We start from the raw sequence: 288,358 nt of genomic DNA, 5'->3' as shown, positions 1-288,358 counted from the left end.
GCTTTAAAGATAATCATTCCTTCTGGAAAAGCAAGCTTATTTCTGAGAATTCATGGTTTGCATAAATAGAAAATAAACCTAAAATTTAGGGAAAACTTTTATACTCAATGATGTAAATAAAAGTGTTGTTTATTATTGGAATGGAAGGTTCCCTAGCATTTAGTGGGCTGCTTCTGTCAAGAAACTAGTCAGTGTTAGGTGTTCCCTTATTGGTAGAGGAACATGAGGATGTAGGGGGTCAAACTTTGGGGAAGAACAATGTCGGACTGAGCCAAACACTGAGGAAACAAAAGGAGATTACCATAGTTCTGTGAGTGTGAATATTCTGGAGAAGTTACTTTTTCAAGTCATGCTGTGCAAGGTCCTATATAAATCTGTTGTTATTCTCTTAAAGGAAGGAAAGGAAATCTTCAACAAAGATCTGTTATCATCCTTTGGAACTTTCATCAATGGACCAAGAATCTTTAGTATGTGCCCATAGCTGAAATTGATTATAAGGTGGCGCAGTCTTTCAAAGTTTACATTTGGAGTTTAGAAAGAAGACAATTAATCTAAATGTCTCATATTACCACCATTAAGAAAAATGGTTTATTCGAATACACAAAACAGTTACATAAAATGATATTTAAAAAAGCATTTAAGGTTTAGTTCTCTTGGTTGATCAATGAGGAAAGAGGTCAGATTTGTAAGAATTGCTGCTTTTGGGGTTAGGTGTCTCATGTGATTTTAGAATGATGTCTAAGACACCAGATGGAGGTGTCTTAGTTGGTAAGAATATTAACCTTTTACAAAGTATTTAATATGATCTGAATGCTTTCATTATACAACTATGCCAAAAAAAAGAGAAAAAAAGGCTTGGGAAATAATCACTACATCGAAGATTTATATGCACAAAACATAGAAGAAAATAAATTGCCATCAGTCATTTTCTTTGAATAATGAGATGGGGATCATTTCTTCCGCTGCTGTTGTTTTACCTATGGGTCATTTTTTAATACTGTATTTTGGTCTTCAACAAACACCAACTGTTGTATTAAAGTACCAGCTATGTAAAGTTCTGAATCTGAGTTCAAACAGCACAACATTACATGTTTAATTTAATTCAATCAGCTTTCATGATTGGTGAGCCCCGTTTGAGCTGGAATTCAGAGATAAGACACATTGTGCTACTTGAACAGGAGGAGCTTCTAATATTACAGGGACAATCAGGCATGGAAACAATTTAACAAAGTGCAAAGCTGTTTGGAAAAATCATATTATGTAGAGAGAAGAATACTATTAATTAAGGTAGAGACGTTGAAGAGGGAGCTCGCTATTCCAACCAGGGGACCGTCATGAGCAGGTTAACAGGGGGCCACACATCTGGAACATTAAAGTACAAGGTGATCTGGATACAAGAACAATCTTCGAGCACATTCTAAGCAAAACAGTCCTGAGTAAGCAAAGGCCTGGTATGGTATAGTTCCTTACTGAGGGGTAGTAGATTTTTGGCTTCACTTCAGGTGGCAGGTGAGTACAAAGATATGGAAGAAACCAGGCTAGCAAATTTGGGGCCTGACCTTGAGGACAATTTTGTACTTTCTTGGGAAGCAGATGGTACCACGTAGAGTTTTCAAGACATGAGTGCCTGCCTATATTTTAGAAAGAGCACTCTAACTTGAGTGTAGGGAGGAAAAATAAATAGACACCCAAAAAGGTTGGATTTCTTCCTCCTATGTTAAACAAGAAAAAAGACAAACATGCTGTATTGCAGCGTGTGCAGCCAGAAAATCTGAAAATGTGAAGCGATTCTCTCCGTGCCTCTGTAGGTGTGTCTCTCTGTTCTCGCTGCTGTTACTGTTGCCTATGTTGTCAATAAATATATTTACAGCATATTGGTTTTCCTTTGGAAAGTCAAATAGCTAATGATGCCAATGTGAAGGCCAAGTGGAGAGATAGCAGCATGGTTTTAAGCGCTGGGAATTAACTAGTCTCCAAAGAGACAAGACCCTCTCCTTTCAGTAATCTGCGCTGCACCACTGGTGTTTCTCTTACGGCCTATTATTTTAGGCCACAAATGGTAATTTTGAGCTCAGTTACTGCCTTCACTTATCTTTGTCCTCAAAGGCTTTGGCCATCTCCAGAAATTAAATTCACTCTCAAAAGCAGAATATCCCAGTTCGAATGACTCTCAGAAGCGAAACATGGGAGCAGCTGCTGCTTGGCCTGCAGGGAGGTGACTGGGATGTCAGGCTGGGCGAGGGCGAGCAGGTGGCCAGGCAGGTAGAGGAGGAGGCTCCAGGTGGAGAGCAGAAACCAATCAGAATGCAGGAAAGAAACAGCGCTATCCAGTATTTGTGGCTGGAGACTTTCCCCTAACAGGAGTGTGAGCAGTGAGGAGCTGTTAGTGACCTTAGCTGACCTGGTGCTCATTACCATCTAATTTGTATTACGAGTTTGATTCCTCAAAAAATTTTTGTGAAGGATTTTGGAAAGATGCATGTGTAGAAAGAAAACCGTTATATAACCCTGAGCTGTCAATCATCCAAAGGCAAAAAACAGGCAGCCAATCTAACCCAGGAGAGGGGAGGGGCAAACTACTGAGCATATAAAAGACCATGTATGCTGAGAGCTCGGGGTTCTTCCTACTCATAGCAGATCACCTTTCTCTTCTTCCGAGATACACTTTGACTTTGCAGTAAATGCAGCCTGTGTGAGATGGCTTGGTATTTGTGGTCACCGATCAGCAATTTGACTCAGTACCAGTACTCCCTGACCCTGAGAACCGAGCACCAGGGAACATGAGGATAGACCTAGCAGGAAGGGCCAGCAGCCCTGCGAAGAAGGCAGATTTATGTATTTGTTGAAAATGAGAGACTCTTTAATGTTCAGGGGTCCTCAAACTGCGGCCCGCAGGCCACATGAGGCGGTGTGATTGTATTTGTTCCTGTTTTGTTTTTTTTTTTACTTCAAAATAAGATTTGTGTAGTGTTCATAGGAATTTGTTCATAGTTTTTTTTTTTTTTTTAACTATAGTCCGGCCCTCCAACGTTCTGAAGGACAGTGAATTGGCCCCCTGTTTAAAAAGTTTGAGGATGCCTGGTAGACTTATGGAAAGTCTATTAGGTTCCAGAAGAGTTGATGTGTATAAGAAGAACAGTAAAAAAAACCGAAAAACAAAAAAAGACAAAACCATCTTACATTTATCATGTGTCATGTATCAGATTTAGCAGAAATTTAAGAAGTCTTCAGAAGGAAGAAACCAGAGCTACAGCTAATACAGACACACCAAAGGCCTGGACATGCCTCCAGATCATGCTTGGGCCTCCTGGGAGCCTTTCCAGCCTCCTGGAGAGAATGAATGCTCTTCTTCTATAGCTTTGATTACATAACATGGCAATTTGTTGGCTAACATATTTGTCTGCCTATGTCACTATTCCTTAGGAAAAAGGCTAAAGCATCTGGCCTATATTAGCTTCTCAGTAAAGTTTAGTAAATAGATTAACATAACAAAAGAATGTTCCAGAACGGCCATGTCATGCATTGGCTTCATGAATTTGGTAATCCCCAGAACATCCCTGAACTCCACTGTACTCATCTGTACAGTAGAGTCAACAGCAATGCCTTCAAATGTTGTCATCTTGAATTTTGTTAAGTCCTCTGTTTATTTTCTAAATGCCTATTTGTAACTACGTGAAAACATTTTTAAGGTTTTTCTTTCTTAGCTTGGTTTGATCTTTATAAAAAGGCTCCCAGACCCCAGTCATTTTGATCTTAAGTGTATTTTCAGACAATATGCATGAGAACCTGTCAAGGGGACTGAAGGTCACTTTATAACCTTGGAAATATTAATAACATAGTCCCTCATGAAGAAGCATTTTCCTAGATAAAGTGGTAAATGGCGTTCGAAAACACAAAGATCAAGAAAATGTCAGTACCAACCAGCAATTATGATGCCTCTGCTCCATGTCAGTGGACAAAGCCGGAGGTCTGCCAATCCACAAGCCAAAAGCTGTGTCCCTGCATTTAAAAACCAGTGCTCTTTGAAAACAATAAATGCAAGAAAAAAGCAAAACTGTCAAAAAGGGTCCTGGAAATAGCTAGGCTAGGATATAAAAGCATATAATTCTTGTGCTATAACATTCTTGGCCGACAGGGTAAACAATTTAGAACCTCTAACCCCTCTGAAAGGTCTCGTAATAAAGTGATTTTCCTATTTGAAGAGAAGTCATAATTCAAATAGTTTGGGACATATGTGTACTTTTCAATAATAAAAGAAATCATGTCAGAAAGAGGAATCTGAGAAATGTGTTTGAGTTAAATTCAGTGACAGTTATCAAGTGTGAGAGGTATGTTTTATTTGCTGTAGAAATAAGTAATTGTCGAAAATACAGCCTTGAACTAGATAATGAAGGGGTTTTATTTAGAACAGCTCAGTTTGGTATCACACATTTGTCGAGGGAAATATGCTTGAAAATTATCCCTATGCTCACCTCAAATTATATATTAGATTAAAAAATAGTCATTACTAAAATGTTTTAGATACATAGAATTTTCCAATGTAAATTTTCCCCAAATAAATATACATATATTAGATTTCTAATTGCCATCTCAGAGTGCTATTTGAACAATCTGGATAGAGACTTGAAGCAGTAGAGTTCTGGATGCTGGAAGAAGAAAATTCTGGTATTAAAAATAAAGGATGGAAAATGTCCTGTCTTCTGAGCCTCAGATCTAGTGTCTGGGATCGAGTGTGAGTCTCGGATCTAAATTGCCATGACAACCTTGTTTCTTTTGCATTGTCTTGAAGGAACTGGGATTCAGACATAATGGAATTTACAGGTTGAAACCATCACCTCCTATTAACCCAGAAATAAATTGCTAGGTAGTGTGGAGAGAGCTCTGCTGTTTAATATTGAATGCTTATGCAGTCGAAGCCCCTCGACTTGATTTAGACATGGCCGTCACTGTCCTGCAGGAGGCTGTGTCCCAAACATAAGGGCGTCTGAAAATAAACTCTCCAATTTTGCTGTGAGCCATGGTTGGCGTGGGGCATGCATGTTTTCATACTGTCAATGATGGCCACCGCTTACTAAATATGTCCAAGGGCTTTACAGACAGTGTCATTGCCTCTCACAGCAACCCTCTCAGTGCTTACCATTGAGGAAACTGAGTCCCAGAATTTCATCAATGTACCCAGTACACTCAGGCCAACTTCCATTTTCCACTATGTCCTGTTGCCCCATCTACACGAGAGGACCGCCACCTTCATGGATAGGCGGTGCCTCCAGGCTCCTGGACACGTAGGATGCCCCCAGGAGGGTCATACTCAGTTCAGCATTTGAGCTGTTTATAGGTACAGAAATTCCTTGGTTTTACTGGGCTCCCTGTGTTTAATTTTCTGGGAGCTGCTGAGGTTTTGAGAATCCCCCAGTCCCACCTTCCACAGAGCTGACTTGTTAGGATTTGTATGTTGTGTGGTCACTCCCGCTTGCTTGCCTCAGATCACAGTTGTCTTCTCCAGGAGCCTCAGGTCAGTTGTGGCAGGAAGGACCTGGCACTTTCTCCCTCCCCCATCTCAAGCACGGGTACAGATCCATCCTTTCTTTCTTCATGACAAAGCTGCAGAGTTAGCAGAGCTCTACTTAATAGTTAGCATCAAAGAATTAAAAGCAGCCCCCCAAAGCTTAACATCTGTTGAACACTGGGCCCTTCCCTGGGGTTCCCCCAATGACTGACCCTCGGCTACTGGTTCATCACCCCATGGCTTGGATTCCCTCTTCCTCAGAACAGAGCCCTCTTCTGCTTTTGCTCTTTCCTTGGTCCCAGGTCTCTCAGACACCTTTTCTTAGGTTTACCAGGGAAATAAAATTACCTAAGACCGTAATAAAATCTCTACAGTGATGTGGTACCTCTCCATTAAAGCGCGATCTGTAAAGTAATTGCTCAGCGTGGTATCTCTCTCTGTTTTCTTCAATTTCCATCTACGCTTAGCTCAGTTACTTAAGCTCTTTACATAACCTAAAGCCCTGAACGTGTCTTCCTGAATGAAAGAGACAGACTCCCACTAACATGAATTATGCTGTCACCCCTCAATTGCAGACGGCGAAGTTTAAAAATAGCTTTAATACAATGTTCCCACAGCTCTGTGACATACATACCTGCCGAAGCTCCTCTCCGATAGCCGTCTGCTCTGCCACCTGAGCCATCAAAGGCCCCACTGGGTGTTCGTGTACATCTACCTGTGAAATGCTGTTAACATCTGACAGCATGGGCTTAAGGAAACCACTATCAGCTTTAAGAAAGGCTTTGGAAATGATGATTAAAATTTGGTATATATAATAAATGCCATATAGTTGCAGTCCGACTATTACATTTGCCCTAGAGGTGTCCAACCTGTGGCTGTGGGCTACATGCTGATTTTGCAAGAACTGTTTTTGCTTATCTGTGGTGGCAAACATCATGAAAAATATGCAGGGATTTTTTATTTTTGGCTAATCAGCTTTTGTTAGTGTGTGTGTATTTGCTGTGTGGCCCAAGACAACTCTTATTCTTCCAATGTGGAGCAGAGTGGGGGGGAATGGTTGGACACCCCTGCATTTCTCATATGTGGTCTGTGGGAGCAGGGTTAAACTCTCACGTTAACACTAGAAATGTGAAGTCTAGCAATGTGAAACACCGTTTCCAGGGTCACACGTCAATAGTGTGGTGGATCTAGCCTCTAGAACTACATCCTCTGACTCTTATTCCATTGTTCTTTCACTTTATCAAACTCTTGGTTCAGAACAGTTGTCAAGAAAATTCTAGGCATGGAAGCAGATGGATGTGCATGATAATTCTGAGGGTCTTTTATTTCTCCAAATTTTATTTGGTAGGTGGCTTCCTATTGAACAGATGCAGTGACTGAAGTGTTACAGTTAAAAGGATCAGTGTCTCAGAAATCTTCAGTATGATGTTTGATGCAGGAGCAGCCTAGAATAAGTGAAATAAGTGTTTCCTGGTGGAAAACCAAATATCCAGGTCATGAGGAAGAGGCAGGTGAAGGCACTAGAAGAATCTGGGGGCAGGTGGCCTGGTGAGCTGTTTTACTCTAGGAAAGTTAGTGAACTGAGCACAGCTGGGAGACCATGGGACCTGAGACTGAGGAAAGCTGAGGTCAGGACTGGAAGGCAGCAAGAAGCAGGCAAACTCAGAATTTCTCAGGTAATTAGTATTTGTTGTAAAGGTATGGGAAAACAGAGAAGACTGCACATCTGAAACATAAACTCAAGGAAGATTCCAGATCCACACTCTGTTGCTGCCCATGGTCATGATGGTGGCTAAGCTTTCTTAAGATTCTGATGTCAGTGCTTATTGCCTCTGTCCATTGGTGCTCCTATAAAAGAAAAGTACCGCAGACTGGGTAATTCATAAAGAACAGAAACTTATTTTCTCACAGTTCTGGAGGCTGGGAAGTTCAAGATCAAGGAGCTGGCGGGTGTGGTGTCTGGTGATGGTGCCTGCTGCTGTTCCCTCCTGATAGGAGGAATGCTGTGTCCTCACATGGCTGGAAGTAGAAGGACAAGAGGGGACTAAGGATAGTTCCCTCCAGTGCTTTTATAAGCTCACAAATCCTACTCACAAGGGCCCCACCTGCATACCTTAATTGTCTCCTTAAGGCATCACCTCTTAATACTATCAAACTGGGGATTCAGTTTCAACATGTGAATTTGGGGGGACACATTCAGACCATGGTACTTATGATAACTCACTTTATAGACTGCTTTCTCATTGGGCATCTGTCTTAGTTTGTTTTCTGTTACTCTAGCTGAATATCTGAGACTCGATAAGCTATAAAGAAAGGAGGTTTGTTTTAGTTCATGGTTCTGGAGGCTGGGAAGTCCAAGACTGGGTATCTGTATCTGGTATAGCCTCTGACAAAGGCCTCTTGCAGAGTCCCAACATGGTGAGGGAAGTGAATGGGAAAGCTGGCTTCTACAAAAGGGGCAACAAAAGGTACAAAACAAAAGGTGGCCTTACTTTATACCAACCTCTGTCTAGGTAACTGGTCCAGTACCAGGATTAGCTGTAATACTTGCAAGAAAACCAACCAAATAAACAACAAAACAGAAGAAGAACAAAAACCCCTTACAACTCTTCACTGCAGAAAATAATACAAAATTATATATATTTGCAAAAACAATCAGAAACTATTTTATCTAATTCACAAAATAGAGGTTGAGGTTTGGCAAATTGAGGCCTGAATCTGGCCCACTGCTTATTTTTGTAAATAAAGCTTTATTGAAACACAGCCACCAACATTCATTTCCTCATTGATGATGGCAGTTATTGTGCTATGACTTCAGAGCTGAGTAGTTGTGTGTATCTCAAAGTTTCAGACATTGACTATTTGTTCCTATACAGAAAAAAAGGAAACTACTGATACAAATGAAGAAATCAGTCCCCTGGGATGAGGATGGATAGTTTTGCCCAAGATAAAACAATATGTTAAGGCAAAGGTAGTAATAGAAAGTTTAGGAGCTCCTGACTCCCAGACTATTTTTCCTGCCTGAAAACCACTGTTCTGGTGTCCAGTGGACCATGTCATGGATATGGTCTCTATCTCATGGATATGCTATGATCATATGTGCCCAAATTGGGACATGCCTATTCACAGGGTGAGGGAATTGTCATATGTAACCTGAGACATCTCACCTTGTGATTCTCACCATTCCCCGTGAGGATAAGGAGATGATTTTCTTCTGGGATGACTTGTCCCTTTGCCTGTGGTTTGCCTAGTACCTATTCTTGTCCTATTCTGCTCTCCAGACACAGACACACCTCTCTCAGAATGAATTCCTTCTCGTTTCTGTTCAACCTGCTGTTCCCTGCCAGAGCCACTCTGCCCGCATCCCCCTGTCTGGCTCCCACTCAGACTCTGCTCACAGGAAATTCTATACCATGCCCAACTTTTAGGTCTTTCTTGCTGAACCAGCTTTAGCTGCTGCCTGTGGGAAGCCTGAGAATCGATAACCAGCTGTCTCATCTGTCAAAAGGGGACAAATCTTGGCCCAGTGTGTGACTTATCTCAGTGACTCTTTTCTTTGGAGATTCATGCTCTGAAGAAACGGAAATGCGGTCTCAGTGGAATGTTGCTCATCTGGAGCGGAGACCCAAGACTTCTGTCCAGGCAGGGCTGTCGAGGGAGTTCAGAATGAATTCCTTTAATTGTTGGTCTATGACTGATGTTCAGTGGTGTGAGATTAGGATTTTGACCAAGTGAATTTGTTTACCAATTCAGGCATATGCAGCAAGAATTCATGATGGGAGAATGCCCAGGATACAATTTATAAATAAAACTTTTAGCATTTGTGATGACAGTTGTCATATGTGCAGAGACTTGTAAAGAGAAATTAGGAAAGTCTCATTTCTGAATTTATTGAAAAGATGATTGAAATGCTTCCTGGCGAGAGATTAGAATCTTAAGCCTTAAAATGACCTGTGGAATGCTGGCTAAGTAATTGTAGTTCCCAATCCCCTGGCAACTGAGGCAAAGAGCCAGAAGCTACCCCTTTGTTCTCAGAGACCCAAAGCACTTCTTTCCCCTGTGCCCTGTCACCCATAGTGGTGGGCAGCTTCTGTGTTGATGGTATCACTCTATTAATGAAAAGAGGCAAAGACCACAAAAAGACTCAGAACCTGATAATTGATCATATTTAGTTTGTGTGTGTTGAAAAATTTATCCATCTAATAGGACACCATGCAATTCCCTGTTTTATAATAAAGATGGAGAACAACTAATAATTATTAATCTATTGATGTCCTTTTGTGATAAATCTTGTCTTTTAGACCTAATCTACTTACAGTCCATGCCACAGGGGAGGAAGCTGAGGATCAGATCATACATTGAATGGCGGGATAAAACCAGATCTGTTTTGCTACACAACCTATAATCACCCAACCAGAAGCAACACTTCCTTTTAAAGAGAACATAGAGTTGCTGAAGTAGCTATTTTTAAAGTTAATGTTGTTATATCAAATTGGTCTTCATAGGATTGAAGGAAAGCAGCTTCATAGCATACGTACTCTCAGAGATTCCTTAGTAAATTAAGTATCTGCCGAGGGAATAGTCACTGCTTGCCCACAGTGGCCATCTGATCTTTCTTCCTTTGGTAGTAGAACCTGGAAGGGCAACTGGATGTCCAAAATCTGCACTATGTCCCCAACCTTTCTTGTAGTTAGAAGTGACGGTGTGACTGAGTAGTGACCAGTAAAGCATGGGTAAAAGTGATGAGCAGCTTCTGACTTGGCTCTGGAAGAAAACGGGTGTGTCTTCCTCCTTCTATTCTCATGCCTGCTGGCCAGAATTCAGAGCTACTGTTTCCCAAATAAGACAGTGTCTTATTTTAAGGTGTGCTCCCAAATATGCGCTAGGTCTTATTTTCAGGGGACATCTTATCTTTCCTGTAAGTAGGTCTTATTTTCAGAGGATGTCTTATTTTCAGGGAAACACGGTAGGTGGAGCTGAAGCAGATACGGGGTCATGACAAACGTTTTGAGATACACAAAAATCAAGAAACATAAAATCCACATAGACAGGAAGAAATGAAGCCCTCCCAGCAGCACCAATAGACTCAGCAAGTTAAAACTTGCAGAAGTGATTCAGAAAAGACAGTGTCAACTGTTGGAACATAGCACAGTCTGTCTCAAAACTTTCAGAGCAACCCACATATCTGAGGAAATGAGTTGAAGTTCCTGTGTGACTGTGTCAAGGATGTCAGCAAAAGAGAGGGTATCTTCCTGGTCACCGACAGCACCACGTTGCTCTGTCAGCTCCGGGCAGTCTACTGAGACTCTGTCAGTGTGAGAGACGTGAACCTGGCCTTGCTTGAGCTGAATGATTTAGGTCTCTTTGTTATTGTGACCTAACTCAGAGGACCACAAGTGAACCTCCGTGGGCACAGTCTGACCTACAGCCTATTTTTGTAAATAGATACCGTGTTGCTGCACATGACCATCCTTGTTTGTTCATGTGTGGTTAATTCCATGCTCAAAGGCATGAGCAGCCGGGATGCAGCTAGTAGGGCTGCACGGCCTAATGTGTGCTGTCTGGTCTTTTACAGACAAATCTGGGCCTTTTGGTGTAACTAATACAAACTCCCTAAATTTAAAGTGAGTGATAACCTAGAAGTGTAAAAGGTCCATAGACCGGAATTCTAACCCTCCCTGATCCTAACTAGACGTGTGACACAGGCAGATCTGTCCCTCTCTCTGAGTCAGTTTCCTTCTCTGCACCTTGAGGGGTTGGTGGCGTCTTCTCCCACCCAAGCACTGGCCAGCCCCAGCCTGGCGTAGCTTTCAAGGTCACAGGACATCAGGGGCATTCAGGGCGGTCCGGCCTTGAGCAACCCATTGTTCTTTAGCATGTGGGCAATGCCCAGGCTGTGGCCTGACTTAACCCGTCTAACTGTGGTGGTGCAAATCATGTGATCCTTCTCGCTTTGTCCAACACGCCAATTCTGAGAGCGTCCATCTCCTATCTCCTCCTATCCTCCACTTACTCTCCTTGAATAGTCCTCAGGATGAAGTTTGCAGAGATCCTGAAGGAGCAACTCAAATGCCCAGCCCCACGCAGCGGGAGCAAAGGTAATTTTCTGTCTTTAAGCTGACAACCCTTTGGGGGTTCTGCTGGCATTTAAGCAGTAGTCTATTCTGGCTTGCCACTTGTCAGCTGATGCCAAACTCAGAAAAAAATCACAGATTAGCTGGAACAAAGCAGATAACCATTGAGAGGACAGTCTCTGAAGCTGTGTAACAGGGGGCTTTTTAGAGGGAGATATTCAAGATCGTAGCACACAGTCATATTTAAGAAAATCAGTAATACTACCTATGCTCACACAATCCAGAGGGGAAGAGTGCTGGACTCACTGCCTGTCTAGGCTCCGTTTCTATGACATCACTGAGGTGGGAGCTGGAGAGCCTGTCTGTGAAGGAACAACCTGTGGGAGTTTGCTATTTTAGGAGGGCCAAAGGACAAGTTAGAAACTTCAGCTATTTCTTGTGATTCTCTGGCGTTCAGCACCCTAGGTCAGAGCAGCTGCTCAGGAAGAAGCCCTAGCAGAGGAAGTCCTTTCTGGGCTGAGGTTCCTACAGGGATGCTGTCCCAGAAGACTGGCGCCCTCCTCAGGTCGGACAGGTGCAGGGATGGGTGGGAGAATTGTGCGCTAGAGGGCTTCAAATTTCCCACAAGTCATGAAAGTGCGAAATGAATATCTTACACTCTCAGTCACAGCCTAGTCAGGAAAGCAGAAATGGAGTTTGTTATTTGAACAGAGAGAATTATAATTTCAGGAAGTGGTGGAGCATGAATTGGAGGATGGTGGAGGTGGAAGGGGACACTGAGGCAGCACGGAGGATACTGAAGGGGCCTGCAGAAGCAGCTGTTACCAGGGCTGGGGAGCAGGGGGAGGCCGGGGATGGAGGTGATGAGCAGTGGGGACTGACCTCCAGGGATGGGGAGCTCACTGGTCTGAGGTGTCAGGTACCGGGCTGGTTCTGGAGGTACAAAAAGCAAAACCTGAAATTAACCAACCCTCATGCTGCCTGGTGTAGAGCCAGGGTTGGGGTGACATAGCATGAACAGAGGCAGAAGAGGACGGAGCAGGCCCTGCTGAGTCTCCTCCCCTCCCATAGTGCCCCATGGGCAAGCTCACAGGGATGAGGGGCCGAGGAGCGGAGGCTTCCGTGCCCCAGACCAGCTGGAGGACCACCCTGAGCTGCCCCTGCCCCCTCGGCATTTTCTTGGCTGTTTCCGTCATTGTTTGGGTGGTGCTTTGCTCTGGATCAGAGCAGTCACGAATAGGAAATTTAAGAGACAGTTCTGAATAACTAATACGATGACACATCATGGCAGTGGCGTCACCAGCTCTGTGCCTAAGACTGAATCGTTTCCCAAATCACAAGCTTTTCTCTCACACCTATCAGGAGCTGGGCACTTGGTAGACACGGGAGGAAATCTGAAGTAGGTGGGATATGTTATGTTTCTTTATGTTATTTGAATTCTATTGAAGAGAGAGTCGACTGGGAGTGACGTTCCATCCCGTCCATATGCTGGGTGGTTGTGACTTTGCATAACCACAGGACCCAGTAGGGCAGGGTGGGGCAGGGGGTTATCACTTTTCTGCTATTCAACATCATATGACTCAGGTGAATTGTTTAATTTGTCTAAGCCTTGATTTTTTCATCTGTAAAAACACAAACATGAACAGTGCTTCTTCCACAGGCTTACTGTGCGGACGAGGCAAGCTGCACCTGTAAAGGCGCTTACTCCGTGGACGGGGCAAGCTGCACCCGTAAAGGCGCTTACTCCGTGGACGGGGCAAGCTGCACCCGTAAAGGCGCTTACTCCGTGGACGGGGCAAGCTGCTTACTCCGTGGACGGGGCAAGCTGCACCCGTAAAGGCGCTTACTCCGTGGACGGGGCAAGCTGCACCCGTAAAGGCGCTTACTCCGTGGACGGGGCAAGCTGCTTACTCCGTGGACGGGGCAAGCTGCACCCGTAAAGGCGCTTACTCCGTGGACGGGGCAAGCTGCACCCGTAAAGGCGCTTACTCCGTGGACGGGGCAAGCTGCACCTGTAAAGGAGCTGGTGTGACACCTGACACCAGGGCACATGGAGTGAGCGTTGTTTTGTCACTGTTATCCTCCCCACTCTTACATCAGCTAACATTGTTACACCCAAATCTACCTGGCCTCCCAGGTGTCCCCTTTTCCACCTAATTTGTCATCACATATGGTGCTTTTCACTTAGAAATCTCTCACCCCTTCTTCTTTAGTCTGAGACAGGAGTCAGACACCCTGCAGGGTGTAGCCCAGGGGCAGGAGGAGAAGGGTAACCGAGCAAGGAGAAGGTGCTTAGTAAGGTCCCTGTCGCCAGCAGGGACCCGTTAATTATCACTTTGTGATTATGACATCCTTGTCTGAAGCATCCTTTGATGGCAGTATGTGTGCAGTTGAGGTGACAGTGTCCCTAAATGAACTACTAGCCTCATGAGCGCGAGTGCCATGGTCATTTACAAATACCTGAAAATTCCCCTATATAGGCTGAAAGGGAGAAAGACCTTCAGTTCCAGGACTCTCCACTGCTTTCTCAGAAAGTCTGAGCATTCCATCCCTCATGGAATATCAGAGAGGGAAGCCCAGCCCCGTGCAGGCTGCTGCCTGCTTTGGAGTGCTCTGCATCTTTCAGAGTGCACTCTACGTCCCATATTCTGCCTTTAACACGTCTTTGCTTTGTGTGTGACTCTGCGTTTCATTTCTTCTTGTGTGGAGGTTAGGAACCCTCTCTGTTATTACAGGCCATGGTCCACCCTGGTATCAGGCCACCGGTAAATGCCTTGACCCCATGTCCTCCCTTCTGACTGAGGACGGCGGCCCCACACCCTGCCCGTCTGTGTCCCGCTCTCCTTTGGCACCAGTCTGCTCTTGAGAAGCAGCCTGAACCTTTCCTCCTGGTGCTCTGGAGCCTTCTGCAGCTCTCCATCACCATGGGTGGTTCCACCCTTTGTAGGCTGGTGACTTCACAATCGGGTCCACCACCTGCTTTTCTGCTACATCCCGTAGTCTCCGTCCTCACCTCCAATAAGCATGCAACACCCTTTCCACCTAATGAACTCAACAGTTCATTGGGCAAAGCCTCCAACAGATCCTCACAGGGCAGACTTGGTGACTGCTTGTCCATGATTTCATAACTCTTGTCCACTTTTCTGCCTGAGTGTTATATGAAAAAAGCTTTCCACACCTCACCATTCGGATCACGAGCTCCTTGCCAGTGGAGAGAGAGAAGGCTTGATGGCAGATTATTCAGTGTCTAGCACCTGCACGGGACCCTCTGGGGGCTCCATGAGTGGTGGGCAAATGGAAGAAGCAGCAAAGAAATTCATGTAACATGTAATATTATCACAAAAATACCCAGAGGGTCTGAGCTCCAACATATTTAGCCAAATAGTCTACTTTCATGCTGAGAAATGCTTTGATCCTGTAGCTGGTTCATGTCTTTCTTGGTTGTAGACACATCTTTATAGCCATGCACGTTTTCCTAACGCATCCCAAGTGTGTAAGGTCCTCCCCTGATCTCGAGCTTTTATTCCTGACATCTTGACCACCAGGCAGAACGCTATACATGCCGTGACCACACAGCTGACGGGATGGCCAGGCCTCTGTTGCAGGCACAATACTGTCCTGAAGTGTGGGTGAGAATTGATGCACTCTTTTCAAGGACTTCTGCCTATCTGAAACAGTATCACTACTTTAGAATCTGTTCTCACTTGACTTCTTTTAAGATTCTTGTCATGGTGCTTTGAGAAGCAGAGAAGAAAAATGGGCAGAGTGAAGGACAAAATTCTAAGAGATGACAAATAGCCTGAACATTAAAATGCCATTGCCCCAAAAATACGTCCAGACTCTGCTGCCCGCCCCAGCCAGCTGGAGGACGGAGAAGGCAACCAGGCAGCAGCCGATAAGTGGGGCTTCAGAGAAATCATGAAAAAGCAAATCAGATTTTCTCGCAATAACTCCAGAAAACAAACTCTCACCCACTCTCTAAAAATGTTAAAAAGATGAATATTCTTTGCTTAAAGCATTAAGGGTCTAAGGCTAATTTTTGATAATGTGGCACTAAAAATGTGGTTTAAGTTTTAAAATATGCCAGGGGCTCGGTGTGTAAAGAGCAGCAGTGGCTGTGTTCCAAGAGCTCCTCCAGGCCGGGCCTGGGCTCAGGCGCTCCCGTGATTAATGTCCCTAGCAGGCTTTTGGGAACTCGCTGAATCCTCCATAATCCTTTTAATTTGATAAGGTATTTTTAATTGAATCCATTCCTAATGTTGCAACCAGCTCCTGTGTCCAACATTCGTCATCTTGTCATCTCTGTTATATCAACAGACACTCAGACCCTGGTGACTTTTCATTATAACTCACCAAAATCACCTGTGAAGGCCTAGCCATTTTTAGCTTATTTCTGACACTGAGCCAGTTCTTTCCAAGCAAAGAGATTCCTGACATTAAGAGCCTTTTTTTTTTTAAGAGATGGGGTCTCGGTTTATCCTCTAGGCTGGAGTGTAGTGACGTAATCATAACTCACTGCAGCCCCCAACTCCTGGGCTCAAGCAATCCCTCCACCTCAGCCTCCTGATAGCTAGGACTTTTTGAGAAGACAGGGTCTCCCTATGATGCTCTGGTTGGTCTTGAACTCCTGGCCTCCAATGATCCTCCTGCCTCGGCTTCTCAAAATTCTGGGGTTGCAGGTCTGAGCCACCATGCCCCACTGCCAAGAGCTTTTGGTTAAAGAGTCAGGAACACTAAAAGCTTGGGAGTCCTTTTGGAGTCCATGGTTCCCGTCTTCCATCATTTTCAGAAAGATAATTGTGATGGACAGAATCATACCTGTCAATGTCACTTGTCTAGACCAGTCATCAGATGCAGGCATGTGTTATGAAGGATAATTACAAGGGAGCACTTAGCCTAGACAGACAGGTAGACAGAGCTGCTGCAAAGTAGCTTTCCCCTTCACAGTACACTGATTATTAAAGACAATATAATTAATCCTCTTCAATCCAGCACTCACTCACCTGGCAGTCTCACCCTCTAAAACACTAGGCAGAACCTTAAACAAGCTGAATTACCTCGTGGGTAATAAGCGTAGTCTGAATCCATGTGTGGCTGCTACGCAGCTCACCTAAAGAAGAACCATTAGGCCAACGGTCTTTACTTGCTCGTTCTCCCATTCAACACCAAATTCTGAGCTGTTCGTTAGAGTTCCAGTTTCCAGGCCAGGGAAAGAAGGCCTGGATGTAGGGATCTAAGAGAAGTGAGAATATAAACAATACAAGAATGGATAGCCCATGACACAATTTTGAGAGTACAGATACCAACCCTGCAGAGCAAAGAACAAAAGATTGAAAAGATGCACATCCACGGGAGAGAAAAGGGTCTCCTCTGCTCAGCAGGCTTTGATGCTGCTCTGTGCTCTGTGTAGCTCAGCGCCCACAATTAGCTTCTCCTCTCAAGAAAAAGTTAAATAATGAGCAATGGCATTCCTACGTATGGAGGGATCATATATGATGCATGCCACATTTTCTGCAGAATTTTTAATTTTAAAAACAAAATTGTGCATATATGACACAATTTTCTAATACAGTAGAACCTCTGTAAGTTGCCCACCCAAAGGGGACTGTAACACCTGGTCAACATAGGAGGAGGTCAACATACAGAGGCGGTCAACACAAGGAAATAGGCCTGCTGTGCTGATACATACATGTGATGCATGCCGGTCTACAAAAATCAGGTCAACTTAAGGAGGTGGTCAGTGTGGACAGTTAAGCTTCTACTAGCATTTGGAGTTACATCATCAGAGTATTTCAGAATTCAAAAACTGTGGACTAAATGAGGCATTCTACTAAGAAGCAAATGAATCCTCTTGACCTCTGTAGCTAAAACATGAGTTTTGACACATCGGTGGTATTATTAAGGAAATTCTTATTGTTGATAAAAAGGCACATAAGTAATTGCGCATAATAAAATTAAGAATTGATTGTGGAGCACTCTGGCAGGCCAAGGCGGGCGGATCACCAGAGCTTATGAGTTCTAGACCAGTGTAAGATAGAGCACGACTCCGCCTCTAAAAACAGCCGGGTGCTGTGGTGGGCCCCTATTGTCCCAGCAACTCGGAAAGCTGAGGCAGAGGATCACGTCAGCCCAAGAATTCAAGGTTGCTGTGAGCTATGACTGAGGCCACTACACTCTACTGAGGGTGAGACTGTGTCTCGAAAAGAAAAGAATTTATTCTGTAATATTTTGGACACTACACCTCTATGAGCACCATATATGATATTTTTATGTTGTTCTAGAATTGTAGAATCTTCCATCCAACTTCTGACAAATACTAGACGATAATGGCAGAGAGGGAGTAGAGAGAATCAAGGCAGGTGGGAGACTGCTTGCCCTTGGATAGACTACAGAGGGGTTGAGAGTGTGGATTTTGGCCTTTACCTTGATTTGTTCCTCAGCTCAACCACTTACTAGGTATAAACTGGGCACTTTACCTAAGTTCTCTGAATCTGAGTGTCCACGTCTACCCAATGGAGTGATTATAATAGTATATACCCTGTAAGGTTACTCCGAACTTAACTGAGTTAAGACATTTATAACACTTTCAGGAGGGTCTGAATCTCAGTGAACATGCAGTGAGGGTTACCTCTCTACCTCTTGAGATAACCATAGTAGACCGGCATTTTTATTCCTTCTTGATAGATGAAGAAGCCAAGACTCCATGAGGTTCAAAGCTTTAACCAAGGTCACAATATAAGTGGTGAATTTTTACAAAGAGGATCTGAATGGAGTGTTTGTATTTCATTTATTTGGAAACAACTTATTCTCATTTTTTCCAAAGCTTATTTCAAAGATTCATTTAAACCCCAGTGAAAATTAGGGCCTAAAACTCATGTAAGATTTTTTTAAGAACATGCAAAAAAGAACCAATGGTATATATTCCCAAATATTTTGTGGAAGTCCATTCAGAGGCTTACGACTATTTCTTACACTCTAAATAACTAAATTTTCACATCTTGGAAGGCCCATGTGGGGAGACCCATAGAGAAACCACATGATACTTGTTCAGAACTACCTTATATTTGCTCAGATGTGTTTTAAAAGCCCCTCCCCCATTAAATTGTTTGCCAATCCAAGTTATTAGTTAGCCGATAGCCGTTATATCTGATTTTATCTTGGTTCTTATTGCTTCCTAGATCTGGGGTTACAAACTCAAATGATTTCAGGGGCAGGGCTGGGAATCTGAATCAGTGTGGTGGTAAGGCATCACCACAGGGATGGATGGGGCTTGCAGTTAACTGCACGATGCTGCTGTGCTATGGCTGCCCAATGCTGCTCTGGGCTGGACTTGTCCTTCAAGCTTTCATTTTGGAATCGCTGGTCTAAATGAACAACCTCCAGCTCTTCTTGTCTGACTATTTCTTGAACTTCTTTTTGCCTGCTCCCAGCTCTAAAATTGAGAGGAAAAAAAGTGAGAGAGAAAGAGACATCCCAGTTGCCAGGGTAAGTCTTTCCTTGTACCTTGCGTCTTCCTAATTCTGCTTACCAATGGATCAGATTATGAAAGCCTTTATTTAGTGCCTACGAGGCATGAGGCCCCTGGACTAAATCCAGAAGGGATCGCAAAGATGAGTTAAACAACAACCTAGAAGAATTCAGAGTCCCTGCCCTTGTAATTCAGGTTTGCATTTGGGTATGTATGCTCACAGATAACTGAAATACTATGGGCTCAGACTGTAACACCAGTAAACGGTGGTGAGGGAATTTATGCAGAACTGAAGTGCACTTTGAACCAAGAGCACTCAGAATTAGTATCTTCAGCTAATTGACTTCAAGCTACGTGAGCTGGAGAGGACTGTGAGGTCTCAGGGAAGTATTACATGGAGGATGTCAGAACCGAAATTTCTGTTGCATCTCAAATTTCCACATGCTTTCCAGGCCTTTTATAGTGGGATCATTTCAGTGCCCAAACCCCTTCCATGTGCAGTGAGCAGCTGGAGTTCCACATATAACGTGAAGTCTGCTACCCCTGGGAGGGGACTTTGGTGATGGTTGAGTATGATCCCCTGTTCCATTTGAATGCAGTGAGGCCCAGAACTCACTTTGGTGTTAAGTTGTGAAGTTCAGATTTGGATCCCATTTGCTATCCCAGAGTTCTTTATCCTTTTGTCCATCATTTCATATCATAAAACTTTTATTATCTGAATTATTTACTGTGCTACTACACATGCTGTTCCATTTTGCTGTTTAACAGGTAATGATTTCTCTTCTCACCAAGTGCACTCCCAGCGCATAGGGAAAGAGGCTCCTGGATTGCTGTGGCTGTTCTCAGCTTGGCCAGGGTACCTAACTGCCTGCCTTACAGGCGCAACCATGTTACTTCAATAATTTGAGAGCAGTAATTTAAGGGTAGGTGATTCTCCTAATCAATGTATGAACATAAAATATTGAAATGATTCCCTAAATAATGTTGAAATGTTTTCCTTTTTATAAATTGAAATGAGATAATGACCCAGAGGCTATTATGAGTATTAAATATGGCCATGTATATAGATGTAGTCTACTGAACAAACATCAGTAGATCTGATAAGGTTATGCTATTTTTAAACAGATAATGACAATTTTCATTGTCTCTTAAGGTCTTTCTTACCTAATGGGGGAAGGGGTATGATAGAACTGTTCAGTAGGTAAAACTATGAGAAATCTTTCAAAATAAAGTAAACCCTCTTCTAAGAATTAGCAATCTTTTAACAGGGGCTGGGGAGGAGAAAAGCACACTGATTAGTGTCACACAGTGATTCAGTGACATCTGATGCTCCATGCCTTCTAATCTGTGCCCTCTGACGACCTCGCGTGCATCTGAGAAGTCTGCCCGGACACACCCAATGTACTGCTTTATAGGTCTGCACACACTACCTGATCCTCATTTTCATAAGACTTGAGACTTAATAAAATCTTATTATGGTAAATTTTTATTTCCAAAGCTATGTAAATCTTTATTATTAGGAAAAACTAGGGTCTAAAAATGAAGCATTTACCTCCTTCTTTCCTGGCTCTCGAAATTAGACACCCCCCAAAAAATACAGCCTGAGATTAGAGACATGATCCTATGTATTAGCTTCATTCTTCATATGTTACAAAGAAAAGTTGTTTTTCCCAGGTGAAATGGAGGAGACAGACTTTGCATCACTTCCCACTGGGAGAGGTCTGTCCTCTGAGCATGAGGCTCCCTGCCGCATCTGCCAAGCGGTGTCCCACTCACGCTTGCTGGGAGAAGAAACAGAAATGAGGGTGCTGGGCCGAGCACGTGCGGGGTGTCGGCGCTGCAAGCCCCTCATCCGCCAGCACGTGGAGTCCGTCTCCTCGCGTGGGGTCCGTCTCTCCGCTTGTGGGGTCCAGCTCCGCACCTGGGGTCCGTCTCTGCACGTGGGGTCCGTCTCTGCACCTGGGGTCCATCTCTCCGCATGGCATCCGGCTCTGCACGTGGGGTCCGTCTCTGCACCTGGGGTCCATCTCTGGACCTGGGGTCCATCTCTCCGCATGGCATCCATCTCTGCACGTGGGGTCCGTCTCTGCACCTGGGGTCCATCTCTGCACCTGGGGTCCATCTCTCCGCATGGCATCTGTCTCTGCACGTGGGGTCCGTCTCCGCACCTGGGGTCCATCTCTCTGCACGTAGGGTTCCATCTCTGTACCTGGGGTCTGTCTCTGCACCTGGGGTCCGTCCCTGCACCTGGGGTCCATCTCTCTGCATGTAGGGGTCCATCTCTGTACCTGAGGTCTGTCTCTGCACCTGGGGTCCGTCTCTCTGCATGTAGGGGTCCGTCTCTATACCTAGGGTCCGTCTCTCCTCTTGGCATCCGTCTCTGCACGTGGGGTCCATCTCCGCACCTGGGGTCCATCTCTCTGAACATAGGGGTCCATCTCTGCACCTGGGGTCCGTCTCTCTGCACCTGGGGTCCATCTCTCTGCACGTAGGGGTCCGTCTGTGCACCTGGGGTCCATCTCTGCACCTGGGGTCCATCTCCACACCTGGGGTCCGTCTCCTCGCGTGGGGTCCGTCTCTGTATGTGGGGTCTGTCTCCTCAAGTGGGGTCTGTCTCTCTGCTTGTGGGGTCCAGTTCCGCACCTGGGATCCGTCTCTGCACCTAGGGTCCATCTCTGCACCTGGGGTCCGTCTCTCTGCACGTAGGGGTCCATCTCTCTCTGCGTGGGGTCCGTCTCCATACGTGGGGGTCCATCTCCCCATGGGGGGGTCCATCTCCCCGTGGATAGCAAAGGGCACGTTGAACTCCGTCTTCACCTTTGTGGATGGGAGTCTCCGCCTTGTTAACTCAAAGCGGGGGTGGGGTGGGGGGAAGCCTGCTCTTCTTTAATAGAAACTCCGTTATGGCAGAATAAAAATAGCTATTGGCTTTTAAATACCAAGATGGGGGTTTTCCTGTGGAGTCTGACATAACCACTCTGGGGCAGGAACCTGGAACTGGCAGTTCAAGCTTCGCCTCTGGTGATTCCAACGCTCGGCCACAGCAGAGACCTTAGGGCTTCTGACAGTTTTCTGCCCACGCAACTGGCCTGAGGATTTTGTGGCGATGCAGATTCTGACTCTGTAGGTCCGGGTGGGTCTGCGTTTCTATGTCCCTGTCAGGTGACACCCGCCGTGCTGGTCTGAGGCCCTGCCACTTGGTGCGGCAGGGTCAAAGGTTTACTTTGTAGGATTTAGAATCTGATGCATCATCTCTTGTTTACATTCAGCATGAGGGATTGATGGCTTACACACCCCATTTTCCCTAGAACATAAATACTTCTGAATAACATGTATCTAATTTCATCCTTTTATTTAATGATTAGGGAAGCATTAATTATCCTTTAAGCAATTATTTTTGACGCATGTAAATAGGTCTGCTTCTATGGTTAGGACACTGTAATCTGATATTTATCATGCTCTGTGGATCATCACAATTACCTGGGGAACTTCACAACTGTGAGTGGGAATCCTCCCCTACAGATGTTGGTGCAGGACAGAGAAGGACCTTATGGCAGGGGATTCTGATGTCTAGACTGGCTTGGAAACTGCTGCTCTGAATAAGGTTTGAGGTATAAGATTTCATTCTGGAAGTTCGTAAACATTTCTAAATGATGATGGGGGAAACAAATTCACCATCAATTTCACTTTTTGGCATCCATTAAAACGGATGCAGCTTAGACTTAAAAAACCTGTGGGTACCCTATTTTGTCATGAATTGCAAGGGAAATCCAGTGAGAACTCTACAACTATATCAATTATGAACGCATCTGTGGCGCTGCCAAAATGTCATTGTTAAAAGAGAAATGCCCCCAGTTTTTGGTTTATAGCCTGGAAAGTAGAAGTCAGAACTGTGATGGCAGAAAAAATCTCACCCACTATTTTTCTATGCATCAGTAGCTACATGTCTCTGCTTGTTGAAGAGAACAGTCTGGCCAAGAGAGTTCACATCTGCTCACCACCACCGTACCAACGTGGAGTCAAACCTCCTCAGCTGGATGGTCAACTAAACTACAATAATGTCATGCAACTCTAAATTTTAAGGAAGTTCAAAAAATAAAACCACCTGGCATATTTATTTATTATCTTGAAGGCCAAATATCCCCTTGCTTCTACTTTAATTTTTTTTTTTTTTTTTTTTTTTTAAGCAGAATCTCACACTGTCATCCTGGATAGAGTGCCATGGCGTCATCACAGCTCTCAGCAACCTCCAAATCTTGGGCTTAAGAGATCCTCTTGACTCAGTTTTTCTATTTTTAGTAGAGATGGGGGTCTCATTCTTGCTCAGGCTGGTCTTGAACTCCTGAGCTCAAGGAGTCCACCGGCCTCGGCCTTCCAGAGTGCTAGGATTACAGACGTGAGCCACTGCACCTGGCTACTTCAATATTCTTAATAAATCGTTGTGATTACTTAGTTTTCCTCTTCCTCATCTGTTTGCAGTGCAGCCCAGGACTCAGAGTCCTATACCCTGGGGTTAGGTGCAGTCCTGTTATGGATTACATAAGACAGACATTCTTCTATACCCTCAGGGTCTCCATCACTCGTTCTAGTGCAAGAATCAAATGGGTTGATGGATTTTAAACTCAGAGATCAGGACATCTTACCATGTCCACCTCCCTTAGGACCCCTTGCCCCGAGCTCTTGCTGTGGTGCTCGCATTGGCTCATGCCTGTCCTATGGACCCTCCTGCACCCATCCTCACCTCCTTCCTGCATAGGTGGTAACATTGGAACTAGGCTGGAGGGTAATTTTCTTAAGACCTGACTCTTTACTTTTCTCAGTTATTCCCTGATCATAGTTCCCTCACTCCCACGCCAAAGAATTTGCCTCTGCTCATATTTCCAACAAACATTGCCTACATTTTAGCTATTTCATCAGGTCTTATGAGGAGCTCAATATCAAGAAGGAAGCCTTAGTCATTTCTCTGCCCCCAAAGTCCCTGGTACATGGTGGGCACACGCATTTGAATTAACCTTCAAGCTCTGTCAAGAGAGTTTGTTAGTTTGAGTTTGGAGGAAGCAGGAAGGGGGTTCATTTAATATTCTTCTTGATGTAGATACTTCAGGAATGCTGTGCTGCACATCATCTTAAAATCTTTTCTGGAAAGGTGTGGAGAATTAAAAATCACAAAAAATCAAAACAAACTTGAAAATTACCACGCCACTTTCTGAAGCTTCAGGCTTATTAAATCTAAAATTGGTTATTCTCCATTCTAAACTGATCTCAACTGTGAATATAAACTCTTTACAAACACTAATAATTGAACTCAACAACGTTCTTTGAGGACTTAAGGCAAACTTACCTTCACTATCTTTTATCTTAGCCCTTTAACAAAATTCCATGTCTAAGGAGAAAGAACCTTAAAGCATTCTTCTGAGGTTCAAGGTGCTACTCTTTGGGCTAATTTTTCAAAGAATAAACTTCAAGCTTCAAGAGAATGTTAATACTGAAAGAATCTCAGAGGGGAATTTTGAAGGTCTGTTTATGTTTAAAATTCAGACTTCAGAAAAGCACTTTCATTTAGTCCTCTACTCAATAAGCAGCATTTTTATAGCACTAATTTTGTTCTTCCTCTGTTTTCTGTTTGGTGAACAGTCCAGGCTTAGCCTTGTTTCTGTGGAACGTTTCTCTCGCAGTTACAGCACGGAGTGTCCTCAGGAGGAAGCAAGTCCGCGGAGTTGCATCCTGGAAGGGAGGCAGCTCCGATGGTTCGGACCAAGGCTTAGAACCTGAATTAAAGAAATCACGTGGTCCAGAAATCTATCTCTAATTGTGGGAGGAGTGGGCTTTTTAAATTTGAAATTTAGGGATATAAAAAAACCGAGATGTAAATAGCTGAACTCACCTTACGAGACTGGAAACTCCTTGTGTCTTTGAGTATGCTCTGCTTCACTGTTCCAGGAACAAAATCAGGTGACTTTTAGCCTCCAGGATAAATGACTCCAGCATCTGCAAATGTTGGGCCCACTTTTCTTCTTTATCCTGGGTTCCCTCCTTCCTGTGTAAAGGACAAACTCTAATTCAAACCAGAAATTCAGGTACTCACACCTCCGAGAGAAAAATAAAAACCAAAATGACCGCTGAACACTCTGAAATCTAACCTTTCTGCTGGTGGACTCAGGGTCGGTCCGTCTTGTTACGGCTAAACTCAGTCAAGCTGAACACATGGACAGTCCTTGCATGAAGCACTGCAGAAGCTGAGGGAGATACCACCTTGACATCACATGGGCACAAAGCCCGAAGATTCTGTGCCCACGGCAGGACGGGCCGTAGACCCTGATGCCCACTACATCTACGTGCCCACTGCGTCCCCGGTCTACGTCTCCTTGGGAAGGAGAAGGCACCTCTGATGAGGGGTGATCTGAGCCCCACCGACAAGCTCTGTGACGTCACCCCAGACATTCATTCTCCCTAAGCTGTGTCCCTCCATCAGGATCCTTGGGTAGTGGAGTGGAAATGAGAGACAGATGTAGGCTGTGCCACTCGTCACACACTGAGTCCAGAGCCAGCTGTCCCCCACCCTCGGTGGTGACCTCCTCCCAGACTTAGGGGGAGCTTGACGCTGGTCTTCTTCACTGACTATTGAACTTCTCGGAAGCTACTTCTGTCCATCAGAAATATTCTAATAATTCCTAACGCTAGAGGAAAGAATTCAGATCTCAAGCCTCTTGCTTTCAGAGAGGTTCCCTGTCCCCCTGGGTAATTTTTAAACCTTCTCCCCAGAAACTTGGACATTTTATAAAGAGAGGTTATTGGTACAGGTAGATCTGGAGGAATTGTACCAAGTCAGAATCAAGGACTCGGTGGGCCCGAGGGGAACGGATGTGCTCGCCTTGAAGGGAGGCTCACAGATCAATGTTCCCGTTTCAAAGAGTTATTTCCCAGGGGGAGCTGTTGTTTCTGATGCTATAAATGGAAAAAAATAAAGTAGGAGGCAATTAAATGTAAGTTTATTAAATCTTGAAATAATATTTTTAAAAATCCCTCAGAGTGGCACCTGGGGCTCAAAGGAGTAGAGCGCTGGCCCCATATGCCGGAGATGGCAGGTTTAAACCCAGCCCTGGCCAAAAACTGCAAAAGAAAGAAAGAAAAAGAAAGAAAAAAAGACGAAAAAGAAAAAATCCCTCAAGTGTGACCTCATCAGGTACCTTTACTTAAAAGAATTAAGTATATGTTTCAGTCTCAAATTTATGTATAACAACCTGTAAATTATATGCAATGAATTTTTTTTACAAAAAGTCCAGCCTACAAAATACCAGCCTCTGATTATTAACAATTCTCAAATGCGTCTCTTTATCTGCCAGTAAAACTCTACTACCACTATGCATACTTCTGAAAAAGACTTTCTCCTGCCCTTGTGGTGAGTTGCAGTGACTTCCTGTCTATCAGTGAGTTAAACTGCATGCCTTTAGGTCAAGGTTTGAAAAGTTATTTCCTTATTGTGAAATTTTCTGAACATTAGATTTCTAGGTTGGCAGGAAAGTAGGCTCTGTCTACTCATTGCTGCTAAATGTTCTCCCTGAATATGCAATTCATGGCATTTCTGTTTAAACACTTTGCACCCAATAATTTTAGATACATAAGGACTAAATATCATGTTATGCTAAATTGAAACCGAGTGATCTCTAAATGCAAATGCATAGTGACCTTCAGCAGAAAACAATAAGAATATATGAGGGCTTTAAAATAAACTGCGTGTGTGTGTGTGTGTGTGTGTGTGTGTGTTAAATTAAAAGTGCTGGTGAGAAAGTGACCTCATCCTAGGATGAAAAGTTTGGACAAGATTATCTCTCAAGCCGTCTTCAGGAAATCTTGTTTTAGTCTTTTAATAGGTTTTTTGGGTTTTGACTGTAAGATTTTATCTTTTGCTGATTATTACTTTCCTTTTTTTTTTTTTTTTTTGTCTAAATATAAGCCTTTATTGCATTCTGCTTCCTGAGCTGTAAGCTGAAGTGACTTTCATTTAACCTCCTGAGTGCCCACCTGGTCTGAGGGACACCTGTGGGTGAGCAGAAGCCAAAGCATCTCTGAGCACTGACAGACACGAGGGCTGCTTCTCTCCTCAGCCATGCCCCGCTCCCCTCTCCCTGCACCCGATCCCCAGACTAAAAAGACAGTGGCCTAAAGGAGGAATTTTCCCTAAATCAGCCAGTTAACCAGACAAAGTGCACTTGGCACAGAGGTGGGAATGATTTGTACCAGTGCTCTGAGCTCTGGGTTCTGACACTTTCGGCCGCAATCCGTGAACTGTGTCTGGCCACATGTGTCCTTTCACTTGTTTAGACATTGCTTTGCTTGAGGCAGGAAGATTCCTTGCAGTTCTAAACTCCTGCATAGCTCTCCATTTGAATAATCTGTTTGCTAATAGCTGGGAAGGTCTTTCTTTATGTTAGGCAAAGTCCACCGTGATCAAAAAATTTTGCTTGAATACTCTCCCTGGCCAAGACCAGGGTTACTACAAGCTTGAGACAAATGCTCATAATCTTGATAGGTGCTCTAACTTCACTAAACAGAGCAGAGTGCCCCCAGCAGAATAACTCGCAGCCGTGAGGTGTGCTGCACGGGCAGGGCTGCCCCACGCCCTGTCCTTTCCGTGGATGCCCTGCCTCTGGGCCAACTGCTCAGGAATGAGTGGAAGCAGCCCAACTGTGGTCCTGAGTCTCAGCTGATCAGACCAGGGTGACCAGCCGGTGGTCATCCCTGCCCACGGGGACCATGCTCACCCTTGGACCAAGGAGATGCTCTTTCTTGGCAGGCACGGCCATAAGATAGACCTGGGATTTGGCAGGAGGAAGGAAGGGGAAAAGCACAGAGAACAGCTAAATAATGTTAATGATGCCGCGCCAAGGAGCTCAAGGCTCTGTGAGACAGCAGAGCTGGGACATGGCCTCTGTGCTGAGTGCTTTCCCAGTAGCCTCGGGAAGGTCGTGCTCACTATCCATGACAAGAAAGCATGGCAAAGGAGGGTCGCAGGTCAGGTCTAGAGGACATCTGCTTTTTCTGTCTACTAGGCCTCCATCCGTCCTGTCACCAGTGATAATATTCTGGATTTTCTCTGGGGAATGACTCTTAGTCTTAATTCCTGCACTTCGGAGAGTGGTCATGTGGAGCCCATGTCCAAGGCCAAGCAGCTCTCCATATTCCTGTGTCCACAGGGAAGGGTCAGGGACAGGGATGTGGGCCAGCTCAGTCAATGACATTCGTGCTCTGTGCCCTTGTATGAACTAGTGTGTGTGCGTGAATTCATGTGTATGTGTGCATGTGTGTATATGTGTGTGTGCATGTGTGTATATATGTGTGTATATGTGTTCATTTGTGTGTGTATGTGTGCGTGTGTACATGTGTGCATGAGTGTGTACATGTGTGCACGTATGTGGGCACGCACTAGGGGTAAGGGCAGTGAGGAATGAGAATTGTTCATCCACCATGTCATCAGACAGACCTTGAGGCCAAATACAAAGAATACAGACTAGTTTTGAGGGGAGAAGAGACACTTAGTTATGGGATTTTTTTTTTTTTCTGCAGTTTTGGCTGGGGCCGGGCTTGAACCCACCACCCACAGCATATGGGTCCGGCGCCCTACTCCTTGAGCCACAGGCACTGCCCTGTTATGGGAGATTTTTGTCCTGAATCAAGCTGCTCCTGAGGCTAGCAAAACCAGTACCATCCCAGGACTTTTCAGATGCTAAAGAAATGGTGCTATGGTAAGAATGGTGGAGTGCCACAGGGCCGTTAAAAGCCTCTGCCTCTTCTCTGGGGTAAAGGCTGAGCCACAGCAGAAGCTGCTTTTGCTTCAGGTGTGGCCATGTACTGGAGTTCTGGACCGAGGCATGTGTGGGAAGATGTGCGCTCCTCTTCTTTTCTTGCTCAGAAAAACCTTCCCAGGTCCCGCCCCACATTTGCCAGCCAGGTAAAAATTACTCCTGGGAGGGCCCCTCAGCCTTACAGAATGGTAGCCTTCCAAAACGAAAGAAATGGAAGATTCTTGGGTCTGTCAATGACCCTGGTAAGGGCGACCATCACTCTTAGCATAAGGGAGAAATAGACATTTGTTGTGTTAAGCAACTGACAATTTAGGGTCGGCTTATTACAGCAACAGTTTAATAGAATCAGTTATTTTCCTTTGTGTCATATTCAAGAAATATTATAAGCTTATTATTTTGTACCTTTCCCCCATTCTCAAGTTGCAGCCCCACAGAGGAAGCAAACATTACATGTTGCCTACACAGCAATCCACGAGATTCACAAACAGATATTAATGTGATTATACACCATAAGGAACGGATGAGAAGAACAATGGTGAACATTTATTTTCTGGGTTCAAAGAAAACATTTCACATGAAAATATCTACTTAATTCATTTGTAGTTTGAAGATTTAAAAGATCAACCCTGGCTCCTTCTAAGCATTTTGGAATTAATACTTTCTTATGGTGTACTGCAAAAAATTAAATCTCTTCTATATTTTATTACTGTGGTCCCGAGTCTCTTGGCTGTGAGCTGGTAGTACCTGTCCATGGCCTGTTAGGAACTGCTCCACACAGCAGGAGGTGAGTGGCTAGTGAGCAAGTGAAGCTCTGTCTGTGTTCACAGCCACTTCCCATCACTCCCATCATCGCCTGGGCTTCACCTCCATCAGACTGGCATGGCACTACATTCTCATAGGAGCACTAGCCCTTAGCTGTGTGGGAGAGAGATCTGGGTTGAGAATCTAATGCCTGATGGTCTGAGTTGAAGCTGAGGCAGTGAGGCTTGCACTGGGGAGTGGCTGCAAATGCAGATTGTCATTAGCAGAGAGCTTTGACTGCACAGAGGCCATAATAAATCAATTGCTTGCAGACTTGTATCAAAGCCCTATCAGTGAGTAGCAAGTAACAATTACGCTGCATCTGGCGGCAGGCTCCATTGTGTCAAGTAAGCATCTTCCTTCAATGGTACTTCTGGGTCTGGTGGCAGCTATTAAGTCAGAATCCGACACTTTTTTGAGTCTGCGTGCAGCCCGCCCATTGTTTTACTTACCACTTGTGTCTATGCCTCTTTCCTGCACTGTGCTCTTGTCGTGGTCACAGTTTTGGTAACCACACGCTAACCCTACCAACAATGAGCAACCAACAATGTTACTGGAGAGCTTCTTTGTAACGGGGGACCCAGTGATGAGACAGAAGGAGACTTTAAGACTGCCAAAAAAATACTCAGAGTCCTACTGGAACTAGGAGTTCATTGCAACAGGTGATCACGTTCTCCAAGCCCATTTTCTATAATAATGTGGCAACTGTCATCCAGCAAAGCTGGGAAAGCTGCAAAACTGCTTTGCCACTTGGAGACCAAGCATCCTGCATTAAAAGATGAGAAGAAAAAAAATGTAAACATGAAAGACAGAAGCAACTATTGCAGGTCACCACTTCATCCAGAGTCTGCACTGATGGCATCACTCTTAGCGGCTAACTGCCTTGCTGAAGCTAAGAAGCCCTTTCCTACCAGTGAAGAGTTGACCCTGCCTTCCATGAAAGACATTTGCCATGATCTTTTAGGAGAGGCTGCAGTTCCAAAGGTGACATGTGTGGCTCTTCCAGCTTGCATCAGAACTAGAAGAATTGATGAAATAGCCGAGCATATCGAGCACAATGAATCACCGTGGGGCACAGGCCAGGTTGAGGAGTCCACCAAGGTTGACAACAAGCCAACAGTGCTGGTTTTTGTGCAGCATATTTTTTCAGGAGGATGGGCATGACAGTGTGTTATATGCACTTTTGTTGCAAACCAACACCACAGATGAAGAACTATTAAGTCTTTGACTAATTACATGTCAGGAAGACTGATCTGGTCATTTGGTGTTGGTAAATGCGTGGACGACCGGCTGCTATGTCCACTCGGCTTTCTGCTTTCATTACCTGGATCAAGGATGTCTCTTCTGAATGTGAATCTACAGAGTGCTGGCTAGCCAAAAAATGTCACCTGAACTAAACAATGCTTGGTAGGATGCAACTAAAATTATCCATTGCATTGAAGTCCATGCTTTTAACTCATGTCTGTTTGCTGAGCTCTATAAGGAGATGGACGCAGAGTACACACACCTTCTCTTAAACACAGAGGTGAATGGCTTTCTATAGGTAGATCGCTGGCCAGAGTTTTCAGCTATGAGAGCCACTCCACAGATTTCTTTTAGAAAAACAGTCACCACTGGCAGCACATTTCAGTGACACAGAATGGGTTGCAAAACTTGCTTACTTGTGTGACATATTCAGCCTGCTCAACGAACTCAATCTGTCACTTCAGGGGAGAATGACAATGTGTTTTCAACTCAGCAGATAAAGTGGCTGCACTCAACGCCAAACTGGAATTATGGGGGTGACGAGTGAACATTGAGATTTTTGACATGTTTCAAACATTAGCAGAGATTTTGAAAGAAACTGAGCCAGGGCCTTCTCTCTCCCAGCTGGACCTGCCTCAGCTTTTGAAAGAATTTAAGTATTACTGGCCAAGCACAAAAGACCCCAACATGGGAAGGAGTGGATCTGTGGCCCATTTGTGAATAAACCAGGTGAAGTGACTTTGTCCTTGCTAGGAGAGGATTAACTGATAGGAGATTACAAATGATGATGCCTTAAAAGTGTGCATGAGACAGCTCCCAATCCCCATACATTCTGGATTAAAGTCCAAGGCAGAATATCCTGGGATTGCTACAAAAGCACCGAAAAATCCAGCTTCTATTTCCAACATCCATTTTGCCAAGGAGGTTGGGACCACTGTTTTATTACATGCATCTCCACTTCCTTACCTGACATTTTCTTTTTTTCTTTTTTTTTTCAGCTTGCTGGAACTCTTTTTTTGGGGGGGTGGGGTGCACCATGCACTGGTTTTATAATCAGTTCGACACATTTTCATCACACTGGTTAACATAGCATTCCTGGCATTTTCTTAGTTATTGTGTTAAGACAATCATATTCTGCATTCACTAAGTTTCACGTGTACCCGTAAGATGCACCAAAGGTGTAATCCCACGAATCACCCTCCCTCTGCCCAACCTCCCCACTCCCTTCCCTCCCTCTCCTGCTTACATTTTCGTTTGATTTCACCTTAGAACTAACAGCTCTGCAATGTAGGAAGAGGCTATTAGCTTCATTTTACAGATCAGTAAACTAAGCTCTAAGGACAAGAAATTTACCAGTGTTTACTCAGAATTCAAATCCGTCTCTAACTCCTGCAGTCTCTCAATTTTGCCACAGATTTATTAATGTTTTTAAAAGATGTAAGAAGGTTAGCTCTTACATTCCTGTGAGACGTGAGCAAGTGTTTTGAGAGGTTAGCGTGAAGGAGTGTAAGACTCAGCTCTCCACATAAGCATATAAAGCATCTGACATTTCATTCCACTGAAAAGCTTATTATACATTAAACACTATAAAACATAAAAATCAACCTTTTTGATGAAAAAGCCAACACTCAATTGTTCTCACTAGAACTTACAACGTCTTTTCCATGCACTGTGCTAGAATTGTGAAGACTCAGAAGTAACCCCACGCATATTTAAAATGTTTTTATTAACACATTCCTACAGAGATGCCCACTATAAGAATAAATTGCACACTCAGAGTACTAAAACATTTTTGCTGCACTGCACTCTGGAGTACTTTAAATCTAGAATCTGCACTTCTGGATTTAAAGTGGTCAATTTCTTTGACTTGCCACCTGAGTTTATTCACACATGGGTTTTTAGATGCATTTTTTTCTTGATCCATATATACAGCAAGCGATTAGTTTTATCTAATCTACTTGCCTTATCCATCATCATGCCTTCCCAATTCTTTCAAGATCATATGGAAATTATGGATTAAATATTGTTAAAATGAGTACTAATTACAGTCAGTTATGTATTCTCTTTCTTGTGTGTTTGCCTAAAATTTAATTTACTGATAATTTATTCGATACCTATTAAAGTACAAGAGGAATTGAGGGAATGTTTGGAAATTACTTTAGGTCATGGGATATATATCATTTTCCAACTTCTATTCTTTTCTTAGTCTGTTTACTATTGTTATAATGGAATGCCAAAGGCTGAAAAATTTATAAAGAAAGGTGGATTTATTTGGCTTACGACCCCGCTGGCTGGAGACCAGGCCCCTGGTGAGAGTCTCAGGCTGTTTCTACTCAGGGCTGGAGGTGAAGGCTGAGTGCGCAGAGACCACAGCATGAGAAAGGATGCAGGGGTAAGGGAGGTGCCGGGTTCACTTTAATTTTATTTATTTATGTTTGTAAGGTGAACATGAAAGAAAGTTTACGGAGAAAGAGAAAGATAAGCTTATAGCACCAGATATAGGTTTACAGAGCAAGATACATTTACCGTAGACAGCAAGCAGAGCCCATTGTCATGGCACATAGGTGAAGAGGCCGTTCAAGCTCATTGTACACCTCTAGTGGGAACTGACAGAGTGATCTCACTTACCCCTGAGGGAGGGCGTCCATCCATTCATGAGGCCTCTGCCCCCATGAGCCAAACACCTCCCATGGGTTCCACTGCTTGCACCACCACACTCAGGATTACCTCCCAACATGAGATTCAGAGGGGACAAAACCCTAACTACTGGCAGGATTCCACCCAGAATAGTCCTGGACACAGGTTGCTCCTCAATAGATACTTGTCCAATGGCTGTTCCTCAATACATTGTCCGAGGTCAACATGGGCATTATTCTGCTTTTGAAGGACAACATCATCTTGGGAGGCTTAACCACCTTTTGTCCATGACATGTTCAACACTTGGAAGAATTCCAGCTTAACTTGCGAATTTGTAGGTAACAGTAAGATTTGAATAGAGTGCCCTGGTGTCATAGGTCACAGCAACCTCAAACTCTTGGGCTCAAGTGATCTTCTTGCTTCAGCCTCTCGAATAGCTGGGACTACAGGCACCAACCACAATACCCGGCTATTTTTAGAGACAGGGTCTCAATCTTGCTCAGGCTGGTCGCAAACTCCTGAGCTCAAGCAATCTGCCCATCTTGGCTTCCCAGAGTGCTGAGATTACAGGTGTGAGCCACCACACCTGGCCTCTAACAACTTTTTAAAACATTTTTATTGATAACAAAATTCATATAAGTGAATCCATTTAAGGCATGAAATTCAGTGGTTTATAGTACATTCATAGGTACGTGCAACCATCGCCACAGTTAATTTTAGAACAGTTTCAATTTTCATCATCTGTGTGCTTCAGCTGACACCCGCTATGTTCCTGCCACTCCCCTGTCTTGCCTTAAGCAACCATTAATCTACTTTCGGGGTCTATAGATTTGCCTATTCTGGACATTTCCTATAAATACAATTATGAAATACGTGGTCTTTTGTGATGAATTTCTTTTATTAAGCATACTGTTTTCGGGGTTCATTCATTTTGTAGCATCTATCAGCTCTGCATTCTCTTAAGGACAGGAGTAATGACAATCCTTGGTAGGGCTATGCCTCGTTTTGCTTTTCCATTCGTCAGCTGGCAGACATATGGGTTGCTTCTACATTTTAGCTGTTAGAAATAATGGTGCTATGAAGATTTGTTTACAAGTTATTGTGTGGGCATATGTTTTAATTACTCTTGGGTATATAAGTAGGAGTGAAATTGCTGGTTCATATGGTAAAACTATTTGTGACTGTTTGAGGAAGGAACTGCTAGACTGTTTTCCAAAGTGACTGGATTTCCTACCAGCAATATATGAAGGTTTTGATCTCTCTAGCACCTCATCATCACTTATTATTATTGAATTTTTAGAGTCTAGCTATCCTAGTGGGTGTGAAGGAATGTCTCATTGTGGTTCTGATTTGTATTTCCCTGATCGTCTAATGATGTTGGATGTATCTATTGAGAGCCTTTGTCTACTTCTTACTTGGATTATTTGTTATTATTGAGTAGTATTCATTTTTAGATACTCTATAGACAAGTCCCTTATTAGATGATTTGCAAAAATATTTTCTCTCATTCTGTGGGTTTTTTCACTTTTTTTTTCTTTTTTTTCTATTTGAGACCAGGCTTTTCTCTGTCACCCAGCCTGAAGTGCACTAGTATAATCATTGCTCAGTGCAACCTGAAACTCCTGGGCTCAAGTGATCCTTCAACCTCAGCCTTTTGAGCAGCTAGTACCACAGGTGCACACATGGCTATTGTTTTATTAAATTTTTTTGTAGATAATGGGTTTCACTATGTTGCTCAGTCTGGTCTTAAACCCTTGGCCTCAAGTGATCCTTCTTTCCACCTTGGTCTTTCAGAATGCTGAGACAAATGGTTTGAACCACTCCATCACCTTTCTTTTCACTTTTTTGATGTGTCCATTGAAGCACAAATTTTGATGCAATTTATCAATGTTTTCCTTTTCATGAAGACTTTCTTCTGTGTTTTCTTCTAGGAGTTTTAAAATTTTAGCTCTTACATTCAAGTGTTGATCCCTTTTGTGTTAATTTTTATATATGATAGGCGGTAAGGGTCCAATGTCATTCATACGTTTGTGCCTATCTTGTTGGCCCAGCACCACTTGTTGAAAAGTCTATTCTTTTTTCATTGAATGGCCCGGGCACCCTTGTCAGAAGTCAGTTGATCATTAATATGTGGATTGATTTTTGGATTCTCAAATCTATTCTGATGATGTATATGTTTGGCCTTATGTCAACAACACACTTTTTTTTTTTTTTTGATTTCTACTGCTTTGTAGTAAGTTTTAAAATGAGGAAGTGCGAGTCCTTCTACTTTGTTCTTCTTCTTCAAGATTTTTTATATGTTTCTCTGTGTGTATTTGTGTGACTATTTTAGCCTCCTTGACATTCCATATAAATTTAGTTAGCTTATAAATTTCCACAGAGAATCCAGCTATATACATTCATAGGGTTTGTGTTGAATCCGTAGGTCTGTTTGGGGAGTACTCCATCTTAACAACATTAGGTCTTTCAATCTGTTAACATGAGCTATTTTCATTTATTCAGATTTTTACCTTTTCATCCATGTTTTAGAATTTTAAGTTTTCCACTACCTTTGCTAAATTTATTCATATTTTATTCTTTTTGATGCCATTATATTATCATCTAAATTATTTCCTTAATTCCATTTTTGGATTTTTCATGGTAAGGATATAGAAATATAATGGATTTTGTATATTAATCCCATAGTCTGTAATCCTGCTGTCCTTGTTTATTAGTTCTAATAAGTTTTACATGGTCATGTCATCTGTGAATTGATAGTTTATCCTTTCTTTCCAATATTGGTTTATTTCATTATTTTACTAGTCTAGTTACGCTGGCTAGAAAATTAAGTAGAATGTTGAATAGACGTGCAGAGAGGAACTATTCTTGCTTTGTTTCTGCTTTTAGGGGAGAAGCTGAAGTATGATGTTATAATAGTTCTGGGGTTTTCATAGAGGCCTTTTATCAGGTAGAAGAAGTTTCCTTTTAATTCTGGTTTGTTGAACATTTTTTTACTTTGGTTTCATTGTGTTTTTTTTTTTTTATCAAAAAAGGCAATTGGATTTTTTTAATTTTTTAATGCTAGTTGAGATAACCATTCAGTTACTGTCATTTATTTTATTGACATGGTTATGTTACATTCATTGATTTGGGGATGCTAAACCAATTTAACTTCCCTTAGATAAATCTCACTTGGTCATGGTTTTGCTTATTTTTTATGTTGCAGGACCTACTATTGTTGTTGCGATACCTATATTCATGTTCATAAGAGACAGCGATAGCTGTCTCTACCTTTCTTATCTTGCAATGTGATTTTGACTTTGGTATCAGGGTAATGTTCACCTCATAGAATAAGTTGGGAAATGCCCTCTTTTATTTTCAGATGCGTTTGAGAAGGATTGCTATGAATCCTTCTTTAAACCTTTGGTAGAATAAACATTGAAGCCATCTGGGCCTGGGTTTTTCTTCATGAGTAGTTTGTAAATCATTAATTAAATCTATTTACTTATTATTGATCTAGCTAGATGGACTATCTCTTTTTGAGCTAGTTGTGGTAGTTTGTGTCTTTCTGGGAATTTGTCCTTTTGATCTAAATTGTCTTACTTACAGGTATTTGTAGTATTTCTTGTTAATTTTTTTCATTTCTGTAATATTCCCTCTTTTATTTCTGGTTTTAGTAATTTTAGCCTTCCGTCTTTCTTTCTTGGTAAATCTAGCTAAAAATTTGCCAATTTTGTTGATGTTTTTAAAAACTGGTTTCCTTTTTTAAACTTTTTATTATAAATGGACACTTCTGATTATATATATTTATGAGGTACAAAGTGATATTATGATTCATAAATATAATGTGAAATAATAAAATAAAGCTATAGGACATTTATCAAAGCAAATACTTATTTTTTGTGATGAGAACATTTGAAATTTAATGTCTTAGAAATTTCAAAATATATGGTTCTCTATGATTAACTATATTCACCTTGATGTGAAATACATTTCAAAAAAACTTCTAATTGAAATTGTGTTCTGTTTGATTTTAATCTCCCAGTTTCCCTACTCTCTCAGTCTATTGATATTTCTCTACTATTTTTCTATTCTCTATTTCATTGATTTCTGGTTTAATTTTTATTATTTTCTTTCTATCACTTGCTATGGTTTATTTTGCTCTTTTTTTCCCTAAAGGAGAAGTTTAGCTTATTGATCTCAATATGCTATAGACATTTATAACTATCTCCCTCTACTGAATGCTTTACTTGCATGCCGTAAGTTTTGGTATGTTGTGTTTTCATATTCATCCTTCTCAAAATTGTTCCTATTTCCCCTTGTGATTTGTTCTTTGACACATTGGTGTTTTAGTAGTTTGTTGTTTAATTTCCATATATTTATGAATGTTTTAAATTTCTTTTTGTTATTGATTCCTACTTTCATTCCACATGATTTTTATTTTTTTATTATTTGTTCATTTATTTATTTTTTGCAGTTTTTGGCCGGGGCTGGGTTTGAACCCACCACCTGCAGCGTATGGGGCCAGCATCCTACTCCTTTGAGCCACAGGCGCCACCCTCCTTTTTATTATTTTTGATTTTTTGAAGGTGTTTAAAGTGACTTAACATATTGCCTATATTAAACAAGATCCATGTGCATTTGAGATGATTGTGTATCATGGGGATGTTGAGTTGAATAGTTTATAAATATCTGTTAAGTTGGTTGTGTGGCTAAACCTTTTTCTTCTTTCACTAATCTTCTGTGTAGTTCTATACATTATTCAAAGTGTGGTATTAAAATCTCCAATATTATTGTAGAATTATTGATTTCTCCCTTCTTTTCCTCAGGTTTTGCTTTGTAAAATTGCATATATGTTTATGATGGTCATATCTTCCTTATGTATTGACTTTCATTATTATACAATATTCATCTTTATCTCTGGTAAATTTTTTAAAAATATGTTTTTGTCTAATGTATAGTCATGGTAGCCCTCTTGTGGCTACCATTTGTCTGACATATCCTTCTATTATTTTGCTTTTAATCTATTTGTGTCATTAAGTCTAAAGAGTGATTCTTATAAACAGCTTTTATATCAATCTGTTTTCCAATCGCATCTGACATTTCTGCTGCTTTGATGGACTTATGTCTCCCAGTTTACGTTTTGTTTTATACATGTCTCATGTCTTTTTAGTTCTTCTGTTCATCATTTACTTGGTTTTATTTTTCATTAAGTGCTACATTTTCTAATGTAGCATCTTATTTTATTTAATGATTGTTTCACTGTATGTTTGAATAATTTTCTTATTTCCTTAGCACTGATTCTTACCATAGGTAACAGAAGCTCCTCAGATTTATATAAACTTAATTCCAGTATATTATAGAAACGTTACATCTATATAATTCTGTTTTATTGCAATTCTTTTTGAAATATTATTGTTACATGTATTACATCTGTAGTTGTAACAAATCCAACACTACACTGTTAAAAAAAATTTTTTTTTTTTTGAGACAGAATTTACTATGTCGCCCTTGGTAGAGTGCTGTGGTGTCAGAGATCACAGCAACCTTAAGATCTTGGGCTTAAGCGATTCTCTTGCCTCAGCCTCCCAAGTAGCTGGGACTACAGGCACCCACCACAATGCCCAGCTATTTTTTGGTTGCAGTTTGTCATTGTTGTTTGGCAGGCCGGGGCTGGATTTGAACCCATCAGTTCTGGTGTATGTGGCTGGTGCTCTAGCTGCTGAGCTACAGGCACTGAGCTAACATTTTTAAAATTTTTACTTCACACTTTCATGTCTTTTAAATAAGCAGAGTGTAAAAAGTATATACAAGGGTGCCAAAAAATGTATACACATTTTAAGAAAGAAAATCTGTATTACAGTTGTAATACTCAATATATACCAATAATGTTTCTTGTCTGTATATTGTATCTTGTATCTCTTGAAATTGCAGAAGTCAAACATGACTTAAGTATTATAATTTTAATACAGTATTTTTTTCTTTCTTAAGATGTGCATATGAAAAAGTTTCTGTTTTTTTGCATATCATGATTTAGACAATATTTGTAACAAGTCTGTGTAATGGACCTTTTGGGGGGTTGTTATATATTTTTTGGCACTCTCTGTATTCACAGCTTTTGTCATCAACCTTCTGATTTATCATTCCAGATCTTTTTATATGTTCTTGTAAGTTATCATCTGGGATCATTTCCTTAGCCCAATACAACATTGCTCACATCCATCTCTTTTGTATTGTTATTGGAAAGTGTATAATATGTCCATATGTTATCAACCCGATAGATTATATACGTATGTTTACTACAAATGCTTTATAAATCATTTAAAAGAAAAACAAAAATAGGAGAAACATACGTTTATAGTTAAAAAAAAAATTACATAAGTACCATTATTGGTGCTCTTTGTTTTATTATGTAGATTCACATTAGTTTGTGGGGTCATTTGTTTTCAGACAAAAGAGTTTCCCTTTGGTATTTCTTGTAAGGCAAGTGTGCTAAAACCATATTCCTTTCATTGTTATCATTTTGGAACATCTTGATTGTGACTTCATTTTTGCAGAAGAGCTTTGCTGAATATAGGGTTCTATTCTTGGTCGACTTTTTGTTTTGGAACACTTTTGTATTCCACTTTCTTTTGGCCTTCACTGTTTCTGATGAGAAGTCAGCTGCTCATTTTGGGGGGTTTCACTCAGAAGTGACGCCTTTTTTCCCTTGATGCTTTAAAACTTTATTTTTTAGCTTCCAGTATTTTTACTATGATTTGTCTTTTTGTGAGTCTCTTTATATTTATTCTACTTGGAGTTTGTTGAGGTTCTTGTATGTGTCAGTTAATGTTTAAAAAAATGGAAGGTTTTCAGCCATCATTTCTTTTAATATATATATTTTTATACTCCCTCATTTCTTCTACTTCTGGTAATCAGATTCTATGTAACTTTTTACATTTGATGGAACGGCTCTTCATTTTTCTATAGTCTTCTTTCTCTCTGTTCTTTGGATTATACAATATTTATTGATCTTATTTTAAGTTTGCTAATACTTTCTTTTACCATTTTAAATATACTATTGAACCCCTCTACTGTATTTTTAAAAATTTATTTCAGGGACTAGAATCTTCAGCTTTGGAATTCCCATTTGGCTCTTTAATTTTTACCTCTTTATTGATATGCTATGTGTTGTGAAATTATTATCATACCTTCCTTTACTTTTTAAATTATGGTTTATTTATTCTATTGACCATGTTTATAATGGCTACTTTGAAGTTTCTGCCTTTTAATTTTAATATTTATTCACTGTAAGAGGCTATTCATTTTTCCTACTTTTAAAATTTCTGGTATATGAATCATAGCTTTCTGTTGTTTTTTTTTTTGCATATCATATGATTTAGACAGTATTTGTAACAACTCTATGTGATGGACCTTTTTAGGGAGTTTTATTTTTTTTTTCTTTTCTATTTATTGATTTTCTTTTCTTTTTTCTTTTTCTTTCTTTCTTTTTTTTTTTTTATGACAGAGTCTCAAGCTGTCATCCTGGGTAGGGTGCTATGGCATCATAACTCACAGAAACCTCCAATGCTTGGGCTCAGGCCATCCTCTTGTCTCATTTTTTCTATTTTTAGTAGAGATGGGGTCTTGCTTTTGCTCAGACTAGTCTCGAACTCATGAGCTCAAGCTATCCACCTGCCTCAGCCTCCCAGAGTGCTAAGATTACAGGCGTGAGCAACGGTGCTGGGTGTATTTATTGATTTTCTTATGATTGACTTTCACTGATGCCAGTTTCCCTCTTGCAGTTTTACGGCTCTGATATTTATCCTCCAGGGGCACTAGTTTGGATATGTCTATGGTCATAATATGATGACAATAGTGTAGGCAGGGCTTCCTATTACTGTCTCCCTAACTTTAATAAGCAATTTAGCACCACATAGTATTGGCAGAATGCTCTATTTTTTCAACCAGGCCCTGAAGCACCTTCTTCTCATACTGATCCAATTAAATGTGGCCTTATTTTAGGGAATAGTTTCTGAGGTCAGTATTTGCAATTTGTTTTGATCCCAGAAGGGCTCCTATGAACTCTCTCTGTTTCCTGTTCTTTCCAGAAAACTCACCAGCTTTTTAGTTTAAGTTCCTCGTGAGTCTACTGGCCTCATCTTAATCACCTTGCCATTGCAATACCCATTGTGTTTGGGAGCACCATTAGGCTTGAACTTATCCACACTCTCTCAGTTATTTTTGGAAGGACTTTGGGGCTGTTGGTTTTATGTCTGCTTCTCCTTCCAAGGAAAAATCTCTAATCCATAGCTTTGAAACTGTGGGTAAGGAAAGTGAAGATTCTCTCTGAGTGAACAACTTCAGAAACTGAGCTCTTGGTATAGATGTTACTAGTAGCTTCCAATTTTCTTAACTTGCCTCTATCAACGTTTAACCACTACCTTATAAGCCCTGAGAAAAGGTCATCAGAAGCCCTATATTCTTAACAACACCATGTGCAACATAGACCTTCTATCCCAAAGAATTCTGAACAGAAGAATAGACCCTCTACCTCTTGGCTTTATTTTCCAGGAATGTAACTTCAGCAGTAGTTAAGGGAAGGAAGAATAAGAAATTCAAAACTATTAAGAAATGAGTATAATTGTGATGGATGTGTTACTTAGTTCAATGTAAGCATTTCACCTTGTATATTGAAGCAGTACCCAGAACCCCATAAATGCATCAATGTATAAAGTTATGATTTAATATAAAATAATTAAAAAGTAAAAAAAGAAATACCAGTTTCCTGATCCTCCTGAGAAAAGAGCTCTTTGACTAGAGTGAGCAAGATTTCTGTGTTCTTGGCTACAACTGTCTGGAGCAAAGTTTTCATGTCAGTCAACTATTATGGTAGAGGATGGGAGCAGGGTTATGATTCAAATAATACAAACTTTTGTTGTTCTTACTGAATTTTTATTTATATAAATATCTCTTTAATTTGTGAATGAGTTTAGGACCATTTCCAGAGACTTTGTTGTATTTTTCCATAACTAATTCTCACCAGTTTCAATGGAGAGCTGGTCAACATTATCATGCTAGAAGTGGAATTACCAAACAGCTTTTAACTTATTCCTCTTGTTCATGAGCTCTAGAATTTTTAAAGTATGTTAACATTATTGCACTTCAGTTTTTACAACATTCATAATGATTAACTAAAAAAATTATAAAGGACTTTTGTTCGATTTTAACCTTTATTGATTATAGCAAACTATAATTTCTAAGTTAATAAAATCCTTGGACCTGCCATTAACTCTGAAACAACCTGGCATTGGGGATCTCTCTTCAGGGTTATGGCAGTTTGTGGGCATAGGTCTGGCAGTAACGTTGGTTTTCTTGTTGTAGTGTTGCGCAGTGCAGTTCACAGGTCAGGCTTTTTGAAATTCTGTCCATGCCCCTTCCTGTCATTCATAAAGAGAAAGCAGGTAAAGGTGGAGCCTTCTTATCTGGGACCTGCTCTCAGTGGAAATTGTGGTGAGGATAATGAACAAATATGTGAAATTGACAAAAAATGCCCATTGCATTTGTTTCACTTTTGTTTCCTAAGGTAAAAACCCCACTTACAATTTCAATTGTTTTAATGTTTATTTTCCAGGAGTTCTACTAATTTCAGGAGGAGCTAAAGACATTCTTAAGATTTTATTCTTTCCACAGACAATTAACAAGGCAGCTATGTATGTAATAAATAGAGCTTTAGGCTGGGTTAAATAAAACAAAAAAATGGGAGGTAAAAGATTAATCAGGCGGAAGAAAGGAACGAGTGCCATTGTCCAGGATATTATATCTCAGCTCTGGCTCCATAAAGTGCACAGAGAACCTGGTCATAGCAATGTATACTAAGGTACATTGTATAGAACGTGAATAATTATGCTAAGGAATCTGTGTATTATATCATGGAAAACAGGTAGTCATCAAAGGTTTTTAAGCCGTTTAGGGCCATCATGTCCTCTTTATATTCCAGATACACAGTGGGAGCTATATGGATAATGGAATGATCACAGAGTAGATGGACAAAGCAGGAATTGAAAAATAATTGTAATCTTACTTTGTCACTAATTAGTTAATGGTCTCTTTCCTGCTTGAAGCATCATCTCCTAAGCTTTAAGAAGAAATTAAAAAATAGATGGTGCTATGGATTTTTTCATTAAAATAATTTTATAATAATTCACTGTTTTTCTTGCTGTTGAGATTCTCATGGATGTGATATGATAGTTCTCTTCATTGTAACTCTGATGCTAAACACATTCATCCCAGCTGTTAGATTTTGAAAATACTGTGTTCAGTTATACAGAAAAACACATTTTCTTATGTCTAAAAGGTATTTGATACACACAGGATGTCGGCATTCTATTTATGTGTAATCCTTTGTGTAAGTTACTCTGTCATGTGTTAGTCATTACCATAATTCATTAAGCTCTGTGGAGGGGATAGGGATGCTACTGTAGCAAGACTAAAGTCGGGATTCACAATCTTTTGGAATTGCAGATTAGAGCAGATCAGGGAATGGAAATGAGGCTCTGGGTCATAGGAATATGGCACCTGAGACCATGATGGTAGCTGAGCACAGAGGCTTATCAGAGGGTGCAGCACCACAGCCCCACTCACACTGAGGAGACAATACAAAGGGATTGAGGAAAAGGGATCCATAATTATGAAGAAGCCAGAAATGTCACTGCAAGCAAAGGGTTATAAGACTGGCAGGTGGAGAAGATTTTTAAATGGGAAAAAGGAATACAACCATAATTATAACAAGATGTACACTTTGGGTTGGTCGCTTAACAAGCTGTATCTAGTTGCCCTTAAATGTAAGCATGGGAATGAGATGTCACCAGGTACTTATGGAGATGACTATGATGAATAAAAAATACCTATCTGGGCGGTGCCTGTGGCTCAGTGAGTAGGGTACCGGCCCCATATGCCGAGGGTGGCAGGTTCGAACCCAGCCTCGGCCAAACTGCAACAACAACAAAAAAATAGCCAGGCATTGTGGCGGGTGCCTGTAGCCCAGCTAGTCAGGAGGCCGAGGCAAGAGAATTGCCTAAGCCCAGGAGGTGGATGTCACTGTGAGCTGTGTGACGCCACAGCACTCTACCGAGGGTGACAAAGTGAGACTCTGTCTCTACAAAAAAAAAAAAAGAATACCTATGAAGGATGAATTTATCACTGTTTTAATACCTATGGTGAACCTATCCTTTAGTGATAGGTCAGGGAAAGTGTTGGACATAGAATAAAAGGAATGGATGGGAGCACACACTCAGGATAAAGACAATGTGATGGCCTTATATATTCAAATAATGTGAAAGCCAGATGTATATATTATGCAGGAGAATATAAAGAGTGATGGCAAGTGTCTCTAGTAAGATAAGACATATCAATATCATACACCCCACATAACTGCTGCATTCCTGACAAAGGAAGAAATCAAATTAATCAGAAAATACGGAATCATAGTGTGTAGACAAAAGTGCCTAGAACCTGTGAAAATGTGAGGTTACAGGCTTCCCTTCTGCTTGTACATTTTCTACAGTCAAAGATAATTTCAGTGCCTCCAGCAGCATTGAGAGTGTTGGGCCCTGCCATGTGCCTGAGGCCTAGTGCAACTTCCCGAGCTTGACTACTTCCGCATAGCAATGACTCAGCAAGGCCCAGCCTGAAACTGCCTCTACCTAGATACAGCCAACATGGTACCATGTCATTGTCCCAACCTTGTTATACCAACCATCACACCATTTCATGTACCTCATCCCCCGCCTCCTTTTCCAGCCCCTTCCCCACGCCCTATATAAGTGGCTGCTTGGTGCAATAAAGTTGAGTTCCTGCTTCAACAGACTCCCAGCTCCGTGCGTTCCTGTTTGGGCTGCCGATGCTCACCATCCCGTTCATTCCCAGGGACAGAGTCAGGCTGGCCCTACTCTCCCCTCTTCTGGACCTGCCGGACAGCCCAGCAGACTGGTGCCCCGTGTGAGGAAGGCCACTTTCACTTTTCATCCCGAAGATCACTGACGGGCCAATCGGTCTGCGGATGAGTGTACCCCCGTAAATTATGGGGAAATCCAATTCCAAATTTGATCCTGCTTTGAAATCCCTTAAAATCTTACTCAAAAGCAGAGGACTAGACCTCTCGGATAGTCAGACCCTTCAAGCCTGGGAATGTTTACTTAAGGTCGCACCCTGGCTTCCGGAGAGCAACCTCTTTGACTGGGACACCTGGGATAGGGTTGAAAGATTAATCAGAAAAGCACATATAAAAAGGGGGGAGATTCCCCCACTTGGGACACTCTCTACTGTATCTGCCTTAAAGGGCTGTTTTTCCCCCCATCCCCCCAAGAAAATGGAGGGAGCATCGACCCTGAGAGAAGCAGAGAATAAAAGTCCCAAAGCAGAACCAAGCCCAGATCAGAGCCCTGAGTTGGCAGACCTCATTGGCCCGCCAAGTCAACCCAAACCTCTCTATCCTTCCCTCGACCCTTTTGAGAATCCTCCAACTAATCCTTTCCGGGCCCCCTCTGTACCTCCTCCATATGGTGGAGAAAGTGGTACTGAGGGTGGAGCTACCAACCTTTTTCCGGTTAATATTAATCCCAGAGGTAATCGCCCCATGGCCTGGTACCCCTGGGAGGCTCAAGATCCCAAAGATCTAAAAAAGGCAGTTTCTGAGGACGGCCCTAACTCACCCTGGGCAGAAACCATACTTGAAGGGATAGCGCATCAAGCGTGCGTAGCCTGAGACTGGAAAGAACTAGCCAAAGCGGTACTCCCGGGCCCCACATTCCTTAAGTGGATGGCCTACTTCCAGGAGGAGTGCCGTGTTCAGGGAGAACGTAATCAGAGCGCCCAACCTCCCACACCCATAACTTATGGCATGCTTTATGGTATGGCTGATCAATTTTCCACTGGTCTCCAGCAGGCAGCTATTCCTGCTCCTTACCAAGATCAGGTCAGAGCCAGTGGGCTAGCTGCATGGAAATTAGACTAGGGCCCCACTGAATCCCCCATAGTGGGAATCAATCAGAAACACACAGAGGACCTCTCCACCTTTATAGACAGAGTCCAAAAAAGCCTAAAAAAAAAGTTCCCTGCTGGAGAGTTGCGAGACCGATTTGTCTGTTCTTTAGTCTGGGATGGCATGACCATTGACTGTAAGCTCGCCTGCGCCGGGTTAAGAAACCAGGCGATGTAGAGGTGGATCATAGCTACCCGAGATGTTGGTTTCACGTCTCATCAAGCAAGGGTGATGGTTTCGGCACATCAGGCAGACTGCCAGGAAGAACTCTAAACACTTATTAATGCCCTTCAATTAGCCCCTACTGCAGGCAAGCCGACATGTTTCGGGTGTGGTAAAGAGGGCCACTTCAAGCGGGAATGTCCTAACCAAACCAAACGCCCCCTGACCCACCAGGGGGGAATGGCCCCTGCACCCCCTGCCCTCGCTGTAAAAAAGGCTTTCATTGGGCCCACGATTGCAAATCCAAATTCAATCTCAAAGGTGAGCCTTTAAACTCTCTGCGCGGCTATCCCCAGCCCCGTTAAAAAAGGGGAGCAGACTAGTACAAACTCATTAGACCATTCCCCTAGTTGTGGGCATGAGACCAAAAATAACCCTTACAATTGGAGATAAATCCTTCAAATTCCTCATTGATACTGGGGCAGACCTCACAGTTATCAGGAAAGAGGAAGTACCCCAATCTTGGCGGCTAATACCTGGACCACCCCTGTTAGGCATGGGTGGCCGATCTACCTCCTGGGAGACCAATGCCTGGCTCCCTGGGTGGACCCTAGTGGAAACCATGGGGCGGTGCACCCTCTTGTGATCCCGGGCCTAACCGCCAATCTCCTGGGTCAAGACATTTTAGGTGAGGCAGAAGCATTTATCACCACCGACAATAACAACTCTCAGGATGATCACCCCCAAGATAAACTTGAAAAGCAATTTCAACAAAAACAGAGAGGGCAGTACTATTATCCAGATGACCCATACCTCGCACCAATCAATCAAGAACACTCCTGGGTTTACCCCCAATTCTAAAAGCCACTGCTCATCCCCCCGTATTCCAAATTCAATGGACACCCGGGGACCCTGTATGGGTAGAGCAGTGACCTCTCCCTTCAAATAAACTCCAACATCTACATTTGTTAGTCAACCAACAGTTAGACCAAGGGCATTTAAGACCATCTACTAGCCCTTGGAACTCTCCAGTATTCATAATCAAGAAGCCCAGTGGCTCTTGGAGACTCCTACAAGACCTCAGAAAAATAAATGACAGGATGATCCCTCTCGGAACCCCCCAGAGAGGTTTCCCCTGGATTCCCGCAATTCCCACAGCTTACCACCTCCCAGTCATAGACATTAAAGATTGTTTTTTTTCTATTCCCCTCCATCCAAATGATATGGAAAGGTTTGCCTTTTCCATACCTTCAACCAATTTCCGAGGGCCAGATTTAAGATTTGAGTGGACAGTCCTACCCCAAGGAATGGCTAATTCAATATTATTTGACACACATCTTCACTTCATTACTAACGCGACCTAACATACTATTCTACATTTATATGGATGATATAATCTTAGGAAGCCACAATTCAGATAACATCCAAGAACTCACCACTGAATGCCTCACTATCCTCCGCCAGAATGATTTTCAAATAGCTCTGAAAAGATACAAACCATCCCCCCATTTAAAATCTTGTTGTCCGCCCTCTCCCTGGATACAGTTTCCCCTATTAAGCCCCAACTGGTCCTTCAAGAAACTTATAGTTTGCCCCAGATGCAGAAATTACTTGGGGAAGTTAATTGGCTAAGATCTTGGATCCCTATCTCCACTGAGGAGGTAATTCCCCTGTTTAATCTTCTAAAAGGCCTAGATTTAACCTCTCAAATAACATTACTACCTCATTGTCAACACATACTGACTAAAATTCAACAATCCATAAACCAAACTTCTTTAAAAAGGTTCGATCCCCACATACCCCTTATCCTCTACCTCTTTCCCGGAGAAACTTTATGTACCGCCCTCTTAGCCCAAAAGGGGGAGCCTGTCCAGTGGATTGATCTCTCGGTGGGAGGAGTCCCTAGAGTCTATTCTATAAACAATCAGATTGCCGACTGCATAGTTAAAGGAAGGGACATAGCAGTCAGATTGTTTGGCATTGAACCCCATTCCATCATCACCCCATATAAACTCTCAGATTTTTCCTGGCTTCAGAGAAATAACGATAGAATTGCACTGGCGCTTGAAGGATTCTCAGGCCGAATTGATTGTCACCACGGTCCTTACAAATGGATGAACTCCTTTGCCAAACTAACTTGGAAACCACCACAACTTTTCTCCTGCATCCTAATCCCACCTTCCTCACCGTCTTTACAGACGGAGGGTGCCTAGGAGCTTCCATTATTATTTATCCTCCCCTAGTGCAAGATCAAAAACCCACCCCCTTAAAGTCCATCCTACATGAGCTTGAAGGATCGGCTCAATTCAAATAACTTTTTGCTGTTGTCATGGCCCTTAATTCCATACCTGAACCCTTTAACCTATTTTCAGATAACCTTTATGTAGTGAACCTACTACCCAATTTAATAGAGGCTCATATTAAATTAGATTCCAATCCCATATCCCCATTAATGATCCAGGTTAGAACTCTACTCAAACAAAGAACCAATTCAATTTACTTACAACACCTTAGAGGACATCAAAACCTACCAGGATTTTTAGCTACAGGCAATAAAGTAGCAGATCAGCTAGCCTCCATGCCACAATGCAATACAGTAACAGAAGCAACACAATTTCACCAACTAACTCATATCAATTGGAGAGGGCTTAAACACAAGTATCCCCACATACCTGTTAAGGATCTGAAAAAAATCGTTCATACTTGTCAGTCATGCCAGCCTTTCCTTCAAGTTCCCCCTCTGCAGACCTCCGACACCAACCCCCGAGGCCTTCGACCCAATCATCTATGGCGAATAGATGTTACTCACTATTCCCCTTTTGGGAAACTTAAATACATTTTCGTGTCCATTGACACCTTCACCCGCGCCTGTTGGGCGTCAGCACATGCTGGAGAAAAAGCTAAACATGCCATTAGCCATATGCTCCAGTGTTTCACTACCCTTGGTCTACCCGATCAAATTAAAACTGACAATGGCCCTTGCTTTACAAGCAAATCCTTTACAAATTTCCTACAAATATGGAAAATTTCACACTCCACTGGCATACCACACAACCCCCAAGGTCAAGCTATCATTGAAAGATTCAATCAAACCCCTAAGGGTCCATTATCAAAAACAAAAGGGGGAGTCTATACCCCCTCACGATCAATTGAAAAAGGCTCTATTCACACTAAATATCTTAAATTTTTCCAAAGAAGACCCACACTTATCTCCCTTTCAAAAGCATTGGTCTTCATCGGTGACCTATAGTTCCATCTGGGTCCGATGGCGAGATCTGCTTACGGGAGCATGGAGAGGACCAGACCAACTCCTTACAGCAGGGAGAGATTTCTGATGTGTTTCCCTCAGAATGAGAAAAAACCCATTTGGGTTCCAGTAAGAGACCTTAAATACTTGCCCCAACAAGAAGGGAATAACCTTAATTTATCCAGGGGGTCTGACGCCCCTGAGAAGTGTCTTTCTACTCCCCCCCCCAGAAGGAACACCCTATGAGGAAGCAACTGCTTCCACTGCTGATGATGCTAATGATGTTCACCCCCCCCCAATGACGAGGGAATGGATGACCCCAATGCTATCCGGAGTCTCATAGCATCTAGGGAGGCATCTGTTTATTTTTGCAGAAGAAGTGCTGCTTTTATGCCAACAGATCTGGGATCGTGCAAAACAAGATCAAAACACTCCAAGAAGATCTAGAAAAGAGAAGAAAAGAAATTTTAGAACGGGCCTACATGGTTTTTTTTGCCTTACCTTCTTCCCCTGACCCTTACTTACCCTTATGTTAGTTATCATCTTTGGACCCTGTTAAAAGGTTAGAGGCAATAAACTTAAATCAGGTTGAGGTCCGATATCACCTGCTCATTGACCACGAATCTAACTATTATTCTTAACCGCCCTCCATAGCACCAATGACGGGTAAGATCCCAAAACTGGGACAACCTAAGACAGGATATGGAGATGCTGCACGGTGGATTACATTCAAGTACCCAAATACGGGTAAGATCACTCTGCGTTCAGTCAACCTAAGACAGGGACCAAACCGTTGACGTTTGTATCCCCATGACGGGTAACACTGAAACTGCAAGAGCAGGCAACCTAAGACAGGGACTATGTTTTTCCGCCATACAAAAAACAAAAGGGGGAATTGTTGGGCCCTGCCATGTGCCTGAGCCTAGTGCAACTTCCTGAGCTTGACCAGAAGTAGATCCATCGAGCTACTTCCGCATAGCAATGACTCAGCAAGGCCCAGCCTGAAACTGCCTCTACCTAGATATAGCCAACGTGGTACCATGCCATTGGCCCAACCCTGTTATACCACCTATCACACTATTTCACATACCTCATCCCCCGCCTCCTTTCCCCGCCCCTTCCCCACCCCTATATAAGCGGCTGCTTGGCGCAATAAAGTTGAGTTCCTGCTTTGACAGACTCCCGGCTCTGTGTGTCCCTGTTCGGGCCACTGACGCTCACCATCCCTCCCGCTCAGTCCCGGGGACAGAATCAGGCTGACCCTACTCTCCCCTCTTCTGGACCTGCTGGACAGCCTGGCAGAGAGAGCTTGTGGATCCCACTTCCTGTTTCCAGTTGTCCTATAGTTTATCTTTTTGCACTAACAGAAGCTACTAGGCTTCTTTGTAATTGCTTACCACCAAAATCTCCATTGTTTTTGAGACAGCCCTTAAGCCTGACTCTCAAAACTCTCTGTCCTGAATAAAGGCACTTCCTTTGAGAAGAGCTTTGGTGGCATCTCCTGTTCCTTTGAGCTGCTTTTTAGCTGGCCAGGTCTCTGAGTCAGACTCCAGAGCTTGTGAAAGGACTAGTGGATACTTCTTCTGGAGAGACAGCTACCCTGTGAGTGAGCTGTGAGTAGAGGCATCAATCTCTGGTCTCCCTGACCTGCCCCTCCACCCTATTATGAGGAGAAACAGTGGACACTGGGGCCACAGTACTGTCAGCTGGGTGTGCCTGCATTGGGACCTCTGCCCTGGGGCAGGGACTGGGTGGAGGAAGGGAGTCCCCAGCTGGTGTCTTCTCACAGATGCTGGGGAGTAGAACTGTTGGTAACATGCCCTTCCCTGGGAGATACCCTATTCCTATGTTAACTGAAAAATATTTTTAAAAGCTCATAATTTGGAAAGGAGAGCTTTATTTCTCATAAAGGGCTGTGGCCTTTGGTGGCCACTCTAGCAGGCTGGAAAGCAAGGCCCCCAGTCACTAGCTAGGAACACATGCTTCTGTTATGCCCCAACTCCATCTTTCTGGGGGCTTTTAACACTCCCCCTTTAAGACAGGAAGCTCAGATGAAAGAGTTGAGTAATAACTGTAAAGCCCCAGTTTCCCCTTGTAAGGACTCCCCTTATCAGGTGTTGACTATTGTCAAATTTGGCTTGCATTAAGGATTCTCTCTCCCCTACTGAAAGCCCCTTATAAAAGATTTCCACCCCTGTTTCTAGGGGTAAAGAAACTTTGAGGCATGAGCCCCCTCTCTGTCTAGCCCATCAATAAAGAACCCTTGCTTAATTTGGACACAGTATGCTGGCATTTCTCTATTCTACTCACTTTGGGTATAACATTTGGAGGCCCCAGCGAGATTCACCAGCCAGAGGGTTGGCCTCCCTGTGTAACCCCCTGTAGAGGACAGGAATTATAGGGGAGGCACCCTCTGGGACATTCCAGGGACCCATGATTTCCTAAACTCCTCCTGAGGACTTCAGAGGGACTCCTTCCAACTCCTTACCCAAATTCAGGTTCTCCAACTTACTCTCAAGAGGTAATTGTCTGTGATGTTTTGTTTGAGTCTGTGATGTTTGTTCGTGTCTGAGATGTCTGTTTGAAATTGTTTTTTGGGGGGCTCTTAGGGACCTCCAATGGGAGACCCATGGACAGGAGCCTCAGGGGTTGACTCTGGCCTCTCAGAGACACTAGATGCTGGTTCCATCTGGACTCTGGTGCTTTGGCTTCTGGGAAGTTTGGATGCAGAGGTGCAGGTGAAAAGGGAGCCTCAGGGGTTGGCCCTGAGGACAGGCCCATAAACCTGTAAGACAAAAGCCTCAGAGAATCTGGCCTGTCTATTAAGGCAGGAGCCTCAGAGGACCCTGTCCTGGTGGGACTGTCAGAGATGCATGTTGGTAGTGTTACCTGTCCTAGAAACACTAGGATGCTGGTGGAGAGCCTTGGCCTCGGATGCACATTTCAATTTGTTTCCTTTGTTTGGAATTGTATGTGGTGTTTGTTTGAGGGACCTCCAAGGGAAGGCCACTGGACAGGAGCCTCAGGAAACCTGACTTAACACAGGAGCCTCAGGGGAGCCTGGCCTGTCAGCTTTGGTCTTTTGGCCTTGGGAAGAGGCACAGGCGAAAGGGGGTAGTCCATAAACCTGTAAGACCTGGCCTGCCTGTTAAGGCAGGAGCCTTAGGGGAGCCTCAGATGCACACTTTAGATTTGTATATATATTTGTTTATAGTAACCATTGTTTCTTGGGAATTGGTGGTGTGTCTATTTTTGTTTATTCATCAAATCATGGGCACTCAACAAAGTAAGTCTTTAACACTTCGACAGTGTATGCTAAAGAATTTTACAGCCAGCTTCTTGGATGACTATGGAATTTGGTTCAACAAGAACTGACTCCAATTCCTTTGTGAAGTTGAGTGGCTGAGCTTTTCTCTATTCTACTTTCTTCAGTATAACACTTCAAGGCAGGGACAATGGGAATAGGAATTTATAATGAGCAGGAGGGCTAAACATATATATTTAACAAGTTGTAGGATGAGAGGTGAGTATATATTAAAGGAGAAATGTGTGTATGTGATGGAACTTTTTGCCCTTTTATAGGGTCCATATTCAGGAATGGCCACTGCTATATCAAAAAGTTAAAACAAGGACACAAAACTCTTCTCAGGGCATCACCCATAGACTGTTTAAAATCACATCATGGTTGATGGTCTTTTATCAGGAAAGAATGCTGGTATGGCCCTGGGGAAGAAAGGCCTTCTGACCCTTAGCAAGGGTAAAATCATGTGTCTGACCTCCCATCCCTTCACAAGCCCCTGGACTTTTAGGGGGTCCATTCAGGCATGGGGGAAGAAGACTTAAGATTTTATTTTAGTTCATGGCTGGGAGATGGGAGGGAAAGTAGTCTCATTTCCTTGGCCAAAGACGCCCAGAGAGGAGCTCCAATCATGCCAAGCTGGTGAGCATGGAAGGAGACAGTCATGCTTTTGCAAGCAGAAAAAAAAAATTATTTTGGTGTTTTAATCAGTTCTGAAAATATTTCCTTATTTGGAGCGTTTGAGCCATTTACAGTGAATGTAATTACTGATATGGTTGAATGAAAATCTGATATCCTGCCATTTAATTTCTCTTGGTCTCATTTATACAATCTGTTTGTTCCTCTTTTGAATTCACCAAGCTTAAAAAATGATTATTAATCAATTTGTCATCTATTAGATTTATTGTAATAACTCTTAGTATAATTCTTTTAGTGATTGCCCTTTAAACTCCAAAATATCTCCAGTTTACCTTATGTTAGTATTTTTCTTGCTTCATCAGATATACAAGAATTTCTCAATAGTATATCTTTATTTTCCTCCCTCTCACAATTTTTGCTATTACTGTCAAAAGTTTTACTTTTGTATATGTTATATATTTCACCAAACATTATTATTGTTGCTTAAAATAACCAATCATCTTTTACATTTGCCCACATGTTTATTCGCTCTAGAGCTGTTCATTCTTTCTCACAATACCATGATTTCAAATGGAATCATTTTCTTAATGTTGAAAACTTTGTTTAGTATTTCTTGTTATTCAGGTTTCCTGGCACAAAATATTGCAGCTTTTGTTTTTCTAAAAACTTTCTTAAAGTTTTATTTGAAGTAATTATAGATGCACATATGGTTGTAAGAAATACACAGAGAGATCTTATGGACCATTTCCCTAGTTCTCCTAAATGTCATATCTTGCAAAAGTGGAATGTAATAGCACAACTAGGACAGCAACAATAACAAAGTCAAGATAGTATTTATTTACCTCATCATCATGAGGACATTTTAATTTTGCTTTCATTTTTGAAAGATTGTTTTAGTGGGTATAGAATTCTATGTTGACTATTCCCCTCCTCCCACTTTTTTTTTTTTTGTGTGTGTGTGTGTGTGGCGGGGGAAAAGGTCTCATTATATTGCTCAGGGTGAACTCCTGAGCTCAAGCAGTCCTCTCACTTTAGCCTTCCTAGTATTTAGAGCTATAGGCATGTGGCACCACATCCTGCTCCCCACAACTTACTTTAAAGGTTTCATTACATGTCTTTGGACTTTCATAGTTTCTCTTTTAAATTTAGCTCTAATTCTTACTGTTTTTCACCTGATAACTTGATGGCAATGCCTAGGTCTCCCTCTGCTGCTCACTCTCTCTCTCTCTGAACATCTCTAATCCCCAAATCCAAACTCTGAAATGTACCTAAATCTGAATCTTTTTTTGAGCACTGACATGAAGCCCCTAGTGGAAGTTCCACACCTGAGTTTACACGACTTGTAGTATATTCAGAATGCTTTTTTATCCCTAGAGGACCCACCTCCAGGCCCCTCAATTGCTTCTGACATTTCTTCTCACCTAAAGAAATAAAATACAGGCTAGTGAGGGTGGCTCAAGCCTATAGTCATAGCACTCTGGGAGGTGGGAGGATTGCTTGATCTCAGGAGTTTGAGACTAGCCTGAGCAAGAGTGAGATCTGTCTCTATTAAAATTGGGAAAATTAGTTGGGCATTGTGGTGGGTGCCTGTCATCCCAGCTACTCAGAAGGCTGCATAAGGAAGATACTTGAGGCTGCTTGAGCCTTAGAGTTGGAGGTGGCAGTGAGCTAGGATGACACCAAGGGATTTTAGCCTGGGCAACAGAGAGAGATTCTGTCTCAAAATAAATAAATAAAATAAAGTACAGTGTGCAGTTACCTTTTCATCAAAACCCAGCATTGTAGGCGGAGACCCAAAGCTGGCAGCTGCCTGCCAGGGCCGCTGGGTAGCAGCAGATGTGGGTGTGCTGGGTGCTGGGAGCCTACGGGTGCTCAGGTCCCCGAACACGTTAGATCCTTCACTGTATGTATAATCTCTTGATGTGTGTTGATGTCTTTTCAAATATTGCTTCTATCCGCCTCTCCTTTTTCTTTCTAGGAGTCTAATTACATGCCAGGTAATCATCTGACTGTATTTTAGGTATTTCTTATGTTCAGTTTCCTTATTGCCTTCCCCCCGACCCTCCCGCGATGCTTCAGGCTACACATTTCCCACTGGCCTGTTTTGAAGTCTGCAAACGTTATGTTCCTCCCAGTGCAATCCGTTGTTAAAGCCATCTGATGTGCTCTCCATTTCAGAAATGACATTTTGCACTTCTGGAATGTCCATTTAATTCTTTTTTTTTTTTTTTTTTTGTAGAGACAGAATCTCACTTTATTGCCCTCGGTAGAGTGCTGTGGCATCTTAGCTCACAGCAACCTCCAACTCCAGGGCCCTGGTGACTGTCTTGCCTCAGCCTCCCGAGTAGCTGGGACTACAGGGACCTGCCACAACACCTAGCTATTTTTTTTTTGTTGTTGCAGTTTGGCCAGGGCTGGATTTGAACCCGCCACCCTCGGTATATGGGGCCAGCACCCTACCTACTGAGCCATAGGTGCCACCCGTTGGTTTCATATTCTCTATTAAACTTTCCATCATTTAATCTTTTCTGTCTATCTTTATCTTTATTCTCTTTAATATATTATTTTTATAGTATGTTTATATGGTAATGCCAATTACTAGATCATTTTTTTGCACACTTTCAAAAACAGTATTATCTTTTTGTTAATAGTTACTTTCTCTTGTCTCTGTGTGTGTCTATTATTTTTAGATCACATGTTAGACCTTACACATGCCGTGTTGCAGAGTTTCTGAATTACGTTATCGTCTTCCTAAACATGTTCACTTTTCATCAGATAGGCAGAATACTTTGACTCTGTCCAAACTTTGTTTTAGGTTTTGTTGGATTAGGTCTTTCTCAATGAATCCTTTTGTCCTAAAACATGGTTCTTATTTTTAGCATCTAGTCATTACTGCTCAGATATTGTCTTTTTTTTGGGGGGGGGGGCTGTCACAATTGAAGCTTGTCTTGTTGCCAAGGTTGGGATTTGGCTGGGTCTAAACTCCAGCATCTTCTCGACCTGTGTGATCTCAAAATCTCTGCTCAGCACTCTGCTCCCAAGAGCTGTGGTCTTCAAGGCCTCCTGGAAGTTTGCTCTGTAAACATAGAGTACAGATTTTACCTAGGAGTAGAGGTACATTTTATGCAGATGTGGGGGGACCCTTCTTTGTGGCTTACTTCTCTCTTTTCACTTATCTCTAACATCACAGATACATTGCTACTCCTGAGCTTTGATACCAGTTTTCACCACCAGACTGCTATATTCTCTGTCTGGGCTCTAACGCAGCACTCGCCTCTTTTAATTGTTTAATTCCCTTCTCTTAAGAAGTGTAGTGCGACCTTAGCTGCTGTTCAGTGCTCACAGTTGTTCTATACACTGTGTTCTGATGTTTCCGTTGTGTGTGTGGTGGAGAGTGAATCTGGCAGCGGGTGCTCGGCAAGGCTCCAGAGTTGATATTTAAAGACTCGGAATTGGAAAGGATTCCCAACAGAGTTGGTTGGAATAAAGACTAGAATACTTCGGACCAAATCTATCATTGCCTTTTTAAAAAGTTGAGGGATAAGAGAAGGGCACATCCATAGACACCGAGAAGGTGTGGTCAGAGAGATAAAGGGAAACAAAGAGTGAGATGTTCTGGGAGCCCAGGGGAGAAAGGCCATCAGAGAGAGGGGGCGTGCTCTCCTCTCCCCAGCATGGCTGCCAAACCAGGAACACTGGAGAGCTGAGAAGTCGCCATTTGATTTAGCCATGAAACTCATGCTGTTAAAAGCTAGCTTTGTGTTCCCAGATTATAACCAGTAGACTGACATCTGTTTTCAACACTGGGCTCTCTTTATTCCTTGTTCTATCCATTGAAAACTGTAGGAAAATGGCTCTGTGCTTGGAAATGCCCTTGACAACCAAACGCCCTTGAAGTACAGGGTCACTAGACTAGGATGAGAATTTGTATACCTACTCTGTAATCTGGAAATTACCACGGACAACATTTCCCTTCCCTTTTCTCTAGAATTCTCTAGAGCCTCAAAGCAGACCTATGACAAGTGTGTGCAATTTAAGGAGACATTTTTGTATTGGGCAGGTTCCCTGATAGATATTTTTATTTTTAATTTTTCTGTTTTGTTCACTACTGCCATTACCTAGAACAGTGCCTTGTCCATAGAAGACAGTGAATGTCAACTGAAATTTGTCATTATAATGTTATTGTTCTTAGCATTGGGCTCCTTTTCGGGTAGATCAGTTCATTCCACCAGATCATTAAACAGTGATCTGTGTTCTGGCCTCAAGACCAGCAAGTCCTGTGTTCCTATGAGTTTGGGGCTGAGTTAGGTCAGATTGCAGGTGAGCAGGCGTGGAAGAAGAAATGGTCCTTCTTTTGTCCTTCAATATTGCAAGCCATTTTCCTCTTCTCTTCTAAAAATTAAACTATGTTCTGTGTGAGCCAGTTCATTATTGCTAACTATCTGTCAAGCAGGTAAACAAAAACATCAGCCATAATTATTGTCATAGCTCCAGCTCTGACATTTAATGGGAAAAGTGCTCATTTTCCTAGGCAATATTATGTAACCAGGATTTAGATTCAGCTGTGGGTAACTGTCAGGTTTTGTTCTACTTAAATTTCTGCAAAGAGTGTTACTTGACAACTGTGAACATACTGCTTTGACCTGTGTCTATAAGAGGGAGGCTGTAAGAGCCTAACATTTGTCAAATGAAGCTGCAATCAAAGGAAACTATTTTTAGGCCCCCGTTCATAACGCTGCAGTTCGTTTTCCAGGTGTTGTTAATACTCTGCTTTCTGTTTCAGGAGAGAAGAGTTTAGGAATTGTTTACTCAGACTGAGAAAGTCAACGTGTCCTATGAATGTAAGTGATATGGGGAAAACCAACAACAGTTCGTTCATTCATTTAACAATTATTTATTGAGTCTTTAGGTGAAGAAGGCCCACATATGGGGAACTAGGGATGCAACAAAAAGAAAAATCCATATGTAACAGGTGCCCTAATGGAGAGTTCAGTCTAGTGGTAAAAAAGACATTGATAAAAGATATCATACAAAAAATAAATCTTTCTGGAAACATAGAAGCTATTCATAGAAGCTATGAATCTTCAGTGGTTTGAAGATTCACAGAAGATCTTAAGGCTCCATCTGTATCCTCACTAATAGAGTCAAATAATTTCAGATTAGCACTCTTGGCTGCTGGTTTTAAATTGTGGGATTATATTAAATTGGGCATGGTTATGTGTGTAATGTGTGTATAAGGCGCCTGACGCTGAGTAGGTGAGGAGCAGATGTTCAAGTCTTCCTAGCCTCGGTTCTTTCCCAGAGGCAAAAAAACAAACAGACAAAAACTGATACTCTACCTAAGATACTGCATGTTTCCGGCTATTCCTAAAATTCTAGATGTCATCCAGTTTTTAAACTTAGCCTGTTTTAGCTTTGTCATGAAGAGGACCTGGTGTAATTTATTTTACCCAGGGAGGTAAAAAAGCCTACAGCTTGTTTGGTTCATTTTAATGAACCAAAGATCTACTTTTTTCCATGCTTACAAAGATTCCCTGTAGAGTAATCCTCAAAGTGTAATTGACTTCTAAGGGTCAATAGACATGTTTTGAATTTTTTTTTAGACAGAATCTCACTCTGGCACTCTGGGTAGAGTGCCGTGATGTCCAGCTCACAGCAACCTCGAACTCTTGGACCAAGTAACCCTACTGCCTCAGCCGCCTAAACAGCTGGGACCACAGGTGCCCACCTGACAACTAGCCTGCTCCCGGCTAGTTTTTCTATTCTTAGGAGGGATGGGGTCTTGCTTTTCCTCATACAGGTCTAGAATTCCTGAGTTCAAGGAATCTACCCACCTCAGCCTCCCAGACCAGAGAGTTAGGATTATAGGCCTGAACACCGTGCCTGGCCTAAAGTCAGAATTCAAAAAACTATGTTGACAGTGTACTCCATTTGTCTTTTTACGTATATGTGAATATGTGTTTATATCTATAATCTATTTGTATATCTGCCTGTCTTTTTTTTTTTTTTTTTTTTTTTTGTAGAGACAGAGTCTCACTTTATGGCCCTCGGTAGAGTGCCGTGGCCTCACACAGCTCACAGCAACCTCCAACTCCTGGGCTTAAGCGATTCTCTTGCCTCAGCCTCCCAAGTAGCTGGGACTACAGGCGCCCGCCACAACGCCCGGCTATTTTTTGGTTGCAGTTCGGCCGGGGCCGGGTTTGAACCCGCCACCCTCGGTATATGGGGCCGGCGCCCTGCTCACTGAGCCACAGGCGCCGCCCTGCCTGTCTTTACATCCTGGTTCATGCAGGTAAACTCCTGCATTTTTGTATAGGCTTATGCTAATGTCAATGGATTACACAAATTGCACAGGTTTAAATTTCTTTTTCTTTTTTTTTTTGAGACAGAGTCACACTCTGTCACCCTGGGAAGTACCGTGAACTCTTGGGTTACACCAATCCTGTTGTCTCAACCTCCTAAGTAGCTGGAACTACAGGCACCCTCCACAATGCCTGGCTTGTTTTTCTATTTTCAGTAGAGATGGGATCTCATTTTGTTCAAGCTGGTCTCGAACTCCTAAGCGCAGGCAATCCACCCTCTTGGCGTCCCAGAGTACTAGGATTACAGGCAAGAGCTATTATGCCCAGTCAATAGCTTTACATTTCAAAGCCCTTTCTCCACCCAGGATCCAAGGCTCTTTCTCTGCCTCTCTCTTCCTTTACCCATCTTCCTCTTCCTGTATCCTGTTAACAGGAATGGATTTGAATATCTTAGCAGAAGAGTTATCTATACTCAGAGAAGTTAATTTTTTTCTGAAATCTGAATTCAGATTTTTCTCTGTTGGAATAGTATTGCTTTTCTATACGATGCATTCATGTGTGCTTGTGTGTGTGAGTACACAAGCATGCATTTGGAGTAAATATTTTGTGTGTAGAGCATCTTCAACAAACATTTGTTTGCTGGAGGAGTGTGGCTATCTACTTTCATTTTATACTATGCTAGAGAAATATGGTTTGGCGCACCCCTCTGTGGGATCTATGTTATTTAAGACTAAACAACCTTGGCTTAGGGAAATAAACCGTTGAGATTGTCTCATTCAGTTTACACAGCAAACAACATGTGGGTTCATTTTCTTTTGCAAGTGCTGGGTGCTGTGTCCTACTCTGCTTATTAGGGGTGGATGGATGTTAATCTTGGAGCTGTTCTTGGTAGAGGAGGGGTCAAGGGTGAGAGAGGGCATGTGGGACGAGGAATGAGATTTTCACTGTCATTTGGGGTGGCAGGTAGTTGGCAGGTCTCTAAGCCCCAGAGATGCAGGAGGGCATTCCTAGGTGCAGAGATTTATCTTTGGATAAACATTTGAACAGAACAAGGAGCCAGTCCAGAAGGGGCATTATAAGCTCTAGGAGGATCCCCCATTAATGGCACTTGTAGTTACTCTCTGGTTTTACCCCCATTCTCCATGTGCCGTGATAAGGGCGACAGCCTATGTCAGTGCACTGTGGACAGTGGAAGAGAAAGGCCTGTTCCGTGATTGGAGAGAAGGGAAGCAGCTGCAGTGCCCAGAGGGCAGGAGACTTACGAGGAAGGGGTGGCAAAGGCAGCAGCCTGGCAGTGAATCCAGGAGACAGGTGGAAAAGGCCGAGGCTATGGGATTCTTTAGAACACCAGCATGTTTAGAAAAACTTCCCCACTCACAAAAATTGATTCAAGATGGATAAAGGACTTAAATTTAAGGCATGAAACAATAAAAATCCTCAAAGAAAGCATAGGCAAAACACTGGAAGATGTTGGCCTGGGGGAAGACTTCATGAAGAAGACTGCCATGGTAATTGCAACAACAACAAAAATAAACAAATGGGACTTCATTAAACTGAAAAGCTTCTGTACAGCTAAGGAGACAATAACCAAAGCAAAGAGACAACCCACACAATGGGAAAGGATATTTGCATATTTTCAATCAGACAAAAGCTTGATAACCAGGATCTATAGAGAACTCAAATTAATCCACATGAAAAAAGCCAACAATCCCTTATATCAATGGGCAAGAGACATGAACAGAACTTTCTCTAAAGACAACAGACGAATGGCTAACAAACACATGAAAAAATGTTCATCATCTCTATATATTAGAGAAATGCAAATCAAAACAACCCTGAGATATCATCTAACCCCAGTGAGAATGGCCCACATCACAAAATCTCAAAACTGCAGATGCTGGCGTGGATGTGGAGAGAAGGGAACACTTTTACACTGCTGGTGGGACTGCAAACTAGTACAACCTTTCTGGAAGGAAGTATGGAGAAACCTCAAAGCACTCAACCTAGACCTCCCATTCGATCCTGCAATCCCATTACTAGGCATCTACCCAGAAGGAAAAAAATCCTTTTATCATAAGGACACTTGTACTAGACTGTTTATTGCAGCTCAATTTACAATCACCAAAATGTGGAAACAGCCTAAATGCCCACCAACCCAGGAATGGATTAACAAGCTGTGGTATATGTATACCATGGAATACTATTCAGCCATTAAAAAAATGGAGACTTTACATCCTTCGTATTAACCTGGATGGACGTGGAAGACATTATTCTTAGTAAAGCATCACAAGAATGGAGAAGCATGAATCCTATGTACTCAATTTTGATATGAGGACAATTAATGACAATTAAGGTTATGGGGGGGGAAGCAGAAAGAGGGACGGAGGGAGGGGGGTGGGGCCTTGGTGTATGTCACACTTTATGGGGGCAAGACATGATTGCAGGAGGGACTTTACCTAACAATTGCAATCAGTGTAACTGGCTTATTGTGCCCTCAATGAATCCCCAACAATAAAAAAAAAAAAAAAAAAAAAGAAAAACTCCTTTGAGCTACAATTTATAACCAAAATTTACTCATTTTAAGTGTATAGTTTAAGGGATTTGGACAAATATATGTATACACTCATGCAACCAGCACCCAAGCGCACACAGACCATCATCCCCAGGAGTCTTTACTCCCTGCACAGTCAGACTGCTCCTCACCTGGACTCTGGCAATTAGTAGTCTGCTTTTTTTTAACTGCATATTAGTTTTAGTTTTCTTAAAATTTCATATAATAAGAGGATATTCAGCTTTTAATGAGTGGATATACAGCTTTAATTATTTTTTATTTATTTATTTTTTTGCTTAGTGTAATGTTTTTAATAATTATCCATGTTACAGGCATATAACTCGATCCTTTTTATTACTGAGTGGGCTCTACCCTGTGAATATACAGGAATGTGCTGATATGTTCACCTGCTGATGAATAGGCAGGTGGTTCCCAATTTTTTATTCCTATGAATAAAGCTGCTGTGATTGATTATTTGATTATTTATATATAAGTCCTGAGTGGACATGTTTTTTATTTTTCTTGTGCAATTACCAAAAAAATGGGATTGCTGGATCATATAGAAAATACATTTGAAACTTTATTTAAAAACTGCCAAAACTGCTTTCCAAAGTGGTTGTGTTGTTTTGAAGTCTCATCACCAACGCACACGGATGAAAATTCCAGTTTCTCCACATTCTTGACAGGCCTTGACCTTTTTGGTGTTTTTTGTTTCTTCTTCTTTGGAAGTTTATTTGCTTTAAATTGTATCTATTTTCTAGTTGATTATATAGGAATACTTTGTGCCTTTCACTGGCAAATTTCAATCTATTGATCAGGCCAGTGAAGACTCCAAGTTGTAATAATTTCAGCATGAAGAAAGTGCTGTTACCATATTTTGTTACTGATCACAGGATGCTGAAATGTGTGACATATGGAATATATAAAACAATGATTTTACTCTTAAAAATGCATATCAGCAGCAATATAGTGTGGAACAGAGACTTCATTCCACCTTACCCGCTCCTGCAGAACTCAGAAGGAACAGGACCAATTGTTTCTGTTGAGAAACAATAATTGTGTACCTTGTAAGGCTGACTTCACTCTTCCTGGCAGAGGGACGCTGGCACTGCAGTCAGGTAGCTTGCTCATCCTCTCGGGTGTCACTGTCCCTGCAGAATCATTCTGCGAGGTGTTTTTTGACAGGGGCGTCAAGGGTGCTGAGATGATAGAGAGGCCAGTTCTATTAAAGTTACCTCCTCATTAGCAATAATTGAACAGTACTGGGGGAGTGGAATGACTTTCCAGCTCCTTCAGCAGAGTGCACATTTCTTGCCAGTATTTGAAGGAGAGGGAGAAGATTCTCAGGGTCCTTAGACAATGCTCACAGTCCTTGGGTGCCTTACTACTACTGTTTTGCAGAATTTTAGTTTGAATCAAAACCAGATTCTGTCACCTCACTGTGGCTTTAGTTGGAATAAATATACATCCATTTTGGGTTCATTAGTTTTGCTTATTTATTTGCTTTTGTTCAAGGCCTGTGGGAATTAACTCCTTAGAAAGCAGTATTTGGTTAAGCATTGGAAGTCTAGCTCGATTTTAATGCATCATAAGAAAACACAGTTGAAAATGAGAATTCCCAGTAAGGATTGGTCTGTGGAGTTCCACAAGCCAGTTTAGACAGAATTCAGACTGTGCTTCGCCTGGTCCTTCCAACCTATATTCATGTGATCTGATGTTTACCCCTCGATAGGTTCTCGTGTGGGTCATTTTGAAAGTTTTAAGATACACGGATGCCATTGGTGAGGGTGGAGACGATGAACCCTCCCTTGCCGATAAACCCAGCAAGTTGAAGCTTGCACAGGTGAATCAGAAAGGACACTGTCTCTTCCGAGTGAAATTATGGACCATAGCACAGTATGTCTCCAAACTTTTCACAGTCACCCACATATAATCACCAACTATGGGGTACTGAGAGATAGTACCATGTGAGTGGTGTCCCTTGCAGCCAGCTCCATCCCTATCCTAAATAAATCTCACAGTGAAAGGAGCTGCTCTGGCTGAAATAACTTACATGCCCTCCAACACATGCTCCTGTAGCCACATCTTGGCCAGGTCAAGGCTGGTACCCGGCAGAGCCAGTGCACAACAGATAGAGATTAGCATGAGGACCAGGGCGTGGAAATACCAAGTGAAGGGGACATAGGCATGAACAAGCCCTGAACTTTCACTGTGTTTCAATAATTCCTTTGGCTTAAAGAACTGGGTTATGAGGCAGGATGGTCCAGACCAGAAATGGCAACAGGGACCTGGAAACCAAGAAGTTTACAAAGAAAAATCTATGAATCTGTGGAGCCACATGAAATGTTCCCTCCTGTGTATCTGTCCCCTCCCTTCCTGATCCCATTCAGGCCCCTTCCTGTGAAGCCCAAGACCCCCAAGCCCTGCTCTGTAGGAAAGAGGGGCTGAGCTCGCTGCTCTGGAGACCTGCAACCAGGCACTGGTCTACCCCTCATTAGCTCTGGGTCTAAATTCCCTGAGCATTGCTTTCCTCCTCATAAAGCAGAGGCTAGAATCTCTCTTTGTTATGAGGATTAAACAGGAATGAATGTAAAAGTGCTTTGTAAACCATGGAACAATGAACAATATTAGTTATGGCAGACAGACACTGAAGATAAACCTTCATGGCTCCTTGTCCACTGGCTCATCTTACAAATGAAGAGAGGGGAACTCCGGAAATGCAATCCTCCTCCCATCACAGGCTGCCTGGGACTCCAGAGTTCTACTTTGCAACCAAATTTCTACAATGAAGTTATCTCCTCCCATGATTTTAAGTATTACCAATTCACTAGTAATGCCCAACTCTACCTTCAACAGCATCCCCTCTCCCTCTATTCTGAGTTTCTGGCAGACATCTTGACAGGATTAACAGGATGGCTGGTGAAGAAGGATCATGTGGGTATGAAGCTTCCCAGGTCACAACGATTTGTGGTCCCTCTGGTGCCCACTGGGGTTATCTGCCCAAGTCGGAGGCACAGGCTCTAGAATGTTCCTTCCGTGAGAATGATGTGAGTACTGTGAATGTCTAAGCACCCTAGAGAATGGGACACCCAAATAAAGGAGCACAGATCTCCTGCAATTTGCAGCTGTAAACTCAAGAGACAGTGCCCCCCCCAGGAATTTGTGTGTATGTGTGTGTGTGTGTGTGTGTGTTTAGACATAAATATTATATATGTGTATATATGTATGATTCATTTTAATTATAATATTGTCAAAAATCTTGCCAGTTGTAAAGATAAAAAGACCCCTCATGTAGTGATAATTCTTAATGGGAAGATATGTTCCTATAATTGGGTTGGTTTCATGTGACTGTGGACTCCAGGGGTCCGTGAATATATACTACAGAGGCTGAGGGAGTTTCTTTTCTTTGAAAGAATATTTCCATTATTCAAATTGCAGAAGCACAGTGAAATATCAGGGACAGTTTACTTCAGAACTTACAAACACAAAAATATCTTGAATGGCTATTTTTTTTTTAAATTTCACAGTGTGGTCCAAGGGTCTCTTTCTTAGAGCATAAGTCCTAGGTTATGACCCTCCCCTGTGAAATCTCAGAGCACCGCCTCCTATAACAGGTGGTAATTCCCACCTGTAAACCCCATAAATATTTGTCTTGGGCACAGCAAATATGTTATCGCTGTCATGGGCCTCCTCCACAGATCTAAAATCTTGCCAAATTGCACTGGGAATAAGATTCATCAAATAGGTGTACAAGAAATGTTGTATTATGTTATTTTCTTTAAATCTAATTAAATCAGACTCTAGTCTCCACGATATTAAGATGATGGGAACGTGAAACTAGTGATATGGGGTCCTGTTCATCATCACACAAAGGTCTGTGTCTCCACAACACAAGTGATACTGGAAGGTCCCTCTGCACTGTCGCCACTGTTTATCTCTGAGATGCTCTTGGATCAGGAGGCCGCGGCCAGGTGAGCCTGGGAAGACTAAGAAGTTTGTAGCACTTCTGGCGCTGAGGTCTCTGAGCCCCTCGGCCTTCAGGTGACCTGGCTGGCTCCACTGGGCGTCGTTGTCCTCAGAGGTCCAGCCATCTTTTCAGGAAGGGTGAGGGAGGCTCCAGGAATCCTCACTGCTTCTGAGGCAATGTTGTGGCTCTTCCCTGATTTCTCTGCGCCTCCAACCTCAAAGGCACCCTGTTTTCACTTTCCTTTCTGAGTTTCCAAGTGTACTGTCTTTGAAAAATGTATGGATGGTGAGATTGTGTCCTTAGACACAATATAGAGTAATTAACTTACTATTAGAGTAATTTAGAGTAATTAACTTACTATTTTTACTTTAGCCAAATTCATTCTAAGTCCGAGACCCAATATTTCCGGGTTGCATCTTGGAGATTATTGGAGCTCTTTCTCTTCCTTTGAATTGCGTAAGAACAGAGGAAGCTCATGTGGCAGCCAGCAGATGTTGGGAGGCCCTCTGACCCATGGTCCATGGTGGGTGCCATCAACCACCTGAGGGTCCAAAACATCCTAGTTTCTGGAAGTATCTCAGCTCTGGGGCTTTTGTGCAGTGGTTGGTACTTAAGAATATTTTTGAGGCGCAGAACCCTGATATACAGACCCAGCTACCTTCAGAGTACCACTGTGCATTTTGTCACTGGTGGAAGCCCTCCAGGTCTCCGAGTTCTGAAGGCAAAGCCAGCTTGGGGGCCTGATGACTCCCTGGATCCCACATCTGTGCCCTGCCAGGGTCTGGACTCCCGGCCTCTCTCCCTGCTACCTTCACGAGCCCTCGGGTCTTTTCCCTTTCCCCAGTGGGATTTGAGGCACAGGAACACAAAGACCTCTGCTTGGAATGCAGTGGGAAGACAGAGGCCAAAAACAAACAGTAGTGAATATTTAAGGGAATAATCACCCTGCCAGAGAATTAAGTCGAAAGCTGGAGAGAGTAAAGGTTTGTTTTTCTGCTTAGGATGTGGGTTTAAAGGTTGTGAACAGATGATCACAATAGCAAATGAATAGTCGGATATGTGACGCTGCACCCCTCATTCCGTCACTTAACAAAGATGCACTGAATACCTAACATATGCCAAGGACTGCAGGACCCGCAGTCGAAACTGTGCCTGGAAGACAGGTGAAGAGGTCACGTGCTGCAGTTTGCTGAATAAAAATCTGCAGAGTGGGAGGGACATGAGCTCCGGGGTTAGTGTGTCCTGGGTTAAAATCCCGACTCGGCCACTTTCCATGTGCGAGCTCTGGGGAGTGACTTCCCCTAATCCCAGTTTATCTGTGGAACTGGGCCATTGCATCAGCATCCGGGAGCTGACAGGTCCACACTCCAGCTCCAGGGTTTCTCCATGTATGTGGCGATCACTCCTCCTGTGTGTTATGAGACGATTCAAAATTTGCCTCCATTTTGTGACATTTCTCCTTCCTGGAAATGTATGGATAAATACTTTTTACATTCCGAGTTTTGCCATAGTTACTGTTATCTTTGTTAAACAGAACTTGGGAATTCATATTTCCAAGTGCTCTTTCTTTAAGGCTGCCCGCAGATGCCCTCAAAGCTGTCCTGTTTCTTGATAAAAAAGAGAGAGAGATCCAATTTCTCTGAGTCACACCTGCCTCCCAGTTGTTGGTTTCAGAAGGTAACTGTGAGCAGGCTAGAGGCAGGATGCAGCCTCTTTTCCAGGCCATGAGCATGTACGCAGGGCCTCGTGGGCAACGATGCTGTAGTCCCCATCAAGTGCGTACCCCTCGCCTGGATCTACTTAGGGCCCTAACGCTCCCTCTTGCTGTGTATACTCCTGATTCCTTGGCATATCTGGTGCCAACCCAGCAGGACTCTTGTGAGTGTCGTCCAGCCCAGAATCTATGTCAGGAAGACCCAGACCCTAGACAATGGCTGCCTCTGTGTGTGTGTGTTGGCGTGCGCGCGTGCACATGTGTGTTTAAATCCTGCTTTTCTTTGCCTCTTGTGCTATATGGACTATGAATTTGATTGTAAAATGTAACAGTATATTTTGTCTTGGTAATTCCATACGTGTTCTGAGATAATTGGAGTTGTCCTAAAATGCTATTCATTCAGGGGGAAATAATTGCTGTCATAGTGAAATAATAATAGCTACTACGTATGGAGCATGTATTATGAGCAGGATCAGTTCTAGACACGTCACAAACCGGTTTGCTCATCTCCCTGTCAAGCCTGCAAGGAACCAGCTGTGTAATATTTGCTTTGCAGGTCAAAGGACTGAGGCTTCACCCAAAGCCACGTGGTTTACCAGATCCTCCACAGTGGAATTGGATCCTGGTCTTATCCAAACCTAACTGCTACATATTTCTAGTTTTCCACTCGCTGTTCCACAAGAATTGGAAAGGAAGGACATGTCAAATTGAAACACCTGCAATTATTGCCTAATGTGCCTGGCAAAAGTGAGATGTTTGAAGGAGTTTGAATTCATAACTTTGTATTAAACTTGCCACAGATTTTCTTATCTGAGATTATCATACTTTTTAAGAAGTTGTTGGATAGGAGCTCCCTGGGGTGTATGTGGGCAGAGGACACGGCCCTCCCCATCACTGCAGCCTCCTGGTGCCTTTGGTACCATTTTTACTTGGTCTTTTAAAAACTTATTATTTGCCCCCATTCCATTACTTAATTGATTTTATCACAGTCATTTCTGTATCCTTGACATCTCATATCACACCTCCTGACATTAAAGATGTTAAGAGATGCTTGCTAAATATTAAAAAAGGACTAAATATCACCAAATCTGTATTTTATAATAAGTTAGTATTTTAGTATGTATTCAGAACAGGTCTTTTATCACTTAGTATTGCTCCTTTAGCCAAATCTATTAAAATCTGCTCTGTGCTCCTGCTGATTCAGAGTTTGGATAATTTTCTGCTTCATCTATTTCATACAATCCCTTTTGAGCCACTCCTGACAAAGCATTCCCTGTGCAAAATGTCTTAAAATACACTCTGGTTACAATTAGGCGTTCCACTTGCCTGCTGTAATGTTATTTCAGTTCTTCGCCCAGCAGGGTACCCTTCCCAGCCAGATTTTGGGGCATTCTTAGAAAAGAGGTGAGGCTGGGCTTTCACCCTGGGCTTGCTGGGGAAGTCCCAGTGGGCCCCCTTCTGTTGGGCATGGAGGCTTCTTGGGGACCGACCAGCCTGGCACTGTCAACCCCATCAGCTCTGTGTCACCCTCTCCTCTCCCACCCTCCTTACGTCTAGCCTCCCTGAACTACCTGTTGTACTGTGAATTTCTTTGTCTTCCTCCTGTAGGCCAAGTCTGAAGTCCAGGCATTCTTCAAGGCCTCAGGTCTTCTGTGACCGCTCAGCCGCACATCACCTCTCTGCTCTTCAGGGGAAGGCTCCTGGGCTTCTCCCCACCTCCCTCCTGGTACTTCTCAGGGAAAACACCTACAGCACCTTCCCTAATTTGAATACAAGTGTCTTTGAAGGGCAGAAATTTGCTGGTTGGTTCTGCACCTTCTTCTTTTGTTCTTCTTGTACATGAAAAAGATGTTCACTATTAATAGATGGTTTTAAGCGACTTAAGGAAAGCAAGTACCTGGCTCTCTGTGGGGACACAGGAGAAATTCCAGCTCTGTCCATAAAGGAATTCTTAAAGAAGTGGACTTCCCAGCTTCCTTCTTCCTGAAAGAAACCAGGAAGGCCTTTTAGGTAATGGATCCCTACATCCAAGATCCTAGTGCAGGGGGCGTTCTGGGCCTCCTTTCTTCACAGGGCCTTGCTCCACACTCCGTTTCTTCCCCAGTCACAGCAATGACACCTTTGACTTTTACTGCTTCTTCATGTCTTTCTCCTAATTCAAGCCATGTTGGCTTTTCTTCCACCGTGTGCCAAGCAGACTTTCAAGAAATATGTACTTGTAGAAAGATGAATGGAATGGACGAGTAGGACCTCTAATATCTTGTTGATTTCCTCCAGTGGTACTTGCTGGTCACTAACACCTGCTAAGTAGTGCTGGGGACTTCTCTTCTATCTTATTTTTTCCTCCCCTAATGACATGGAGCACAGAGCACACGGACCGCCCCTCTCACATAGACATCATGTGCTTTCATTGATATTTCTCAAGTGCTTCTGTACAAGAGCATTAGTTTCTATTATAGGATACAGTTAAAAGTTAATAAAAGGAAAGAAGAAAAAAAAGAAAGGAAAAAAAGGAAAGATGTCAGGTCAAATACGTCACTGAGCAAGGAACTTGCTTTATCTGGGTAGTATCTGTTGGTATCAGAGTCCGTCTGGAAAGCACTATCCTGTATCTGAGTAGTATCTATTGGTATCAGGGTCAGTCTAGAAAGCACTCTTCTATGTCTAGGTAGTATCTATTGCTATCAGAGTCAGTCTGGAAAGCACTCTACTGTATCTGGGTAGTATCTATTGTTATCAGAGTCAGTCTGGAAAGCACTCTTCTGTATCTGGGTAGTATCTATTGCTATCAGAGTCAGTCTGGAAAGCACTCTACTGTATCTGGGTAGTATCTATTGTTATCAGAGTCAGTCTGGAAAGCACTCTTCTGTATCTGGGTAGTATCTATTGGTATCAGAGTCAGTCTGGAAAGCACTCTTCTGTATCTGGGTAGTATCTATTGGTATCAGAGTCAGTCTGGAAAGCACTCTTCTGTATCTGGGTAGTATCTATTGGTATCAGAGTCAGTCTGGAAAGCACTCTTCTGTGTCTGGGTAGTATCTATTGGTATCAGAGTCAGTCTGGAAAGCACTCTTCTGTATCTGGGTAGTATCTATTGGTATCAGAGTCAGTCTGGAAAGCACTCTTCTGTGTCTGGGTAGTATCTATTGGTATCAGAGTCAGTCTGGAAAGCACTCTTCTGTATCTGGGTAGTATCTATTGGTATCAGAGTCAGTCTGGAAAGCACTCTTCTGTATCTGGGTAGTATCTATTGGTATCAGAGTCAGTCTGGAAAGCACTCTTCTGTGTCTGGGTAGTATCTATTGGTATCAGAGTCAGTCTGGAAAGCACTCTTCTGTATCTGGGTAGTATCTATTGGTATCAGAGTCAGTCTGAAAATCACTCTCCTATTTACATGTTTCCTACTACATAGGAACTCTTCTAATTTGAACAATTTTCTTGGATATCCTAAAATTCAGGAATCTTCAATGTAAGAATTCTGGATATGGGGAAGATCCTTGGTATCTTTCTTTGACAATCAGGAGACTCTGTGTAGTGACAAAAATCAGTGACATCAGCGATTGCATATTTTAATTCCTCAAACTTCTACTGCAGAGGTTACTTCTTTCTACCACCTCTTTAGAATTGCATAGGTAAAGTGCTTCAAGAAATTTTAAAGCCTTGTAATGGAACTAATGGATTTTTCAAAGACATTCTTTAAGATGCATTCAAATCCTGCAAGAAATTGTAAATGAGGGGGTAATGACTATTCATTTCTCAGTGTGTAACTGTAAGGCCTCCTCTCTACACTTAGGATTTATGACAAGTAAGGCTTTCTATGAGTGGAATGCATTATGTTAGAAAAATAATTTAACGGCCATCTGTACATGTGGGGTTGGCTGGCAAATCTGTTATGCTTGTTGTAATAAAAATGGTTTATTGGGCTATCGAAGTCAGGCGCGGGTGCCAAAAGCTCCAGACTCCATCGGGGAACATGTTGGGCTTAGCGCTGTTTTCACATGAGCTGGGGTCTCCCTGAATCAATGTTCTTCTGGCCCATTCTGGAGAATTTTTATGAAAGGAGTTCTTTTTGGGTTGTTGGTCCTTGGGCAAGTGGTTTCAGCTTTTAGCCTCAGAAAATGATGGGTAGAGTGACATAAACTCCAGGGTACCATGTGTACAGCTTTCTAGGATTCAAAATCCTTTCTCTTTTATAAAGCTGGAAGTAAACCTAGTGATCCTGGATTTAACTCTATTTCCATACAGTGGAAGGATTTATCCTTTTCGTCCTGGTGATGTTAACCTTGACCACTTGGCTAAGGTAATACTTGCAGGTTTCTCCTGGCTACTATTTATTTATTTATTGTAATATCTGACCGTATTGTGGTTTATTGAGATTATGCAAACTTCCCATCTCTAAACAGACCATCACTGTTAGCCTCCACCAACAATTCCTTCCTGAATCAATTATTGCCACGATGGCTGTCACACAGAGATGCCCTCATTTTGCCATTTCTTCTACACCTGTGATCTGACATTCTACTCCAAGCCAGAGCTTCCCCCACCCCATCATCAATTTATTACTTATTTTTTTGCTTATTTATCTAAGTGATGGACTCTGTGATGCTGGATGAAGACCATACAGATGCATGGTGCTACTCTTGCTAGCTTTCTATATGTCTAAGACTATTTAAAATAAAAGGTTAAAAAAATAAAATATTCACAAGGCCAGGTGCAGTGGCTCATGTCTGTAATCCTAGCACTCTGAGAAGCTAAGGCGGTTGGATTGCTGAGCTCAAGAGTTCCAGAGTGAGACCCCCTTTTGTAAAAAGAGTTGGGTGTTGTGGCAGGTGCCTATAGTCCCAACTAGTCAGGAGGCTGGGGCAATAGGATTGCTGAGCACAAGAGTTTGGGGTGAGCTGTGAGCTATGATGCCACAGCACTCAACCTGAGCAAGAAAGTGGGACTGCGTCAATAATAATAATAATAACAAATAAAATAAAATAAAATCTTCATAAAAACTTCACACATGGCCACTGGTTTAAATGGACAATGAGTCTTTGGCTTTAAGGGTTTCTCAACTCAAACAGCCCTGGGCTGCCTTTACTGCCACTATTAGAGCCAATGTTCTCTCAGGACTCACCAGCCTGAGAATACAAAGTGGGAGCTGTAGCAGGAACAGAGCAGCAGCCACCAAGTGCATCATTGCAAAAAGCAGAATTCCTTTCACAGTCTCCAGGTCAGTGTCAAGGAGTCCCCAGTAGGGCTTCTTACGAGTCCTATTCTGTCTTGTAGCAGGTGGTGCAGGGGGGTCCCTTCATAGTGTCCTCCGTGTTTGAAATATAGCCAAGTCTGAGACCTTGATTGTATTGAGGGGCCTATTCTTTGCCTCATCAATGCCATCCATCTCCTTCGGATGGGCCACATCTTTGATCTCCACTTGGGCTGCTCTTGTCACATAAGCACAAGGCCAGCTGCTTCTCACTGCTCTGCTTGAGATGATGATCTCCCTCCAAAATCACATAAGGGTATCAGGAGGTGGGTGCGCAGGGAGTAATTAGAGCTTGAGGGTGGAGCCCTCATGAATGAGGTTAGTGCCCTTATAAAACAGGCCCCAGGGAGCTGCCTGGTCCCTTTCTCCTTCTGAGGACACAGTGAGAAGGTGCCATTTGTGAACCAAAGAACGGGTCCTCAGCACACAGTGAGTCGCTGTTGCCATAATCTCAGACTCCCAGCCTCTAGAACTGTACAAAACAAATTTCTGTTGTTTCTAGGCAGCCCAGTGCAGGACATTGGTTACAGCAGCCCTGAATGGACTAGGACACACACTCTTAATATCTCACCCAGATTTTCACTTTGTGCCCTCTGTCCTCAGAGCATTGGCACAGACACTGGGGAAAAGACAGGGGCTCAGAGGACAATCTGAGGGGTTCACGCTTCTCAGCTCGGTAATTTCTGGCAAGCTTTAGAGCAGGTGTGCCTGCTTACACTCTCATTTCCCATAATAATCCTCCAGTGGTTCCTGGAAAGCACACGTCAGATTTTCCCTAGACTAGCATTCACCCAACTCTGCTTCTGTTTTTCTAGGAAAGTAACAGCTTATGCCTTTTTTTCTATTAATAGAAACATCCTGTTTATATGAGATATTTATTACTCAGTTGACCTGTTCATAGGAGAATGTTTGAATTCAACCATAAACCCCTGAACATTTGGGCTTCATGAAGATTTACAAAGGGTGTTTGTGTGTGTGCATGTGCCTGTGTGTATGTGAATGAGCAGAGCGGCAGAGCTCTAACCTCAAAATGTTTTTCAGGGTTCCATCTGAAGACAGATTAGTCAGCTAAGGTGGAAAGTGGAGAAGGCGGCCCAGGGAGAGATGCTCACAGCTCCGTGTTCCTGCAGCTAGGCTGCTACGTGGGATCCTAGGAAAAGTCGGGCAGGATGAGAGCCTGGGCAGATGTGTGTTTAGGTTAAACTTCCATGCTGCTCCTCCCACATGGAGGGCACTGTGCTGGCCAAAGCCCCTTACAAGTGCCATTCTTTAGGGACAGGGTGCGGGAGTCCAGGGTACGTATGGAGGCACTTCTATTTCAGTGCAGACAGAGATACAGCTGGGCCTTAGAGCAAACCCAGTCTGGAGGGAGCAGAGAGGAGAGGGCGCCTGAAGGAGCTAGAGAACGGACAGCACGGGTTCTGGGCATAAGCAGGGACTTGGTGTGTCCTGGCGGGTGTGGTGGGGACCCCCTCTGGCAAAATACCCTGTTGCTTAGAGCTGGATGTGCGAGGCCTTGAATGTCAAGCCAAGGATAGGGCTCGACAGGGCTGGGCATGTGCATAAATGTACAGCTTTGTCACTGAGAGATTGAAAAGTGGGCTATGAAAGGGCAGGCAGGGCTCAGTGCCCGTGGCTCAGTGGGTAGGGCGCTGGCCACACACAGCGAGGCTGGCAGGTTTGAACCTGGGCTGGGCCTGCTAACAATGACAACTGCAACAAAAAATAGCCAGGTGTTGTGGTGGGCGCTTATAGCCCCAGCTACTTGGAAGGCTGAGGCAAGAGAGTCACTTGAACCTAAGAGTTCGAGGTTTCTGTGAGCTGATGCCACAGCACTCTACCGAGGGTGACAAAGTGACACTCTGTCTCCAAAATAAAAAAAAAAAAAGAAAGAAATAAAAAGAAAGGGCAAGTAGGTCCTCCCAGACTCTCAGTAAGTGCCTGTTCTCATGCCTGCCTCTGAGCGCTCCTTCCAACTTAGGGGCGTAGACTGGATCCCGTGGGGCGGCTGTGCTGTGACCTAAGTGGCCGAGTGGGCGCCCAGAAGGAATTAGCCCAACAATTCCCTCTGCAGCGGGTAGAGTCGGTGCAGGGAAATATCTGACCTGCGTGTTCTTCCATCAGGCTCACCCCAGGAGGAGGAAAGTGTAATCTCTTCCCTCTGAGTGGCCCTGCCCTACTGCTGAGATGGCTTTGTTCCCCGCCTAACTCATCAACCTCAATGTAATGGCTTATTTTGTGACCTTAGAAGTGTCACTCTGAGGAAAGTGAACCAACATTCCTGTGCACACACTGTGCCAGCTGGGCTTTTACATCCTTTTTCGACCCAATGTGCGTTTTAACCTCCACAAGTATCAGGGACTGAGGTATCTATCAGCCACATCAATTGGCACGGCAGAAACTGAGCCAGCTCTGCACCAAGTCCCCCAGGAGCAGGGAAATTTACCTTCATCAGCCAATCTGACAACTGAGGCAGAGACAGGGTATTTTGCCCCCAGTCACTCAGGATTTTGGTAGACCAGGCATTGATATAAATGTATACACTCATCTCAGATTTAAGGCACTGAAGTTTCTTCACTTGTACAAATATAACAATTTAACAGGAAGGCTTTTAATGACTGCTGTGATGCACTTTAAAAAATAATTCCACTCCACACATCTGTAACAGCTATGCCAGCTGGTTAGCCTTCCCTCCCCTGAGTTCTCAGAAGCTCTGCTTGTGTGTAAATCGTCCTGTTCTCTTTCTGTTGGGTGGCGTCTCATTGGCAGGCTACACAGAATGGCATCACATTTTCCACGTGATTAACTTTTGAAGATATGTTGAGGGCAGACCTCGCCCCTGTCAAGACAGAAACAATGGAAAGCTTTTGTTTCTTCTTTATCTTGAAGGCTGGTGTCTAGGGACTTGGTAAAGAAATTCCCAGGGTGAGAATCACAGACTCTTCCAATATGTACGTGAAGCAGACACGATGTTGTCCTAGGCACAGCTTTGAAATGCTGATAAGAACTAGGATAATTGCAGCTAACTGGTGGAAGGAATTTAAGCAGATCTTTGCACATATCAGCATGCCGTCATGGTGAGTTGACAGAGCGTAACCGTGCAGGGCTCTCTGTGACAACGTGGGGAAACCCAGGCCCAGGAGGACCCAGGCAGTGGACCCGCGTGCCCTGGCGGGTGTGGACACTAGTTCACACGAAGAGCTGAGTGTGCGTGTCTCCAGCCACAGTGTGCCCTCTTCCGTGCCTTCCCAGACTCTGGAGGCTCACGTGTGAGCGCCACCCCCCAGTGCAGTGGGGACCTCCTGGGACACGGCCACTGCAGGGTGAGCCCTGGAGACAACACGCCATGCAGAGTGGGACGCAAGTGTGGCGCTGTGGTGCCAAGCGCACAGGCTCTTGCTGCCTTGTGTGACCTTCGTCCATCAGTTAATCCTCTGAACTTTGGTTCTGCCTGAAAAGTGGAGCGATAATAGCCTTGTAGGGTCTTGTGAGAATTAGAAATGCTAGAAATGCAATGAAATCCCCCAAACCGAGGGGCTCGAATAAAAGTGAAATCAAAACCACTTTGAGATATCACTTAATCCTAGTGAGAGCAGCCCACATCACAAAATCCCAAAGATGCAGACACTGGCATGGATGTGGAGACAAGGGAACACTTCTACACTGCTGGTGGGACTGCAAACTAATACAACCTCTGTGGAAAGAAGTTTTGAAGTTTTGAAGAATCCTCAAAGAGCTACAAGTGGACCTTCCATTTGATCCCACAATATTATTACTAGGCATAGATCCAGAGGAAAGAAAAAATCATTTTATCACAAGGACATTTGCACTGGCATGTTTATTGCAGCTCAATTTACAATTTCCAAGATGTAGAGTCAACCCAAGTTCCCATCAACCCATGAATGGATTAACAAACTGCACTATTATGTACAGCATGGAAGACTGGTCACCTGTAAAAAGATGGAGACTTTCCAGCTTTTGTATCTACCTGGACAGATTTGAAGCACATTCTTCTTGGTAGTGTACCACAGAAAGGAAAAGCAAGCATTCGATGTACTCAATATTACTATGAAGCCTGGAGATAAGTAACTAAACACCCACAGGAGAGAAAAACAGAAATATATTCAAGGGGGGGGAAGGAAGAAGAGAAAAAAAGGGAAGGGGATGAGGGAGGGGGATTGGTGAGCTCTCACCTAACATGCACAAAGTGAGGGCATTCAGCACAGCTCCCTGGTGGAGGGCTCAACTCCCACTTGAACTTTATCTTAGAATGTAACAGTGTAAGCTAACCATTTGCATCCCCATATTAATCTGAAATTTTAAAAAATATACCTTTATTTCTCACAGTCCCGACAACTGGGAACTCTGAGGCCAAGGCAGGCCCTGTGTCGAGAGGGCTGGCTTCCCCCGCTGGTACCTTCTTGGTCTGTTCACCTCTTTTTCAAGAACACTAGTCCCTCTGTGGGCCTGGGCATGTGCATAAATGTACAGCTTTGTCACTGAGAGATTGGAAAGTGGACCCCCCCTTCTGTGACCTAATCACCTCCAAAGCCTCCCCCCTTAACATTATCACCTTCAGGATTAGTACTTCAACATGTGGGGGGACACACACAGTCAGACCACGGCACGTCACACGTGCATCTGCTCACGTCGGCATGTACGGAGCTCACAGCCAGCGGCTGCCACTCTGGCGGGTTGAGCAGCTGTGAGAAACACACCTGATGTTTCCAGGACGCAAGTCTGTGGGTGGCTCATCTCCTCACTCTGGCCAATGGGAACGGAGGAGATGCCTGCAGAATTCCTCGGATCCTGTCCACACTCTTAGTTCTGGGAGCTCCCGCGAAGGAAGAAATGTCAGGTTCACACGCTGTTCCTCATCTGGACAGCATATGCATAATTAGCTCATTTTCTTCTAAGGCTCTCTGTTTAAGAGGGTTTGGTAGATTTGCTAATTCCGTTGTCGTGTATAACTCGTGTCACACAGTCAATTACGGAAGTCTTTCAACAACGTTCCTGAAAACCTGTTTGGCTTAATCAGTTCTGACAGCAGTGGGGAAGGGGGAGAGTCAGCCTACCATGTGGGGAGCTCTGCCGGCAGGCTGGTCTCGGGATCTGTCCCTCTGTGCTCTATCGGGGGACTGTATCTATGATCCACACTTTCACCTCTACAACGAGCTAAACAGAGTCTACATTTAGAAATGTTAAGAATCTGAAGAAGAACTTCTCCAACTTTTAACAATAGCAGTGGCCACCACCAAATAGTGCAGCCAGGAGGGCAGGTCCCAGTGACACCACCGACCAGCCATGTGGCTTGGGCACGTGACTTAACCCTTCTGTGGCTGTTTTCTCATCTCTCAAATAGCATCAGTGTAAGGATAAGAGAACCCTTCTTGAGGGGAGAGGGTCCCATGAGAACATGTGAGATGCCTGTCCTGAGCCAGGTGGAGGGTCGCCTGGTTGCACTGAAGGTGAAGAATCACACGCACGGCCTGTGCCTGACACTGGGATCGCTGGTCTGCGCAGCTCAGTGATGGTATCGGCGCTTGTGAGGGCTGACATCTGGTCTCGCTCCAGGATTGGCTCCAAGCACTCATGCTGGTTGATGTTAGGTGTCAGCTTGACCGGATTAACTTGGTAATGAATGATTTTTGATTTTGTCCATTAGGGTGTTTTCAGAGGCAACAAGTGTGTGAGTCAAGGTGGGCTCAGTAGCATTGTCCTGTCTGCTGGGGGCCTGGAGGGAGCAGACACAGAGAACGGGCTAACATGTGGATTGTCTGGGAGCACCTGTCCTGCTGTCCTTGGGCAACAACTCCAGGCTCTCGTCTTTGGACTTCCAGACTTACACCACGCGCCCCAGATCCTCAGGCCTTGGGCCTTGGCCTAAGGGCTACTTAGTCAGGGGCTGGGGCCTTTGCACTGGAAAGCATGGACTGAGCCACGCTTTCCACAGCCCGGGGTATCCAGCTTTTACTGTAATCCTCCACAATCAGGGTGAGCTGATTGCCCTGGTGGATCCTCTCCCACAGGTCCCCATGCTCTTGGTTCTCTCTGGAGCATCCAGCTAACACACTGCCACAGTGCTCTCCCTCTATCGACTCATTTTAACCTTAAGAACAATTTGATAAATACAAATATGTTTCCATTTCACAGAAGAGGGATCTGAGTGCTCGCAGAGTCTGGGCATGAGCATGTGTTTAGCTCACTGGAAAGTCCATGCCTGAGAGGCCAGTTCTGAGGGCAGCTGCCAGCTTGTCATGCTGGTCTGGACTGGTGCTTCCTAGAAACTTGGCTGTTCTTCCAGAAGCCAGGGTGCTGGATGCAGAGAGGGAAGGGAAAACTCGCCTCTGCATTCTGTCCCAGTGTGGAGACTAAGGCAGGTCCTGTGGTTCTGAACCGTGCTCTGAACTTGTGCAAAGTCTCCAGAAGTTTGGCTGTTAAGTGGACAGGCTCATCCTGGGTGCAGACACCAGACGAACGCTTCTCCGGACTCCTTTCTGACATGACCGTTTTTGTCTTCTTCCCTCCACTCCCTCCTCCTTTTCTCCCTCCTCCTACTTCTCCTTATTCTTTTTCTTCACTTTAATCCACTTCACTGTTTGTTCTGGGCATGGAGCACTTGCAGGAAGTGAGCATGAAAGAACAGAACGTTTTAGGCCCCCACTACTCCATAGCAGCTCCATAGACTCGCAGCCTTGGCGACCTCTAATAACTTTCTAGAAATGTGGACTCTCAGCTGCACCACAGTCCTCTGAGCCAGACCTGCACTTTAACAAGACTTCCGGGTGGTTTGTGCAGAAACTGACCTCGGAAACACTCCGGGCCAGAAGGAACATGAGCTTTGGCATCTGAAAGAAAAAGATGTGCATCCCAGTTCCTCTGTTTATCATTTGTAATGCCTTGGAAAAAATTACATAACCTTTCCAAATTTGTTTTCTAGCCTACATGTTGAATTTAAGAATATTTTGCAAGACTATCGGAAGAATTGGTGATGATAAAGTTAACTATATTTATCCCTCTACACTGGTACAGTGTGAAGTGTTTAACAGCCATATCCTTTCTCATCTCACTTTCACAACAAAACTATTAAGTTTGTGCTAGGTATGTCTCCGGACACAAATGATGAAATTGAACTTTAGAGCAGGAAGTACCATGTGCAGGGCTGCAAATGGTAAAGTCAGGGTTTGTGGGAGCTTTGGTTCTCCAAAGCGCAGAGGGGTTATTACACTATTCCATCCACAATGCAGCTATGCCTGGGTAATTACCTTTTTATTGTTTAACTGTTGTGTCTCTTTCTAACACCATTCAAAATACTTCATGTTCATGGTTTCATTCCACCTGAATTATGCAGTGTAGACTGTGAATGCCGTTTACAGGTGTGCAAAGTACTATCATTTCATTCCACGTGTTATGCAGTGTATACTACAGAATGTCACTTGAAGGTCTACAGAGTAACGTCCTTTCTAATAAGTGCGGCACACTGCCAAAACCCTACTGGGGTATGAGTAACATGTCTGTGGGAGTGAAACCAGCTGAACACTGATAGCAGGCTCCAAGGGTGTGGTTCTTCCCCTGATATAACCCCCACCAACCCCCCCCACCACGACACACACACACACACACACACTCACACTCACACACTTCTCTTCAGGGCCATGGGCAGGAAATCCACTTGCTTCCCTGAAATATGACCCTTTCCACACCTAGCTAAGACCAGGACCCGGTGTCTGTAGGGTGTCCGTGTATTTTTTCCTGTTTCTTGTTTCCTGATGGCCTATGTCATGCAGAGCCATGAATGAAGCCTTCTCCTAGGCACACTCTGCCTCACCCTGCCTGGCCAGTGTGTCCCTGTAAGGGCCTGGAATTGAGGAAGCTTCAGGAACAGACTTTCAGCAGCACCCAAGAGGGGTCCTGGCCAGAGGATGTTAAGTTGGTTTTGCCTGCAATTTCATTACAAGGAGCTCTGTCCATGTCACTAGGGCTAGGAGACTTGAGGAATTATTATAATTAAAGAAGTTATAAATCTTTGCTGGGTGCAGTGAATAGCATCACCTCTTAATCACCTTGGGAATAAAAAAATGACCCAGGTGGATTTACTGTGAGGGATTGTGCTGGGTGTCTTATGGGTATGAGACTTCTTCAGGTCCATTCAGAGCCATTGATGAGTAGGGAGCAGGTGGGGGAGGCTCCATCCATGTACCACTTCAGAAACAGGGATCACTGGAGTCTTGCATGGAGAACATGGGGCGGTGTGATCTGGCCCCACACTTAATCTTGATTTCCAAAGGAAGTGTATCTGCCAAGTCTCTTCCTGTCTCTGTGAAATTCCTTATACAACGGCCAAGAGCAGGTAGCAAGAATGAACAACAGCTTTACCTAGCGCACTTGCAGGGATGTGAAGGGAACGGGGGAAAGGCTGAGGATGGGGGGACTGGTGTGACGTGGACGCGTGAGCCTGCTCTGCTCCTAGCTCTTGTGGTGAGCCGTCAATGATGGCTTATATGGGACGACATGAGCCAGACCCTGGGGGCTTCCCAGGTACCCAGAGCCCCTGGTTCTCATTTCTGTCTGTTTGCCTACGCTCCCTCAAACTGGTCTGCAGTGACGGTTTAATTTAATTCCAAATCTCAGGTGCCAGGATTAGCATTATCTAAGAAAAAAAATTATCTAAGATATTTATGCATTTGGAGTTCTCAACAAAGAACCCTTTCGATGCAAAAGTGACAGCTCTTAGTAACATATCAAGTGCATGGGGTCCGGTGCAGGCCCGGAAGCTTCAGCTGCAGACGCAGCCTCTGTGGAGCGCTCATAATGCCAGTGCCTCCGTTCCACCAGCGGGGGTGATCTGCTGCTGCGAGGGGACGAAGGCTCGGCCTGTCCTCTGAAGCACCCAGTGCACAGCTGAGATGAACCCGTGAGAACGGCTCCTTCCCCCTGGCAGCCTCTGTGGGAGCATTCTGAGGTGGGGCCATCATTTCTCTCACTTACAATGTCAACTTTGACACACAAGGTTTTATAGCATTTTACACGTGCTTTTAAAAATCAACTTAAAAGGGTCTTGTTTAATATCTCTGGAGTTTTAGCATGTACCATTGCCAAAAGGGTCTCTCAGCACTATGTTTAAAATGTTTAAAAAGTGTCCTTTATCATATTTTCTTGAATTGACAGGGAAACTCATTTTAGATATATTGATAATTTGTATTTGGTGGGATGACATGATGCCAGATTCACTGCGGCACACAGAGAGCCAGGGCGGCTTCCCAGGGTCCACAAGAAGCAGCAGGGTTCTTGATGGCCTCCCTGGACCCTGGGATGTGGGTGTCTACCTGCGGCCTCGGAGCCTTCCCACACTTGGTGGACTCGTTTTTTACAAAGTATGAAACTGTTATAAAACTGTATTACTCAGCATTTTCAATGGGCCACTTTACATCTAAGTTATGGAAACTTAGATCATTTTCATTTGTTGCTAAGACAATTGGCCCTAGGTCCATATGGCATGTCAGTTGTGACCAGAGAATTAATGGGAATAAAGAGCGGCCACGTGCAGCCGCCTCTGTGTTTGGGGACACCTTTCCCATATGCCCAGGGGAGGGCCTCAAAACAAATATGAAGGACAGAGCTCTGTAACCTCGGTGTGAGAAAAAGTGATTTCTTTTCTTTTTTGATAACTTGTAGTCCTATTAAAAATGATACAGGTCAGTCATGGAAAGTTAGAAAAATACAGGTGAGCATAATAATACTAGGAATGGTAATACTACCCTGTTTCCCCAAAAATAAGACATCCTCTGAAAATAAGACCTACTTACAGGAAAGATAAGACGTCCCCTGAAAATAAGACCTAGCGCATCTTTGGGAGCACACCTTAAAATAAGACACTGTCTTATTTTCGGGGAAACGGGGTAATAACAGGCAATTAACCAGTAATCCCATAATCTGGTGGTTATACAATCAAATTTCTTTTCAAATGCCTCCTGCCCCCTCTGGGATCTACATTTTCAAGCATGCATCTTATAGCACATATGCCTTTATCGCCCACTTTTTTACTATTAATGTAATTTTTCACGTGATTAATTCTTCTTCAACAGAGGTCAGCTAACCTTTAACAGGCCCGACAGCAAACATTTTAGGCTTTTTTTGAACTACTCAAACTCTGTTGTTGGGTGAAGAGAGCCTCAAATGTGACGTAAAAGAGGAAGCCTGGCTGTGTTGCAATAAAACTTCATTTACAGACACTGTAATTTGACTTTTCCATCGTTTTCATGTAACATCCAATATTATCTATCCTCCTTTAATTTTTTCCACCATTTAGAAGTGTAAAAACCACAGCCCGCAAGCTACACCAGACAGCAGCCACCCGCGGCCGGCTTGCGGCTGGGGCGTCCTGACCCTCGTCCTGTGCTCTCTCTTTGAGTGACAGCACACGGTTTCATCGCTCCACACGGCACTGTGCAGCTCCTTAATGTATCCATTTTACTTTTTGTTGTTTTTAAATTGCAACATAATGAATATCTCTAGTAAACTTGCTGGATTAACAGGTATCCCCGTTTTCAGTGATTTTTCTTTCTATTTCCAGTATGGCACAAAGGCAGCTCCCCACGTGCCTAGAATTTACCACAGGGGAAAAGATGCGCAGACAGGGAGAAGGGACGACAGACAGAGGGTGTGTGGATCAGCAGGGGCAGGAGAGCTGGTAACCAGGGCGGAAGAACAAGCCTCTGGTACAAAGGAGGAAGCAAAACCCTATGTCCCCGCTCCCTTCACTCGGCAAGCATAGCAAAATTTCTGGAAGGTGAATCCATTCTTTGTTGGATCCTGGTTTTCAGCCCAGGCTCTGACCCATCGGGTCACATCTGATACATGTGGCACTCACTGGTCAGGCCACTCACCCTGGAAAGGTGGGATGTGCCTCCCTTCTCCTCCACAGGAGTCCAGCACCAGACCCCACCCAGTGCAGGGGTGAGCCCTGGTCACTAGTCCTAGCTTCCCTCCTCTCATGGCAATTTACACTTAGGGGTCTGGATGTTCTTTTCTTCTGGAGACTTCTGGTTTATCAGAGTGGTTCTAATAATATAATCCGCAAATTGGAAAGAGCCAGGGCCTCAGTCCTGTCCCTGCAGAAGGCTCCTCCATGCTCACTCCTGGAAGACCAGCCATGCGGACAGAGGGATGCTGGGGTGGCCTTTCCCCGCACCACGGGCCTCCTCATGCCCTGCTCTGGGCAAGGCCTGTATGCCTCCTATTATTGGCACAACTGAAAGTAATCTTCAAGAGGCTCTTTCTGGAGCTGTGATCATCTGATAAAGATTACATGCTGTAGTCCTAGAGTTTCTTAGAAGAAAAAAAGTGCATTTCAGGCAATCAGATCCATAAGCCAGTAAGACGTGTTCACTAGCTGCCTGTGCAGTGATGTTATGTGTTAAATACATGTTTGAATACTCAGTCTGTGCCAGCTGCCTCCTGCTCAGCCTCTCCACCCGCCACATACGAACCCTGCCTTGGCCAGATCCCCTGGACACACCCACTGCACCCTGGGCCCAGGGCTCCTTACACCTCCAGACGTCGTCCTGTCTGTCCCAAGAACAGCCCCCTGCCCGTTTGCCCACAGTTCCAGGGGCTGGAATTGCAAGACCAAGGTGTCAGGGGGGCTGGGTCCTTCAGAGGGCTGAGAAAGAGAATCTGTCCCAGGCCTCTCTCCCACCTTTACATGTGACATTTCTTGATTTGTAGACTTGTCATCTAGTTCTCTCTCTTCGTGAGAGAGTGGGGGGTTCTGAGTGGGGGGTTCTGAGTTCATAGTCCCCAGTCTTACTGTGGATTAGGGGCCTACTCTATTTCACTACAACCTCTTTTCCACTAAGTATATCAGCAGTGAGCTTGTGTTTGAATAATGTCACATTCTCAATACCAGGGGAAAACATAAATAGTATTTAAACGTAATAAACTTCGGAGGGACAAAACTCAACCCATAATAAACCCTGTACAGTATAATTGTCTATCTGTACTGTAAAGATGAGGATGACAAAGCTTTGAGAAGACAAATGATCTGCTAAGGCCACCTGCGTCATCACCTGAACTCTGTCCAGCAGAACCTTGCTGCTTCTGAAGAGAGAGTAACGGTGGGCCGTGATGCTGCCGACCAAGTCAGCGTGGAGGGCCTGCTGTGGATGGGGGTCCATGGCAGGGGCCTCTGCCCGCACTTCTCCCTGGCCCACCTCCCATTTCTGTGGACACACTTCTTTATCAGCCGTCTTTGTCTCTACAAAGACAGAGCTAAAATCTGTATCATAAATAGCAGAGTCCAAGAGCTTTTAGATTTCTGCCAAATTAAATTCTGGTGAAATCTCTTCTGCTTTTCCTTAGCAGGGAGGTAAGGGGCCCATTAGATGCTCTGTGTGGGCTGCATTTTTAAATGGCTGCAGCTGGGCATGTTGATTAACTGCATGATGAAATCTACTTACAACTCCTGAACCCAGACAATGAAAGGGCCTCAATGCACCAGTAAGACTGCTTTTTTAGAAATTGTTCAGGTTAAACAATTAAATAGGATATTGTTGTGCTGTGATGTATCCTGGAAAAAGGGACTGAGCCCCATGAGCAGTGACACATGATGGGGGACACACATGTCCGACGCAGGAGGTCCAGACCAGGGGCACTGCCTCCTCTGAGATGAAAACATCCGTGGGGACTGACTTCAGTGCAGGGCTCACTATATATCAGGTGCTTAGTGAATTAGAAACAGAGTCACCAAAATGGTTTTGCTCAAGTTGAAACATTTCTGTGGTGTGGTTGAAGTTAAGGCTTCTCCATTAGCACGACAAGAGATGTGACATGTCCACACTCTCAATGTCTGCCCGTTTCTGTGGATTTTCTGATCCTTTTCCCTGGGATTATGTCACTTGGATGCCACAATGGACATTCCTAGGTGGCACATACACATTCCCACCCCCCTGGTGGATACTGGGGTGGAGGGGTGTGCCAACTGTCACTCAGGTGACAAGCATTCGTGGGTATCTTCCGCGAGCCAGGCGCTGGTGAGATGGAGGGCAAAGGCATGCCCCCGTGGTGTTGCTCACAGTCTGAGGGAGAGACAGACAGATAGACAAGTGTAATCCAGGAGCTGAAGGGCCCAGGGGAGAAGTTTCAAACCTGCCTAGGCGGTGGGGAAGGCCAGGAGGACAGATGGGAGAGAACCCAGACCCGCGGGACTATGTTAGGAAGAAAAATAGAGATCGAGCTGAAGAAAGAGGGCTGGGGGCACGGGGAGCCGAAAGGCCAGGCTACAGCACCCTGGGGAGGGGACAAGAAGGGCGCCATGTTTAGAGAGGGGCACTGAGCCCCAGCTGGGACTTGACCCTTCACATACACTACTTTATTCAGTCTGATTTGTCCCACAGTAAGTTAGTGGTCAACGCCATAAGCTCTGGAGTTGCAGCATCTGGTTGGGGTTCCTCTCCAGTGTATAGCACCTGTGTGCCCTCAGACGAGGACTTAGAAAAAGTGTTTTCTTATGTTGAGATGAGACCAAACATGTCCCCGAAAAATCCAGTCAATGCCTTTTAGAAGAACACAGAACTAACACTTCTCTTGGACGTGCTAGTGATAATTTGAAGAGGGCTCTTGCATTCCTCAAATATTCTAAAGCTAAAGTTCTCCAGATGTTCTTTACGTATTATAGTTTTGAAGCATTTCTCCAATAGCTGCTGCCAGCCCCACTTTTTAACCTGCCTTGTTTAATCAGAGGCTGGGTGTGTTTCCTGTCTGGGTTGTTATCTTGCCTCTGTACAAGGTTGATGCTGCAGGAGCCTGGGAATGTGGATCTCCGACCCAGTTGCCTACTTCTAAGCTTGGCAAAATTAGTCAAGTATCTGAAGCGCTCTGAGTCTCATTTCCTTATCTGTGAAATGAGTTGAGGCTGCAGACCCAGGTGTAGGGGTTGGGATTCTAGAAGTTGTTCACGGCTCCCTTCCATGTGGCTAGATCCATGGGTCACTTGCAACATGGCAGCTGGCTTCTTCAAGTCAGCAGGACTGGCCTTTGTTTCCTACAAGGACACTGTCTATAGGGTCTCTACAAGGAGTTCTCTTGTAGGGGACATTGTGCTAAACCAGTACGCTCAGCTTTCCTTACATGCTGCCAGGCCAGGCCTGCAGGCCATTCTGGGCTATACCCTGAAAACTTCTGGAGGCTGCAGCCTTCAGTAAAGTTGGAAAGGAGTGCCTTCTGCACGGCCCTGCCATGGGAGGCGATTAGTGACTGTCTGGAGTTTAGCGATCTGCCCCTTCCTTAGTTGGGGAGACAGGCAAACTGAAAACCTCTGGGACGTTGCAGGTAGACAGATAAGGTTTGAAACTTGGCTCTACCTCTTGGTAATTATATGAACTTGGGGGAAATTATCCAACTTCTCTGAGCCTAAAAATTAAATACAAGTGATTGTTGAGTGAAGAGGGGAATTAGATGTTTGCATGTGGAGATATCAGGGCACAGTTTGATGCGTCGAGATTCCAGGTAGAAGGCATAACAAAGCTATTCAAGGGAGAATTATAGAACATTGTAGGAAGTAAGGTTGAGAAGGAAGGGACTAGAAATGTTTGAATTGTGAATATTAGGATAAAGCATTTTGGCTTTTCTCTTGTATTCAGGGTTTCTAGAAGTATGTTTATTGCAACACTAGGTCAAAGAAATTATTGATAGAAAGGTGTAAAAAAAGATTCTAGGAGCCATTGGGAAACACTGGGCTAACAAGGTTGGATTTTTTTGTTTTACTACATGGTTTCTTAACATTTTACTAAAACTTTTAACATACATATTGGGATCTCTGAAACCACATGAATATGTTTTGTAACCGTTGCAAACGGATTTGATCACTGATTTCTTTTTTCCCTGAGTGTATCCCCGAATGCAGCTTGGAACCGAGGATACTTATTGGAGACTTTCAAGATGGCTGAGCAGGGAGACGTTGAGCCTCATTGCTCCCCCCCCCCCCGGCCCGTGCAGCTGCAGAGGGGAGCCACTCTTTCCTCTACTGAAAGGGCCTTTAGATCCATAACAACTGCTGTCTTCTGCCTCTGCCTCTGCTAAACATCCCCAGATCTATAAGCTGTCTCTCATATGTGAGTCTGTTTACATTTCCCTTACCATCTGGTGGTCAAAACTGAATTTGCATTCTAGGAGCATTTTGGCATGGGCTAAAAGAGCAGACTCGATTTTCTTATGCACAGAAAGTGAGTTAGGCGGAGGAGCTTGGTTTCCTCTCACTGTGGTCTTAATTACATAACTTCATTATGGAAAACTTACCTGTTTTCCAAACACAGTCACTCATGAAATCTGGACCTTTTTCCTTAGGACAAAAAAACAACACTGATTTCCTTTCTTGAGATCTCAACAGCCTGGAATATTTTAGGCATAAGGACATGAAAGGCTAATGGGGGTGGGAGGGGCAGGGGAGAAGAAGGCAAATGAATTTTGTGCTTTGTACCAAAGCCAGGCTTTTTCTGGTTTTGTTAATGGAAGGTGATTATAGAACATTTTAGTGTCAGAAAGGTTTGAAAGCCATCATGCTTTTCGGCAGATCTTAAAGCTCTGCTCGTTAATGACTATGCCTTGCAAAAGCGGGTAGGCATGTTCTCCGTCTCACGCGCACCCCCTCTGAATGCAGCAGGGAAGACGTGGTTCTATTATTTGTCATGCTGCAACAACTCCTCTGCGCTGTCAGGTGGCGCCGCACACGTGCTACATCCTCCGGCAGTCCTTAGACACGCTGACATAAAATACAAAGATGATCCAATTACACTTTCTGCAACTGCACCTCATTCTGCTAATGCTTACAAATTAAGGGTGTCTGTCACTGCCTACACGACGCTATACAGAGAGCATCTCCAGTCTCATGAATTTTAGAGTATGCTCTACGGAGATGCAGAAACCAATTCAATGGCAAGGAGCTGATACACACCTCCTAATCCCTGTCTAGTCAGTATGAAAATCTGTCTGTGTGAGGAATGCAAAATGTAGTCACCCGTGGAGCCACGGGATATCAGGAGTGTTATTTTACCAGATCAGAAGTAGCGCTTCACTGACGTGAAGTATTTAAGGTGGAATTGTTTTTCTGGGTTGAAAAATGTGTCTCTACTCAGCTAATTTCAATCAGCACCATTTAGCAGTTGTCCTTTGCTTTTCAAAACTTTCAAAACCTAATTACCTTCGCGATTGCTTCCAAGAGATCTATTTTAACAGGCAGCCTGCAGAGAGTCGTGGACTCTGATTTCGAAGACGGGGTTGAAAGGGACATTAAAGCCTGTCCCGTCTCACCTTCCCTGGAGCTCAGCACCCTGAGCCCCTCAGGGTGCACAGCCAGGTGGGGTCCTCCTCACCTTGCGCCTGCACCTGCTCCCGAGTGCTTTTATATCTTTTCTTCTTTGGGCATAATGTCAACAAAGCCTTCCTTCATTCTTCAAAATGCAGCACAGTCCTCAGGGCTTTCTTCTGCAAATATTTGTCAAAAGCTCCGCTGCATCCAACAATAAGAGGCCAGATGTGTCCTCCCTCATCTGGAACACCCAAACTCCCTGACCTAAGGGGACAGTCACCTTCTGAAGCACAATCCCCACATGAGCTCATGCAGACCACGTGACTAACTCTAGCCGTCCTTCCTGGTTATTTTTAAAAGAACTTCTATTAACCTTTGCACGGTTGCATTTTTCCATCCAAGTTGACATCACTACATTTCCTCCTGCTGCAATGTTATTTTCATCACGTCTCTCCAGCCTGTCCAGATCTTTCTGGATGCTGTAGCTGAGGTCCCATGCATGGAAGGGTCCTGTCCCAGGTGCGCCCTGCATGTCTTCTGTGCTTCCACTATTATGTCTGAGAAACAAACAGCCTTCTACTGGTACAGTGAGTGGTACAAGCTTTCATGAAATAGATGCTGACTTTTGACTGGCTGGATATGCACTAGACGTGCAGACCACACAATGCTTTGCCAGCAAAGATAATGGGAATCAGAATCTAATGCTGAAATTCCCCAGCCGTAGACACAGCCGTGTCCAGCACTCCCAGTCCGCCTGCCCGACGTCATCACATGGGGCCACAGTCGTGTCAGAAGGAGGGTGTTCTGGCAGTTTTCACTTTCTATCTGTGGCTTTTGGCAAGTCAGTTCTTTTGATTCTACCGTTCTTCCTTCATTTGTGGCTAATAGCACCTGTCCAACTTATCTAAAGTTGTGTGAATGAAAAGCATATGCTGCATGTCAGCCCCTAACATGTAGGCCAGACCTTGGCAGAGAGACAGCATCACTTGTTTCCTTTTGTCTCGCGATGTGCAGACAAAGGCTGGGAAGCTTCAGAATGCTTATCTGACAAAATCTCTAGCTTTTCTATGTTTTTTTTTGTGTGTGTGTGTGTTGTGTTTTCTACTTTTAGTATTTCTGGAGAATGGACTTTTGAGTAATGTCTCGGCTTGGTGATCCTGCCATAGGATTTCTCCTGTGGGGGATCAGCCAAATAGCAAGACAATGTCAGACTAACTTCCAAGTCCCTGATGGAGGGGAATCTCTCTCAGTGTCGCTTACAGAGACCCTTGAGTGGATAAAGCCCCAAACAGCAAAATTGAATGAGGTTTCTGTGGACTCCAGCGTCCAGACTTGGGGCAAAGAAGGTTGTATTTGGTTGTAAGAATCTCTGTATTGCTAAAATATAAAAATGGATAGCAACTGACTACTTTTTTTTTCTGGCAAACAGAGACAGTTTTTTTTTTTTTGTAGAGACAGAGTCTCACTTTATGGCCCTCGGTAGAGTGCCGTGGCATCACACAGCTCACAGTAACCTCCAACTCCTGGGCTTAAGCGATTCTCTTGCCTCAGCCTCCCAAGTCGCTGGGATTACAGGTGCCCGCCACAACGCCCGGCTATTTTTTTTTTTGGTTTTGCAGTTTGGCCGGGGCCGGGTTTGAATCCGCCACCCTTGGTATATGGGGCCGGCACCTTACCGACTGAGCTACAGGCGCCGCCCAAACAGAGATAGTTTTGATTCTTCCGTCCTAATCTAGATGCATTTTATTCTTTTTTTTTTTGCCTAATTTCTCTGGCCAGAACATCTAATACTGTGCTAAATTAAAGTAACAAAAGCAGACACCTTGTCTTGTTCCTGATCTGGGTAAAGCTTTCTATCTTTCTCCAATCAGATGTTAGTTGTGTGTTATAGATTCCTTTTACCGGGATGAGTAAGCCCAAGTCTCAAGTTTCATCTCCCTGGACACGGGCAGTACCATGCCTCCATCCACGTCACACAGGCCTCACTCCTCCTGTGCTGAGGTGCCACTGACCAGAAGCCACATTGTCCCTCATCAGACCAGTAGTTGATCACCTGGCACCCTTTCAGGTGGCCATGTCCATAAAACATCTTCACGAGCTGGGATTCCCTCTCCATGCTCCAGCGGTAGACGGTGGTCTCAGTCACCAAAGGCAACAGTGTTCACAGAAACCTACACAATGACTCAGGGCTCCCAGATTTTCCAGAAAATCACCTTTTCTGCCATGGTACGAGCCTTCATCTTACTCTTCATCTCAATATTAAAGTTGTAGTGTCTTCCCAGCTTTAAGAGCTATCACCTTAGAGGCTGTGTTCTTGGCGGCACTCTCTGCAGAGACGGCCGTCTGAGGGATGCACTGGGTCCCCAGTGTGTCTGCTCACCATCCTTCTCTCAGACACCTATGAACTTGTCAGATTCCACAGTCAGTGTGCTGAATCCAGTGTTGCCAGGTAAATTCCAAGGTTTTTGGAGCTGGAAGTGCTCCTGGAAATGGATACGGAGGGTCTGAGCCCTAGAGAGTGCAGGTCTCCGGAGTCTGCAGAGAACATGACAGCCCTGAGCGCTGGTGCAGGTGTGAGGAGACCAGCAGCGGTGACAGCACAGGAGCACTTCCCTAACATCCTGAAACTGACTACTTTTAATCCCTACTGCCCTTGGCCAGGGAAGCCTCTCTTCGAATTTCCTGAATGCATCTCAACAAGAAGCCTGCCTTAGAAACCTTTCATGAACTTCCATGACCTTTTAGGGCTTAGAAACCTCATTTTCAAAATCAGGCTTCAGGGTTCTCGCCAACCCTAACCCTCTGTGTTCATGAGCCCAACTGACTCTGTGAGTAAATTGATGGTGTTCCTCAGAAAGAACTGCAGAAAGCTGAGCACGGGTTGGGATGTCGGCTGGGATGGGGCGATGGCGGCTGTGTTCAGGCCCATCACAGCCGTGTTACCTGGACTCAGAGCTGCCTGGTGCTTCCCCACAATTATCTTCCCTTCTCAGACTCTCTAGGTTGCTAAGGAGCATACATAAAATGGTGATGATAAAAATGTAAGCTTTTTGTGGGACTCTTGTGGTCAAGGTGTGTGCTGCGTGCTCATTATTATGCTGGTTTCCAAGTCGAGGATCAGCAGCAGCTGACAGGTTAGCCAACGGAGAGTGAGGATGTTCAGTCCCCATACCAGGTGGCAGAGCCTGTGGGCCACCCACTCCCCTGCTGCAGGAAGACAGCCCAGAAGCTGGGCCGTGGTGGGGTATCCCTGAAAATAGTGAAGACTCCCTCATCGCTACATGTGCATTCAAGGTGAGGGTGGCTTTGACCAATGGAATGTGATGGGAACAGAGCCTGTCTAGCCAATCCCTGTAAGAGGCCTGAAAGCTTCTCTTTTTGCTGTCCTGGGAGTCAGGGAACTAACTACCAACCTTCCCAAGCCCAGATGAGGCCACTCAATGCACAGAGCAGTGAAAAATAATGAACCATCGTTGTTTGGGACTCTTAAGTGTGGGCATGGTTCGTTTTGTAATAATAGAGGATAGAAACAGGGATCTAAGCACCTTTTCTTCCCTGAACCAACATTTGAATCAGGATATCGAGTGCTGGCTCTGTGTGACTGCGGACAGATGGGTTAGTCTGTCTCGGTCTGGGCTTCTCTTTTGCTTGTTGAGCGTGTTGGACTGACGGAAGGGTGTGAGTAGCACACAGGAGTGCTGCCTCTTCTGCTCGACTTCTGACACAACAGGTGTCACTGTGCTTCGCACTCTGTCCTGGGCGTTCAGCCTGGGCCTCGGAGTCCTGCTTAACACAGAGTTCCAGGCGGAAGGCGACAGAATGCCAGTAGCTCAGAGGCATGTGTGCTAGGGAGTCTGTCACCCCTGGGCTGGAGGTTCCAGCCTTCTTTCTCATTCTGGTGTTGCCAGTTCTGATTTATCTCTTTGCTCTGTCCAGCTGCCGGAAGAAAAGGATTATGTCCACAGCTCGGTCTAACTCCAATCACTAGGTTGCAAGCTCTCCCGACTCCTAATCTGATTTTGTTTCTTACCACAACCCCATGTTCTTTTGCTCTGTGTAAATGCCAGGCTCAGTAATCCAGTGTCCTGGCTAATATTCTAAGTGAGAAGGGCACTAACACTCTGTCAGTTACCCTTGTAGAAAACCTGAATTCGTGAATTTTCTGTCTCAGAACACGGGAAGAATGATGGAAATAGAAGCAAGAAGGGGAAGTGACAGCCAGGGGCAGGGAAGGCCTTTACATTGCTGTTCTATTTTAATAAAAGCACATGTGCCATTTTTTTCTTTACTGTTATATTCTTTTCATAACAGCTCTGTGAAAGCTGGATAATGCTGGAGTCAGCTCTTTCTAAGAATTGGTCTTTTCCCACTGGCCATTGAGATTTGATAAAAGCCATGGGTTTTAATTGAATTTCTCCTAACGGTCTCCCAGGGATGGAAGCGGGAGTGGTGCCAGCCAACTCCCCCCACCCTGTTAGCCAAGCCCCACTGCCTCACACCAAATAGACTGTCCTTTATGTCCCAACTGGGCTTTTCCTCACCCCACTGGGGAGCCGTACGAGCCCTGCGGTTGGCACAGATGTCCTTGTCCCCTTCTATATCCCTCCCCTGCCTTCCAGGAATATCATGCGTTCCCACATCTGTCATAAAGCAAAACGACCTCACCTGCTTGGAGACACCTTTTCTCGCTGGTATTTTATGGAAACACACCGCTGTAAGCCAAAGTTAGTGTTTCTCTGACATGATGTCTTGTTAGAGGAGAAGTGTGTGGACGGCAGGGCGGCTTCCAGGGGGCCGACAGTGACCGGCTGTTTGCTGGTGGCAATCTTCCTTTCTTGATGTGTGAGTCTGGACATTGGGGGTGTTCCCCAGTCCAGGCTCAAGCCCTGCCTCCCCCGAGAACCTCTCCATGGTCACCCTGAGCACACTCACCCTGTGCTTTTCCTCCTTGGAGTCCTTCCCCTGCCCGCCTTTCGACACCAGTCTGTGCTTTAAGGGCGTCTCCTCCCGGGCCCGCGGGGAGTGGGGAGCTGCTTCTGCAGCAGCCTTGTGCCCTCTCTAATCTACCACAGACACTGGAAGTTGGTAACACAAGCTGAGCCGGGCGATGAGTGGCCGAGAGAAGGGACCCTGCTCACATTGGCAGCCAAAGCTCCTGTACAAATCACTTTCCCTCTCTGGGGCTTGGTTTTCTATCTTCTCTTCTTTCTTTTAAAAAAGTCATGACCTGATCTTTAAAGGCTGCACACTTCTCCCCTCCTGCAGGCCTAGGTCCCTGCACGCAGCCCCCTTGGCAGCCTGCTCCTTTGTGGTCCCTGTGACGTGACCGTGTGTGTGTCCTTGCACAGACTGCATGGCCTTCTGCACCACCCCGCTTCATGCACACACATGCATGCACATACTTCTCTGAGACTGGATGGTGAGAGGGGAACACACACACTCCCACTGGCCCTGGACTCCCTTGAGCTCCCTGCACACAGCGATGTCTTCTGTGAGACGTTTTTCCTCCTTTGCTTAGTTGCTTCACAGCATGAATGAAATGGTCAGTGATGGGATACAGGTGACAGCTCAGTGACAGCAGTGCCACATGAAGAAAAATCGCCAGAAATGACAGTCACAACCAGTTTATAGATCAGGAAACTGACACCCAGCAAGTGTGGGTGACTCGAGCATGGTAAGTCCTGAGGTGTGTGGACTGCAGCACAGCCTGGCTCAAGGGCCGTGTGGTGAGATCTACCGCACTGTTTATACCATGGTATTTCAGAACCTCTAGAAAGCACAGAAGATGCCCTCCTGGAGCTGGACTGGAGGAAGGTGTGGGAGCTCAAGGTCCAGCACACTGGCCTTTTCCAAAAGCAGCCACAGGGCTCAGTCCTTTTCTTCCTAACTGCCCATCCCTGTCAGATTGTCACACGTTTATGTCCTCCTCATGACCCTTTGCAGTTCCTGCCTTTTGTGGGGTGTTCGTGCTCTGGCAGTACAGAGTGGATTCACGGAGCTGCCAGGAGCTCACCACTGATCATTTTCCCAGTGTTGTCATTAGGGGGTGCACGGGGCCTGCTGACAATCGGGTTTTATGATCAGTTACGACCAGGATGAGCTGCTGATAGACATGTTAGTAGAAGCCAGGGGGAGATTCTTCACGGTAACCTTTTCTTGTCTTTGCTTTTCCACCCTTTCCTGAACCTGACACAGGCCACCTGGAGGCCAGTGAGGCCGGAGCGCAGGCAGGGTCAGCTGCGTGCCCTCTGATGAAGAGAATCATCCCTTCCTCACTACAGCCCTCGGCAAGCACTGATCATGTTACCAACTCCATAGTTTCACCTTTCCCCACATACGGAGGTGACCATGAAAGTTTTGAGACAGACTGTGTTACAGGCCATTAGTTCACTTCCCAGAAACACAGTTTCAGCGTCCTTTCTAATTCCCTGGGGCAGGTTTACCTTGCTGGGCTTATTGGTGTTGCTGGGGGAGCTTCATTGGTTTCCATCTGTGTGGGTTTTACATTTCTTGATTTTTGTGTGTCTCAGAACTTTCATAATGACCCAAATAATATGGAGCCTCCTCAGACAGGCCCCATTCACTCAGCTCTGCGTCCCGTCTTCTGTGTGTTTTCCCATCGTGTGGTAGAGCGTGTCCTGTAAAGCTGGGGACTATGCCATTGTCCGGATGTTACAGTTCCTTATTCCTCCACTTAAGGACATTTTAGTTACTTCCAAGTTTGGGCTGTTATAAATGAAGCTGCTGTAAACATTGATGTGAATGTTTTTGAGAGGTAGCAAGGTGGTAGGTTAAGAGCATGCTTGGTTTGGTGAGAAACTGCCAAACTGGCTTCCAGAGAGGCCGTCTGGTTTTGCCTTCCCCCCAGCACCAGTGAGAGTCCCTGCCGTGCCGTCCTCCACAGCGTCAGGGAGTGTGAGTGTTCTGTGTCAGCCACAGTGTAGTGTACGCTGGCGTCTCATTCTTTTCATTTGCATTTTCTTGGCTTGGCGCCTGTAGGTCATTAGTTAGGGCACCAGCCACATACACCTCTGAGGCAGGGGGTTCGAACCCAGCCCAGGCTTTCAAAATGACAACTGCAACAACAAAAATACCTGGACGTTGTATTGGGCGCTTGTAGTCCCAGCTACTTGGGAGGCTGAGGCAAGAGAATCACTTAAACCCAAGAGTTTGAGGTTGCTGTGAGCTGTGACGCCAAGGCACTCTACTGAGGGTGACAATGAGACTGTCTCAAAAAAAAAAATTGCATTTTCTTGATGACATGATGTTGAGTGTCATTTTATATATGCATTTTCATCTGTGTCTGTTCCTTGGTGAGGTGTCTGTTAAGGTCTTTTGCATATTTTTTAAACAGTTTGCTCATTTTCTTACTTACTTTTAAGAGTTCTTTTTGTATTTTAGATAACAGCTTTTCAGAAGACATTCTCTCTTGCAAATACGTTTTCTCAGTCTGTGGTCTGTCTTCTCATTCTTTTGATAATGTTTTTCAGACAGGGCGTTTTTAATTTTAATGAAGTACAATGTATTGATTATTTCTTTCATGAATTGTACCTTTGCTATTGTATAAGAAAATTCGTTGCTATACCCAAAGTCATGTAAACTTGCTCCTGGGTTATATTTTAGGAGTTTTATGCTTTACATTTAGGGCTATGATCCATTCTGATTTAGCTTTCTCCAAGGGTGTAAGGTCTGTGTCTAGATTCATCTTCTGAACATGGACATCGAGTTGTTCCAGCGCTGTTAATTGGAAAGACTGTCTTTGCTCACAATTCCACCTTTGCTCCTCCTCCATAGTTTCCAGAAGTTGACCTTCCACTTACATGCACCTGTTTCTGGGCTGTGGATCCTGCTCCATTCATGATTTGTCTCCTGTGTCACCAGGACTTCCCTGCTCTGGTAACTGTAGCTTTATGGAGTGTTGGGTAGAGTCAGTCCTCAGATTTTGGGGTCCTCTTTCAAGACTGAGTTAGCCATTCCAGGTCTTCTTCATCCTACGTAAACTTTAGGATGATTTTGTCAATATTGACACAGCAACTTAGTAATATTTTGAATGCATAAGATCAAGTTGAAAAGAACTGTCACCTCAACAAAATTGAGTCTTTTCACCCATGAACATGGAATATCTATTTATTTAGTTCTTTTAAAAAAATAGCTAACCAATGTTACTAAATCATTTATTTAGTTGTTTGATTTGTTTAATCAGTTTTGTAGTTTTTCTCGTTTCATTTGCTATACGCTGAATGTTTGTGCCAACTCCTGGTCAAATGTATATGTTGAAATCCTGACTCCCAGTGTGGTGGTATGAGGAGGTGAGTTATTTGGAAGGTGATTAGGTCACTAGGGCAGAGTCCTTATGCATGTCACTAGTGTTCTCATAAAAGAGATGCTGGAAAACTCTCCCCCTACTTCTAGAACATGAGGACACAGCAGAAGCAGGCTCTGATAAAACACCAAATCTGCTGGCACCTTCATCTAGGACTTCTCAGCCTCCCTAATTATGAGAAATAAAATTTTGTCATTTATAAACCACCTGTTACAGCATTTTAGAATAGCAACCTAACCTAACTATGATATAGATCTTGTACATATTTTATCAGGTTTACACCTATATACTTCATTTTCACTTGTTCCTTCCTGATATATAGTGGAGTTACTAACTATAGTATCCTGAACCCTTTCTATAATTATTAGTTCCAGGACTTTTTTCATCAACTTTTAAAAATTTATTATATATGTTACAATCAAGTCACCTGCAAACCAAGACAGATTTATTTCTTACTTCCCAATCTGCATGCCTTTTATTTCCTTTTCTTGTCTTATTGCATTAGCTGGGACTTACAGTACAGTGTTAAAAAGTGGTGAGAGGGAATGTCCTTGCCGTGTTCTTGACTTACTGGGAAATTTAGTTTCTAAAATTAAAGACAATGTTAGATGTAGGTTCTTTATAAATGTTAAAATTCAGTGTTTACATCTTCAATGGATCTTTCCCTTTATAAAACTTGTTCTTTTCTGGAAATGTATCTAAGGGTTCCTTCCTCTAGCATCTGAGGCCGAGATTTCTCCTAGACTTTCCCTGCATGGGTACAATGAAGCTTCAGTGTTCACAAAAAGGATCAGGTTCACCAAAATCCACTCAGGGTTTGCCAGCCCAGCCATCACTGGGCAGATAATCATGGGCTCTGTTGCACGCCCCACTGTGACACACAAGATTGCATTTTTTGGAGCCCATGCACAATGTTCTTACTTTGATGTACAGTGTTTACAAATGGGACTCCATCCTGGATAAATGGATCCTCCCTGCTTACCCAAATATTTAATTAATCCAATGACTCCATTTCCAATCTATAGGAGATGAATGGATGCTTTTCGTACAGTTAAATCAAGTACTTTGTTTATATAGCCATCTGTTCTAGAGATGGAGGGCCCTGCAAAGCCTGCACAACTTTGGTGTTGTCGCTTGCTTTATTCAGCTCAGGTTAATTTTTCCAAAGTGCTATGAACAGAAGCCTATGGGAGGCAAAAATGAGAGGTAAAATGTGTGGTCAGCTGCCTCTGCTCTTGGTGTGCTTGTGTTTGTTAATCACAGAAAACAAAATAATTTTTAGAATTTTTTCATTTGTACCTAGAGAATTGGGGCATAAAAACAACTTGAAACTAATTTTGTCAACACTGTCCTAGATGTGACCAAATTAAACAATATATCTATCTACTTTCGTGAATTCACCAACTATGGCCTCTTTGCCTATAGACACGTTGGGGACTCTTGGGAGTCCAGAAAAACCTCAGACTAGAATTATATCTCCTGGATCACAGTTTCTGAACATTTTTCTCTTGACTTTAGGTTAGCAGTGGATTTTTTAATATTGTTGGTTTGTATTTATAATGTGGAAAGCATCAGTTTCTTTCTTTCTTTCTTTTTTTTTTTTTTGCAGTTTTGGGCTGGGGCCAGATTTGGACCCACCACCTCTGGTGTATGGGGCTGGCGCCCTTCTCCTTTGAGCCACAGGTGCCGCTGAAAGCATCGGTTTCTAAGAAGATGACCTTGCTGCATTCAAGTTTACAAAGTGTTGCTCTGGTTGCTTTGGCATCCTTTGGATTTAAAAATTATTGTAAATCTCTGCTTCTCACTTCCAAATGTGAATATTGTAATATTATTTTCCTCACCTTCCCCTCTTTCCCTTAAGCTCCCTCCCCCTCAAACACACAGTCTCTTAATCAAATGTGTACATTTTCCTGATAGGATGAATGAATCTGCCATGTTTTGCATTTCAATCACCCCGGAGCTCTGTGGCCCTAGAATTGGTTTGGTTAATAGCCCAGCAATTTTCTTGAATAGCTGCATGAAACAGCCCTGGAAAAGGTCAAAAATTTTTTTCCCTATTAACACTTCAAAAACTCCAATTAATTGACTCAAAGTGCCTGAGGGAGGAGAATCTTTGTCCCAATTATAACAAGCTCTGTTTTGAAAAGGAATTTAAATCCTTTCCTCTATAGAAGCTTGAAGGTGAGGTAGCTCTAGCAGAGTCTGTTCTTTCACAAGGCTGAGAATATAACGGAACTCAAGGAGATTCATAGTTAACAGGCCAGAGTGTGGTGGTTCAGGGCCCCTGGAGACTCTAACCTAAACCTGGAGACTTGTGAGAAAAAAAAAAAAAAAAAACAGGGGAGAGGAGCAGAGATAAAGGGTCAGAAGAGAGGGAAAGAGAGAGACCAGTACCCCATCTGCCTTCCAATTTTTTACCAGCACCTTGCATACTATACCCTGCTTAAGTGCAAACCAATATCTGTGACACAGGGATATAAGACCTCTTGAAATGCATTCATGAACAGAAGACAAGGGGCCCTCCTGCCTTACTGTACATCTTCCTGCTGGCAGGCATGACCAGGCAACTCATTTGTGGCTTTATCTGCTTCTGTGCATCCAATAAATAGTACCCTACTTGAGACAACAAAAAACATTGATGAATCTCTACCTAATCAGGCCAGCTACTTGGGGTGAGGAGAAAAAGCCTAGCATTTAGCATTCACCCTTTCAAAAGAAGATTTTGCTTTCTCTTCTTATTTTTTTTATTTTGAAAAGCAGGGGAAAGCCACACAGTGAGCTCCCCACCCCCGCTCCTTTTGTTCTGGGCTTTTGTGTCTGGGGATTGGTGGGGATAGACTTGCAAGGAGATAATCACAGCATGGGGGAGGGGCGGGGAGGCCAGCTGTTAACCCTGTACACGCTGGAGGAGCTTGTCCATCCGCTGAGATACAGCTAAAGAGGAAGGAGGGAGCCACGAGAAAATCCACGTGTTCTGCCCACAGTAACGTTAAATAGTGAAATTAATGGCACATCTGTTTCTAAAAGCAACATTTTATTATTATGTAAACTCAAGGAAAAAGAAAAAAATATGGGAGGGGGAAGAAACAAATCAGCATCTAATGGTAACTGTTAATTATGGTGGTTAATGTAATTATCAGTGATTATTTTTAATAATATAGATTCTGTAGTAAGCTCTGGGCCAGAGGCTCTGAGTAGCTCACCTATACTTCCCGCAGCTGCCCTGGAATATGGGTATTATTTTACCCATTTGACTGATGAGAAAACATTCCATGTATTTAATTCCATTTTAGATTTTTTAATGAATATTTGAGTGCTTAGGTGTGTTTACAAAATCTCGTATTCTCTTTCATTCTCTTCACTCTGTGAGAAAGTCCATATTTCCTCAGACCACATTTTTTTTCTTTTTTCTCAAGCCACATTTTTAAATGATCACATAACTCTTGGTCATTTCTCTCTATTTAGATATTGTTGCATTTTTCTCTTGGATAATGAATAATATGGCCTTTGGAAATCATCTGTGCACAGCTCATTATTCCCTTAGGCCAGGTTACTAGAAGTTTCCTAGTCCTTGAGTACCTTTGAAGTTCTAGGGAAAGGTTCCAGCAGTTGGCCTCTATAGGCACTATGGGAAAAGATGGCCCTGGTTCCTCCAACACTGCGGAACCAAAGCCCCTGCTAAGGTGACAGCTGTGTGCCCAGGCAGACTGCACTCATGCCATCCCCTCCACCCTTATGTTCCTAGCAAGTGTGTTGGGTGTGTTGTTTCTGTTGTTTTATTCTTTTTATGTATTGTACATTTTTATTAATAAATTATATCCTTTAAGGTGAGAATAAATGTGTTTTCTATTCTCCAAAAAGGAAATGGAGGTATTCAGAGTGCTTGTTTGGTTTGCTCACAGTCTCATCCCGAATGTACGCATAATGTTTACTTTGAAGTTTGCTATTTATGCACCAACCCCAGGGACCCATGTTCGTTCCCTCAAGGTCCGTACCCACCTAGGAAGAGAACAGTAGCAGGTGTGTTGTTAAACCTCTCTTCCTTCTTGAGTGTTTCAGGTAGGCAGGCCTGCAGTGATTTAGAAATCTCTAGTGCAGTGAAAATAGGCTTGTGTGTGCTGGTGAACTCTGGGAAGCTTTTGGGAAGCCTCTTGGGCCATTCTGTAGCATGAAGCTTCCTAACGGATCAGCTGACTTATAAATGCTGTGTGTTCTCCGAACGCAAATGAAGGAAGAGAAAAGGAAAATGGGCTTTCTTGTATCAGCTGCATTGTTAGTAAAGGCAGCTCACTGCTAACATTTTGGGGTTTGTTTGTTTTTTGGCTTCAGTGAAGAGCTGGGTACTTTCTTTTCTGGATCCTGTTCTGGTAATTCTGAGCTGTCTTCAGCATCAACTCTAAAGATGCTTTTCTATTAGGACCAAGTTTCTGGAGTTTGCTGTGAACATCCTGGTTTGTTCTCCAGCCTCCATCATGATTATTTCACGTCCACTGAGACTAGTTCAGTGGGGCACCTGCCTGGAAAACTGCATCCAGATCTCAACTTTAGAAATTTACTTTTCTCTTGGCTTCGATTTCCAGTTTCTCAGGCTTGATCAGCTGTGTGAGTTGGCTGTTAAAAGTATAATTCCTAGGGCCCCTTTTCCAAGAAAATCTGATTTGTGATTCTAGGGAGGATACTTAAATATATTGAGAAGTTCTGGCATAGAACCAGGGTGAGGGTCCCCAAGAAAGGAGAGGAGAAAAAAAAAAAGAAAAGAGAAGAAAGAAAAGAGAGGAGGCCAGTCCAGGGACAGGCAAAGACTTAACAGAAGGGAGAAGAAGAATGGAGACTGGCCAGCTGTTAGCTCAGCTCCCCCTGCACAGTGGCAAGAGGCTTGTATTAGCCTCATGGTATAGCAGGAATGGGGCAGGGAGTCCAGGGTATGCCTCTCTACTGTGGGTCAAGATATAGACATATTCTTAAGATTTGGGCCAGGATTTGGGTAGGATTTTGCCAGGAATTCTGGCCTGAGGCACTCCAGGAATATAGAGAAGGGATTGCTGACTTCTGACCTGATCTTCTGAATGGCTGCACTCCTGTCAGGGTTATGAGAATTTCTTTCCCATGTATACTTGTCAATCTGATGATTACCCAATTGGGGAAATAATAATTGTAATTCAACTAGATTTCTGCTCAAGGGGTGGTATGGGGCTCCCCTGGGAGCTGCTTACCAATACAAATTCTCAGGCCCCACCCAGACCTACTGAGCCAGAATCTGCTCCATAACTGGAACCCTGGTGGTTTGTAGGACGTGAAACTTTGAGAAGCAGAAGGATGGGTGATCTCTAGGGTCTTTTCCAGCTCAGAATAAGTGATTCTGAGGTTTCCTCTTTTCTAATACTATTCCCAGCTCTTTCCTCACTGTTCTTTCCTTGATATACTGAGGAAATTTTCTCTGTCATGTGTAGAGTAGACATCCTAGTTCTTTCCTTGATGTACTGAGGAAATTCCCTCCATCACATGCAGAGTAGACATCCCAGTAGTCAGTGAATTTCCAGCATCTCTGTGAGGGGCTTCATATGTCATGGGAAAGTGGGACTCAGGGGGTTAAATGCAAAACACATTACCATAGGACAGCTGCCACAGCATCACATTCTAAAATCTGATAAATGAAAAATGGGCACAGTATCAAATTTAATCACATTTGTATTCAGATGTTGTTGAGAGCAGACACTGATTTATGAACTAGCAGCAGACACCAGATTTCCTGCCTGTGTTATATACATATGAATGGGTGGACGAGTGGATAGATGAACAGACAGTGAGATTATGTTGCAAATGACGGGCACCAGACCTGTTTATAACCCAGATCTCATCAAACTGATATTAAAAAATACTAAAGATACAAGCTGCTTTTTTCCTAGGCAGGGGCAGGTTGGTTTATTTTCACACTGAAGACGAGACTTCTTTCAAAGAGTTCTCATCCGTAATTTGTGCAATATTGAAAACACTCTTGCCTGCTCTGCAGAATTATAATATTTGTACATAAAAATCGTTCTTTATGGGATGGAAGGGATAGAGAAATGAGCAAACCATTGCTGCACATCCTCCTTCTCCCCAAACTCCATTAAAACATCAACAGTGCAAAGGGCTGCTGCGTACATGGGGACCATGTGCTGAGACCATGGCTTCCTGATGAGCTTTGAGGTGCTGGGGCAGAAGAGGAGAGTGTCCAGCATGGATTGTAATGAAGAAGACAAGTACTTTACTCCCAGTGAGCAAAGCAGGGAGATCCAGGTTCAGTGTTGTTTAGGTGTTTACAATTTTGAAGGCAAATCATTTGGATGAAGAGTTTCTCTACTTATGGACACATCATTGCTTTAGTGCTGATAGAGACATCCAGCCATCTTTGAAGTGTGTTTTCTTAACCATGCCTGAGACTTCTCAAAGTTGGCACATCTAATCGAATTTTATTCATCTTACAAGAGTTACTACAATCACTCACTTACAATAGACATTGAGCCCCTGGGTTGTGCTTTGCGCAGAAGACACAGAAACGGGTGGCCCATGGTTTGTCATTTTTTTTTAAGAGGCTCTATACCTGTGGATAAGTTAGATAAATGGAGACAGTTAGGAGGGAGCATTGAGTTCAGCCCTGGGAGCTGGAGAAGGCCTCAGCCAAGGTCTCCTGGAAGAGGCAACACAGGACAGAGACTTGGAGAGAGCTATGTTGCACTCACCCTTTAAGACACAGGAGGTGAGGATTCTTGGCACAGAAATAGAACAAACAGGGTTTGTTGTTGTTGTTGTTTTTGGTGTGGAAACCATGGTGGTGGCAGAAGCATGGTTCTCAGGAGCAGTTGGCAGCTGTGGTCTGCCTGGACATTTTTGAAAGGTCCCACCGGATGGCTTCTCCAGCACTTAAGTGTTGGTGATTCTTCACAGGGACATGGTTCATTTGTTGAACCGATGAATGAATTTCTTAACCACAGAACTCTTGTTCCCTGTATTGGTTGGCTATTTTCCTATGAAATATTTTTACATCTCAGGCTCTAGGTACCAGAAGACAGGGTGCAACTACCACTAAAACATGGGCTTTTGTTCTTTCAGGAAAAATCCCCACAGTCACCACCTGAACAAATGGACTGAGGGGTATGGATGATCATAAATGGGAACAATTGAGGAGCCTGTGCCAGAGACCCAACAGCAAGGGCTTCCCAACTGGTCAAGAAGGTTTCAGGAGAAGGACCCAGATTTGAGTAGTTTCAGCTGTAGAGCTCAAGCCGTCCATCAAGTGGGCATGGCAAAAGAGAAAAAGATAAGTTTTGAAAATGGTTTCTCCTTGGAATTCCAGGCAGATGGTGATGTATTTACCAAGAGAGGACAACCTGAAGGAGGGATTTGCTTTGTTTTCATTTTGATTTCATTTTAGTGGAAGTGGGGAGATAGCAGGTTACTACTGTGATGTAGATGGGAATAACGTCAGGTGAAACCTTCCCTACCTTGGGGAACACTTTCTAGTGACCTAGACTGGAAAGAGATCCCTTTCTCTGCTACCTTAGGAAGCACTGTATGTATTACCCTTTGAAAATCCATTTTTATCAGGAATTTTTAGATCTATTTTCATGTGTTGCCTTATCTTCTTAATTAAATTATCTTCTCAAGGAGAGTGGACCATGTCTTGTTCTTGTTAGATCATTCACAGACCCTGGTACATTCTGTCGCATATAGAAAGCATCAGTAGATGTTTGTTAATTGATTTGTTGAATTTATCTTTTTTTTTTTTTACCGAACACATTCCGGAGAAACAGCCAAACCTAGAAGTGAAAACCACCTATTTAAAGGTACACACGAGAATGCTTCCCGGTTCTTCTGTCCTAAAAGTCTTGAAATAGCTAACATTTATTGAATATTTTACTATATGCCAGGTATTGAGGTAAACCCATTTTGTATGTTACCTCATGGAATCTTCTAAACAATCTTGTGCCATAAATGCTACAAATATTCCCATTTCAAAACTGAGGAAAGAGATTCAGAGAGACTGTCGTGTCATTTTGGGGCCACTGAATTGTAGTAGTAAGACTCAAAATCAGACTTTGAACAGGTGTCAGTGACCCTGGAATTTGCTGTTGTATGGAGAGCATCTAACATAACTCTTTTCATGATCCCCTTCCCTTCCATTAAGAAAAAAATTAACATACAAAGAGTAGAAAAGCAAGAATCTGACACCCATCATTGTCTATACAGGACTGGCTCCCGGGTAAGAGCCCAGATCTTGGGACAGGACGCTTTGTACTTCACTGTGCTGGTTTTCAGACAAATCTGTTGAGCAAAACTTTCTGCTGGTCATTGTAGACACAATACAGAAACCCAGAGCATACTGTCTGGTTCCAGAGGCCTTACAAACTAGCTGAGGATGCAAAAAAGAAGAACTTAGGAAATTAAATACCAGATTCGCAGGGGCATCCAATCACAGCTGTGGCCACCTATGAATGCTTATCTGCGGTGGTAGATATCATGAAAATTATGCACAGACCATTTTTTTTTCCCATCAGCTTTCGTTAGTGTTTGTGTGTTTAATGTGTGGTCCTAGACACCTCTTAGATAAGCATTTATAACCAGCCAAGGAGTGCAGTTGGACACCCCTGATTCCTACAGATAATATACTAGAGAGAAGGCTATTCACACCATGGATATTTACCCTTCAGGAAGGTTAGGGAGATGCTCTTCTTCAGATGTGCACATCAGAACAAACTGGAGGAACTGTTACAGAGCCCGATTCCAGCCCCCTGTTACTGATGAAGTAGTTACTGATGGATAGATATTTTAGCAACTGAAGTTGTCAGACATGGAGGAGGGGGACATATGCATTAGCAGAAGTCTTGCTGCTAATGTTTCTCAAGCTGAAGCTGAATAAGACAGTTTCTAAGACCCAAGAGAAAATTCTCATGCTGAGTAAGAGGGGGACAGGTTTGAGAGGTCACACTGGATGGCTTCTCCAGTATTTAAGTGTTGGCGATTCTTCCTAGGGACATGGTTTGTTTGTTGCTGGAAAGCTTAACCTCGGAACTCCTGTTCCTTGTATTGGTCAGCTATTTTCTCAAGCTTGGGCTAAACAAGAGTAGAGACTCATCCTTGCTGTTCCTGGGACCAACCAAGGAGGTTGTAGAGGTCACACAAATAGAGTGTTCTAAAAGTTGTAGGCCAAAGAGAAGCTGGCTTTCCTGTCAGACTCAGATCCTGCATACATGTGACAAACCTTTGTGAGAACACAAGGCAGTCAGCAGAGAGGACCGTGGTTCTTATGAGACCAGGCTCTGAAGTCCTATTAAGGAATCTGAAGGCTCCACTGCTAACTCCATTTGTGGTGGAGCAAATCATTTTACTTCTCTGCAATTCATATAGGAAGTGAAACATTTAATGGGCTGTAATAGTTTATTATGAGGATTGAATGAATATCCTTGAGCTTTTAAGACAGAGTAAACACAATGTAAGCGCTTAGGGTCAGCTTTATAATAAACATTGCAATAATATTTTCTAAGAGTAAAAATAAGGGGAAAATATAAGAACAGAAGAAAAGGAGAGAAAAAAAATAAGATGAATGAGAGAGATTTCAAGGAAGAGTTAAAGATTTGGGGGAAAGATTAATTTTCTCCTAAAATGAAATCTAAAGTAGATTGTAATATCTTGAGATCAGCATCTTCTTCCATTCTGGGTTGGATTTGTTTGTTCCCAGCATGTGGTTAAACATGGGCAAGGAGTGGTCCGTGGCTGGCTGAATGATTACAGTTCCAGCTGAATTCAAGATCATGGCATCACCTCTAAGGTTTGCAGGATTGCGCTGATTACCCATCTTTCATGCAGAGGCCCCTTAGGGGGAGCCATGGCTCCCTAAACCCAGCATCCCTGTTTCAGGTAGTATTCACCACCCGGCTAAGTGTGGCCTGGTTCCTGCTGACAACCATGCTGGCCTGCATGACTTCGTACAGTGCTGTCCTACCAGCACCTGCCGTCCTGTATTTGTCTAAGGTCCACCTTCTGAAACATTAGAGAACTTCTCGACAGTTGGAGAGTGGGGAGCCATGGCTGTAGATACAACATTTATTTCAAACTAGGGGCTCTGTAAATTGCTTGTTTATTCCAGAATTAAATGTGAAACAGTAGATAAACTAGCATAAAATTGTATATATAATTTTTTCATCCTTTTCCTCAACATAATCCAGACATCTCAGACATATTTGAAGACTTCAGCTGAGCTATAGCACCTGACAGGGTATGGCAAGCAGGTGGCAATTCGTACTCACGGAGGCTCCTGCACAGAGCTTCCCTCCCCAGGGTGCAGAGACCACCTCTGGGGACCACCTCTGGCTCCCCTGTGTGCACCTTGAGGAAATGGCCCAACTTGCCTTCATCTCTGATTTCCCAGCCTCTGGCAAGTAGCTGACATGCAGGAGGCTCAATAAGTAACAGTTAAATGGAGAGAGAGTATTAAAGCAACCTTAAAGAGAGAGACTGAACCAGACTGCGGACTTAAGGCCTCCTTCTCAGAGGACCAGCAGTCATGTTGATATTTTTATGCTTTCTTGGGTATAAAAGTCATACTATACTTCCCTCCCTGTGACCATGTACAAAGGCTCATTTATAATTAATACACTAAGTCTTTAATAAAGCAAACCAAATGTCAGCTTTCCTTTTTTCCTACAATATCAAGTCATTATTTCCACCCAATGAAAGCACTTTTGACCCGAGAAAATAACAACAGTGAGATAAGTTAGGTGACTTCAGTGCATGAAAATATTGTTTCTTGTTACTGATAAGTAGACCCTCAGCCATCCTCACCATCTTCATGATTGTCTGGGTAGACACACCAACTCTGAATGAGTGGGGTTTTAATAAAAGTCATTCTGGACATCTGGTCCATTAGAGTGGTACATACTGAAAAATGAAACATTTTATATGTCAACAGATCTTCTTAGAGAAACCTTTTTCTCTCTCTCCATCTGTCACTGAGCCCAAGAAGGGGGGACAGTTCTTAGTTCATCTCTGTATTTGTAACAGAACCTCACACAGTGGTTATGAAATGTTTCCTGATATTGAATGAGTATGAACAGACGTTAACATCAATAATCCCCAAACACATATAAAACCAACACTTTTAAAAATTTGGGAGACTTGGACTCCTTGGCCGTCAGCTGTCATATGCTTTTCCCCAAGTTCCTCATTCCTCGTGATGGATTTCGTACCCTTCTCAACAATTCACTTGATAGCATTACTGCTAGATAAAATATTCTAATCTGCTGAAATCTGACAGTCATACACAGTCGAGTACCCCTCTACTTTCTTAAAGGAAGGGAAAAATCAAAACCTACTTAGGTTGAAAAATCTTACTGAAGTCCACGGAAATATTTTGATGTACAAAGACTTTTTTATCAATTCTAAGGAAGTAGAAAATTCAATTTTAATAAATTTTTGTTTTGAAAACAAAATGAGAAAAAGAATTTATTTCATTTGAATTTATACCAGAGACAATTCAGGACCAAAGAGTATTTCATGGAATAAGAGTCTTCTAGAGTTTAAGAAATCTTTGAATGTAATTTGGCATCTTTTACTGTCACAAAGTTGTTGAAATTATTAAGGCGAGGGCCCTCTCTCTGCATAGACATCTCCTACAGTTTATTACATGGGATGTTAGGATCTTCCCAGGCCTCTCAAATTAGAGAAATTGAGTACAGTGAAGAGTCCAGATTGTGTGTCTAACTCTGTCGCCAGCTGGCTGTGAGGTCATAGGCAAATAATTTACAAAATTATGGAGTGAAGTCATTTCTTCACAGTTTATGGCTGAAGTTTTCCATTTTTTAAATGATTAAAATTGAACATTCTTTGATGGGAGCATTTCCCTCAAGTATAATCAGGCAGGAGCACCAGGGCCCCACTGCAATGCCTACCTGAGCTCACTGTTAAGTTTCACCCACTTACATCAGAGTTCTATCATGGCTCAGTAACGTGAGTGTGGTAGGAGCTAGCAAGATTTTAACGACGTCGTGATGAAGATCCGGCTCACTGGAAACTCAGAGAAGTACCTGAAGAAACGGCATGACAGAAAACAGAAAATGACTTGCTTAACTGCATATGTTTCTGAGAACTGGATGTAATGAATTTTGTGTCGCCCTAGGAGATGGGAAAAGCACCTAATTCTGTAAAATTCAGGGCGTGGCCAGAGGATCATTTGTTTTATGCAGCCTGTGAGCACTGGTGATGTTGGAGCTCAGCTATAAATAAAAATCTTTGGAGCATGGGGCAGTTCTATACCCACAGGTTTTGAAATTCAGATTGAAGCATCTTATTTTAAAAAGGCTTCACATGAGCCAAACATATACAGTTGTAACTTTATTCAACTCAACTGGAGACCCTCTGAGATGAAGCCAATATACGCCTCCCCTGTGACCTTGGCTCACTTTGAATGGCTGCCTGGGGCCCCTTGCCCTTCTTCAGGAAAAATGAGCCACTGGAGACAGGAAAAGGAGGAGGATATTTCTCCCAACAATGCACACTTGGATTTTCTCAGCTTGCCACAATGGGGTGGATTTACTGGGGTAGAATTTCTCTGCTCACTTTTAACGGCATTTTTATGGTTGTTTTTAAGAAATCTTTCCTTTCTTCAAATGAAAAACAAATCCAAGCAAAACAAGGAAGGGTAGATGACAAAATTCTCACTCATTTATTCTCCTATTTATTCCTTCTACTATTTTTGATGCAGAATGTGCGTAGTTCTGAAATTCTGTTTAAAGGAGACTCTGACAATTAGTGAGGACGAGGCAGTAAGAAGAGTCATGATCACCATGTCCAGGCAGGCGTATCTGGTCAGCCTGTCACCATTCACATCAGCCAATAGACAGAGAAAACTTTTCTGAATGAGGTGACATGAGCGTAGATTTGAAATAAAAGTGTCAGGTGACAGAAGAAGGGAAAGAAAGGGTATTCTGGTGTGGGAACAGCCTGTGTAAAGGCCAAGAAGCAAGAGAGAGCAAGTATTTAGCAAAAATGCCTGGAAGGATGCGTGAAGAAAGGGAGAGCAGAAGAGGGGCTGTCAGCAAAGCCAAGTGCTAAGACAGTGGTGAATACAAGGTATGATGCTCAGAGCTAGAGGGAAGGGGACAGAGAGAGAGACGACTTTTTGAATTTCCAGCAGGGCTGGAACGTGATTCAGGTATGTTGTTTAGAAGGATCACACACACAGTTGTCTCTGGCATGTATTTAAAGAGGAGGGCTTTTTAGTTCACAATAACTAAGAAAATGCCAGGAAGGCTATGTTAACCAGTGTAATGAAAATCTGTCAAATGGTTTATGAAACTAGTGTATGGTGCCCCATGATCGCATTAATGTACACAGCTATGATTTAATAAACAAAAATAAACAAATAAATAAAACTTAGTACCTACTTATGATCCAATACACTATATTTCTATTACAGTGCAGTAGCTATTTCAAGTACAGTACAAATATTCACAGCATATTAGACCAGATAGAAGTCTTAAATAAATGAACTAAACCAACAAAAAAATAAAAATAAAGTGGAGGGCACTTACAGGGAGGAGGCAAGCGGAAAGGCTGACTGGGAGCTGGACAGAGGCAGGGATGGTGACTCTGATGCAATAACTTAAGGAAGTTGGTCTCAAGAGCATTTCGGTTGGCGGGATGGGTAGGACACTGTGGGCTAAGATGACGAGACACAGTGGTGAAAGAAGAGAAGGCCATAGCAGGGGCTGCTCAGAAGTATTGGTGCTGCGCGGCATGCCCAGGGAAAATGGAATTGCTCTGCCATCACAGACACCTCGTAAGAACATGCATACACATGGGACAGAAGCCACAGTCTTCATTCATCCCCACTGTGGGCATGGACAATGTTCTTTACCTATGATCATGTTTCATTGAGGGAAAACAACACAACTGCCTCCCCGAAGGACCTGGGGGGGTCCAGGAGCCATGGACTGGCTGAGGGTTCGCTGCAGCCTGCACACCAGGGGGCATCGCATCCCTGCGCACAGTAATCATGTCTCGTTCACCCCTTAACCTTTGTGTATCAGGCCTAGTTCCTGATACACAGATGGGTTCAGGAAGTGTTTGTTTAACGAATGCATTAAATGTGCTCTTGGACCTCCTGTTCTAAACCAGGGGCCTATTGACTCCATTACTGTAATAGAGTGTGATTCTTCCCCTCAAGCTAGAGGTGTTTATCCAGTTGTCTTTGAAAACTTGGAGAACTGTCCTTGTCTTTGTAACTCTTCTTCACAGCCACGTCAGACTGTCACACAATTTGCTTTGAGGACCACCGCTTTCTTTTCCTCTGCTTATTTTTTTTTTTTCATATTCCAGGATTCACTTCCCACTTGAAATGTCTATTGCAGTGGTTCTCAACCTGTGACTCTCGACCCCTTTGTAATAATGAAAATACGTCCTGCATATCAGATATTTACATTACAATTCACAACAGTAGCAAAATTACAGTTATGAAGTAGCAACGAAAATAATTTTATGGTTGGAGGTCACCACAGCATGAGGAATTGTATTAAAGGGTCATGGCATTAGGAGGCTTTAGGAAGGCTGAGAACCACTGATCTATTATAATAATTTCTCCTTCTTCACTTCACTCACAATCTCTGTCCTTCATCTACATGTAGACATGAATGACTAACATTTTTAAATGCTGCATTTACCAGCAAAGTTTGGATTTCTACCAAGGTCAGTGCCTGATGTGAAAAATATCTTGTTCCTCCCTGGGCTTCCATGGCACTGGGTGTAAACCTGTTGCAATAATTATTCCATCAAATATATTGTGACCATTTTTTTTTTAGTTATCTCCTATCCTTCTGAACTCTGAACTTCTCCAGGGCAGGGACTGAATCATGTTTACTCATTTAATCCCAAGCACTTATTAAATTAAATCTTGTTGAATGAATCCTTGGATCTCCACACTGTAGTCAGCAGTACGAGAGGCTATGTTTTGAGATGTACAGCTTTCCATGGTCGACTGGGATCAGAGTGTCACGTTTCAACCACTATAATCTCTCTCATCTCTTCCATCTCTCTCTCTGTGCATGTTCTTAACTTTGTGTTTGTATTGTATTATCATATTCGTCTTAACAGGATTCAGCCTAATGCATATTTTCTTAATCTTTTCCTCTAGGTCAGTCCGTAGACCATCTGAGTACAATGGATATCACTTGAGCTTGGGATACAAAGAGGATGAGCTTGGGATACAAAGAGGATGGAGCCTAGATCTAGGAGTCAGGGGCTGGGAAAGCTGTCCTACTCCAATGCCTTAGTCACGTAGCCCAGGCAGAGCATTCAGAGCACGGGTCATAAAAGAAGTAAAGATGATGGTAATTAAATTTCTCTCAGACAATTGTGAATTGTTGCGCAATAAACATTCTAGTGCAAATGTCATTATGGTAAAAAAATGTTTTTCTTCTGGGTAGATGCCTAGTAATGGGATTACAAGGTCAAATGGAGTTGTAATTTTAGTTCTTTAAGGACACTCCATACTTCTTTCCAAAGAGGCTGCACTAGCTGGCAATTCCACCATGAACACCTACACTCCCACAAGAGAGAAAAACACAGCTATATCCAAATGGAGGAGAAGGGGAAAGAGGGGAGGAGTGAGGACTGAGGAGGGAGTGGGGTTTGCTGTGCTCCCATCTAATGCGCACAGGGTAAAGGTGGGTGAAGAGCTCAACTACGACTTGGACTCTGCCTAACAAATGCAAACAATGTAACCAAATAATACCCTTATATCAATCTGAAATTAAAAAAAGAAATTCTGACTCCCAGGAGAATTCCTGAGAGTGACAGAGCAAGGATTCCTGGGTGCAGAAAGACATTCCTTCACCACTTCTGTATTCCCAGGCTCTCCCCGTGCAAGGTTTACACTTTTCTGTGAGGAAACACAATGCCCAGATATAAGGGGCAAGCAAGTTTGACATACGAAGGTCTCCAAATACTCTTGGGTTCTGACACTGTAGGCAATTGATCACAGGAGGGCTGTGCTCTGGAAAGTTAAATCATTTTAGGTCTCCTGCTTTCCTGGGAACGTGAGGTTGAGAAAGAATGTGGAGATTGTTTTCAGAGACTTCTAAGACCTTCTGTCCTGAACAAATCCCTATTCCTGGGAACAATGAATCCATTTTCCAACATAGAGAAAGACCCACAAGCCTGGCCTTCACTTCACTGCATGTGTTTCTGTCAGCACTGGCCAGAATCACCATGTGCTGGATGAAGGGAGATTGAGGCCTCTCAGGCTTGCATAGAAGAGGGAGCAGCGGTTTTTCCGTGAGGGATCAGTCAACTTTGAAATACCCAAGGGGCATCTTTCCAAATCTCCCAGGTGTGAGAGAGAGCCCAGAGGAGAAAGGGAATGTGGTGGCGAGCGTGAACACCAAGCAGCCTTAACCCAAGTGCATGACGTCCTCCACTACGGGGGTAAAACTGGTGTGACATGAGGTCCTGAGCCACAGCTACAAGGCTCCAACTGTAGCCCTCCACTCTCAGGGAGACAATTTCCTGGGAAAGATTTCACAAAGAGTAGGAAGGACTAGAATGAAGTATAAGTGACATCAGAACGTGATTGAGGATTCAAAATAAACCTACCATCTAGTGGTTCCTGTAACTCCACGTAAAGGGGTGAGTTAGGACCAAGGGGCCACCCTCTGGCAACAGACCTCCCAGAGCGCCAGGGCTGTGAGGAAGGAAAGTCTCCAGAGATCTGCAGCTCCGCGTGCAAAAACGATGACCCTCCCCCCCACCCAGCCCCAAAAGACCTCGTGTTCCTTTTCATTTCTTCTTTAAGCTTCACTATTGACATATTAGCCCAACCCCACTTACGGAGCACTGCATGAACAGAGACATGTGAATCCCAGGTGAAAATAGTCAAGAGCCTCTGTGCGTCACTCCCAGAGGAAAGGGGCCCACCAGTATCTTTTGTCACTTGGCCTCTGGGCAAATGTTTTATATGAAGTCACCCACATTTCTGAGGGTCTGATGATTCCCATGATATCACTTGATCTTCTTGGGGCCAAAACCAGAACTGCGAAGTCAGTGGAGAGCAGCCCTGGAGTTGTGGTCCCAACAGCACAATTCTAGTTGTGGGTCTGTTTTAACCCACAGGATGACCAGGGGCAAATCATACAATCTACGATGGCTTTTAATAACTCAGGTAAACTTGATAGTCTAAATGCCTTTTCAACTTCTAGAATTTTTATAGCTCCATTCAAATTTGTGAAGTTTAGTATTTTGTGTGTTTTAGAGTGGTTGCTGAAAAATATGTGGGATTCTGGCTAAGAAAATGGAGTTTCATGAGAAGCTTTACAGAAAAACTTCAAGGGAAGACAGAACTGGATATAAATTTAAATAGTATTCTAAATAAAAGGCATTTTTCACTTTCATGCTTTATTTATTAGCATCGTGGAGGGACTAAAGGAAGAGAAAGAAAGCATTTAGATGTACAGAAAATTAAACTTTTTCAAAAATATAAACAATATTACTAATAAAAATCTTTGGAATTATGGCATTCTTATGCCCCAGATAATCCCTCTTTGATCAATAATACCATAAACTTTCAAATTTTACTGCACTTGGTTTTATTTTTATGTACTTTTTGAGGATCCTGGAAATTTTTATTGTAACATGCACAAATAACATAAATGGCAACTTGAAAATTATTTTATTATCTTCAAAAGAAAAATACTAAGTGTTGGATTTAGTGAAGGAAGATGAGCCATTTCCTCTGAGATCTAGAATTAGAGATTTTGATTAAATAGTTTTGGAAGAAATAAGATGAGAAAGAAAACCAGAATTGGAGAATTACTCTCTAGTTTTTGAGATATGTGTTCATGGAAATGGCAGTGTGACATGACTTGGAATTGTAGTGAAAAAAATTTTAAATTATTTTTAATAAGTAAGGGACTATAAATAGAAATTAATAATACTAATCATTATTTTAAAAGTAATATAACTCCATTGCTCTTATCTTTATTTGATATTGCACCTTTGTTGTTTCTGTAAACATAATGAAATGTGTTTAAATCCATAAAGTGGATTTATATAGGATTGCTCAGATATTCCCCAACACTCTTTTACTAATAAGATCTGCAAATTAATTTACTATGAAAATTTGTCTCCACTATGGAGGGACTAATTCCATGGTGTGGTCCTGAAAGGGGATAATCACTGTAAGACCAGTAAATCTGCCACCTGGCAGACAGTCTCAGGTATGATCATGATTTTATTCATTTACCTAAGTTTATTTTGTTCTGTTTATTTTTACTAATGCCACTGGGTGAAATGAGGTTAAAATTAAAGGCAATTTTTTTCTTTAAATACTTTTATCTGAACAATTTTTATATACAAGTTTCATTGAATTATTTCTGTATTGCAAACTGAGTAGTGTGATGAATGATTATTTATGAAAAAGTAAAAAGAAGATTAGGGAATTCAGCACATATCTTACTGGAGATTAGATAGGAAACGCGGAGGGAAACTTTTATAAATAGCCTTTGTAGGGACAAGCAAGGGTGGTCTATACAAACATCTGAAAGAGAGAACCCAGACTCAATATAATAGTAAACAATCACACAGCTTTACTAAGCCCCAAGCTCCATTTGGCTTAGAAATTGGCACATGAGGCTCTGTGTTTTATGAGCTGCTATCCTGGTGCTAAAATATGTACTATAAAATAGTATCACATTTAAATTCGGTACTGTTGAAGCTGTTGTTCTGTTGTTAAAATGCTCCCTGCAGAAACTGATAATATCCCGGTGAACTTCATATAGTGCAAAATGCGACTGCCATGTTGATCTTCACTCAACAGCTTTAGGGATACTGTTTTCCTTAGCTTAAAGCAATTGTTTGGATAAACCTACTAATAAATCATTACTCTCTCCTCAGTGCATGCTAAAATTTTGGAGATTCTTTTTTTGATCCATGGAAGGAAGAATTATTGTCTGAGATATTGTTCAAATGGCCCTTTTGTGTTAAACTATTCGTTGTTTGTATTAGTTTTCTAATGTAAATGTAAACTTAAAAGCCAATCAGTAAAGACGATTGACTTCACTTAGTCAAAAAGTTTGCAGGACACAGTGATGGATGTTGTGTATAAAACACAAAGATGAATGTGTGACTAAAAGGATTACCATTTACTGAGAAAAATTAAAGGCAAATTCAAACAACTGGGAAATCAAGGCCATATGAAATTGCATAACTTTGCTGGGGCAGGACTTCTGGCCATTGCTGAGACAAGAGTGGAAAACCCTCTCCCTCAGAAGCAAGTTTAAACTAAACAAAATTGTCAAAAACAATCATTTCAGAGCTCTGGAAATTTTCTAAAGAAACACAACAAATGGAGAAATGTTTATTCATGAAAAACTGCTATAACTTTGGGTAAAATAAACTGTGTGATATTCCTCAAAAAGTATAAATAAATTTGAAAGAATTGGTATCTTCAAAGTACATTCTCCGACCAAAATGGAAACACATTTGAAATCACCAACAGAAAGAAATTTGGGAATCTCCAAATATTTGGAAATTAACTCACTTCTAAGTAACAGAAAGGTAAATGAAAATATCAAAAGAAAAGTTAGATAGGATTTTCAACTGAATAAAAAAACACATAAAATATATATTTGTAGATGAAGCAATGCTCAGAGGGAAATTTATAGCCTTAAATTTACCTTTATTCAAAAAGAAGAAAGGTCTCGAATCAATAATCCAAGGATCTACATTATGAAATTAGAAAGAGAAGAATGAACTATATCCAAACCATGAGAAAGGAATTAATAACAATCAGAGTGTAAATAAAATAGAATACAAAAAATGATGAAGAAAATTGATAAAACATAGATATTTTTAAAATATATATATATATATATATATATATTTTTTTTTTTGGCCAGGGCTGGGTTTGAACCCACCACCTCCTCCGGCATATGGGACCAGCGCCCTACTCCTTGAGCCACAGGCACCGCCTGATATTTTTAAAATATTAAAAAAAATAATAAACTTTTAGCTAGACTGAGAAGAAATGGACTGCTTTCGTCAGTAGGAGCAGCTGTAACACAGTAGACTGGGTGGCTATAAAAAACAGGAGTTTATTCCTCACAGCCTGGCCCTGGAAGTGCAGGGTCAGGTTCCAGGGAGGACTTCTGTGGGCTGAGGACAGCAGACTTCTCTTTCTGTGCTCTGTATCCTTCCATGGGAAAGAAGGAATTAATGCTCTGCCCTCTTCCTATAAGGGCACTTGTTCCGTTCACAAGGACTCAACCCTTAATCATCTCCCAAAGGCACCACTTCCAAATACCATCACACCAGGAGTTAGATGGACTTTGGGGGGAGGCGAACAAAAACATTCAGTACATAACAGAAAGAATATTCAACCTACCAAAAGGGGGACTGAAGGACAAGTCATCATTGCATATGAACTAAAAATGGAAGGGAATTACATTGGCAAAAATTAGACAGCATATATTAAATAGAAAAAAAATTTCTAGAGACATAAAAATTATCAAAACTGACTTGAGAAGATATAGAAAGTATGAATGGATCTGTAGCAAGTGAAGGCATTGAATTTCTAATTAAAAAATCTCCTTACAAAGAAGATTCCAGATATAGATGGCTTCACTAATTCTACTACCTATTTAAGGAGGAAATAATTCCAGTCCCATTCAAACCATTTCAGAAAATGTGAGAGTAGAAGCAGCTTCTAACGCATTTTATGAGGTCAGTACTGCTCCAACCACACACAGACATTAAAAGATAAGAAACTATACAGATCAATATCTCTCATGAACACAAACGTAAAAACCCTTAGAAAAATTTAGCAAACTAAAGCCGGCAATATATAGAAAGGATTATAGATGAAAACCAAGTGGGATTTGCTTCAGGAATATAAAGTTGGTGTAACAGAAGGAAGCCATTCAATGTGATCCATTTACTGATAGAAGAGAGGGAAGGAGCACGTGATTATCTCAACAGACCAAGAGAACATTCATCAAAACGTAGCACCCATTTATGGTAGAAACTTTCTTTAAAAGTTACGGTAGGAAGAACCTGTAACTAATATCTTTCTTCACTTTTTAAAAATCTTTTCTTAAAGATACCTGGAAGATTGAGTGCTTTTCCATTAAAATAAGGAAAGCAACGATGATTTCTTTTCTTACCACTCTGATTCAAGATTTTGCTGTTAAGTTCTAATGAGGACAATAACCCCAAATAAAAGGACTCCAAATTGGAAAAGAAACAACTATTTTCAAACATGATAATTCATGTAGAAAATCCTAAAGAATGTATTTTTAAAAAGCAACTAGAACTAATAAATTTATTCATTTTACGTGATATAAAATCAATGTACCATATGTATTTTCGGACTGCCTGATAATATATGGAGAAAATCCTAAGGAATATCTACAGAGGCTGCCAAAAATGTGTACACAATTTAAGAAAGGAAAAAACTGTATTAATGGTAATACTGAAGTCACGTTGGACTTCTGCAATTATAAGGCATACAAGATATGTTACCAGTGTATATTGAGCATTACAATTTTAATAGTTTTTTTCTTTCTTAAAATACATATCCTTTTTCTTTCCTTGGTATATTAAAATCCTACTAGAACAAAAGATAAGTTTATCAATTTCAGGAAATGTCACATCAATATTCAAAAGCAAACTGTCTTTCTATACACTGGTGTTGCAGGAAATGTGGCCCAGTGGAGAGAAAGAAGCATCTGAATATCCCTGTTTAAAAGAGGCATGAACAGCTTCATTCCAGCTGGAGGAGCCAAGTCCAAACATGGCCCAGCGCCCCAATGGCTCTGTCCTTTCTCTTTTGTCTCCAGCCAAGGATTCCTTGTCTACGGGTTCTCTTCTCATTGGTCAGTTTGAACTGAGCTGGGAAAGGCAGGCACTGGGTTTTATAGAAGCAGAAGGAAGCATTGGTTCCAGGTCCCAGGAAGTTAAGTTTCTCCAAATTCTTAAGAGCTGAGTCACATGGGGAGGACTTTGCAGGAATGTCCTTGAACTCCTGTGAGAAGACTTTTTTTTTAAACCTTACTTTTTCCAGGTATCCTCTCTCACCGACGATTAATATTAAGAAAATAAATTTTATTTACAATAGCAGCACAAAAAATAAAATACTAAGAGTACATATAACAAAAAGAAGTGAAAAGCTGTGCATAGACAGCTATAAAATATTGCTGAAGAAAACTGAGAAGCTGTAAGGAAGGAATCAACATTGATAAGGTGGCAAATTTTCTCTAATTGAGCTGTAGATTCCACGCAATCAATCCCTAACAAAATCCCAGCAGACTTTTTATTTTAAATTTTTATTTTTTTAGCAGACAGGATCTTGGCGAGTTGCCCAGGGTAGAGTGCAGTAACTATTCACAGGCCAGATCTGGTTCTCTACAGCCTGAAACTCCTGGCCTCAGGCAATTGAACTTCCCACTTCAGTTTACAGGTATGCACCAGTTACTCCTGACCCAGTAGGTATGTCATGTAAACATTGACAGATCAATCCAACAATTTACATAGATAAGCAAATTATTGTGAATAACAAAAAGTTTGAAGAAGGACAAAATTAGAGGACTTGCATTACCTGATTTCAAAACTTAAAGCTATAGCAATCAATAGGCTGTGATATTAGTTTAGAGATAGACAGATATATTAAAGGAACACAATAGAAAGTCTAGAAGTAAGGGAGGAAGGGAATCTAATGTGAAGGGGATGATCTTTTCAACATATGATGCTGGGCAATGAGATATCTTAATTACACCTGCGGGGCATCTTACTAGGGTATATGTGAATCCTAGTAAATGTGGAATGTAAAGGTCTTAGCAAAATAACTAAGAAAATGCCACGAAAGCTATGTTAACTAATGTGATGAAAATGTGTCAAACAGTCTATGAACCAAGTGTATCATGCCCCATGATCATACTAATGTACACAGCTATGATTTAATAAAAAAAAAATTAAATAAAAAAATATATAAGGTTGGACAATTTGTGAACTGATCCTGGAAAAAGTGCTATGTACCTTGTCGCTGAATATATCACTACCGTCGCCCTTGAAGTATGCCCCATGGGAAGCTACCCACCACCACCAGGGCCTAGACCACCCTTCAAAGTGCTTTTTCTAGAATGAGTTCATGAACTTAACTGTCCAAGTTCATACCACAACTCTGATGGCTGTTCCAGAAACAGAGTTTCAAAATTGTTTTGAAAGGTGGACTAGGTGCTGGCATCAGTACATAGCTTTCCAAGGGGAGCACTCCCAGGTGACCATAGTGAATAGATCTCAAAAATGTTATTCTAAAGGAATGAAGCCAAATTTACAAGGGTACCTAATATGTGATGTCAGTATGTGCAATTTCTAGAAAAGCAAATGTAAAACCAGAAAGCAGATCAGTGATTTGGTGTTTGTAGGTGGGGGTTGACAGGCATGAGGGAATTTGGAGGAGTACAGGAAATGTTCTAAACTGCATTGTCATGATGGTTCTAGAACCCCGTTAAATCATTAAAAGTTATTAAACTATAAAAAATAAATTTTCAGTTTTATATCTCTATACTTCGACGCCTTTTATACTGAAATGTCTTCCCACCCACCTATATTCTCCTTATTAACTTATATTTATCCTTCAAAACATACCTCAATTGTTACATGCTATAAAGTTTTCTGAACATTCCATAAGTACCTTGTAATTTTCATATTTCTGTAGCATGCTCACTGTGTATACGTGTGTGTATATAGATAGTGTGTGTATATATATAAGACCACGTGCTATTGAAGAAGGATTCCTGGACGTCTTATTTATCACAGCATTCTCAACGTCTGACATATGGTTGGCATTTAAAGATATACTAAATATATCAGACCACAAAAGCTGTAGAAATTCAGATTAAATTAAGAAAGAAAATTAAATTAAGTGTCCACATATTAAAATGGGGACTTTTAGACAGTTTACTCATATAATGCTCTCAAAACCCTTTGAAGTAGGGATTTCCATCACTGATTTATAGATGGGACCACTGAGGCTCAGAAAGATACATTAGATAATCACTAGCAAGCTAGTCTGCATTTTGCCTCACTGTGTTTAGCTACAGATTGGTCCAAATACACGTAGGCTCTCTAAACCTCGATGTCTTCAATTGCAAAGCAGGGCTATGCCAGTGCCTCAAAGGGTTGTTATGCCAATTATATTATTATATAAAAGATACGTTATATATAGTATTATACATGATATTCTATTTTAGTGCATAGTGTATTATGTTACATTTAAGCCAGTTAGCCAATTCTTGTTGACAGTGGTGCTCAGAAGTCATTGGCCATCATATCACTGCGGTCATTCCTTACAGGGGCCTCTCTCCCCAGCGCCTCCCTGCTCTTGGCTTTGAGAAGAACTCAAGCAGGAAATGAAGAGAGAGGTCCATTCACACTGCAGCATGTACCAGTGGGTCCTTCCTTTTAGTTCCTGAACAGTATCGTACAGTCCGTGTATGTGTGTACCATCATTCATCAGCTGACAGACACTGGGCTATTTTCAGTTTGGGATTGGTAAGAATCAAGCTGCTGTGAACTTTCACGCATGTTCCTGTGCAGACAGAAACGAGGCCTGTTGTGCCTGGGCTGCAGTTCTTGGTTTTCTCATTTAGACCCCTGTCAGCCTGCATTGTCCTCTGGATGCCCGGCTTTTGCAGACAGAGTTTGAGAGCCTCTTGCAGGAGCCCAGAGGAGGGGATGGCCGGCTTCACACCATCTCCCTATTCAGCAAGCTACAAAGAGCAGAGGTCAGGATGACAGGAAAGCAACAAAGAACGCACAGCCCTCACTCCCTCGCCACCCCCGTTTCAGGCAAATGTGAGAAAAGATTTGAGGCGGTGCCAGGAAGCAGGGATGGCTCAGATGATCAGTCACCAATGGGGAGGAACTGGGGCGAAGCCCCCCAGCTGGAGCCTGACTGGCTTGTCCCAGGCGAGGCTGCGGGGACGCATGGTCCTCCCCGACTTCTGGCAGAGGGAACTGCAGTGTTCATGGGAGTGCCGAGCTAGGGATGTGATGCTTTACCTACATGATAATCAGAGATGAACTAATTAGGTACCACCTGATAACTAATCAGTTGCAGCGTTCATCAGCTGTCCCTCACGTTTCTCATTTCCTCCCTGCTCAAGGTAGCAGATGGCGCCGGCTGTTCCAGGGCAGAACTTGGGCAGCGCAGGGAGTGTGCTTACGGTTGAAGGATCACATATTTGGTGTGGGCATGACGGGGGGAGCCAGTAAGACTGTGATGCCGGGAAACACACATGATTTACTACTGGGTTTAATCTACTTGAACAAAATCTAGAAAAACCAAAATGTCATCAGTTAACACCTGAAATTCCTTAGCCCCATTTGTCTGAAACATTGAAGAAAACCCAGGAGACTCTGAGAGAAAGGAAACAGGAAGTTTAATGATGAACGGAACCGAATAGCTTGATAAACGTAAGCTCTGTGGGTACCAGGAAGTCCCTGAGATGCCCGGTGTCAGACACCCCGGGGAAAGGCTTGCCCTTTATGGGTGATGCTACCCCTACATGGGCCAGCCCACATTTTCTTTTTTCCCTTGCAGAATACTTTGGAAAACTAGATTTTCTCATTCATTAATTCAGCTCCTGTCTTTTCTCTCGGACCAGATTTCTTTTGAGTAATTCAAGCTTATAGGACACTAAAATCTAACCATAAGTTTATATACTTATCTATAGAGAATTTCTCTTCTGCATACATAGCCACTGTATGAGGCACTGGATATCAAAGTTATATTTTGCCAAAAAGAAGATGCCATTATTCCTTTAGAAACACTATGATGCTATGAATCAGTAAGACAAAAAAAAAAAAAAAAAAGCCTGCTAAGTACAATTGAGTATAATTGTAAACTGGCATTATCTATAAAATGCTGCCAGAGTTCAGAGCTGTTAAAATGTGCAAAGAAATGGTGCAAATGCTATTAAAGACAATTTATGTGTTTTATATTTGCTTTTGGGTCTGGTCATTTTATTTTTCTCTTAGTAAAAAAAATACATTTTCTAAAGAGACAGAAAAGTGCCATCCCAGTGCCTTTGCGTCTGCTGTTTCACCGCTGGCTTTTCTAAGCTTGGGTCACTAACAATCCTGCCTGGCATTTTAAAAAGATTGCCACAGTAGCCCTTGATGAGCTTTTATTAGTTCTTTTTTTCCCTAGAATGAACTAGTCTTTGAATCAGCTGGATAAAATGCAAAATAATTACGGAAGAGAGAACTGTTTTTGTCACTTCTGCTTACTTGTTTCTTCATATAAAAGTTTTTTGTTTTAGATGTAGAGAGTAATTTAGAACAACCAGGCATGAAGTTCTCCAACTGCATGATAATGGACAGCTTCTTTTCCATCTCGGACATTCATGACATGGTGTCTTTGAGCAGGGACCAGTTGCTGCAGTCAAGAAGAGACCTCCCCACGTGCAGTAATATTCCAGGGGTTTGGGGCACTGTATAAATAGGGATAATCTCAAAATGTCACATGCGTGTTGGTGCTTGGATTGATAAAAAGCTTTTACGTGCTTTTCACTCTCAATGATTTTCATATTAATGTGGTTTATTCTTAATAAATATCACGCTAAGTTAAGTCATGGAGAATACCCGCTAGAAGCAGCTTGCGGCAGAGAACCTTCTCTATCCACTGAGGGTCACAGCAAGGCTTCGCCCACTGGAGGTTTGTGAAGCCTATTTGATCTATGTGGGCCTTGTCTCCACATGTAGAGAACAAAAATTTTGAATTCATGCTACATAACCAGAGAAGTTACTTTATAGAATCATTCTACAATTGCACATGTGAAATTGTATGTTGGCTTTGGGGGTATGACAGTAAAGGATGCCATAAGGCTTTTAATGAATAGAAACATAATATTTTTTGATGAGGGAATTTTCAATTCAAAATCTAAAAAATTGTAAGGCATCATAGACATGAAACCAGGAACTGCTGAAGAAAGGAGGCAGGGAATACAATGCTGGGGAAGATCTCTGGGGTGGCGGGAGCGGGGGGGGGGGGGAGGGGGGAGCTTTCCAGCTTAACCTTATTTGCCCGTCTGCATGCATTATACCTGGCATCCAAAAATGGGAAATTTAGTCTTTTTGATCTTGCCAACTGCAAATCCTTGGCCTCTCCACTTTTATCCTAAAACCTTTACTCTTTTTCCAGGTTTCTCTATTTCCTCATGTTGTTTTACCTTCTTACCTGTGTGCTCATGACTTGCCCGTGATATGAGATTTTGCTTCTCCCATTTTTGCCTCAACCTTATCTTCTGTTACTGGGTTCTGTCATGGTCCTCTGGCTCCAACCACTTGTTCAGATTTCTCCACGTAACTGATCCACCACCATGCCCTGATTTCCAGGATCAATCTACTTGGCTGGCACCTCTTCTGCTTTTTGGGAACCATGGATGACTTAGTTAATAGCAGCCTGGAACTCTAGGGTTAGCAGAAGGGACACTCTTCTTCCTTAAGAGGATTGCGTTTCATTTGGGGACCTTGCCATAAATATATGACAGGTGGAGAATTTGAGAGCACTTACCTCGAGTCTCATTACGATTATCATCCACTTATTTAAAGACTCAGCTTGCTTCCATTTTTGACATTGACTTTTGATTTTTGTTCATTTGTTTGACATTTAAAGCCTCATAGGAAAATTATCTGAAGTCAATCATATAGTTGTAATGCAAATGCATTAAAGAAGAAAGAACATATGTGCAAGAGAAATTCACCATTGCCATAAAGGAGAGTCTCTTAGAGACGAGTGTTTTGATCTAAGAAAAGAGTTTTGAACTTAGAAAAAAATAAATATAATCCTGGCTCTATATTCACTTGGTATGAAACGTACAACCACTCAATATGCCTCACTCTCTTTTCCTGGGAAAAAATGAGATTGGATAGGCTAATTTTTAGGAGCTGTTTCTAACTTGAAAATTCTGTTGTTTTAAACACTCCATATCAGTATTTTTTAATCTTTTTTATCTCACGGCATACTTGAACCTATAGTTAAACTTCCGTGGCACACTTAAATGATGCTGATCAAAAAATAAGAGTCAAAAAAAGAATATACTTACTGTGTCTTGAATTTTTTTGGAAAATAATTAAATTAATGATCTTTACAAATTTTTGCAGCACACCTGAGATCCAGCACATGTTCTTTATTTATGTTCTCTGAAGTTTAAAACCCAAGATTATTTTTTATATCCCAAGATTACCTAGAAAGGATTGAGAGATATTTACACCAAAAAATAATTATTTTCTTTTTTTTTTTACAAGAACTTTAAAGACAAATCAGATAGGAAAGTTAGCTTAACAAGTTGGTTGCACAAGTTGCACTTAAAATGAGTAATTTGTCACATACAAAGGCTCAGTCTTTTAACACTTCGGCTACTGCAGTAACTTTCCATTGCTCATTCACCTGTCTCAGGAAAAGCCTGATGTCTACCTGTCTGCTACGCCTCTGATGTTCCCCTCTGCCTTCTGCTCTTCCCAGCAAGGTAGGCTATTTCCAAGTCCCCACAGCCACACCTCTGCCAGCATCGTGCATAGAGCCAGCACCAAGGACGCTGGCAGAAAATCCATTCTAAGTCATCGCTAGTTTAGACTGGTGTTCTTTAAAAAGTAAGATGCGGGGTAAGGATGGATTATTATGTTGGGCTAAACCTCTGGGTGTCAATGATTAGAAGCTCTGGATAAAAGGAGGAGGAGGAGGAGGGAGAAGGAGAAGAAAAAGAAGAAGGAGCTGCCATTGAGTCCACCTTCCAAAAGGCAGAAACTAGAAGGGATGTGGCCCTAGAAAGACGGGAACTGTGCTGGGTGAGATCCGTCCTGACACAGCTTTTCCCCAGAAGACACGCTTGGTCCACATGGGCTGCTCAGACTTCAGCTCTCTCTGTGCACAACTTGCATTCTCCCTTCACGTCTCTGGCATCTTGAGCTACACGAGGGGTGTTCTCGTTCACTGCGTTTCTATTCACCCTCCTTTTACTCCTCCAAGGCGAGCCAATGGCCGAGTTATTTAGTGAAACCTCCCTTGACCTTGCCTAGCTTAGTGAACCCCCTGCTCTGATTTCCTGCAGGTCTTGAGGTATGTGTGCCTCATTTACTTTATTTCTTATTTTATTATCTTTCAGAAAAAAGTGCCGCTTTTCCTAGAATCAAACGCGAGGAAATAGCGTCTCTTGGCTCTCCATTGCATTGTTGGTGAGCACTCCAGTCTCACTTCTGAGAGGTGTATCTTTGTTAATCATTTTGGGTTGCGAAGTGAGCTATGACTGAGATTGAACTGGGGCTCTGATTTTTAACATAACACAATCTCTGTTAGCCTCGCTGTTTTCAATTGTAAAGCAGGGATGACGGTAATAACTGCCCTTCTCGGTTGTGAGGAGGCTCAGGTGAGATAATGAATTAAAAGTGCCTTTCACTCAGTAGATATCACACACGCATCCACACTCAACTCACGCCCTGCGTGCTGGCCACATGACCTCTTCACATCTGGGTATGTGTTTACTGTGAGATCATTGTCCTGTCTTTCAGACCGGAATATATTTTTACCCTCTCCTAGAATTTTGCTATTCATGCTCATCCTTTGAATCATAATTTCAGAATAATTTCTTCAAAAAAGCATTCCTGATTTCCTTCTCTGTCCCCCAATTTATTTTAGGCTCTTTTATATCTATTAGTACCATAGATTTTAGTTTGCAACTTATATTTTATTATTTCACTGGCAAACAGAAAGCACAAGAAATCTAACCGTAGCTATGTAAATAGAAGACAAAGGAGACTTCAAAATAGGAAGTTTTACCAGTAGAAGCATGGGACATTAGGGGACTTTACATTAGGATAATGGGGTGAAGTGGTCAGGAAGACGACAATCACAGGTGCATGGACTTTGTAACTGCTTTGCAATGTGGGAGAGAAGTTCATATCCTAGTTTGAGATCTGTACTTCTCTCTCAGTAATTCCCAGAACAAGACAACAAAAAGAAAATTAGTAAGTATGCAGATATGAACAGTAATATTTCAAAATGGGGTTAAACAAGATTTTAATAACAAGAGACTTAGAAAAATCTCCAAGTATTTGAACATTGAACAATGTATAATGTAGGCAAAAAAAAAAAAAAACAAAGATATCACAAGGGGATGAGAATATACTTTTAGCCGAACTATAAGAAAATTAAAATGTATCAAACTTTATGGAGTACAGATCAAGAAGTGTTTATAGGGAAATTTATAGATTTACATGTTTATATTCAAAAAGAAGAACAGTTAAAATATGATAATCTGTTTCTAGCTAAAAAATGCTAGAGAAAGGAGGAAGAAGATACAGGTATGAATCTTCTATATCAACGAAATAGAAAACAGTAAAGAAATAAAAATAGAATTAACAAATTCACAAGTTAATTCTATGAAAATAAATCAGACAAAACTTTTCAAAAAGAAAAAACAGAAAACATTAAGAAAAAAAGAGAAAACATTAACAAATATTAAGAGTGAAAAAGAAAATTTCAGAACATGGTCATTAGAAACTCTAAGGATGGGCGGCGCCTGTGGCTCAGTCCGTAAGGTGCTGGCCCCATATACCGAGGGTGGCGGGTTCAAACCCGGCCCCGGCCAAACTGCAACCAAAAAATAGCCAGGCGTTGTGGCAGGTGCCTGTAGTCCCAGATACTTGGGAGGCTGAGGCAAGAGAATCGCTTAAGCCCAGGAGTTGGAGGTTGCTGTGAGCTGTGTGAGGCCACGGCACTCTACCAAGGGCCATAAAGTGAGACTCTGTCTCTACAAAAAAAAAAAAAAAAGAAAAAAAAAAAAGAAACTCTAAGGATAATTATTCTATATCATAAATAACTTTTTATGAATAAATTAACTTATGCCCAATGAATTAATATGTTGAAAAATCAATTTTCCTAAACTGACACATGAAGAAATAAAATCCAAATAGTCTTATACTTTTTAAGCTATCAAATTTGTATTATTGACAATAAAGGAAGGAAAAACTGCAAGTTCAAATATTTCACTGATAGTCTTTACCAAAAATTTAGAGTAGAAATAATACCAATCTTCCATAAAGTCCTTTAAGAAATAAAGAGGGAAAGAAATGTTATTTACTTTCATTTTATAGAGCCAGCACAAATCTGAATCACAGTTTTTTTAAAGACCCTCCGAGGAAAGGTAGGTAATGACTTCTGTCTATTATGGGCATAATAGAAAAATTCTTAAGTAAATACTGGGGAATTGACAAGAGAGATTTACCCCCCAAATGCAGGAAGGTAAAACTGTCAAAAATCAATAACTGCAATGTGCTATTTCAATAGAATAAGACAATTTTTTATATAGTCATCTCAATAAATGCAGGAAATGTGTATGAAAATAAGTCTACTCCTGTTTATGCTAAAAACGCTCATTTTACTAGGAAGGCAGAGAGCATCCTCTCCCTGTTGAAGGGCGTCTACTCCAAGTCTAAAGCCGACATCATACTTACTGGCTAAATGCTATGTGTATTTCCCCTCAGAAGAGGGACAAGGCCAGGCTGGCCACTTTGAACACTTTTATTTATCCCCATACTGGATCTTAGCCAGCAGAAGCGCCAGGCTTGGAATTGAAGAAACAAACCTTTCTTTGCCATGGATGATATGTTTGTTTGAGATAATTCCCTGTGCTGGTTTCTAGTACCCCTTCCCACTAATGGCTCATCCTGGGTTTGAAATGTGCTGAGTTCACCACTGCACTGGAGGCCACTCAAAGCTGCCATGTTCAACAAGTCACGTGCTTCTCAGAACCCCTGCTGTTCCCCACTTTTCACATTGTCACTCGCTCTTGTAATTTCTTTCTCCCTCTCTCAATCATAGCACTTATTCCTTTTTTTTTTTTTGTATAACATACAGTTGCTTTTAAAAATCACACGTGCTGCTCACTGTCCCCCACCTCCCTCTGGTGGAACACTATTTCCAGGAGGTCAGGTATTGCTTTGGCTGTTGGATTTGGCCACGTATTTCTGGAAATAAAGTCTGGCACATAGTCCGCTCGTGATATGGTTTTGTTGAGGGAATGAATTCGTGACCGGATGGATCTGCTGAAGCAGGTTTGTTCCAAGGGAAGCTGAAACCCCGCTCGGGTTGTCATAGCCCTGCGGTGGGTCTGCGCTGACCCCGATCGGGAAGCCGGGGTTGATTAAACACCTGGAGGAAATAGATCCCCAGGAAGACCTGTCTTGGTTCTTTGCTGTTCTGTTCTTGGCTTTCACTTGCCAATTGAATTTGGTGAGGGGAGCAGAATCATTGTGCCGCTGGAGGTATCTTGGGACGTGGAGTTGCAGCCTGTGTTTTCACTCAGCAGAATTTTTAATCCACAACTTCTAGGAGCCGTGGAGACCCTGCCGAGCTGAAGGCGCCTAACAGGCATAAACAAGCCCCGGTCTAAACATATGCACTGCACGAGGCGATTTGCTGCAGCGCCCAGTAGCGCACCACCTTTCTCCCTGGATGTGCAGAAGCAAGCCTGGGCCACCATGGAGGGTCCCAGAGTGCTGTCCCCAGTGGCCTGCAACTCCTTCACCCCAGAAAGGCAGCCCCCAGTAGCAAAGGGGCCTCACAGACTGTTCTTGCTTTGGAGGCAGGGATGATTTTTCCCTGAAGAAGCCGGACAGCACGGAGAAGCTGGTGGTGAGGTTGGGCACCTGTCTTTAACCAGCAGTGACAGGTAAGGACTTTGGGCAGGGATGGCCCTGTGGGTAGTTAACATGCTGAGCCTGGTGGTGACGCCAGCTCATTCGCTCTCCCAGCCGCGTGTTCTGGAGGCTGCAGTGACACTCCTTTATATTCATATATTCTTCCTCCCGCTGTTCGGAGAAACCCATGCTGCACGCTCGCGCAAAGGATGCTTGTATTAAAGCAGTATTTTTGTTCCCACTCCCTGGAGCTTCTTTTGTGATTTAGAGTATGGAGCCTTTGTCATTTCAGCTCAAAAGGAGTTGCATTCAGAGAAAGACCCCAGAAGCATCTTCACTCTGACGTGACGATGCCATGAGTTGCTGGCCTACGTATGCTGGCAAATGTGACAGGGATAAAGGAAATATGGCACGTTCACAAAGGCACAGGACCAATGCACAGACCTCTGACCCCTGGGCTCAGAGCTCCCCATGTACCATGGAGAGTATAAAGGTAGACATTAAGGAATGAGGCTGGGGGGTGAAGCTGAACTCTGTCTGCCAGGACCAACCGCCCCTCATTCTCTGCTTCCTGAGTGCTCCACACCAGTGCTAGGGCTTGGGGACCAATGGGTCCTGCCCTGCTCTCAGGGTGGTGGCAGTGCAGGGCTCAGCCTTTCCCTTTTGTGGACTCTGTTCCCTACCAACCAGTGTTCCCCTATTTCCTATGACTTCCCACATTGTGTCCTAAGCGCTTGTCATGAACAATCTTTAGGCAAAAAGGTCTGAAGCCTGAACATCATGTCATTCCTGGAGGTACAGAAGGCAGAGCACAGGTCATGGGCATTGGGGTCGGTCCTACCCTAGTTCATTGTGACCTTGGATCTTTCACCTTATTGATACTACAGTTTTCCCATCTGAAAAGTGGAAATAATAATAATAACAACAACTCTCATGCATGGTTTTTGTAGTTTCAAATCTAATATTCATACAAAGTACTTCAGATTGCGAGGTATACAGTGACCATTCAATAAGGTTAATTAATGCCTTCTGTTTTAACCTCACAGATACTATTACTGCATTGAAGCATAGAACTGTTCAGCAGGTTGTTTAAAATATTCAGCAGAAATAGAAAAATTGTCTTCTGCAATCAAAAATAAAAAACATAGCTGGCCACATTTCCATATACTCAGTTTTCTAGACTACAGCTGGGGAATTAGCCCTCATAAGAAGAAGTGCTCCCTCTCTGGGGACACATTCTCTACGTATGATGCAGCTGGAGGTAGATTCTAGAAAACTTAGAATAAAGAACAAGACATTCCCATTTGGGTGCGGTACAACTTGAAGGATGAACCCTTTTCTGAAGAGAAAGCCAGGAAGAACCCAATGAAGAGCATGGCTGGGGACTGAGGTCCCAAACTGGGTTGCTGTTTGGAAAGAAGCTAAAACTGATCTGTGGTTCTCATCACCGATTTTGAAGTTAGCTGTACCTGGCTCTACATGTTATGAGCCAATGTACTTTCAAATTATGTTTTGATAGTAAAAATAGTACAAAGTATTCATCACCATAAGGTAAAGATTGGGAAGGTTGCAGATAGTAAGTGCAGAAGGTTTAACCAAGTATGTTGCAAATGCACAACTTATGCTGTAGTGGGGGACACATATCTATTTACAAAATAATAAGCCCAATCAATGAGTTAGTTTGCCTGAGGAGACTCAGCCAAGCTGAGCATTAACCCCACTCATTTTCGGGTGCGGGGTATACCTGGAACCTACTATTTTATTTCCTATCCTAGTGGCTTCAACGTTGCCTGTGAAGAAGGTTTCCATTTAATTTACTGCTGCATAATCAACGCTTTAACAAATAGCTCAACATAAAGAAATTCCATCACATTTTGAACATTGTCCTGGACTGGATTCTCAGAACTGTAACCTTCTGTTCAGGGTATGAACATACTACCATATTTCTTTCTGGAAGTCCTATCTACTGCACTCCCATCAGCTGTTCCTAAAAGTCATTTGTAAAGAAATGAAAAAAAAAAAATGCATGATTGGTTTCTCTTAAGAGAACTGAGGACAATAATAAATGGAAAGACTTGCTTAGACATCACATTCAGTAATGGTTAATTCTACACTTTCCTATTTTAAGATAATTTTAAATTTCTTTTTGGTTTAAATGAATGTCAAACAACCATGATATGTTTGAGAGTCATGGGTTGTGTCATTTTAAATGAAGTTCTAATAATAATAAATTTATTTGGACAGATAATTTTAAGTAGGTAGGAAGGTGATATGTCATTTTTGCTACGTTAATTTATCTTTGGTCTCTTAATGCAAAACATTTTAAATTTTTATTCAATGACGAAAAAGCAAAAGAGTAAAAACAAAGAACCCCAGACAGGTTTTTCTATGTGTAGGATCACATCACCTACAAACAGATAATTCTGCTGCTCTTTTTTGACTTGCATAACTTTTTTTTTTAGTTGCTTAATTGCTCTGGCTATAACTTCCAGTACTATGTTGAATAGAAGTGACAAAAGTGTAACTCTTGTCTTGTGTCACACCTACCGATTATGATGCTAGCTGTGGTTTTTTTTTTTTTTTTAATGGCCTTTATTGTGTTGAGAAAATTTCCTTCTATGCTTATTTTATTGAGAGGTTTTTATCATGAATGGATATTGAACTTTGTCAAATGGTTTTTCTGTATCTATTGAGGTGACCATTGTGGTTTTAAAATTTTATTATCTAATATGATATATTACACTGATAGATTGGGGTATGTCAAACCTACCTTGCATTCCATGGATAAATCCCATGCTAGTCATATTATATAATCTTTTGGATGAGTTGTTGAATTCACTTTGCTAGTATTTTGTTGCACATTTTTTGCATCGATATCTATCACAGGTATTGGTATGTGGGTGTTTTTCTTTCTCGTGATGTCTTTGGCTGGTGGATCAGGGTGATGCTGGTCTCATGAAATGAGTTTGGACTAATTCGTTCTACCTCTACCTTTTGTCAGAGTTTAGGAAGGAATGATATTAATTCTTCTTTGAATGTTGCGTATAATTTAGTAGTGAAGCCACCTTTTGTTTGTTGTGATGTTTTTGAATACAACCACAGTTTCCTTACTTGTTATTGATCTGTTCGTACTTTCCATTTCTTCTTGCTTTAGTCCTGATGGTTGCATGTTTCCAGAAACTCATCCATTTCTCCCAGGCCATCCAACTTTCTGGCATGTAACTATCCATCGTGTTCATAGCAGCCCCTTAGCAGCCTTTTTATTTCCTAAGCTTCTGTTGTAGTGTCCCCTTTTACACTTCCAATTCTATTTATTTCGTGTTCTCTCTTTTTTCTTACTTTTTCTAGCTAAGTTTTTATCAGTTCTTTTTTTTAATTTTTTCAAAATAAAACATCTTAGTTTTTTTTTTTTTCCTATAGTTTTCCTATTCTCTAATACTTAGGGGAATTAAATAGCTTAGGTCATCTTATCAGCGAGGGGGGAGCAGGTATTTCATGTGCTACTTGAAGCTTTTGCCCTAATTTCCCCACTGAGTGCAACATGAGTAGATAACTGTATAGAAAAACTGTGTCAGCATATTTAAAATATATGTGGGTAGAGAGGCAAATGGAATGTTGCAGAGGTAAGAAGATTTTCTTGGATTGATTTTGTAGTGAAGAGCATTTGGAGACACAGAAGGTCACACAAAAATGTCCCTTTCTTCAAACACACACCCTCACAAGCACTCATGCACGTGTAACAATGAACAAATGGTCCCCTTTGGGTTTCCTTAGCAGAAACAAAATAGGACTTCTGTTTCCATTCTTCCTTCGTTTTTGCTGCTTTTCTTTTTTTTTAATAGTGATGCCAAAAAATAAAAATACTGCATTTGGTTAGCAGTTTTGAAAGCATGTGTTAGTGAATAAACCTCGCGTCTGAATGCAACTGTTCAAGTTATAATTAGCCACAGGTGGGCTTTCTGCTGTTGGCTCTTTACTACATGGGAAACTGAAGTGAGCAACCTACCTCCATGTGGCACCACAGCTTCTGGTCCCAGCATGACCATTATCAAACTTCTTTATTTTTTATCCTGGGGCTGAGTGACCAGGAAACACGTTCTCCTTGTCCTTGAGAGCTACTGTGATCACCAGGTGGTGCTGGGATGGCAGGGTGCCAGTATTTCGACATTATCTTTGACATGAAATTAATGGCAAAGAACTTTCTTCAAATTGTGAAGGTTTCAAATAAAACTGAAATAATGTCACACCACTCATTGAAAAGGATGCTTTTCTTTTTACCTCAATCGATTTTCCAGAATTGTGTGAGAAGTATGGATTCTTCTTCCCTTAGTTTGATGCATCCTCTCTCGATTATAACAATCAATGCATAGCAAGATTTCATAATGTGAATTTTTGTCAGAAGCTATATTTTAAACACATATTTTAGTCCAGAAATAGTGCAATTTGTAATCCTTTTTCCAAAAACTGTGAAAGACTTTCTCTGACCAGATTTAATCTGAGAAGTGTTCAGACCAAAGAGCTGGATGATTGATTGAAACCCAAGAAGACCAAGACTAAAAATCTACTGGAATATAGAGAAAGCAGTGAAAAAAGTTGACTTATTTTGACCTAAATATTCTCATAACAGACTGTACCAATGGCATTACTCAATGGTGAGATCTGTTTCAACATAATTTCTAATAAGTTTAAGTTCTTTGAACTTGAGTTCTTTTGAAATGTATGGCTGAAGGGTTGAAATGAGGGAATCACCTTTGATGGAGAACAAACCTGCATGAACACTCCCTGGATTTATCATTAGGTTATGACAGAACGAAACACACCTACTGTGAAGACTATGGTGCCGAAACTCTAGAAGGCTATCCAAGGTTGCCTGAAAGAGATCACAAGATTCGGGTCTCCTGTTATTACATTAAGCTCAGTATGTTGACATTCATACACCATATAAACCAAAATTTTTATGAAGCAGCCTCCTTATTTTTTCCTCACGTGATTGTTCATAGACAGGTGCAAGGCCAACGTCAACTAAATGAGAGTGCTTTCGATGTTCTACCAGCAAGTCCCATGCCCCTGAAAGTTTCACATTCAAAATATTTCTGCCTATTCAACTGCATCTTAAAAGTAAGAAATACTATCTCATGTTTTATTAATCAAAAATGTTATAACTGTCAATCAAGCCTCCTGATCAACACATGATTCCCAGCGCTGTCAACATCAGGTTGCACGGCAGGAAGGGAAGGAGTGGCTATTTGGTGGTTTGATGGACTGGGGTTTAAATGCCAGTCACTAGCTTTGGGCTGCTGGCTATTTCTTTCTTTCTTTCTTCTCTTTCTCTTTCCCCTGCCCCTTTCTCTCCCTCTTTTCCTCCCACCCTACTTCTCTTTCTTTTCCTTGTAAAGACATGAATGCTGATACATTGACCTTACAAGATTGGTACAAGGGGTATAGAGGCCTCAGGGTGAACTGCTATGCAAACTCTTTAAAACAGAATAAACAATTATGGAAAGGGGGAGGGACTCAGGAACTGACTTTATAAGCGAGTAGACCAGCTCATCCACACAACACCCTCTTAGTTGTCATGAAGTTGATGGTCCAAATGCTACTTGGTGATAAACTGCCTTGGGGATGTGGGGACTACACCTAGGATCTCATGTGCCAAGAGAATAGCACCACAGCAGAAGCACAAGGGATTGGCTTTCTCCTGGGGTGTTAGGTGCTGTACAAGGTCACCTAAAGAAGCTTACACCCTGTTCATTCGTTTCAGAGTTATGAAGACCCAGACATGAAAAGTCAATGGTGTGACAACCTCAACTGAGCACTGGCCTTGAGGATGAGGGTTCTTATTGACACATATGCCATTTATTAACTCAAATAAATATGTGCTAAACCACATTGTAACATATGCATGCATAGCATTGAATTAAGAAAACAGTAGCCACAATTTTTATAACCCTATCATATAGAGTTATATGATAGGGCCTTCATCTAAGTGCTTTATGGGCATTACCTAATTACTTACATTAGGCTCACATAAATTTTATTTGTTGAATGATAAATGGAGACTCATTAAGATTAAGTGATTTTCCTGACTATGCTAGCAAGAAGTAGCCAAGTTGGAAATTAACAGTAGGATTTTTAATGGCATAGCTCCCACTATTCCAGTGCCCTACAGAATGAATGACACAGGGGTGCGGAAAGTAACTGCCCTCTTATTTTTTCACAATACATCATTACAGATGAATTTTCACATCTATGATCCATTATCCCCTTTTTAATGTGAAGCCCCTAAGACCCCCCAAAATTAAGTCATGCAGTCAAAAGGCTCTTAAGAAAGGGACTAGGGACCTGAAACCAAGCTCTCTAAGGCCATATGTTGTACTAATTTCCCCATATGACATAGATTCCCAAGGAAAAGGGATAATTCCTTCAGATTTGGATGGGAGCTAGAATGTACATAGAATTGGTAAGAAAAGTATCACAGAAGGGATGTGTTTGAACTAACTCAGAGAATATATACACAAGTTTGTTAGCAAAGGTATAGCTGAGAAGGGTGTATGAGGAGTCTCCTGCAACAGAAGAAGACGTCTTCTCACCAAACACAATACAGAGAATGAATCCTTTTGTATTTATGTTGTAAAAATACCTACACCTTGATGTTCGTTGGGTATTTAAGCAATCAGCTCTTTTTAGTGGTTTCCAGAATGGCTCTGAGTGTACTTTTGCTGTGCCAGGGATGGAAGAAGGGATTGACACGACAGCACACCTCCAATGAGAGCCTGTCCATGCTCATTCTGATGTCCTGCGGCCAACGGCTGAACTGTCTCCATGGAAGAGCCTCCAGGCAGGAACAAGTGTGTGTTTAGTGCCGACCAGCCCGAGTGTCAGCAAAGGATGCCGAGGATACACAGAGCGATCGCGTGGCGATTACTGTCAGTGTCAGAATTTTTGAGGATTTGTCATTTTACCTAATTTCATTAAAATTTGCATGTCCTTTCATAATATTCTCACAAAATATGTCCCTAGTGATAATAGATTAAAGTAGTTACTGTGTCTTCCTGGCCATACCATGGGACTCTCTAGGGCACAGGTGTTCAAACTTTTTTATCCCCTGCCATACCTGAACCTATAGTTAAACTTCTGCGGCACACTTAAATTTAAAAAAAAAGAAAAAAAGATAGTTACTGTGCTTTGGACTTCTTTCAAAAATAATTTAATTAATGATCGTTAAAAATTTTTGTGGCACTAGCCAGGCGTGGTGGCTTATACCTGTAATCCTAGCACTTGGGAGGCTGAGGTGGATAGATTGCCTTAGTTCATGGGTTCAAGATCAGCCTGAGACAGAGGGAGATCTCGTCTCTAAAAATAACTTGGCGTTGTGGCAGATGCCTGTAGTCCCAGCTACTTGGGAGGCTGAGGCAAGAGAATTGCTTAAGCCCAGGAGTTTGAGGTTGCTGTGAGCTGTGACACCATAGCACTCTATTAAGGGTGACTCTGCCTGAAAAAAAAAAAAAAATTCATGGCACAACAAGATCCTCTCACAGCACACCAGTGTGCTGTGGCACACAGTTTGAAAATCATTGTTCCAAAGGGAAATCTGAGAAGCTGTCTTGAGTGCACCATCACTAACATGTCCTCACTTTTCACACATCCACATCCAGACATAAATAACCCTGTCCTGGCAACTCATCACTCTTTGAATAGAAACTAGAAGTTATGTGTGTCTCCGGTAGACAAGCAGTCTGAGCAGGAAAACTGGAAAAGCTGAATGGATTGTGATAACATAGTGCTGGGTTCAGACTGCGTTTTAAAGGACAGCAGAAGGGATCCAACATACACATTGTTAAGACTTTGTCACTTGATGATTGCTGCAAAACTCCTGCAAACCAATGTGGTTTTGGCTGTAGGATCAAGTCTGTCCCAAAGCTTTGCCTCTATCCAATGTGGACCTGTAACACATCCTCAGAAATTGAAGCAAATCTCAGTTTTCTAAACCTTCTAGCCTCTAATGGAAGCTGTCTTCAGTTCCCTCTGCTCACTGGGGGGATCTGAGCCTGTGGGTGCTCAGCTGTCCAGTAGGCTGCCAGAGAAGTCAGATGCAGCCTCAAGCAGCACAGGGGATCGTGAGCTGCCAGAGAAGTCAGATGCAGCCTCAAGCAGCACAGGGGATCGTGAGCTTCCAGAGTCAACCGAAGGCAGTGGGTGGGAAGAAGCAGTTCACGGGCCCCCGACCCTCCTTCCTCCTTCAGGCTGGCCTGAGGCACAGTGCCCTGAACAACTGCCTGAATCACGGTCGTCCCCTACAAGGCCATGGCATGGGCCTGGGTCTCCTGTCATCCTCTTCTCATTCACTCACTGCACTTTCCCCTGACAATCGCTTTCCTGGGACTCTACCCCTCAATTGATTATGAGCAACTACATTTTGCAAAAGGCTTCGTATTCTGGCAACTCTGGGTTAAGATACTGTCACCAATTGAACTCACTGACCGAACCCAAAGAAGACAAATCGCCCTCCCATCAGCACTGCTTTCAGCTCACCATCCTGGTCTCCAGGAGCTGTTCTGGGATCTCTATTCCACTGTAAATCAGGGAAGATCAGAGATTAGGGTGGATCAGGTGGGAGGTGTTATAGAGACGAACTGCAAGAGTAAATGTCACAGTTCATCAGCCATACTTCATGCTCATTCACAGCCCAAAAAACCAAAAAACGGGTCATCTAGCTGTGTGCACTGGCAGGCACGGGGCTGGAGATTTTCACACTAAGAAGTGGTCTCCTCCATGAAGGCCTGGGCCAGCACTGACAAACATCCTTCTGTTGGGCTGTACCGCCTTTATTTTCTGAACATGGTCAGAGATACTATGGGGAGCATTTTGATTCCATGTCAGAATACATCATAGAAGCATGTTTCTGACTATCCGTCATCATTCAATGTTTTATTACCAATGGCATGCCCACAGTCTGGCTAATACTTCAGTACTTATCAAGGCTGTGTAAGATAATAATTATAACTCTTGAGGCCATGATGAAGCAGTTGTACATACAGAACTCGTAAAGATAGTTTTTTGGTAAAACTAAACACACCCTTCCAGAACTGATGGAGTCATATGAACTCTCCCCTGCTACGCCGCGTGACACAAATGCATGTTGGTAGTCCGGGTAGGAATGTCCGTGTTTTCTGAGCCTGTGTGTCAGCTCGGTCACCTTGGAAGTGCTCATTTGTTCCTCAAAACCACAAAGGGTGGTAGGTTCTGTCATTGTCCCTACTTTATAGACAAAACTCCCACATTTTAAAAAGATGAGAAACCCGGCTCAGATTCCGACTCGCAGTGTGGACCGTTCACAACTGCTCCACAGTCTCCTGTGTCGTTAAAAACATCGGCTATCTCCGCTGTTGGGGGAACTCAGAATAAGACCACCCAACGCAAATATCAAGACATGCACATGTTTTCCTGAGATTTGATGATATTCCAAGTAAATGACATTGTTAACAACTTTATTTTCTTTATTTCCTAGAACCTGGAGAAGTCACAAAAATATATGGCTCCACTTCAAATTCAGGATGCTAAATTCTTTGCAGCTCAGTTCTTTGTTCAGTTTTCATTAAGTTTTTAAGACACAGCAATTGCTTGTTATCTTCTAAATAGACCTTCTCAACTCACATCTTGTTTGAAATCTTTTACAAAATCTCCTCTTCAAACTGCCCTGCCTCACCCCGGCAGACCTAAGTCTTGGTATTAATCTTGGTCTTTCCAGCTGAAAAATGCAGAAATTTGGGGTAGCTATTTTTGAAATACACCTTTGACATAGAAATCTCTGACAGGTAGAACTTAGTGGTTTATGTACATGCATGTATATTCTGTACACACATGTATATGTGTTTGAATATTCTTATGTATGTGTGTTTGTATATGATTGTCTGACATGTTTCGGTCTTCAAAGCATTTTTTGGTAGCAAAAAATTATGTCAACCTCTGTTATTCCATTGTCCTGTAATGTATGTTTTCTTCCCAAAAGGGTTGTCTGGTTATGCATCTTCTTCTTTTTCTTTTATTGTTAAATCATAGCTGTGTACATCAGTGCAATCAAGGGGTACAATGTGCTGGTTTCATAGACAATCTGAAATATTCTCATCAAACTGTTCAACGTAGCCTTCACGGCATTTTCTTAGTTACTGAATGTAGACATTTGTATTCTGCCTTTAGTAGGTTTCTCCTGTACCCATTCTAAGATGCACAGTAGGTGTATCTTCTTTAAAATGAATTGTGTTTTTGTTCTGGGAAAACAGGATCAACGGTATCATTAGCAATACCTCAGTAGGGTTCCAGGTGATAAAAAAGCAGATTAGTAAATTCCTGTTCTAAACCTTATGGTTCAAAATGAATACCCTTTGCCAGGCATGGTAAATCACATTCAAAATCCTAGTGCTCGAGGAGGTGGAAAGATTGCTTAAGTTCCATGAGTTTGAGAGGAGCCTGAGCAAGAGTGAAATCCCATCTCTGCTAAAAATAGAAAAATTAGCAGGGCATTGTGGTGGGTGCCTGTGGGCCCAGCTAGCGGGGGGGCTGAGGCAGGAGGATCTTTGAGCCCAGCAGTTTCAGGTTGCTGTGCTGTGAGCTATGATGATGTCACTATACGCTAGCACAGGTGACAGAGCACAACTCTGTCTCAAAACCAAAAAATAAAAAAAGACTGTCCTCTGAATGCACTGACAGGAGCAGTGGAGATGCCCTCTCTCCTCCCCACACCTTCAGCACCCCCAGTCTCAGGCATGTCTTTCCTCCCTGGCAGACCCATTTCTTGGTAGTATTTTGAGACAAAGGTGAGAACGGTGTACCCAGGAGTGGCCCCAGGAATTCCCAGCATGACTGAGGCAGGGTGCCCCATCCCATCTTATCCAGGAAAAGTTAGGGAGGCATTTTACAAAGAATTAATGACCCCCTGATATATATGCACTAGAATTCTACAGTGAAGCCAAGCAGGCACCCCCTAGGAAACCCTCCTGTGAGCACTGGTGTCCGTGGTGAGGAGAGGAGGACTAATCCAGGTTTATTTTTCCCGCAGCTATGGGAATTCCCTTAAGGTAGGATGGACACTGAGTCTTAAATTGCAAGGTAGGATGGACACCTTGTCCCACAGTAAACAACAGACAGCCTTTGTGTTTTCCATAATTGTAAAGATGCATTTGTTTATTCAGTGAATAACTTGCTGTAGGCCTGCCATTTCACTGTGAGGCCCAGGTAATTTGGCTACTAAGCTGTCCTTCGTTAAACAGTAACTCAAAATTTTTCTTTTATCTTCATCAAACATCTCTATCTCCAAGTCAGAACCCCTGAGTAGGAAATGTTAACAAACTACATGGCATCAGCGTCCTTGCAGCAGAGAGAACAAGATAAAGCAAACCAGCAGCATGCTGTTTGTTTTCGCTATGTGTGCAGTTCTTGAGTGTTTTCAAATGGCTTTTGGAAATAGTGGAAATCGGGCTCCGATCTTTTCAGTGGTTCAGGCGTCGGTCCACGTACAGACTCAGGTTCTGTTCTGAAGAAGAATGAGTCTCCAGGGAAAGGAGACACCATAAAGATTTTGTTTTAATGCCTGGGATGGACATTTATAATTCTATTTTGGCACCTGCACCTTAACCCGTCCTACCCTTGTGAATATTCCCGCCTTATGCACCTCGATGGCAAGAAGAGTTCACTTTGCTCATAATGATGTGGAAAATGCCAGCCTCACCTGTGACAAGGGCACTGGCCTGTGCGTCGGGCAATGGACACAGCCATCCGAGGCGTTTACTTACAGGCATGGGACCCAGACTCCCGCACCATGGAGACCTCTCCTTTTGACAGTTTTAGGAAGTTGCTTTCCAGGTGCAGCTGTGGAGCTGTACAAAGCGTCACGGGTTCCGTGGGAGGGACTGGTTTTCTGCGCTTTCTCATTTCTGCAGCAGCTTTTCGGCATCATGGCCGTCTGCCTTACGTTGAGCCTGGTTCCCTTGCTCACCCAAACACTTTCTACTGAATTCCTCTGCCTAAATCATCCAGAAGAAGATCTAAGTATGTAACTCAAGTTAGAATGGCGACCCAGGTCCACAAGAAGAACTTGGTCTCCAGTCGCACGCTTCTCTGACTGAGCCATTCCAACTAGTGCTGAGTAGAAAAGAAGGTTTGGAGTTAAATCCTGAGTAAGTATTTGGTGTGGCCCTGTGGGGTCCTGCTGCTCGATGACAGGGTTGTTCTTTCATATCTGCTGACTGTCAGTCTAGCTCTTCCATCACCCGCTTTGAGAATCTGTTCCTACTGTGACTACAGATGTGTCCGTTCCTCATTTCAGTCTCGCCATTTTTTATTTGTACATTTTGCGTCTTTGTTATTTGATGCATGGACATTTGGCATCCTTGTCTTTTTGGTAAACTCCTTTCATTATTAAGTAATGTACCCTTTCTGTCTCTGGCAATTTTTCTTACTCTGAAGCCTACCGTGTTGATCTTGGTATGGCCCCTCTACATTTTTGTATTTTGTATGCCTGTTTACATGATATACCTTTTCTGTCCCTGCTATTTTATCTGAGTACAACATTACATTTGAAGTGAGTTTATTATAAACAGCATGTAATGGGGTCATTTTTAAGTCCTCTCAGTCAATCTCTATATTTTAATTGACACATTTACACTATTTACATCAGAAAGAATTTTTGATGTGTTGTGGCTTAAGTCTACCGTTTTATTTTTTCTTTTAGATAGTCACATACGTATATATACAACTACCCACACACACATGCACACAATGTGTGAGAGCACACTATAGCAGAGAGTGGTGGAAAAAACTTGGGCTTGAAAACTTTTGCCTTTGACACCAATTATTTTCAGAATTTTTGGCAAATTCGCTTATAGTTCATGCTGGCAAATCTGATGTAGATTGGATGAATGATTGACATTTCCACAACACTCAGAAGTGGTCTGAAATAAATTATCTTATTTAACATCACAACAGTCCTATAAAATAAGAAAGAATACTTGTGCTTGTTTAAAATGCAGACTCTCTGCTGGGATTCCGATACCACTGAATTTGAACGCCTGAGTGAAGGACCCAGCGGTTTGTGATCCTCAGTCTTCCCAGAAGATGATCGTACCCAGCTGAGTTGCAGATCTGATGCCACTTCTCCTGGGTGATTTATGGGTTGTTCTTGTGGTCTTTGCAGCAGCCCTTGGGGAGGCACAGCTTTCTTTGTCCCTGAGGGTGTCTGAGAACATGCCACCCTTCTCCATGCTGGGCACAGTCGAGGTATAGTTGAATAGGCACATTGGATGCTTACATTGGATATAGAAATATCCAGCTATATTTGATGTGTGTATACCTCTCAATGTTGTATATTATTCTATCAGTTATCAAATTGGGAGGTTTGGGGGCAGCTGAAAGAATCTGGCTGTTACAAGATCTACCCACTTTGGTACTGGGAGGCCTCTCATTTCCTGCGTCCACTCAGAAACCTGGATTAGGGTGGGAAGTTATTTCTCCCTTCATTTGGAGACCCTCCCCCAATTCTCTGTGGTTTTTCTGTCTCAAGCTGCACCTGCGTGTGTGATGCTTCTCCCATGTGAAGGCCCACTGGGCGCTGGAACACTTTCCTTGTCTGATGCTTCTTTTTCCCAGGTTAAAACATTGTCAGGAATTAAGGAAAGAGCAGTAACATGTGTTTAAGTATTTAATGTTGAAGTCTGTTTCTGAGTGTGTATTTGGCATACTGAGTTACCTGATGAAAGAAACAGATTTCCTTTTATTTACCTCCTTGGATGCTTAGATATTTCAGTCCTCCCTCCTGATAAATACACTTCTCCATCCTGAGACAAAAATGTGCACAACTTAGAAAAGCTCCACAATGAGACCTCGCACAGCCATCATGAAAGCTGGGCTGTGGCAGAATGTCAGCTCTGCACAACAGTCCCCAGACCTCCCTGGCACACACGCTCACTGAGAAACAGAGGTGCAGTCACAGCAAAGGAAACGCACTGTATCCCCCCGAGAGGAGGGCCATGCTTTATTTTATTTTGAGATAAAATAAAAACATCTTCTACTAAAGGTGGTTAGTGGACCGCTAGTGCTAACATAAAAATAATTTTTTTTTTACTTATCTCTGCTCCCTGACCTGCTTATCAGATGGCATTATCAGCTTGTGGAAAACATCATTTGTAATACATAACGCCTTTGGTCAGAGTCTTTTGCAGTTTATTCATATTTTTATAAAGCATCTCTGTATTATTATTGAGACACAAAACTACCAACAAGGGAAACGATCACAATAATAAGAATAATGATTTATAGGTATAGGTGCGTGAGGTAGCACCATGCCAAGCCTATTAGATACATCGTTTGATTTAATAAATTTAATGACCCTACAGGCAGCTACTGTCATCCTCAGTACACAGATGAGGACATGGAGGATCCCAGAGCTGAGGCCAGGTGGCAATGACAGTCCCTGAGCTGGCAGGTCGAGGAGCCAGGCTGAAACCCAAGCGCCCCTCACCCCCTGCCCTCCAGCCTCCCCGCATTCTCTCCCTGTGGGATTTTGGAATAGTTTTATTATGGCTTGACTATGATGCTATGATTGTATATGGGCTGAGACGTATCCCTACATTTTTAAATCCTACTTCTATCCTCTTTACAGCTGATTAAAAAATAAAGTAACGGTAATTTGAAGCACAGCCTCCTGTTTTCACCTCTGAGCCTCTGCGTCTATTCAGGTGGAGATCATCTGTGACCCCCAAGGGCCTTCACTCATGGTCTCTTCCCAGGCCTGACTTGCCAGCTCTCAGCCCGACCTTGAAAATGAAACTCCCTGGTGTATTACGTCATTCCCTGGGGCTGCTGTGGCTATAATACAGTTCCTCAGACTTGGTGGCTAAAAAAGAGATAAATGTACTATCTCAGAGGTGTGGAGACTGAAAGTCCAGAGCCCCTCCCTGTGGAGGTTCTACGGAAGCATCTGTCTCTGCCTCTTCAACCTGCAGGCCGCGGCCGGGGTTCCTGGGCCAGGATGTCTCTCTGCGCTGTCTTCACAGCCCCACGGCTGCGCAAGTGTGTGAACATCTCCCTGCCTGTCTCTTGTACACATAGGACAGCAAGTAGGGCACAGCCCAATAGCCCAGGTAAGCTCCGTACAAGGCAACAGCCACAAGTTTGAGGCGTGGGACCTGGAGGTGGCTCCCTGCACCTGCCTTCTGTCCTGCTCATACTGTCCCCTCCCCGTCATTGTTCCAGTTATGCCGCTAATGTCTGCAGCAGCCTCAGCTCTTCTCTGTATCTTGAAAATCCTCACATCTGTCATTTTAGCACAATTTCTCTGCACTTATAATAATTCTTTTTCACGTATGTACACCCAGTCACATGCAGGTTTATACTGTGAAAGCTGAAGTCCTCGGCCTTGTTTCTTGGTAGAATCAAATTTCTACTCTTGGTTGTTGGCTTTCTACTATAGAACCTGGGACGTTTCTATCTCACACCTGTTTCCCCTTGCCTTCACCTAATACACCACCAGTTCCTCTTTAATCAGTGATTCTGTCCTTCAACTATTGACAAGTATAATTCACACCTTAGACAATAGCGTTCTAAAGCACTATTTCCTTTCTTGTACAAAGTATGTTTAATTCCTATAAGTCAATAATTGTATTATTTATTCAGCTAAGTTTTTGTTTACTTTTTTTTTTTTGTCAGCTACTGCTTACCCACAATTTCAATGCAGAAATGTAAATCTCTTCATATGCTCAAATGTAGCAAAGGAGCCACCAACCTCCTTTTATCCTGAAGATGTCTCTCCACGGGTCTGCTGACAGCCCGTGGGCTAGGGGTTTCCTTTAGCTATCACTTTATACTTTCCATCATCTTTTCTAGGTTGTATCTATATTTTTATTATCTTGTGTTTCTTGGGTGTATTTTCACATTTCGGTGGCATTTATCTTACTTCAGCATGATATATACAATTCTGGAGAGGTTACAAATGTGTACAAAAATCTATTTTAATTTCTATGTTTCATAATGTTCTGAATGTGCATAAAAATAGAGATTGGGAATCATTTGTCATACATTTCAAAGGCAACACTTAATTTTTAGTGGTGGTGTTATGAGAGTCTGAGGCCATTCTCTTTCTCAATCCTCTCTGAATGTCCTGTTTTTCTGTTCTACCAGGAAGACTTAAAGGTCTTGTATTTCTTTCCTTGATGTTCTAATATTGGCTGATGATGTACCACCTTGGTATGTGATCCTTTTTCTTCTTGAAAATAAGGGGACGAGGTCCCTCTGATGAGTCAGGCTCTTCAGTTGTTTGGGGTTTTCTTTTATCATTTTTGTATTTCTTCTCTTTCATCTTTCTGCTCCCCTGTTCTGACATTCCTATTCTTGGAACACTTTGAACAAATGTTTTAATTCTATTGTAGCATTTTCCTTATGGTTTTTATCACCTGCTTTCAGGAGATCTTATTTATTTTATCATCTAATCTCCCCATTGAATTTTTTCTTTCACCATCTAATTTTTAATATCAGAGAGATAGTAAAGCTATTATAGTACCTCCTACTAACAAGATGCTCCACAGAGATTCAGTGACCAATACATGCTGATAAGAGGGAAAAATGTTCTGGTTTTTTTTTTCCATAGATGTGGTATCTATTTTTATATCTTGAAATCCATGCATCTATTTATCTATTCATCCAAATATATTCACATACACACATAGAGTCACTCTTACCCACTGGATATGACAGGACTACAAGGTCTGTCACCCTTGTGCTATGGCAGGACAAACTCTGTGGGGTCGTCCTAAATCCAGAGCTCCCCATAAGACTTTGTTTCTCCCTTTACCTACATGCACTTCCTTCACGCCCTGCCTCACGGGTGTTGATCCCAAGTGCCTCCAGGACAGACCTCCTGAGCACATAAGTCTGTCTCAACATCTTTTTTTTTTTTTTAATTAAATCATAGCTATGTACAATAATGCAATCATGAGGTAAAATGTGCTGGTTCCATATATAGTCTGGAATATTTTCACTGAAGTGGTTAACATAGCCTTCATGGCATTTTCTTAATTATTGTGTTCAAACCCTTATACTCTGCAATTACTAAACATCACCTGCACCCTTCCAAGATGCATCCTAGGTGTGGACCCACCAGTCACCCTCCCTCCAACCTTTCTCCCCTTCCTTCGCTCCCTTCCTCATATTCTTGTACTGAGATTGGGTTATAGCTTTTGTATGAAAGCCTTAAATTAGTTTCATATTAGGGCTGAGTACACTGGGTACTTTTTCTTCCATTCTTGGGATACCTTGCTGAGAAGAATATGTTCCAGCTCCATCCATGTAAACGTGAAAGAGGTAAAATCTCCATCTTCCTTTACGGCTGCATAATATTCCATGGTGTACAAATACCACAACTTATTAAGCCATTCATGAGTTGATTGGCACAAGTTTTTTCCATGACTTAGCAATTATGAATTGGGCTGCAATAAACATTCTGGTACAGATGTCTTTGTTATATTGTGATTTTTAGTCTTCTGGGTACATACCTAGGAGAGGAATTAAAGGATCGAATGGCAGATCTATTTTTAGATCTCTCAGTGTTCTCTAAACATTTTTCTAAAAGGAATGTATTAGTTTGCATTCCCACCAGCAGTGTAGAAGTGTTCCCTTTTCTCCACATCCATGCCAACATCTCTGGTCTTGGGATTTTGTGATAGGGGCTAATCTTACTGGAGTTAGATGATATATCAAAGTAGTTTTGATTTGCATTTCTCTGATGATTAAAGATGATGAGAATTTTTTCATATGTCTGTAGGCCATGTGCCTGTCTTCTTCAGAGAAGTTTCTCTTCAAATCCCTTGCCCAGCCTGCGATGGGATCACTTGTTTTTTTTCTTGCTTATACGTTTGAGTTCTCTGTGGATTCTGGTTATTAAACCTTTGTTGGAGACATAACCTGCAAATATCTTCTCCCATTCTGAGGGCTGTCTGCTTGCTTTACTTACTGTGTTCTTGGCTGTGCAGAAGCTTTTCAGTTTGATCATGTCAAACTAAAAAGTGTATTTTTGAAGCTGCTTCAATTGCCCAGGGGGGTCCTCCTCATAAAATAATCGCCCAGGCCGATTCCTTCAAGAGTTTTCCCTATGCTTTCTTCTAGTATTTTTATAGTTTCCTGTCTTGAGTTTAAATCTTTAATCCAATGAGAGTCTATCTTAGTTAATGGTGAAAGGTGAAAGTTCAGTTTCAGTCTTCTGTAGGTTGCCAGCCAGTTCACCCAGCACCATCTGTTAAATAGGGAATCTTTTCCCCAGTGAATGTTTTTAATTGGCTTGTCAAATATCAAATAACGGTAAGTAGCTGGGTTCATCTCTTGGTTCTCTATTCTGTTCCATACATCTACCTCTCTGTTTTTGTGCCAGTACCATGATGTTTTGATCACTATCTATTCATAGTATAGTCTGAGGTCTGGTAGCATGATTCTTCCTGCTTTGTTTTATCTCTGAGTAATGTCTTGGCTATTCGAGTTTTTTTCTGACTCCATATAAAATGATGTATTATTTTTTCGAGATCTTTAAAGTATGACAATGGAGCTTTAATAGGGATTGCATTAAAATTGTATATTGCTTTGGGTAGTATAGACATTTTGATAATGTTGATTTTTCCCAGCCATGAGCATGGTATGTTTTTCCATTTGTTAACTTCTATTTGTTAATTTCTATTTCTTTTCTTAGAGTTTCATAGTTCTCTTTATAGAGATCTTTCACGTTCTTTGTCAGATAAACTCCCAAATATTTCATCTTCTTTGGTGCTACTATAAATGGAATAGAGTCCTTTATTGTTTTTTCAGCTTGGCTATTGTTGGTATATATAAAGGCTACAGATTTATGGGTGTTGATTTTATATCCTGAATCATTGCTGTATTCCTTGATCACTTCTAAGAGTTTTGTAGTAGAATCCCTGGTGTTTTCTAGATATATGATCATCTCATCTGCAAAGAGTGAAAGTTTGATTTCTTCTGACCCTATATGGATACCCTTGGTTGCCTTTTCTTCCTGAATTGTGATGGCTTTTCTCAGCATCTTCTTGAGCTGCAAACTCTGAAGTCAGATGTGATGTTTCCCAGCCCCACCCCAGCTTGCTCACAGGTTCTAAAGTCAGACGACCCATTTCCTTCTGCACAGTGATACGCTGCTGCTCCCTGCTTACAGCCAACTCCTCGCCCCCACTGAGCACCATGGTAAATGCCGTCCCTTCCTTCTGTAGTTTGCCTCCACACTCTATAGTCCTCTTTTTAGGCAAATGTGTGTGATGCTGTTATTTTCTGCCCCTGGTGTTTCCCATCACTTGGTTTGATAAAAACATCAGCAATTTAAATGATGTCAAGAGCCAACACATTTTAGTTTATTCTTTTGCCTTTCCATCTAGGAATATCCTCATCTGTTATGCATTTTCTGCACATTCGACATTTAGTGAAGTTTTGTGAATACACATACGCCGTTGCCGTTTGCAATCATTCAACTTCACTGGCACGGCATTCTCTTCCCTCTTCTCTCTCTTTAAAAACATGTGCTGTTCTTTGAATATTCTGGATCAAATGACCTTGACTCTGGAATTTTCACTTTTTTTCCCTGGAATCAACAAGTTCCATCCCTGGTCTATCTGTGGCTTTACTGGGGATGGTCCCTCTTCTAGCCTGTGCCAGGCTGGGTGACTTCTGACCGATGTTTGTCTGACTTCTCTCTTCGACTAAGATGCCTGCAAAGCCTGAGACTGTTTCTTCTTCATATTACCCCCTAACAACCAAGATGCCACATACAGATTTGGTGGCCAATAAATGTCAATAAGTAAAGAAATAAGTGAATCAATGTTGTGCTACCAAAGACATTTGTTGTTAACTTGAATACATTTATGCAGCATTTAATAAAACAATAATTAAGACATGGATTTTATAACTATATGCGCAAGCAATAAAAACTTTCAGAGGTTTCAGACTCTGTTTCATGTAACTTTAATACATGTGTGTAAGTGAGGAAGGGCCCTGCTTCCCAGAACAGGCATGCATTTAATTCTTGTCATGTGGGACGAATTCAAGCAGATAAATTGCATTACCTATCTAATCCCTTCATCCTTCATTTTTTCTATTGTTTCAGCATGCACTCTTGCCATTCATCCTGACCATGTGGCTCTTCAACTGGACCTTATGTAGTTATTTTTATACTATCTCTGATTTACTTGACTAAAATCTAAACTCTCCTGAACAAGTGATCTCTCTCACTCTCCCTTGTGCTCTCTCTCTCTCTTTTTAAGTTTACATGAAGGCAATTTATTAACACAAAATATAGTGGGGAGTCCTGTTCACAGTCCACCACCACAGCAAGCGCCTTCTTGTGGTGCTATGGTCCTCAATTTGCCCTATCTTCAGACCAGAGTGGGCCAGGGCTTGGACGGCTGACTTGGCCCCACGTCCAGGGGTCTTGGTGCTATTTCCTCCTGCGGCTGGAGTTTGATGTGTAGGGCAGTGATGCCCAGCTCCTGCACATCTATGCCACATCCTGGGCATCCAACATGGCCAGGACTTAGCCTTCACCTTCATCCCACCCATCCCTCAGCAGATGGTTTTCAGTGACACGACAAAGGTGTCATTGAAAGGTACAAAGATAAGGTAAAGACAAGATGTGGCACACCCCAATGCATCCTCTCTTTCAGCCGCCTGAGGTCTGAGGCTTAGAACCTGTTCCTCCTTCTTTTCCTTCCCCTTTCCAGGTGCCATTTCTGTGTGTCATCTCTGACCAGTGATCTGTTAAGTCCAGTACTGTGACGCACTGCCATGCTGAGCGAAGTACTGTCACCTCTGTGTTTCTTCACTCATTCATCTATTCTTTTATTTCCTAAAAGTATACATTATTCACGGGTGTGGGCTCCAGAACCAGACTTAAGGGTCTCAGCCCTCAGTTCATCACATACTAACTAGCGTGGGCTTCTGTTTTCTAACCTACAAGATGACAATAGTCTGAATTCTATAGAGTTGTAAGGATTCAGTTAGTTTGTATAACTCATTTAAGTCTTCAAAGCAGTTTTTGACTCCCAGTAAGTGGACCTTGAACACTAGGGATCTTCTCATTAGTTGATGGCTACGTAGAGTGTCCCCAGAGTCATGATAAATGCAAAGTGACCGTGGGAACTGAAATTGAGTGACAGTACCAGGTACAATGTGAGTTGTAATGTGATCTCATAAGGGCGTTTACTATTTTTTGAGCTTATTATTAAAAATTAAAACATGCAATAAAAAAATCTAATTTCTTAAAGAGTCATCAAGTCAGAGACTATAATGCTTGGTCTTCTGGGCAGAGACATCATTTCAAACAACACTCGCCTAGAGGACAGGGACAACTGCTGTATCTTGACACACAGCCAGCACTGTGCCCTGCAAGACAGTGCCACTGGCAGCATGTGTGGGGAGATTGTAGGTGCTTTAGCACGCTGCACTATAAGCACATCCTTGCAGACCAAAATCAGTTTCTCTTTAACTTCTCCGGGCCCCTTATATGTTTCCTTGTTAATTCCACAAAACTCGTAGCTAATTTTGATGACCTGGGGTAGAAAGATAAAATTTAAAATGAATTTGTGATTAACAACACTATTTAAAATATAATGAAGGTAGCTTGGCACCCATAGCACAGTTGTTATGGCACTGGCCACATGCACCCAGACTGGTGGGTTCGAACCCGGCTAGGGTCAGCTCAACAACAGTGCCAACTGCAACAACAGCAACAAAAAAATAGTCATGCATTGTGGCAGGTGTCTGTAGTCCCAAGTACTAGGGAGGTTGAGGCAAGAATCACTTGAGCCCAAGAGTTTGAGGTTGCTGTGATGCCATGGCACTCTACTGAGGGCGATATAGCGAGACTCTGTCTCAATAAATAAATAAATAAATATAAAATCTAATGAAGGTAACTGATAAATATTTAGCATGGAAATTTCATCTGAGAATAGTCACTGAGGTCAGTGGTCCACAGCCCCAGAGCTGGCCAATATCAGAGTGCGCTTTGTTCTCTTCACAAACACAGGATCTTGGGAGCCAACTTCCTACTTCTCTGGTTTTGGGCACCCATGGTGCACTGATCTAAGGCTGTCCAGTCTGGGCAAGGCAACAGACTCAGATGTACATCAACTACCTAGAGAGCAAATAGACCCTAAAGCCACTGTACAGTCCCCACCCTGGATCTATTTACCAGCTATTATTCATCCTTGAGCAAGCTGCACAACTTCTGTGAACCTCAGTTTCTCCCTCCAGGTGGTTAGAGGAAATTAAAGGAGGTAGCAAATGTGAAATCATTAGAGTTATAATACTGTATTTACCTATTGAAAGAGCTAAGTAACCAGTATACACACATTTTTTTTCTAATACCTGAGCATTGGAAATGAATCAGCCTCTCTCTCTCTCTCTGTCTCTCTCTCTCCTGAAACAAAGTCTTTGTCTTCCATTAGGTTAACAGAGCCTACATTTTAATCTGAAGTTTAGGTTTTAATATTAAGGTTCATATTGTTTATTTCAAATGTTCTAACATATCCCAAATAGATTAATGTGCTAATGTATTTGAAATACCACATATACCATCATAACCATAAAACAACCACATTGCCTCGCACAGACTGCACAGCATTTTCCAACAAGGCACTTCATCATTCACTGTCTTAGCATTTCCTAAGGGCCTACCATTTGCCATGCACCATCCAGGGAACCACGGGTGTGTAGAACTATGAAGGAAGGAAGTCGGCTGAGGGCGGCCTGCATTTGTGAAGAGGCAAACAGCACAGGTATTTACCATTCTGTGAGGTTGTAAACTACTGATCCCACTGCATCTATGCATGTGAGTCATCCAGGAAAACTTCATAAGCACTTGGATTTGTATTTAGTTGGATAATTGTCTTGTCCAAAACAACTAACAAATTACAGTTCCTAGCAATCATCTAGGATGATTTTTCAGGCAGTTGGGGTGGGAATGGCAAAACTGTGGACAATTCACCAAGGCAAAAAGTGCTCCTTTGGTGAAGGGCAAAGCTGAGCACTTGACTCATGATGCCGCATTACCCAGACCTAAGACTCAGCAGACAGAGATGTTTTCTCACAGAAATGGTGCAGGGACAAGAGGAGCTGGGGACACTCCTCAGACTAGACCCACTGGTGCGAGACGCAGCCCCCAGCGCTGCACGTGTGTTTATTTGCATGTGACAGGATTAGTCAAATCACAGGTTTTAGTCTTAGAAGTGTGCTTCATAGATGATATGCCTAAATTAGCACGGGAAGCAATGCTCTGTGAACACACCAGATGAGAGGCTCAGACAGTCATACCTCTTTCACTCCCACTCAGTTATCCCTCCAGTCTCTCTGCGTGGCACCTGCCCCCTGATAGCTGCTCACCTTGTTGGAGGGTCCCAGAATGACACATGAGGGTGCCCTGCCAATGAAGACCAACATTCAAGTGTGATTTTCAGTGGCTGAAATCCATTGTTTTACACCCGATTGATTGCAAACACCTCAACAGGATTTCTCCAGTGTAGACAAATAATTCCCTTAAAAAATGATATCAAGTATGTAATTTCAAATAGTAAAGGAGATTCACTTTGGGGAAAGGATAAAGGAATGTTTATGAGCACTCAGTGGGGACAAAAACCCACTCACTCTACAGAAGAAAGAGTGTACTGGCCGCCAGGCTCCCCTGACAGGCAGGCTCAGGTATAGAAGGAGGCAGCTGCTGCAGGGATAGCTTCAGGACATCTTCTCACCTGGGACCAAATTCTGGGTGCCCCACACTACGGGGCATCATTCCTACAAGAATAAGTACACAGGAGCACAGAAATGCAGCCTTTTTAGAAAGAAGCATAGAGAATCCTCAGAGAGCTAAAAGTACACATTCCATTTTATCCCGCAATCCCATTACTCGGCATCTACCCAAAAGAAAAATGATATTTTACCAATAGGACATTTGCACTTAAATGTTTATTGCAGCTCAATTCACAATTGCCAAGATCAACACAAGTGCCCATCAACCCACAAATAGATTAATAAACTGTAGCATATATATACCACAAATACCATTCAGCCATAAAAAGATGGAGACTCTACATCTGTTGTGTTTACCTAGAAGGACGTGAAGAACATTCTCCTAAGTGTTATAAGAAGGGAAAAGCAAGCATCCAATGTACTTGATACTAATATGTAACCAGTAGATGGACAACTGCATGCCCACAGGAGAGAAAAACACATTTAAATTTAGGAAGTGGAGAGAGGGAAGGGAGCGAGGAAGACAGGAGGGGAGGGGCCTAGGTAAGCTCTCACTTAACACACACAATGTGGGGGATATACTGCACACCTCCTGGGTGAAGGAATCGATCACTACTTGGACTTTACCTAACAAGTCAAACACTGTAACCTAATCATATGTACCTGAAAATAAAAAAATGTAATACTCGCAGGAGTTAAGTATATATATTCAAATAACTCTTGGGTTTCGTTTGCCTGGGTTCTAGTGACCTTGGCAAAGACCAGATGTGAAAAGATGGGCAGGGAATTCATCTGGGTTTACAAAGTAGACCAAGGATATAGGATGGGTGGTAGTACAATATCCAGGCTTAACAAGTGAAGCATCAGAAAGTGAGAATGGACATGGGAGCAGAGGTGTCCCTAGGCTTGGCTCTGCAGACCCTCGTACCAATCCTGTCATTAAGGAGGATTCCATGTCTTCACACTGCAGGGACTGAGAGTATGTCAGAGAAAGCAGGTGATCATTAGGTCACGGTACTGGTAAGGGACAGAGCAGGGTAGAAAGCCAGCTCTCACCGGCCCCGATTCCCGCACGATGCCCATCCTTCTCCATTGTGAGGTACACAGGGCCTGGGCCCACGGCCAGCAGCAAGTGCCAGGTTTAAGGCAGATGGGCCTGGTAAGGCTGTTGTTGGTCCCTCACGGAGCCTTTCTAAACAGGAACTTTGGTACAGGAAATCGAGTCACAAACAGTCCGGGATCACAGAGTTATTTATTGGTTGAACGAAGTTTAGAACAAGGTCTTGGCCAAGGGGCCCATGGGGGTTAGGGACATGAATAAAAGCACCTTCGCTGGGAGCCCACTTTCCTTACACCCTTCACTGTTCGCAAGCACCTTCCTCATACAGGCAGGGTGCAGTGTTCTCCACCAGGCGTCCTTACACCCCTGACTGAAGTCAACAAGTGGTTTTGGACTCTAGAACAGTAATAATCACAAGTGGGCATTACACAGGCTGAATGAAGAGTTTTCAGAGACTGAAGGGCAATGAACCAGGAAAATCTTCACAAACAGCCTCATTTTACCAAAGAAGGAAATACAGGACCAAGAGGGGAGGCATGTGTGATTTTACAGGATATGAGCGAGAATAAGAACCCAGATGTCCTAGCTTCCTGGTTTCTTCCTTCTTTCTGCCACTCACAAGCTGCCAAGGTCATCACGGGTGGCCACTGATTCTCTGCCATCATTCCAGACCAATGGAATGAATTCTGTATAAAATCCTCCTGAGAAGACGTCCTCTCGGCCAGGTCCAGTCACCTTCCCCAAGTGTGACCAGCACACTGCAGAAGACGTCTTGGTCACTCCTTGTGCTGTAATCCAGGCTGCTCTCTGCTCTGCAATGTCATACCATGTCTCTAGACCCTGGGCCTGAGTTAACGGGGTTATCTTCTCTTTGAATGACATGAGCTTCCCTCAATGGTCTCACTTGGCAAACCTCTCAGTTGCTACAGTGTACACCTCTTTTCTCTTTTTCTTTGTAATCTGGTAATAATACTTTATTTATTTTTATTTTTTTTTATTAAATCATAGCTGTGTACATTGATATGATCATGGGGCATCATACACTAGCTTCACAGACCGTTTACAAAGTTTCACATATACCCTTGTAAGATGCACTGCTGGTGTAATCCCACCAATCCCCTTCCCTCTACCCACCTCCCCCCCACTCCCTTTTCCCCTTCCCCCTATTCTTAGGTTGTAACTGGGTTATAGCTTTCATGTGAAAACCCTAAATTAGTCTCATAGGAGGGCTGAGTACATTGGGTACTTTCTCTCCCATTCTTGAGATACTTTACTAAGAAGAATATGTTCCAGCTCCATCCATGTAAACATGAAAGAGGTAAAGTCTCCATACTTTAAAGGTTGTGATGAGTGTCCACATATCTATAACATGAACATTCTTTTTTTTTTTTTTTAGAGACAGAGTTTCACTTTACTGCCATGATAGAGTGCTGTGGCATCACACCGCTCACAGCAACCTCCTACTCCAGTTTGGCTGAGACTGGGTTTGAACCTGCCACCCTCAGTATATGGAGCTGGCGCCCTGTCCACTGAACCACAGGAGCCACCCACATGAGGATTCTTTAAAAAATACTTTTGTCTCTCCCTCACTCCTGTTCATCCTTCTTCTTTTTTTTTTTTTTTTTGGTAAGGAAGATGTAGCACTGTGCGGATCATTTTGTCTTTTATCTGGTAACAGAAACTTTTCTTTTCTTTTTTATTAGTATTAGATCATAGCTGTATACATTAATGTGATCATGGGGCACCATGCACTGGTTTTATAAACAGTTAGACACATTTTCATCACACTGGTTAACATAGCATTCCTGGCATTTTCTTAGTTATGGTGTTAAGGCAATCATATTCTGCATTCACTAAGTTTCACGTGTACCCTTGTAAGATGCACCGCAGGTGTGATCCTACCAATCACCCTCCCTCTGCCCAACCTCCCCTTTCCCTCCTCTACCTCTCCCCCTTCCCCCTATTCTTAGGTTGTAACTGGGTTATAGCTTTCATGTGAAAGCCATAAATTAGTTTCATAGTAGGGCTGACTACATTGGATACCTTTTCTTCCATTCTTGAGATACTTTACTAAGAAGAATATGTTCCAGGTCCATCCAGGTAAACATGAAAGAGGTAAAGTCTCCATCTTTCTTTAAAGCTGCGTAATATTCCATGGTATACATATACCACAATTTATTGATTCATTCGTGGATCGATGGGCACCTGGGCTTTTTCCATGACTTAGCAATTGTGAATTGGGCTGCAATAAACATTCTGGTACAAATATCTTTGTTATAATGTGATTTTTGGTCTTCTGGGTATATACCTAGTAGAGGAATTATAGGATTGAATGGCAGATCTATTTTTAGATCTCTAAGTGTTCTCCAAACATCTTTCCAAAAGGAATGTATTAATTTGCATTCCCACCAGCAGTGTAGAAGTGTTCCCTTTTCTCCACATCCACACCAACATCTCTGGTCTTGGGATTTTGTGATATGAGCTAATCTTACTGGACTTAGATGGTATCTCAAAGTAGTTTTTATTTGCATTTCTCTGATGATTAAAGATGATAAGCATTTTTTCATATGTCTGTAGGCTGCACGCCTGTCTTCTTCAGAGAAGTTTCTCTTCAAGTCCCTTGCCCAGCCTGCGATGGGATCACTTGTTCTTTTCTTGCTTATACGTTTGAGTTCTCTGTGGATTCTGGTTATTAAATCTTTGTCAGAGACATAACCTGCAAATATCTTCTCCCATTCTGAGGGCTGTTTGCTTGCTTTACTTACTGTGTTCTTAGATGTGCGGAAGCTTTTTAGTTTGATCAGGTCCCAGTAGTGTATTTTTGAAGCTGCTTCAATTTCCCGGGGGGTCCTCCTCATAAAATACTCACCCAGATCGATTTCTTCAAGGAAGAAACTTTTCAAAATTGGAATTCTTGGCTTATCTTTTTGAATTCTTATTCAAGCTTTTTTGCTTGATTTTTGGACAAGAGGAGTGGTCAGCAGGGACAGACTTGACCATCTACAAGTTTAAGAGCAGACTGGAGCATCATATGTAAAGCAATCCATAGAAATTTCCCTTTTATGCAGTGCTACTTAATTAGTAGCATAATTAATAGAAAAGGCATGTTTATTTCTGAAAAATTACAAACCATCTCTCCACCCCTACCCTGCCCCATGCTCCCCACTTCTGTCCTAACATCATCACTTTTTTTCCCCACACACAAGTATTAGCTAAAACAACACAGGTAGCAAAGGCTCAGTATTTCTGAATATACGGCTGTGCCAAGGCATGACACCCTTTGTATTTTGATTAGAGAGGGGAATCCTTTGAGTCTCCCAGGTGATGTAAGATGATGTTTTATTCAAGCCAAAAAGGAGAGGCAACCCAGGATGACTACCTTTAAATACAGATGGTCATTTAAGTTGGAATTTCAGATAAGCCAAAAGCAAATTACATGTAAACATTTCACAAGTAGGGCATGGAACATACACAAAAATTATTCATTTTTTTTTACCCGAAATTCAAATTTACCTGAGCATTTTGTTTTTAATTTGCTAAACGTAACAACCTTAAAAATGATTTGGTTGATACCAGAAAGTGGAAAAAAAGGGTGTCAGCTCCCTGTAAAGCAAATATTCGTTTATGGCAGTCTGGCCTTGTCTCTATTATTTGGTTTAAATAACCAAAAAATAGAGACAAGGCCAGACTGCCATATTCTCAGGAGTACTCATGAAACTTTCAAAAACATCACCCATAAACAAGATAAATTTGACTCTTCCCATTTTACAGATGAGGAAATTGATGCTCATCATGTCCCAGATACTGGCTCTGGGTATGGAACTTAAGCTAGTATCCTAATTTTTGATTCCCAGTCTGTATTTCCTGGTTGACATCGAAACAATTAATTGGATCATAGATAGATAATCCAATCAGTCTAGTCACATTTGCCCCAACCACCAGCCCTGGGCAGTAATTATACCTCTTGGTAAAAGCTCTTTGACTTTGGATTATAAGATGACCACAGGAGCATCCCGACCTAACTGTGTCCAGGAGGCAACGTGAACCGTGTTGGAGGGCTTGCGTTAATCTGCACAGGCACCATCTGGCTGCTGGTTGGTGACGTCTGCCCCTATTTCCAGAAAAATCTTCAACTTTTCATGCAGTTCATATATTTCTATTTTCCATACAAGTGGCAATATAACTTGGTGTCAAGGAACCGCTTGGTCACATGGTGTAATTGACAGGCACTATTGGTTTTCTAGCCAAGGAATGATGGAAGTAATTTTTTGACACTTATTCACACAGAGAGAAGAACAGGGTCTTATATCTGTCTGCATTTGAGGGGCTGGCACTCATGCAGACATGGACTTTTCATTTAAAATTCATCCCTTCTGTGAGATGCTGAGTGATGTTCTCGGAACCAGACAAAATTGACCGGAATTTGTAAAAAGGTAATCAACTCTTCCTTGCCTACGGAAAGCCGTGAATATATGTACACACTGCTTTGAGAATCTGTTCTTTTTGTTACAGAACAGATGTCTGGGAGGTTTTTGGCAGGCCCCACTCTGTCAAACAGTCCGGTTTTGACAGTTACTTGCTTGAGGGATGGCTCAAATGCAAAGTATTTCTGATCAGAATATCATATTCATCTGGATGTTAATTACTGCGTCTGCCTTGGTATAAATAATTAATTATGCAAAACCCACACAGCTGCTGCTGGACAGAGTTAAGTGACTTGCTGTCAAAGTCTCACAGCTCTGGAAAGGAAAGTGGAATTTAGAAAAGCATGGTCTGTAACTTGGTGGGGGAGGGGATGTGGGAGACTTCCTGTCAGGGTCCTTGTCTGCTCAGAGGAAAGATCATTATACCTGACCATGGTGTGTGTGTGTATGTGTGTATTTCAGATAAAGAATATGTCCTAATTTCTATACGTTGGCCCTAAAAGAAGTTCCCCTTTCCAGCTATATCATAGCTTTCTAGGAATCCACATTCCGCATTATTAGAGAATCGTCACAAACCAGACTGGTAAATCTCTCTCATCTTGTCATCACATTCGCAAGTGTCAGCCTTCCAAAATGCCTTGTGGAATTGGACATATGGGTCACACTGAATTAAGTTATCTTCTTTTGTGTGTTTGTCTCAAGGAAGATGCTGAGAGGACCAGCTCATTTTGCTCACTTTGCCCATTGATGTCAGCATCCCTGGTCTGGTCAGTAATGAATCTGGGAGTGTCTGGACTGCTGAGAAGGGATAATGCGCCCACTAAAATATGTATCTCCACATTAATTAAGCCCAGTGAAAATGACTTTTTGTGTTGACGTATAATTAGAACCTCTACTCATCTGTTCTGCTAGTTCTATGTAACATTTTTTGGAAAAACAGCATTAAAAATAACAACAGTGGTAGGAAAAGGGGAGGAAACCCTCTAAAACTGGGGTTTTCATAGATTTATCACGTGGTTTTGTTTTGTGCAAATATTGCTTTACTGGAGCAAAGCAAACTGCTAGAGCTTACACAGAAATTTGCTACAGACAAGGAACCAAACCTTCCTTTGAGAAGGCAGGTGTAGCCAGAAATGAGTGTGCTCGTGAGGACATGAGCCGAGGGCTCCAGATTCTGTCACTACTTCACTGGATAACCCAGGACAAGTCACACAACATTACCGAGTTTTTCCTTTGCTATCATTTGATAGAATCAAATGAAGTCATGGATAGGAAAGCCCCTTACAAACGGGAATGTTATTTAAAAATATAAAACATCATTCTACAATCAGCAACTAGTTATTGAGTGCTTAGTGCTTCTACTGATAATGTCTGCTGCTACAATTCTTCCTGCCTGGTATTTATTCGCCCAACAAGCCTCTGTTCATCTCATGAATGCACCAGGCTCTGAGATAGGTGTGAGGGCCTGCTGTGAAAAACAGCCACGGAAGTGGACCCTGTCTTCCTGGAGCTATAGCTCACCCACCTAAGAAAATGCATTAACAAAGTAATCACAAATAATGCTAAGGGCCAAGAAGAAAACCCGGTGAGATGACGGGGGCGGGGGGTTGCGTGGGAAGGGTTAATGGCAAAGGAGCAGGCAGGAAAACTCTCTTTGGGAAAAGGATTGATTCTGAAACAGATGCCCAAATGAAGAGATGGACCCAGATGTGGTAAAATCTGGGTGAAAGTCCATGAATGGGGTGTGTCTGCCTGTTTAGGGCTGAGAGGACGTCTGGTTCCTGGGGAGAGGGGCAGGAGATGAAACCTGGCTCCTGTCCTTGCTAGAGCGTGAAGCAGAGCTCCAGCACACAGCATCTTTTCTGATTTTCATTCATGGAAGACACATCCTGTGGCTGTAATCAGTGATTTTCTTGACAGAACAATTAAACTGCTGTTGCTTGGAGAAAATCGGTGTTGTACAGAAAAGTAAAACAAAACAAAACAAATCCCTCCCAGCACATGTGCCTTTAAGGAGATAAGTTTGCAATACTTTTATTGATTTAGTTTTTACTCCTGTTGAACACTGACCTATTGATTTCCAAAGTGTTTCCAACATTATAGGGTAAACCGTCAGAGGTACATGGAAGGTAAAGAAAATGAGAGAGCATTCTCTAAAGATCCTCATGTGCAACACTTTCAATACGCAACCAGACAAATGGAAATGCTAATATTAGACTGTTTTTCACAAAACAGTGATACTAAGAATTGCACTTGAATAAGAATGTCTATTTAGATAAGAAGTCAGCACACCTACAAAATTCTGGACTAACACTTCTCCTTTGCTAAAAGAAAAATACATGATGGCTCATCTCCCCACATGCCCTTGTCCTGTTTGGATAGTTGTTTTCTGCTCTCCCGTGTGCTGACAGTGTTGCAGGCCACTCACCCAGATGTTTGAGCTATGTGTAGGCAGCAGGGCCCGGCCTGAGCTCTGAGAACCTTACGGCACTTGTCATTTATTTTCCTCCTGCCTTAAAAGTGTGAGCCGGCCATTAGGTAGACCCCACTTTCCATTCCACTGTAGCCAATAAGAGATTTTCCCCTTGTATTTAGAACAATCCCATTGGATTACAAAAGGCTAGCATGGCCTTAATAATGGCTCAGTATTGTCCTACATCAAACTCATATAAACAGTTCTTCAGCCAAAGGTGGCAGATTGGTAGAGAGTACAGTTTAGTACAAAATAATGTAACTTAGATCCAGTTTCCTGTATTTTTGATTTCATATGTCTTTTTCATGTTTTGAAACTAACACTATAACAAATATATTCAGTTCAATAGTAAGTAATACGAAATTCTTGTGATAATAAACAACCAATCCCTGCTCCATCACTCCTGAATCCCTGCCCATTCTCAAACTATAATCACATTGTATGCTAATTTATTTTAGTTTTGGTCATTATCTCTATAGCTCTAAATATGGTGCTTAAAATATTAATTTAAATGATGATTATTAACTTCCAGGTATGAAAATTGGGACTTTAGCTCCCTTCACTTCTGACAACAGAAGAATAAAATAATTTGTCTTGCTTCCACAACTATAATAAATGCACGGAACTGTGCGTACATCACAAGAGGACAGCTCAGTGGATTTTTATGAAGTCAACAAAACTCTGATGGAGAAATACAAAATTAGTAGAACTGTGGGTCCCTTCACAGGCTCTCTTCAAGTCACTATTCACCTCTCTCACAGACACAGCCGAGTTCTGGATTCTGTCAACCCAGATTGGTGTGGCCTGTTGTTGTGAGAGGAAGCATAGAGAATGCTCACATTTGTGTCTGGATACATTTATCTTACATTATATTTCTGAATTTCGTTTGTGTTTTTGCACATACCAGTAGTATAACATTTCATGGCCAGAGAAGGGTCTTAAAACATTCAGCTACAACTGTCTGTTTGTTATTATCTCCTGTTAATTCTACCAGGAATTACAGGAGCAACATACAGTTGCTTTGTATGTTGTGAAGCTGCATTAGTAAGAGCGTACACACATAGACCTCGGGTGTCTGCCTACAGATTTGACCCTGTTACCACTTGGAAATGTACCTCCTATTCCCTCACAGTGTTTCTTTCTGTAAAGCCTAGATTGTCTTAGATTAGGGGAGATGGTGGCTTTCTTTTGGTTATCTTTTTTCATCTCCATTTACATTTAAAAGTGCATCTTTTAGGCAGCATGTACTCTCTAAAATTGAATTTTACTTGGAGTGTTTATTGGGTTCTTATTAAATTTAATTACCATCTTGCCCATCCATTCATCTCATTTGGAGGTATGAGCTAAAGGGTATTAGCTCACCACAATAAGCCAGACATTCCACAATGCAAGTTTTATGTAACAAGTAAGTAGTGCGGGTGACGTGAAGATTGCAAACATGTCCAGTCCTTGCTTTTCTCATCTGCGTAGTGAGGTAGAGATATCACCTACCCACAAATTTTCCAATTCTGCTGTAGTAACGAAATTAGAGAATAAATTTAGTGCAAAGCATGGGGCAAATGTTAGTTATTATTTTGCCAATTTGGAATAAAAAGTATTTGGTGTACATTTACCAAGATTTCTGTTGGATGAGTCCTAATCATATTCCCTATCATTGATCTGTGACATTGACAAGATTCTTCATCACAAAACATAACTGATCTCACTCATTCAGGGGAAAAAACTTTTAGTGCAAAATGTGCACACCATGAGGGCAAAGCGTTCTTTACCAATAACGGGAAGAGAAAGGGCTGTGACGCTCCTGACTGTGCAGAAAGGGGAATCAGTCATATCGATGACCTATACTGGCCATTTTCCTGTAAGTCAAGTGAGAAGACAGGGAAATATTCACTCACTAGCTTATAGTTAAATTAAAATATATATATATATGTATATGGTTTTTAACTGTTCATTTTTGAGGCCTCTTCAGATCTCTTATGGTCTGGGAAACCCTTTTCCATGTGTTGGAGGCTTCAGCTGGATGGTCGCTTGGCAAGGATGGCTAGAGCTCTCATCCTGTGGAGCAGCAAGGTCCAGACTCCTCCATGTGGTGGTGGGAAGGTCCCAACAGCGACAACAGGCCAACCTTGACTTCCAAGCACTTTTCAAGCCTCAATTTATATGACATTTGCTCTTCTTGTCTAATGCCAACTCCAAGGCATTAGAGGGTCCAAATTGAAAACAATTTGGGGATAATAACAGGTAATTCATGGGATTGTTTTGAGGATTAAATAAGTTAATATGCATAAAGCACTTAAAGCAAGGCCTGAGTCTTGTGAGTCTCTCCCACTTCTGAGATCTGTTGATACTAACAGTTTTATTCCAGAAAGCTCATCCTCTCTCTGACTTACTTTGGCTCTGCCACAAATTAGTGAAATGACCTTGAGTCTAAGGTAACATCTTCTATTGGTTCTAGTTTCTTTTAAAAATATTGCACAATCATTTTAGTTATGCACATGATAGATGAAGGCATTGTTATGATGGATACAATGAAAACATGAAAGAATACAGAACTAAAAGGTACAATACCTGTACCCATCATCCTCTCTTCCCTCATTTCTAACATCTATTAAAAGTTCATTATTTAACCTTCCTGAAAGTTGTACATGTATGTAGGTGTGCGGGCATATATACACCCATACCTAATATATACACAAAAAAATCTAATTCATACATATGTAAAATATGCATAGCTATGCAAATATAAATGCACATACTTGGAATCTTTATCTACATACTACCTAGTGTATAGATTGCAATACATAATTTATTTTGCATATGTTGGGTCATATTCTATCTAGTATAATTTGAATTGTTTTGTTCAATTAATACATTTTACAGGTCTTATAATGGCATACATAATCTGATATTTAAAAAATCTCTGTGATGTTCAATAGTCAGAAAACACTTTAATTAGATGCTTCTTATTAATAAGTTATTACATTTTTTCCTATTTTTTCTTAATTATAAACTGTACTATACATATCTTTGCCTATGTTGCAAGCAAGTATGTAGATACATTCCTGACAGAGGAGTTGCTGGGTTGAAGCTACACATATCTTCAGTTTCAAGAGACTCAGCTCATGGGCTATGTCAATCGTTCACAGTGGGCTTATCTATCCAGTGGAAGCCTAGACGTACATAATTTCTAAATGATCTCCCAATTTTGTCATTTCTAAGTTCTTAGCAAAGACCTTAGCACCAGAAATATTATGACATTGATGAAACGTCCTGCAACTTGAGGCCAGGCTTGGGAACCACAGAGATTATGTGGGCACAAACAGCTCAGAGCTCATTCCCCTGTGCTTCTAGATCATAAAGTCTCTTTATGTCAGGATTGCATAGGCAAGGACATTGCAGATCTGCAGAGACCCCAGGTTTGTCACCATTTGTCCACGTGCTCCTATGGGCACCTGAAGGTGCTGCGAGTCCCTGCACGGGACACCGGCTGTCCACGGAGGAAGCCCACCCTGACCTGCCTCCCGAGCATCCTCCCAGTTCAGCCAGTGGTCTTGAGAGCCAGCATCACTCTAGGGGGTTTCCCTTCAGTGGTGAGTGTGAAAGCATGACCAACAGAAATAACAAGTTCACGTTTATGAGAGAATTCTCAGTCCTGGAGCTGCGGTGGGCAGACAGCCAACAGAAATTGTATTGTGGATGAAATATTTCCTAAAAATAGCTCTCCCAGCTCAGCCTAATGCAATTAAAGTTAGTGATGTACATAATATGAAAACTGGGACCTCTTCCTGCTAATAACCACTGTACAACCAAGGCAATCCATTTCATTAATTTAATATACACTTCCATAGTCCCCTGGTCATAGAAGTATAATTAAAATGATATGCTTTGATAGGCTTTTCTTTCCAAAATGAAATTTTGCAAGTACAGGTTTCTAAATATATATATGTATACGTACATCTGTAATTATTACTCATCGTACATTTATTTGGGACTCTTATACACCCCCTTCTAAAACATTTCTTAAAAGTTGAATCCTCCTGGGCGGCGCCTGTGGCTCAGTGAGTAGGGCGCCGGCCCCATATGCCAGGGGTGGCAGGTTCAAACCCAGCCCCAGCCAAACTGCAACAAAAAAATAGCTGGGCGTTGTGGCAGGAACCTGTAGTCCCAGCTGCTCAGGAGGCTAAGGCAAGAGAATCGTGTAAGCCCAAGAGTTAGAGGTTGCTGTGAGCCGTGTGATGCCACAGCACTCTACCCGAGGGCAGTACAGTGAGACTCTGTCTCTACAAAAAAAAAAAAGTTGAATCCTCCTGAAATGGAATTGATACACTTTCTGATACAGAAAGCTGGTGACAGGAGGGCTATCTACCAAGAACATGAGAATTAATTGCTAAAAGCAAGAAGAAGGGAAGGTTTGGGACTGAATTTGAGTTTATTTAAGATTTTCCACTCTACCTACTTATAAAGAGATTTAGGGCCGCTAATCAATATAAAGAACAAAAGACTTAAAAATAAAGAGGCTCAGACATAATTACAGCAGGGATAGTCTGGGAAAATAGACTTTGATTTAATGAGCAGTTGTATAAGCTATACTTTTCTTCTAATTTTCTATGTCATATTTTAGAAATTTGTTAGAATTCATCTCATAGAATTATTTTAATTAAAAAATAATCTATTCAGTATTTAGTGGAAAATAAGTAAAATTCATTACTTATCTAAGGTACATGAAGTTAGTCTATGTCCCAACAAAGCAGGAAAAATGAATGACTTTAAATCAATCCATGAAAAGAAATTCAGAATTCATGTCCCATTGTTAAAAGCTTTTTATTTGACTGTTTTTCAAAGAATAATAATACTGATGTGTTGTTACATTTGAACTAAGATATGTAATCTGAGGGGAGATCTGAGTGCGTGGATGGCTGCAGAGGTTCTGAGGGGGACTGTGTAAGGCTGCACTATGTCCCTTCCAAGTCCCATGGTCCCCAGCGTCCCTCCTCACTCACGCGCGAGGCTTTCAGATGCTGGGCTTACCAGTGCTGCTGGGAGGGCTTCATTGGTTTTCATCCACGTGGATTTTCTGTTTCCAATTTTTGTGTGTCTCAAAATTACTGGTATGACCCACGTTTGCTGAGTCTACTCTTCTGTATGGGTATCAGCAGGGATGGTGAGGAATGTACCATTTTCTACTGCGCTGTACCACCTCTGCGAGGAGAGAGACATCCTCAGACTCTGTATCAGTAACAACTTAGTCGAAGTTGAGCAGTGAAGGGGAGTGGACAGTAAAAGGGTGTCACTGTCTCCAGGGCAGTTTCCTGGGAAAAGCAGGAGAAAGGGCTCCTTTTCTCATCCTCTGGACTTTACCTCACGTTCCTCCTCAGTACAAAGGAGATTCAATAGTTTTCTACTTTTAAAGGAAATAGCCCTGCATTCGGAAAGATGTGAGGACTGTCAAATTAATGAAGAGATGTACCTGTGAGTGGGTTCTGGTTCGCAGACATTGAATTCTTCCGCGCCTGTGTGCACCTGCTGACCCGTCTGTCTTTTGTCCAGGTGGAACAGAGACTGAGGACAGAGAACGGTGGGCTGTGCCCCGGCGTCTCTCCCAGCATCAGTGCTGCTGCACCTGTGCTCGCCCTTCTGCGCCCTGCCCGCAAGTTGCCTGGGTGACACCTGTTGTGGAGAAAGCGTCAGGTCTCTTAGATACAACTCAAGTTGTTAATCACTGTGCACACTACTCACAGTCCTAAAATCATGACCCACTGCTTTAGAAGGAAGCAGAATCCTAGAGATTGTAGACGTTGATGGTTTTCAAATTGTTCCTTCTGGAAGTGTTTCTTCGCTGCTTCCTCAAATAATGCAGAATTTCACAACTCAATTCCACTAAGAATAAGGAGCTAGAAATGGCCCCCGGAGGATATTTTCTTCTCTTTACACTCTGATGCTGCCACATACACTTATTTTTTTGAAGAAGTATCAAAATGACTGGTGCAGTGTGGTCCTGCCTTTCTCCGGGGAGGGCGGCGAGGAAGTGTAGCAGTTGCCAGTGGTCCGGAGCCAGCGGGCAGCTCAGGAAGGGTTGTGAGTGCAGTCGCTTCCTCTGCTCCAGGGTTTCCCCTGCTGAAGAGACTTGTACTAGTTATATATACATTTGTTTCGTTTCTATGCCTTTACTCGGTGGGAGCCTGTATCAGGGTACTCCAGAACACCAGAACCTACACACACACACATATAATATGTATATAAATAGAGATACATGTAATATGTACATAAATATATGTACACATATGAAGAGATTTATTATGAAGAAGTGGCTCCCGCAGTGTGAAGGCTGAAAAGCCCCGTGATCTGCGGTCTGCCAACTGGACACCCAGGAATGCTGCTGGGGGTATAATTTCGTCAAAGAACAGGGAACTCTGACGGTGTACATCCTGGTGCAGGCTCAGGAAGACACACACGTCCCTGTCCAGTCTTCAGGGAGAAGAAAGACGAATCCTCCATTTCTTTGACTCTTGCTCTGTCCGGGCCCCCAGTGGGCTGGATGCAGCCCCAGCTTGGCGGCACGGTGTGGGTCACAGAATCCACAAAGCCGGATGCCGACTTCATCTGCAGACAGCCTCCCCGACACTCCTAGGAATAACATTTAACCAAATATCTGTAGGTCGGCACCAGGGGTCTAGTCAGGTTAACAGACAAAGAGATCCTCATAGGGCCGCCCTGCTGACATCTGCATGCCACCTTCTGGGATGACTCCAAAATGGAATTGATGGCACTCTTTTTATTTTTTATTTTCAAAATACAAAATATGGTGTTGAAGTGAAGCTAATCAGATGATGACATACCTCCACGATGAGGCATGAAGTCCAAAGTAGCAAACTCGAAGCACTCATATCATTGTGGGTAATGCTTAAAATGTAAATGTGAATGGTAACCACAAAACAAATAATTCCATCGGGAGAGATGACAGCTGTGAAGAAAACATCTGTACAAGGAGAATTGGAAGGAGACCCAGATCGATAGGTAGGTATTTTTGTTTGCTGTTTTAGTGTGGAACTTCTTTTTTTCCTTTTATGTTTCAGTTAATTTCTGTTAAGGCTATCACGGTGTCATTTTTATAGAAACCTACTGGGGAGAAATGTGTAATGGTTTTATAAGTTTGAGATATATGGGCACCTGTTTTATAGGTGACATAGCCAATACTATTCATAAAAGAAGGTGTATTGTGATGTAGAATAGTGGAAAATAACATTCAAAATTCTATGTAATCCTATGTTGCATTTGAACATCTAGTCTCACGACTTTGAACACTGAAATCATGTGCACATTCATAGCTCCTATCTTACTTGCCCCTTGGCGTTCCAGACTGTGCCTATGTGACCCTCCCGAGGCTGCCCCTCAGGTACAGAACCCGTAAAGTGTGCTGGTGTGGGCTCCCTGCTCCCCAGCCAGGTCTCACACCCTCAGGGGCCTCATGGCCTCGGGCACACTTGCGTCTTTCCAGACACTTGGCACCAGCCTCAGAGCTGCGCTAAGCTCCTGTCTGCTGGATCCCACCTCATTCCCCAGCTCATCACAGCCTCCCCATCCTCTATTAGCATCTTATACCTTGACACTTAACCAGCAAGCCTCCTCACATATGAACCTTCAAAAAACATTAGGATTATCACCCCTCCTCAGCCCCTTTGCTGCTAAGCCTTCACCCTACCAGCCATCAGCTCTTGTCTTGACTATTACAACAACATCTCCCCGAACCCCAGCATCCTGTCTCTCCTTTCTGTAAAATACAGTTCCACAGGGAAGACAGTCAGATCATGGCCACTTTGTGTTGAAAATCCCTCCCATGGCTTCTGTCTCATAGAGCACACACACCTGCTCACCCCTGGGCCGGGGCCACCCAGCTCCCACCAGCCGGTTCTGGTCATTTCAGCCTCCGCTCTCCTCGCCCAGACCCTCCGCGCCACCTTCCCAGCAGTCGCTCAAGAAATGTTTTTCCTGCTGTGTCAATGGAGTATCCTCCTCATTTCTTTTTTTTTTTTCTTCTTTTATTATTAAATCATAGCTGTGTACATTAATGCGATCATGGGGCACCATACACTGGTTTTATAGACCATTTGACACATTTTCATCACACTGGTTAACATAGCCTTCCTGGCATTTTCTTAGTTACTGTGTCAAGACATTTATATTCTACATTTACTAAGTTTCACATGTACCCTTGTAAGATGCACCGCAGGTGTAATCCCACCAATCACCCTCCCTCCGCCCATCCTCCCCTTCCCTCCCATCCCTCTCCCCCTTCCCCCTAGTCTTAGGTTATAACTGGGTTATAGCCTTCATGTGAAAGCCATAAATTAGTTTCATAGTAGGGCTGAGTACATTGGATACTTTTTCTTCCATTCTTGAGATACTTTACTAAGAAGAATATATTACAGCTCCATCCATGTAAACATGAAAAAGGTAAAGTTTCTTTAATGCTGCATAATATTCCATGGTGTACTTATACCACAATTTATTAATCCATTCGTAGATAGATGGGCACTTCTACACTGCTGGTGGAAATGCAAATTAATACATTCCTTTTGGAAAGATGTTTGGAGAACACTTAGAGATTTAAAAATAGATCTGCCATTCAATCCTATAATTCCTCTACTAGGCATATACCCAGAAGACCAAAAATCACATTATAACAAAAATATTTGTTCCCGAATGTTTATTGCAGCCCAATTCATAATTACTAAGTCATGGAAAAAGCCCAAGAGTCCTCCTCATTTCTTAATGTTTCTTAATTTCTTTATGGAAAATGCCAGGGAGAGCACCCTGAAAAACAGCACCTGTGCCACGAGGCCCCTCACATGTAAAACAGCACCTGTGCCATGCGGCCCCCCATGCCCCTCACCGCTGGGTGCCGGTCACAGCCCTCGGCACACACTCCGCATGGTGCGTTCCCTACCGTCCAGCTCTCCTTAGGCAGATTGATGCTTTTGGAGGGAAAGTTCTTTCCCCTAATACATCCCTGTACTTAGCATGGCGAGTGCTAAGAACACGCTCCCTGTAAACGGTAATTTCCCTTTTTCTCATTTCAGTATTGTTTGTACTACAGTAAGAGTTAGAGATTTCTAAATATTCAAAATGCCACGTTCCATAATAAGCAGCCCCTAATCCAGTTGGCATCTTTTTGTACTATGGTGAATCCATGGTTTTACGAATTTGTCATCAAGCTTACAGATTGATCACGTTTTGGCTAGACATTCTTTACATTAGTTTTCTTCATTAAAAAATTAAAATAAAACTTGCTGATTATACCTGCCAAATTCAATAAAAGTAGTCATCATGGGCATGATACAGAATATAATTTCTTCTTGTATATTAAATAAATGTGCTTATAAAATGTGGCTTAAAGGATGATTAATACAGACTGACATAGAACCTTGTGCTGATCAGACCTTCCATTTGAATACTAATCTTAAATTAGCACAGATCTACTTTCTGATTAGTAATTTAGAAGAGCTTTCTCAATGTGGAAGTATATTTTCTCTTGATTGAAAACAGTTCCAGACTTTTTGAATTAATTTGTGAAATGCCATTTACAGTATTGGAATTTTAAATATATATTTTTGCTGTGTAGCAGATGTACACCCACACAGAAGTGTTTCTTGGGTACATCACAGAGATTAAGAATAACTGAAGTACAAAGAAACTGGAAAAATTGTACCTTGGTATTAACCTGCAGGTAGAAGGTTGAAAGAACCAGCCACACAAATCAATTTGTACGTAAATGAAATAGGCTGTACCTGCTGCGTAATATTCTTACTTAGTTATTAACCTTATTTAGGATGTTGCAATATTGTAATTTTATGACTTAATACACTGTTGTTTCTTAACTTTCCATGTATGTCTTACCTCTTCAACTTGATTATATGTTTCTTGATCATTAGAACCATGTTATACTTACCGCATATATTTCTAGATTGCCCAACAGAGTATTTTATACGTGATAGATACCCCAGACTTATTTGGTGGCTTATCAATTGGGTTCTGTAGGAACTTTCTCTTCATCAGCTTGCAACTAAATTAAAAGCCCCTCTCAGCTCAAGAGTCCAAGGCAAAGATTGCATCTATTTATCTCTTCAGCCCCAACATATAGAACTATTCTCAGCCCCAACGTATAGAACTATTCTCGGCCCCAACGTATAGAACTATTCTCAGCACCAACATATAGAACTATTCTCAGAACCAAAGTACAGAACTATTCTCAGACCCAACATACAGAACTATTCTCAGCCCCAACGTATAGAACTATTCTCAGCGCCAACCTACAGAACTATTCTCAGCCCCAACATACAGAACTATTCTCAGCCCCAACATACAGAACTATTCTCAGTACCAACGTATAGAACTATTCTCAGCCCCAACGTATAGAACTATTCTCAGCCCCAACATACAGAACTATTCTCAGCCCCAACATACAGAACTATTCTCAGTACCAACGTATAGAACTATTCTCAGTCCCAATGTATAGAACTATTCTCAGCCCCAACATACAGAACTATTCTCAGTCCCAATATATAGAACTATTCTCAGACCCAACATACAGAACTATTCTCAGCCCAACGTATAGAACTATTCTCAGACCCAACATATAGAACTATTTTCAGCCCCAACGTACAGAACTATCCTGAGCCCCAACGTATAGAACTATTCTCAGACCCAACACATAGAACTATTTTCAGCCCCAACGTACAGAACTATCCTCAGCCCCAACATACAGAACTATTCTCAGCTCCAACATATAGAACTATTCTCAGCTCCAACATATAGAACTATTCTCAGCCCCGACGTACAGAACTATGCTCAGCACCAACATACAGAACTATTCTTAGTCCCAATGTATAGAACTATTCTCAGCACCAATGTATAAAACTATTCTCAGCACCAACATATAGAACTATTCTCAGCCCCAATGTATAGAACTATTCTCAGCCCCAATGTATAGAACTATTCTCAGTCCCAACATATAGAACTATTCTCAGCCCCAACCTACAGAACTATTCTCAGCCCCAATGTATAGAACTATTCTCAGTCCCAACGTATAGAACTATTCTCAGCCCCAGCATACAGAACTATTCTCAGCCTCAACGTATAGAGCTATTCTCAGCCCCAAGATATAGAACTATTCTCAGCCCCAACGTATAGAACTATTCTCAGCCCCAACATACAGAACTATTCTCAGTCCCAACGTATAGAACTATTCTCAGCACCAACGTATAAAACTATTCTCAGCCCCAACGTATAGAACTATTCTCAGCACCAACATACAGAACTATTCTCAGCCCCAACGTATAGAACTATTCTCAGCCCCAACGTATAGAACTATTCTCAGCACCAACATACAGAACTATTCTCAGCCCCAACCTATAGAACTATTCTCAGCACCAACATATAGAACTATTCTCAGCCCCAACGTATAAAACTATTCTCAGCACCAACATATAGAACTATTCTCAGCACCTAGCATGCTGCTGCCAATGTGGAATCTTATGGACTGTGGAACCAATATAGATTATTTTTTCTCTAAATATAGCACAAAATCCGTACTGAACACACTTTTATAATCATAAAATTATCACAATCAGAACTTTAGCTTTCTGCAAAGCCATGTTTCACCTTAATCCTCATTTGGCGTTAAAAATGTTATTTATTTAAGTAATTGTCTATGAAAGTGATCCATATATTGTGGAAGAATGGGTTATTTTCAATAATTTCAACAATTTCTATATAGTTTTTTTATCATTGTTAACCATTTATTACTATTATACAGCAATGCCTATTTTAAGGATTACAGTCTATGATATTGTAGCTTTTCTACTTTTTTTCTCTGTGAGTCCTTATGAATAACTTTCATATCTGTGTAATATTTCTCTGGAATTTTCCAGTTTAATGGGGCTTGGATTCTCATAGTGGCATGGAATGGTCAGACTAAAAATGCTGTTATTAAACATCTATCCACCAATCCCCATCCCTTGCATTAGTTTAATGCCAAAGAAAGCATTTTCAAAACAGATTCAGAATCAAATCCCAATTGAATTAGGCAAAGGTCACTAGAAATAACCATTGCATGCATTGTCCCGACAAGTTTAGAAAGGGCTCTGGCCAGGCCCACAGCACACTGTTGCACAGAGCGTGCACTACCGCCTTCCAGGGCAGGCCATCTCTATCTCACTATTTCTTAGCCGTGCCCTCATTAAATACAGCATCCAGCTGTGCAGCCCCAAATATGTTCCATGTTTGCTTCTTGAGTTAACATGCTCTGGTTCATAACACTCAAGTCCTCTCACTATTAGTGGAAAGGGCCCAGAGGTGAGCACCCCACCCTCAGGCTGTGCATCTTGGTTCACAGAAGATTAACTCAACTGCTCATGTTTCTCTCTTGAAAACTGAGTAAATGAACATTGCAATACAGGTAGTAAAAAGAGAAAACAGAAATGTGCTGAGGAATGTCATGATGTAGAAGAGAGAGGGAACCTCTAACGAGCTGTGTGCAAGCAAAAGCTATACGTCAACAGTTAGCCCCGCTGTTGGGTGGAGAAAAACAGGAGAGAGCACAAAGAAAAATAGACACCAGGTTGGCCCTGGGAGGGAGCAATGGAGAGCAATTCTTTCAGCAAAGTTTCAAACAGGTGGGTTCACATGGTTTAATTTTAATGCGTGCTTGACACATCTCTGTGTTTCCTTGAAACATTTAATGTTAGTGCTTTTCGGCGAGACCGGCATTCCGCAGCTTGTCACAGCCTCATCATCCCCAGTTTCCTTTGCCTCCACACATGAAGCAGTGGTGTTACCTGCCTGACCATTGAGGGCTTCCCATCTCTGTCCAAAGTCGACTTTAATTCCAGATCGAGCCTCTGGCTTCATTCTCCATTGATCCAGGTTTATTGCAGGTTCTACTCAATTCTTGTGTGACCCCGATACCCTTACCATAAAGCGTATTTTTCCTGAGCAATTTTGAGTGAAAAATCTTTTTGTGGTAAGAACGTCAGGATCTCTGAGTGAGCTGTAGACTTTCTCACACCAAACACAAAGGTCATTTCACAAAACCACAAGCTGATTTCCTGTCTGCTGGGCCACTCACTCAGAGCGTTTCTTCCACTTTCTCACTTTACTTATCTATTTATCTCTTGCACACACATGAAATTTGAACCTGGCTTACAGACTTAATAATTTTGAAGATTAACTAAGATCAATTGCTTGTAGATTAGAAGAAAAAAAGGAAGGAAGGAACAAAGACAGGAAGGCAGATACGGGGGAGGAAGGAAAGGAAAAGAAATGTGAAAAAGTGAGATCAGGGCTAATGGGATTGAGATCTTCTGTTCCGTCTAATGAGTTTACGGTACATTTAAAACCGCAAGTAGTTGGATTTCTCTATTTTGCATATTTTTATAATGTTTTATTTTGGCAGATGTCAATATTTGGTCAACTTTGTTGTTTTTTACTCATTTTTTTCCATAAGCATATTCAGTATAAAGTGGAGCTCTTGGGGGCTTTAGATTTCTCACTCCCACATCCATACCTTTCCTAGAAAAACTTCCTTAAAATTCCAATATGGGCAGAAAGATATTGATACAGAAAGGGAAAGGGGAGCTTGTATTATTTATGTTTCTTAAGATCAGGGAAAACACATGTTTCTCCAAATGTTAGTGGCAGAAAATCTGTGTCTATAGTGTTTGGGGAACAAAGAATTGGTAGAGAAAGTATGGACTGAAGTAGAAAAAAAGTGTTAGGTGACAGATTGGGGAACCTTTGCAAAGTACTTTGATCAACAATAAAAATAAGCTGTTGTATATGTGTACGTCTGTGTATAAATTTGACATTTTATAAAGTTTTATTTCATCCTCCATGAAAACTTTATAAAGATGGTATTATTTCCATTTTATAGATGAGAAAATTAAATTTCACTCTCAATTTCAAAGAACCCCCAACAGATTGCACAATTATGAGTCTAGTGCCCTTTCTACTATCCCAAAGTTGCTTTCCAATATTTCAGGCCTAAGAGGAAAGAAACGTGGCCGGCGTCCCTGCTTCTCCTTCCTGAACTTGGCTCTGGGTGGGACGGCACTCACTCTGCCTGAACTGCAGCCTCATTCAACGCAGATTTGTTTTTTTGCCTTCTCGGCATATATTTATGCAACAATAACCACTGGATTTAACACTTTTCAATAAAGGAGATATAGATAATAACTACAAAAAGATTAAGTAACTTCAAAGAACCTAGCATTTCTAACAGAAGCAATGAATGATCTGACTCTACCAGAGAACATGCCAAGTATGGACAAGGCTGACTTACAGGTGAAATAAACACCATACAGTGAACCCAGACTTCTCCCTGTTAGAATTTCCTCAAAAATACTAAACGACAGCTCTTTAGAAATGTTTTGCTAACAGTCTCCCATGGCATGCACTGCATGGTTGTCGCAATTGGATGGAAAGATGTCAACAGATGCAGTTAGAGGGTATAAAGTCTCTTTAATGGCAGAGGGTATAGAAACTTCAGAATATAGTTACTGAAATCAGAAGGTGATGCAGCATGCTTTCAGACTGAGTTGGATCCAGTTTTTGCAAAGTTTTCTATGACTAACAAATTTAGGATGCACGAAGGATTTTGCTCCCACATGAAACAAGAATTTTGTCAGGGAAAAGAAACGTTGTCAATCTTAAGGCAACTCTCATTTTCTCATGATTGTTCCAGGATATAATTCATGCTGTGGCATCTCAACAAAACCATGAGTATGTTGTGCATCCAACAACATTAGGGGAATTGGAGGTGGAATAATGGTTAAGTAATTTAACATGCTTTGGTTGAGAAGGCTGGATCCAGTGACTTCCAGAGTCTTTCCAGATTTAATAATCTAAAGTTCCATGAATGGTGATTTTGTAAATTTGGGGCAAGATTTAAATGTATCTTTGGTTTACAAATATAATTTTGTATGATATTTGTATGTTTTCTTTATTATGTCCCCTCCCACATACACACAGACATTTATTTTAAGGAATTGTCTCCCATGGTTGTAATGGCAAGTCCAAAATTTGTAGGGCAGGCTGCAGGCTGGAAGCCAGACAGAAGCCAATGCTACAAGCTTGATGAAGAATTTATTCTCTGGAAAAACCTCAGTTTTTGATCTCAAGTCCTTTTAACCAATTGGTTGAAGGGCACACACAATATAGAGAGTGTCTTAAACCATTTTGTGCTGCTTTAACAAAATACCACACAGACAGGGAAATTTATAAAGGACAGACATTTATTTCTCAAAGTTCTTACGTATTTCTAAAATACATTGATGGGACAGGCATGGGATGAGCATTTCCATTCCACAAGGGAGCAAGAAAGGAGGATGTAGCTGGTCCTAAGTAAATCCCAAACCCCACCGGGCAGACAGACTTAGATCTTACACTGGAGAACAGTCTTCCTTGACTCCTTGTCTTTCTTCCAGAAGAACTGGGGTAGGGGTTGAGCTCACAGGTCCCCATGTGGTCCTACCTTGATGGCTCTGATAGATCAAGTCCATATCTCAATTCTCACACACTGAATTTGTATGCCTGTTGTTTGCTCAGGGTGGTGCTGCATGCAGGTGGGATCTTTGGTGCAGCCCCCTTTCCATGGCTCCACGAGGCATTGTCCTTTCTGCAGTGGCCCTGAGCCCACTGTCCCACTGGATGCTGCCCTAGAGGGGTTTGCTGCAGCATCCTTTGAAATCTGTGTGGAGGAAGCTTGATGAATAACACCTGGTTCCTTCTAGCCATTGCTACTGTTTTCATCAAAGGGCCTCTTGGCCAACACTTTGGGGTTTTTTCCTACATAAGCTTTTTTTTTTTTTTTCACATGACCAGGTTGAGAAATTTCCAAATGTTTACATTCTGCTTGCATTTTAATTATAAACTCCATCTTTAAGTTGTTTCTATTTTGCATTTTACTATAAGCAGTTAAAAGAAGCCAAATTGCACTCTATTTTTTTTATTTTTTACTTTGCTACTTTTTAACAAAGATTGGCTTTGTTTTCAACACCTGCTTTCTCATTTCCTACCAAGACCTCCTCAGAACCATAAAGGGAGACATGAATCCACTCCAGTTCTCAGGGGATTTGACCCTGAAGTGCACTGCTTGGTTACAAAATGTGTCCACCAGGGTGGCGCCTGTGGCTCAGTGAGTAGGGCGCCGGCCGCATATACTGAGGGTGGAGAGTTCAAACCCAGCCCCGGCCAAAATGCACCAAAAAAATAGCCGGGCGTTGTGGCGGGTGCCTGTAGTCCCAGCTGCTTGGGAGGCTGAGGCAAGAGAATCGCGTAAGCCCAAGAGTTAGAGGTTGCTGTGAGCCGTGTGACGCCATGGCACTCTACCGAGGGCGGTACAGTGAGACTCTGTCTCTACAAAAAAAACAAAATGGGTCCACCAACCCAGTTCTGTGATGTATAAAATGTTTCTACCAGAGGAAAGCTGTGGGGTGGTGGGGCTTTGTGCTCGCTGAGATGTGAGACAGACCTAAGTTGCTCTGTGTGTGGAGGGTACTGACAGCTACAAGTGTGCCCTAAAGATTTCTGACCTCACGGATCATCATGAATCAAGGGCCCAGCTGGAAATCTTCCCTCCTATTTGTGCCAAGGGCACTCTTCCTATATGTACCCCCAGCTGATGACTTACAGAAGGGACTACAGAGAGATCTCTCCCTCTTTCTGCTGAGTGAGGATATAGTAAGGAGGGTCTGCAACCCAGCAGAGGGACTGTTTATGCAATATTAGTCCATTCAGACATAAATCTATTTATCACTTTTCTGGGGGATGTGAAGTTCAAGACTGAGGCATATTCAGTGTTGGGTGATGTTCTGATTTCCTGTTTATAGATGGCCCCTTCTCCCTGTATCCACACAGGGTGTAAGGGTTTAGGTGGCTCCCTTGGGCATCTTCTGTAAGGCAGGAATTCCGCCCATGAGGCTCCACCTTCAGGGACTAATCACCTCCCAAAAGCTCCACCTGTTAATATCACCTGCTATGGGGTAAGATTTTAACATATGTACTTCAGGGAAACACAGACATTCACATCAGAGCAGATACCATAAATAGGACTTTCTTATCCTCTAGGTGACTGAGGTTACAAGTGAAGACCAGAAAATGAGAGTGATAAGATGATGGTTCTGTGTTAGAACCACCTTTGTACAGGACAGCTGGGAGCTGGACAAGGCCAGGTACTTGGCCATAGAGAAGAAGGGATGGAAATATTCCAGGTAAACGATAAGGGTAAATTGGTAGAAGATGTATGATGGAGAAAAGAAAGTGCATGTATTCCTTTTGGTAAGGAAGGATTGGGAAAACTCAAAATGTTGCTTATCTTTTCCACAAAACATGTACAATAAGCACACCAGTATGTCTCTATTGATATATTCATTGCTGGTTCTTTTAAATCAATGTTTATCTGTTGTTGTTGTTTCTCAATTGGACAAAAACCAGTTGCCAACTAAACTTTATGTTGTTCAGAAGAAATTTAAATGTAAAGCCTTTGTTTGTTTAAACAGAGTCTTACTCTATCCACCACCCAGGAATCTACAAACACTGTCTTGGAAATACGTATTAATGTATTTTCAGATTTCAGTGAGATTGCACAAATCCCCTTAGCAGTATGCATCGAGTAGCTAACTCCTGCACCCCGAGGCATGCAGCTGGCCGAGCAGGCAGACAGAGCTCGGCAGGCTCATCTTTGCAGCGTCTCTCTGCCAGACAAGCTAAATAACAGCTTTTCTTCTTGCTCTTTCAGCAGAGAAAGAGGAATATTTTTCAATCAAGAATCATGATATCTCTGCATTAGTAGAAATGCATGCTGTATTCCCATCAGTATGTTTAAGGATTACTTTAAGATGCTCTTGAAATTTCAGTACCTGGCAATAGCACTAACTCCTTACAAGGTATGTTACCTGTACTTATTTGGTTTCATCACATCTTCTTAAAGTTGAAAAGATATTTCTCCCATTTTATAGCTTCAAAACTAAGGCTCAGAAACAAACAAAAAGAATGTTTAAAGTCACAGAGAAATTAAACCAGAGCACAAACCAAATTAGACCCACAAACCAAAAAACCTAAGTTTTTTGCTGCCGAGTATAAACTTTTCCTGGGTTCAGTCTTCCTATTTCTCTAGGGCAGTGGTTCTCAACCTTCCTAATGCCGCAACCCTTTGATACAGTTCCTCATGTTGTGGTGACCCCCAACCATAAAATTATTTTCGTGGCTACTTCATAATTGTAATTTTGCTACTATTATGAATCATAATGTAAATAATTGATATTCAGGAGACCCCCAAAGTGGTCGCGACCCACAGGTTAAGAACTGCTGCTGTAGAATTTGTTATAATGAGGAAGTTGAAAGACTAGGAGGAAATGTCTATGCATTCAAACAGAAAATGTTTAAGTGTGTCTGGAGTTACAAGAAGTAAGACTCCTCAGGAGTGACATTGAAGAGAAACCATTTAACTCTCCTGGACACTGAGGAAAATTTTTGTTGCCAAGCCTGTATATCTTTGGGGGCTTTATGATTCCTCTAGGGCAATGGAATGTTAGTCACCTGCAACCGTGTTCTTTTTTTCCTCTATGCACACTCTGCCTTTTCCTCCCAGTCTAGGTAACAATGAGATCCTGGCGTTCAGTGGAGCCACTAAATGGAAGGGGGTGACCTCTCTGAATCATCACATGGAAACCTCCTGAGAAGCCTCTAATTGCACAGCTATAATGGAACATAGTCTTTATTTTGATAATCCATTAAATATTTGGGAACTGTTTGTTACAGCATCTCAGCATTACATACCCTGGCTAATACAGATTATATTTTCCTGTCTCTGGTTCTTGCTACCATAATTTATCATTTGGATTATGCTGAAATACCCTAAAACTGATTTTCCCTCATATTTTCTGGCTCACCTTCTATCTATCTATAATTACATCCAGAGATATTTTCAAGATAAAAGTTCTATCAGTCATTACATATCATTGCTTGAAAACTTATTCTGGCTTTTTGGTGTTCTTAGGGTGAACCTTTCCAATAAGATCTGGTTCTGTCCATGTCATTTGTCCTCGTGCTCTGCCTTTCTCTCTCTCTTTTTTTTTTTTTTTCATAATTTCTATCTATTATTTCTTCTTTCATACTGTTATATCAAACCTATCCTATGATGTACTGTGTTTAATGATTAGCTCTCCAAAAAAAATGAATATTTATCTTTCTGTGTGTATAAATTTGTTTAAAAATTTATCATTTACAAATCACAAAATATTCAATACCCCTTTGTATATTCCATTTTGCCAATTTGTTCTCCCAGAATGCTTTCATTGATTTTGCCAAACTTTTGTATCCACCCCCAGTATAGCTTTCATTGAAGCACTGTTCGCCACATTCAGACCATGAATAGATATGTGGTTACTATCTGATTCAGCAAAGGAGAATTTCTCACAGGATTGACAATTAAATATATTTCCAATATGATGTTTTTAATATTTGCATTTAGTAAACAAGTAAGACAAAAGTAAAATAACAAACATATGAATTGAGACTTCACTCATTTATCAAGGGTATGGGTGGCTTCTTTGCTGAACCAGGTAAGAGTTTTCAATTACTGAAAGAATATTTACTCACGTATTTGGTGCTACTTATAATCTAACAGTCATAGACATACACACATTTTAAATATAGTCAGCACTATTTTTTCCATCACTTTCTTAGATCTAGACCAGGGGTCCTCAAACTGCAGCCCACGGGCACATAAGGCGGTGTGAATTGTATTTGTTCCTGTTTTGTTTTTTTAATTCAAAATAAGATATGTGCAGTGTGCATAGCAGTTTGTTCATAGTTTTTTGTTGTTGTTGTTTGTTTTTTTAACTATAGTCTGGCCCTCCAGTGGTCTGAGGGACAGGGAACTGGCCCCCTGTTTAAAAAGTTTGAGGGCCCCTGATCTAGACAATCAATAAAACTAAGATCAAGCCCTGTCCTCTAAGTTTGTCTGTTTTCACAGTGTACATATTCCCAACCATGGATAATTTCAAGCTGCCGCTGTGCCATCACTAAACACTGAATTGAGAAGAGAAACACAGTCAGCAGCACACCGTATCATATTCCCATCATCTGAACACAGAAGGCGTCAGCACACCGTTGCCTACCCAGGACTTCCCACATGCCTGCAAGTCTCTTCTTATCCTTTTTGCTTACAGGCCTATCCTTCATATTTTATTTCAAAGTTTCTTGATCAAGGAAGCTTCTCTGATTCCCTAGGCTATACCATTTCACCCATTTTGTTCTGTATTATTTTAAATTTGTTTTTAAAATGATTAAGTAAACTTTTAATGCACTTCAGGGTTTATAAAGAACTTTCACATATATTTTAGATAGAAAATATACTCTATCTAATGCAACTGAAAAAATATTGTATAAATGCAAAAAAAAGTTGCATTTGTGTAATGCAAACAAAAGTTTGTATGCAGTTTAAAATAGTCTATTATTTAGAAAATAGCCCGTTTTCAATTGCTCATGAATTTTACACTCACCTGTCTGATATCCTCTCTTTTTATATGAGGCACTGAAGTTCAGAAAGCATAGGGGTATTTTCTTATGTGATCTGCACAGAAGGGACATGTAGAGATAATACCTAAGTTTAGGGTTTTCACATTTCAAACGCTGTGCTTTTCAATTGTAACTTTAACCCACAGACTTAAGGCTGTGATAACGCCAACAAATGATTCCATGACTAATTTTTACAACAGATGTCTTATGATTTAAAAACTAATTAACAACTATTATTAAGTAAACACTTTGTGCAAGGTATATAACAATGTTAGGTTGCCATACCTTGTTATTTTCTTAACTTTTGTAAAAACTGTAAGTATATAAAGCAAGGGGAAGAGTTTTCTGTTTGTGGGATTAGGAACTGAGAAGTTTTCAGATTTTACACAGCCTGGGAATTTCCTGCTGTCTCTGAATTTTCTCTGCTGGTGGCATCCTTTATTTATTTATTTATTTATTTTGCTGTGAATTGAGGAATCTCTCTGTGTTCTCCAGTACATGTTGCAGTAAGTCCTGTCCCCTTCGGGTTGGTTTAACTAAGTCCTGTAGTCCTGGGGGCAAAGCCTGTCACATCCAGGTACCATGTGGGTCCCCTGCCAGCCTGCAGCTGGGCTACTAGGAGCTTGGAACTTCCCACTGTGGTCCATCAGCAGTGGCATCTTTGGAAGGAGTCTATGGGGGTCGGGGTAGGGGGTGCAGTTTTGGTGCCCAGGTTTGGGAGATAATTGACGACCATGGGTAGTGTGAGCTGCAGTCTGCGGCATCTAACTGCAGAACTGTGAGGTGATAGATAGATTTTGGCCCCCAAAGACCAGAGTTTAATTTCCATTTCTAATTTTTATGAGTTAGATATAGAAACCTTGTACAAGTGACTTACTTCTTTGCATTCTGGTTTCCTTAATGGGATAGACATGGGGGGAGAGTATATTCAAAATACCCATTTTAAAGGATTGTTATGATAATTACATGCAATGCCATATGAAATCTCCTGGCTCAGAACCTGACACACAGTGGTACTCAAACCTTCCTACAGATAAAAATCTCAGAAGGAGAACTCAAGAACTCATTTACACGGCATAAGAGGCTTTCAGACTAGGCATTAAAAATAAATAAATAGACAAATAAATAATACATACATAAACCAACAAAGTTAAGTCATTTAACAGCAAATGCAATTTTTATTTCTTTTTTTTTATTAAATCATAGCTGTGGGGCACCATACACTTGGTTCATAGACCATTTGACACATTTTCATCACGTTAGTTAACATAGCCCTCCTGGCATTTTCTTAGTTACTTTGCTAAGACATTTACATTCCACATTTACCAAGCCTCACATATACACTTTTAAGATGCACCACAGGTGTGATACTTTCAATCCTCCTCCCTCTACCCACATCTCCCCCCCCCTCCCCTTTCTCCCTTCCCCCTATTCTTAGGTTGTAACTGGGTTATAGCTTTCATGTGAAGGTCCGAAATTAGTTTCATAGTAGGGCTGAGTACATTGGATACTTTTTCTTCCATTCTCGAGACACTTTACTGAGAAGAATATGTTCCAGCTCCATCCATGTAAACATGAAAGAGGTAAAGTCTCCATAAGGCTGCATAATATTCCATGGTGTACATGTACCACAATTTATTAATCCATGAAGTGCATGATACGTGGGTTCCCCCTGTCATTCCTTTTGTTTGTTTGTTTGTTTGTTTGAGATAGAGTCTCACTATGTTGCCCTCAGTGGAGTGCCGTGACACCATGGCAACCTCTAACTCCTGGGCTTAAGTGATTCTCTTGCCTCAACATCCCAAGTAACTGGGATTATTTCTAATTGTTTCAAAACTAATGAACAGTTAACAAGTAGTGATTATAACTGATTATTACTGAGAAATAAGTTTATTGTAGAGAGACAGGCAACGCCAGGAAACGATCTATCTCAGGTGGGAAGTGAAGGATGACCGCATGCCTTGCCTGCACCCTCCAGGAAATCATGTGTGCACCAAATCTGGCTGAAAGTAAGTAATGATTTATATGTTTGTGAGATAAATAAATAAATCGATAGCATCATGTATTCATTCCGATAACATAACTAGTGCATTCTATTTACTAGGAAAGAAGAAAGAAAGAAGAAGAACGGAGAGAGGGAGGAAGAGAGGGACGGGGATAAAAGAGGAAAAGACGGGTGAAGGAGGGAGAGAGGGAGGGAGGGGAGGATGGGCCCAGGGAGAGAATGGCTTTTGTTCCAACACCAGCAGCTATCAGATTCTATCTGCAAGTATAACACCACTATCTGGACCCCAGGAAAGCCAGATTGCTTCCTGCTTCTTTAAAAACTATGAAGACTCTGGTTAGACTCAATCTAGAAATGACAACTTGTGTCTGGAATTGAGCCAGTCTCAGATGGACCGCAAGAGTGCACCAAGTTTTACCGCCTCCCACCCCTTCCCGGGAAGATGCATAACCTGCCCTACAAAAGCTTTATCACTTGAACGTGCACATAACCCAAGCATTTCCTGAACAAAATCTGCTCCTATGCAAATTAATTTATATATGTGGTGTACATGGGCAGAAAGGTAGAACACACATTTTACTTCTATTAAGTAAAAATATTTACTTTTAAACAGAAATGAGCTAATCTCTGTTTTTTGGCTCATTTTCATTCTGAGTGTATACACTCAGCCAGTTTCTTGGGAACATCTGAGACTTCCTTGTTGAAAATCCACATGGTGCCTGGGAGAGCTGAGCTTCCTCTCTTAAATTATAAAAATATCTGTTTACACCATTGAAAGAATACAAGCACATACACACTAAACTTTCACCGGTGCCTGGAAACACAGCTTACAGTCTTTTAATGTGTTTTAATAATTTTCTTGTATATAATAAAATATTTTCATGCGTGGTAATATTTTACTCTAGCAAGCAATCCTGTGTGTGTGTGTGTGTGTGTGGTGCATGGCATGTGTAGGGTATGTATTTGTGGTATGTGGTGCACATCCATATGCGTGGACTGTGTGTGGCTTATACGTATATGTGTGTGTGTGATGCGTGTGTATCAGCACTCAGTTTAATTCACCTATGTAGCCAAGATTTGGCAATAAATGCATAAAAGAAGTTATTTTGAAGCTCATGAGTTGTAAAAGGAGCCCGTGTGTGGTGGGACAGCCTTGGAGTGTGCTGGGGGAGGGGATGACCCAGGCCACTTCTCCCACAGCAGGTGTAAGGCCATCTGAAGACACATGATCCTAGTAATGGGGTTAGGAGCCCTCCTGTTGTCTTTGGGAAGCTTAGTCTGAGTGCACCTCCATACGGAGAGGAGAGAGGGCCCCTTGTGTAGGACAGTTACTAGTGGGCCATGGAAATGAGTGGAAATGCAAATCTTTGCCTCCAAAAAAACCCAAGCCTGCATCAATCCTGGACCCTCAACACTGGCACAGAGCTGAAGTACTTCTGTATTTGGTTTCATTTCTAACATTTTTAGCTCCACAATTGTACATGACCTAAATTGTACTTTAAAAATGCCTTTTTAATATAATTTCATTAAAACGTATGCGTTCTGGCTCAGCAAGCACCTGTAGCACAGTGGCTACAGTGCCGGCCACATGCACCGACAGTGGTGGGTTCGAACCCCCCGCCTGGGCCTGCTAAGCAACAATGACAACTGCAACAAAAAAATAGCCAGGTGTTGTGGCGAGGTCCTGTGGTCCCAGCTACTTGGGAAGCTGAGGCAAGAGAATAGCTTAAGCCCAAGAGTTAGACGTTGCTGTGAGGTTTGAAACCAGGGCACTCTCCTGAGGGTGATATAGTGAGACTGTTTCAAAAAAAAAAAAAAATCATAAGTTCTCAGATGGATTCCTTAAATACATCAGTACATTTAATTGTTTTAGGGAAATTAAAAGGGAAAAATAGATTAACATAAATAAGACACAGGAAAGGGTCAGATGACACAGGAAAGGGTCAGGTGACAATTATGCTGTTAATGAAAAGTGTGTAGGTAATAGGAACACGCCTAAGGCAACCACCTTAATATTAAACATAGCAGTGTATGAAAGCCTGTTCAACAAGGAAATTAAATCGATGGAATGCCTTCTCATGTTACAAATACCGGAAAGATTTAAGACCTCAGAAGTTGCTGCCTCAGTTTCTACCTGGCCAGAGGGTCAGTATGGGTTGTAGTCAGGGATAATGGGCTGGGTCTCATGTGACATCTCATTTGTGAGGGTTCTGAACATGGCTCTGAACTGGCAGAGGCTGCCACAAAAGCAGGGCCCTCACCAGGAACTTCCTGAAACTGGGAGCTCGGAGCAGGGCAGCTCCCCTCGCCTCTGCCTCCCTCTGCCTCTGCCCATCCAACATTCACAGCAAGGCCCTGGGAGGGCTCTAGCCAACTGCATTGATCAGAGCAGGGGGATTACGGGCCTACTGACTGCTAATCAATAGATAGAGAGTGCAATCTCCTGCTCTAAACTCAGCTGGGTTAATAAGCGTCCATAAAATACAATGGAATGAAATACAATCTTCCCTTTCAAGGAGCCTGGAGATGTAGGACTGTTTGTTTCAGCAGCCGCCTGTGGGACAGTGGGAGGTGGCAGCTTGGACTTTGCCCCAACTTGGCCTTGAGCAGTATGGGCCAGCTAAGTGTGCTCTGCTTAGTGATGGTCCCGTTAGGGATATGGTTCTGGCCCTGCAAAGCAAACGCTATTCATTCATTCATTCATTCTCTCTCTCTCTGTATCTATCTCTCTCTCTCTTTTTCCCTCTCTCATTCACATAAATCAACTCCTGATTTTGTGCTTGAGACTTTGGGCTCCTTCGTATGGAATGTCTGAGAGTATCAGATTTGCTTAAACATAAAGCATCATCTATTTAAAAGGAAAAAGGGAAGGAAGGAAAGAAGGAGGGAGGGAGGGAGAGAAGGAAGGAAGGGAGGGAGGAAGGAAGGAAGGACCAAAGACAACCTATATGTTTTTGACATGGAGGAAAACACTAGCAGGCTTAGGCAAACACCGTGTGAACAGTTATCACACATTCTCTAGGAGAAACAGTTCTGGTGCAACCGTATATTTTCTCTGGCAGGAAAGAGATCACAGCTGAAGAATCAGAGAGGAAATTTGCATGTTTTTATATTCTTCTGTCTTGTGCACAGGACGTCTGCAGTTCCAATTACTAGTAATACTGACACATTGTACTCAGCTCAGAGACAACGGCCCAGAAGCAGACTCTATTTTGAATTCCAGTATAGGTAAAGACATGTAATGCAAAGATAGGAGAGACTCTGAATTTATGTTGTCCCGTGGTAGGCCTCAGTTTTCCATGTGTGGTCCAGGTTTCAACACCGTTTTGTCCCGTGGAGCCATATTCACCTTCTTGCACTTACCCAAATAGAGTGACGGTTTTAGTTTTGTGGGTCCAACTCAAAGCCTTTTCAGGCCCTTGTTGAAGGTAAGTTTCCCAAGTATAGATTTCACGGGTCTGTGGCTTTGTAATTAAACACACACATACATGCACAATTATATTTTTTAAACATTTAATCATAAGAAAAAGAAAGATATGATACGAGGTAGTTAAACAGGCAGGGTTAATTAACTGCCTTTTAATGCTCATTTTTCCCAAAGGCAATATGAATGACAACTACATTATAACTTATCTGCTGTTAAAATTTTCAAATTCATTCATTTTAACTTTTGGAGTGTTGCCTACCTTTGGGTCCTGAATATGTCCACTTTCCATCCTGGTTTTGGACTGGTAGATACCCAGAATAAAGGGAATACCCACTTTGCTTGGCTTCACTGCAAACCCCTCTGGTAATGAGGCCCGCCCTTGGTGGGGGAAGTACCTGCCAGCTCATTTACGGGTCTCTATGTCTCCCCCACCCCAGCCAGGAGTGCTCTGACCTTTTCTGGCTCAGTTTCTATGCTCTCACACTTCCCTCTTACTGTTTTAAGGTAGGAATAAAAAGAACAGCATTTCATACCAAAGTTAGTTCTATGATGTACATTTTATAATCAATCTCTTGTACTATGCAAAAACAGAATTTGAATATTTTTATGTGCAAGTGTTTTAAAGCTTGCTGGGTGATGATGGCCGGCAGACCCCCTTAATTCTTCTGAGTCTGGTGTGTGGTTATGTCGCTCTGGGACCAAGAAGCGGGAGGGACAGAAACCAAGAAGCATCCTCAGGGATGGTTTTGATCATTTTTATGCACAATGTGAGGATAAAGCAATAATATCAGTTCCACAACCCAAAATCAATATCTTGCTGTATTACAAACAATGTTCCACTTGTGTGCAGGGCGTTCTCTGGTGGAAAAAACATGGGAATCCACCGCAAGTCCGGGTCTCTTCTGTTTCTTCACTTGCCCTGGCAAGGTGACCTCAGGGGACCATTTTTCTTCCTTCCCTTTGTGACTTTTACATCAAAATGAAGGCGATAATAGTGTCCCCTTTGTCTTGATAGGGATGTTTTGTGTTCATAGATAAAAAAAATCTTCAATTTCTAAAGCTATTACTGACGATAGTATATGTACAGTATATACATATAATGTATATAAAAAATACTATGAGTTCTGGCAATAGGATGAGCTGTTTTACATCAGGAATATTCTGGAAAGTCCTGATAGGAATAAATCTCTAATCTACTGCAAAAAAAAAAAAAAAGTATTATTTTCTTTTTCTTTTTTGTATGTTTTAGGAAAAGGTATTCATTATACACAAGTCTGATTATTTTTTGAAGTTAATATTCACAACACGCTCATTATTGAAGTTTTAAGTATGTGTGAATTTAACAGATAACTGGTACTGCTTTATAGCTTTGAATAAGGTTATAATTTTAGGGTTGTGATTTTGGGTCATTTTCCTTTTATTTCTTCCAATAAAGGAGGCTTTCATGTCTATAGGGAGCTATCATCTTGACTAATCTGCAATGCCAATTCTCTGCTTTTTACTCCAGCAAGAGCCACATGAAATGAGGTTCAGATCCAGTGAAATCGAGTCGGAAGTAGGGAAATAGATAGGTAAATTGTGATTTTTTTTAAACAACATATTCCTTCTGTTTTCTTCGGATTTCTAAGCTATTCTGAGTGCATGGTTTCCCATTAATCCTCTGTTTTGTTATATTTCAATTAGAGGCATTATTGGGGATTTGGAAGTGAAAACAAAGGAATTGGAAATACGTGAGAAACATCAGGGCGTGTGTGACCAGGATGAAGTCATTCACGCTCTCTGAGCTTCAGGTTATAACTCATAAAATAGCAATCATATTATCTGTCTCAAAAGGTTATTTTCTGAATTAACTGAAATTCTATAAGTATATCCCTTAAAAGAGTGCCTGGGACATTGCAATGCTCAAATTGCTACCTTCCTATTATGACTATCATCTACGCTAGAAGAACACTGACAAGGATCCAAATCGAAAAGAAGATAGAAGAAAGAAAAAGAATACCAAATAGTTTGGAGAATGACTCTAAATGGCTTCAAGACTCAGGCTTTAATTTATTTGCTGTGGTAATTCAGGTCAGCTTATCTGCCTTGAACTTAGTTCCAAGAAGTGATGATTGGGGATTTGGGGGGAGAGAGCACATTTTGACATTTCTTTTCTCATCTGACAATGAATCACTGAACGCTGTATGATTTAAGGGACTTGATTTTCCAGGGGAGGATATTTTCTTTTTTCTTTTTATGGTTTCTTCATCCCGTCTTTGCTAATATAGGGCAGGAGTGACCAGCTAAGTTTCTTCATTCTGCAGCCCATACTTGATTCTTTGTCCAAAGAGTTTAAATAAGATTGGTTTGGCCAATGTGGGTGGATAGCTTGAGCTCATGAGTTCAAGACCATCCTGAGCAAAATCAAGACCTTGTCTCTATTAAAAATAGAAAAACTGAGGCAAGAGGGTCACTTGAGCCCAAGAGTTTGAGGTTGCTGTGAGCTATGATGCCATAGCACTCTACCCAGGGAAATAGCTTGAGACTCTGTTGCAAAAAAAAAAAAAAAAAAGAAAGAAAGAAAAAGAAAAGAAATGAATCAAATCTGTGATGAGTGACTTTTCTGATTTTTCCAATCAGACGGTGAGATCCAACAATCCGATGTGAGCACTATTCTCCATGGCACTCACTTGGGCTTTGGGGCAATATATTAGGATGGAACATGTGAAACATCAGGCAGACAGCTCAACAAGGGAGTGTAAGTAAAATGCTGGTTATCAATTTTCCATCTCCTTTGACACAAGAATGGCAGGAAATAACTGCTGAAAGATTAGTCGAGGCCCAAGGTACACCTCAATCAACCATAAAGTGACTTCAGGAGAAGTGGAGAGGTGGCACTAGCCCTTCCAAATGCTAAGCATTGGTTCCATAAACCAGAGACATTAAGGAAGAAACAAGAGGAGCTCTTTGAAATAAAAGCTCAATAATTCCATCGACTGAATGGAAAGCAAACTAGAGCAAATATCTTAGAAAATTGAACAAAAGACCAAGAGATAGATAGTAGCAAAGTTAATAAAATCAGAAGCTCAGCTCATAACATATATCCAAATAATGGGGTTCACAGAAAAACAAATCAAAGGCAAGGAAGGGAGGATCTTCAATGATATACTTGAAAACATTTCTCAGAAAAAAAGAACATGAGTTTTAATATAGGAAAGTCTCACCCAGTGTGCAGCATAATGGAAGAAAAAAAAATCCATATTAAGTCAAAAACTCATGACATTTCAGACAGTAGGGACAGTGATCCTAAAAACTACCTGAGAGGAAGAAAGAAGTCACTTCTAAGACAAAGCCTTTGGGCAAAGAACATCCCTAGACTTTACAACAGCAACACTAGCAGCTAGAGGAAAATGGAATGACGCCCTCCCCATTCTCAGAAAAATGTACTTCCATTTATATTCAACTCTCAGAGACACCATCTATCAAGTGCGAGGTCATAGTACAGCCATATTCAGGTGTGCAGGGTGTCAACAAATTATTAAACTACTATTGCAGAATTTGCACACAATGAGCCTGCCAATGAAGAAATAGGATTACATGAGTTCCTAGAACTGGAGGACCCATGTGGTGGAAAAGAGAAGAGCCCAGGCTAGGATTATAGCTAAGGGAAATCCTGGGGCCACACCTGTGCAGAACACTGGGATAGGAGCCAAGCCCAGGTGGGAACAGGAGGAGAAAAAAAATCACTGAGCATACACAGAGAAGTTTTATAGTTCATGGGTTGTATTTGAAGAGGAGTTACTGAGAGAATGCACAGAAACCAAGCCAATAGAAAGATGAAAATTGAATTCCATGGCAAACAAAAGTCTATAGGGAGGGAACTGTAATATTAGCCATAGTGTACACTGCTCAGCTAGCATTCACACTGAAGGGATAATTGCATAGCAGAATCCTGATCTAGCCAAAACCGTGATGGGACGGTGTCGGGACCATGCACATGTTTCATTTACCTCGACAGTTTCTTCCCAACTATAGGGGTGCCCTGCCCTCCCCTCAATCTGTCTGTTGGCCGAGTGACTTAAAGGATTTCTACAACAGGACTAGTCTTGGAATCTGGTTAAATAGTTATGGAAATCATTGGCAAGATCAATGGGAAGTTTTGATTTTCAGAGTTTGTTGTTTTATTCAGATATAAATTATTTTTCTGTTTGGAGTTTAAAGGTGGGCAGTTTGTACAGAAGGGGAAGGAGGAAGGCTGGTGAGGGGAGGTTGGAGTTCCTGGCCATATAAAATATATGTAATGCCCAAGAAATCTGAGAAAAAATCTAAGAAACAAAGGAGACACTCTGATGAGGAGATCACTCACTTTCATACTATTTTCCGTGAAAGGAAGGAGAGCGCATTTCTTCTCCCATTTTCAGTTAAAGAAAATTAGTCAAGTACAAACAAAAAATAATGACGTCACCAGTATTACCATATTAGCTTGATTTTTTTCCCATGTTTTGTTGACATACTTCTTGAATAGTGGGCATTTTTTCATATATAAAACTTCAAATTCTGCTTTATTTTGCTAAAACTTATGAAATATTAGCATGCCATTTCAAATTCTTGTACAATACATTTTAATATACTACCTTCCAGTGAATGCCATTTCATGATTTAATTAACTATGTCTCTGATTCTGGTATGGTCTTTTTAAATCTTCTTAAGGTTCAGAAAGTCTTGACTACATTTCTGGGTATTTAACTGAGAGGAAATTTGGAATCATTGGGTTAAATTATCTTTGGAAGATTTGTCCCAAGTGCCACAGTGATGCAATGCAGGAAGTTGGCCTTTTTCTATTGCACCCCCAGTCGTCACTGTGTGTGTGTGTGTGTTAATAATTTTTGCTAACGTAGTAAAGCAATGTTAAATGTTGTTATAATGCATAGATCTTGTATGAGGAGTGATATTATGTAGTCCTAAGTTACCCAAGTCACTTGCACTTTAGTTTTTGTCAACTGTTAATGGGTTTCACTCATTAATTAAAGTTTCTTTTGAAAAAAGGACATTTTAAGTTCTTTGACTTCTTCATATTTCGTATTTGTTGCAATTCGGTTTCTGCCTGCTTTTTTGCCCTGGCTCACGCTAGTGCTTATATTTTTAGGCCCAGGTGAGCTTGGACTCCTCTCCCTCTGCCTCCCCAAATCCTGTGTCTGCTTGAGTTCTCAGGTGACAGCCTGTGCCGGCGATTCCAGCATCGTTTTGGTTGTACCCTCTTTCTTTCACTTTGTGTTAATGCCTTGGAAGGCAGGCCACCAGAAACATGCCTGTCTCTGCTCGCTCCTCTTATTATCATCTTCACTCCACACCCATCCCATGACTACCTGGGGGGCAGCCACAGCCTCTTTCTGGGTCTCCCCACTTTCTCCATCTTCTACACCACAGAACAGCCACACAGAAGTGTCTCCGTCTCTTGGAAGGCCACCTCCAGCACCAACATGCACCCATACACACGCACACACACGCACACACATGCCCATGTGCACATGTACACTAGCAGGCACATGCACACACATACACATGTGCACAAGTGTACTCATATATGTGCACTCACACGTGCTGTACACTGTGACTGGCTTCTATTTCCATTTTGTTTCTTAGTTTAAATGCCATTTTCATCTTACTGTTTGTTGCAATTACTTTTCTGCCCCAGTTGCTGGTTTGGTAAGGCTGGTCTTTGTATTTTCATATGCAAAGTGAACTTTGCATGAGGGCTCCTGAGAGGCCCATTCTGTCCTAGCCCTGAGCACAGGTGAGTGTGACCTGATTGGGGAAAGGGGTTTTGCAGATATAAATGCATTGAGGATCTCGAGGTGAGATCTTCCCTGGCAAACCAAGTGGGCTCTAGAACTAATAGGGGTCTCGTACTCATAGACAGAAGGGAACAAGGGTTGGGAGAAAGCAGAAGAACACAGGAAGACAGACGTGGAGGGTGCAGTGATGGATGGACGAATGCGGACGGCTGCCAGAGCTGGACAGCCATCTAGCACCTTCAGAGGCAGCTCAGACCTGCTGGGGCCTTAATTCTATAGTTCTGGAACTGTGAAAGAATGAATGTATTTTGTTTTAAGCCACCAGGTTCATGGTAATGTGGTAGGACATCTGCGGGAAACTAACACACCATAGTCTCAGGAATGCACTGACTCATGATTCTGTCCTGATGGCTCCTCCCAGGCAATTTCTATTGCTGAAGTATCTTTGGTTTCTTTATAGAATGGGTGCTATTTTCTAATTACAATTTTTTTAGGAAAATTCTTTCTCTGCAGCTCAGAGGCAGGCATCTGTTTAATCATTGTGTAATGTATGTCTTGTTCCAGACACATTGCGATCATTCAAATTCTGTGGAAAAAGAAGGTAATGGGGAGAGAAGGCCAGTAAGATCTTCTAGGGCATATCCCATTCTAACCTTAATCGGCCAGGCTACCCAGCCCATTAACAAAGCTGGCTTTGATTCCCTGTCTGACTTTCTTATTTTTTTATTACACAAGTATTTATCTAAAACATAAAACATTCTGGCGTAATCGAATCAGCGCATGAGTACGTTGAATAAACCCCCTAAGTCTCCTGACCTTCCACAGCACCCCCCTCCCATTTCACAGAAGCTTTAATCTTATGTTATGTGGTAACATACATGTACATGTAAACACATGAGCAAATATATTTCATGACATTAATAGAATTCTATGAAGCGCACTTTTTTTTCCTGAAATGTGATTTTTTTCACTTAATAAGGTAAATGTGCATTTTCAGGTCAGCGTTAACTCTGCAGTTTTGAGTGGCTGCCTGACGGCATTTGTTCCCTGGCAGAGTTGTGCCATAATTTATTTTGCTGCTGCCATATGGATGGACAGTTAGAACTGCAATTACTAGTATACCGTAAGTGACAATAAATACTTTTGTAATTAAAACTTTAACTTTTTAGTAATGTTCTTACAAATAGTTTCCTGGCACTAAAATTAGTAAATGAAAGAAATTTTAAATTATTGAGGGTACTGACAATCAGCACTCAATAGATGTTTTACCAACTTACATCCCCACCAGAATTACGTGTTTTTTTTTAACGTCATAGTAGCGCTTTTTATAATCAATTGGATAAAAAATAATGTTTTATAATTGTTTTACTTTGTTTTTACTTGACCTCTAACGATGCTGAGCTCCTTTTTATGTGTTAACTGGCCCCAAGTCTCTTCTGCACATGTCTGTTCTTTCCTTTCACTCACTTTTCCATTAACTTGTGGACATTCTCTTTTCTGACGTGGAGGCACTCTGTATGTATCCTTGGTAGAACTCCTTTAATCCTTTCCTTTTCTTAAATATGTTGGATCTTTTTTTAACTATACAAATCATATATTATAGTAATGTAATTCATGTGGGAATGTTTACCTTTCCAAATGAATTAACTGTAGATGCCCTTCCACTCACAATGGAGTTAAATTCAGATAAATCCATCCCAAATGAAAAATATCTTAAGTCAAAAATGCATTTACTTCCCCTAACCTACTGAGCATCATAGCTTAGCCTCGCCTACCTCCAAGATGCTCAGAACACCTTCATCAGCCAACCCACCTTCGGGAAAAACCACGCAACACAAAGCCTATTTTGCAAAGGTTGCCTGCAGTATGGGCGTTTTGCGACGTAATGGAATGCAAAAATACCAAACACAATATCAGAAAAACACTGGCACACCAGTGTGCTGTGGAGCATCAGCTCTTTACTGTCATGATTGTGTGGCTGAATGAAAAGACCAAAATTTAACAATCCAACTATGGTTTTTACCAAATGTGTGTCATTTTGGCATCATTATAAAGCTCGAAAGTTGTAAGTCAAACCATCATAACATAGGACAGTCCATATTTGTCAAACAGATGCTTTTCTTTTTATTCATGATCGGCTTTCACCAGCATCGAGGTTCTGTGTTTGCTCGTGTTTCGCTCTCACTCGAGGACAAAGTGATTGGTGATCATGACAAGAATGCCATTAAAATCTCTGCCTGCCACCTGACCTACCTGAGAAAGCAGGTGGACACCTGAACACAGGTTATAACAAGATCGAAGCAGTTACACTGAGCCACCAGGGGGAGGTGTCTGCCCTTCCCTGTGATAGATGGAGTGTAATCTTCTGACCCCTAATTGAATGACAAATTGAAGACAAAGCACGCCCACCTGGCTGCTAGTCTTGGTTAACATTCCACATTTTTTTCTCTCCCTCGTCAGAGTCACAGGCACTGATATAATGAAATAATTTAACAGACCAAAATGACTGCAGGACATTTTTAAAGATGTAAACCACGTCATCTGTTGCCTTAATCAGTGTGACATCTGCCAATCTGAAGGACACTGGAGGTAAATATGAGAGGGTAGGTTTGTGTATATGTTTATTTAATAGCTTTTAAGCTGTCATTTAATCCTTATCTTTGCCAGATACCTGGACAAATGCAAAGAAAACATTCAGCTGAGTCAAAAGTGCACAATTATTAATCAGTCCTTGCAAACAATGGTCCCTTTGGTGGACTGAATTCTCAGAACTGCAGAAATAAAAAATCATGGTGATTTGGAGGGCATTTGATTCTTGTCTGGCTGAGTTTATCTCAACTTCGTGTTACTCTTTATTACCTTTGAGCAAAGACCAAATTGCCTTGGAAGGATACAACAGTTCTATCACATGGGGCTCTCTTAATTGCTAATACCGTTCATTAATTAGAGGAAGGACGACTGGTCTTGGAGGCTCGCTGGGGACTGAACAGGGCTAGACCTATCTCGTTGGGTTTGCTAATGACCACTGCCTCTCCTAATTTGCCAGTCAAAGTGACTTTCTCTAATCTGTACTAAATGGTGTGACAATCTGAGCATATGGTGACAGCTGTGAAGGCAGAACCCTGCATCCCACTCAGAGGGGCTTGGTGACTCTGGGTGGAGTCTCAGGGGACTGTGGGACGCAGAGCCTGAGACCAGACAGAAGCAAGCGTTCACACTGTGCTCAGAAGTGACAAGGTCCGCGTGTCCCTTTTGAGACCTTCATGAATAGAAAAACCAGAACACCCCAATTTTCCTTTTTGTTTCTACACCAAATCCTGCTGGGAGTTCCATCCAGATTTTTAAAGGTCTACAGTAAATAACTGAAGATTTAACTAGCCTTATACTTATACTAGTATAAGGCTAGCCGTATACTAGCCTTTCAATACTCAAAAATAAAACATGTTCCTCCCAAGAGGGGCTGCTGTTTGATGTGTTCCAGAGTGTTCCTGAACTTGGCCTGCAATTGTGTTTACTTTTCTAGATGCCTAATGCTTGCGGGCTGGGGCGTCTCCATAGTCAGCGTAGTTGGGGGCACATACGGTTCGGGGAGACCTGCTATCTGATCCCGGAATGAGAGCAGACAGTGACCTAGGTGTGAGGGGCTCCAAACTCACCTTGCTTTTTGTGTGCTTCTCTGTTTCCCACACCCCACCTTTGAGGAAAATCTTTCCTTCCACCTTTTAATAAAAAACACAGCAATAGGGCTGCGCCTGTGGCTCAGTGAGTAGGGCGCCGGCCCCATATGCCAAGGGTGGCGGGTTCAAACCCAGCCCCGGCCAAACTGCAACAAAAAAATAGCCGGGCGTTGTGGCGGGCGCCTGTGGTCCCAGCTGCTCGGGAGGCTGAGGCAAGAGAATCGCGTAAGCCCAGGAGTTGGAGGTTGCTGTGAGCCGTGTGACGCCACGGCACTCTACCGAGGGCGGTACAGTGAGACTCTGTCTCTACAAAAAACAAAACAAACAAACAAAAAAAAACACAGCAATAATTGTTTGCTGGGAAGAGGAGGTATCTGAAAGGGTGGCTCATGGCACATGTGTCATCGCAGACGCGGGAAATGCATTAAGCTTCTTTAGGAGAATGGGCACTGCTGAGGGCCTGACAGGCTGGTGATGACTTGTTTGTGTTGGAGTAACCGGTAAGTCGGCCGTTAGTCTTTGAGTAATCGCTCCTGTCAGCTTGTTAAACATTAAAAACAAATGCATGTGCTAGAGAAAAGCCATGCTTCTTTTTCAGATAGGGAGTCACTTTTTAAACTCTTTTCACTGCCTGGGGTAAGTGGTGGTCTCTGGGCTGTGGGTTGCCGAGTGTTGCCCTCCCATCTACCATCTACCATCCCCCCCTTCTGGGGGCAGAGTGGGTTGAGCTTCCACCCTGGGAGGCCAGCCCAGCCTCCACTTTGGCCCCCAGGTGCTCACATTTCTGGTCACTGTTATTATGGTGCACAACACTATTTTCTTCCTGTGGGCTGCTCTGGTTATTCTAATCATAAAAGGCTCTAAAGGTTAGAGAACTAGCAAGCCCTTCAAGAGCTGTGAACAGCATGGAGTTGAATAATTAACTTCTCAAAACGCTGGGAATGAGCAGATGCTACTCAGAAACTCACAGGCTAATCAAAGCTTATCCTCTTGATTTCCTCTCCTTCCTTTCTTCGTTGTCCCTTTTTCTTGACCTCCTTCTAAACTCCCTTTCAATCAATCCCATTTTACTCTTTTCTGTTCTTCTTGGTTCTCCTTACCCATCCCTGCATAGTCAGCCATGCACATATTCTGATTGAACTGACGTGGTCATGGCTTCTCATGCTGTGTCTAAATCTTCCAGGAGTCTGCACCAAAGAGTCGCTTCACCAAATGGCTCAGTGATGCTAATGCAGCAAACATCTACTAACTACATCTGAGATGATGCCAAGGTGATCAAAGTGAAAGACGCATTTTCAAAGGAAGTTTTGAGCATGTTTCTCCTACCTGCTGCTATCCTACCACAGGAAGGCCATGTTCTTAAAGGCACTTTCTTTGAAAAATAGCTTTCTTTTGTGGTATGAATATTTCTTTTCCGGACTGAGGTCATTGATATTAATCAGTTGGCGACCCGCTGTTTGTGTGTTTATATCTGCGTACCGTGTGTGACCCACCTTCCCAGCTCCTGAAGAAAGGTGACGGGTCAACAGAGAGAATCTTTGCAGGAAGAGTCAATATTGCAAACTGAACCCTCAGATGTGGTTGTGTGGTTTGCTTTCCTCTCATCCCAGGGCAAGGAATTTGTGAGCAAGGCCTTGTCTCTGTTCTATAAAAATACATTTTGCTCACCCAGGCTGGAGAATTTCAAACACGCTGCTGGTGCAAGATTCAGTGACAGCCAGCCAGGGCCCCTATCTAGAATTTTATTGAATATACACTTTTAAAAGCTGTTTTTCTTTGTTGAAATGACTTTTAACCAAAATGTCACTTTTAAAAGCCAGTTTCCATTATCAATCCGTCATCAAGTTCAAACTGCAGGTCCCAGAGTGCTTTTTTAGACAAACTAAGATAAATACATTCTCTCAGGGCTCACGATAGGGCACGAGGAAAAATCAAACCAAAGGGATAAAAAGTCTCAAAACTAAACCTGTGAGATAAATTTCCTAGGAAAATTTACAAATTCTACCAAAAACAGTCTTAGATGCCTATATTTGGGGGGATATTTAAGCATTTTAAATACTTTAAAAGTACCACAAACATGTTGCACTGCAAACTACAATAATTGATAAGGGAGGGTAAGAAAGAATTTATTCATGTTACTATTTAACAAAAGTTAAAGATTCAAGTAGCCGCTAAGTCATCACAGAAAGGGGCTAATATAAATATAGGATATTTAAAGTCAAACCTGTGAATTCAGTACTGTAATATCTTTAAGACAATCCAAATATAAATATATCATAAGATTGCTGTTAGAACAAATACATATGTTGAGATTCTAATTGGAAACCAAAAATACAAGATCTTTGTGTTGACAAAGGGAATACATTATTTTTTTAAAAAAATTTAAACCCTATAAGCTTCTAGAGCTTATACCTTCTCAATTTTTAATCTTCATACCTACTAATAATAACTATTGATATTTGTGATAGAAAATACCCATTTTCCTTATTTTAATCATTCACCTTCTTTAGTCATTATAAAAGGAAATATTTGTGTTAAGGCACAGGTGCACATCTGCCTTCACTAAGAACGCACAGAGTTCTATGCTCCAACCTCAAATCACTTCTAAATGAACATCTCCACTATTTTCTCATTTTTTCTTAAGTAATGTTTCCTGAATAGACTCCATAAAGCATTGTTCTCACTGGGCATTTGGTAAAACAAGTATCTAATTCTTTTTCTGTTGCTTGCAATCTATAAAAAATAATACTGGGTGCCTGTGGCTGAAAGGAGTAGGGTGCCGGCCCCATATGCCAGAGGTGGTGGGCTCAAACACAGCCCCAGCTAGAAACTGCAAAAAAAAAATAATAATAATAATACCTGAAAGTGAGTGACTGCAGGTAACAGGTCCTAAGATAGGGGCAAATTCCAAGTGAAAGATGTAGGAGAAGTGAAGAATATTTCTCTGAACGAAGTTTTTGGCTACCTTCCTTCCACCAGGGTGATACAGTTGGCCAAACCGTAGTCTATAAAGACCAGATTCAGTTCGGGCCAATGTTGCCCATTAGAAATCATTCTGGAGGCTTCTGGGGAGGTTCTCCTCATGTTGCTAGGAACTCCAGGAACTGACCCATTCTCACAGGGCCTACGTGACCACAAGGTGGAGGACTGTCACACTGCCTTGTCTGTGACCTACGGAACTGTATTTGGGTGACAGGTGCACTAGAAACCCTGACTGCAACACTATACCATTCATCCATGCAACACCTGCACCCCTAAGTCTATTGAAATAAAATTTAGAGAAAGAGAGAGGGAGACAGAGAGAGAAGGCTGGTGTATTCTGAGGGACATGCAAATAAAACTTTAAAGCCGTTACTGAATCAAGTTAATACTGAAACGCATCTTCCCCCCAGATTTCATAGTACACTGTTTCTTATAGGACAAGCCCATCTGGGTTGGTTTTATGGCTGTTTGCAGACAGAGCTTGGTGAAAGAATTACAGAAGCCATTAAGAAACCAAGGGGCGGCACCTGTGGCTCAAAGGAGTAGGGCGCCGGCCCCATATGCCGGAGGAGGTGGCGGGTTCTAGCCCAGCCCCGGCCAAAAACTGCAAAAAAAAAAAAAAAAAGATAAAGAAACCAAGGACAGTAGAAAGAGCTGGAAGAAGAGGAAGCATTCTCAGGGAGGCAGGACACAGGGAGGACAGAGCAAAGGAGAAGGGGGCGTCTGTGTCTTTTGCCCCCTCTCAGAGTCCTGTGCAAAGACGCGCAGAGTCTCAGGATGGAAGGACAATGAACCGGCCCTGCTTCAGACTGACCACTGCTGTACGTCTTTGAAATTCCCGTGTTCCAAATATCCTTTATTCTGATATTGCGCCCTTTTGCTTTTTTCGGTATTAACACTGTATTCTTTTACTCGGTGGTACAGATTTTTGTATCTTGGTTATGTTTATGATGTGTCTAACTATATTTGAAAGCTCTGGCTTTCGTGTTATTTAAAATTTCGTGGTATGTGAAAGCCCAGACTCTGGCCTTCACCAATTTAGGGCAGCATCTTTTAGCGGTCATGATGGTTGACATTATATGTCAACTTCCCTGAGCTAAAGTAAATTACTTACGCTTAGAGCTCTCCTCGTCACATGCTGAGGACGAATTGTTTTCTTCTTTGTACTGCAAAAAAAAGTGTGATTTGATTTTTAAAAACATTAGCAATCAATTACTCTAAAACTTATGCATTTCTTAAAGTATCTCTTGTAAGATGAAATGATCACAAGCAGGTAAAAGACAGTAAGACAGTAACATGTTCCTTACGAGAGTGTCCGCCTGCTAGCAGGACTCCGTGGCGTGCTGATCTGCACTTTTTGTGAACAGGCTGAGATATGAGGAAATAGAAGTTAACCAAGAGGAAATTTTCTTCCCCGTCGTTTAAAAGTTCTTAATGGCTTGCCTTCTATATGTAGGTGACTATTCCCTTGTCCCACCCACCCCGTTCTCCTGAAGGTGCTGGAAAATGTTTAAGGTTAAGCTGTCTCAGGGGTCTTCACATTAGAACCGTACAGAAGCTTTGGGAAACACCACCAGGGCCCACAGCAGAGATTACCAGGTATTTGACCTACAGCGGGGGCTTGCACTGGTCCTTTTAAAAACTCTATAAATAGAGTTTTATAATTTTATAAATTCACCTAAGCTTAAGATACGCTGTGATAGTTGATTAAATAAAGAAGGGTAGGGGGAAAAAGGAAGGGTATATGGAAATGAAAACAGGGAAAAAATGAATTTTAATGGGCCAGTCATGAAAACGACAATTTCTGTGCATTTGTTTCCTGTTTCCCACGTACCCACATGCATTATTCACATGCGTGGAATCAGCTACATCTTTCCTGACAAGCTGTGTTTCTCCAGGACTGGATGGTTATATCGGGATTTCCTGGGAGAGGAAGTGTGTGATTTTATAAAGTCCTTGTTTCTTTTATCTAAACCTGGAGAGGGGTTTGTTCTCCTTTAAATAAAATCAAGATGGTGAAATAGCATCTTACCAATATTCTCAACGGGTAAACAGTCCTCACCTGCTCATTAGGGAAGTCTTAGAACATGTGTACCATAAGGTACTTTGATACATGTTTTCCAACTCCCTCAGGGAATATTTGAATTTCAGGGGTAGACTGTTTTAATTTTACTTGCCATGCTCTTGGTCAGTTATGAAGGTGTCTTAAAATGGAGCCATATTCTTTAGCAATTTAAAAAATACAAGAAAAGACTTTGCATCCCACCTGACCCATTATTGATCAATTGCCTGAATTACAATTCATTCAAGACTACATATATTTATACACACACACACACACACACATATACATAATAGCCTATGTGAACATGCGTACCCTGCATATATACATATATGTACATGTGTGTGTATAAAATAGCACCCCAGGAAACTCCAACAAATTGCCGTTAGCATAGGCTTTCAAATCATAAAACTTATATCAGTATCTTTTTTAATATAACCCTTGGAGTTTCTTTTTATTCTTGCATTTTACTAAGAAAAAGAGGGTTTTAATGCATTATACAGTATGGATTTGCATGTAAATTTTTAAAAGGCTATTTAAAAACTGGAGCTGCATTATAGACTATCAACCCTTAAATGGTAATCACTGTAGACTTGTGTTGTTTGACATGGTTTAATTCGCTTTCAAATCATAAATGTACACATTTTACTCATGTGACTTGAAGAACATAAGCCTTGGGGATTGTGTAGACCACAACACCAGCTAAATATTTCTTTCACTTCTTCATTTATTTCTCAACTTTTAATGTATTGATTTGGAAGGTTTTCTTTTTCCTTTTCTTTTTTTTTTTTTCCATTTGGTCTCTAAACCATATTTATTTGAATCCCAAAGTACACCCATGGTCAAACTTTTCACAATTAAAGTTTTATAATACAAACTTTTTTTAGGCATTGGGTTTAAAATTTGTTTTTTTTTAAGTATAGAAAAAAACTTAAATAAAACTTATTCCAAAATATCCAAATATTCACTGAGATTCCCTTAGGGAACAGCAATTACTGAGACATAGTCTCTGCCTCTAACTCAGTGATTTTCACCCCAGGTGCCACAATCACTAAGGATCATTAATTTAAGGATCATTAATTAAATTATTTTCAAAAAGAAGTTCAAAGCACAGTAAATATGTTCTTCTTTTAAACTCTTTTTTTGGATCAACGTAATTTAAGTGTGCCGTGGAAGTTTAACTGTAGGTTCAAATGTGCCATGAGATTAAAAAAAAAAGGTTGAAAAATACTGGTCTAACTGATCTGTTCAAGGTTATCCATGTGTTTTTATCAACTAGAATGGATTATGACCAATTTAGAAAGTATTCTATTTCATTAGCATGCATCAGTCCATATTTGCTTATCTGAAATCCTGGGGACCAGATATTGTATCTTATATTTTGAACCCCTCTCCACCAGTAAGTACAGCATTGTATAGTCAACATTTCATTTTTTTTTTTTTTTTTCAGTTTTTGGCCAGGGCTGGGTTTGAACCCGCCACCTCTAGCATATGAGGCTGGTGCCCTACTCTGTTGAGCCACAGGCACCGCCCAACATTTCATTTTTTAAAATGTTTTAATTTTTGTTTCTGCAGCAAAATATATGAACATTTGCATTGATCAGATAATACTTACAGTATTTACAACTTAGGTCAATTGAGTTCAAGTATTGGTGCCAACTGAATTATAACAAACTCCTTTAAATTTCGGGACTTCTAGAATTTTGGAACTCTTGATAAAGAGTCAGCCCGTGTCTACATGACAGAGACTTTCCATTTCTCTCCAGTTTCTGAATCAGAGATTGGCCCTGAAATACGATGGCTTTAGCCCTGCCTAGGACAGTGATTCCTGAACCAGAGGTGCACATCGGAATCCTGTATGGAGCACTTTACCGCCACTCCCAAATGCTTGTTTCCAGCCCCACTTCCGAAATCACTACATTAGAAACTCTAGGAATGTGTAGTTGAAAGAAATGTCTGAGGTGGTTCTGAAGTGCATCCCAGAGCTGGTGGCAATGATCTCCATACACAAAACACCTGACTCAGCCGGGGTGAATACATGGGGCTTAATCCGTTATAAAATGAAACCTCACAAGTGTCATGTCTACACATGTACCTTTGTATGAACTTCATATTCCTAATAAGAATCCCCAGCTCTTTTAAGAGGCATTTTAATTTGAAGAAGTCATTGAAAGTACACACTTGTATAGGACAACTACCACCTACTGAAATGCAGACAACAAAAGACTATGGGTAAATTCAACCAATTGAAATGCAGAAGTGCCCGGATCAAGTTACCGTTGCTTTCTGGAACTATTGGAACTGGTAATGATAATCGTATTAAAATGATGACAGAAATCGGAACTGTCAGCAACCAAAAATAAGTTACCAAAGTTAATGATTAATATAAAAATATAACATTGCGTTCACTGCAACTTGTCTCTCCCCAGAAGACAAGAGCATGAAATTTGAAAAAGAGAATTTGGAAGTATAAACCATGAGGTGTTGCAATTATCCCAATAGGGTTTATGAAATCCTGGAAATAAACATACCTTTGAGGAAAGAGAGAAAAATAGCACATAAGTAAGAGTTTAGGGAATAAATTCATAGCAAAGTACTGACTTGAAGGTCTGGAAGAGAAATGGGTACAGAGTACAGGCTAAAATGGGGTTCCTCTGGAGTCAGGCAGCCAGGCTCACATTGTGGCTCTGCCATCCATACTTGTGAAAATCATCTGCTCTTGGAAAACTCTGGCTTTCTGGCTTTCTCTCTGTAAATGGTGATGCTTACAGTGCAACCGACCTGAGGGGACGTCTTTGAAAAATAAGTGCAAGTGCAGACTGACCATCCTGGGTCCACAGTATCCAGTGTGAAGGAGTTTACATTTATTTTTCTATAATGTAGTTTAATTTTGATTTTTTACTTGCATTCAGCAAAGTAGCACCTAATTTCAGGTGGCTTTTGGAAGTTTCTCAGAGGGAGGTGTGTGAAAATGTCTGGTCCCTGGCCAAGCGTCCTCACATGGGCATCGAGTCGGGATATCTTTATTTTCGTCTCCTCACTGTTCCTAGGTAGCTGGGTTCTGTCACATGCTTCCTTTCCACCAGAAGGATTTATTTAAGTGTACCAATTCTCTTTGTCATAGCCATGCTGTTTCCAAAAATAAAAGAAAACATTCTTTATTCCCAGCACCTTTACAGGCTGCAGGAAATTCTATGCTTTGTGGAGTTCAACAAAAAGTTTACTTTTGCTGTTTCTTGAGGCTTTCAGGGTCATCTGCCTGAACTAAACACACCACCTGGCCATTTACTCACTCACATTTTGCTGGGGGCCTGGAACTCCAGGGTCTGTCTCTCCCTGGCTGCCCCAAAATCTGGGACATGGGTCCACCCACCTTGCTATACAAGCCTACTTGTTTATCCCGACAACCAAGACTTAACAAGGGGTGGTGAGGGTCTTTGAGATTTGTTTTCTTTATGCACCCTTGAATTGTTCTCCTCCACAGACTCAGGTCTCTTTGCTAGTCTAGTTTGATGGGGGTGGGGAGAAATCGTCCCTTACTGATCCCATGGCCCACTCAGCCCAGTAACCCATCAGAAGCTGAGATTCGAAGCCTATTTGTGTAAGATTTCTTACACAAATTTTCAATCAACATTACATTAACGGAGAGAATTTTGACGCCTCTTTTAATTTATAAACAAATCAGGACATGTTTGCTGCTATTCAACAAAGTATTCACCCCCCCCCAGCCCCGTCCACATGGGACATGTTCCAAGACCACCGTGGGCCCCTGAAACTGTAGTAGTACCAAGCTCTCTATATACTATCCCTTTCCCGTACATACACATCTGGGATAGAGTTTAATTCATAAATTGGGCATACTCAGAGTGTGAGAAGTAACAACAACTTATAATAGTTATTATTGCTACTTAAAAACTACTAAGAAGTAACAACTAATAGTAAAATACAATAATGATAACAATGTTATAATTAAAGTGATTTGAATGTGCTCTCTCTCTGTATTTAAAATATCTTCTTATTATATTCCATGACTAACTGAAACTACAGATAAGACAGACTAAATTAATGAGAATGAAAGAATTGTACAGGAAGAGAAAAACAAATTATTGTTAGCAGATGACACAATTATTTGTATGGAAAACCCATACAATAAATATAAATATTGTTAGAAAGATAATCATGCTTAGCATTTCTGCCTGATACAAGATCAGCATACAAAATGCAAAAAAGCATGCCTTTACTGGTAATAATTGACGAAAAAAATGTAGTATCGAACATTAGCCCATAAGCAATAGCAATAAAATATACAAAATATTGAAGGATTAACAAGTAATGCACAAGAAAATAATATTTTTTAATTTATAAAAGGATAAAAAAGTAGTGTAGAAATGCTATTTTCATGTATGATATTACATAGCATTTTAAAAATATAAATCATTCCCAAATTAATATCTAAATTCAATGCAATTTCTTTCAAAATCCTAACAGGATATAAAGGAATTTGATGAACTGATTGTAAAATGTAAATGACAACTCAAGTACTTTAAGACAGAAAAGAAATGTTGGAAAACTCTTCCCACTAATTATTAAGAAATACTACAAAGCCCCAGTTCAACACAAGTAAACAAAGGGAAAAATAATCAACTATGTGATTTTGTGCGAGAAAAACCCAAAAGAATACAATGTACCAAAAATTGAAATATAATACGTGTGATAACACAATTAACTGGCAACACACGCAATTATTTATTAAACTGGTGCTAAATATTGAATTGTCCAATAAAGAAGAGTAAAACTGAATTCCTCCTTCACATTTTTTATAAAAATAAGTTCCAAACAGACTAAATTCTTAAATTTAAAGATAAAATTACAAGATAACAGATTATTCTGTTACGCAGCGAATGAGCTAATCATAGCGCCCATCCCATAGCAGGTGCTTGCTCATCAGCGCCCCCTACTGCCATCTCCTGGAGAAGGAACCCATGTAAAAGGCAAACCGGGGAGCTTTGGTTTGCATATATATTATTATCTGTTTCAGTGCGATGCTTTTAACACTAACAGAAAATCAACCCTAATAGGGAATCCAGTTTAACATCTTCAACTGGGAGCAAATTAATTGTCCCAAATAACTGAAGTTGAGAGGTAAGAAAACTCCCACAGTTGGCTCAGTCCAGGGTCTCTGATTTCGCTCCTCCACCCCATTGCTCATCCTTCAGCCTGGGTAGGTTTTGCTCTCCTGAGGCCACCAGCACAGTGTTCATTTGAAGAGGAGACATCAGTGCCCTCTCCCCATGGCCACTTCCTCTCCCTGATATTCCCTGGGGGGTGTAGGTCCACTTCACAGAATCCATCCTATGGCCTGATGGAAGAATGCGTCCTTGTGAGGATTTAGTCCTAGTTCCTGAGCTCTTGTTTGGCAAGGATGGCGTGGGTCACTTTTCACCAGTTACAGCTCCATGGTGAAGAGGGGTGGTTGGAACATTAAGTGAGATTATTCTTAGGAAAGACAATGGCAGAGTGGGGGAGAAATAATGTTCTCAAGTCATGGTCTGAAGACTGGCTTCGGAGTCACCAGTTTTAAGAATTCATATTCGGGGGTTTCAGAGCAGTGCGCTGCTGGGTCTGGCCTCGGGGAAGGGGGGCTCAGCCTGTCAAACCAGCCCCCCAGGGGACCTGAGGTGGACTAAGCAAAGAGGTCCACCTAGAGGGCAGCCCTTAAACTCTCATCCCTCCATTCCTGGCACCCTGTGAGGCTATAAATAGGGGAATATGTTTCACTGGCAATATTTTTTCTCCCGGGTTTATGAGTGTAGCACTAGTTCAAGCCTCTTTAAGCCCCAACTTTGTTTAAAATGGGCAAATTGATTTCTTATTCCAGGAAAAGTACACATAAAAAGGGTCATATGGCTTCTTTGACATCAAATAGTTTTTTAACATAACAAACTGTTTTGATAAATTGAGTGGCTCCAAATCAAAGCCATATGGGAGGTGCTTGGACTGGAAGGGCAGAGGGAGCAGGGGTAATTGGCCTGCAGTCAAACCTAGGAGAGATTCTGGGAGGGAGAGGCAGATCTGAGGCCAGTGAACCCGTTCTCTCCCCCAGCAGATGCCGGGCACTGTTACCGCTATGTGCTTCAGCGCTCATCAGTCAGAAGACTGAAGCTTAATGAGATTAAAAAAAAAAAATTCTGATGTTACCTAGATGAGAGAATTATGTGCATTTACAGTGAAATAGCTAATAGGTCATACATAACGAATATATTGATTTAATATTTTAATGAAAAAGAGAAAAAGTCCTACCCTTCCCAGCATGTGTGTGTGTGTAACCTCCTGTGTGGGTACAGTGAGCTGATTGCATCGAGGTCTCAGTGATCAAAGCAGATCTTCCTTCCAGCATCAACAGACCAAAATTTTAACATGATTGCAAAGACTTAAAAAGAGGCAAAAAACTCAAATAATGTTCCAGTCTATGTTCTCTAAAGCTTGCAGATCGTTAACTGCTACTATTGCTTCTCCGGGTTCTGAAGTCCAGGGCCTCAGCCCACCTCTTTTTTTTTTGTAGAGACAGAGTCTCGCTTTACCGCCCTCAGTAGAGTGCCATGACGTCACAGGACTCACAGCAACCTCCAGCTCTTGGGCTTCTGGGATTCTCCTGCCTCAGCCTCCCGAGCAGCTGGGACTACAGGCGCCCACCACAACGCCCGGCTATTTTTTGGTTGCAGTCCACCTCTTACTAACTATCTGTGTTTTCCTAGGGAAAAATCACTTGACTCTTTTTACTTTAAATTGCTGATCTATTGTTCCCTTATGGTGGTGGTGATGGTGGCACCCGTTCTTTGACCCTTGGTTCTGTTGCCAACAAAATCTGCTGCATAGATACCTTTTAGTCAGATAATAAATATATCAGTCTTCTAAAAATAAATAAATAAATAAATTGCTTATCTAAAAAAAAGGTAATAATACGTACCTTAGAGGATTGATCTTACAATCAAATATATTACTTCATGTAGATCACGTAGGACAGGGCCCTTAAAAAAAATGGCACATAGTAAGCCGTCTCCAAACGCCTGATATGATTTCACTATGGTAAGGGATACATATGCCAGTAAAACATTTTTATATTAGGTATAATTCATGATAATTCTTAGTTATCTTTAGGGAAAAAGATGATGTTTAAGCTTATATTGATCACACTGGTTGTGACTTTTATAATCAGATTCACTTATCAACCCAAACAAATATTTCATGTACTTTTAGGCTTATCCATGTCTTATTTTTTTCTCACCGTATTTTATAGCAGTGGTTCTCGAATATTTTGATCTTTAGGAATCCTTCAGATTTTGCTGAGGTGGATCATATTTATCAATGTTTCACCATGCTAAAAATTGAAATTGAGAAATGCTTATAAAGAACAATGAATCTATATTTATATATTTAAATAACATAATTTAAGTAGATGATTAAATAAATATATAAATGCTCATATGTAACATGTTTATGAAAAACTATGTTTCTTAAGACAAAATTAGCCAGTAGAGTGACATTGTTTATGTACTCCGAATGTTTTTAATGTCTTTGTCTGTAGAAGACAGCAGTTTTCTCCTACTTGTTTTTGGATTCCATGTGCTCCAATATTCTGTTTCCATTAATGTCTAGGAAAAAATTTGGTTACATGCAGATAGGTAGTTGGAAAAGGGGAGAGTATTTTAATCTTTGCAGGAGGTTGTGAAAATTTTTATTTGCACTAATGTTCATACGATTGTACATTAAAATTTACTAGTGTATCTTGTACTCTGAGTGTGTCTTCTTTTTCCTTCCGCATAATTTTGTAACATCACACAGTGGTCATTTAAAAAACGTTGAATCATTTGAGCTACATAGCTCTTGCGAATGTTAACACATTCTTGTTATATGCATTACAGAACTTCACCTTTACTAATAACACACCCAAGTTCATCGGAAATGTCTTAACTTATTGGAAAACAGCCTGGATCACAGTGACAGATTTGAATTTTCAAAAATTTTACTTTTCTTCTGAAATCTTGAATTTTGTAATTGGCAAGAAAAATTGCCAATCGGTTTTCTGGAAGTGACAGGTAGATGCTGTATGTTTTGGAATACACCTGCCTCTAGAGCCCAGGTAATCAAAATTGCTGCCAAAGTCACGGGGAGCAAATGTGGCATTCGTAGCTCAGCTTGCAGCTTGATGGCACAGATGAAGTCCTGGGGAGACTACTGTGTTTCAATATGTAGAAGCTCCTGTGAATATTTCTACTTTATCACAGAGAATAGTTAGAAGACATGAAATCAAAGTTGAGACTTAACAGAATTAATAATTGTACTGATTAATCAAGTGCATTCTTAAATTGTATTTTTTTTTTACTTCTACTATTTTTCAAAGAATGTTTAATATAGTTTGTTGCAAATGCCTTGACTCACCCTGGAATGCCAACAGCTGTAGCCACCATTGCTTGAAACCACCAACTGCCAGTGCAAACATCAATTCTGTGAAATTGGCATGTGATACCTTGAAGCAGCGGTTCTCAACCTGTGGGTCACCACCTCTTTGGGGGTCAAATGACCCTTTCACAGGGGTCATCTAAATACATCCTGCATATCAGATATTTACATAACAGTAGCAAAATTACAGTTATGAAGTAGCAATGAAAAGAATTTTATGGTTGGGGGTCACCACAACCATAAAAGGAACTGTATTAAAGGGTCACGGCATTAGGAATGTTGAGAACCACTGCCTTAGAAGTGGTTAGAAGAGGGTTTTGGGTAGCCGATAAATACACGCACAAAGGGTTAGAAGAGCAGCTTTGACTTCATGGACCCTGATGGTCTCAGGGTGCCAAGGGGGCTGCAGCCCTCACCTTGAACATGAAAATCTCTGCCCTGCAGCTACATGCCCTGGCCAGTCTGGTTTCCTCTCAGCCCTGTTCAAGCCCATTCACACCATCTGGATCCTCCTTGAAGGACTCCCTACATTTCTGCCTTTTCTGCCTCTGACCTCCGAGAGCTACTGTGTAAAGTTGCCAGCAACTCCCGGGTAAATTCTGTGTGTGTTTGAGTTCCTAGCACCTGGCCCAGCGCCTGATGTTATTAAACAAACAGTGAGTGAGTCAAAGAAGAAATGCGTGGCGGCCTCAGCTGTGGCTGCATCTTACTCTGAGTCTTTCAGACAGACAAAGAATGCTCCCCTTTAGAGTTTCTGGTTACATTCCCCACTGTCAGAAACATTCCTTCTGATACCTGAATGTCTGGCTCAGCTGAAACATCACAGACATTCCTTGATTTCTCTGTTGGAAACAGCCACTTTTACTCCCTTTACCACCCCTTATTTTTTCTCTGCAGCGCACATGTCACCATTGAAGCATGTTTATTTCAGCACCCAGCACTTGGTAGCCATTTAGTAAATATTTCTAAGGAAATGGATAAGTGATTAAAACAGATCATCCAACAGGTATTTACTGGGCATCTACTGCGTGCAGGGCACTATTGATTCAAAGCCTGGGCTCTAAAGGAGCTTTCGGAGTGTGAGTGTGTGTGTGTGTGTGTGTGTGTGTGTGTTGGGTAGCCGCACAACACCATAATCCAAGTGCGGTAACAATCATGAAATTTGTGTAAGTACCTGTGGTTGGGAAAGCCTTGTAGGTGGGATCAGACCTTGTCGGGGTCTTTGGTCCTTTCCCCAAGGAGATGCTGCAAGGTCGGGGCCCAGGTCACGCTGTTCCCCAACCTGGCTTTATGCTTGTTGGCTGCGCGGGGGTCACTTCTCCAGAAACATAATGCCTCTTTCCTCTCTCCCAAGACCGTGGTCTGGGTTTCTGTCTCTCTCTGTCCCCTGCGGTGCCCGGTACCGGCTGAGCGCAGAGGCAGATCCAGGGCCCAGTGACCTCGCGGTGTGGGGTCCGTGGTGCTCCAGGTGGCGCATCCGCACCCGCGGTGGCCGAGGGCGCAGTAACCCACCACCGCCAGGTCATTTCCTTCTTCACTCTTCGGACCTGTGCACACCTTCATATGAGGCTCCGTTGGGATCCCGGCCTCTGTCCCTCTTCCTCACTCCACTGCCGCCGCCCCTCTCCCCATGTGCTCTGGCGCAAATCAATCTTTATTTCGTTGCCATTATCAGCCCGTCCATAAATCAGTGTGGCTGGCCCAGGAGGGAGCGCGGCAGGGCCTGCAGCTGTCCGTCGCCTGCAAATGCTGCCTTTATTTTAGCTCATCATTGCCAGCTGCTCCTGGAGCACTCAGTCCCCGTGCTCTCGACAAGTGTCTCATCTGTAAAATCATTTCTCAGCTTCCCCCTCCCCTCTTCCCGGTTCCTGGCAGCCGCCCACAGCGCTGCCCCCCCAGGCATTTATCCGCACACACTCCGCACATGTCCGCGGCTGGCTCTTAGGTAATAAAAGCCGCTTTCAGTAAATCACATGAGTAAGGAGATCCATAAATCTTGTTCCTGCCTCACGCACATCAACTCTCATTGTCGTGAATGCCACAGGCATGAGTCACTGGGCCTGCATGCTGCTTTTGGACCCTGTCCCTGACTAGCGGGAACGGAGAGGGAGGATGTCCTGGGAGTGTTCTAGCAAACTGGTGTCCTCTGGACTGGATGGCTGGAGGGTGAACGGTATGGATGTCGGCAAATGGCAGGGAGCTCTGCAGGGCCCTCCAGTCTCCCCATGGTCATGTTATGACGTCTGCAAGGTATATGAGGATGGGTAAAATTGGGAGCAAAGAATTAATTCCAAAAGCTAACGTCATTGTTTCCATAGCATTTAGGACTTCCCCATTCTCTCCTGTCCTGTAGATGTGCTGAGAGAAAGGACAGGGCCTGCAGAGCATCCCAGGAAGGGCATTGACAAGGCTCGCACCTGTGAAGTGGCCGTTGGGGACCTGCTTCACAGCGCCGCCTCCCGGACGAGATGCGCTAACGCACGTTCTTGCATGCTGGGTAAGTGACTGCAGGTTAGAAATGCGGTGGCCCCTGTGGGAAGGCAGTGGGGAGGGACAGGGGGCTGCGGCCAGCGTGATGCTCAGTGATTAGGTCAATTTCACTGACCAGAGACAGGGCCTGAGCTTACAGTGGGAGGAGACTGGAAGGAGCTGAGCCTGAGCTATGGGGTGACATTGAAGCTTATAAGCTTCCTCATATGCAGACACAGCTTGACTGATGGTGGTTCTGTCTCTAAGCCCCATGGAGCTGACCTGGGTCGGGGATCAAGAGATTCCATCCCCTCGGGGTGCAGGTGAGGCTGGCAGAGGCAGGCAGTAGAGATGGGGATTGTTTTCCAAGTCCCTCCCGCCCCCCCCACCTCCGTTCCTCACCACCACCCAGCCTACTCCATACTACTGACCGCTGGGCAGGACACACAGGGGAGTTATGACCCAGACCCCCTTCTCTTTAATACCTGCTTCCAATATGGCAGAGGCAACTTACCTCCCGATTCCACCTGTCTCAAGAATGTAGATGTGAAAAAATAAGAAAATGCTTTACAATAAGAATATAAGAATTGAAGGACAAGGTCTGCTCTGCTCTTTATTTGTTTATTATTTTTTTAAATGAAGTCTCACTATATTTCTCAGGCTGCACTGGAACTCCTGAGCTCAAGTGAACCTACCAGCTCAGCCTCTCCAGTATCCGGGACAGCAGTTATGCACATCGCTCTGTGTAAGACCTTTAATTTTGTTTATCTTCATCCTGTGCCATTTTCTATTCCTCTCTTTCACTGCCTCAGCACCATGGAGAACAGCAGCTACAAAACAGAGGAGGGGCCCTTGGCCTGCTCTGGATGTAACACCAGCAATGGACACTCCCATGTGAAGATCTGGGGGGTTATTTGTTACCACAGCATAGGCTAACTAATCCTGACTAATACATCCCTGTAAGGAGGAATTCACTTGGATTCTATAAAACAGAGTGGCAGCCACATGTAAAAAGAGAAGCTACCAAATAAAAATAAAAAAAGTTTGCTAGTGGGTCGATGGGCACTTGGGCTTCTTCCATGACTTGTGGTACATGTATACCATGGAATATTATGCAGCCTTAAAGAAAGATGGAGACTTTACCTCTTTCACATTTACATGGATGGAGCTGGAACATATTCTTCTTAGTAAAGTATCTCAGGAAAGGAAGAAAAAGTATCCAATGTACTCAGCCCTACTATGAAGCTAATTTATAGCTTTTGCCTGAAGGCTGTAACCCAACTATAGCACAAGACTATGAGGAAAGGGCCAAGGAAGGGGAAGGGAGTAGGGAGGTTAGGGTCGAGGGAGGGTTATGAGTGGGGCCACACCTATGGTGCATCTTAGAATGGGTACAGGTGAAACTTACTAAAGGCAGAACATAAATGTCTACATACAATAACTAAGAAAATGTCATGAAGGCTACGTTGAGCAGTTTGATGAGAATATTTCAGATTGTATATGAAACCACCACATTGTACCCCTTGCTTGCACTAATGTACACAGCTATGATTTAACAATAAAAAAAAAAACAACATACGGTAACATTAGACAAAAAAATAAATAAATAAAAAATAAAAAAGTTTACTAGGAGTTTGGACTGTTACACCTAGGAATATAGACTATTAATTACTTATTGCCCATCCAAGTGCTCCACATGGAAACTGAAGGACTCACAGGTGACAAGTGCAAAAATAAAAGTATGAGTGCTTCCCCCTTTCACTAATCACCTCTGTTCTCATTGCTTAAATTTCCCCCAGTTCTCTCATGGGCCATGGCACATTCAACACTATCTTCTCCAAATGCTAATTTCTTTCCTTCTTAACTTCTCACCTCTTTCTTGGTCAGGAAAGAATACCCTAAGATCTACTATAACATTTGAATTCAGATTATTCTGTGATTGTTTCATGCGTAGGTTACACTTAAGAGTGTGAAAGATTAGAGGCAGAGCAAGATGGCGGCCGAGTAACAGCTTCCTTGCATCTGGGCACCGTGAGCCTGGGGAGATAGGACTCCAGGCATCTCTGGCTGGTGGGATCTGCCTATCATCACCCATGTGAGGATACAGGGAGTCAGCGAGAGACTTCTGGACCCCAAGAGGAGGACTAAAACAGTGGAAAAACGGCAAGTGGTCACGGGTGTTCAATCCATCTAAACCCGCCCACAACTATAAGTTCAGTAGCAGCGAGACTGCAAACCAGAAAGGCCTTACCTGTGAACTGTTTTGGTGTCTTTGGAATTGTCACTCAGTTGAACTGCCTTGGGGAGAGCCTGAGCGGGAGTGCAGAGAACTTTGGCCATTGTCTAGGGCCCCAGTCTGAGCTGCTGAGCCAGACGGAGCTAATAGTGTTTGGCTGTGGGTCACAGGGAGCCATTGTGAATGATCTGCCCTGGCAAGCTCCGCCCTCAGGGTAGCAGAGCTAGAATTGGGTGGGAGCTGGTAACCCAGCAACCAAGTAGCCTAAGGGTGGGGTCTGAGCTGCCTTGCAGCCCTAACCCTCAGAGGCAGAGTGAGACCGGTTTTGGCACAATGGGTAAGTGGATAGCCACTTCAGCAGTGATTCCAGAGACAAGTACTTTCCTGGAAAAGCTTTTGCTCAGCAAGTTTACAAGTTCAAAGTGCCTTTTAAGTGGGCTGAAGAGAGATTTAGGGTGTCTACCTGCTGGGGTTTGAGAAATCAGCAGCCTCCAGTCGTATCAGAAATGTGATTAACATCTCATACCCCAGAAGACCACGTGTTGCCCAGATAATATTCAATAACATATACATACTGCTTTGTTTTTGGTTGTGTTTTTTTTTGTTTTTTGGTTTGGTTGGGTTTTTTTTGTTTGTTTATTTTGATGTTGTTATGTTTTTAATTTCAACATTTTCCATACAATTTTTCTAGTTCAATTATAATTTCCCATTGCTGCCGTTTTCAATAACTAGAACTTCATTTTTACTAGTGTTTCTACCGCTATTATTTGGTTTTTCACCCAATTTTATCCCATAAAGTTATCTGTTTGCTTGTTTTGGTTTGATTTATAGCATTTTTTTCTTTCCTCTCTACTTGGTGGAGGTGGGGTACTGTGTCTGATAAGGATAGCAAAGAGCTGCTGACCTCAAGAGAACCACCAAACTGGGCACCTGCAGAAGGTGGGTTTTTTTTTAAGGTTGTGTCAAAGTACCCTACTGTACACCTATATTGCTCTGTCTCCCTCTTTCTGTGCCTCTCTTCTTTTTGTCAACATTCCTTTTACCCACCACCTCTCCTTTCTATATTTTTCTTTTTTTTTTCTTATCACTTGGTCCTCCTTTCTTTCATCCCTTTTTTGCTCTTCAACCTTCTCACCCTTCTGGTCCTGTAACCCTTAGTCCACAGGAAGGAGAACTTAAAGAGCAAGAGGAAGTGAAAGGAAAATTAGGGCAAGGAAACAGATAAAAGAAATCACTCATGAGGAAGAATCAGCAGAAAACTCCAGGCAACATGAAGAACCAGTCCAGAACAACCCCGCCAAGGCACCATGAGGTAGCTACTGCAGATGATTCCACCTATGAAGAAATGTTAGGAATGACAGAAAGGGAATTTGGAATACATATGTTGAAAACAATGAAAGAAATGATGGAAACAATGAAGGAAACTGATAATAAAGTGGAAAATAACCAAAAGGAAATAAAAAAAAAGAATCAAATAAGAGATGAATGATATGAAGAATATAAAAAGGATATAGCAGAGCTGAAGGAACTGAAACAGTCAATTAGGGAACTTAAAGATGCAATGGAAAGTATCAGCAACAGGTTAGACCATGCAGAAGAAAGAATTTCAGAGGTAGAAGACAAAGTTCTTGAGATAACTCAGACAGTAAAAGAGGCAGAAAAGAAGAGAGAGAAAGCAGAACATTCACTGTCAGAATTATGGGACTTTATGAAGTGTTCCAACATACGAGTTATAGGAATTCCAGAAGGGGAAGAAGAATGCCCCAGAGGAATGGAAGCCATACTAGAGAATATTATAAAAGAAAATTTCCCAAATATCACCAAAGATTCTGACACACTGCTTTCAGAGTGATATTAGACCCCAGGTCACCTCAACTCTAACCGTGCTTCTCCAAGACACATTGTGATGAACCTGTCCAAAGTCAAGACAAAAGAAAAGATTCTGCAAGCTGCCAGGAGTAAGCACCAGTTGACCTACAGGGGCAAATCCATCAGAGTGACCGCAGACTTCTCTAATGAAACTTTCCAAGCAAGAAGACAATGGTCATCTACCTTTAATCTACTTAAACAGAACAATTTCCAACCCAGAATTCTGTACCCTGCTAAGCTAAGCTTCAAAATTGACGGAGAAATCAAATCATTTACGGATATACAAACATTGAGGAAATTCGCCACAACAAGACCAGCTCTACAGGAAATACTTCAACCTGTTCTGCACACTGACCACCACAATGGATCAGCAGCAAAGTAAGAACTCAGAAATCAAAGCACAGAACCTAACCTCCACACTGATGCAAATGATAAAACTAAGCAATGGACTCTCACAAAATAAGACGAATAGAATACTACCACACTTACCAATTACCTCAATAAATGTTAATGGCTTGAATTCCCCACTGAAGAGACATAGATTGGCTGACTGGATTAAAAAACACAAGCCATCCATTTGCTGTCTGCAAAAAACACACCTGGCTTCAAAAGACAAATTAAAGCTCTGAGTCAAGGGTTGGAAGACAATTTTTCAGGCAAATGGAATTCAGAAGAAAAGAGGAGTTGCAATCTTATTTTCAGATACATGTGGATTTAAAGCAACTAAAGTCAAAAAAGACAAAGATGGTCACTTTATATTGGTTAAGGGAAAAATACAACAAAAAGACGTTTCAATTCTAAATATTTATGCACCCAATTTAAATGCTCCCAGATCCTTGAAACAGACCTTACTCAGTCTGAGCAATATGATATCTGATAATACCATAGTAACAGTGGACTTTAACACTCCTCTTACAGAGTTGGACAGATCCTCTAAACAGAAATTAAACAAAGATATAAGAGATTTAAATGAGACCCTAGAACAACTGTGTTTCATAGACGCATATAGAACACTCCACCCCAAAGATAAAGAATATTCTTCTCATTACCCAATGGAACACTCTCCAAAATTGATCATATCCTGGGACACAAAACAAATATCAACAGAATCAAAAGAATTGAAATTTTACCTTGTATCTTCTCAGACCATAAGGCACTAAAGGTGGAATTCAACTCGAACAAAAATGCTCGACCCCACCCAAAGGCATGGAAATTAAACAATCTTCTGTTGAATAACAGATGGGTAGAGGAAGAAATAAAACAGGAAATCATTAACTTCCTTGAGCATAACAACAATGAAGACACAAGCTGTGGGATACTGCAAAAGCAGTTTTGAGAGGAAAATTCATCGCTTTAGATGCCTACATTCGAAAAACAGAAAGAGAGCGCATCAACAATCTCACAAGAGATCTTATGGAATTGGAAAAAGAAGAACAATCTAAGCCTAAACTCAGTAGAAGAAAAGAAATATCCAAAATCAAATCAGAGATCAATGAAATTGAAAACAAAAGAATCATTCAGAAAATTAATGAAACAAGGAGTTGGTTTTTTGAAAAAATAAATAAAATAGATAAACCATTGGCCAGACTAACGGGGAATAGTAAAGTAAAATCTCTAGTAACCTCAATCAGAAATGATAAAGAGGAAATAACAACTGATCCCACAGAGATACAAGAGATCATCTCTGAATACTATCAGAAACTCTATGCCCAGAAATTTGACAATGTGAAGGAAATGGATAAATATTTGGAAACACACCCTCTCCCTAGACTCAGCCAGTAAGAAATAGAGCTCCTGAACAGCCCAATTTCAAGCACTGAGATCAAAGAAACAATAAAAAATCTTCCACCCCAAAAATGCCCTGGTCCAGATGTCTTTACTCCAGAATTCTATCAAACCTTCAAGGAAGAGCTTATTCCTGTACTGCAGTAATTATTCCAAAAAATTGAGGAGGAAGGAATCTTCCCCAACACATTCTATGAAGCAAACATCACCCTGATACCAAAACCAGGAAAAGACCCAAACAAAAAGGAGAATTTCAGACCAATCTCACTCATGAATATAGATGGAAAAATTCTCAACAAAATCCTAGCCAATAGATTACAGCTTATCATCAAAAAAGTCATTCATCATGATCAAGTAGGCTTCATCCCAGGGATGCAAGGCTGGTTTACCATATGCAAGTCCATAAACGTTATCCACCATATTAACAGAGGCAAAAATAAAGATCACATGATCCTCTCAATAGATGCAGAAAAAGCATTTGATAAAATCCAGCATCTTTTTCTAATTAGAACACTGAAGAGTATAGGCATAGGTGGCACATTTCTAAAACTGATTGAAGCTATCTATGACAAACCCACAGCCAATATTTTACTGAATGGAGTAAAACTGAAAGCTTTTCCTCTTAGAACTGGAACCAGACAAGGTTGTCCTCTGTCACCTTTACTATTCAACGTAGTGCTGGAAGTTCTAGCCAATACAATTAGGCAAGACAAGGAAATAAAGGGAATCCAAATGGGAGCAGAGGAGGTCAAACTCTCCCTCTTTGCTGACGACATGATCTTATACTTAGAGAACCCCAAACACTCAACCACAAGACTCCTAAAAGTCATCAAAAAATACAGTAATGTTTCAGGATATAAAATCAATGTCCACAAGTCAGTAGCCTTTGTATACACCAATAACAGTCAAGATGAGAAGCTAATTAAGGACACAACTCCCTTCACCATAGTTTCAAAGAAAATGAAATACCTAGGAATATACCTAACGAAGGAGGTGAAGGACCTCTATAAAGAAAACTATGAAATCCTCAGAAAGGATATAGCAGAGAATATTAACAAATGGAAGAACATACCATGCTCATGGATGGGAAGAATCAACATTGTTAAAATGTCTATACTTCCCAAAGCAATCTACCTATTCAATGCCATTCCTATCAAAATACCAACATCGTACTTTCAAGATTTGGAAAAAATGATTCTGCGTTTTGTATGGAACTGGAAAAAACCCCGTATAGCTAAGGCAGTTCTTAGTAATAAAAATAAAGCTGGGGGCATCAGCATACCAGATTTTAGTCTGTACTACAAAGCCATGGTGGTCAAGACAGCATGGTACTGGCACAAAAACAGAGACATAGACACTTGGAATCGAATTGAAAACCAAGAAATGAAACTAACATCTTACAACCACCTAATCTTTGATAAACCAAACAAGAACTTACCTTGGGGGAAAGACTCCCTATTCAATAAAGGGTGTTGGGAGAACTGGATGTCTACATGTAAAAGACTGAAACTGGACCCACACCTTTCCTCACTCACAAAAATTGATTCAAGATGGATAAAGGACTTAAATTTAAGGCATGAAACAATAAAAATCCTCAAAGAAAGCTTAGGAAAAACACTGGAAGATATCGGCCTGGCGAAAGACTTCATGAAGAAGACTGCCATGGCAATTGCAACAACAACAAAAATAAACAAATGGGACTTCATTAAACTGAAAAGCTTCTGTACAGCTAAGGAGACAATAACCAAAGCAAAGAGACAACCTACACAATGGGAAAGGATATTTGCATATTTTCAATCAGACAAAAGCTTGATAACTAGGATCTATAGAGAACTCAAATTAATCCACGTGAAAAAAGCCAACAATCCCATATATTAATGGGGAAGAGACATGAATAGAACTTTCTCTAAAGATGACAGACGAATGGCTAACAAACACATGAAAAAATGTTCATCATCTCTATATATTAGAGAAATGCAAATCAAAACAACCCTGAGATATCATCTAACCCCAGTGAGAATGGCCCACATCACAAAATCTCAAAACTGCAGATGCTGGCGTGGATGTGGAGAGAAGGGAACACTTTTACACTGCTGGTGGGACTGCAAACTAGTACAACCTTTCTGGAAGGAAGTATGGAGAAACCTCAAAGCACTCAAGCTAGACCTCCCATTTGATCCTGCAATCCCATTACTGGGCATCTGCCTAGGGAAAAAAATCCTTTTATCATAAGGACACTTGTGCTAGACTGTTTATTGCAGCTCAATTTACAATCGCCAAAATGTGGAAATAGCCTAAATGCCCACCAACCCAGGAATGGATTAACAAGCTGTGGTATATGTATACCATGTAATACTATTCAGCCATTAAAAAAAATGGAGACTTTATATCCTTCGTATTAACCTGGATGGAAGTGGAAGACATTATTCTTAGTAAAGCATCACAAGAATGGAGAAGCATGAATCCTATGTATTTTGATATGAGGACAATTAATGACAATTAAGGTTATGGGGGGGGAAGCAGAAAGAGGGATGGAGGGAGGGGGGTGGGTCCTTGGTGTGTGTCACACTTTATGGGGGCAAGACATGATTGCAAGAGGGACTTTACCTAACAATTGCAATCAGTGTAACCTGGCTTATTGTACCCTCAATGAATCCCCAACAATAAAAAAAAATAAAAAATAAAAAAAAAAGAGTGTGAAAGATTGTTTGCAAAAGCAGCCACAATTCTTCAATTCAACGAGGTATCCATGCCCACTGTGAGGTGATGTGGCACGTCCTGCCATTACAAAGTGGCTTCCGCTTCTAACTTCTCGAGCCCAGACTAGCCTTGTAACCATCTGACCATGACGATCCCACAGAGATAACACCGTGTCTGACCTCAAGGGACCTCACATCCTCTGTTTATTGAAAAGCCACCCTGGCATGGGCCCATGCCTGGGCTTCTCTGTTGCAGGTGACAGACCTTATGGAGGGGTGAGTGGCTCCTCCTACTAAGGGCAGAGAAAACCACCTGGAAGCTGGACCCCATCAGTGGGGCTGCCAGCGAGGCCCTGGCTGGTACATCCTCAGTGAGCCCAGGTGAGAGCAGACAAACAGCACTGCTGACCTTGGACCTCTGAACTAAGTAAATGTTCATGGTCCTAGGCCGTAGGGCTTTTTGGTTATGTTTTACCCCAGACGGCAATAGCTAACAGACACATGATGCCAACAATTATAAATCCTTCTTCAGCCTAAGGACACTCCATTTGCCTCTATAATTATTTTATTTTTACAACATTATTCTCAAGAATACGTTCAAGCAACCGTTTTGCCTAAATGCATTATTTCAGAGAGCTCCCACTCTGACACAGAACAGAGCCCATCTGAAGGGCCCTGCTGAAGTTCAGGGTGGGCAGAGGCTCTGCCCCTGTGTTTTCTGCAGGGGGAGAGTCAACATGAGCTCCCCAGACATAAAGTCCCTCTGCAGGGACCCTCCCACCCCCACCCCAGCAGTTAGTGGCTTTAAGAAGAATCACTCAGAAATCTCTCTTGAATGGTTAAGAAAGCAATGCCTTTACTTTGGGGATTTATCTACTTTGTTTTTCTTTTCTTTCTTTCTTTCTCTCTCTCTTTCTTTTTCTTTTCTTTTCTTTCTTTCTTTTTTTTTTTTTTTGCAGAAGGTAAATATGGAAGATCTAAATAGTAATCTCCATCTGCGGGGCTGGGGCTTGTTTATGAAGAAAGTGTTTCTCTTAGAAAACTAAGTAGGAAAAGCACTTGCTGGTTTGTATGGGGCATGTGTGTTTCCTAACATGGATGGCCTTGAAACCTTCCTAGATGAACAAAACTGAAGGCGTATGTTTTTCTGAAAATTTTTAAAAAATAAATTTTATTGCATATGTTTGAGGTATGCAATATTATGTTAAGGAATACATAGAGATAGTAAAAAAGTTACTATAGTGAAGCAAATTAACATAACCATCATCTCCCATAGCTACCCGTATTTTTGTTTTTGGGGCAATAGCAGCTGAAATCTACTCACTTAATAAGAATCCTCAGTGTAGCGCAGTCTTATTACCCACAGCGCTGTCCTTAGCTCTGCAGACCTGTTTCTTCTGCATATCTGGTGCTTTAGGTCTTCCGTCTCACATTTCCCCTTGTCTCCTCACCCCCCACCCCCTGCTTCGTTAATCACTGATTTCTTTTCTGTACATGTGAATTGTTTTAGATTCCATATATCTGGAATTATGCAATATTTTTCTTTCTGTGCCAGAATATTCTTTTAACAGAGACACACATGATGGGGTTGTAAAGATCATTTTGAAGTCACATAATTCCACCTTTTATCAGGTGTCACTTTACCTTCCCAGGCTTCTGCCCTACAGTGGGGGAGCTGGTGTGACTCTGTGACAAAGATGACATGTGTATGAGGGAGTCCGTTCTCTGAGTGGGGTTCAGGCCCAGTGACATCCTCTTTACAAACTCAGATACACTATTTATGAAAAAAGATCCACTAAACATATTTTAAAGTCAAAAACATAGAGGCTTATGCCTTCAACTTCATTTTTTGAATCAGCAAATGGTATCTGCCTTTAGATTTAGTGAGTAAGATGTCAAAGTTTTCCTTGTTTTTATTTCTGATTATAACAACTTGCTTAAGAGACTATGTAAATATAAAAATAAATTAAGGGAAACACTCAGACGTGTCATAGTTATCTCATAGATAACAATATGGCAAACCACAGTGGGAAAAACTAACTGACCATCTCGGCTTTCTTCCTTCTTGATTTAACATGCTCCTTTCTGGGTAACTTGATGACTTTTCTATCCTCTTGCTTCGTCATCCTATATGTAAATGGCCATCGATTTATGACATAATTCAGCACTTTCCTTTAAAGGCACCTACAGTGAGTTCAATACCAGTGAATTTGCAATGGCAGACAGTGTTGTTAAGTCCATGAATAGATCATCCTGTACAACTATACCACATTTTCCAGTGGAAACTTCAGAAATTTTCTTTCAGAAATAAAACATCATAATTCCTCCAGAAGCCAAATAACCAAACCCTAGATGAGGGTGAGTAACCAAGCCTGCCTCCAGGACCTCGGATCATTGACAATTCCCCTTCCACAAACGTCTGCTCTAATATATGAACTTGCACAGTGAGTATAGCCTGGCTGGGGGCAGCCAAGTGACACTTGACAAAATAAAAGTCCCTTCCCCTACACGGTTGCTAGGTTTTCAGTAGCCATTAACTTGCAGGTCTGGGAAAATTACATCAGGGCTACTTTCCTTAATTGAAATGAACAACTGTCATGTGTGAAAAGAAAAAATGGGACCACCATTTGTGTTCCTAATTCTGACTCAAGATTCATATGTGCCTCTAGCAATTTTTAGTGAAAGTACGGGGAGATTTTGGACATGTCGACATGAGCCATCTGACATGGAGTAGAGAGATTGTGTTGTGTTTTGTCTTTGGTCTGTTCTGTGGTTAAGTGCTTATTATATTTGCAGAAGATAAGGTACACAGGTAGAAAAATATTCAACGAACTAACCATATTTATGTGCCCATTGAAGATTACATAAAAGAACTTGCTATAGAAAATAGATCTTTAAAAAAAAAAAAAGAAAATAGATCTTGTCCAGAGAAGGCGAAAGTTTATGTTCATATGGTTATAATAGATCGAGCAAGTTTTCCAGTTTTGTCCAAATTTCACTAAAACTTTTCCTGTATTGCTCATGCAGAGGTGACCAACAGTCACAAAGTCAGTGACCTGGCTTTTATGTGGAAAGAAATGAGGATATATCATGTACTAAGTGTCTATTGGGTGCTGCAAACTCTGTCATACAACACCTAATGTAGTTTTCATAACCATCCAGTGAGCTGTGCTTTTTAGTTTCAGTGTCCAATCGGCTAGGCTGTGATGCTAGACATCAGTCTAGATGTTGCTGTGAAAGTAATTTTTAGGTGAGCTTAATATTGAAATCAGTAGACTAAATAGAGCAGATTATCATCCATCGTGTGAGTGGGCCTCATCAAACCAGTTGAAGGTCTTGAAAGAAAAAGACAGAGGTCTAGGAGAAAGAAGGAATTCTGCCTGCAGAGTGCCTTTCAATTCGAGTGGTCACATTAGCTCTTCCCTGCAACAGCCTGCCAGTGGCCCAGCAGGTTCCAGAATTGCCAGCCCCTGTAACCACATGAGATAATCCCTTACACTAGGTATCTCTCTCTCTCTTTTTTTTGCAGTTTTTGGCCGGGGCTGGGTTTGAACCCACCACCTCTGGTATATGGGGCTGGTGCCCTACTCCTTTGTGCCACAGGTGCCGCCCAGTCTCTCTCTCTTTTTTTAATTTTTGAGACAAGAGTCTCACTCAGTTGCCTCGGGCTAGAGTGCTGTGTCATCATCATCATCACAATAACCTCCAACTAACTCCTGGGTTTAAGCAATCCTCCTGCCTCAGCATCCTGAGTGGCTGGGACTACAGGGACCTGCCACAGTGCCTGGCTGATTTTTCTGATTTTAGAAGAGACAGAGTCTCACTCTTGCTCAGACTGGTCTCCAACTCCCGTGCTCAAGCAATCCACTTGCCTTTGCCTCCCAGAGTGCCAGGATTACAGCCATGAGCCAGCACACCCAGCCTAGAGCTCTCACATACACAATCACACACACAATCATACTCAATCACATCACATTGGTTTTATTCTGGGGAACTCTGACTAACACAGTTATCCGTTGTTATCTCTGATGTACAATTAAGGAAATCAAGGTTCAGAGAGTTGACAAGACTTTTCCAAGATCCCAAAGTAGAATTAATATTCAAATTCGTTGCTTTTCCACTGAAGCTGGGATGTCAGAGGCATCTGGCTACAGTTGTAAGAGCTTCAAGCTGGCCAGCTGTTGGAAGTTTGGTTTGCAGGAAGAAAGAGCCAGGTGAGATCAGCAGATCTGAAGGGAGCATCCGCTCACTAAGGGCAGGGCAGGCTGTGGGGAAGTACGTCCAGGCGTGGAAGGAATTCCCAAAGAAGGAGCAAGGGGGCCCTGTCTAGGAAGCCACATGCGATTAGATGAAATTGATAGTGATTTGGAAGTCAAGTGAAGAAGTCCAGACTGGATTCATTTAATTTTAAAATATTTATTGAATATTCGTCCACAATGTGGATGAGCAGGAAGGTGAAGTTCACTTTCTAGTAGAGAAAATACAGCCCAAGGAAATAAGCACAGCCGTACCTAGGTCAGCGCAGGTGTGACGAGCGCTGGAGAGAGGCCTGCCTGCTCTCTCCAGAGGCCCCAGAGTGAGTCCCGCAGAGGCGTTGCCCTGCTGCTACGGAATGAGTAGTTGCCATTCTTGCTTCCAACTGGCAGAAGAATTTAATGAATGGAGAATTTTTTCACTGCTAGTATTTCCTCTCATAATATATTTTTAATCATGGCACCTGCTACTACTTCTGTATGCTAGCAGATAACAAATGAATGAACAAGTTGCAAATGAATAGTAATGAAAACCTGTAAATAATGCATCATATTGATCTTGACAATTTTTTCATTATCATTATTGTTTTATTTTATAAGACCATGTACTTTTTTTGTTTATATATACTAACAGTATCCCTAGTTGAGATGATGAAATTAAGCATACAAACGCCGAGACGTTTCACAAAATGCACCCAAAGCCACTCTGCAGAACGCCGTGGGTGACAGCAAGTAGGCTGACCTTTTACACAGAGGGACAGCATCGCAAATTCTACTATTTTGCAGCAGCTTCCGATATGTCAGAATTTATATGCGTATGATCAAACTGACTCTTCATAACAAGACAGTGAGGTGGGTGCCAGCTTTATTCCTCTTTTGAGATGAAAAAAGTCAGGTTTGGGGAGAGCTATTGAGTTGTCTGAGGTTAGATCCTTAGTGTGTGACAGATAATGTAAAACCAAGCCTTCTAATACAAGATGCCTATGTTAGAGTTTATCAGGAAAATATATATACAGAGGGTGCCAGAAGTATGTACACACATTTTTTAAGAAAGGAAAAACTGTATTAAATTTGTAACACTCAAGGCATGTTTGACTTCTGCGATTACAAGAGGTGCTCAACATGACCTATATTCATCTTTTTGGTATATATTGAGGGTGACAGTTTTAACACAGTTCTTTCCTTTCTTAAACTGTGTATGTTTTTTTGGCAGTGTGTGTGTGTCTGCATGTGGAGAGAGACGGGGGGGAGGGTGAGAGAGAGAGATTTTAAGGAGCTGGCTCACACAGGTGGAGGTGGCAAGTGTGACGTGTCTGGACAGCTCAGCAGGCTGGAAATTCAGGCAGAAGTTGGTGCCACAACTCTAATCTGAAGGCTGGGTCTCTACATCTTAAGGAAAATCCTTTCTCAGACTTGGCTTCTAAGGCCTTCAACTGATGGGATGAGCTCCCCCGACACACACACATTATGGAAAGTCATCTGCTTTACTCAATGTTTACCAACTTAAATGTTGATTATTCCTAAGAAATACCACCACAGCAATAGCTACCTTAGTGTTTGATGGAACAACTGGACACCACAGCTGGCAAAGTTCACAAGGGAAATTATGCACCAGGACACTTTCTCTTAAATTGCTGGATTGCACCTCCTGAACCCTGGCGTGGAATCGCTGGGCTCATGCTGGACCAGGAGGGTGACTTCAGATGCTTGCACAGATGGCATATGGCTCACCCTCTGACCTCTGTCCACGTGAAGGGCTGGCTGCCCAGAAGCAACTTGCTCAGCCGACTCTCCCCACCCACCACTGGTCCTCAAGACTTGTCCCGTCTGACCACTTTCCCCAGCTACACTTGGTTTCTTGGACTGCTGTTTTGATCTCTCCCTCCGCTCCACTGTTCTTTAGCAAACTACCCTCAAGCAGGCTTTTCCTCAGCACCACCCTGGTCCCTGGTGTATTTCTCTGAGGGATGTCTGGAGCCTCTCACAGCCCAGATTCTGGGGGTGTTGGACAGACTTTGCTCAGTTCAGGTTCTCCCTTACAGCTTTTGGTTGTTCTTTGAATTTTTTGCTCTTTTGTAACAACACTTAGCCTAAGACCCCAACACATTCTATAGTTACACAAACATTTTCTCTTTCTTTATATACTATTCTACAAGTGATTTTCTATTTTCATCCAGGTGTGATGAGTGCTGGAAAGAGGCCTGCCTACTAAAGTTTGTTAAAACTTTAACATATTCATTAGCTTAGACTACCCAGGGACCCCTGACGAGGGTCATCAGTATCACCGTCTTCTGTCTTCACACCTTGTCCCACTGGAAGGTCTTCAGGGCAGTAACACACACTGCCCTGAAGTAGTGTCACTCCTTTGAGAATAATGCCTTTCCATGGATACCTTTGAAGGTGACTTTATTTTATAAGTAGAAAGAGTGCACTCCAAAGTAATGATAAAAATGACAGTATAGCAAACATGTAAACCAGTAACATAGTGTTCTGTTACCATTATCAAGCATTGTGTGCTATATGTGTACCAAATTGTAAGTTACACTTCTAAACAACAACAGACGATTCAGTAGGTTCACTGACACCAGCATCACTACCAACATGTGAGAAGTACCTTGTCTGTAATGTTAGGATGGTGCTTATGCCAGGGGGCCATAAAATGTTTTCAGCTCTATTATAATCTTACAAGACTGCCATCATATTTGTGGTCCATTGTTGACCAAAAAGCCATTAATTCAACCCAGAATACATGTTTAAACCTGCAGTGTTTTAAGTGTCTAGGGATGTGCAGATGTTCATTTTAATTCTCACATATGTTTATTGACATGAAATATGAAAGTAAGAGTTAGTAAAAGTCTGTCAAGCACAAGAGTCTGTCCCATCAAGGTAAAACATTCGAGAAAAATGGGAAGAAAATGCAAGCTTGAGGGTAAAGGGGACAATGAAGGAAGCTCGGAGAGTTCTGAGTGCCACAGTGTGTGGGTTCCATGGGATCCTCTCCAGAGCGAAGTCCCCAGTTTATTTTAATGTACCCACATTTCCTAACACTGGAAACTACATTCTTTGTGATAATATAACTTTGATGAAAAATGTTTAAACCTAACTTAAAATATGTAACAAAATGCATAGTTTTTTTTTTTTTTTTTTTGAGACAGAGTCTCACTATGTCACCTTCGGTAGAGTGCTGTGTTGTCACAGCTCACAGCAATCTCAAAGTCTTGGGCTTAGGTGATTCTCTTGCCTCAGCCTCCCAAGTAGCTGGGACTATAGGCTATACTTTTTTGTTGTAGTTGTTTAGCTGGCTCTGGGCTGGGTTCGAACCCACCACCCTTGGCGTATGTGGCTGATGCCGTAACCACTGTGGTATGGGTGCTGAGCCGTAAGAACATAGATTTTTATTTTATTTATTTATTTATTTATTTTACAGAAAAAATTATTTGGCTTTTATTGGCGATTACTAGAGTAATAGATTTTCTTAAGTAATATCCTTCAAAAGTAATACTTTTTTTTTTTGAGACAGAGTCTCACTATGTCACTTTCAGTAGAGTGCTGTGAAGTCACAGCTCACAGCAACCTCAAACTCTTGGGCTTAAGCGATCCTCTTGCCTCAGCCTCACAAGTAGCTGGGACTACAGGTGCCCACCATAACACTGGCTATTTTTTGGTTGTAGTTGTCATTGTTGTTTGGCAGTCCAGGGCTGGATTTGAACCCACCAGCTCTAGTGTATGTGGCTGGCACCCTAGCTGCTGAGCCACAGGTGCCGAGCTAAGTAATAAATTTTTCAAGTATTTTATCTTAGAATTTCTAAGGCATCTTCTAATTGGACCCTATGATTTATCTACAAAGTAGGCATTTGCATCACATTTTTAGAAATTGCTAAAAATGAGATAAAAATTTTGGTGGTTATTTGTAGGAAAAAACAAAAAAGAAAAAAAAGAAAAAAAAGAAGAATTGTCAATCCTAGATTTATAGGCTCAGTTATGTCCACAAACTAAAAGAAAAAGGAACAAATGAGAGTCTTCCAACAGTTTATCATTCAGAACCTACTACTGTACAGATTTTAAGAGGTTTTGAGTCGTAAAAACCTCTTATAGAGTATAGAAATAAGGCCAAAGTGGTTCTGTGAAATTATCATTCAACATATACAGAAGAGATCCATCGCTCAAATTGTAAAAGGAAACCTTACTCATTTCAAAGTCTAAAAAAATTCCAATCTTACTAGGTATTACTTTTGGCAGAAGATTAACTTTCTTAGGACCTAATACAATATAATTACTCTCACTACATCGCCCGATTCCCCATAGTCCAGGCTGTACTAACATTGGTTGATTCTGAGTCTTCTTCCTTCGGGGAAGGGACTGATCACAGACACCCACAACCCACACAGGCTTGTCTTTCACTTCGACCTCCCAGTACTGTCTGCCAGACTGTTATCTCTTAGAACCCACAACAGCTGGGCACAGATAAAATCTTCCTGGGTTATGAGATAAGTTTTGTGGTGTATTTCCATGTCGCACAATTTTTCTATCTTCCGAGACAGTAAGTTTACGATGTGCTGTTAGAGGATCTAGAATTACATCTACTTGAAATTGCTTGATAATTTTGTTAAGGCCAGAATATTGTGGAGGAAAACAGTAACCATATTCTTCTAATTTGCATGAAAATGGCTCAGAGCATTTTAAGTTTTTATTTCTGTGACAGATACTCTTAACATTTGCCAGTAACTCCAGTTTTGACTTGGCATATTTGCTCTTGATCTCCTTTAATAGGCATTTTAATGAGGAGGCATGATCTAAAATTTTTGTTAGGTTTTCATTTAGTTTAGCTAAAATATCAATTTCTTCATCTTGTAGTTGACTGAGAACAATCTCTTGCTGATTTTGGAGAAACAGCCTAAGTTGCTCAAATTCAGACTTTACTGCTTCTCTCCTATGTTGTACCTTTTTTTCCAGTTCCAGGGATTTTCTGGTTTGCATCGTTGACACTTTTCCAAACAGTTCCACCCTCTCCTCCCATGCTGCAGTGGAACACTCCAAATTTTTCCTGTGAAAGGGTGCAGCCTTCTCTATGGGCCAAACACGGTGATGCTCGTGATCATCAGAGAAACTGCACTGCAGACACAAAACGTGTTGGTCTTTTTCACAGAACAAGGTCAGAACCTGACTGTGCTTCTCACATACAGGCGTCTCTTCCTGCCACGTCCTCTTGGTTCCTCTTACCTGGATTAGCTTTGCCATCTCAGTCAAATGACCCCGCTGTTGATTGCTTATGAATTCCCTTTCAGGGCAGCAAAAGTGGCAAGAAGGGCAGGGGAAACTTATTTAGATCCTTCCAAGACACACTGATACAGGAGCGACAGAAGTTATGACCGCAGCTGATGGTTACTGGGTCTTTCAAGTAGTCCAGACAGATGGGACAGCTTGCTTCCGCTTGCAGGTCTGACAGGACTGTCACAAACTCCATTGAGCTGTGAATAAAGGTGGTAGGTAAGGTCATGCTTTTTCTAGCAAAGCTGGCTCTCTAAAGCTCAAGACTCAGCAGGCCGTGGACATCTTCCCCCAGACCTCGAAAGCTGAACAGCTGCCGGTTTTACTGACTTGGCATGTTGGTAGCAGTCTCTAAACCCTTGTTTAGCCCTCTGCCCTTACCTCCGAGTCCACTGAACACTCTGCAGCCTGTAGCATACTGCAAATTAGAGGACATTAGCCGGGCTGCTGCTCTTCCCACTCAATGATGTGAAGTCAGGCGTGATCCTTTCGTTATTCAAGAAAGTAGCCTTAGAACCAAGATAAGGAACCCTTTCCGTTGGTCAGGATGGAAATTGTCTCTCTGCAAGGGCTCTTCCTGCTGATGGGGCATGGGGTGAGGTCTCAGTACCACTCCAAGGAGGACAGGGGAATGGCGGCTGAACAGATGGCACCTGGCCTTGGATCAGCATCTGTGAAGGAGAGGGGCCCATTTGACCTCAGGTACGCCTGCCCCATGTTGTGCAGGCTGGATTCAAAGCCCTGGACTCAAGGCATCTTCTGGCCTCAGCTTCCCAAATAGCTAGTATTACAGGTGTACATCACTGTGCCAGAGTCAACTTTTCTATAGGTCTGGAATCTGGAGTAGGTGGATCTGCAGCTGAGGCCCGAGAGCCGCAGGACTGAGTTGAGCGCCACCCAGAGCACCCCATTTGGCCAGGACATAGATTTTTAATGTACTTTTGTAAGTATGTAAGCAAAATATCCCAGGAATGCTCTTCTCTCAGGGTCTCCCCACCCCTCACCGCTTCACTGCCACCCAGCTCCCCACAGGACTGCCACACCACACAGGGATGTTCTTCCCTTTGGTGACTCCTGTTTATTGTCAAGACTCAGCTCAGTCTCTGTGTCCCACTGTCCTCAACCAGGGCTCTGTTTCCCGATGGAAACACGTCCCTGCCACAAAACCGGCATGGGGCTGCCAGTTCTCACTCACCTTTCTTGGACCCACTTTTGAAAAGCAAGGCCTATAGCCTGGCTGTCCCCTGTGGGGCTGTCTTAACCCCTGGCATGGGGAAGGTCTCAATCAATAAGTCTGGGTATCTTTAACACGAAACAGGTTAGAAGAGAGACAGGTGAGGAGTGCTGAGCCCGGCTCTATGGAGGGTGTGTGGGGATCCTGGAGGGATGGGCTGGGGCTGGGTGGAGAGACACTGGGCTTCCATTGAGAAACCCCAGGCCGGGAGTCCAGGAGCCAACTTACTTTATAACACAACGCACATGACGCTATTTCCCTTGTAATGATGAAGACAGAGATGCCGATTTTGCATCCAACACCACGCTGTTTCCCTCCCAAACAATCTTATCTTTCCCTCCCATCTCTCAAGGGCCGAGCAGCTCCACCTTCTATCACTGCCACTAATTAAGTGGTGCAAATGCAGCTTTGGGTTTTGTAATCAGGTAACAGTTTGAAGCCTAGTCTTCCACTTTGTAACCTTGGGAAGCTGGACAAGTTACTGAAGCACCTTCAGTCTTGGCTTCCTCCCAGCACAGTGGGGATGATGTCCCCTTCCCAGAGCTGTAAGCACAGGAGGTGAGATGCTTAGAGAGCCTGACGTGGGGTCTGTGCACTACGAATGTTAGTTTGTGTGTGCTCACTCTCTCCTGGAGGGGAGGACCAGTGGGAATTGCGAGGCTCTCATCTTAGAAGGGGGTTTTGGAGATTTCAAACTTGAAGATTTTACAGGATAACTTCTGCTGTAATATTTGGCAAAGTGAAAGACAATCCACTTGGAAATCAAAGTACTTTTCTGTGGACTTCGTTGTCACAGTGAATAAAAGGGTCTCTGTCTTTGGACAGTGCCGGGTGCTCTGGAGAGCACACTCAGCTGTGTCTACTTGTTCCCCTATAAACACCCTGTGAATTAGCCAAGACAGCTCTTAGAATCTCCACTTTATAGATGTGCAAAAGGACTCAGGGACATTCAGCACACTGTGTAAGTCAAACAGATCTTAAATTTTAACCTGCCATTAGAGATAACATTTTGCAAACAAACACGCTAAACATTTTAAGTGTGTTTTCTTTGCTTGTACTCTTGGTCAGGGTGGACTCCGGGAAGACACAAGCCAGGAATCCTGCTTAGGTGGCATTTCCACCTGCATACAGCACTTCATAATTATCTCCACCAAACTCAAAGACATGGAAGACAAAATTTTTCAACTTTTACTTTCTGTGTCCATTACCTGTTTTAGACTTTTCCACCTTTCACCTCTATGAAAGAATTTCTTTAAGGCCTAAGGAGAAAGGAGATGGAATTAAAATTGTGTGTGTGTGTGGGGGGTATGTATGTTTCTGACAAATGCATTAGCATTTTTTTCTCTTGGGCTGATGCTAAATGACTTAAGAAAAGTATAGTAGAACATGGGCAAAAATGGAACGTTCTGTCTTAAAAGGTCTTCCCAGAAGGCGACTAATGATTCTCAGACGTCTGTATGTCCTTTGACATTCCTCCTACAGAGAGGCAGAGTTGGTACCAGCCCCGACCTCCCTTGCATCTATCTTATACCCAAGGAAAGATCCAGTGGTTCTCAACCTTCCTAATGCAGCGGCCCTTTAATACAGTCCCTGTGGGTTGTGACCCACAGGTTGAGAACTGCTGCCCTATACAAAAGCCCAGCCATGTCCTTGTCAAAATTAAGAGTAAAATGAAACGGCTGTTTTAGGCAGTCATCCTGGTGGAGATGCATTCTGGGACAACAGTGACTCAAATAGTGATGACCGTTTCTTGGGCTTCCTTTGCAAATGTGAACAGAAATGTTTAAAGAACAATTACAAGGGAAGACTGGAACGTACGTAATCTCGTTAGCTGCCCCTTTGGAGGCCTCCTCTCCCGTGTATTATTTCTGCTTGTTTTTCACTGAAAGCTAATGTCCTAGAACTGTCGTCAGTGTATCTGTATCTAAGCAGCCGAAAGCCTCACTGAGTAAAAGAGCAATGGATACGTCTCTTCCACTCTCTATTCTGTCTGCATGTGGTGTGTTGGCAGGAAAGGTAGGGGGTAGGGTTTGGGCAGAGTCGCCACTGGGGTTAAGTGCCAATGTTCTCACTTCTGAATCTGAGATGGACAAACTGAGTCACCTTGATGTGTCCGTGAGCAGTGTCCCACCAGTCTCTGCGGGCAGCTGCCGCCCGGAAACATGTTAGATGAGGACGTGACAATTCCTGGCTGGGGGAAAGAAAAACATCTAGAAGATCCATATGTCATAATTCTGGACACTATTTGAAGAACAATTATGGGCAAAGTAATATAATAACTAATCTGCCCTGTTGGGAAAAATGGCGTGAGGTCTTTCCAGGAGAGCTCCTTGCTCTGGGAAGGCAGATAAACTAAATATTCCTTCCTGGGTAGCATTTGTAAGTATTCCACTAAGGTCTGGTTTTCTCTGTCTTTTTCTTTTTAATTTTTTTCCTCCATAAAATGAATTACTTTAAGAAATATTTAGAAAGGGTAGAGGTTTTCTTTTCGTCTTTTTCTTTTCTCAATAGATCATATTGTTTTATCTGAATTGTGAGTTATGTGGTCATTTTTAAAGTAACTTTGCAACAGCAGGGAAAGTCATAAAACCCACACTATTTAGCAGCCATTGCTGATTTCTTACTTGTGTTAGAGTGTCTAGAGCAGGCGTCCTCAAGATTTTTAAACAGGGGGCCAGTTCACTGTCCCTCAGACTGTTGGAGGCCAGACTATAGTTTAAAAAAAAAAAAAAAAAAAAAACTACAAACAAATTCCTATGCACCCTGCATGTGTCTTATTTTGAAGTAAAAAAAACAAAACGGGAACAAATACAATCACACCGCCTTATGTGGCCCGCGGGCTGCAGTTTGAGGACCCCTGGTCTAGAGGAAGGGGAAAGCCTGCCCAGAGCACAGTGTAAGATGAGGACATAAAGGAGGTGGGAGTTAGGTGGGAACTCAGTCTGTGCCTTTCTTCAAAATAATTTGAAAATAAACATTCCTTTCTGAGAGTACATGGTGGTGGTCAAATTTTTTGTTTGCTTGTTTTTGTTTTGCTCTTCTTTGTGGAAGAGGACACCGTGCTGTCCTGACCATGCTTAATTCGACTCAATATATTTTTTAAGCACCTTGCTCTGCATGACCCAAGTTGACTCACCAACACCAGACCCGGGCTCCATCAGAGAAAGGGCAGGGAATTTCTTTGGCAGAAAGAGAATCGGGTGTTACATACATCACTCCTGTCCACATTTCCTTAGTGGAAATTGAATCATTTGACTCTACAGCTGGATCATTACTGTCCTGTTGAAAGGGATAGAGCTGTGTTATTTGAAAGAGCAAGGGGAAAACAGATCCTGGAGAACAATGAAAAGTCCTTGTTTCAATCATGAAGAATCTGTCAACATTCTTTGAAATAATAGAACCTGAGAGACAGACCCAGGATCCATTTCTGCATGTCCGTGCAGAGAAGAGGTGTCTGCTCCTTCTGAGTCATCTTCTCTCCTCTGTGCTGTAGGTTCTCGGGCTGCTGTAACAAAATGCCATAGACCGTGTGGTTGAACCTCAGATATTTATGTTCTCACAGTTCTGGTGGCCGGGAAGTCCAGGAGCAACGTCCAGCAGTGTCCGGGTCTCAGTCAGAGCTCCCCCTCCTGGAAGACAGCTGCCTTCTCTGTCTATCCCCACACAGTAGAAAGAAAACTCTGGGCTCTTCCTCTAATTTATTATTATATTTTTAAGGAGGACACTAGTCCCCTCATGGGGACCCCGCCCTATGACTTTATCTAAACCTAATCACCCCCCAAAGGTTCTACTTCCAAATAGCATTAGAAAGGGAGGTTAGGGCTCCAACACAGAAATTTTGAGGATACACAAACATTCCCTTCAAAACACCCTGACTTGTTATGTGCTAGAAAATAAGCTTTTATTGTGTTTGAGATAACATCTGTTTGCATTGCCTCATCATAGCAGCTGAGTCTATTTTCTGCATAATATATGCTCAAAATGAACCTATTACTTCTGATATGGCTTAAACTCAGTATAGGGCAGAGAGGGACAATTGTTGCTTAAGTTCTAGGATGGTATTATGCTATCCCATTAATGTTAATGTCACATTAACTTTGTGGAAAGAGTTATGTCACACTGTTCACCTTCTACAAGGCTTGCTATTGACATAAATCTACACATCTGTTCATCAAATGTTACTGTTACATAAAATTTTCTCTACTAAAATAATATCATTTTGGACTTTTGGACCTGTGTAAATTTGCACTGGATAATTCTCACACTAGCAATATCAAGAATGGGTGGCCATTTAGAAAGGTTTATTTACTCTCTCCTCGACACTTCTCAAAGAAACAGGAAAACAAATGCACATTGTATTATAGGTTAATGTAAAAAAATCAAAATATCTCTGCACCTATCATACGTACCCACACAGAGGAAAAACATGCCACTTACTAACTAATGTGGTTGTGTTTCCCCACATTACCCCTGAATAGGACCTTATTTGGTAGTACAGCCTTTAGAGATATATTCAAATTAACCAAGTTAAGGTGAGGCTATACTTGATCAGGATGGGCACTAATCTGGTCTCTTGTGTCCTCATAAGACGAGGGAAATGTGAACGCCTGGATGAACACCCTGAGATGATCAGGGAGAGACTGGAGTGACTGTCTGCAGCCCAACAACAGCCAGGATTCCCAGCAGCACAGAGCTAGGAAGAGGGCAGAAAGCAGCCTTCTCTGCATGTTCCAGAGAAAGCATGGCCCCGCTGACACCTTAATCCTGTACTTTCCAAGTCCAGAATTATGAGAGAATTAATTTCTGTTGCTTTATTCTACCAAGATTATGGCAGTTTCTTTCTTTTTTTTTTTTTTTGTGGTTTTTGGCCAGGGCTGGGTTTGAACCCACCACCTCTGGCATATGGGACCAGTGCCCTACTCTAATGAGCCCTCAGAAGTTAATAAATTTACAATGGCACTTTGACAAGCCACCTCTCAAAACCTATGTTAGCTCATCTCTGAAATGGGAATAATGACATGTAGCTGTTATGAAGAGTAAATAAAATGACACATGTAAAGCATCTCACACTTCTGAATGCACAGAATCTAGCGCAAGGAATATTGGTTCCCTTTCCACAGTCAGCAGACAGTGGGAGTGGAGAGGCCACGTGGAGAACGACTGTATTCTGTGTATGGGGACGGGCTCCCTCCATGGGCTTACAGCAGCCCACTCCCCATCTGCGAGGGTAATTGCAATAACAACAACTGCCTCCATTTCTATAAACAAGAGCTCGGTAGTAAATATTCTCTCCATTCTCGAATTTGCATGTGTTACAGACTTCCCAGTGCTGCTTTATGACTGAAACATTCATAGGAAGAATACGTCTTCATTCTTTTCAAATAAATAAAATTTTCACTTGTGATAATTTTGCATTTCTATAAAATAAATAAAGCAATTTAAAGAAGACTTATTTTTCTGAAAAGTAAAGTATTTCCAAGTATTTAATTAACTAAACTCTTCCTATTAGATCAAATCCATGATTATTTTTAAAAAATTTAAATAACAACATTAAGGAGGCCACCGAGAAAAACCAGAAAGTGATTATGTAGAAACAACCCACAGGGAGCCTGGCTTATTCCATGGAGTGGGCTCAGTGGAACTTATTTACTTATTTGTTTTTGAGTTTTTTGCATAGTAACATTACAATAGGACCTGTCTTTATGGACAGAAAAATACTATGTCTGATATAGGAAACAAAAGAAAATTGTTATACCATGAACTCCATGGACATGGCAGGCACTGCTTTGGGGGTCTGCGTTTCTAATCTTGGGTAGGTAGACACCATTCTTCACTTTATAACGGAGGAAACCCTCAATTCAGAGATTTGATCCAACTTCCCAACATCACTCATCTAGTAAGTAGAAGAGCCAGAATTCAAACCTGGGTTTTTCTGACACTAAGGATCTTCCCATTATATCCTCTGACCAAGAGTATTCTCTGTGATGGAGATTGCTATTTTGGGTCCTCCTGAAACATGAAGAGCTATAAGAAAGGAGATGTTTCATTTTTATCTCTCAGTGTTGAGACTTATTACAAAGCAATATTGTTTTATTAATTAATATAAATACTAACAGACAAGGTAAAGATAAAGACTCTTACGTAGAGAGCGATACGTTACAGAACTGGCAGTAACAGAGTGAGGGAAACATCCAAGTGTTCAACAAGTGCTGCTGGAATGATTCATTCTTTATATGCAAAATAAATAAAATATATCCCTTCCTCATACCATTATACAAACCAATTCCAGGTGGATGAAACCCTTCAATGTGGAAGACAAAATGTTGAAAATTTCAGAATATTTTTATGATATTAACCCATAAAAGGAATAAACATTATATTTCACTACATTAAAATTGTTGGGCCCTGCCATGTGCCTGAGGCCTAGTGCAACTTCCCGAGCTTGACTAGAAGTAGATCCATCCAGCTACTTCCGCGTAGCAATGACTCAGCAAGGCTCGGCCTGAAACTGCCTCTACCTACATACAGCCAACGTGGTACCATGTCATTGGCCCAACCTTGTTATACCAACCATCACACCATTTCACGTACCTCATCCCCCGCCTCCTTTTCCCACCCCTTCCCCATGCCCTATATAAGTGGCTGCTTGGTGCAATAAAGTTGAGTTCCTGCTTCAACAGACTCCGAGCTCCGTGTGTTCCTGTTTGGGCTGCCGATGCTCACCATCCCGCTCAGTCCTGGGGACAGAGTCAGGCTGGCCCTACTCTCCCCTCTTCTGGACCTGCTGGACAGCCCGGCATAAAATTAAGAACTTTTGTTAATCAAAACATATGATAAAGAGAGTAAAAAACATGAGCCACAACTTGGGAGAAAATAATTATGCCATATATAACTGAAAAGATTTATTATAAAAACATGTATTTAAAATTTGTTTAAATCAGCAAGAAAAAGATAAAACTTAACATAAAATGTGCAAAAGACAATATGGTCATTTCATCAAAAAGTAGACAAATTATGTGTTTAAAAAGGTATTCAATCTCATTAGTAATGAGGAAAATGCTAATTAAAATCTAAAATGTATTACTGTTAGGATCTTGAAGGTGGCAGGGACATCGTGGGGTGATGATGGTAGGTTGGCAGAGGCAGAGGAAATAAAAAATCAGTTAACTTGCCAGTTAGACAGTGAAGCTGAAGGTTTGCATGTCTAAGATTTAGAAACCTCCCTTCTGCTTATACAAGCCAGAGCAACTTTACCTCATGAGAATAAAGATGTGTACAAGAATCCTCAAGGCAAAAAAAAAAAAAAAAGTAGCAAGTTTAGATAACAAAAACCCAGAAAATAACCATACCGTGTCTGACAAGCACGGACTAGATAAGTAAATTGTGGACTATTTGAATTACAAAATATAATACCATGACCACGAATCAACAACTTTTATACAGATGAATTGAGAAAATGAAATTTGGGGTAAAACAATCAAGGAAAGGATAATGCCTGTAGTATAATTCCATTCAAAAAAAGGGCAAGACTTTGGAAAATTAAGAATATATAGTCTTGTTATCTACACGTGTGTAATAACGTATTGCCAAAAATAAGGGAGTGATTAACACTACCTGGAGGGTGTTTCAGGCCTTGAGTTTTCAAAGAGGAAGGGAAATCGTGGGCCACTCACAGAAGGGAGGGCGTGTGTCTGGTGCAATCTTCTTTCTTAAGGTTGATGATGGGTTCGTGGGTTTTGATTTTATCGTTATCATGTAAACGTCAGATAGGTTATCTATAGACCTTTGTCTGATGTGTATTTTCCCTAAAATAACTTAAGATTTTTTTTTTTAAGCCTCCAGAGGGAACACAGTCCTCCTGGTATCTTGATTTTAGATTTGTAGAACTTTAAAAAGACAGTTGCATTACTTGATGTGTCCCAGCTGTCCTAGGAAACTAACCTACATCCATGGCCTTGGTCTCTCCAGCTTCCTGGTGTGAAGATTCAGTTGGGAAGAGAGCAGCCACAGTTGCCCACCCAGTCTCTTTCCTACTAAAAATCCTGGGGTAGATCCGACTAGGGGAGAAAAAGGGGAGCAGGGGGAGGTAGGAGGGCAGGGAGAGGAAGAGGAGGGTAAACCTTTCCAGACCCTGCAACTTTGCCACTCTCTCCTCTCCCTGGGAAGCTCTTCTCTCGAGACCCTGCACACTTCCACCCAGCCATGTGGTCTGGACATAAACATGGCATCTCCAGGAGTCTTTTCTGATCCTCCAACATTGACTGGGAGTCTCACCCCCTGAATGCCGCCACAGACACTTCCCCTACTCACAACTTGTTCTTTTCTCTCTAGAGTAATTAATGTGTAGCTGGAGGTGCGTGTTCCTGTCTTCATTTCCACGTACTCCGGGCCTGGTCACAGCTCCATGGACGCAGATGCCATGAATGTGTGGTCCCTTGCTCTGTTGCACTATTGCAGGCAGTGGGTCCATGCTTGCTGCATCAGGCCGTGAAGGTGAGGAAGTGCCTGTCCTTCTGCACTTCCAACATCGCAGCCCCCTCTGTAGTATATCCTGAAGTCACCAGGGGGTGTCCCTGAGTAACACATGCTTGTTACCCCTGCACGGACACTAGTCACGAGGACAGCGCCAGGAGTCTCTGCTCTTCTGAGAGGGACAGAGTAGGGGAAGTGCCTCTCTGGGCTTTGCACTGTCCTCGTATGGAGGGACCCACAGCTGCTGCTCCTGATGTCCCTTCCCCTTGCTGACAAGCAGCACGGTGTCACTGGGAGGACCCATGAAAGCAGCACTGTGGTTTGTGCACAGCCTGCAACTTCAGGCAGGGCTGGGGCAGAGTTAGAAATTCGAGCGGTAGACGCCAGGCCCAACTCATGATTGCCCTCTCCTTCCAGATAGCCTATGTCTAGCTTCTTTATCTCTCAAGGTTTCTCCCACGGCCTCTTAAATCCTTGACACCTCCATATTCCTCAAACTTGAAAAATACGTATTTTAGACACTCTACAGTCAGGATTCTGAGATGAGGAAATTTAAGTCTTCAGGAGTTATGATTTTCCCTGCATTTGGTTGGAAATGTTGAGTAGCTGCTCCTTCTGGGTGGCAAGAGATGTTTGTGAAGGGAACCAACCATCCAGGGACAGGGAGGACAGGTCCCCCAGCCAGTCCTGGGCACTGGGCTGCACCTGGCTGGCTGCTTTAGTGTCACACCTGGCCTGAGTCAGACCCAAGCAGACCACGTGGTGCCACTTCCACTCCAGCCACACGAGGGAAGAGCCATCTGTTTTGTTTGTGATAAACAGTCAGCAGAGAAACCAGAATATGCCTCCTACTGCAGGCCAAAATGTTCAAAATGTTACTTATTGCTTTAATAAATGTTTCACTATTTTTGAGAGAACAGCACGGATAGGCAGAGCAGCCCCCGCCCCCAATGTTCTGCAGCTGTGTCATGACTATAAACCTGGAAAAGGCATAAGGCATGAAAGAGAGGTGTCGAAGTCGGCCTCGAGGCCCTAAATTCCTGACAGCAGCTTGTAAAGCCGTTAGGAGATTGTGCTGGGGCCGCTAGGGATGCCTTGGGGGTGTAGGGGACAGGCGCTGACATGGACTGAGGGAGGTCAGCAGAGATGGGACAGCACTGAGAGCTGACCAGGGAGTGTGGCAGGAACCGGGCAGGAGACTTTGTATGACGTGTGGACATCAGAGACCAGGCTATGCACAGGCACAACATTAGTTCTCTGCCTTCTTTCTCTGGGGATGTGGGTTCAGGGAGTGAAAAGTGGTGTATTTAGTTATTTTTTAAATATGAAACATATGGGTGGTTTTCCTAACATGGAGCACTTTCCTCCACTTTACATCACTGTTATTAGTAGGAATATTTTGAGAGGTATTTTGGCTCCATAATTACCAATTAGTTTTCCCAAAATAAAAAGCAGAACACATTCATGAAAATACTTGTGTGTACAGTAAATGCTTAGGGTGGAAGTCGTGTCCCCCTGGGGTCCCCAATAGCACTTTTTTTGCAGTACCCATCACAGATGGTTCTACATTGTGCTGTTTCCCTGAATAGCTCTAAGTGGCCTCCTTGTCCCAGCAGGACAGACGCTTTCTAGATATTTTCTAGAAAAGCCAGAACCATGATACCAGGGAGGGGCTGGTTTCCTGCTGACTCCTATTTAAGGTCTAAGAAGGTAGCCTGGGTATGAACTCACCTTGGAGTTTGTAGAGTCCAGTGGTGAAGACTCCAGAGGCTCTACTGTGGTCATCTCTCATCTCCCTCGGAGGGCAGAGGTGGCCCTTGCCCCACTGTCCACACCAGCTGTCTGAACTGCTGTGTGGAAGAGCATGTGAGTGTAAGTGCTGTGGTCCCTTCCGAGTTGGAGTCCTTCCCTGTGCTGTTTCCTGTCGCAGGAACCCTGAGACATGGCTTGAGGGTCACGTATCACAGGAAAGCAGCTTGGACTGTGAAACCCCAGCTATGGGACAGCTGATCTGGGAGTTACCTGCACCAAAGTCAAGTTTTCATAACCAGAAATAAAACGAATTTTGGTAATCCGATGGAGATTGTGGAGTTTGTCTGTTACCACACTCAACCTGACTGGCACATACTCCCAATAAGGTAAACACAGACCGGCTGCTGAGAGCCCACAAGTGACACGTATCAGACGGAATAACCCAGACTCTGGGAAATGCACTGGTTTTCGCCTAAAGGGACTGCATGGTAGCCATGCACAGAGGGCCCTGGGATCTCCTGCAGGGAGCACAGCAGAGCTGCACCCTGAGTGCTGAGGCCACTGCCCTGCCCAGCTGCTTCTGGCCACTGACCACGTGTGGCAAGGGCAGGATGCCCCTGGCAGACACATTGCATTAGGGAACCCTCTGCTGACTGGTTTACTTTTTCCTTCTCTCACAGCTGCCAGCTCTGGATCAGGGTCTGTGGCTCCTTCCACCTCAAGCTTCTCCTGCGGTCCCTCATCTGACCTCTCCTGTGTGGGCTTCCACCTGTATCAGCGCTTCCTGCGGCTCAGACTCACACCCCAGGCTAGGCTAGACTCTAGGTACGGGAATAATTTTCTTCTAGAGGCTCCTGTGCCAGTTATCCTGGGCGGGAAATAGAGCTGAGGGCCAGGCTGTCTTCCAGGCATCTGAGGGAAGGGGCTGGGAGGCTGATCCTCTCCCCTCCATTTCTGCGGACAGGAAGTCGGGGGTGCCTGGTGGGTGAGACAAGGATGAGCTGCCCTGTGCTACCTCCGTGATGCCAGCTGTGACACAGGGCAGAGTCCAGGCGGAAACTTGGAGAAGAATGTTGATCCTTGCAATAAATGCAAATTATCTCCTTTTTCTCCTGACTTTATAGACCTTCAGAGATCTTCAATAAAACTTTGCTCATGGTTAGATTCTGCTCTCTGCTAAGAGGAAGTAACGGAAAGGTCATGTATCACACGTGAGGTGAAGAGAGGGAACATTTTCTGCTACCTGGGACCAAAGCAGCTACGCAGCAGCAAAACGTTAGGCGGGGCCCCTGCCGCGCTCCTGGGGCGGAGCCTGGGAGAAGCACCTGCGCCTGCGCCTGCGCACACACGGTCACGCCCTATAAATGAAGCCCTCTAAGATTTACATCAGATTTAGCTTAAAATGTATAGTTTCTTCCTGCCACTCATGAGGGTGGGGGATGAAAGGAAGATCAGAGAAACTATAGACAGAGCAACTGATTGTTTCTGACAATTCAGGGTATTGGAGTGAATCTGTGACGCCTCTGCAGGTGCTCATGGGGAGAGGAAAGGAGAGAGAACAGAGCGGCTTCCTGCGTAGAAAAGCACCCGCACAGCTCCCCAAACGCGGCCCCTCCCTCTGTCTCTCCCCATGGGATCCTCATTCGCTGCCCATCCTACCAGGATCATGTCAGAGTCTTCCTCCTCCAGCCGCACTGCAGAAAGGGCAGCCCTGGGACTTGGTTAATGGCAAAGAAGGGACATCAACAGGACGCTTCTGCAGGTCGTCCTCTCTGTGCAGAAGAGTCTCTGTTGTGTGAAACTGTGCCAGGATGTCAAAAGCAACTGAAATAACCAAAATGGGGGTTAATTTTTTCCAAATAATAAACAAGACGAGGTAGATTGAGTCTTAGTGCGTATAAACAAGGAGGAATCGAGAAAGCCACAGTGAGCTCAGAGGAGCCCGGGAGAGGCAGACACGTGTCATCTTCTGCGCCAAGCGCAGCCTTGGGGCTCTCCGGTAGGCAGCTTCAGTTTGCGGAATTAGCTTCCCTCCACATCCCCCCAGACGCCAACCCACACAGCTCCAAAGCCACTGAGCTGTGAAGTCTCTTTCTCAAAGTTTTGGCCTCATATCGCACCATTGACTTGGTACAAAATGTCGTTATTTTGACTTTCAACCTTTGTGATATTTTGTGCTTACTAACTGATCACCCAATGTTTGGTTGCCGGAATAAATACTCATCCAGGTTCACTTTCTCTTGCAAACAGTACCTGCATCTTTAGAAATAAGCACTTGCTTAATAGGCACTGTGTTCAGGGGCCAGGCAAATGGGTGTGGAAGGGCCAGTTAACGTGGTTGGCCCAAACAGGACCTACGGGGTCTGAGGTTGCTCTCCAAAGCCGTAAGAGAGTCTTGTGATATAAACCTTCTCAGACATGGGATGAAAATACAATTACATGACCTACGTGCATTTTGTCTAATACATTAGCGTCATCTAGGTCAGCAGTATCCAGTATTTTTGGCACCAGGGACTGGTTTCATAGAAAGCAACTTCTCCACAAATGGGGGTCGGGGTCGGGGGGTGGGGATGAATAGTTGGGGATGATTCAAGCACATCACATTTATTGTACACTTTACTTCTAGTATTACTACATTGTAATATATAATGAAATAGTTTATAGAACTCAGTCAGCTGGAGCTCTGAGCTAGATGGATGCACACACAGATTACAGGAGGCTTTGTGCTCTTTGGAGAATCTAAGGAACTACTCATCTGACGGGGCAGAGCTCAGCTTGTGATGTGAGCCAGGGGAGCGGCTATAAGCACAAAGCTTTGCTCCCCACCAGCTCACTGGTCAACTCCTGCTGTGTGGCCTTACTCCTAACAGGGCTCAGAGCAATACTGGTCTGCAGTGGCCTGGGCTTTGGGGACAAAAGATCTAGCTTATTTGACACAGTAAAGCTATTAGAAAACTTACTTTTGACAATAGCCAGAATAACACAACACCATTGTGAGATACTGCATTCCCTACATAGTAAATATTAGGAGACTGATTTAATATGGGAAAATCTAACCATATGAATAAGGGTAATTTTAGCTGGTATCTCGGACACCAGGTAATAAATTTATGATTATGGTGTATGGTTTCATATAGGAAACAAGGTACTTGATGTGGATCACGTGTTTTACCATAAAGGCATTCCACTGCACTTGATCCCTCTGGGCCTCACTGATTTCTATATTTCACTAGATTAAAAAATCTACTAAATTGATATACTATTAATAGGATATACTACAGAAGAACCTAGAAGATTAGAATGAAATAATTGACCAAAACTTATCTTTTTTAAGACTGATTATGAAGACATATTCCTTAAAACAAATTAAAGAGTTAGAAATTTATTGTAATAATGAATACATAAAAGTACCTGCAACAAACACTGAATGCATTTTATAAAAATGGTTTACGGAGACTGACAACAAATACGTCAACTTGCTATTATTTTCCACTAAATAGACTTAAATTTTGAAATAGAAATATTATCTTGATGCTTTCATAAAACATGAAATTTAGGGAATGACAGTTTTGCATTTTTTTTAAAATGCCAATTTAATGGTAAAATGTCATCATGCCACCATAAGAGTCTAATTCAGCACATTTATTGAGGATGGATCATGTTCCTCCAGGCCAGCTCCTCCCTGGCTGTGTCTGCCTTTTTTTTTTTTTTTTTTTATTAAATCATAGCTGTGTACATTAATGCGATCATGGGGCACCATACACTGGTTTTATAGACCATTTGACATATTTTCATCACATAGGTTAGCATAGCCTTCCTGGCATTTTCTTAGTTATTGTGTTAAGACATTTATAGTCTACATTTAGTAAGCTTCACATGTACCCTTGTAAGATGCTGTGCCTGTTTGAACAAGTCTCCCAGCCTCTCTTAAAGCACTTTGCTTATGTTTCCCTGTATTTAATTGTACTGATCCCAGGCTTGCAACATCGAAGAGGCCTTGGATGTGTGACAGAAAAATGAATAAATGAAACACCTTAACTATTCTCTGTACTTTCATAATGAACATGTTTCATTTCCTAGAACCATCTGTGGTGATTGCAATCCATTTTGGAGCTGATGCCCCCTCTGCATCCCGGGCACAGCACCCCTCTCCCACATCACTTCCACTTCAATCCATCTCGGAGCTGAGGCCCATCCCCCGCATCCTGGGTAGAGCACCCTCTCCCACATCACCTCCACTTCTCCATTGGCTGACCTCTCCTGCTTCCCGCCTGATGAATCCCACCGTTCCCCACACCTCAGGTGGCCCTGACTCCGCCTCTCTGGCTTCTGCTCACTCTCTGCCCCGCGCTGGCTTCCGGGCTGCCTAGGAGGGCCCTGCCTTTTTTTGCATCCTGTGACCTGCTTCCCCCCACAACACACACACAGCCAACATGGCTCAGTTTCATTCTGTCTGGCCCCACATGGAGACACTCTCTCCACCTGGCCCCACATGTCTCTCTGTTTGGATTTTCCATATCAGGCTACCCCAACCTGTTTGAACTGGGTGTCTCATCCTCCTCCGATGAGCCCGGCCCGGTAGAGGTGACAGAGCCCCTCCCTGCCACTGTGTTTCAGGCATGTAGCCTCTGTCTTGGTGCTAGACAGGCCACTGTCCTCTGTTCCCACAGTGCCTGCTCCCCAGAAACCACAGGAAATATCCCTCTCAGGTCCCTCAGGTCCCTCAAGGCATGGCCCGCCTGGCCTCTTCCTTCTTGTTGACTCTTGGTCTACGGTCCCATGCTGGCTCCTGGTTCTCAGTCCCACTGCTTTACTCCTGTCCCCAAATGTCACAGCATACTCCTTTCACCACTTTTAGTTCTGCCCATCTGGACTTCCACATTTCAGGATGGTGTTCACGGGCTCACTCTCATCCCACCTGCACTCAAGGAGGGAGCCAGGTGGTGAACCCTGCACTTGGTAACCCCTGTACATCAGTTCAGCATGGGCCTGAGGCTGACGGCCCCTGGTGCTATGGTACCCACGCTGTTGGGATGCACCAGCCGGTGCCCAGCACAGCCCCACCCATACGCCCTGTCAGCCTCCAAATGCAATGACCCCCATCCCATCTCTGGCCAATAAACATTTTATCTGTGCTTAATCTCGTCAATACCTGAGCCTCCCATCTCCGGGAATGTACTTGGCCTGTCTGTCACCAGGGGTTTGTGCCACCACGTCTCACGGCTCTTGCTCTCACCCTGAAACGAGCCATATATTGGTCCAGCCTCCAGGATTTTGCATCCTGCCTCTGCCAGGCCTCGGGCACTGACGGCCCTTTCCAGGGAATGGCTCCAGGTCTGGGTCTGCCTGGTGGGCTAGAGGTGCCTTTCAGGACCCCTTCCACCCTCATGCCCTGGTGGCACAGGGCTCTTTAAATTCAAACAGAGACCCTCAGAGGCAACTCCTGCAGCTTCTCTGTCCATCTGGTTTGAACCGATCCTTTCGGTTTTGATTCAACTGGGCAGATGAGATCACGCATTGGCAGGGCTGGCCTGACTTGCGGACGGAGCAAACGTTCCCCCAGATGGTGAAATTTCAGAGGCGAGTGCTGGAAATGACCAAATGCCTGTCCTGGCTTCGCCCCCTACCCAAATGTCCCTGATAATTTTGTATTTTCTAATTTTGCCTGAAGTTTCACCAGAAGAGCTTTAGGCCTTAGGTTCAATGATTGATGGAAATGTGTATCCCACTGGGGATGTACAGCCCTGAGCTGCCGCCAGCTTTTTATTCCACCCTGGGAGCAAAGGACCCGTGGGCATTTTAGTTCCACATGTGTGTTCATCCCTCTTTTTCCACACAGATTTGATGAAACTACTATAAAATTTGCTAATAAGGTGAAATAAATACATTTAAGAATGTGGAAAGTGATGATCAAAGTAGAAAAGACTAATCCAAATAAAGAAGGTTGACACCAAAAAGAGAGACCACTGTATACTGCAATTTTTTAAAGAGTCATATACAAAGATTAGTAGGTAAGAGGATCTATACATGTCAACTCTGTGAACTGGTGGAATCATTTCCATTTTGTAGAGAAGGAAATCGAGGCTCTTACAGCTCACATGAGTTGCCTTGTCATATATTTAGTATATGATATGGCTGATATTGAAACCTAGGTATGCCCCCAAGTTTTTCCTAAGCACTATGCCCCTTGCTTTCAAAACACAGTACTTCCTAGAAGTCAAATTTAGACCTTTACAGTTTTGCCTTAACAAGCTCTGGATATAGACGTTTGAAAAGAGAAGGGGTATTTGAGTTTGGGAGATATTTCTAGTTAATATTCTTAAAACGAAATGTAATCTTCCCTACATAGGTAGTGCCAAGGAATTAATCTTGCTTCACCCAGAGTAACAGCACAAGCCTAGTAGAGGACTCAGGTCCATTACGCTGCTGCCGAAGCATTCTTTATAACACAGCGACATTAGTCCCATTTATGCTGTGTCTGACTTTTTTTGAAAATGCCTCATTTAAATGCTGACAGATTTATTGGTATCATGAATGTCTTTGATATGTAATCATAAAATGGGGTGACTTGTGAAAATGGGGTACGTAAAACTGCTGTTACTCAGACTAATTTTATGGTAGCGTTTGATTGACAACAAGGACTTGCGCAAAAACTGTTGTCTGCTGAGGATGGGTTCCGTGAGGCGGCTTGCTACTGGGATGATATTTAAAACCCTTTTGTTCATTGCACTCTAAAAACTGAGAAAGCAGCCCCTGGGAAGGCAGAAACAGCCTATGTACCGGTCAAATTCTTCCTGCCGAAGTAGCTTGTTGACTTCCCCCCTCAGTTTCCAAATTAATTTCCATTTTTTTTAGGAAAAAGGACATACTGTACCTACATACTGTACCTACCTGCTGATCTTTGGACATCTGGAAAAGAAAACACTACACATACCATGCTTCCCACATAGCACATTTCTTTTGTTTTGATGTCAAGACATTGAAGAGCACTTGGTAGATGAGACAGAGGGAAAAATACACCCTATTTGTGTTTACTTGTTGCTTTTCACGATTCCTAGGGTCTTGAAATCTGTACAGAGGAATTCCTAGCATGGAAATGGGCAAGCAGCACAGATTTTAGTGGAATACCTCCTTGCTGTTATAGGAGTCCAGCAAAGCGTTTCCGTCCTGAAGGGCTTTTGCAGAGGACAGGAGTCCCAGGCTGACTGTGTACTTGGTGCAGGGGCCCCTTGCATCACCCCGTTGGGTCCAGACCTTCTAGTTGGAGCCCCTTCTTGTTATTATGCACCACTTCCCTTGGCTGTTGTCTTTGACTTACCGAAAGCAAGTGTCTTTCAGTCTGGTGATATATCTGCAATTAACAACACTCCACCCCTTGCAGAAGCACAGAATATAAAACTTCATTTAAAAGTAACCACAAATACAAATTGTCATCTCAAAAGAAATACAGAAATGGCCCTTGATAGCCAACTAGATTGTCAACTGAGATGGCCCTTTTCAAGAAGCTGCTAAACTCATGTTCATCAGTGTGTTCCTGTGTGTGTGTTCCTGTGTGTATGTGTGTGTGCCTGTGTCTGTGTGTGCCTGTGTGTGTCCCTGTGTGTGTATGTGTGCACCTGTGTATCTGTGTATGTGTGCCTGTGTGTGTGTGCACTGTGTATGTGTGCCTGTGTGTGTGTGCACCTGTGTACCTGTGTGTGTGCCTGTGTGTGTGTGCACCTGTGTACCTGTGTGTGTGTGCCTGTGTGTGCGTGTGCACCTGTGTACCTGTGTATGTGTGCCTGTGTGCGTGCACCTGTGTACCTGTGTGTGTGCACCTGTGTACCTGTGTGTGTTCCTGTGTGTGTGTGCACCTGTGTACCTGTGTATGTGTGCCTGTGTGTGTATGTGTATGTGCCTGTGTGTGTGGGTGTGCCTGTGTATGTCTGTGCCTATGCGTGTGTGTCTGTGTGTGCATGTGTGTGTGTATCTCATATGTTTGATTTTTTTTTCCCTCTCCCAGAAAGACACTTTATGGGGGCAAGACATGATTGCAAGAGGGACTTTACCTAACAATTGCAATCAGTGTAACCTGGCTTATTGTACCCTCAATGAATCCCCAACAATAAAAAAAAAGAAAAGAATTATAAACACAGCAGTGAGATGGCATTTCTCTTTTTATCCCCATTTATATAATGCAGGAGTCATGCAAATCATCAGCAGCTAATCTCTGATATTGTCATTTGACACATAAGCATACCTTGTCCTTTTCCACAAAATACATGGAGGCAAAGGCACAGAAGGACAGATCTCCTTCTGGGGGACAGTAATCGTGGGGTCACAGCTGCCGTTTATTGAGCATGAATATGAGGTGCTTCTACTGGGTCAGCAATGGCTCTGCCTTCTGGGGACCACTGGGCACGGTGCTCGCTTCTTTCTCAAGGGAGGAACCTGACAGGCAGCCAGTTCCACTAACTCACCTCGTGCCTGCGGCTAAGAACTGGCAGAGTCTGTTAGGAGGACCATAGATCCTTAGCCACAAAGCCGGTGCTTGGCATTGACTTTCCCCTGAAGGACCCTGCTGACTGTCACTGTCTCAGGCCCCTACATCCAGCCCCACACCTGGCCACCATACCTCACACACACAATGTCTAACTGCACAGGGTATAGGCTCCTGGTGCCTCCTTGATGCCTCCTATCTTGATGAAACAAGAGACCCCATTCAAGTCTGGGGTGATTCGCTGAAGGGATAAGTGTGGTCCTGCTTTAAAATTCTTTACCATCTCCATTTGGGTTTAATGCCAGAACCCTGCGGATCGCGGAATTGCAGAGATACAGGGATGCACAAACTCACACTGTTTAAATTACTGCCTCTGGGGCTCTGAAAGTTATAAATACTGGTCCCTTTTCTTTGCAATATACTTCTTTTCTGCAGCATTTAAAAGCTAAGATTCTGTAGAGTATAGACAATTATGTAATTGTATTAGTCTCCTTCAGAAGGTGGCCAAGACGGCTACATATATTATCTGATAAAAGTAATATTGTTACGTTGTTTCTTTAAAAAAGTGCTTTAACATCTTGTGAAGTTGTGCTAAGACCATTCCGCAAAGGAAGAAACATTTACTCAGTAAAATCAGAAGAGTAAAAGTCTCTAGCAATGAACCCCTTCCTATTATATTCCACACCAACCTGGTGTGCCAGAAGTTCTATTCACAACTGGAGGTGAGTGTGAACAGAAAGGTAAGGCTTTCTTCTGTCCCCTCAACTCCCACTCCAAAGAGGGTCAGGCGACAGCATTCCTAGTCTCTATCTGGTTCTGTGTTGCAGAAGCTAAATACCAGGCAAGAGACCTCGGGCCTCCCTTCTCACACCCAGCTGGTAGTCACAGGGCAGAAGTTCTACCCAGGTGTGGTTGGTTGAGATTACTGGGGCCCCAGCTGGTCGACAGGGCAGAGAGTCCCCAGCAGGAGAGATAAGCTGAGAGGACCAGGCTGCCTCCACCGTCCTGCTGTTATAATGGCCGCAGCGTCACTCCAAGAGAAATGGAATTAAAAGGACAGGTAAAGGCTCTAATAGTCATAGTTGGAGACTTCAATATACCACTTTCAGAAAATCAAACTAAAACCAATCAACCTAATAGGTATCCACTGAATACTCCAGCTCCAAACAGCAGAATACTTGTTCTTTTTAGGGGCACATGGGAAGTTCTTGAGGCTACACTGTATGCCAGTCCACAAGGTAAGGCTCCATGTGTTTAAAAACATTGAAACCATATGCAGTATGTTCTTCAATGCTAATGAAATAAAATTAGAAATCAGTAGAAGGAAATTTGAAAAAAAAATTATAAATACGTAGAAGTTAGACTCTTCCAAAGAAACAAATTAGGCAAAGAAAAAAACAAGAAAATGTAGCAAATACTTTGGAATGAGTGAAAATGAAAATATAATGTACCAAAATTTCCAGTATGCAACTAAAGCAGCACTTAAGACAAAAATGTACAGATGTAAATATTTATTATAAAAAAAGAAGGAACATCTCGAATCAATGATCTAATATCCCACCTTACCACACCAGAAGAAGAGGAAATTAAATCTAATTACACAGACAGGAGGGTCAGAGGAGAAATTAATTAAGTAAAGAATGGAGAAAGAATAAAGAAATTGACAAAATCAAATATTAGTTCTTTGAAAATATCAAGAAAACTGACAAAGATTTATCTAGGTTGGCAAAGAAAAAAGTCAGAAGATTCAAACTAGGAAAGTCAAGACTGAACTGGAGGACGTGAATCCCAACCTAACAGACAAAATGCAAGGAGTATCATGGACAACTGAATTATTTTGAAATGTTGTTTTTACTCCTACTAACATGTAGCAGTATTTTACAAAGCATTTGAAAAACATAAAAATATGCAATTGTATGTGGTTCAAAAGACATAGAAAGGTTTTAGAGTTTAACCAAAAATTTGCTAGAATTTAGCTGAAAATTTGCACCATGTCGGTTAGCAGGATTATGGAAAGGAATCCGCTTCTCCTTCGTATTTACACTTAAAAATTATCTGATAACTTCAGCATAAATGTGACATTGGTTCTCTGTCATTGATTCTCTGAGTAACTGTAGAGTTTGAGGCCACTAGAAACAAGGGACAAACCACACTGGCATCTTGCACATCTGTGAGTTCCCCCCGGAGACAATGTATAATCGATGACATGCTATCAAGCTTCCTGAGCACGTGGATCCACGGGCTTCCAAGTGTCTCACATAATCTGGATGAACAGTGTCATTTGGGATGTGATAAAAATACATATTTTAATGCTGCAGCTAGATTTTGAATTTAAACCTACAGGAGAATCCCAGCTCTCTATATCTTTTTTTTTACTTTTTTTTTTTTTTTGCCATAGAAGTTTATGAGGAGAGGCTGATAGTTCTAAGTGGGGTTCATTGTATATGACAAAAACAGTGGATCCTACCCTCCAGAAAGTCATAGGTAAATAAACTTGTCCTTTGTCTAAAGATGCAGCAGCCCATTGTTCACCTGTCAGTATATGAATTAACTACAAAATCTTTGATTTTTGTACGCGTACACCCACTAGAAGTTCTCAAAGTGTGGTCCACAGATCACTTGGGGAACCTAAGACACCATCAGAGAATCCACGAGACCACAGTTCTTTTCATTATATTTTACTTTTACACTATGTTTATTTTGCACTGGTGGAACAGTACAAAGAGTAGTGGGAAATTTGCTGGTGCCTTTGCAGGAATCAGTGGCAACAAAGTGTTCTAAGAGTATGGCATCCTCTATACTCACAGAAACAAGGCAGTTTTATGAAGCGTATCCTTGATGAAAAGTTACAATTATTAATTTTATTAAATCTTGACCCTGTATACATGTCTTTTTTCACATTCTATGTGAAGAAATAAGCAATGTACAGAAAGTATTTCTGCTGTTGTCTCAAGGATAAGCACTTGGGCAGTGATTTGAGTTGCAAGCTAAACTATCTACATTTTGTATGGAATACAATTTTTACTCTAGGAAATAGCTCAGAATAGCAATGACATTTTCTCAGAAATGATCGGCATGAGTCCAAAGTTTCAAGGGAAGCAAATTACAGCATTTGTTTTTTGAGTTCTGAAGTGAAAATGAGGATTTTGGAATACTGCTTGGATCTGACACCATGAGCTTAATAGCTTTCCAATAGTGAAAGGTTTTTCTAAGATTGACAACACTATTAATGCGTGTGCTTTTTGTTACAAGCTGACAATTGGAAGGGCTTTCCAGGCCTGTGTTTTTTAAATGACTGGTACATGATGTTGCAGAATTAAGCATGGGCAAAGATCTGTGTTCAAAGTGAAAGACAGACCAATGACTCTTAATGTAACAAAGTGCAAAAAGGTTCTTGATATGGTTTCAGAGTCTATGTTGCAAATAACATTTAAGAAACTACCTTTTGTCTGCTCGGCGCCTGTAGCACAATGGTTACAGTGCCAGCCACATGCATGGGGGCTTGTGGGTTTGAACCTGCCCCAAGCCTACAGATCAACAATGACAACTGCAACAAAAAGTAGCCGGGCGTTGTCATGGGCGCCTATAGTTTCAGCTACTCGGGAGGCTGAGGCAAGAGCATGGCTTGAGCCCAAGAGTTTGACACCACAGCACTCTACTGAAGGCGGCATAGTGAGACTCTTGTCGCAAAAAAAAAAAAGGAAACTACTATTTGTCAAATTTTGGTGTGGTTTTAGAGAAGAATACCCATCATTACCTGGAAAGAGTACTTATATATTCCGCCCTTTATACAGATTGTACAAGCCTGGATTTCTTGTCTATTTGAAGGAAAATCATGTTTCACAAGGAAATGAATACATATGTGAAAATCTAACACTATTCTACAAAGTGAGACATTACAAATACCTGTAAAAATGTAAAAAAAAAGAAAGAAAGAAAAGCCAAACTTTTTATCATTTTAATATATGGAAGGTTATCTTTGTAATTAAGTATGCTATTTATATCAGTAATAGGTATATTATTGCTGTTTTTAGTTCATAACCATCTTTGAATACCTTTATTTCATGATGTTTTAATTTATAATAAGATACATACTGACAGTTATTACCCACATAAACAAAAACGTCTTGGGGTCTCCAGTAACTTTTTAAATGTACAAAGTGATTCTGGTAACTTCAGAAATCGACTTGAGAGTTATCCTCTGGTATTTATTTATTGCTCTTTTGTTCTTTTACCCTAGAAAGGTGGAGATTTTTTTCCCTATCCTAAGATAGAGAAAAACTCATTTTGTGGGGATGAGTATGTTAGATATTGCTCTGAAAACACACGGCTAAGATGTCCCAGAAAAGTATTTTTTCACTGCTGTTAAAGATACATTATCAGTGAACAGTGAGAGCTCCTCTGGCTCTCCCTGCTGCTGTGGAGAAGAGGAAGAGATGGTAGACGAGGAAAGTGGAAGGGGATTGCTGTCTGGCTGCACAGAATCGCTGGTTGTTTCCAGAAGACGCAACTTCCATTCTGCTCGACCTGCTCCCCTCCCAGCCAACAGCCTCGCTTTATGAATTTCCACTCATTTTTCAAGACGAAGGTGAAGAAATCTTCCCTGTCTTTATGCTGCTTTAACAACACCTGCCTTCCCCTTTGATGCCATTGATCCAGGGTATTGTCATTGGAATCATTAGTTCGGTGGTAGGGAATTCTCAAGCACCAAGGCCGACCGGCAAAAAGAGTTCAATTTGGCTATAACTGAACTTACCGCGTACCACAATAGATACCGTGCCCAGCTGCCTTGCACTTAGTAAACATCAAGTCAGAGAACTTCAACCAGGTCAGAGTCTTCTGGCTCATTTCTGAATTTTCAACTTTTATGCTCTCTGGTTTGCGAAGCCCACACAAGGAAGAAGTGGCAAGAAGCTTGTGGGTCGTGGTTACACCTCAAGGGACTCCCAGCTCCATTCAGCTAACACACAGCACGGATGCTGTGGTTTACGTAACAAGAGCAAGTTTGTGGTAGTGCTGCAGGTCAGAAATGTTACAGGAATTGTCTATGAAATAAACAGGGTACGTAAAGTGGAAAGTCATATGTACACAGGTAGGAGAAAGTGTACATCAGCGCTGACTTTGGATGAATGAGGGAGAGTCTACACATTTAGGTGTGTAAATTTAAAATTAGAGAAAACCTCCATTTTCAGATTCTGCTGGCTGCATGGAAAAAGCAATGTGATTCTCGTGACTGTATCAGATCTGCTGCTCAGTAACTGCAGCCCTCTACGTTTCTGGTCCGTGAACGTGCTGCAATCCCCAGAAAATGAGTCATTCTGCAAACCGGAGGTAAAAAAAGGGACAGAATTGACTTTGAAGTGGTGAATCTTGTTATAAATTGAAATCTTCTCATCAAGTAGCTTTTGCTAATTTAGAATTCACTTTGAATGTGTCCTGTGTGTTTCTAAAATGCTGAAACCTGGATATCACTGTAACCTCAGGAAAAATCATGCACAGAATAAAATCGCAGATTTAGCAATTTTCCCAATTGTTCCACAATCACAGCCACATTACATAGAGAGAGACAGTGAAGACCTGTGTCCCCTTTCAGCTCTTCAATCAGGAGAGCATTTTGGAAAACATAATTTTCTAGGAAAGCCTTCAAGAACTCATTCCCTTCTAAAGACAGACCCTTGGCTGATGTTCAGTCAATGAGTCTGTGAAACAAAACGTGGGAGGAGAGACGGGATAGAAAAGGGAGTGGAAGACTGGAATCCCAGGAAGAGCTGGCCGTTCAGGAAACTGCCTTCCGTTATAAGAGACCATCAGAATTTGATGTTTTCACTAACCAACCAAATCTGACCTTGTTTGCCAAATTTATAGTTACCTTCCAAAGTAGTGTCAAAATAACACATTCAAAGTGTACAGAATTCCTGGATAGTCAACACATTCCCTATACTGTTCTCCCCTCCATCTTTCCCTATCTCTCCCTGTCCCTCTCTCTCTCTTCCTACCAGTTATCTTTTGCTGTAAAATAAACCATCCTAAAACCCAGTGACTGAAGAGCTCATCACGTCAGGCTGCAGTTCATATGTTTCAGTGGGTTGGCTGAAGAGGCTGACCTGGGACAGCACAGCTGGGCATCCTTGCCAAGGCAGCGCTCCTTCGGGTCTTTTTAACCGTGCTTCTGAGACACACAGAATGATCCAGGTGTGTTCACCCACTGTGAGGGCAGAACATGGAGTGGGCAGGTGGGAACACAAAAGCCTTCTTAACATCGCAGCATGGAATGGACCCCTTACATCTCCTCCTCATTCTACTGATCAGAGCCAAGACAAGGCTGAGATCCCAGGGCAGGGAAACAGACTTGACTCTCACAGAGTGACCCCATGTCACATCCCAGAGGGCAAAGATACAGGAAAGGGGGAGAAACGCATGCTAATAGTGAAATCCAGACTATTCTTAGGGTTACGCTGAGAATGTATTACACTATATGTATTATACTATACATGGTCACCAAAAACGAACACTATTAATAAATATCTTCTACCTGGGGAAATGTGTCTGATGCTTTGGAAAACCACATTACCATTACATTCAAAAAGCCACGGAGAACTTGGCAAGTGTGCCAGTACAAACAGGATGGAGTGCTGTGTTGCAGATGCAGGGAATTGTGAATGGAAGGCAAACAAAAATAAAATCAAAGCCCATAGCCTTTACTACACTTGTGATGCATCCAGGGAAAGCTCTTGTACTTACTTTGTGACATAGCCAGGTCGTAAAAGTTAGCAGACGCGGGACTCTCACAGTTAGATGATGTGGGAATGCCAGGGAGTCAGGGAGCGGAGTCAGCCACAGAACACGTCACAGCTGACATCAGGTTCTCAAAAGGGGTACGGGCTTCCCAGCAGGTGGGAGTCACTTTGCAAAAGGAAATGAAAAGTCATGCCTATGTGGCTATTTATATATGCCAAGCAGCTGCAGTATTCCAGCCAGCTCATACTCGATTCCCTGAGCTCCTCAAAAACACTAAGGTAGACTTAGTTCCAAGCACCTCATGGTAAGCTTAGAATCTTAAAACTAAGATTCTAAGATTCCAAAACTATAGAATTTGTTTTGGAAATTCAAATAGTTTGGCTGTGAAGTGGGATGCAAATTCCTATGGTGGGTCCCCAAGCTCCTAGTTGACTCAGAGTCAGAGTCTTACACCCAGTGCAAGAATGGTCATCCTGAGATTTACGGTGGCTAAACCCTGGGCCTCCAGCAGCAATCAAATGAGACATATCTGGAAATCAGCATGAGCCTAAGTCCTGGCTTCAGCAGCTCACTCTCGTCACTGAAGCTGATTTCTGGGTTTAAGTCTGGTCAGGAGGCACTGGGACTGGATGCTGCTGAGTGCTGAGCTGGGGGTCCTGCACTCCCCTGGGCATCAGAGCCTAGGTGGGGATGAACTATGGAGAAAGTCACCCTGTCCCTCTGACGTGGACAGGAGAATGGTGAAAGCAAGATGCTAGGAAGATTGCTCTTTTTTTCCCCAAAAAGGCAGAGTAGACTGGAAGGAGAGAGCCCATTGGTCCTCGGCCTTCAGCTGCGTAATTCCCGGGCCCCTGCCTGGCTGCTGCCCCTGTACCCACCCTTCCTCGCACCAGCTCACTGGAGAAACGGGCTGAGTGGGAACGTGCAAAGCGACACCAACTCTGCATTTCCACGGCCTGGTCCCTGTTCCACTATACAGATATCTGGTTGGAGGCTGATCTCCAGGACGCATTTCTGTATTGATGGCACACGGATCACTTCTCTGCTCTGAATTCAGTGATATAATTTAATGGGCACAAACAGTAACCATCAGCCTAGCAAGTGCTTTAAATTGTTTAAACTTGCATTGCAACCTTGAAGCAGGTGGTTTTGTATCAACCCTAGGGATGAAGATGTGAAGGCTCAGAAATGTTGCCTGAGATTCCCACATCTGGTTGCTGGCACAGCAGCGTTTGAGCCTTCCTTCTGACTAGAATGCGAGGCTTTTACCCTAACATTGTCTCCTTTCTCTCTGACAGATCTCAGAGATCTACAGTTTGTAAACTTCTTGAAACGATTACGATCATCACCATGGAATCCATGGCAAGCTTCTTTTTCTATGGAGAACATTTAGTATTTTGCAGCACCTGCAAGAATTCTTTCTGTGCTTTTTACTCCAATTTCTATATTATCCTTATAATGATTTAAGCCCTCAATTTCTATTATTAAATTAGCACTGATCACATAATAAGTCATTACAAAATAAATTTTGTGTAGAATAAATTGATAAAGATGGTTAGGAATCCTCTACTGCTGTAAAAACAAAAACAGGGAAATAAAAATAATTCCAAACTGTAATAAAGCAGTATGTATAAAAAGGGATATAGTTTTGGAATCACAAGAAGAAGAATTTCATCCACTGCTAATCACACAAATCATACTGACCTGACTTCACAAAAACCACTTACAAGCACTAGGAATTGTAGTGCAAACAACAACAAAAATTAATGAATCCATTCATTGATTTTATGCTACTGGTTGGGGTGTCTAAAAATTGATTATCTGTGTTATAAAGGAGTAATTTTGAATTTAGGAGAAAAGCGATGAACAAAGTATAGGCATATTGAATTCTAAGTGCTGGATTTGCCATTGATGTATATAAAACTTGGGAAGATAATTCTATCATTCTATAAAACATAATCGAAAAGTATGAAATAGACTTAACTATACGATTTCCCAGATCTCTCCAGTCTGAAATTTTTACAAATTAGTATAGATATATATATATACACCATGCTTTCTGCAGCCAAAGCTATTCCAAATATTAAATTGCTCTTTTTCTTTCATTTTAATTAAAATCATAACATATAGTTAGCTCAAATAAGATAAACTATATTATCACAATATGATGTTCCCTAGAAAGCAGATGTTTTACTTTGAAAATGTTAAGAGGTAGAACTTGTAAATTTTTCCTGGTAGTAGTTTATTTGCCAATACTAATGATTTTATCAGGTATCTGGATGGGAATTTGTGGCTGTCCTTCGTGGAGTAGCGTGTGTGTGTCCCGTGTGTGGAAAGAAAGGTAAGTGTGGTGATCTGGGTAGTACAGGAGGTGGACTGTGGAGACTGCTATCCACTCATCAAAGTGTGCTCTTAAGCGTCATTTTAGACTAGGATAATGTCGGAGTAAGAAAATAGAAGGACTGTGTACCTGGTGTCTTGAATCACCATTTGTACTTCTCTCTGATCTCTTTCAGGGGAAAAGGAAGTCTCTGTGACGTTAATACCAGGGTTTGTTTGTTTATTTACTTTGATATTCATCTGGATATCATACTTATAGATGAATCTTATATTTCTAATGTCACAAGATTCTTTTTTTAATTTTAGCTGTTGAAATTATTAAATATTTATCGTCATCTAGTAAATAACCTTAACTCCTTTTTTTGTTTAGTCTTTAAACATTGTGTTATAATCAGCAATACTTGTATTCGTCAGATGAAACCTATCAGAACTGTGTTTTGCTGGTCTCAGGACATATTATTGCTGGATCTGGGTAACTGACAGTTAATTGTGGGAGTGACCCATCTCTGCTCATAAGTGAAATGTACAATATTGTTTTTTCCCATGGTTTTGGGATTAAGTTTATCTAATTTTCACTTTTGATATTTTCTTGCATTTTTTAAAAGTATAAAATAGGAATTGAAGTTTTGGCTAAAGATTAGGTTGCAATCCCCTGAAAGTCTAGAATTTTAAGATTTTTAAAAATCATTTCTATTCCTTTAATAGTTCTTTTCTTTCTTTTTTAGTGTTTCATTTTATGAACACTGATTTTCAATGACATGAGAAATCATTTACATAAATAAAAAGTATCCATTTTGTATGTACAGTTCGATGATCTCTGATGAGCTAATATCTATTTGAATACCATCAGAATTAACATGTAGATCACTGACATCATTCCTTCCACCCCTGTGGTCCAGAAAACTAATTTGCTGCCTGGCCCTGTAGAGTGGTCCAGCCTGTTCTAAAGTCTATTTATATAAGCCAACTGTTTTCTGTAATTCCATATTTCAGATTAAAAGAAAATTTATAGTTAAGTATCACAAGAACGGAAAAGCAAGCATCCTATGTACTCAATGCTAATATGAAACGAGAAGATGAACAACTATACACCCACACGAGAAAAAAGCCTCGTTAAATTCAGTTAAATTCACATAGGGGACAGGGGAGGAAGGAGTTGGGAAAGGGGAGAACAGGGGGTCCCACATGAGAAGCACAATCTAGGGGTGTGTGGCACACTTCCCGGGTGAAGATTCAACTACAACTTGGACTTTACCTAAGAAACATAACGTAACCTGTTTGCACCCATATATTTAACTAAATTTTTTTTATTATTAAATCATAGCTGTGCACATTAATGCGATCATGGGGCACCATACACTGGTTTTATAGACCGTTTGACACATTTTCATCACACGGGTTAACATAGCCTTCCTGGCATTTTCTTAGTTATTATGTTAAGAAATTTATATTCTACATTTACTAAGTTTCACATGTACCCTTGTAAGATGCACCGCAGGTGTAATCCCACCAATCTCCTTCCCTCTGCCCATCTTCCCCCCTCCCTTCCTTCCCTCTCCCCTTTCCCCTATTCTTAGGTTGTAACTGGGTTATAGCTTTCATGTGAAAGCCATACATTAGTTTCATAGTAGGGCTGAGTACATTGGATACTTTTTCTTCCATTCTTAATATTCTTAAGAAGAATATGTTCCAGCTCCATCCATGTAAACATGAAAGAAGTAAAGTCTCCATCTTTCTTTAAGGCTGCATAATATTCCATGGTGTACATATACCACAATTTGTTAATCCATTCGTGGATCGATGGGCACTTGGGCTTTTTTCATGACTTAGCAATTATGAATTGGGCTGCAATAAACATTCTGGTACAAATATCTTTGTTATAATGTGATTTTTGGTCTTCTGGGTATATACCTAGTAGAGGAATTATAGGATTGAATGGCAGATCTATTTTTAGATCTCTAAGTGTTCTCCAAACATCTTTCCAAAAGGAATGTATTAATTTGCATTCCCACCAGCACTGTAGAAGTGTTCCCTTTTCTCCACAATCCATGCCAACATCTCTGGTCTCAGGATTTTGTGATATGGGCTAATCTTATTGGAGTTAGATGGTATCTCAAAGTAGTTTTGATTTGCATTTCTCTGATGATTAAGGATGATGAGCATTTTTTCATATGTCTATAGGCCATGCGCCTGTCTTCTTCAGAGAAGTTTCTCTTCAAGTCCCTTGTCCAGCCTGCAATGGGATCACTTGTTCTTTTCTTGCTCAGACATTTGAGTTCTCTGTGGATTCTGGTTATTAAACCTTTGTCAGAGACATAAACTGCAAATATCTTCTCCCATTCTGAGGGCTGTTTGCTTGCTTTACTTACTGTGTTCTTGGCTGTGCAGAAGCTTTTTAGTTTGATCAAGTCCCTGTAGTGTATTTTTGAAGCTGCTTAATTGCCAGGGGGTCCACCTCATAAAATACTCGCCCAGACCGATTTCTTCAAGGGTTTTCCCTGCACTCTCTTCTAGTATTTTTATAGTTTCATGTCTTAAGTTTAAATCTTTAATCCAGTGAGAGTCTATCTTAGTTAATGGTGAAAGGTATGGGTCCAGTTTCAGTCTTCTACAGATCTCCAGCCAGTTTACCCAGCACCAATTGTTAAATAGGGAATTTTTTCCCCACTGAATGTTTTTAATTGGCTTGTCAAAGATCAAATAATGGTAAGTAGCTGGATTCATCTCTTGGTTCTCTATTCTGTTCCAGACATCTACTTCTCTGTTTTTGTGCCAGTACCATGCTGTTTTGATCACTATCGATTTATAGTATAGTCTGAGGTCTGGTAGCGTGATTCCTCCTGCTTTGTTTGATTTCTGAGTAATGTCTTGGCTATTTGAGGTTTTTTCTGATTCCATATAAAATGAAGTATTATTTTTTTAAGATCTTTAAAGTATGACAGTGGAGCTTTAATAGGGATTGCATTAAAATTGTATATTGCTTTGGGTAGTATGGACATTTTAACAATGTTGATTCTTCCCAGCCTTGAGCATGGTATGTTTTCTTAGAGTTTCATAGTTCTCTTTATAGAGATCTTTCACGTCCTTTATTAGATAAACTCCCAAATATTTCATCTTCTTTGGCACTACTGTGAATGGAATAGAGTCCTTAACTGTTTTTTCAGCTTGACTATTGTTGGTATATATAAAGGCTACCGATTTATGAATGTTGATTTTGTAACCTGAGATGCTACAAAATAAAATTTATCTCTAGTATTTTCTGTTTTCCAAGCTACTGTAAATGATACTATTTATTTCATTTCCAGCTGTTCTTTTCTGATATGTATAAATATAGTTGGTTTTTTTTTTTTTTTTTACATTTGAGACTTTCCTGAAACAACTTATTTTTATTTCTTTTCATAGCATTTTGGGGTATTCTTTAGGCACTTCTGTGTTCATGGGCATATCATCTCCCATTTAAATATATACATATATGCTGTATACATGCTATATTTGCATGTTGTTATTATTTCTCTTTGTACTTGTAGGACCTCCTGTCCTGTATTGAATAAAAGCATCGATGTACACAGCTATGATTTAATAAAAAAATAATAAAAAAAAATAAAAGCATCTGTGGGACACCACCTGGCCTAGTTTCTCAGTTTTGGGAGAATATACTCCTGTGTTCAGCCTTTCAACATCACGTTGCTCATCACAGCTTCTTGGTGGCTGCCCTTCCTCACATTGAGGATCTGTCTCTCCTATTTCTTGTTTTGTGAGAGATTTGTCATCAAAGAATGTTGGATTTGGTCAAATCTTTTCTTACGTTTATGACTATAATCAGATTTCTTTGCTAGATTCTGTTAAATTGATCGATTGATTGAACCTTATATTACTGGGATTAACTCCGCTGCTGCATAATACGTTGCTGCTTTGTTAAAGTGCTGAATAGAGATTGGATTTTTTTTTTTTTTTTTAGCTAACTCTATTTGTTAGGATAAAACTTTGTGTTTACAACAAAAAAGGCACAATGCTTTTAAAAAGAGTTTTTTTTTGTTTTTTTTTTGTAGAGACAGAGTCTCACTGTACCGTCCTCGGGTAGAGTGCCGTGGCGTCACACGGCTCACAGCAACCTCTACTCTTGGGCTTAGAGCGATTCTCTTGCCTCAGCCTCCCGAGCAGCTGGGACTACAGGCACCCGCCACAACGACCGGCTATTTTTTTGTTGCAGTTTGGCCGGGGCTGGGTTTGAACCCGCCACCCTCGGCATATGGGGCCGGTGCCCTACTCACTGAGCCACGGGTGCCGCCCTTGTTGTTTTTTTTTTTTTATCATAAACTGGACATTCTAGACAAATGGTTTGGAATTGTGTTTGATAGGTTACAAGAAGTCACTTGAAAATCTGTGCCTGCTCTGAGACGTTTGAGCCCCAATCACTATAGCCTGGCTATTTGTTCACATGACTGAAACTGAGGAGCTCCACATTCCACACCTGGGTTGCAACCAGTTGGAAAAGGTGAAATTCATGAAGAAGACTTGAGTCTGCCATGTCAGGTAGTATCATAGTGGCATACGCTGTATATGTTTGTGTTTCACTGGAGATTTTATTATGCCATATATATTTATAAGGGAAGATGGAAAATACAGTATAACAATGTGCAAAGGAAGAGTGAGACAACAGATTTTGGTGGACAGGGAGTAGTATCTGGACACTATTCTTTGCTATTGTTTTCTAAATTTACCATATTATACTCTTAGTATATCATCTATAAATTTTGAATTTAGAAAGAACTTTATTTTACATTTAAAATTTTATTATTTAGTCATGCTTATCTCTCATTATTTGTTTTCTTGATCAATTTTTGAAAGGCATATATTAAATTATATTTTAAATCTTAAGTATATTTATTTATCAATGAATTTGCTTGCTGTTGCTTTATAAAAATTAAGTTTGTGTTGTTGGAGGCAGGTATGTTCTTCAGAGTTATAAATTCTTTTTCTTTTATCCAATATGTAACACCCCTATTTGTCACTGATACATTTTCTGTTTTAACTCTATTCCACAAACTTTGATTTTGCTATTTCTGCTTAGCTTTGATCAATCATTTCCTAGATATCATTTAATATAAACTTTCTCAAACTTTGAAAATAATTTTAAGTATTTTCTTTTTTAGAAAATATGTTGCTGGATCTTTTAATTTTTATAAAATCTAAAAATACATCAACTTTTAATTGACATTCAACACCTTATATTGTATTAGTTATAATACTACTTCTAAGTGACACTTTATCTGCTATTTTTACTTTTTGGACTTTTTAATAAATTTTCTTTTTCTACTATATTTTCATGCCATATTCTGCCTCTACTTTAAGAATTGTATGTTCAATTTACATTTAGTGATGTTTCATACATCTACCTTCATCTTCCTAGATTTATTTTTATTACAATTTAAATACTTCTTCAAAAGTGTTGCCAAAGTTTCCTTTGTGTAATAAACCTTAAAAGTATTATATGGACGTTTGATGTTCTTAACATTTTTAAATCATTGCCCCATAGTGGAGTATGGACTTAGAGTCATTTGTCAGTGGAACCATACGAAGGACCCATTATATATTTATCTTGGGAAAACTGCCATGGAAGTAAAGTACCATCAGGCCACAGATCCTGGTCTATGACCTGGACCAAGTAGGAACTATTGTTGTTAAATCTCTATAATGAGGGCGGCGCCTGTGGCTCAGTGAGTAAGGCGCCGGCCCCATATGCTGAGGGTGGAGGGTTCAAACCCAGCTCCGGCCAAACTGCAACAAAAAAATAGCCGGGCGTTGTGGCAGGCGCCTGTAGTCCCAGCTGCTTGGGAGACTGAGGCAAGAGAATCGCGTGAGCCCAAGAGTTAGAGGTTGCTGTGAGCCGTGTGACGCCACGGCACTCTACCCGAGGGCGGTACAGTGAGACTCTGTCTCTACAAAAAAAAAAAAAAAAATCTCTATAATGAATAAATGACTTTCAACTCAGAAATACAAAGATTAAAACAAAGATAATGAAGTACATCAAATGCACAGTTCTTTGAACATATTTATAATATCTGATTTAAAGTCTTTGTCTAGTAAGTTCAACACCTGCATTTCCAGTTTCTAATGACTCCTTTTCTTTTCTTTTTTTCTTTGTGTGTATAAGCTATATTTGCTTGTTTCTTTGCATGTATCATTATTTTGTTTTGAAACATGAACAATTAAAATAATACAATGTGGCAACTCTGAGTATAGGGTTTTCTCTCTTTTCCCAAGATTATTGTTTGTTTAGTGACTTTCCTGGACTGACTTTATAAAACCTTTATTCTTCATCATGAGTGGCCTCTGAAGCCCCTTTTTGGTTAGCTTAGTGGACACATATATATTAGATGGTGGTTTCCTTAAAAGTTTTGAACCATTACCTTATCTCCTCTTTGCCAAGGGACTTTCATGTATGTTTGGGAACACCTTGAACATTGTGACAGTTTACAATCCTGAGTTAGCCTTCACAGCCTGCTTGCACAGATCCTCAAGGTCATTCAGAGATGGTGTAGAACCCAGACTATGTGCATAAATTTCTAGAAATCTGTTACAGCTTTTCAACGTCCCCATGGACATTTCTTTTCCCAGAGATTGCTTATAAATATTTTGGCTGGAATCTTATTTGCTCCAACTGATACAACAGCTTCAGGTAGCTGAAACATTATACTATCACTGCTAATTGTTTTTAACCAAGACATTGGTGCTAGCACTGTTACTACTGAGAAAATCCTGAGTAAGGTCAAATATCAATAAGGCCTGAAGATAGTTTTATTCCAGAGAGGTATCAGAAAGGTCAAATAATGCCAATACTTCATGGATAAAATGTTTGGAAGTGCCCCCAAACTAATATGCCATCTCTCTTGGCTGAAAGGCTGCTGATATTCACAGCTACCATAGTTTCAAGATTGCTAATTTTTGAGGCTTTTTGAGGCTATCATGGACCTGGAGAGAAAGAAGAGGAGGAGGAAAAGTTAAAATGACCCACAAAACTTTCTCTTCTTACTGAGTTTCATTCAGCATTTTTCTTACATTAACTATCCTTGGTTTATTGCGAATGTTTCATTATTGCCAGAATTAGAAAAATGCTGCTGTTAGCAATATTCCCCATTGTTATAGTTGCTTTTATAGAAGAATACATTTTGGAAAGTCATTATTCTACCATTCTGCAGGTACTGCTCTCTCCATGAAACACTTTCAAAACAAAATCTTTAATGTTGTGATGTAGCTTCAGAGAAAATGTCATGGACTTTCTAACAATATAAGAATATGATTTTCTATAACTTACTAATTTTCCTCTTTTCTATAATTTACAAAAGTTTTTGTCCTCTTCTTTATAGACTGTGACAATTATACGTTTAAACACATATTAAATTTGCTATAAAGTTTTGGTTTCTGAATGATGGCAATTATGCTACTACTCCATTTTCTAAAATTAGCCTTGGAGAAATAACAACAAAAAAGTCAGGGAGAAGGACAAAGAGGTTTTACTTGGCATGCTTGTGGATACGTTCCAGCCACTTCAAGTTTGGTAGCAAGAATACAGGATAGATTGGGAGACATTTTAAATTTTGCTTTTGCCTATCACCATGTTCACATGTCACATTAGAAGGTTTATTGAAGTGAGAAATTCACAGCAATAGGTCACACTAAGAATTTTCTTTCCTTCCTTCCTCCCTCCCTTTCTCTCTTTCCTTCTTTCCTTCCTTCCTCCCTCCCTTTCCTTCCTTCCTTCTTTCTTTCCTTCCTCCCTCCCTTTCCTTCCTTCCTTTCTTTCCTTCCTTCCTTCCTTCTTTCCTTCCTTCCTCCCTCCCTTTCCTTCCTTCCTTTCTTTCCTTCCTTCCTTTCTTTCCTTCCTTCCTTCCTCCCTCCCTTTCCTTCCTTCCTTCCTTCCTCCCTCCCTTTCCTTCCTTCCTTTCTTTCCTTCCTTCCTTCCTCCCTCCCTTTCCTTCCTTCCTTCCTTTCCTTCCTTCCTTCTTTCCTTCCTTCCTCCCTCCCTTTCCTTCCTTCCTTTCTTTCCTTCCTTCCTTCCTTCCTCCCTCCCTTTCCTTCCTTCCTTCCTTCCTCCCTCCCTTTCCTTCCTTCCCTTCCTTCCTTCCTCCCTCCCTTTCCTTCCTTCCTTCCTTTCCTTCCTTCCTTCCTTCTTTCCTTCCTTCCTCCCTCCCTTTCCTTCCTTCCTTTCTTTCCTTCCTTCCTTTCTTTCCTTCCTTCCTTCTTCCCTCCCTTTCCTTCCTTCCTTCCTTCCTCCCTCCCTTTCCTTCCTTCTTTTCTTTCCTTCCTTCCTTCCTCCCTCCCTTTCCTTCCTTCTTTTCTTTCCTTCCTTCCTTCCTCCCTCCCTTTCCTTCCTTCCTTTCTTTCCTTCCTTCCTTCCTCCCTCCCTTTCCTTCCTTCTTTTCTTTCCTTCCTTCCTTCCTCCCTCCCTTTCCTTCCTTCTTTTCTTTCCTTCCTTCCTTCCTCCCTCCCTTTCCTTCCTTCCTTTCTTTCCTTCCTTCCTTCCTTATTTCCTTCCTTCGTCCCTCCCTTTCCTTCCTTCCTTTCTTTCCTTCCTTCCTTCCTCCCTCCCTTTCCTTCCTTCCTTCCTTCCTCCCTCCCTTTCCTTCCTTCCTTTCTTTCCTTCCTTCCTTCCTCCCTCCCTTTCCTTCCTTCCTTTCTTTCCTTCCTTCCTTCCTTCTTTCCTTCCTTCGTCCCTCCCTTTCCTTCCTTCCTTTCCTTCCTTCCTCCCTCCCTCCCTCCCTCCCTTTCCTTCCTTCCTTTCTTTCCTTCCTTCCTTCCTCCCTCCCTTTCCTTCCTTCCTTTCCTTCCTTCCTTCCTTCCTTCCTTCCTTCCTTCCTTCCTTCTTTCCTTCCTTCCTCCCTCCCTTTTTTCCTTCCTTCCTTTCTTTCTTTCCTTCCTTCCTTCCTTCCTTCCTTCCTTCCTTCCTCCCTCCCTCCCTTTCCTTCCTTCCCTTCCTTCCTTCCTCCCTCCCTTTCCTTCCTTCCTTTCCTTCCTTCCTTCCTTCCTTCTTTCCTTCCTTCCTCCCTCCCTTTTTTCCTTCCTTCCTTTCTTTCTTTCCTTCCTTCCTTCCTTCCTTCCTTCCTTCCTTCCTTCCTTCCTTCCTTCCTTCCTTCCTTCCTTCCTTTCCTTCTTTCCTTCCTTCCTTCCTTTCTTTCTTTCTCTTTCCTCCCTTCCATATACTTTCTTTCTTTATTCCTTATTGAAAGACAACCTTATTAACTTATTCAGAATCTTTTTCAACTTTAGCTAACTAATTTAGGAAACAGAATCCCACCACCCCTCAAAAAAGTTGCAACCAACTTCTTTCAGCTAATCTCTTGACTGCCTGATAAAATGCTTCATAATTTCCCTGCCTCTGATTAGGTTAGCTACTTCTCTACCAATATTGCAATGTCTTCCTCTCCTGAATTCTTACTGGATAAACTCCATGTTTTGCTTAATGATGTTCTCCTATAATTGAAGAGCCAATCTTCAATCTGTATGATTGAATAGCTAAGCTTCTATAAATTTATATGTCATCAAAACTACCATATTCACAATTTTTAATGTTCAAATCACAATTTCTTGAATGCCTGTTGTATTTCTGGTAGAGTCCTACGCACTGAAAATGCAAAGATGAGCAAGATAGATGTGATCCTTGCTCCAGCAGACTTACAGCCTAGTAGAGAAGACTGATAAGCAAATGGCTCTGGGATTATATTAAAGAGTCTAAGGAAAATTGCTCTGAAGGGAGAAGAAAGAGAGTGTGAGATTTAGCACAAGCTCTAGCATTGTGGCATTTTAAATAATTCTCTTTATCCTCCATTTGTCTTTAAAGAACATCTTCTGCCTAATTTTCCCATTGTAATCTTGTTCCTTTCCAACCCACGGAAAATTTTTAGAGACTTTCAATTTAGAATCAGAAGGGCTTTCAGAAATTGTATTGTCAGGGTTCTTCATCTACTTCAAGAGAAAGATGAGGGTGAAGTGCCTTGCTCAGGATCCCACAGCTAGTCAAGAGCAGAGGTTTCCTCGATGTTCTTCTACTCATCAGGTGCCTGCCGTCTGTTCCTGTCCTCCTCCGTTTTCTAAAATTAGCCTTGGAGAACTGGTGTGCTACAATGTGGATTGACTATTTACTTGAGACGTACCTTCCCTGCCTCCCTTTGAGGTCAGTTGTCCACTAAGGACACATCCCTCAGTCGTAGCAGAAGCTTATGTACCAACCTGCAGGAGAGCTTCTTGCTTCCCCTTGGGGCTTTGTCAGCTTTCAAAAAGATGTAAATTTGCTTCTAGGTTTATGACTTACTTGGGAAAATTGTTTACTCTTTTGAGCCCCAATTTCTTGATCTATAAAACAGTGATAATAAAATAACTCAATGTATTTTTTGTTTTTATTTTTGTAAACGAGATCATATGTGTGATGTCTTTTGCTGAGTGCCTGACATCCTGCAGGTGATGGACAGCTGTCAGGGCGACCTGCTGCTGTTATTTCCTCAGTACCGTTCTCCTGTGTGGAATGCTTCCCAGTTCCCCAAGCCACTGTGTGATTAATACAGGACTTATTCTTCTTTAACCCTCCCAGTTGCAATTAATTATGTCTTTCTAAGCACTTACACATTATTCTTGTCGAACAAAGATTTTATTTGTGCTACATTTTCAGATGAAATTGTAAGTAATTCAAAGTCAAAATTGTAAATTATTCTTCTCAGTATTACTTCAATGTGTACCTAATATTTTATACAGATAGATGCTAAATAAATGCGTCCATACTAAGAGCCCATTACAACTCATTTGTTTCGTCATCCACAAAATATTCATTGAGCACCAGAGTTGTACCATTCTTTCCACTACTACTTAACAGAGAATGATTGAAATAAAAGAATACTGATAAATTGTTTTAAATAAGTCAATGGAAAGACTAATAATAAAGTCAAATTGTGTGGGCACAATTTAGTAGCTAAATAACAAGCTCCGTTCTTGGTCTGAAAGGCGGCACTGGTTCAAGACTATGAAGGCATCTGCGTTTGACTTGCACCTCCACTGTCAGCAGGCCTGGCAGTGACAGAGGAGTGAGAAAGTAAGCCGCACCTCTCTGGAATGAGAAGCAATGATGCTCACGAAGTCGAAGGCCATTCACAGCTACTTCAAGCCATTTCAAAGATGAGGGGAACATAGTAGGGCTGAGTACATTGGATACTTTTTCTTCCATTCTTGAGATACTTTACTAAGAAAACTATGTTCCAGCTCCATCCTAAAAATTTATAGCTTTCATATAAAAGCTATAACCCAATTATAACCTAAGAATATGAGGAAGGGGGAGAGGGAGGGGAGGGGAGGGAGAGAATGGACAGAGGGAGGGTGATTGGTGGGATTACACCTGCCAGGCATCTTACAAGGGTACATGGGAAACTTACTAAATGTAGAATGTAAATGTCTCAACATAACTAAGAAAATGCCAGGAAGGCTATGTTAACCAGTGTGATGAAAATATGTCAAATGGTCTATAAAACCAGTGTATGGTGCCCCATGATCGCATTAATCTACACAGCTATGATTTAATAATAAATAAAAATAAAAAAAACAAGGTGAGGGGAATAAGCTACTTACCACCCTTCCAATGTCAGCCCCTTCTCCTCACCCTGGTAGAGGACCTCATTGTTTGTGCCATCTGTTTAGAACTTTTTATAAACATTAAAATGGTTTCCCCTCTGTAAATACCAAATCCTCCTGGCTGGAGAGAAAATCTATAAATCATAAAAACAAACCAGGAAAATAGAAGAAGGAAAAAAAAAAGAAGAAACTCTTCTTTAAAACACCTTCTTGGATTTCACCTCTGTGGTCTGTTTCTCTTTTATGTTCATACTCAGTTACAAGCCCATGAGATATCGGTCTTACAATTTTTGCTAAGGCCATGTGTTAGCCTTTCCAGTTTTGGCTTAGAAGTATGATTTAAGTAGAGATTTAGCCTAGGAAACATATTTTCAGTTCAGACCCAAAAATAAGCAAATAGGAAACTGACCTTATCAAAAACAAATCCCTTTAAACTGCCTGGGCAGAAAAGAGCTTTTTGTACATCTCCTGTACAGACTCTTTTTCTCTGTTTATCTTACTTCCATTTTTTTGTTACATGACTTTCTCACAGCTTTTTAGGATGGGCATATGTGTATATTTAAAATCTGCTAACGCATACTTAAACACCCCAATGTGTTACATCGTGGTATGCATTCAAAGTGTCATTAAAATAGCGACAACAAAAGACTAGCTACTAAAAAAGTCCCCAATTTCAGAATTAGCTAAGTTTTTTTGAACCAGTATTCTCTTCTGGCAGCAAGTAAGAAATATACCAGGAAAATAGTAATTCTTACAGGATCCTCTCCTGTCAGCTGGATGTGCCTTTCTCTTTGTTCTGTTGATTTACAGGTGCTGAAAATGAGGGACACATTTCAAGGCATGCAATTAACAATAGCACCCATGACGAGGCTTTGTCTCTGAAAGCCTTTCTGGATTAAGTCTAGGTCAAATTCTTCCCCTTGCGTGTATATATTGGGCTTCTTCAGAAAGCAGTGACAGGCACATTGTCAGGCTGACCTTGGCCTTCTTTTGTCTTTGAGTCCTTGTCATTCAGCAAAGACTTCATTCCCAGTTGCTGGGATGAGGTCTCGGCAGCAGTGGGGAACAATGGCAAGAGAGGGGAAGGACCCTTTGTCTGCTTTGTTAGCAACAGGCAGAGAAGAAATTAACTTCCTCACTTGTACAGTGCTGACTTACTCAATACCGTTATTATAAAGAATATTAGGAAAGGATTGTAAATTCAATGAGAAATGTTTATTAATTAAATGATAACAAACATTGCTTAGAAACTGGCAATTTTGTATTGCTTGGCAGGACAGTGGGGTCATTTTTTTTTTTTTTTCCTCTCTTGGTTTTGCAAGATTCACTGCCAGCAAGGAAATATTTGTCTGTTCCTTTTGTGAATTTATTTTTCTAGCTCCATGAAATGTGACTGTCAATGGTAGGAGCCTGCTGCATAGTCAGAGTTTTAGACATGAAGGAAGACCTTCAATGCCAGGGACAAGTACACAAAACCCCATGGAGACCTAGAGGCCGTGGAGGGCACAGGCCCTGCCTCCGTGATGACTGAAGATGGCTTTCATTACAGGAGACCATCTGCTCAGAGGAGCTCACAGGCAAAGCACCAGCCCTCTCTTTCTGGGGGCTGGGAAATGGAAGATCACAGTGTATAAGGTTTCATAGTGAGGGAGCAGACCTAGCCCTGTTTTGTCAGATGTGAGGCACTAAGAGGCATTATTGAAACAGTGTGAGAACTTCCTTTACAAGGGAAACACAGAAGTTTGGAGAGGGCTTTGCAGCCAGGACCCAGCCTCCACTGGAGGAAGGGAGTCATTGTCCAGCACAGAGCATTTAAGGGTGGAGACCCCCTTCCAGTGTTTCTCTGGCCCACCATTATGCTTTTCACAGCATCATCTTTCCTGTTCCCCGGGCTTCCCTGTCCCACCGTCCACACCACTGTGGCCCATCACTCCTCACTGAGGGCCTCCTAAGAGTGGGTCCCTGCGCAGGCTTCTTGGAGTGTACCAGTCAGCACTTGAGGGTGGCCGGGCCTCCTCTGTCTGTGACAACTGCTTCTTCATTCATGTCATGTCCCCTCACTGCTCCTTCACTGCCTCTTCTCCTGCTCTCCTCATTCCTCTGAAGCCTGGAGGGGTTTGCCTGGCTCCTGACCACTAACTCTCAGTTTCCCGAATCTGGCTTTTATTTTCTTGTTTGGTGCAAACCCAAAGAATATAAACCTCTAGAAGTGCCCTTAAGAGCAGTCCCTGCTGACAGAGACCAGAAAGGAAGGGGCACTGCCAATTCCCAGGCCACCAGGAGGGTCCAGGCTGCTGGTTATTCATTCTCCATCTTCTGTCCTTTGTCAAAGAATTTCATTTGAGTATCAGAGACTTCCTCCCTGGGCTCCTCCACGTTACTAGCTCTGAGCTTTCAAGAACCGTACTTTGCACTCTCTAATCTAGTTTCTGAAAACATTTAGCAATTTTCCTGGTTCTACAGATTAGTTGGAAACCCAGGAAGTCTGAGAAACAAGGTTCAAGTATGATCCTTTTGGAGCAAGGTAGAGAGGGTGGGAAGGTGGGATATGTTGAGAAAATTGTGGAAAGGGAAAGGTTAGCATGACTGTGGGAATTGTATTCCTTCTCATTCCCTGGGAAAACAGCGGAAAGAGCATAGACTGGAGATCAGATGTGTGGGCAATTCTGACAAGTTGACCCTGCAGTTCTGAGCCTGAACTTCTTTACCTTAAAATTAGGATGCTAGGATGGACCTTATGATCCCATAGCATAAACAAAGTCACATGTATATGGTATCTGACACACTGCAGCTGCAATAAAAACTCAGTCTCATCTTCCTCTTCCATGTTTATAAAAGTGAATTTCTTGGAATGCTTATATGGTGGTAATTTCTATTTTTTTATTCTCTGCTTTATTTTGCCTGAACTTTTATTTTTATTTTGGCCAACATTTCCTCCCCCAAACAAACATATTATTAAGGAAAAAGTGCTGAGGAGTCTTAGTGTGAATATCAATAAAAATAAACTATTCGCATGGGGGATTAAGAGGAATTAACGTGGGCCTAATACTGATCCACACCTGATTACCTATTATGCTTCTGTGCCAAAGATGAAGAGGATCTGGGGAAATCCTTCCTGTCCCTTTGAAAGTTTATTAAAATGATAAATGAGGTTTTGGTGACAGTTAAGCAACAACAAAGTACTCTCTTGTGAACAAACCCCAGCCCCCTGCATGCTAGGAGCATTCTGATGAGGGAGAAGGGGCGATGGCTTCAGCACAGCACATGGGGACAGTGCTCCTGTGCCACCGGGGTTTGCCAAGATCACTGAGACTCCAGGATTGGGAGACAGAGTATCCCCAAACTGCCACTGGGTAGATCATAAATATTAGACATTCTGATTCTCCCTCTGCATGCATCATTTTCTCCAGATTCATCTCAAGAGAAATCGTCAATATATTAATTTTCCTAATGGAACTCAGCACTGACAAGGAATAATGAGGAGGCTGCATAATGTCCTCATTTTCCATCTGTCCCCGACACTTACATTGTAGTCACAGGGCTGGTTACAACTCAGGAGAGCACCCTTTCCCGTCGGGACTGCTGCCTTCTCAAAACTCAGTATCGTAACCACAGTCACAGGCACACATGCATTTTAGAGAATCCTTGGGCCCTAAGTTTTGATACATTTCAAAAGTATCAGAGGGGTTCTCTTTCCACATTGTTTTATATCCATCTTGACTCAGGTAAATGCCTCATCACTTTATACTGAATGGTGAGAGAAGGCCTTGGCACACGTTCCTTTAAGCCTCCGGCATATGCCTGCCATAAAGATAGTCCAGAATTTGTGTTTGACTTTATCAGGATTTTATATAATAACACAAAATTATGTCTCCTAGAATATTTTACATCTAATAGAAGACAATGATAAAATGAAGTTCCCCAGGTTGTTGGGAGGAATAAAATGAGACAGACTATGTAAAAATATTAGTGTCATTCCTGGTATGATAGACCCAATTGAGGGTTGCATTTTAGTAACAATATTGCATTTAAAGGGTCTTCCTCGCTTTCTTTACACAAATGAACAGAAATAATTGTTGAACAGTGCGTGTGGATATCTCAAAGGTGAGAGAGCATTTTTATCCATTCCCACGTGACACACTTCATCATACTGAGTACACTCGCTGGTGATGCGCAGTGGGTAGGCTCCGAAGGTGGACAGGGAGTGAAATGAACAAACTGGTGAGAGGGTTCAGAGCAGGGACAGGACCTCCTAGTGACCCACCAGGGTTGGGGTTTGTGCTGTTGTCTCCAGTGATCAAAGATCGCACTGTGTGACCCAAAGCGACTTGGTCTATAGACCAGGAAGTGAATCGTGAGAATGATAAACCTACATGTGGTTTCTTCTGCTTGATACCAATTCCTACACCACCCCCAGTTTTGACGATAAAAATATCCAGGATCCTGGTCAAATGTTTTCCCTTTATGCAACTGTTCTGACGTTCACATCTGGAAAGCAACTCTCTGTACCGTAAGCCTGTGCTTGTGTTGGAGTGTATTGAATTTGGAGAAATTAGGCATTTCTGTTCCAGAATGCCTAATAGTTGATTTAGTGGCATAATCTCTTCTAACAGAAAGCAGTCCCTTAGACAGGTATCATCGGAACACTTTGTCAGTTATTAGAAAGCCCTGATGTGGGGGAAAAAACAAACATATATATACACAAACCAAAACACCAGGTCTAAGTTGGGCGGTCTGTTTGGAAGGCCATGGGTCTTACAAACTAGGTTTAAATCCCAGCTCCATCTGTAATGCAAAACTATTCTGCATTATCTCTTGGAGAACAGATTTCTATAATCATATAATAATACACATCTTGCTGGATGATTGCAGAGATTATGTAAGGTGATGCAGAGGAAGTGCCTGGCAACTGGCAGACACCTGACAGGTAGTTGCAATTATTCCACTTACTGAGGCGTGGGGCTAGGAATTGGTTCCTGTCAAATTTCTCCTCTCCAGCAGGCATTTTACAGGTTAGTTCTCATAATTATCACTGCGACCTGATTTACAGATGAGAAACCTGCATCCCACAAAGTCTGCCCATGCTACCGCCAGCCTGACATGGAACGACAGCCTGGGCCTAGATCCCCCAACACACCCTCCTCACGTCATGTGGCTTCCCTGAACGATTCTGACAAGCCAGAAGCAGAGATGTGAAGGGCTATCCCAAGACCACCAAGCACACAGATCCCCAGGAACACAATCCACCTGTGCTTTTACTCACAACATAAACAAAAGGCAGCTGGCCACGGAGGCTGATGCCTCTGCACACTTCCAACTAGGAAGGAATCACAGGTGCACCGGCACATGCACATTGTTGGGCTGACACAGGGTTACCACACTGTGATCATTTTCATTGAATGTATTTAATAAATTAATCCTTTAATCCACTCACAGAATGTTTGTCACACTATAATCAAAGAATTTTATAATCAGAGTCCGTTATTGTTATAGGTTGAATTGTGTTTCATCCAATAAGATACATCAAAGTCCTGACCCCTAGTACCTAGGAATGTGACATCTTTGCAAAAGGGTCTTTATAGGAGTGATCAGCTAAAATCAGAGCCTTAGCATGGGCCCCAATCCAATGTAATTCGCGTTTTTACAAAAAGGAAAAGCTTGGGAAGAGAGACACTGAGAGAGGGGAGATGGTATGAGGAGACCCAGGAAGATGGCCAGCTACGAGCCGTGGAGAGAGGCCTGGAGCAGAGGCCCATCATGGCACTCAGAAGAACCACCTTGATCTTGGACTTTTGGACTCCAGAACCATGGGATGATAAATTGCTTAAGCCACACATTTCTGATCCTTTTTTTATGGCAGCCCAAGCAAAATAACACAAGTGTCTCCCAGCAGGAATCTAGTGGGATCACATGACATGATTCAAAGTTACTCCCAGATCCTTTCTACTTTGGATTGCGTGGTTCAGGGCGGTGCCTGTGGCTCAAAGGAGTAGGGCGCCAGCCCCATATGTCGGAGGTAGTGGGTTCAAACCCAGCCCCGGCCAAAAATTGGATTGCTTGGTGCATCTTCATGACTATGTATATAACTGACATTAACCTCAGAAGTCCCAGAATTCACTGGGAATGAGAACCCTGGTGCATCTTCGCCTGACAGAAGCCTAACCCATGAGCGGTGATGAGAGGGACATTGTCTCTGAACAAAACGTGCCCACACCATCAGCAATCACCTGTGCACATCACCACACCACAATGCCTTCTGGGGACAAGTCCACGGTGAGCAGCTCGGCGACCAGCAGTTGTTCACTCTTACGGACACTAATTCTTCAATCATCTGGCTCAGAGTAACAGCGTCATGAAAGCTGTTGTCTGAGGATCAGCCCCACAGCCTTGGATAAGTTACACTTTCCTGCTTCTCTGCTTCCCCGTCTCTACGAGGGCCACTGGTCCCTGCCCCAAACTGCTCCCTAAAGTGTGTGATACTAAAGGAGCCCTGACATGTGGAAAGACTTTGTCTTTGGAAGACAAAGTTCACACATGTACTTTAGGCTACCAGATCATGGTAAAGCACGTGTTTGTTAGAAATTCTTTTCAAAAGAAGCAAAGTCGATGGAAACCCAAAATGTACAAGTTCTAACCTGAGCAGAAGGCCTGGCACACAGCGTCATCTAAGAACAAAGCAGCCAGCATTCTCTCTCTAGAGACAAAACACATTATTTCTATGACACGTTTGGTCTCCATCTGCTCAGAGAAAAGGAGTGAATCTCCCAGATGGCTCACCATTGGGCCAGGCCTGCCTACCAGAGAGCCGCTCCCTCCAGTGCAGACTGAACGTTAAGTAACTTTAGGCTGCACTAATGGAAATAGCAGATGGGCACTAAGTGAGGGAAAACAAATGAATACCTTGATATTTTGCTCTATTTTGGTGTTAATAAAAGCACTGCTACTAATCACTGATCAGTTTCTAATGATTTTGGTAAATCTGTTTTTCATTTTTCTGAAGAATTCTCGAGCAATACCCATCATACTCATTGTTGAAATTATATATTCATGAAAAAAAATTAAATGCTCCCAATTATGTTATATGGTCATATTTTCCACATAAACACAGGCATTTATTTCCTCTAGCGGTACCCAGAGCCAACACAATATGTAATTTGCTAGGCTATTTGGCAACTAAGAATGATTAAGACCCTGCTGTTTGCAGTTAATATGGTGCATAACTTGAGTTTGAGGCCAGCAAAGGAAGTAGGGCTGATGCTGAACTGTTCCTTTGTTTGTGAACGTGGAAGTTTTATACCACATTATGCCTAGTTTGGTAGAAACTTGCTACAGAAATAACAAAAGGAAAAAAGAGAAAGAAAAACAATTATTTCACTTAATGCTTGTCAACTTTCATCTTGATTTTCATTGCAATGGCATAATTATGATAAAGGAAAATAGGAAACTCAGTAGGCTAGCTGGCGTGTTGGTGAGACAGGTGTGGGTATGAGCTTCCCTCTGCCACACAGTTGTGCTCCAGGCCCTGACCACAGACAACATCCCTCCTTCTGCACAGCCGCGTGGCTAATGCTTTTGGTGGGGAACAAAGGACACAGGTGTGTGAGTGTCAGATCTGGGCAAACTCACTTAGGAAGATTAGCAAGCTGCAAATGAAAGTTACAGAGAAAATCAAAGAATCGAGGCAGCGTTTAAAAATATTGAGAGAATTAATGACTTTTTTTTAGTCCTTAAGATCTTAGTCCTTAAGATCGAATTACCAAAGAAGGACATTTTAAACGAGGTGGCCATAGAGAAAGGACATTTCCCAGAGGTGCGCTGTCCTCTGCAGTGCCTCGTAGAAAACGTTGCTGCCTGTCCCTGAAAGCTTTTTGGGGTACAGAGAGATTACTAAACTGGGACAGGAGAGAATGGTCAGAGCAGCCGATCAATGGCTAAATGACCCTGTGCGACCAATAAAGACATAGACTCTGTGGCCAAGAGTGCAGTCCCTTAGGCAATCAGGATTTCTGGCCAATTTCTAGAAGATGTTGACCAACCTAGGGCAAAAGTGGTTAGAGAAGCTCTGATGAAGTGAAAGATGATTGTGCATTCATATACTGTATTCCGAATGAGAATATAATAAATTCAAAATAAATACATGATTTGACTCGGTGGTTGCAAATTTGTCCCAACTCACCAGAATAATGTAGTAAAACAAACAAACAGTGTGCTGGGACAGAAAGAAAGGAAGATGGCCCCGTAGTAATGAGCAGCAGTCACAGTGAGGATGGAGGGAGCTGGACCTGAGAGTTAGGACTACAACAGGCACAGGTGGCCTGTGAGGGATTCCAGGGTGCCCGCCACATCCGGACACTGCTGCCATTGTCATGGCCACTAACATGAAGGCTAACGAGGAGTTTCAGCATCACATAATTAGGAATCAATGCAGCACATAGCCATAGTCCAGAATATACCAAACTTACACGCTGTTTAAAAACTGTTCGAATCAGAGAGAGATGGGGCACCCCTTTGGAAGTCTCAGGATGACCAAGGAAGCAGCTATGTTGGTATAGCCACAGGAGTCCCCTCTGCAGGTGTCCACTTCAGGCAGACTCAGAATTTGACCTTTAAATCCCCAGCTACAGCATGCTCCACCCTGGCTCTGTGTTTGCCCAAATCACGCACTAAAACCTGCCAGGGCATGCTATCACATCGAGCTTAGTTTACATTTAAGTTTCAGGTGGCCTCCAAGCATCAAAAGGTAAGTTCCTCTCTCTGAGACAGTGAGCTACTGGGATGTTGGAGGTTTCTTTTCAAAGACAGTATGACATGCATTGTTAGACAGCAATTAATTCCTGAACACATTCATGTTCTTTAGGACCTGAGTTGCCAACTCCTCTAAGGATCTATCTGGGCAGAGGAGGGTATTTCCGTGGGGAGCTGCTGTTTGATGCCTTCCAGCTGTAAATAGAATTGGGGGGACTGTGGAGCAGGTGGCCTTGGCGATCCTTTATAGCTCTAGGAGCTTATAAATACATGATATCTTAATAAAAAAATTGTTTTTTATTTTTCTTGGATAGTTCCAGCCACTTGGTTTTGGCAACAGTTTAAGCATTCTGGAATATATCCCTGGACTATTGCCCTGCCTTGGTTGTCTAGGAATAGAGCTGCTAAAGACATGGGGTTAAAAGAAGATTCTGTGAGCACCAAAATAAGAGGTGGGTTGGGTTTTAGAGTCCACCGAGGCTGGGTGGAGATGTGTCATGGTCAGTAAGATCATTGTACAGCTGCCTCTGTGGACCCTAGAACATCTTCATTCGTAGAACATCATATGCAAATGATGGTGCTGACAATGACTTTGTGGCTGGTCTTCTCAGGCACGTGTGCCAGGAGAGCAAGTGACATGTGCAAGAATCATCACACACACCATGTGTGGGACTAATTCAAACCCCCACACAAAAGCACTGACAGAAAAGTACTCTACTCCTTTGGTTCATCAGCTTTAGAAAATAAGGATAAAAGAGTTGAGGTTATTGGATGATGTTATGAAAGATGATAACTTTGAAATTCTTTATACCTGAGGAGGTGGCAATGCTGAGCAGCACTACCTGAAGGTCTGTGCTCTCTAAATGCCTCCATGCGTAGGAAATTACGCATTGTCTCTGGGCCCTCTCTGTAGGACCTCCGGCTCGGAAGGGACATTTCATATATCGAACTAAATGATCTCTTTTTTACAGGCTTCCAGGTATGGATATGCTACACAATTTCCTGCCTTCCTTCTCTTTCCTTTTTTTTTTTGGATAATGCATCATTTTTAAAGAATCTATTTAAGAAACAAGAATGATTTGCACTCATGGAGTGTTGTGTGGCTGGCGCCCAACTCGCCCAGGTGAGTGTCCTGTGGAGCTGGACACGGTGGATGTGGAGGTCACTCCCTGTCTGGAGCACAGGAATCCTCCTGCAGGCAGGGCTGTGTCTTCATGCAGGGGAGGGCTGATATCTTGATGGATTAAAACCACATTTTTCTTCTGTATGGGAAACCACAAGAGAAATCTCTTTGTATAGTGTGTCAAATATATTAGATTTATATATATAAGAAATCAAATTCCGTTAAATCAATTTAAGCATTTCCTGAATCTGTTTTATGCATTCTTTTAAGTTGGATAAAAAATTGGATTAAGATGCTGAAAAACGAAAACACCAATAATGATAATTTATCTTCAGCCCTTATTAACGTTTTCACAGCATAACTCCCATCTTGAGCTGTGGCCCCTTTCAATGAGGTTACATGTTAACAAAACCATCCTAAGTTAAAAATACCATATCATAAATCAAAAATGCATTTAATACATCTGAACTACTGAGCATCATAGCTCAGCCTCGCCTCCCTTCCACAGGTTTAGAACATTTATGTTAGCCTACAGGTGGGCGAAGTCATCCAAAGCAGAGACTGCTTTATAATAAATCCCTGACTGTCTCACATGATGTGTTGAATGCTGGACAGAATGTGTGTGGTTTTGCACCATTTCAAAGTCAGAGCATCATAAGTTGGGGGGTCACTACTGGGGATCTCAGCACTTTTAAGTTGAAAGGCGGTAGGGACTGACAGTTGCACTTCACAGAGAACACTGAGGCACAAAACAAGTTAGTTCCTCTAGGACACAAGGATGCTCTGGACAGCCCCGCATCCTGACACTCTGGGGAGGTTCCCTGGGCTCTTTCTGAGCCACGGGACTGACCGTTTCTAAGCTGGAGCCCTGCTGTCTCCTTGGGGCTCCCCTCAGGCCCTGAGGCCCGAGACCTCTCTCTTCCTCCTGCGGACTCTGTCCGAACTTTGCATCTCAGGTTTGTCAGCATTTGTGTGGTGTTCTGTTCACAATGGCTTGTGTTCTTATTTTTTCCTGCACCCCAAGGTCCTTCTCTCCCACTCCTTCCTCCTAACCCAGGACTGGGCCTTTGTGATCCTAAATCGAGGCTAACTCCCTTCAGCTTTGCCATTCCACTGTGGCTTATTTTTCTGGGTCACACTGTGTCACCCTAAAATTCCAACACTGAAGGGCTCATCCCCTTTCCTCTGAAGGCGACCTCATGGGCAGAGTCTTTGCTGATGAAGTTAACAGGAGGTCATTAGGATGAGTCCTTAACAACATAATACTTATAGGAAGAGGAAATTTGAAGACAGGCTCAGGGACAGACGGCAGTGGGAAGGCGCAGGGGGAGGCCGCCACCCAGAAGCCCCAGAGAGAGGCCTGGGATGGATCCTTCCCTCCCAGCGCTTGGGAGGAGCAGAAACACTTAACCTGCAGACCATGAGGTGATGAATTCCTGCTGTTGAAGCTGCACAGGGTGGTACTTTGTCATGATAGGCCTAGCCAGTGACACAGGTTGGGATCCAGCAAGAGAGAGGCCTCACGCCTCCGTGTCTGTGTGCAGTCCCAAGGAGACAGCAGGACTGTGCATAGAAATGGTTAACAACATGGCTCAGAAAGAGCCCTGGGAATTTCCTCCGGGGCACGGAGCTGTCAAGAGCCTCCTTGTGATCTGGAGAAGGTAACTTACCTTAGTCCACGGTCCCTGAGAGGACAGAATGGCTAGCAGGCTCCAGTCACTGTGCAGAGTAGCATTCACCACATCCACAGGGTGTGGAGGCTACGGCCGGAGACCCTACACCTACCACCTGGCTGCCCTCGCGGACACTTCGTCAATCCTCAGGCCTTTCCACAATGAGGACACGGTTATCTGTGGAGGATGCTGTTTGTCAATAAAACCTCTATTCAACAAAAGTGCTTGAAGAAATAGGCACCTAAAAAATCTTTCTTTTAAATTTTTATTTATTTATTTTTATTGTTAAATCATAGCTGTGTACATTAGTGCAATCAAGGGGTACAATGTGCTGGTTTCATATACAATCTGAAATATTCTCATCAAACTGTTCAACGTAGCCTTCATGGCATTTTCTTAGTTACTGTATGTAGACATTTGTATTTTGTGTTTAGTAAGTTTTGCCTGTACCCATTCTAAGATGCACCTAGGTGTGGCCCCACCCATTACCCTCCCTCCACGCTAACCTCCCCCCTCCCTTCCCCTTCCTTGGCCCTTTCCCCATAGGCTTGTGCTATCCTGGTAAAAGACAGAGTCGGCAAAGATGGTAAAGCCAGGCCGAGTAGAGAAGAGAAAACGCAAAGTCCGTGAAGGCCGGCAGTGGAGTACAAGAATTGACCTCTGGATTGATTGACTGCTACATATTTTATGTTATATAAATAGAAACACCAAGTAGATTACAAAAGTAATTATAAAAATCAGCAATTCTTCTGTCATTGCGCACTATTGCTGCTGGCTACCATGAGTGCTACAGTGGTCTTTTCCCTGGTTAGTTTTTTTTTTTTTTTTTTTTGAGACAAAGTCATACTCTGTCACCCTGGGTGGGTCGGGTGCCCTGGTATCATAGCTCACAGCAACCTCAAACTCTTGGGCTCAAGTGACCTTCCTGCCTCAGCCTCCCAAGTAGCTGGACCCACCACAATGCCTGGGCAGTTTTTCTGCTTTTGGTACAGATGGCATCTTGCTCTTGTTCAGGCTGGTCTTGAACTCCTGAGCTGAAGCAATCCACCCACCTTGGCCTCCAAGAGTGCTAGCATTACAGGTGTGAGCCACCACACCTGACCTCCTCTGGTTGGTTTTAAAAATCATACAAAAATATATAAAATGTGCTAAGGAACAATGTTATAGCAGGTGTGTGACACTGTTGCTGATGACTTCAGTGCTGATGACAGAGCTTTGCATTCATCATCTTATTTTTGTCCCCAACCAAACTTTAGAGGAACACAGTTGTATTTTCAGAATAACCTAAAGGTCAGAGAGGATCAGCACACCGGGGGCATCACTGAGACAGGGAGGGGCCGAGCAGGAACAGGGACTAGGAAACCCACGAGTCTCCCTGAGCGGCGGTGACTTCCCCAAGTTCATGCCTACCCCTCTAGAGAGTCTTGAAAGTCTTCATAATTGGGGGGCAAGTGATCTCCTTGATCGAATGGAATGAAGTGAAAGAAAAGCTGGGGGCGGCACCTGTGGCTCAGTCGGAAAGGCGCCGGCCCCATATGCCGAGGGTGGCGGGTTCAAGCCCGGCCCTGGCTGAACTGCAACCAAAAAATAGCTGGGCATTGTGACGGGCGCCTGTAGTCCCAGCTACTCGGGAGGCTGAGGCAAGAGAATCGCTTAAGCCCAGGAGTTGGAGGTTGCTGTGAGCTGTGTGAGGCCACGGCACTCTACCGAGGGCCATAAAGTGAGACTCTGTCTCTACAAAAAAAAAAAAAAAAGAAAGAAAAGCAAGAGCGTCAGGCTGCTCAGCTGGGAGAAATGAGTGAGAAAGGCTGGGAAGTCACCGCTGACTCCTGGTTTCTACTCTAAGACCCCAAAGAGCATCCCCAGGACAGTGGGTCATTTGCTCTTTGAGAGCACGGCTCCGAATTACACATCTCCCCACATTATCTGACTCTGCAGACTGCATGATTGGAGGAGGCCCGGGTCTCTGCACCACTTGGATAATCAGAGTTGCACTGCCAGGCAGAGGACAGGAGCAGCAGGCACCATCTGATACTGAGAAGTGCTCGTTTAGTGGGAAGTAAAGGGATGAAAACACCTCAATCTGCTCTTGACGCATGTTGTCATAAAATTTCTGTGTCACTGCAAAAAAGAAAAGGTTCCTACATATAGATCATACACAGCACTGGGGAGCACAGTCTTATTTTTCCAGAGCCTGGAATTCTGAGTCTTTTCTTTCTGGTAACATATTGAAAATTGGTTTTCTAGGGACAAAAATTGTCTTGCTCTGAGGGGAATGCTGCCACGCTTGGGAATGCCCTCTAATGGTCATTGCTTAAAAACCCCAGGCAGAAATGCATGACAGGCCTTGGCCAGGTGGCATTGGAAGGCAGGGCCATTGACTTGTGAAGTGGTCCACCTGGTTGTGTGTGGGTGTCTGTGTCTCTGTGACTGTTTATAAAAGGATCACACCCAGAATTTCAAAAATTCTATAAGGAATTCTGTTTCTTTGATTTTTCCCCTGCTGGAAAAAAAATGGGCGTCAAAATTGTGATCATAACATTTAGGTAGAATCCATCTATTCCAGATATCTACCTAAATATCTACAGAGCTTTTTAAATCCAGATTTTGCAAAATTTGAAAACAACCCACCCTGTGCAGTGATAGATCTTCTACCCTCGAGGTCAATTCTGCCTGAACACCGGCTGTGAGCACTTCACAGTGGGGCAGGGACCCCCCACTGGCCAGTGTAGCTAAGGGGCACCCTGTCCACCCCTCACGCTGGCTTCCTCCTCTGCTTCAATTCTCCACGTCCTGCGAACACCCCTAAGTACAGCTGTGATGCTCTGGATCGGGTTGTGGCCCCTGTGTGACGTCTACCCAGCATCTCCTCTTTCCTTCTAAACAGAACAGCAATTTCATCCCAGCAGCTCTTAATCATGTAATTTCTTTTTTTTTTTTTAAATCGAACCTTATTCTTAGTGCTAGAAGTTGTTGCTGGTACATTTAAGTCACCCCTTACATGCTTTTAAGTGTTCTGGTCAATGTGAGATAGTTATCTGATTGGGCAAATTGTCCAAAGTGATTTAAAAAAACAAAAAAACCATAAGCTCTCTTCTTCCCTCTCCCCTCGCAAGTGGGTAAGGAAGCACATTGCCCAAGTGGGCCTGGGAGACCTGCGTGCACTCCAGAAAGAAGCTTCAGTTCCCCGGGGGTAAAGGCGGGGCCTGTGTCCCGACTGCACTGCCCTTCCCTGGTGCATGTACCCTGGGATCCGTGCTGTCTCTGCACTTCCAGTCAGAGAAGATACATTTTTTAATTATTCACGCCCATCTGAGTTAAACTTTCTGTTATTTGCAGCAAAATTCAGTTCAACAGCGATAGGGTATAAGTTTGGTCTTTGTGTCAGGACCTGAAACCAAGCGTCTTTTTATATACTTGCACAAAGGGCATTTTAGGTGTTTTAAAATTATTTATTTATTTATTTATTCATTTACTTGAGACAGAGTCTCACTCTGGCATCCTGGGTAGAGTGCTATGGCGTCATAGCTCACAGCAACCTCAAGCTCTGGGGCTAAAACAAGCATCTTGCCTCAGTTTTTCTACTTTTAGTAGAGATGGGGGTCTTGCTCTGGTTCAGGCTAGTCTGGAACTCCTGAGCTCAAGTGATCCACCTGCCTCAGACTCCCATAGTGCTGGGATTACAGGCACAAGTCACTGCGCTCAGCCCACAAAGGTCATTTTAAACACCAAATGCTTATCAATGGCTTCACGTAAAGATTTCTCCACTATATTTGAAAAAGGCTTTCTCCACAGGCAGGGCTGTGGGCTTCACCCGCTGCTATTTGGCATCCCATCCCATACCCCCAACCTCCCACCTCTCCCCAGCCCCCTCCCCCGCCCCTCAGCAGCATTCCCAG

The 288,358-nt window shown here is 42.3% G+C and overlaps 1 pseudogene; it reads right to left on the bottom strand.

Annotated features, from left to right (window-relative positions):
* Positions 1-231,055: 231,055 nt before the first annotated feature.
* Positions 231,056-232,486, bottom strand: LOC128584857 (tripartite motif-containing protein 60-like; annotated as a pseudogene).
* Between the last annotated feature and the right edge of the window lie 55,872 nt (positions 232,487-288,358).

The sequence above is a fragment of the Nycticebus coucang genome, chromosome 4 (genome assembly GCF_027406575.1).
Source record: "Nycticebus coucang isolate mNycCou1 chromosome 4, mNycCou1.pri, whole genome shotgun sequence".
NCBI lineage: Eukaryota > Metazoa > Chordata > Mammalia > Primates > Lorisidae > Nycticebus > Nycticebus coucang.
This window is presented reverse-complemented; position numbering and strand designations above follow the sequence as displayed.